The 288,358-nt window shown below is 43.3% G+C and overlaps 1 protein-coding gene and 1 non-coding gene across 3 annotated transcripts; both read right to left on the minus strand.

Moving 5' to 3' along the window:
• Positions 1–18,841: 18,841 nt before the first annotated feature.
• On the minus strand, positions 18,842–222,623 carry LOC124621931 (protein kibra). Of its 2 annotated transcripts, XM_047147438.1 has the most exons (19): positions 221,995–222,623; positions 122,280–122,389; positions 91,531–91,625; positions 40,179–40,287; positions 38,589–38,748; positions 34,982–35,240; positions 34,526–34,674; positions 33,867–34,031; positions 32,052–32,805; positions 30,883–31,073; positions 30,698–30,784; positions 30,418–30,610; positions 29,901–30,168; positions 26,616–26,797; positions 26,274–26,471; positions 24,314–24,474; positions 24,000–24,192; positions 21,013–21,146; positions 18,842–20,804 (listed from the first exon to the last, which is right to left on the minus strand). In XM_047147438.1, the coding sequence occupies exons 1-19, from the start codon at positions 222,120–222,122 to the stop codon at positions 20,552–20,554; spliced, it is 3,789 nt and encodes a 1,262-aa protein (XP_047003394.1). In that variant the 5' UTR covers positions 222,123–222,623; the 3' UTR covers positions 18,842–20,551. The 2 variants fall into 2 exon arrangements, with proteins under 2 accessions (XP_047003394.1, XP_047003395.1); XM_047147439.1 differs by lacking the exons at positions 91,531–91,625; positions 122,280–122,389; positions 221,995–222,623 and adding an exon at positions 40,391–40,503.
• Positions 202,207–202,278, minus strand: Trnat-agu. The gene has a single exon. It is a non-coding gene; the product is annotated as a tRNA-Thr (tRNA).
• Positions 222,624–288,358: the final 65,735 nt, after the last annotated feature.

Here is a 288,358-nt window from a genome sequence, read left to right on the forward strand (position 1 = left end):
ATCAATGACATAATTGTTAATAATGAAATTACAGCTTCTGTCAAAATGTAGATATAATGTCTACCTCATGCCCTCTTTACTGATACCTGACGATAGTTAGGCAGAAGATGACTTAGCTGTCAGTCAGCAACACACGATCTCTTGGGCCTGATGGCATAGGTTGGTTGGTAATGATCTCATACATTCACTGACACTGTGTATAACATACTCCTATTAAAGACATCACAAAAATCGTTAGACTGCCAGAAATCAGTAAAATGTCAGGTTAGAATGATTTTATAGTAGTGCATTAAGGTCTTGTCCTGTCTTTTTTTTATTTAAAAAAACTTTGAACTATCTTGGTAATCATTCAAAACTGTAGGAAAAGATAGATTGCTACTTACCATAAAGATAACATGCGGGGTTGCATTGGCAGAGGGTGGCAAACAAAAAGTGTAGGAAATGGGAATGGGGAGAAGATGATAGGACAGAGGGGATGGAGACTGTTGAGTGGAGGATGTGGCAACAGTATGCTACCGTAATGGTAACCCACCCATCTTGCCCACTCCTCTCTATTTTTGCTCCATTTTTGCCATCTCCCTGCCCCACAACCACATGGAAATGGGAATGGGGAGGAGATGATAGGACAGAGGGGATGGAAACTGTTGAGTGGAGGGTGTGGGGAGAATACGCTACTGTAATGGTAACCTACCCATCTTTCCCCACTCATCTCCGTTTTCACTCTGTTATTGCCATTTCCCTGCCCCACAACCTCCTGGTGCTGTGCTTGATGGCATCCTAGTCCCTGCACACTCCACCAGACAGTGCCCTTCTCTTCCTCCACCCACACACTGCTATCCCTTCCCCTCTCCCTTCCCCTTTCCAACCCCCTCCAGACTGATGCTACAATCCCACATGATAGACGCATCTGGCCTGAGCTGCCAGAGTTGGCAGTCATGTGTGTGTGAGGTGTGCTTGCGTGTGTGAATGAATGGGGCATGTGTTTCTCTTTTTCCAATGAAGGCTGTGACCAAAAGCTTACGTGTAAATGTCTTTTCATTGTGCCTGCCTGCAACTTAGCATGTTAACTTTACAGCAGGTAGCAATCTATGTTTTCTTACATTGTTGATATTTCCACCAGAAGTTTCCATTTTTTAGTAATCATTCAGTGACTCAGGGCACAATTCTTGTGAACTTTGAAGTTACAGAAACATTTTTCCCCATGGATAGCAGAGTACGGGTGGGGGAGAAAAGAGCACTTTCTGACGGAGTGTGCAGGGACTAGGCTGTCAACAGGCCCAGCGTCAGGAAGCTGTGGATGAGGGTGGCAGGGCCCATGCCTCACCCATTTCCTTTCTTCCAAGTTTCTGTATATATTCAACATATTTGTACATATTTTTACATAGATTCATTCATTTTTGTGTATTTGTAAACATTTTTACTTAACTGTGAGTGTTTTTGCATGTCTTTGTGTATTTCTTACGCATCTTTTCTGTTATCCGGCTCACCTCAAAACCATCTAACACCTGCATTTGCCCAGTTCCACATCTTTCCCATTTCCCAACACCATCCCTGCCACAATGGATCCCTGCTCCATCTTTCTGCATCAGTTCAGAGAAGCATTTCTTACTTTGGCTAAAACCTGGTCTCACATCCTGCTTCTTAAATACTGCCTAAACCATGGAATCCCCCCAACCCCACCCCCAATGGTCTGACCACAAAAAATTGTTTTTTCTTGATCCAACCCCTCATTCCACAATGACTTTTACCTTTTCAGATTCCATCAGTCCCTGGTTCTCACAAACATCTCTGTGGCACAAGTACTCCAGAACCACCTCTGCCCCCTCTACAAGATACTGCTACTGTGCTATCCCTGCCACATACATCACATCTCTGAAATTTAATCTCATGCTCTCCGGCACCTGGAGGAGCATTCCAGACACCATCACCAACTTTCTGACATCGTACTGCCACCTCGGGGTACCACTGTTCAACCCCTATCCTACCCACAGCGTTCTTGCTCGTCAACCCCTCATAGCACCCAGTCTCTGTCTAGTTGATCTTTTCAACTTTCCACATTCCCCAAAACTCTCTACCAACACTCCACCAAATCCAGAACTGAAATAACCTTCCACCAAAACCTCCAGCCCCACAGAAGTATCAGACCTATCCAAAGGCCTCACCTTTAGCCCTACACCCAAATTTAACCATGTTGGACTTGTCAAAGATCTACTCTCCCGCTCCCGATCCCTGTAATGGAAACACTTCTTTGCCACCAGTCCCTCCAAGTAAAGCCAATCTAATCCCAACATTGAACCCTGCCTCTCACAGTTCATACCACCGTCCAACCATGATCCTCCACCCCCAATCCCGCTCCCCACTCCCACCTAACCACCCCCTAGTCACCATCCAGGAATTCCTTACCTCCAGCTTGACCTCACCATTCTTGAGGTCCCTTCCTCAGAACGCCAACCTTCCAGCAGAAGAAAGGACAGCCATAACCTAATCATTCTACTTGCTGACAAAGGTTCCCCCACTGTCATTAAGAATCACACTTACTACCTGACAGAAGGCTTCTGTGAATTATCTAACTCCTCCACCTATAAACTCTACCAGAGTGATCCCATCCCAAAACTCCAACATAATCTCCAATCCCTACTTAAATCCTTAGCCCCCTCCCAGAACCTCTCCCCTGAATCCATTTCCGTTCTCACCCATATGACACCCCACACATTCACCTTCTACATGCTCTCCAAGATCCACAAATTCAACAATCCTGGACACTCCATTGTAACTCATTATTGTGCCCCTCTGAAAGAATTTGGCCCTCACTAACCAACACCCCCAACTAATTGCCCATAATCTAGCCTCCCACATCAAGGATACCAAACACTTCCTTCATTGACTCTCCACCATCCCCATCTCTTTACCTCATGGATCCCTGCTTGTCATCTTTGATGCCACTTCCCTATGCACCAACACTCCTCATGCCCATGGTCTTACTGCTATTGAATACTACCTTTCCCAAAGTCCTCCAGATTCTAAACTGACTACCTAACTAATTTTATCCTAACTCATAACTACTTCTCTTTTGAAAGGGAGGTATACAAACAAATCTGTGTCACAGCCATGGGCACTGGCATGGTACCCTCCTGTGCCAACCTGTTTGTGGGCCATCTAGAGGAGACCTTTCTAGCCTCCCAAAATGCCAGATCCCTAGTCTGGTTCAGGTTCATTGATGATATCTTCATAATCTGGAATCAGGAGCCAAGACACCCTGTCCTCATTCCTTCACAACCTCAAAACTTTCTCCCCATCCATTTTACCTGGTCCCCCTCAACCCAATGTGCCACCTACCTGGACGTTGACCTCCTCCTCTCCGATGTCTCTATCCTCAACTCTGGCCATATTAAATCCACTATCCACCAACAGTACCAGCATTTTGGCAGCTGTCACTCCTTTCACACCAAAAAATCCCTCCCAATACAGCCTGACCACCCAGGGACAGCATATATGCCTCGCCCAGTATGCTGAGGATCTCACCAAGGCCTTCACACACACCCATAATTCTCCCACCTACCCCCTCCTACAAAGGAGAGCCCCCTTCATCATCCAATACTACCCCAGAGTGGAACAAGTGAACCACATCCTTTGTCAGGACTTTGATTTTATAGCATCAAGCCCTGAAATGAGGGACATCCTACCCAGATACCCTCCTACCCTTCCTAAGGTGATGTTTCGTCACCCACCCAACCTCCCCAGCATCCTAGTCCATCACTGTGCCTCTTCCAATCCTAATCCCTTTCCACAGGGATCATATTGATATGGAAGATCTGGGTGCAAGAATTGCCCAATCTACCCACCCATCACTACCTATTCCAGTTGTATCACAGGCTTGACCTACCCCATCAGAGGCTGGGCCACCTGTGAATGCAGCCATTCCATATATCAACTTTGCTGAAATCATTCTATGACTACCAACCAGCTGTCCACCAGGATGAATGGTCACCACCAAACTGTGGTCAAGAGCAAAGTAGAACACCCTGTGGCACAACATGCAGATGAACATAACATGCTTGATTTCAGTGGCTGCTTCACAACCAAGACCTTACGGGTCCTCCCCTTCGCCACCAGCTTTTCTGCATGGCACAGATAAGCATTATCCTTACAACACATTCTTCACTCCCAAAATTATCCAGCCTCAATGAATGGTAACCTACTGTCCCTGAACCCTCCACTCAACTGTTTTTGCTCCCTCTGTTCTATCACTTCATCCCCATTCTCATCCTCTTTGTGTGCCATCCTCTGCCAATGCATCTGCCCATCTTTCTCTTTCCCTGCTCCTTTCCTTTTTCACACCCTGTTCCGCATCCCACTCCCCAGCTCCCTGCCTCACAACCTTCCTGCACTGTGCCTGTTGTCAGTCTAGTCCCTGCACATTTTGCCATACAGTGTTCTTCTCTCTCTCTCCACCCACACCCTCCTATCACTTCCCATTTGCTACCCCCTTCAGATTGTTGCTCCCATTCTATGTGATTGTTGCATTCTGGTCCGAACTGCAGGAGATAAGATCATGTGTGCATGAGGTGTGCTTGCTTGTGTGAATGAATGTATGTGTGTGTGTGTGTGTGTGTGTGTGTGTGTGTGTGTGTGAGAGAGAGAGAGAGAGAGAGAGAGAGAGAGAGAGAGAGAGAGAGAGAGTCCTTTTCCAAAGAAGGCTTTAACCAAAAGCTGTGTAACTGACATTTCATTGTGCCTATCTGCAACTTTACAAGTCATTTTTATGATGAGAAGCAATCTATATATTTTTTATATTGTTACTAGGCCACAGGTATTTTTCATATAATATATTTACCTACACCTATAAATAATATGTTCTATTTACAGAACATTGCTGCTTGTTATCCAACTTTAACACAAATGTTGCTTCTTGTCATGTGTATCACCTGCTTTTCTTTCGTCCCAGTAACTAACCAAAAAATCTTAACACAAGCATTAATAAAAAAATTTTAATTCTAGCATTACTGAGGATGAAGAATCGGGGAATATGAATCACCCACAAGCTTCACTTTAAGTTTGCATTTATTGCAACACAACCAGTTAAAACACCAACAATTACACGTTGCACTTGATTAGGTAGGTCACAGCTATACTGACAACAATTTACAGAAAACAGATTAAGGCTTGCAAATGTAGAAATTTTAAATTCCACAAAAATTAGGGAATAAACGGTTAAACTGGAGAACAACTTGGTTCAGACTTGACTGGTATACATTATAGCACTGAAACACTTTTCAATGAGATAAATCGTAGAACACTGAGAACTAAGCAAATTCACGTGTTACAGAAAGCTGGACCAGTTAGTTTAATTTGAGACTGATATTTCAGTAGGCTTACTTAAACACTAAATAAGACAGGATAAATCTAGCACCCATTAAAAGGGGCATATACATTAAATCATGGAAATAGCACAATAAATTTAAAGATATCATAAATATATATAAACAGGCCTCTAACACCACTCTGTTTCACCCTGAACAATTCAGCATATAAAAGGGGTTACAAATTACTCCTAAAACCATCAATTTGGGATCACATTGGCCGTGTAAATCCAACTTAATAAACTTGACTACAATAAGTTACTCTCTAGAGCTACATAAAACTGTATATAACATCAAAGGAATCCTAACAGACCAACACTGGCCTAAAGCTAGCTTGAGGAATTAAACCCCTGCCTAAGGCTGAGGCAGATAAAGGAAGGGTAAGATTGATCTCCACAAGGTGCTAAACTCATTAATTGAAGCTATTGGCTGAAGAACAAACAGCCATGATAGAAATCGTAACAGCCACCAGGATCCGGGCAACTGCAACGACATATAGAAAGATACCCGCCAATAAATCTTTGCAGATTACGGGCATTCACACTTCTAGAATAAGGGTAGAAAATACAAGATGGCACTCAAGAAATCAGAGGACTGGAATCAAACAAATAAAATTACTATTAGTTAACTGAACGCAGGGAACAACTTGACATCAAACCAAGAAGTAATGAATTAGATATATCCCACATGAGTGTTGCAAGTGCTGAGGCACTTAACAGACCATTACGACGACATAACGTGGACTTGACCAGGACCCAAAAAAAGAGAACATCACATGTCAAAACCCCATTTCACGGGCGGGACAAGTTTTACGTCATTTAAAGTACAAAATAGTTATTTAACTACTTAACTAAAATCTCATAGAAAACTGGATAAACAAGTTACACAAATACAAATTTAAGTCACATTTATCTTGGTTGCTTGACGTGCATCGTGAGTGGTATGGGACGTCCTGGTTATCAGTTCAAACAAAGCCAGGACTCAACCACAAGACAACAAGAATTCATTTCTAATACATTGGGCTGAATATTAACACTGAAATGAACCCAACAGCACAAAGCGGAAGAAATGGATTAGCATACTAAAGCATCTGATAGGAACAGTCAACAGTAGTCACGACGAATAACTTCGGCAATATGGCCAGGTTACTGAAACACCGTTTTAGCAGGATGTGAATGTCAACCACCTCTGAACAAAGGTGCATAATAGGTCTTACTTTGATTGATGCACACTCTGATGTATAGCTACTGGTACCGGGACACAATCTTGCTTGATAGGTCTTACTTCAATTGATGCACACTCCAAAGAGTAGCTACCGGTACCGTGACACAGTCTTACTTCCACACCGAGAACATAGAGGAAACAGAACTGATAGAATTTCCATAATGTCTTGAATCAGACACCTCTATTATGACCCGAAGCCAGTAACCTTATTGAGGCCACGTCCACACTGGGCATCAAGCATTGACAACTGTCGCACTAATCACGACCACTCGCCACACTGGCAGCCCTCCGCTCCCCCATTCTGCACGTGCCACGCAGAACCACCCCACGCAGAGCAGACAGCGCCCCCTTGGAATCACTAGTAAACAAAAGGTGGTTCATGGTGATGGTGGGAACTGAAATTAACGCTGCAAGCAACATTAAGAGGGAGAGGAATCAAACTGTAAGGAACACACAGTTCATCATGTAGTTAACAGGACTTTTCAATCCCTGAATTTGGATACTCAAATCATTTGTAGAAAGAGTGGCTAATGAAGAGAGAGTGTGTGTGGGTGTGTACATTTATGTGTGTGTGGGTGTGAGTGCACATGTGCGTGCGTGTGCTTGTGCGTGTTAAATTTTCTTTTGAATTGGTATGATTCCTAATGTCTTGCATTATGTGAAGTGGGACCTTGCTGAATATCTTCTAACCAAAGAACATAACTCTATTTTGAACAAGAAGGCGAAGTCCACATGAAAATTATTTTTGTGTCTTTGTGTAAATTAAAGTTCAACTGGAACTGATCTTTATTATTAGAAACAGAAACCATTAAGGAATAAATGTATTGGAAAGTGAGCCTTAAAAAGGTTTCCATGAGATGCGCAGTTATCTACTTTATACAATATTCTCACTGTTCACTTCTGCTGAATAAACACTTTATTTACTTCAGTTGCACTGCTGTAGAAGATATTTCCATAAGACAACAAGGAGTGGAAATATGCCAAATAGCACAGTACATCTGTCTTTAGGGCAACACAACGAGAGATGCTTTCAATTGCATAACTGTCATCTTATTTATTAGTTTGTGTATTCCGAGGCATCTTGCATGTTTCATTGTACCCCAAATGGGGAATCCGCCATCACCACAGGGTGATTGTGAATGGCAGTCCGTCCGTATCACTGGAGGGCGGAGGCCAATGGGGTGGCCTCACCCATTTGCCCTGTGAGTGGACAGAGGTCCATTCCTTCAGCAGGGTCTAAGCAGGCACGTTGGGGGAAGCATGTGTTAATTATTGTGAGGTCTAATGTAGGTGCATGACAGAACCTGTTAGGAAAACAACATCCAGGACTGGAAAAAAATCCATGTGTGCTCTGTATGTCTGCTGATAGGGCCTCATTTGACAGTGAGATGTGGACGACGCTCCGGCTGCAGCTATTGTGCATCCAGAGTCCAACTGTTGTAACATCATGCATATTTAGGTGAGCTAATTGGCCACCCAGTATCAGTAGGAGGTAAGATGAATTTGTTGTACTGCTGAACACTAGCAGTCCCGTACAAAGACTAGTTATGTTGCCAGAAATGGGGAAAATCTCAAAGCTGGGAATTTGAACAGCTGTTACTTGCATGACCTTTGTGCAGAAGATGCTCCAAGAAATGGCAGAGTGTCAGAGTATCTTAAGGATGGCTAGGTTACAGCTATTTGAGACTCTACAACAATAATAATCACATATTAAAGCAAATCTGAATACACTGGCAATCTCAGATAAATGAGGCTCATCCAGTGACACAACAGTATTTTCAATATCTTTAAAACAACAAAGGTTAATAATTTACAATGTGAAATATTTTCACAGTGAACCTCTGAATTAACAATTTTAAATGCTTCAAGTGTTTTCAAAATACAATACCTCAGATGATAGCAATGCACTGCAGCTATCATTACTGAAAGCTATGTATCTGTATCTACTTTATTTCCTGATTCATTACGTCTTTTGTATATTTTTTATTAAGCAAATGTTTGTCAGAAAATTGTATTCTCCACATTTGTGCAGCTAATGAATACAGCATGAATACCTCACATATTGTCATACTTTTGTAGTTATTTAATGAACAGTTTACTATTTTGCCAGTAACTTTATTTAAATGTTGAACGCAAGTGCTGTTAAAAAACTGTGCTAATTTAAAAGTGGTCAATCACATGTTTTAGCTGACAGCACAGTTGAAAAGAGAACCAAAAGATGCTTCTGTTGATAAGACATAAATATTTGTTTGAATAATGTTTAGTTACAATCTCTTATCATTTATTATGAGCTCACTTGTGCGAGAATATTGTGTCATTTATTTATCGACAAACTTTATTTTTGTTTATTGTGAATGGTCTGAGTGTGACTTAATGTTTATGACAAGTCTTTATTTAAATACTGTCATAATATATTAGCTTAGTCAGGGAAGTGGTCAAGATGAGTCAAAGCATGTCTAGAATGATGTATTTTTGCTGGGGATGACCTTCAGCCAATGGAAAAGCAGACAGTAGTTGAACATTATGTGAGTCAAGTAGAGATTGAGACTTTTCAAGTGAAGAGCTCAAGACAGCGATTTGGGACACTTTTACGTTTGTGCTGAAAGAAGATAGACCCGCCTGTGGTAATGTTTATGATTCAGTCATATAGGTGACTGATTCTGAGTGGTGAAAGGCTGCTACAATACTCTAACTTTTGAGGCTACTCTAAGTCTCGAGAGATCTGAGTGTGCTCCATGGTAGGATTCTAACTTTATGTGATTGTATTACAGAACTGAGAATAGACAGAGTATAAGTTACTATTCTTTGTATTGTGTGTTTCAGTTTGTGAATCATCATATTGAACTCTGAACTGTTTTGAGCTGATGAATAGGTCATGTATGGTGATTATGAAATGGACTTAGTTTCTGCATGTATTGATTACGATTTAGTTTGAGGATTTGCTACCATTGTAACACTATCAATGTAACTTTACTGCATTTGATAAGGATATTTCCTGTCTGTATTTTAACCGAGTATCATGGGACCACTTTCCATTTATTTGAGATGTACTTTCTTGAATAAATGTTATTCTACATAATTCTCTGTCATCTAAATCAATTACAGCCTTAGAATAGAACCCTTGTTATTAAATTAATCATCCACCTTTCATTTTATATTTCTGTGTGTTTTAGTAATTCGCAATTCAAGCCAGAGAATAGACTGTTTGACTGCAGCATCACAACTACGGGTTATTAGTTGCAGGGCGTGAAAGCAGACATGTGCAATTCAAGCCTGACTGCATTGAGCTATTCTCTTTAAACAGAGCCATTTGTAGCCCATGTACCTAAAGTATGAGTAACAGTAGGTAGACATGCTACTGGTTTGCTCATATAGGATGCTGTTTAGGAAATGCAACTACACTGGCAGTAACCATTAGGTACAATTACACTGTCTGTAAGTTATGACGCACATTGACACCAATTTTGTCTGTCACTTGAGTTCTGAGGTTATCCTGAGTTCATGTGGGCATCAAGTGGAGGTTGTAAAAACTGTTAGCCTTGCTCATGAGGTGCAAGCAGAGCTCACAATTTGCAGCATCATTCCCAAAATTGATCAGGGTCCTTTAATTTGGAGTCAAGTGGAGGGGCTCAAATTCACCAATTTTCTCGCAGTCTTGGCTGTAGATTTCTATATCTGCTTTAGAGGGTGGAGAAGTGTAGGACTATGTGCGCTACACATAGGAAGCAGTGCTTGGGTCCAGGGAGTGCACATGATGGTTTTTTAGGCCGGGCAGTATTTTGAGGTGTTCTGATGAATGTTCCCCTGTTAATACACAGCGAATAGAATCAGACTGCATACAGAGTAAACACACTTTGACTGTCAAAATTTTTGCAGTAAACTGTCAAAGTATTTGTAACTAAGTTCTGGAATTTACTGCCCTCCCAGAAAGTTGTCGCACTTGGAACCAAAAGCTGGCTTAACCCAAAGTGGAAAGCTCTGTAATATTTAGCAAGGCATGGAATTTATATCAAAAAGACAGATCAGATGCTATAGGAAGGGAAGTGTTTATTGCAGTTGACAAAAATATAATGTCAATTGAGGTGGAAACTGAGTCTCACTGTGAAGTTATCTGGACACATTAATGGTTCTAACTAAACTGAAGCTAATTATTGGATATTTTTACTAGTAATCCAGTTCTGCTGTGACAGTTTTCGAATCATTTGAAGAAAGTATATCCTCAGTAGCACAGAAATACCCAGATCATGAAATATTAGTTGGAGGTGACCTTAGCCCAATAAGTATGGGCTGGGACACCTATGAATTCATTGTGGTTGCTACAGACAGGCAGTCTTTGTAAAGTACTTTTGAACATGCTTTCCAAAAACTGTCTTGAGCAGCTAGTTCAACAACCCACATGCAATGAACTTTGAAGCAACAAGCAGGCCTGACCTTATCAACAGTCTCAGTATAGAGACAGGAATTAGAGATCATGATGTCATCACAGCGATGATGGTTACTAAAGTTATTAAATGAATGAAGAAGGCTAGGAGGGTAACTTTGCTACAAATAACTGATTAGCAGTTGTTAGCATCCCACTTAGACGAGACATCATTTAGTTCTAATATGATGTATGTAGAGGAATTATGGGAAAAGTTTAAATTGATTGTAAATCATGTTCTACAGAAGCATTGCCGAGTAAGAGGATTAAGAATAGAGAGACCCACCATGATTTAATAACAAAATATGGAAAATGATAGGGAAGCAGAGACTGTTGCACTCTAAGCTGAAAAACATAATGCACAAATGACGGGAGGAAAAAGTTAGTAGGAATTCATGTGTCTGTGAAAAGATTGATGTGCAAAGCATACAACTACCACCATCGTACCTCAGCAAAAGATCTTGCTGAGAATCCAAGAAAATTCTGGACCTACATAAAAATCACTAAATGGGCCAAAACCTTCGATCCAATCCTTGTTGACCAGTCTGGTGTGGCAATAGAAGACAGAAAAAGGAAAGCTGAAATGTTAAATTTTGATTTTAAGAAATCATTCACACAGGAAAATCATGCAAACATACTGTCATTTGACCATCAGTCAGCATCCCGAATGAAGGAAATAGTAATATGCATCCCTGACATAAAGAAGCAACTGAGAAAGTTGAAAGCAGGTCTGTATGGAGTCCCAATTCAGTTTAGAAAGAGTACTCTATAGCATTGGCCCCTTACTTAGCTTACATTTATCATGAATTTCCCATCCAGCGCAAAGTCCCACGTGACTGGAAAAAAAAGCTCCTGTATGTATGAAGGGTAAAAGAACGGGCCCACAAAATTACAGACCTATATTCTTAACATGAGTTTGCTGCAGAATTCTTGAAAATATTCTCAGTTCAAAGATGATAAATTTCCTTAAGACAGGGAAGCTTCTGACCATAAATCAGCATGGATTTAGAAAGCTTCACTCAAGTGAAACTCAACATGTCCTTTTTTCACACAATATCGTGTGAATAATGGATGAAAGGCAACAGACAGATTCCATACTCAGATTTTTTGAAATCATTTGATAGAGTGCCCCAATGCAGACTGTTAATGAAGCTACCAGCATATGGAATAGGTTCCCAGATGTGAGAGTGACTCAAAGACTTTTTAAGTAATAGAACTTACTGTGTGGTCCTCAATGGTGAGTGCCCTTTAAAGACAAGGGTATTGTCAGGAGTTCCCCAGGGAAGTGTGATAGGACTACTCTTATTCTCTGTATACATAAATCATCTGACAGACAGGGTGAGCAGCAATTTATGGCCATTTGCTGATGATGCTGCAGTGTAAGGTAAGGCATTGTCATTGAGTGGCTGTAGGAGCATACAAGATGACTTAGACAATATTTGTAGTTGGTGTGATGAATGACAATTTGCTTTAAAAGTAGAAAAGTGTATGTTAATGCAAATGAGTTGGAAAAATGAACCCTTTATGTTCAGATACATCATTATTAGTGTTCTGCTTGACACAAAAGAAATCCCAACTGCATCCAGTCCCTCCCTCCCCCCCCCCCCCCCCCCCTCCAAGATAGTTACGGAGTAAAGAACACCTTCTAATTGAGAGTTTGTAATAGTAAAAGTGAAAAGGCTAAAAATACAATGGGCATCAGCTGGACCAACAATAATAAAATAAGGTGAGAGGAATAATCATGTCAGTAGGTGGGTGGGACCAAGTGAGTGTAAATCAAGATTCTGCATTCAACGGGGTCTGTCCTGCCCACAGCATTATACTCAAAGTGTTAAAGATGGAAACAGCATCCACTATTCAAAAGAGTGCTATCCTTAAAACAGAAAATAGGGTGCAGTAAAAATGGGCTAACCACTGCTAAAAGCAACTGAAACAGAGTAAAAGAGGGATCATCAAAGCAGCTGGCGAAGATGGTAAGGTTGAGGGTCCATCACACCGAGTATACAAATGCACAGACAGATTCACAGACATGACCAGAAAATGCTGACTAATGTTCTATGGAGGAAAAATTAGCTTAAAGAAATAGAAGTAGATCTTAAACAAGGAGGAATCAGTAGGGAAAGGATAAACGAACAAGCTAATTCAGAAACAAAACTATGAGCACAAAATTTTGATTAAAAGAAAGAAAACAGGGAAAACAAGGGCAGAAAAAAGGAAACAGGAACACAGTCAAAGAATGAAGTGATTTTGACAAGATAGAAAGAAGTAGGAAACACAAAATAATTGAATAATCATCTAACATTCAAGTTTAGACACTGTCTTAAGGGCAGAAAAGTATAATAATAATCATTAATAACAATGGAAAATCTAATCCAGCAGTGTCAAGTTAAAAAAAAAAAAAAAAGTTGGTACCAGTCTTTCATTTCACTTTAGACAGTACTTGCATAACCAGAAGGAAATAAATGTGATCTTGAAGCCACAAGGCATTAATAATCAACTTCCAGTATTAAATCACATTTTTTATTAAAAAACAAAATCATATTATATGCAATTTGCACACATTTGGCATTTTAGATTGTCCATTCAGGTACTCAACCACTAGAAATATTCTCTGTTTTTGAGTATTTTTCATTGTTAGATTTCAGTCTTGTTTGTGTGCCTTTAAATGACAACACTTCTACCATTCAATGAATGATTACCTTTACTCCTAAATTATTTACAGGTTGGGAGTTATAACTGTGGTTGAGGATAAACAATTTAAAATCATCCTTTGGAAAATGTGTGTCAGTTTTAATTATGTAAGTCATGTTTCTAATCAACAAAAATTGTGACTGCAGGGACACCATCTCAGTTTTGAAGAACTAGTGAAATTCTGGACTTCATCTTTGATGAAAAGCTGATCTGGACACTACTCTTGAAAAACCAGTACACAAAGAGCCCTTAAAGCTCTAAACATGTTAACAGAATGTTGCTTAAGTCAGACAGGTCCCACTTCTAATTATTCTGTGGAACCTTTCCTCAGCCCAACTAGACAATGTTTGTACTGTGTGTGGTACTACTTGGCTGGTCTGCTATAAGACCTTGGAATACATCCTCCATGATGCCATAAACTGACATCAATGATCTGCAGAACATCTCCCAAACCTCCATTAGCACCCCAGTGAAAATTTTTCATGACTAACATGCTTCTCTGGTCTACTTAACCCCACAGTGCCCAGCCTTTAATCTCATTGGTCCTCCATAAAGATATTGTGTTTCCACACCACAACAGAGCAATAAGGCCATTTGAAATTTGAGAAAAAGACCCAAGTATCTGATGTGACAGATCTCACTGTTTCAGCACAGAGTTAATGCCTAAAGCCTAGGCTTTTTCTAAGTTTCAAAAAGCGAAAAACCTTGAACACCACTTTTAATGTTTATATAATCTTTTTAAGCATTTACAGATTAGCATTGAACCTTTACAGTTATTTGCATTGATGGTCCATGAATGATGCTATCAGCTTTTCCCCAGGTAGTACTTAAGTTCTTTTTCTCCCCCACAGAAGTTATTGTAGACATAGGCAACTTTCAAGACACTGAAACTGCTGAGTTGCGAGTGATGGTCAGACTCACCTTCACACAATTTATTAAGTGTACTGAGTGCACAATATGTCACAAAACATATAGAATACATAAATCATTTACCACAATGGAAATCAAAGGGTCACTAAGTAACATGAGTATCCAGAGAAATGAATTAATTGATATGAGAACAAGAGTCGCTTACAATAAACATTCTTCCCCTGAGCACTAGAATTTTCCTTGTGAAGAGAAAGGTGATATTTAGGTGGGAGAATAAGAGCTAGAGGTACAAAATAAGTTAAGGCAGGTTAAACCAAGAGTTCTGACATGTTAGGCATCGTAGAATCAACCAAATGGAAAATAGTGAGCTTCGCACTATTAAAAATAGGACACACGCACACCTCCACCAATGGAAGAATACAGAAGTGTAAGGTGCTATTGCGTCAGTTTTTGCTGGTGATCTCATAACTTACTGCATTTTACATTCCGACAAATGAGCAGCCTTGGTGTAGCTAGATTATTGGCCTCTACTTTTGGTAATGAAGAGAAGAGAGTGCAAAAGATTTTGGTTTTGTCTCTCTTTTCTTGTCTCTTACTAAATTTATTCTGCGAAATATTATAAATCTGATGGAGTTCTTTTTAGATCTTCAAACCACTATTATCTTTTGCTCCTTAAAATGCTATTTATTTTTATCATTCTTTGTTCTGTTTTAACAAAATGGTGAGAATCAGTTTACCTGCTGTTCAGATGCACTTGCAAGAACCATAACATTAATGTCACTCATTCATTCATTTGCATATAATGTTCTGTAATTCCCATTATGAAGAAGAGCCTTCAGAAATGTGGAATGAGTCAAGTTATAAACTAAAAGGAAGCAGCCACTAGACTTGAATTGTATACATTGCATTTAAAAAAGTATCACCAGTGCTGATGTAGTTCATCTTCTGTTATTTATATTTCTAGTACTGTGGTTGTAAATTTCACTGTTCATCTTAACTTCACTCTTATTACAACAAATATAATTAGATGTTAAATGTATTGTTGCATAAGTGTAAGAATACTAAGGTCTCTTCCTGAAAAAGCTTCCGAAGATGTTGGTTATCAACTTACTACATGACTCTGTAGAACTAATTTCTCTTTAACCTCAGCTGCATTACCTCACAAGATTATGTTATGTAACAGCACTTAAAGAATGTATGCAAAGTATGCTGCAGTTCTCTCCTGTTTAGAAATCTATTTACTGGGCTTTTTGCTCAATTTACCCATGTGACACCTCAGTTTATTGTCCATCTGGATGTGTAGAAACTTCACCTGTGGAGACTCATCCAGTTTTGCTCACTGATCTCTTACTTTTGGTACCTATAAGTCATTTTTATTTGTTCGGAACTGCACAATATCAGACTTTGTAAGATTATGGGTTAAGGTGTTTGCTGTGAACCAGACCTAAGCCTGTTCCCTTGTTCTCCTGACTGTATCTGGTATTGATATGTTTTAGCCCTTTATTAGTATACTTGTGTCATCAGTAACTTTTGTATTTCTTACTGTACTCCTTGGAGTAAACCCAATGCACCACTTAAAGGAACTAGAACACAATTTGGAACACAAATTTATTATCAATCAAACTGATCAGGATAAAACACAAGAGTCAGAAATATGCATTGATGAGCCTGCTTAACAGTGTGTTGGTCCACTTTTGGAACGTAATATAGCAACGATTCTGCATGCCATAGATTTGGCAAGTCCCTGGTAGGTTTCTAGAGATACGTAGCATCAGATGCCTATACACAGGTCATACAATTTCCATAAATTAATGACCAGGGCATTTTGGGTGCAGAGCTGGTGTTCGATAGTAACCCAGATATGTTCAGATCAAGTTTATTCTGTAACCAAGATATTAATATCATGCCCTTCAAACCACTGTTGCACAATTCTGGCCTTGTGAAAAGGCCTGAATGGTTGCAGGCAATCTGAAATAATGTTTACTTAGACTGCAGCTTCAATTCCTATCACAGATCCCATGAAAGCTCAAGTGGATCTCCTGCATAGCATAACACTGACCCCACCGGCATGTGTCCGGAGCACAGTGCATGTTTTGAGCAGTCGTTCATCTGGATGATGGTGTATCTGGACATGACCATTGACCTTGTGCTACTAAAAACATGATTCATTTGACAGGCTACATACTTCCAGCGATCTACAGTCAATCTCAATGATCCTGTTCCCACTGCAATCCTAACAGATGATTTCTTGGGCCAATAAGGGAACACATAGCAATTGAATCTCCATTTCAGAAACAGTCATAGAGTTTGTGCCAACCTTTGAGTTAACACAGTATCAAATATAGCGGTTTTGAAGAGTTGTCCAATGTCCTAGATAAATCTTTGATGTGTACCATGAACACTTCTTTATTCTGAATTTAGTTATATTCAGTGATATCATCTGTTAGTGAAATCCTCCACTTTCTATTGTTCAGATAACACTCCATCCATGGGGAATGCATTTCATGCCATAGTATTTCAATTTTCATAGTAGAATTGTATGACCTAACGTTTGAAGACCATGCCAAGATCACAGAAAATGCCAACAGCTTCTAGAGCAGAATTTGTGAGATCACGGGTTGCTTCCACAGTGGAAGAACCTTTACAGAAGCCAAACTGAGTTGTTGTTGGAATATTATTCTCAATATTCTATTGCAAATTACCTTCTCAAAAGGCTTTGAGAACGTAGATAGCAAGCAGATGGGCCTAGTATGTCTTTATTTTTATAAATAAGTCTTACAACTGAATACTTCTTTGAGAAAATATATTTCACCTGGTTACAGAGGTAACTCGAGGAGGGGAGAGAGGGCATTACCAATTCAGCATAAAATTTTAGCACTTCGGCTGAAATACTATCACAGCAACAAAATATTTTTTCTGAGCTCTTTAATGTTTGATTTGGCAAGCAAAACTGATGTCTGTTGGTGGTGCCTACCCAATTAAGTATAATGGATGAGTTTTTGATGATCTGTTATGTTTTCAGTTACTGTTAGGAAGAATTCATTGAATTTAGAGTTCAAGAATTTGAATTTATTACCATTTGTCATATTACTACTGCCCAGCAGGGAACTGACTATCATTTGCCTTGCTGAGTTTGTAATAATACTTTAAATTTCCTTTACTTTGTGCTTTGAATTTTGTGCATAATACTAGTTTTTGCCTTTTAAGTCTTGATTAAAACTAATCCTCTGCATTAAAAAAAATTCTCTTGCTGGCACCAAATACTTTGCTACCAAATGTTAGCCACCCTTTCTCTTGGTTTTCATCATAACTGTTGCTGACTCACTTCAAACAGAAAACTAGATTCACGGAGCTGTAAGAATAATTTTGGAAAGAATTAAATTCCTCATCTACTCTGCATTCTTGGTAGTATTCTTTCCATTTTACATCCTGCAAATTCTCGCTAGATAGTGTGACTTGATTCAGCAGCTATGAGTCTGTGAATTTGTGTTCATTTCCCTCCTTATTTAAACTGTACTGATGGGGACACTTTATTACTATTTGACCACTATGGTCATATAAACTATTTATTATGGGGCCCGCATCTGTGCCATGTCAGTTTGTTTCAGACACAAATTGTCACTCGTTGTTGAACTATATCAGTCTTGATAATCTTGTTAGGTGTGATACCGGGGGAACAAACTAAAGCTGGATGTCAGTAACTACCTGAGTTGAAATCAAAATTGAAATCTCCACATACAATCACATCCCAGTTATTTCTAATAATTGTTATTTCCATTCTCTCCAACTGCTTAATGAAGTTTAAGACATTTGTTGTTACATGTCAGCACACGGTCGGGAAAGCTATCTTGTATGTTTCTAAGTCTTATTACTGAAGTACTGCACAGAGCTATTCAGTGCAGTACTTCTTTTGAAGCCCATCAGACTTTATTGCACTTTTTATTTACATAGCCACTGTCACTTTCTTAATATTATTCCTACAGCAATGTGATACTAACTTGTATCCATGTAGGTATATTTGTTCAGTTCCTACTAATTTCCAAATTTTTTTCTGTTTCACATGAGACATCAGTAGCAGTGCCTTTCCAGTTGTGATATGACAAGCTCATCTTTCCTGTTTAACAAACTTGATGGGTGTTTCATTATCTTTATGATTTGGTGCAATGTTTTTACCAAGCAGTATTTCAATAATTGTCAATATGCATCAACATACTGAACAATTAGGCACTATAGAAAAAATGGATGCATATCAGGAAAAAGTTGGGAAAAAATTTAATAACATAAATAATGTTTCTATTTACTTTATCATTTGTCTCTGTTCAAATACTGTACAAGGGCAGTCAATATGAAAGCTTTGTTACATGTAAATAAAAATATTCTACAATGACTTCAGCTTTGTATATTAACAACAGATTTTTTTTAAAAAAATTCATACACATATGTACATATTCTACAAGTGAAGACATTTTTTTACAGTCTTCTGTGGAAACTTGTTATTACTGACAGACCCGAAACTGCCACCACACGAGCCATTGAAACTTAATTGTTCCAATTCTATTAAAATAAATATTTTGGTCATCTCTTTAAACTCTGCACAAAATACACAGAGGATGCATAATTTAAGAATCAATAGTCTAAACATGTTATCATATTTCACTGGAATCTGCAACTGAAAAAAAATCCAAGTTACATTATTTTCTCCCCGAATATCTAAAATTTTAAATAATAAACCATCTGAGATACATTTTTACCACACAGTCAGACTAGTAATCGATTAATAATCAACATAATCAATGTAATGGAACAGGCAGAATTCTTGCAGTTGAATGGGACCAAGAAAACTACATGTGGTCTGAAGCCAAGATCAAATGAATGGCAGAAAACTTTCAACTGTATGTAGTGCAGTTCATGTGACCATGCCACTATGGAAACATTATATCCATAATAGATTCTATTATATATATTGAGCAATATAGGACCTTCATTAACAAAGCCCTTTAACAGAAGTATATATGCTTACAAAATTTAAATACACTGGTTCGATACATATACCTTTTTATATATAAATGTATATAACATATCTGTATATATTTAACATTTGGCGAATTATCCATCACAATGTTGGAAATGAGAATACAAGCTCAGATCATAAGGAATTAAAATGAGAATTTCATTGAAGATTTGAAGATTCAAGAAAACAAGTTTAATTCCTTTCTCCCATCACACACACACACACACACACACACACACACACAAACACACACAATTTACACGCAATCTATCTGCTGCCCCCCGCCCCCACCCGCTCTGGCCACTGGTTTGTAATCCGTGTATTAGCCAAGAACCGGTACATGAGCATTTTTGTTTTGTTTTATTGTGTTCTTATTCTTTGTGGCATAAAGTGAAATTACATTATTTCCATTGGATGGACTACCTCACTGAGGGGTACAGCCCAACATTTTCACATTAACTCCACCTCCTAATAGCACCAGACTTTGCACGAATTAAAAAAAAAAAAGTATAAATACTTAGAAGGTACAAGGCTTCTATACAGAGTTATTGTAAAATCTGTGACTTTCTTTGCTGCAAAAACATGCTTGGACAAGCATCAGTCAGCAAATGTCCTAATATACCAAAAACCTAAAGAACAGGAATGAAACTACGTCATACATATTTAATATGATGAGTAAGAGTTCATTTTATGGGAGCTTAGCCCTGATGAAGTTTTGAAGACATGAGAATTTTATGAAATTCAATATATTTTGTGATATGAAATGGCCACTAGTTTAGAAATTCGGTGGGTTTTTTAAAAAATCCACATAAGAGCCTTGTGCAATAAATATTTCAGCAACTTTTAAGTTGCATCAGTTCACTGTACATTTGTTATTTTACATGTTTACAAGTTCAGAACAATAATAATAATAAAAAAATAACAACACACTGCACCGCTCATGGCACTATAACCAATGCTCTCACAGCACTCATGTCACACTTCAACACCTAGCACTCTGTCAACAACATAATGAAACCTTTGTGTTTCACTGTTCTCTTCTGTGCATTCCCTTCCCTCCACCTGGCGCTTATCCTCAGACTGTTTTGATTCTGGTGGATGCTGTGTAGGAGGCTGTTCATGAAGGCTTTCTCCATGCTTCAAGGTACTGCATTCTGAACTTGTGCCATCATCCGTAGGCAACACAGGCAAAGGAACAGTGGCTCGCGTGAAGAAAGCCATCTTTTCCCTAAAATCATTAATTCCACATGAAATTTTCAATATATATAAGTTGTGTTGCTCAACAGTAAAGTAATTTCACATACTATACTTATGTCTCACTGCTGTAAAGAAGTAAAAACTAAAGTTTGCTCTTCTGCAAGTCAAAGTGTGTCTATGGATAATTTTGTTAAAACATGCATTGTTACAAATGTTGAACTGAAAGAAAAGTAGCTTACTTGAAAGATATGATGTCTGGTTTTCCTTTCCCAGCTTTGCTTTTGCGCAGTTTGTAAATTTCTCTGGAGGTTTTTTTAAGCATTTTCTCTATTTTCCGTTCCTCTGCGCTTTTTCCATTTTTGCTGCTTTCCGCCTGGAAAGAAACAAAATTGTCAGTGTTGAGACAAACTATGTACAACATTTTAAGAAACCGGCAAGAAATAAATCTCAACCATTAATAATGCCTTCATGAAGCAACACTTAATCAAGGACAAGCACTGCAAAACTATGCTCATTGGGCAAGATAGTAAGAAATTTTTAATGTGAGAGGCTATGGTTATTTTCGGGACACACAGATGTAGAAAATGTAAGAAAAATGTGCTGAAATTTGTGAAAATGACACAAAAAGGTAAAAATCACACAAAATAAGTAACTGCCTAGGTCATGTGCACTAGGTGATAAATTCCATCAATGCATCTTTCACTATTTCATATGTCTGTTCTTCATTTATTGTCTTCATTCAAAGAGATATCAATCACAAAAATGCAAAATTTCATCAATTTGTTTAAATTGCTTTTTGGAAGTATTCTACAGGTTTCTTGCAGTACAAGCTGCTTATTCCTGTAACATATCGTCGATATTCTAACTACAGTTTTTCCATTTTGAAGTATCATTATATGGCTCACAATGGTCAGAATAAATTTGGAATTTAAAGGGGTCATTATTTGTATCTACAGAAAATGTGTGCTCTCTCTCTCTCTCTCTCTCACACACACACACACACACACACACACACACACACAAAATGAAGTAAACACCTGCTGCGATGAAGGCATAATAAATTATACCCACCCAATACAATATATACTACTGTTACTACTAAATAAAAGGATTTTACGGTGCAGCACCTTTCCAAAAATACAGCTGTTTTCACACAGACAGGTCAATATATGCATTTGGGGATGTGAAATGAGGCAAGATAAGCACAGTTTGTTGCGCCTCTTTGTGAGATTACTACATTTTGCACCATTTCCCTTCTGTTCTATGCTTAAGCATCTTTCCCCCATTTTTACCCGTGTTCTTAATAGATTAGACAGAATTTTTTTCCTTTCTTGAACTGTACCTTAATTTTTTTTTAATTGGAAGTCAACAATGGTCAATAAATATTAAAAATGCAATTTATGGAAAGCATCGTCTACCAGCAACATCGGTCAAACTCAGCAACAATAGTCAACCTCAGTAATAATGGTCACACTGCAGCTTTGAAATCAAATAAAATTTAAAAAATGATGCTGCAACAGTTGAAACCTAAATTAAGTCAGTGCTGGCATGGCTTTAACAGTCTAGTTGGCTGTGTTAGTGTTTTCCCAGAGTGGATTTTTCACAACAAAATCATGCCAAAGATTAAGAAGGAGAAGTTGTGTGCACTGTTACAAGAATTCAAGACTCAGTTCATCGAAACTCATGGCATTATTCTGCAATGTGCTATCTGTGAAGTAAATACTGCAATCAATGACAAGCATCAAAGAAACAGAATGAACCAGAACCTGTAGAAGAACAAATACTTAAAGAACACTGAACTTTGCAAGACAAAACTTAAGTAAACTACTCTGACACATCCCTTTACTTCAGGGTCTGAAAAGCAGTGGTCATTGAATGAGTTTAGTGTGGATCTTGTCATATCATTAATCCAGTCAGGAATTCCAATCCACAAGGACATTATCCTGCATTCAAATAATATCTTGAGAAGTACACACAAATATCAGTACCGGAAGAGAGCACTCTCAGAAAAATTTACATACAGACAATTTCTGAGAACATTTTAGAAAAAATAAAAGAGGCAGCCGGCAGACATGAAGTGGGATTCATTTTAGATGAAACTAGTGATGAGCTGCACAGGTATATTTTGAGTGTGTTGGTTTTTCTACTATCTGGTGAATGGGTAAAACCTATGCTTTTTAAAATGTACCAATTCGAAAAGACAAATGCCTGCATGATAATGCAATCATTCAACAATTCATATATGAAATTGTGCCCAAGGGGCATACAATACAAAATATTCAGGCCTGTGGTGACTGATCAAGCATACTACATGCTTTCGGATTTCCAACAATTACTTGTACCCCACCCTCAGCCACGTGACATGTACTACACATGGTCTACACTTTGTATCTGGAAGCATTGGGAATAATTACAGCAGGTCAAATTACTTCATTGCTTCATTACTTCATTCTAGTAAAGGCTTCCAGTTGTCAAGTTTTGTATCCTGTCATCAGAAGGTAGGCTACTTGGATAAGATGCACAGTTTTCTTATGCGAAAACTTTGAAAAAGTCAAACACTTTATAACTGAACTAAACTCAATGGACACAGCAGCCCTCAAGCAGGCGCAACAATTAGTCAACAACAAAGACTTTGGGTTGGAACTTTTTGCAGTGTAAGGCCATAAGTACTTGCCTAATGTGATTCAGTGTTCGGGAGAAGAAGGTATTGAGGAGGAGGAACAGTGGAAGATGCCGATGTGTGTTAGGAACATCTTTCATGGATTTGCTAAAGACATATTTGAGTTAAATTTGAAGAGCAATCCAGATGTGGAAATATTTGCAATTCTGACTGAACTTCCTTTAAGGGGGAGTTCCAAGGACATTTTCCACCACTTTCTGTTTGCAAAGTTTCTCCATATGTAAGGACCTATAGAGATCAAAGCACCAGTGACTTAAATGTGAAAAACATTGAAATGATGTATGTAATCCACTGCAACAGAACCCTGTAAATGGGACAAAGAAAGTTAATGGAACTGGTTTAAACCCAAACACAGTAATTTCATCTGCATCTTTTTTGCAACTTAAAATCCTTTCACTAAGTACTATTTGTGATGCCAGCAACAGCAACATCATCATCATCATAAATATGTGGACACCATCTAACATCATGCTTAAATCTGTATCTTTCTTTCACCGAAAATAAAAATTAAAATACCTTATGTATATTAAGATATCAAATGCTGACCTGTGCAATGAGATTCTGGAAGGCAGTGTCCTCTATAACCCAGGCTGCCATTTCTGGATCACCCTCAGCACGTGCTGTTTCCAAACGATCCTTGAGGACACGTAAACGACTCAGTTCATCTTGTAACATCTGCAGCCTACAGTGCTGTGCTCGTAAATCTAATTCAAGATCCAGTGATGTACGGGCAGTTGCACTGCAAAACGTAAGTATCATTAGGTTTTTTATTTTTATTTCTGTCAGTGTGTGTGTGTGTGTGTGTGTGTGTGTGTGTGTGTGTGTGTGTGTGTGTAATACTTCAGGGACTCTTTATATACCTGCTGCTGACTCCGCTACTTGAACTGCGGCCATGCTTTGTTACTACTACAGTTCCTGGTGGTCTTCTCCACCTTAGTGAACGCCTTTCAACTGAATTGCGTTGAAATGGGCCACCTTTCCGATACAAAGGCATTGAACTATCACTGTCACTGCGATTCAACTGCAAAAGCAAAGGACACACATAATTAAAATGTTGTTTATATGTTGAAAATATCATCAAAAATTGTGTTGTGACATTGTAGACAAGTGCAGAATAAGAAAATATTCATTTGTTTGTGAATCATGTAAGATACATTTAACAGAGTTTCATGGATTTTTGACTGTTGGATTATTTGAGTCTTGTAGCTTTTGTTTCAATCAATTCACATTAAAGAAGTTGCAACTTTCATAAGTTCATGCAAAAGGAGTAATTTGAATTTTAAAAACTATAAACACACTCTAGAGACCAGAGAACATAAAAAGACCATCTAAAAAGGCTAGGATCATCTATATTGGCTGATTTGATAGTGTACTTTGCACATGAATACATAGTACTGTATGTTTCATAAAAAAACAAAAACAAGTGCCAAATAAAATGATTTACTGAACACATTTTATTTACAGAACACATTCAGTTACATACATCTGTTCCATTTTGACTTAATAAGTAATGTCCATTGCACAATTCTTATCACAATTTTGGTATACTGATATTTGAGAGATTTGTCTTGTGATTTGGTTACACATTTTTGAAACTTTAGTTTTACTTTTGTTTACAGTGGCTTCTTGAGTGTTTCTCACTACTCACAAAATAGCAAAACAATGTGTGAGATTCAGTCAAATTTGAAAGATTTGGAAGCCTGGAACTGGTTGAAACCCTCCTAAGTAGAATATTGAGCTTGACAGAGAACGAGCACATATTGTTCACTTATGTGTGACATAGTAGCCATGGTCATTTGAAATAAATCCTTTCACTGAAAGCACCCCATGTCATGTAGTAAGATAATAATTGCTGTGCCATCATTGAAACTAGCAGTCACTCTGTTGCATGACTGCAAAACTGTGCCCTTCACTGTTAAGATGCATTTGATTGCGATGCAGGATGTAACAACAGTGTGTGAAAAATTCTCCAATTTACTTTTAAAATTTGGTACAGGAACATGCTATAAAAAATTAATCTGTTGGATAATTTGTCCCAAATATCTGCTTTATTTTAAGACTTCATCTGTTACGTGGCTGGAGAATAAACACAAATAAGAACATTTTCATGAGAGAGAAAAATACCAATACCACAAAATAACCAGCCACAGCCACTGATACACAAATATCCGTGCCTACCGGTGGGGAAAATCTGCAACTCAGTTAATAGGAGTATGCAGCAGGGCACAACTATCAATTATCTGATTACATATTTAAATTTATTAGCCAGCCACAGAGTACAATATCAAAAAACAGATTTTAGAGACAGCAAGCCAGTTTTTTGCTTCAAATAATTTATTCATACAACATGTTCCTTAAACTCTGAATCCTCAAACTATACATTGATACTCAATATAAAGTTACGCGTTTGCAGTGTAACACAGTAGAGACATAAATATTTTTTTCAGGTGGCACGAGTGTTCACATTTTTAACGTATAAACATCACTGAGCCCCAAAAACTTTGCTTCCCATTTTAAACCCATTCTGTTTATGGCGCAAGGGCGTTTTTCCATGACATTTATTAAAACACATAGGCAGTATGTGCATGAAACTCAACATTAATTTCTCAGTGAGGCTCTCTCCTGTGTTTACAAAGTTATTCATCCATGCCAAAAGTGGTACTGTTCCAAACATTAAGTATGAAGAATTTTTGAAGTAATCTGCATTGCAATTTTAAAGCTTTGATACATTCAATAGCACTATTAAATAGTTTCTTGTTTTCAGTATTCGTCACATTGTTATGCAGAACAATTGAGAGAAGACATATGAATAGCACTCACCCTGCAAATATACTGATTTCTGCCAATAGCTGCACTAGGGCTAAACGTCTGAGACCGTTTAATGACTATTGTTCGAGCTGACTCCTCTGGTCGTTTCCTAACACCCTTCTCGGGGATAAACACACATTCTGTGTTTGTCTCCTTATCAGAAGTATCTACAGAGAAATCATTTGAGTCCTCGGGTACAGCTGTGTCCTCCTAAAACAAAGTAAGTAAATTAGAGTTTCACAAACAAGTTATAGATTTCTTCTATTGAATGTTCACTGTCTATTATATACAGCATGTTCCAGAAAATTAAATCAGACTTATAAAATCCTGCAATGGAAGAAGTTCTTGACTTACAGCATGCTCAAGTACAGCTTCTAGGAGGTCTTCTTGACAAAATTCAACAATAATTCCATCTTCTTCTTCATCATCTTCATCATCGTCGTCATCATCATCATCATCATCCTCTTCATCTTCTTCTTCCTCTTCCTCCTGGCTATCAAGTTCTTCTAATCTTGTGCTTACAGTGGAATGGAGACCTATAACAGAAGGTAAATAGCACTTCAGAGAAATATATTTGAGACATTATTAGGATCAAAGTAAAATTAAATATACAGGATGAACATTAATAAAACCAACAAACTGCAAGGGCGGATTGCTGACTGGAAATTGAGGGGAAAAGGTCCTAATGAAAATGCATTGTTACCACGGTAGATGGCACTGACAAATGATAGTTTCTCCGACCACGTGCCAAGTGTTCTACATCTACATCTACATCTACATTGATACTCCGCAAGCCACCCAACGGTGTGTGGCGGAGGGCACTTTACGTGCCACTGTCATTACCTCCCTTTCCTGTTCCAGTCGCATATGGTTCGCGGGAAGAACGACTGTCTGAAAGCCTCCGTGCGCGCTCTAATCTCTCTAATTTTACATTCGTGATCTCCTCGGGAAGTATAAGTAGGGGGAAGCAATATATTCGATACCTCATCCAGAAACGCACCCTCTCGAAACCTGGCGAGCAAGCTACACCGCGATGCAGAGCGCCTCTCTTGCAGAGTCTGCCACTTGAGTTTATTAAACATCTCCGTAACGCTATCACGGTTACCAAATAACCCTGTGACGAAACGCGCCGCTCTCCTTTGGATCTTCTCTATCTCTTCCGTCAACCCGACCTGGTACGGATCCCACACTGATGAGCAATACTCAAGTATAGGTCGAACGAGTGTTTTGTAAGCCACCTCCTTTGTTGATGGACTACATTTTCTAAGCACTCTCCCAATGAATCTCAACCTGGTGCCCGCCTTACCAACAATTAGTTTTATATGATCATTCCACTTCAAATCGTTCCGTACGCATACTCCTTGTGTGTTGAAGGCTGTGTGATTGACGTAGCCTACTGTAAGCAGCAGAATGGTCTGGTGTTCATGTTGGGAACAAGCCAAGATGATGTTTGTGTACAGCCAAGCAGGTGGACATGGCTGAGAGCCAGCATGGCTATACCAAAACAAAAAACCTCACAGATACCGACCACATCACACAACATTTCACGCCATCTTGAGCATTTGTGTGATCATGGGGCCTTATAGAGAGACAAACGTGCAGGAAGGGGCAGACTGCAGATCTGGAGGTTTAGGTTCTACATGAGACATACCCTAGTACAAGCTCTAAACAAGTGGCCTGCCAACATGGTGTAAGCGAAAGTACGATTGTGTGTACCCTGCATGACAACTGCTACTATCAACTGCTATACCATGGAGGCCACTTTAAACATCTGTTGTGACATGAATGCAATGCAATTCTGTACTGTGTTCTAGGATGATTTGTTGGCATGGCCAGAAACATGTTCATAGGACCCTTTTTCCTTCACTTTCAGTCAGGAATCTATTCCTACAATTTGTCGGTCTTATTAATGTTCACCCTGTATTTCAGCATCAACACTACTTGTTATAAACTACTGATTCTTTTATGACGCGTTCAGCTAGAGAAGAACTGAGGCACCAAATAAAACTATCAGCTGGTAATGTTAGAATGTCGATTCTCCAGAATAAAGAAAGAAAAAGTTGTACGAGAATGGTAAATCAGTGTTCTCAGTGTCTTTCACTGTGGCATGCTTCAATAAAGTCTTTTCAGTTTACAAGCCACATCACCTCTTCTAAGTTTTGGCTCAATCATTGTTATACTGGGATTATGTTATAAAAGAAGTGGATGAAATTAGAAAAAACAGCAACAATTTTAAGAGAGACCAGGAGTACGCACTTGGTAGGAAATGGAGGCAGGCGTTGGGCATCGAGTGAAAGTAAAGACAGAGGCTCGATGCTTGTAGTGATGTTGGATCAGCAGTTTCAAATGTGGCACTGGTCTCTCGTGCCTCAAGCACATGCGTCACTCTGGGCTTCTCTAAAATGTTCCAGATGCTGCCATTTCAACTATAAAGCAGTTAGTGATTTTAACTCTTGAGGATGATGGAGAAGAGAGCTATCAAACGCTTGAGTGTTTTAGTGACATGGATTGTAAACTGGGAAGAGTTTATTGAATAATAAATCTCATAAATCTTATAATGGTGTGTTCAACTTAGTGACAAGCCATTGGAGGACTGCCGTCCCTCACAATCATACAAGTTCAGTAACAGTACTGGGCTTTCAGGGAGTTCCTGTGCACTGCACCTTCTGCTACCATCAAAGAACTGAGATTAAAGTCTCAACTCGATGACATTAAGAATTTTATGAGCCAGCTCTGACTGGAAATTCTGGTAGTGGTTGGTTTACCCTAGCCATTGTTCGTTGTGAAAACACCTCCCTTCCTGGACTAGAATCTTTCGCCGATCGAGATGTCATTGCCTACAAGACGTGGCATTCTGGTATTGACCCGAAGACTCAAAGTAGACCTAGCTATGTTTATAGTAATATGCCATTTACATTGTGTACATGATCTTGTGGAAAAGTTACTAATGATAAAAAATTTCTATCCAGTATTATCCCAGAGCAGTAAGGGAAGAAAACCATCCAACAGTGAGCTGGGAATTATAGTTATATAACTGAGACTGAACAAGGATCAAATCTCAAATGTACATAGTTTCCCTAAACCACTCCAGGAGAATGACAGAATGATTTCTTAAGTACTATAACAAGAGATTTTTTTGGTATTATGACTTATGAAATAGATTAATAATTAATTAAATTATTAAATAGAAAAAAGCTGGAGTACTGTTAAAGAACTACCCTTTGAACCAATTACGAGTGATAGCAGAAGCTTTGATTTGAAATCACAAGTAACTGAAACCTTTCTGCTATTTGTTTCTACTTAAGTATTTTGTGATGGCCAGGCTTCTCACCAATGTAAATTACTGATACTGGGTTTTTGCTTCTGATGCCATGACAGTACATGGCAGTGTCTATAAAATAGTGCAATCCTGTCAACTGAAATCTCTGTCTCTCACACTCACTCACTCAAAATACACACACACACACACACACACACACACACACACACACACACAACACACACACACAATACTTGGTTTTATATGACAGTATTTAATTCCTTCCTCGTCAAACGTATGAAAGAACTACACTGTTTTATAAACGTTATCATATGCAGTTTTGTGCTTGAACTGATGTGTTGTACAGTTGAAAGACTTACCTTGACTGCGTGTCAGCGTCGATGTCTGAGATGATATTATTGTAGATTCATCAGAGCTCTCTTCCTTAAGAACTGCAATCTGCTTATTAAATACTGACACATCACTCTCCTGCTTGTCATGATTTTTTGTCAAAGCTGTACTTCCACGTTCCACAACTTGATTTGATGCATTTGTCTCTGGATGCATCAAACGGAAGGCAAGTATATTATACCACTTAATGGACACTGCTTCAGGGCTGAAGTCCGCTAGGCTCACCTGTGCACTGCCCTAAAATTATACGAACATTATTAGAGGATATGTGTCTGTGTGCTTTTATCACCATAGTAATATTTGAATTGTTTTAGTGTAGTAATTGTTCAATTGTGTTAGATGTAGAACTTCATTTAATTTAAAAGGTTTTCTGAATGTTAACTTTTCACTCAGTAACAAATTAAGTAACAGAAAATGATGTTAATGGTTAATATTGCAATTTATAACTAATAATAACAGCTCCTCTGTGTTACAGAAGATACTAACCAAACATTCTTCGTGGTTTGCCGAATCAATGTTCCACACATTGACTTGCAGAGTTTTGGTAAGGAGTTTATTCAGTGGAACAGGAAGCGGGAAATTATCTCCAAATGTTGGTTTTCGAAGATCATCAATTGTTTTCGTGCAACAGGCACTCGTCAGTGGAGGAGAATTGGGAAGCAAAGTTGCCTTGATGTATCTGTTTACAAATAAAAGCACACTGTAATTCACTATACGCCAGACACAAAGAAAATAATTTTCAGACATAACTCTATTTTCCACTCACACTCTGCTCCCATCAGGAATAAATAAGGCTGCTAGGTTACGTGCTCTCTCAATTCCAACATGAAGTAATCCATCACTTATGGAATACCTGTAAAGGGTCGAAATGTCAGTTTAAAAGAAATCACTTTTTATGCATAAGATTTAAAATGGACTGCTTTCTATATTCCAAATATATGTAGTATTTACCTCAGTTTGATTTGTACTTGAGCAGTTTCCAAGCTCATTTCATCAGACACTGTATGATCAACACCAAAAAATGAGTGCCTTTTATTTGAAGCTTCAAAAACACCTGAATCTCCTGCAACTGATTCATCACTAACAGCAGCTGACACTGATCGAGTATTTGTGCCAGAAGATGGATTTGATAACCCTGCAACCTGCAATGTGAGCACAGTTTTTTAATGAGATGACTTTTTGTATGCTGAAGTAAACTTCATTTAAGGGAAAATCCATATTTGTTGAATAATAAAATGGACTCCAACAGATAACAGATAAATGTTCTGGGAAGACCCAAAATACATAGCACTTCTTATACTTTACAGTAGTAGCAATTGCAGTTTGCCAAGAAGTGTTAGAGTGACAAAATATTTTAACTTTCAAAAATAGCTACAGTAAATCACACAGCAGAGCAATGTGTTACCAGTTAGTCCACTGGATGAATGAATATTGGTTTTTGGAGCTCCTCATAGCTGTTCTTCCATTGTAGTTAGAAATTTTTGAGAAATGTAATGTTATTGAGGACAGAACAGTGGCTACAGCATTGGACTCCCCTTTGGGCCAGTAAGTTTTCGTGGGGTTTCAGGTCATTATAAGTCAGACTTTCTTTAGTTTCCCTAGCTTGTCTAGTTTCCTTAACTCGTCTATGGCAAATGTTAGGAGGAGTCGACCACAACTAATTTGTTATTTTATTCTCTCCAAAACTAAGCTAGTGTTCCATCTGCAGTAACTTTAATAACAGTGGTGCACCAAACATGAATGTGACATGTGACTCAGAAATAATAATAATAATAATAATAAAATAATATAAAAATAAGAAAAAAACCCTGTTTATTTTTCCATGTCTACATTTCAGCTCCCCAGTTTAGCCAACTACTAACTCCTAGGAAATGACTGTTTTTGACTTGCTAATTGCCTGTAAAATTTTCAGTCTGCCGTTTATAATTTTATCCAAAGTACATCTTCTTTCGTACATCTAAAGCTTTACACGACAACCTACAGTTCTCCCTCACTACAAATTACAAATTTTTCTACAGCATTTTGTAATTAACTTGCTTTGCCCATTAATGTATTTCCTTACTTAGCCCTGTACTAGCATAAACTGAAATGCCACAGCAGTTTACATGAAAATAACTCACTTGTAAGAGTTCTTGTGATGATCCCACAAGAGGAGGTGGAGTCTCCGAAATTGGAGAAAGTGGTGGTTCAGGTGTAGGCTCAAACTGACACCTTCCAGGCCTCCCTAGGCCAGAACCCTGCGACATATTGCTTCCGTGAACAGTGAGTTCCTGCAGGTCAGGTCTCGTGGAGCCAGCTGCTGCCGCAATCAGATCTCGATGACGTATCCTCAGTTCTGCTAGCCTGTCCTCCAGCTGTGCACGATCCAAACAGTGGCTTACTGCACCAGGGCGACCAGGAACAAAACGAATCCATCCTGCATTAGGAGGTGGAAGAGCAGGGCTGCCTGCTGTTGAGGCAATAGAGGGCTCATGCAAAGGTGACACAGGAGGAGATGCAGATGATGGGGACGATCGTGGTGATAATGACGGTTGTGAACGTCCGGGGGAAGGAGAGGGAGTTGCAGGATCACCACGGAGCAATCGTTCCACACGCCTGTGAAGGTCCGCCATATCAACACTTCCTACACCTGAAGAATCGACCGGTGTTGCAGTTGCTTGATACTGTGGTCCTCCGTATATATCAGTGAAGCTTAACCCAGAGCTGAGAGAACCTTTACTGCTAGTTGTTGACAGGGATCCCAAACTTGAACTGCTGCTCACTGACAAAGTGCTCGCTGACATTGTTTTGAGCTGCGATTCCAACTGGGTCATAGCACGAAGCGCATCACGTAACTGTTGCAGAAGGAGCTGCTTCTCTTCATGAAGCCGCAACCTGATAAAGAACAACCCAAAAACAATAGGTTACTGAACATAGTTTAACAAATATGAGGCCACATTTACAGGTCCAACAGTTTATAGGATCATCCTCATTAAGAAAGTGACGTTTTGTTTCATAAGTGGTCTAATTACAGATATTTTATGGGGGAAAATATCAATGAGCAGATTCACCATTTGCTTTACATAAAAAATAACATGAACTATTCCTTCAAAATTGTGCCTGTTTCCACCTGCAATTGTGAGCAAACACTAACCACAATAAATCTTCCAGACAAAATATTCAAATTGCTGATAATTTGGTAAACAGCCATTTGCACTACACTGATGTATGGTAATTTGAATTCCATAACAAAAAGGAAACTAGTGGAATATGTGGGACAGTGGCAGCTGAACACTTAAAAAGCTAATATATCTAGTTTTCTGCTATGACAATGGTCTGTTTGTTTCAGAATTTGTATGTGTTTCTTACAGTGCAGCAACATATTTTTCTATTTGATTTGTCTACAAAAATAATGTTTAACAATGAATGCTGTGATTCCAAAAACCACCCTCCAATATTGGTATTTTGTCAACAGACCTCTCAAAATAATTTGTTAGCGCAAACTGTGTGCCCTTTTTCCTGGAAAGCTAACAAAACTATGTGGATTTTATTATCTATAACATTATCAGTTATATAATTGAGCTATACCCTATAGATACTGTTTGACAACACACAATTTTTGTTTTCTCCATTAACTGCCGTGAAAGTACAAAATATGACAGATTCACAGAAATATTTAATAGAAATACCCCTCAGTTTTCACAAATCGCATAGGATGAATAAATATTTAAATTATTGTTTTATTGTTAGCAAGTTACTGCAATTACTAAATCTTTACACATAAAAATTGTTCACTCACTTGTAAAGACTGATTATTACCACACACACACACACACACACACACACACACACACACACACACACACACACACAGTCAGGCTAATAATCCTCTTAGTGTGCATTATGTGTTTGAACATTAAATTAAGGGTTCTATTCTGAAAGACAGTTTTCCTCACCTGTCAGCAATAGCACGATTGGACATTTCAAGTGCTTGATTTAGATCTTGTTCTAGTCGCCTGATCTCTTGTTGAATATCTTGCATCTCTTGCTGACTTCGAGAGCGAGGTGTTATACTTCGCAATTCACGCAACAACTGCTCTTTTTCTTGGAACAGGAGCAACCTGGCCGGAACATTAATCATCAGTTGTATGCAGAAACAGAGTAGTAAAAAACGCATGGTAACTAAAACATACATCTTATGGCTACCCTTTGAGTCTGTTCACAAACTGGATGAAAGCAATGTCACACTCACATCCATGTGGTCCATTTTTGGCTTACATTCTGTGTGGTATAAATTTAAATAAATACTAATGTACTCATAACTTGACCAAAAAATGTCTACAGAGAAAATTTGTTCAAAGCGTCACAGTTGGATACACCTTGTCCAAATGTTTCATACTTTCCTTATACTCTACTCGAAACAGTACAGTCTAGGAGTAGAAAATGACAAGGAAAGTGTAACAACTTTGTTGGTGGTTCACTACATCAACTTAACAGAGCAGCAATAGCATCCAACAAGCCTTGCTTAAAACTCCAAAATCTGAATGAATTATAAAGAAATAAATGAAACATGCTTAGAAATGATGTGTAAATGGGTATAAAATTTGCTACCTACCTGTCCTTATCAGATTCTGCTTGTCCTGGTTGCACTTTTTCTTCCAGATCTGCTAGTTGATGCTGAATATGCTGCACCCTTTTCCTAGCTTCATCGTACTGCAACCTCATACGAGCCATTTCTGCGAGTCTTGTACCAATTGGCATCAGCTATCATGTAAAATAACAATGTTAACAAATTAAATTAATGTATTGTACCTAATCAATGAAATAGTTGTACTTTTTTTACCACTATCAATATTAAAATTATATTTCAGCACGGGTATTGTCATTAATTTTTATAAAAGCATTTAGCTGTCTAAGTCCCAAACTTATTTCTAACACTCAACGAGTAAATCTAAGGAAATAATAAAAATCAAGTATCACACAAAGCAATGACCCTGAAACCATGAACACTGCTAAATGATATAAAATTAATGCATGTTATTGAAGGTATCTAAAGAATGTTCTTGTGTACCTCTCCTGACAGATCGGTCTGTGAAGCAGTACTGAGTTTTTCTTGTGGCAAACTTAGCGTAGAAGCATCTGGTGAGCTCTCACACAGCTGAAGCCGAGTTAGGTCGTCCTTCAGTTTTGCAAGTGACTGCATCAGCTCTGCCTTTTCCTTCTCACCCAAAGAGAGAGACTTCTGGATATTTCTTAGTTCAGTCATAATTGCTTGAGCCTCTGTAATGTTATAGCAGCCTCCTTCATGTGAGCTCAGTTTCTGCTCAACACTGCAATGAAGAGACAGACAAATTTTAGATTGTTCAAATTCATAGCACATCAAAAATACATAATAAGATGTGCAACTCTATAATACAGACATTTCACTGAAAGGCCTTAGTAGTGTGGTCCTTCATAATACACATGGCATTTCTATTATTAAAATTTCATATTTGTGGGGATCCACAGCCTCCAGATATTTAATAAACTTGAACATGGTCCGTTGTAGGCTGTAATGCAATGTTTATTTAATCACGTGATTAGCTAATTTCAACTACCTGTCATTGTCAAGCACCCGTAAAACCAACATCGAAAAGCACTACATTGTCTGCATACATCGCCATGTATAAATTACACTTTACACACCTCACATTAAGATAAAACAAAGCCTAATGTTTTATTAATGTGAGGTGTGTAAAGTGATATTTATACATGGTGATGTATGCAGACAATGTAATGCATTTCCATGTTCGTTTTACAGGTGCTTGACAATGACATTACCATCTACTATGGACCATGCTCACATTTATTAATTTCTGTTATTATGGTAAGTTTATAACATCAACACATTTCACTTAATTTAGCTTTTAAACTTATCAACATTGTATTTTAATGAAATGAAAGAAATGGATATTAAAAGAACTAACAAACAGGTGAGTAAGGAAATTCAAATATTTGATAATATAAACCAAATTTTGAGAAAAGACAAATGCATTTAAGAATACTGATAATACTACATCCCAAACAGCCATTTTCTGGCAGAACTCTGCCACGCAGTTCACATGTGAAACTTGGGTCATCAACATAATCTAATGTGATGGAAGAGATGCCAGTTTTGAAGATGAAAGAAATTATCATGATCGGTATTTGGTCATCAAGAAGAGAAGAGGTTGCAGCATAAAGTTCCTAATCACCACACTGTGTGACAGTATCCTGAATCACACTTCTAATTACCTTTCTGTGACACCTTATGGAATAAGGCCTTTTGACACTTCGTGATCCATGTGTCAGGTGGAGAAATTAAGCTTTGTGGCCTTCTTGATGCCATTCCTTAGTAGGGTATGTGCCAGCAACACCTTATTCTCTTCATCATTAAAATGCAAATACTTCTCTGCACCCAGTTATTGGTAATCATTCAAAACAAATATCCTTAAAGATTCAACTTCTGTCATCATGATGTGAAGGGATACCACTTGGTGTGAAGAAAAAGAAAATGTTTCCAAGGTAATCAAACAAGGCTTCTGCATTTCCCAGTTACCAATGCCATACAACTCTTTATTTCTATTACACAAATTTTGCTGAAAATTTGGGAGATTAGCTCATGCAGCAAGAAATGAGGGTTGTTAGAGCTGATCGGTCTCCTCCTATTTTCATAAGAGTGATGTGTGACTCTCAACAGACAGCACTCCAGCAGCTTCTTCTCTTGTGTACCTGCCTTTCAGCAGGTATCAACTGGATGCACTGCACTTTCCTCCGACTTGTGCCTTTTCCTTAACCTGCTGGTGACTTTGTCCACTTTTAATGTCATCTGGCTTTCTGCGTCATATTATTCTTCTCCCTCTCTTTCCTGTACTTTAATGACTTTTCCTTGCAGGATATTGTTGAGACATGGTTTAGCCAAAGCCTGGGGGATGTTTCCAGAATAAAATTTTCACTCTGCATCAGACTGTGTGCTGATATGAAACTTCCTGGTGGTCTAAAACTGTGTGCTGAACCAAGACGCAAACTTGGGACCTTTGGCTTACAGGCAAGTGCTCTGCCAACTGAGCTATCCCAGCAAGACCCACGACCCATCCTCACAGCTTTACTTCTGCCAATACTTTATCTGCTACCTACTACCTAATTACTTTTCCTCTTTCTTTTTGACAGCTCATGTTCACTGTCATATGATGCTACATTCCTGACAAAACATATGGCATCTCTTTCTTAATTAACAGCATAAAATCTTAAAATTTGAAATTAGTTCATGGCCATAACTGTTTATTAGATCTACCTCTCTCCTTCCAAATAAAAGATGTTTTCTGTATTAGATACACCGGTAGCAACAGTGTACTCATATTTTGATGACCTCACTGCAAAACCTTGAAGTGCAGAATGAATGCAGATTTAAGTTCAAGGGCTTTGTTTTGAATATAAAGGACAATTTTGGGTAATAGTGTGAATACACTACAGTTTCAGCCACTGCGAAGGATTCGAAGATCGTACCACAGCCAAAATTGCTAAATCAATAATCTGAACATGTCACTTTATGTACACACTGTCAAAGTAAATTTCCAAATTTTTGCTACCTGATGAAAGAGGATACACTAAACTGGCACACAAAACATTGCACTGATTGAATGATGTCAGACTTATTTTCTCCTCATTCATGCCATAAACAAAATTATGTAGTGATTATACAGGGTGCGACAGCGTTCATAGTAGGATACTAAAAACACACCATCAGACAGTAACTGTAATTTATTTATTACCTCTTATGTCAATCAATAGTTAAAGGTATGCCATTTACTAATGTGTAAGTCATTGTCCATTGCGTGGATTAATTTTTGAATATGACTCCTGTCAAATGATGCCCCCTCTGCACAACACATTCATCTAGGTGGCATTGGAAGCTTTCCATAACTTGGCATAACGTATTCCCTGGGACATTGCTGACAGCAGTTCTGATGCGATCCTTCAACTCAGGAATGGTGGCACAATGTGTTTGGAACACTTCTTGCTTCAGGTAGCCCAAAGGAAAAAGTCTGCACATGAAAGGTCAGGTGAGAGAGGCAGCCAGGAAACGTCACCAAAACGGGGAAATTACTCTACTGGGAAATGTCTGTCGTAAGAAATCCATGTAAAATTCTGGCCACCATTCCTGAGTTGAGGGATCGCATCAGAACTGCTGTCGACAATGTCCCATGGAATACGTTACGCCGAGTTATGGAAAGCTTCCAATGCCGCCTAGATGACTGTATTGTGCAGAAAGGGCATCGTTTGACAGGAGCAATACTCAAAACGTAATCCACGCAATGGACAATGATTTACACATTAGTAAATGGCATACCTTTAACTATTAATAGACATAAGAGGTAATATATAAATTACAGTTACTGCCTGATTGTGTGTTTTTAATATCCTACTATGAACACTGGCACACCCGTTACTACTAACTAATAAGCCATAGAGCAAATTTAATAATGTAGATAACAATAATACCAGAATGAAAGGACCACTGACAATCAACAGAGCACAATATCACAAAATTATATTGACATAAAAAAGTTTATGAAGCAATAATGGTACTACGTACAGCCAGTGTTGACAATATTATGTCTCAAAAAGTGCTGACTAAGCTACGATTATTTGGTACTTACGAAGAGAGTGTTTCCACTCCTCTCTGGGTGCAGTGCATCTCTGCACGTATTTGTTCCAGCTCTCGCTTCAATCTGGAAACCCTGTTCCGAGCTAGTGCCACATCCGACTTCAGGAGGTCCGGATCATACTTTGTGCTTAAACTGCTGGAGCTGGAGCACACTGTGAAAACAAGGAGTTCCAGGTTATGCTAAACACAAACACAGTGGAAGCAATAAACTACATAAAGAATAAAATAAATGAAATAGGAAGAAAGGCACTACTAAATATGCAATGACAAATGTCAACCCTTTGGAAATGAAAACTTATTTCTCAGAAAGACCCACTGGGAAGGAAAAATTAACATACACAGTAAAGTAACAGATAAAACTTTAAAGAAAATGTAGCTATTTACAATAGGACATTAAGCACTATATCTAGCTGTAGAAATGAAAATTAAATAAACACACATGCAAAGACAACAATAAGAGATTTTAAACGCACTAAAGGTGTATGATATAGTGACAGAGAAATTAAATTTAAGAGATGAAAGATAGATGAATGTAGTGTGTGTGTGTTTTCTGACAAGATGAGTGGGGAGAAAAAATGAGCAAAGGCATATCTGAGTGTCAACAGACAAAATCTGTGAAATAGGGTTTCAATGGGTTGTTACTGTGCAGGGGATGGAATTCTGATCATATCCCATTCCTTCTAGGGCACTCAGCTGGTATTTTGGAGTCATAATTTATTATGGTCTTGAAATTTATACCCCAATTTCTGACAGTATTAAAACTTGTGAGCCTGCTCATTCAGGGCAAGCCCCTGCTCACCACAGTTTAAGTGAAAATAAAGATTTCTGTGTTAGTGAATGAGCTATCTGTCTTTGAGTCTGTCAGAGGTGTAAAATTTGGTGTCCAACTCTAGCTCCAATGATATTTGCAATTTGGTGAGGGAGTGAAAGGGGTGGGGGGGGGGGGTCAAATGTGGGTTAGAGAGACGATCGGGTATGCACTATTACAACAATGTCGTGAACAATTTGGACCACTAATAGCACCTTTGGAAGTCTGCACTAGATACAATGGCAGTTGTGTGTTGCCTGTGGACCACGATTGTTACATCTCGAGTACACAACACCGCAAAATAACATCGAATTCGTAAAATGAAAACATTACTTCTAGTAGCATCCTTAACTGTATCGTCCCACAAATGATCATATTTGCAAAGTTAAAAGAAATAGTGATGAGTGAAAGAAATGTGCCCAGTATTACGTCAGTAATCGAATCTCGAAAAAATTAGATACCTCAAAAGCATTGTTGATAAATTTTTGGCATGCAGTTATGCCTAACGCAGGGAGAATGAGGGGGGGGGGGGGAGGAGGGGCGGGTCAGTAATCCCTCCCAATGTTCACTGAAGGCCACGTGTCTAAACTGAGGAATGTGCGTCGGCCTTCTGACGCAGCGCTCCATTCAGCTGGCCGGATGGACACTTCGAACACCGTTCTGTGTGTCGTAAACACAGAAGAATGTCACGTCGCCCTCGGTTCGCTCACTTGCACTCAAAGCAACTCACTGTTTGAGACGTCGCGACACGAAGAGAAAGTTTTGAGTACTTACAGCTCGTCCGCGACGTGTTCAGTGTGGTGAGGACATTGTGCAGGTGGTTGTACTCGTCCTGCGCCAGGTACAGCCTCTGCTGTTTGACGTCGTAGATCTCCTTCTTCGCCTGAAAAAGAATGCGAACAGCGCATTAGTGATGACAACACGGAAAACTGCAAAAATAAGCAAACAGGCTGCTAGAATGTCGAACAGTGGTGGGCAAAACTGACAGCGGGATCGTCCTCGTCGTAGAGGAGGAGGTCCCCGCGGCAGCAGTAAGGGTAAGGCGGCGTGGGCCACACGAACAGCATTTCTGCGCGGCTGGCGTTGTCGCCGCTGCGCTTCCCCTGCGGCTACTGCCGGGGCCCAGCTCGCGTGCTTGCGCTGCCCGCTGCGAAGGCCTCTGGTGCCGGAGGAGGGGGGGCGGGGGGGGGGGCATGGATCGCTCGCTCTACAGGCGGGGGCCGGGTGGGGCGGCCCTGGTACCGTCCGTTCCAAATCCTGCAAGGAATGCACTCCGCATTCCAACGACGCGTCGGGGCGGGGGGGCGGCTCTTCTTCCTCGGGCAGCGGAAACTCGCGCACTCGCCCCGTCCCCCGGCCGCTTCATACCAAACAACTCGTCACGAATACAACGCGAGGGGCTCTCGTCGTAAACTATAAAGAACTATGCTGAGCTTGATACATCATTGTTGTTACCATATTTTATCGTAGCTCGTAGACTACTATCAAGAGTCAGTTCAATCACATGGCGATGAGGCCTCTTTGAGTTGACGTGCAACGTAAGATCGCTGCAGGTTTTTTCCAGTTCTGTACATCTGGAACTTCCCGTTGCCAACGGAATCCAGCTGTCATTCGCTAGTCTCCGTCCTATCTGTTCGAAGGTATTCCATTCGGTGTTTTTTGATAAATTGGGCCAAAAACGTCCGAGGGGAAGGCCACCAGACAGATGGGGCAGAGACTTGCCAAAGACAGCCTGGATTCAACTGGAAAGTGTGGAAGTGGAAAAGTTCTAAGAGTCAGTATTTTTCAAAAACGTGTAGCAGTGCTATTGTGTTGTCGGTACTCTGTTGCATGTCCCTGGACTAGTTCCAAGCGTCAAATCGCGGAGAAAAATGTTTCAAAAAGGTTGTTAGTGGAAGGCATATGGTCTTTGTAACGAGCAATGCTTCCCTCAGGAATTCCAACTGTCGATCCAATACATAAAATTGTTGCTGAACAGAAGATGTCAGTGCATTCAAGACCAGCCGTGTTTATATGTTGCAAAACAGAAGAATTGAGTTGTGTGAGAAACAGAACGCATATCGAAAAAATTTTTCATGAATTTAATTTAATTATTTGCTTACCAAAGAATGTAAAAGAAATGAGAAATGATTTTCTACTAGTTACAAAATATTTCTGCTCCATTTATGTACTTGTATTGTAACAAAATTCAGTGTCTCTGTATTAATGGTACCTGGAACCAAAACTTTCTTATTGGCACTTAGAACGAGTCAGTTTCCCAATGTGGCACTTAGAACGTTCTTAATAAATTATTTATTTTCTAATTTGCCCCATTATTTATTGCAGTGTTGCGGTGGGCAGCATAATTCTGTCGGGCCAATCATTGGGCGTCCCAGGGAGTAACATTCTAAAATTGCCAAACAAATACAAGGTATACAGTGGATTCTAAAGCCATGGTACTGTCCCACAGCGGCCAGCCAAGTAATGCTAAAATTGGCTAAACGAAAGGTGTAGCGGGTAGCGGAATCAATGGTTCAAATGGCTCTGACCACTATGGGACTCAACTGCTGAGGTCATTAGTCCCCTAGAACTTAGAACTAGTTAAACCTAACTAACCTAAGGACATCACAAACATCCATGCCCGAAGCAGGATTCGAACCTGCGACCGTAGTGGTCTTGCGGTTCCAGACTGCAGCGCCTTTAACCGCACGGCCACTTCGGCCGGCGGAATCAATGGAAATCACTTCTAGAAGTATATGAGAATTCCGTTAATTCGGCCTATGATAGGAGTAGACATTTCCTTTTGAGCTCCATTTTGAGGAAAAATTTAGAATGTCATTTAGATGCGGCCTATTTAAATTGTCGGTATTATGTACTACAAATAACGGACTTGTATTAGAGTTCACCTCAATTACTGCATAACATTTGACCAGAAAATTTATTAATCGTAATTATACATATCACTTTTCATTGCTGTTAAAGTCAGACGGAATAGACTTGCTCTGTTTTCTTGTAATCGTGCCGCCACATCGACAGAGCATCAAATGTGCAGCAACAGCAAGTCAGTGCAACGAGTCGTTCGCGTAAACGTTTTGAATCAGCGTCCGAAATTTGCGCCATTTTAATTAATTGGCGTTAAATGTACCAAGACTGTCTTTTTATTTGCACCATGGTGCCATCTGACGATAAAATCCGAGGCTTACATTTCTACTACCTTTGAACGCTGTAGTCTACCGCGGAGTTTTGCGGAGTGAGTAAAACCATCCGCGAATGGGAAGGAGAAAGCAACACCTTCTAACAATGGTAAAAAAGCAAACGCTGTTCCTCATGCAACTGCACTACATGGATAGAAAGGATATATATTTAGGGCATCCCTCTCAACATGCGGTAAACAATACTGATATGTTTGATTTTACAATTATTACCTGAGACTGGTGTCTTATCGGGTGCAAACCAAATTAAAAATCTAATAATAATAATTAAGCATAATAATACTACGTATGCCCTCTATGACCAGTGAATAATGACCGTGCAAGATCTGAATGTGCCTTCTACGCTGCGTTGGTGGCAGAATTGTATTGAGATGTTGCTGGACGTCTTGCACTCCCTGCGACGAGGTTGAGTGCAATAGAGAGTACGATGTCGATATGAAAGTGCTGGTGATACTGCGAATGGCCGAAAATAAATTGCCCTTACGGTGCTTTTTGAACACTTTATGCACAAGTCTATTGTTTTTGAGTGTCAATACTGACCTACGGTATAATTTTCAACATCCGTTAATATTGTTAAAGGTGACTACTATAACCAGTCTAATGTAAATTGTATCATAATGAAATTCCGCTCACTCAATCCGGTTTCTGTTTCCCGCATATTTTCATATGTAACCTCGGGTGGTAGGGCAATAAAAAATAACTCTTTCTGTTTCTAAGGCCTGATGCCAAAGCTGACCAAGAACTGTGCCGGTGAGTGTCGAGGGTAGTGGTGCGAGTCTGCAATGCGTCAAGCGATTTAGCGTGTTTTGGAAGGCTCAGTGATCGAAAGGGCTGCTGGCGATTGTCTTGATGTTCCGAGAACTATAATGCAAAAGAGACTGATATCATCGTAGGGCCTCAGCAGCCATCTATGACACCTCAAACACTGTTTTTTAAATCAACGTTTAAAGAAAGTTACGAAGAAATGTTTGTAACGCACACGAGAGATTTGGATTTCAGGTTAAAGCCGCTAGTTAATATTGAGTTTCAAAACCTGGCTTACGATTTGGCAGAAAATTTCAAACTGCTTACAGATAACCTCGGTCCACAAGTTGAAAGGTTTCTTAAGTAGCTGTTTTTTTATTATCTTGTACATTTTCTATACAAACAGATTAATTTGTTTGTGTATCACAAAAACACTTTTTTATTGAGAAACCTATATTTTGCTGTATGACCAATACTACACGACGCTTTTCTTAACATCTAGAAGTTTTAAGTCTTAGAAAATATTTTTTTGCTGTGTGCAGATTTGGTTAGAATGTTTTTTTACACCAAAACAGATGTTCAAGTGGAGGATTTACACAGTTATACCATATTTAAAAACAGCAACAAAAATTTTATACCAGTTCTGGAGTAAGTATCCCATACTAGACGCCGTTTCCCTAAATATATGTCTTACAAAAACTAAGTGAGAATTCCAGAGTCACATCCATACATACTATAAAAATGTATGCATGTGTGTGTGTGTGTGTGTGTGTGTGTGTGTGTGTGTTTCACATCTCCTCCCAAACTACTGGACCGACTTCAACCAAACTTCCATACTTGGTGGATATATCCTTTACTGTGTTCCATCAATCACTGTGGGGGTAAGGATCACCTGCCTAACATAGTTCAGGAGATACGACGCCATAAAAAAATTATGTGCGTGAAAAACTGCCGCATCATGCATGATGTTTTAATACATTTATTCTGTACTACTAAGGCATTCGTACAGCCGAGGAAATCCCGGACACCTGACAGCGCTTTTGATAGCTTTCAACTGCGAAGCGCAAATGTCTTGACAGCAGAGACAGTAGCGGTTACAGACGTATGACGACACATTACTCATTGAGACGTTTACAAAATCGCGTTGTAGCCTCGCAAAGTAGCTGCGCCCAGCTTACAGGAACTGTACGGGATCATGTTTCTTGATTGGGACGTTGTACTTATACATTTCAAACACAGTTCCTTTTTTTCGTGTCTAATAGAAAATTGGCGAAATGAATATCCGTGCAATGCCAAGTTTGGCTGTAGCAAACTTCTCCGTCTTTTAGAGGGGAGTGAGTACATAATATGAACAGGAACGCGTGTCCGGAAACGTCTCCAATGACGCTACACAGCGTCAAAGTTATAGGAGCCGGCGCCCGTAAATGTATGTATCTACAGGGTGATGATGTCATCAACTTTCAAGGACGATGGAGAAGGATAAATGTATCAGTTTGAGGTAAGGATCCCTGTACCGGAACGAACGAATCGAAAGTTAAAAGCTAAAACCGTTCTGATACCTCTGACAGCGGAACATATGTACCGGTACTGTTGTTGCTAAGATTGTAGGGAAGTAGATATGGACCAAGACAAGAAAAGAGGTATAGTAAAAACGAGCTCTAAAATGCATATCTTAAGAGCTATCAGCACTTGTTCAATAGTGGAGATGTGTTTCACACTAGCGAGGATGAAGAAGTGCTCACAGCTCCTCAGGTATACAGTGTAGGGCCCATATGTAATGGACATTTTTTCCTTGTTTTGTCCATACTACCACCTCTGAAAGTTGCCTACTCTACATATTTGGCAACAACACCACCGATACATGTATTCCACTGTCAGAGATACGATTTTCGATTGTAACTTTCGACTCGTTTGTTTCAAAACCAGCGACCATTACCTCAAACTGATACATTTACCCGTCTTCATCGTACTTAAAAGTTTTTAACACCATCGCGGAATCACCCTGCTTATTATTCATAGATTTACAGGCGCCTTTGCCTAAAACTGTGACGCTCTGTAGCGTCGTTGGATGACTTTTCCGGACATGGGTTCCCGTTCAAAATTTAATGTTTTCGCCCTCCTCTACAAGCCCTAGAAATTTGTAACGGAAATTTCCGAAACCTTATATATCTCTGTAGTGTCTCTAAAATTGTCAAAAATCTGTTCTTAATTTTTAACTGGGGTCAAGTTATGGTTTCTCCTGAAACAGGCCAAACTTTCGCGCCTAGAATGTTTCATACCGGAAAACTGACAAGTGCACCTCTTTGTGCAGCGGAAATGATAACACAGTGGCAGACGACAGTGCCAGGATTCCGCTGGTGTATTGGTGGCGGGAGGGGTAAATCCCACTAACTGGCAAATATTGTCTGTCGAATGTCGACCATCTTGTATCGGACTATAACTACGGTACTTTTCAGACTGCCTCCAGTGTAGGTGGTCACTACGACAGGCATCAGCCATCCCCTAGCCCTTCACATACAAAACGTCAACAAGACGTTTCATCACGCATGGTCGCCAACCACTTCCATATCTACATCCATACGCTGCAAACCACCGCGAAGTGCACATAGCAGAGTGTACGTCCCATTGCACCAGATATTCATGTTCCTTCTCGTTCTATTGACGTATGAAGCGCAGGACGAATGATTGTTTGAATGCCCCTGTGCGTGCTATAGTTATTGTAATCTTGTCCTCACGATCCCTATGTGAGCGATGCATAGTGGGTTATAGTACATTCCTAGAGTTATCATTTAAAGCCGGTTCTTGAAACTTTGTTAGTAGACTTTCTCGGGATAGTTTACATCTATTGTAAGATTCTGTATGTTAAGTTTCTTCAGCAACACTGTAGCACCCCCACGGGTCAAACAAACCTGTGACCATTCGTGGTACCCTTCTCTGTAAACGTTCAATATTCCTCGCTAGTCCTATTTGGTTCGCGTCCCACACACTTGAGCAGTATTCTAGGATAGGGCGCACGAGTTATTTGTAAGCAGTCTCCTTTGCGGACTGCACTTCACCAGTAATCTACCAGTAAACCGAAGTCTATCACCTGCTTTACTCACGTCTGTGCCTATGTGACCATTCCATTTCATATCCCTACAAAGATTCCAACTTTGACTCATTGATATTGTAGTCACAGGATACTACGTTTTTCGTTTTGTGAAGTGCACAATCTTACATTTCTGAACATTTAAAGCTAGTTGCCAGTCTTTGCACCACTTTGAAATGCTATCAAGATCTGACTGAGTATTCTTCATTCAGACAGTACGTCATTACAGGTAACTACATCATTTGCAAAAAGTCTCAGGTTGCTATTAATATTGTCCGTAAGGTTATTAATGTACAACATAAACAGCAAGGGTCCCAATACACTTTCCTGGGGCACAACTGAAGTCACTTCTACATATGACGATGACTCTCCATCCAAGATAACCTGCTGCATCCTCCCTATCAAATAATCCTCAGTTACAAATTCTGCTTGATATCCAGTATGACGGTAATTTTGACAATAGGCGTTTATGTGGCACTGAGTCAAATGCTTATCAGAAACCAAGAAATACTGCATCTATCTGACTGCCTTGTTCCAAAGCTTTCAATATGCCACGTGAGAAAAGTGCGAGTTGGGTTTCACATAATCGATGTTTCGACTTGCTAATTCCGCCACAGTGCGTACGGGATTCCCCCCTAATGGTTTCTCAGAAGTGTCACGTGACCATGCAGCTGAGGCGTTCGGGTCAATGATTAGCTGGCATGAACGGAAGGTGTCTGTGGTGGTCCCAGCGGTGAAAGGACGTCAAACGGGGAAGATAAGGCGCAACAACAGTTGCGTGAATCCGAAGCCAGGCGCCCGCCGGGCAGCCGCCCGGAGCTGGATGCTCGTAAAAAAGCTGGCACGCCCATCGAGGCCCCGCTTTTTGCGTCCTTCCGTTTTCACTGAGGAACTCAGGATGACCTGCGAGCGCGCCACGCCGTGCCCCGGGCAGAGACCCAGGCGCGGAGAAATTTATGCCGAGCTGCCGGCTAAAAGAAAACCGCCGCTTATACCTGCGCCGCCGCCACCGGCGTCGAACGGAAGCTGGCGGCCAATTACCGTGGCCGGTGCTACCGTTTACGAGCCTTCTGCCAGCGCCTGCACTTGCGCCCGCGGCGCGGCGCGGTGCAGGACCCAACAATTAGGCAGCCGCCCAGGCCCTCCGCTGGCTATGTCCGCTCTTCAACAATTACGTCTACGGAAGCCGGTACCTTGGAAATATCGTCTTTTACAAGAACAATAAATCTCTCGGGTACGACCGAATGTTCTACATCTACATCTACATGGACACTCTGCAAATCACATTCAAGTGCCTGGCAGAGGGTTCATCGAACCACCTCCACAATTCTCTATTATTCCATTCTCTTATAGCGCGCGGAAAGAATGAACATCTACATTTTTCCGTACGAGCTCTGATTTCCCTTATTTTATCGTGGTGATCGTTCCTCCCTATGTAGATAGGTGTCAACAAAATATTTTCGCATTCGGAGGAGAAAGTTGGTGATTGGAATTTCGTGAGAAGATTCCGTCGCAACGAAAAACGCCTTTCTTTTAATGATTTCCAGTCCAAATCCCGTATCATTTCTGTGACACTCTCTCCCATATTTCGCGATAATACAAAACGTGCTGCCTTTCTTTGAACTTTTTCGATGTACTCCGTCAGTCCTATCTGGTAAGGATCCCACACCGCGCAGCAGTATTCTAAAAGAGGACGGACAACCGTAGTGTAGTCATTCTCCTTAGCAGGTCTGTTACATTTTCTAAGTGTCCTGCCAATAAAACACAATCTTTGGTGAGCCTTCCCCACAACATTTTGTGTGTGTTCCTTCCAATTTAAATTGTTCGTAATTGTAATACGTAGGTATTTAGTTGAATTTACGGCTTTTAGATTAGACTGCTTTATCGTGTAACCGACGTTTAACGAGTTCCTTTTAGCACTCATGTGGATGACCTCACACTTTTCGCTATTTAGGGTCAACTGCTACTTTTCGCACCACTCAGACATCTTTTCTAAATCGTTTTACAGTTTGTTTTGATCTTCTGATGACTTTATTAGTCGATAAACGACAGCGTCATCTGCAAACAAGTGAAGACGGCTGCTTAGATTGTCTCCAAAATCGTTTATATAGATACGGAACAGCAAAGGGCCTATAACACTACCTTGGGGAATGCCAGAAATCACTTGTTTTACTCGATGACTTTCCGCCAATTACTACGAACTGTGACCTCTCTGACAGGAAATCACGAATCCAGTCACATAACAGACGATATTCCATAAGCACGCAATTTCACTACGAGCCGCTTGTGTGGTGCCGTTTCAAAAGCCTTCGGGAAATCCAGAAATACGGAATCGATCTGAAATCCCTTGTCAATAGCACTCAACACTTCATGTGAATAAATAGCTAGTTGTGTTCCACAGGAATGATGTTTTGTAAACCCATGCTGACTGTGTGTCAAATAGACCGTTTTCTTCGAGGTAATTCATAATGTTCGATCACCATATATGTTATAAAATCCTAACGATATGGGCCTGTAATTTAGTGGATTACTCCTACCACCTTTCTTGAATATTGGTGCGACCTGTGCAACTTGGGTACGGATCTTTCGTCGAGCGAACGGTTGTATATGATTCTTAAGTATGGAGCTACGAGTACTACATCAGCATACTCCGAAAGGAACCTAATTGGTATACAGTCTGGACCAGAAGACTTGCTTTTATTAAGTGATTTAAGTTGCTTCACTACTCCGAGGATATTTACTTCTACGTTACTCATGTTGGCAGCTGTTCTCGATTCGAGTTCTGGAATATTTACTTCGTCTTCTTTTGTGAAGGCATTTCGGAAGGTTGTGTTTAGTACCTCTGCTTTGGCAGCACTGTCTTCGATAGTATCTCCTTTGCTATCGCGCAGAGAAGGCACTGATTGTTTCTTGCCGCTAACATATTTCACATACGGCCAGAATCTCTTTGGATGTTACGCGAATGAAGGTTTTCACGAGGCGTCAGAGCAATAAAATCTTCTCGGGTTTCTAGCAGCGTCAACGCTCAGTGTGTCCGTGATATTCCGGAAGGCATGTTCGAACATGGAAACAGAGAGGCATTTCTTCCGAAACGTTACGAACACACTGCCGATTGATGTGAAACGGAGCTCATTACTTTAGCTCTAGCTTACATTTCTATCTGGAATTGTGTTTCGGAAGTTCACCTCACAAAGCAGAGAAACAGTTTACTTTGTCTAGGTTCTGGAGTTTAACGAAAATGAAAATACCACTACGAGAACATGTATACGTACAATGAGATGACAAACGCCATGGGACAGCGATACGCACATACGCACATGACGACGGTATCGCGTACTCAAGGTATAAAAGGACAGTGCATTGGCGCAACTGTCATTTGAACTCAGATGATCCATATGAAAAGGTTTCCCATGTGATTATGGCCGCATGACTGGAATTAACAGACTCTGAACGGGGAATGGTAGCTGGAACTAGAGGCATGGGACATTCCATTTCGGAAATCGTTAGGGAGTTCAATATTCCGAGACCCACAGTTTCAAGAGTGTGCCGACAATATTAAATTATCGCACAACCTCTCACCACGGACAACGCGTGGACGACGGCCATCACTTCAAGGACCGAGAGCAGCGGCATTTGCGTAGAGTTGTCAGTGCCGAAAGACAAGCAATACTGCGTGAAATAACCGCTGAAATCAAAGTAGGGCATACGACGAACGCATCCGTTAAGGCAGTGCGTCGAAATTTGGTGTTGGCAGCAGACGACCGATGCGAGTGCATTTGCTAACAGCACGACATCGTCCGCAGCGCCTCTCCTGGGCTCGTGACCATGTTGATTGGACCCTAGACGACTGGAAAACCGTGGCCTACTCAGGTGAGTCCCTACCTCAGCTGGCAAGAGCCGATCGTAGCGTACGAATGTGGTGCAGACCCCACGAAGCCATGGAGCCATCTCCACAACAATAGCGTGATGGAATGGACTGGGTTCTTTGGTCCAAATGAACCGATCATTGACTAGAAATGGCTATGTTCGGCTACTTGGCGACCGTGTACAGCCATTCATGTACTTCATGTTCCCAAAAAACGATGGAATTTTATGGATGACAATGCGCCATGTCAATTGTTCCTGATTGGTGTGAAGAACATTCTGGACAATTCGAGCGAATGATATGGCCACCTACTGAACATCTATGGGACACAATCGAGAGGTCAATTCATACGCAAAATTCTGCATCGGCAACGCTTTCGCAATTATGGGCGGCTATAGAGTCTTCATGGCATGGGACTTCCAATGACTTGCCGAGTCCTTGCCACATGGAGTCGCTGCGACAAGCCGGGCAAGAGGAGGTCCGGAACAATATTAGGAGCTACCCCCTGACTTTAGTCGCCCCTGTGTAACTGGTGCATTCGACGAAAGTAAGTGAATCGTTAAATCACACAGTCTCAAAGTGAGTCCATTTTATTGAGCAGCAGCAGCTTTTATTTATTTATTTTTATTTCGGGTAAAAGTAACTTTTGATCTGTTAACGTCAAATCTGCTGCTAACGTACTAAATGAAATTAATGATTAACGAAGTGTTCATTTCTGGAAAAAAAATGGGTAACTTTCAGACTACGAATCCAAAGTCTGTGTGGTTCAGTCCCAAGTCAACCTTAGGGTTTTTTAATCACTCCTTTCATATTTGTCATTCTGTTAATATGGAAAAAACTAAGTTGTATCTTGGTTCGGAGTCTACCTTAATGTATCCTCTTATGCTGACTGGATAAGCCAGATCAAAGGTCGGAGATAGAGAAGCGAGTCACTCACGCAACTTAAGTGGTATTCAACGAGTTGAATACAGACCTACATTTTTTAATTGAAGTAAACAATTATTTGACTAAGTGAGAATTTCCATTTCAATCACGAATGCCAGTAAAAAAATTTTTAAATCACTTTTCTCTTTATTTCCATATTTTTTTAAATTATTTGTGACGTAACTATAGCTGTAAGAAAGCGTATTATGAGAAATGCTTTCAGTTGAAAACAACGTGCTTCGCCCTGTAGCTTCCTTTATGAACAATGACATGTGATTTTACTAACATTACATGGCTGTTCTTTCCATTGGATCCCGGCAAACGTTATACATTGCATAATTTCAATTCGTTTTCAGCAGGATTGATGCAAAACAGGAACGGAGGAAGCAGCGAATGGATAAACGTGAGGGTAAGATTCAAAGAGAAAACTGTTGTGTAGATTTCGCGAGGGTATTCGTACTGTCATGTCTTCTATCATTTTAACTGAACAGTCGATGAACACTTTAAACAATAAGTTGTATCAGCTAATTTCAAAAAATTATTACGGATGTAGGTATTGCGAATATCGACACAACTTCCGAAGAAAGAGTATCGTGTGACGCTAGGATAGGGTGACCATTTCATTTTTATTAAAAAACGAGGCATTTTAAAAAGTTTACAAGAAAACCTTCAACTGTTATGGAAAAACGGAACAAAAAATGTTCTGACAAAATTTTTAATGGACACAGAAGTTTGTCGTTGCATCACGCATTCAGATGAAGCCAAAACACTTTTCGCAATTATTCTGCTGTACTGTCACCGTATTTTTCGGTTTTATGTACTTAATCAAGAAGTACATTTTCTTTTGAGATTTTGACATAAAAGTGAGGAAATGATACCCCATTAAAGTGTGTGTTGACAGCGAGCAAAGTCTTCACCGTTTCAGTCCACTGTATTAGTCTTCAGGCTGCTTATCATAATGGAACCAATCGAAAATACATATTAATATGAATCGGTATCACCATCAGTGCAAAACATTAACAGTAAATAAACAAAGCCTGTAGGGTAACTTGTAGAAGTGGCGCTCCCCAGCGTATATATTTGCGCAGTAAACTGCTAGCGCAGAATACCTTGGCCAAGCGGAATCACAACAAATCGGGATGTTTGAGCGGCCGGCCGGGATGGACGAGCGGTTCTAGGCGCTACAGTCTGGATCCGCGCTATCGCTACGGTCGCAGGTTCGAATCCTGCCTCGGGCATGAGTGTGTATGATGTCCATAGGTTAGTTAGGTTTAAGTAGTTCTAAGTTCTAGGGGACTGATGACCTCAGAAGTTAAGTCCCATAGTGCTCAGAGCCATTTTTTTGTTTGAGCGTCCCAAAAAACTGTCGTGACAGCGAAACTTTTTTTGTTTTTCAGAAAGGAACTGTCCCGATAAAAACTGGACGGATGGATATCCTACGCGAGGAGTGATAGAAAACCCGCCTCTCGTCTCTGCCCAAGCAGAGTCGATGAGAAGCCGCGCCTGCGCAGTGCACACACAACCTACAAGTGTTTGGCCTTCCGCGGCCACAGGAATTTCTGGCACTCCTCCAGGAAATTCCCTTACAAAATCGCCGAGCGACGGCATGTCCACAATGGAATGCAGCCGGTCATTCAAGTTCTCGCCGCAGTATGCGCGTCTAAATCGGTCTCCTCGTCTTCGCTGTCTCACCGACTCCTTTACTACGTCGAGTTGATTTCGGAACCGTCTCGAACACGAAGGCAAACAACTGAATTACTCGCACTTGTTTCGAAACATCTGCGATTCGCTCAATTTGTATGTACAGCGCCGAAACAATGTGCTTACTACCAAAAATGTGCTTACTACCTTCATGAGTCGATGAAACGGTGATAAACACTCTCTCTCTCTCTCTCTCTCTCTCTCTCTCTCTCTCTCTCTCTCTCTCTCTCTCTGCTATTCAGGCCGCATAAAATGCGAAATATTCGTTCTATTTTTCCTGTACATGTTTTCTTCACAATGGACAAATGTGTTTTTCATGAAATGCGATGCTATATTACACCATTGCTTCTTTTTCTTTTGTTGGGTTCGGTACCAAACTCGGTAAAAACTGACCCTCTATACGATCGCTTTGTTGTCAGTCAGTCAGTCACTCTGCCTGTCCGTCTGTTAAGAACAGGCAGCCATATCACGTTGAAATTTATGTCGTATATTAAGATCTGCAGTCCCTGGGAGGTGTAAAAACATTAAAGCTTCTACGTCAAAGTAATCAAAAGATACGATCATCTGTGTCACACCTTTTGTTACTCGCGCTCATCATGCTAACCTTTCGAAACACTTTCTGTTGATCTAGACTCATGAAATTTGGCAAGAAGCCAGGTTTCACTGTACAAGCAAAGGAAAAAAATCTGAAAACTGTTGAATTGTAATTATATCACATACAAAATGTCCTTCTGCCATTGGAACTTACACTGCGTTCGTCATCCGCCAAAAGCATAATAGAGAAATATTACTGCTTGCAAACATGTTTTAGGTAGTAAATAAAAAAATTGTATTAAATATTCTCTATCTACAATATAAACTGAAGTCTGGTGGTCGCTTCTTCTCCTTATTTCCTGGATAGACTCTTTAAGTACTGTAGAGATTTTGATACCGTCTTGGAATTCCCGGGACCGTCTCTTGCCAGTATCGACACCGATAATAGTAAAAAGTCGCAGATTATCGATCCCCGGGATTGGTGTCGCACTTGGCCAGTTTTTTTATACTGAATTGCACACAATCTGAACACATAAAAGTTCATTTATGGGAAAAAATGAGCTCCCAATTTACATTCTTAATCTTATTTCGAGCCCAAACATCACAGTCTGTCTCAAGACCTGCACAGAAGAAACAGCGGAAAATTGTACTTTCTTTCGCGACATATTCTGTAACGAGCTGTCGAGTTGTGGTATAACGGTGCTTATGGCACTCGCCATAAACGAGCGCTGTCGAAACCGAGAGCGAACGTGGTAAACTGTGAACGTTGACTATGTGCAGCATATCATGACGTGATGCTGTTTTCGCAGGCGCGAAGGAAGTAAGTAAACAACATCCACACAATTATAGACTGAGCAGTTCTTCGTACTAGACAAATTTTGAGGAAAGATTTGGCTGCGGTCTTGGCAGAATAAACATTCTGGTACTCGCCTGAAGCGACTCAACAGGAGGACTGATATTTGGAACCCATTCCTCCTGTAAGAAAGTGTGGTGACTTGACTACCGCTCTCATGGAGTGGTCATCGGTTCGACAGTGGTTCAACTGGTCGCATTAGCTCTATATTAAGTTTGTGAAAGCTGCAAGTCGACAGGAATTCTCCAGAATTGAATGAATAGTACACGAAGAGAAAACAAAAATTGGATTAGACCCACAAGCTGCCTCTGCTTGTGTTGGGTGAATAAGTTGTGGGCAGCTGAGGCACTTTACAGGTAGTGCACTGTCATCAGTGTCTTGCAAAATGTTCAGCAAGAACATCTGCGACAGAATACGCCACACGGTTAATTTCTTAACAATTCTAACTGGAGGGAACGGGTGGCCCCTATGCAGTAGGACTTGCGTACAGTGACACTGCTGTCAAAATATATCGAATTCCGCATGCGGAAACAGTGGAACGACGAGAAACAGTGTAACGACGAGATCCGGACAAGTGGTAATTCCAGTAATGGGTACAAAATGTGCCAACGACAACTTCCTATATCTATTGCGGTGACTTTGCCTGGAGTTCCTGCTCGAGTAGTTGAATACGTGCCAACGCTACGCGTATACTCAGCGAATAGCATCACCAATCACACTGCAGCCATGGACTGTGCGGCTGGTCCCGCCGGAGGTTCGAGCCCTCCCTCGGGTATGGGTGTGAGTGTTTGTCCGTAGGATGATTTAGATTAAGTAGTGTGTGAGCTTAGGGACTGATGACCTTTGCAGTTAAGTCCCATAAGATTTCGCACATATTTGAACAGTTTTGAACCAATCACACCTTCTATTAGTTACAGCTATTAATCAAACAAGATCACTATATGACAGAAGTTATGGAATCCGTAGACGATACCAATCAATTAGGGAAGTTAAGAAATCCTAGATCACCCTATCGTTAATAGACCAGAGTCTATATTTTTACAAATCAACGTATACCGTTCGGCACTCTTCGAAGCAAAGCGGACATTGCTTCAACACTGGGCTACCATTTTGCAGTCGTGTCATCGTTTGGGCATGCACCTATTTGGTCTACGCTTAACAGCAGTCAGATTAACAAGGGAGAGGCATCGCGGAACATCCCAAAAATTATAATCCAACACCTCTTTCATTCAAAGTCATAATGTATGATTTCCTTTATGCAATTCGCAATGGAAAAAAATTAGTATTACTCTACAAATTAATTGCAAGAACTCTTTTTTCCGGTAAGTGGGTATTAAAACGAAAAAAAAAACTTTGATAACATAGACCGCTATTGCAATTTTTTGCCATTTCTTTATACGTCTGCAGTGCAGTGACCGAGCGAGGTGGCGCAGTGGTTAGCACGAAATCGCTCCAGGCAAATGCCGGGATGGTTCCTTTGAAAGGGCACGGCCGATTTTCTTCTCCATGCTTGACACAATCCGAGCTTTTGCCCCATCTCTAATTACCTCCATGTCGAGGGGACGTTAAACTCATTTATGACATTGCAATTGTAGATCAGATTGCGAAGCATGCAAAGGAGCATAAAAAACACACTTGCTGTCACACATATCCTTTCTTTAAGTACACATTGCGCATCGAGTCCTAGGTGTCCTTCGTAAGACCTACTCCTTTTTTTTCTCATGTATAAATGAACCAAAGTTCACATACGAATGTAGCCCCGCGGTCCGAATTTCACCGCGTATTGCAATAAATTGCAGCTTTCCGCCTACTCCATACGTTTGTGTCTCTAACAGAGAGTACGCATAGTAGAGAGTACGCATAGTAGTATTAGTGAATGGTTTTGATCTTATGTTTGCGGTATAAGAGTTACTTACTTTATACCATTACGTAGTTCATCGCAGCCTCCAGTTTCAACAATCGGAGCACAGTTATGCTTACAAAGTGAGTGCTTCTTGGGGCTTCTTTAGATAAAAAGTTACAATGTAACGTATTTAAGTACGCTATTCGATCAAAAGTATCTGGACACGTTTTAGCGGACATTAATATGGAGTATGGCCACCCTTCACCTTTATCTGTGGAGGAACTGCAGTCCATTCTTCCTAAAGGTGCGAAACCAGAGAAGGTGGTGTTGGACAGCTGGGGTCTGGAGCGAAGCTGACGTTGTAACTCGCCCCAAAGGTGATCCATTGAGCTCACGTCGGTACTCTGGGTAGGTCAGTCCATTTCAGGAATGTTAATGTCCACAAAGAAATGCCTCATAGGTGCTGCTTACGACAGTGTGCACAGTCCTCCTGATCCAAACATTCATGCTCACCGAACTGTTCCTTATTATACACAGTACTGAGTGACGCGAAATGTGTTCATGTCCTTCGGAATTTAGCGTTTTCTTAAAGGCGATAAGGAGGCCACATCGTAACCACGAAAATCACCCAGATACCGTAACACCACCTCCTCCGTATTGCACTGTTGGCACTGCACATGATGGCAGGTAAAGTTCTTCAGGCATTCGGTGAACCCAAACCCTTCCATCGGATTGCATCAGGATATAGCCTAACTCATCATTCCAAATCACTCGTTTCCTGTCATCCACTGTCTAATGGCGTTGCTCTTTACTCCCCTTAACTGTCGCTCAGCACTGACTACAAAAATGTGTGACTTATAAGGAGCTTCTCGATCAATAACCACGTTCTTTTTTATCTTCTGTTCACAGTATTTGTGATAGCTGGACTCCTGGTAGCACACTGGAAATCACGACTGATTCCTTCCGCTAATTTCATGCGACCTTTTACAACCACATTTCGCAATGGTCGACGGTCCCTGTCCGACAGTACGTGGGCTCTGCGCTGGTCTTGGCTTAGCTGTGATTCTTCCTTCGCATTTTCACTCCACAATCACATCACCAACAATCGCCTTGGGCAGCTTTATAAGGGTTGAAATATCTCTGGAGCATTTGTTTAAAATGGTTCAAATGGCTCTGAGCACTATGGGACTTAACTTCTGAGGTCATCAGTCCCCTAGAACTTAGAATTACTTAAACCTAACTAAGGACATCACACACATCCATGCCCGAGGCAGGATTCGAACCTGTATTTGTTTCTCAGGTGACATCTAATGACTAGTCAACGTTCGAGGTCACTGATCTTTCATGACCGACCCATTCTGCTGTTACTGCACGTCCACAGACAACACAATACACCCCGCCACTTTTTATACTGGCGTCCCGCCTCTCGTGACATCTAATGGTCAATACTGTATCAGTCATGGGTTTCCGGATGCTTATGGTCGGCTAGTGTACATATACAATGAGGTGACAAACGTCATGGGATAGCGACAAGCACATATACAGATGCCGATATTATCGAATACACAAGGTATAGATGGGCAGTGCATTTGCAGAATATTTGCGGTTCGACGTATGAGGCATTCCATTTCGGAAATTGTTAGAGAATTCAATATCCCGCGATCCACAGTGTCGAAGAGTGTGCCGAAAATACCATGTTTCAGGCATTACCTCTCACCACAGACAACGCAGTGACCGACGGCCTTCACCTAACGACCGAGAGCATCGGCGTTTGCGTAGAGTTGTCAGTACTAACAGACAAGCAATACTGGGTGAATAAACCAGTATGACGAACGTATCCGTTACGACAGTGCAGTGAAATTTGGCTATTGTGGATTATTGCAGCAGACGACCGACGGGAGTGCCTGTGCTAACAGTACGAAGTCGCCTGCAGTGCCTCTCCTGGGCTCGTGGCCATATCGGTTTGACCCCAGACGAATGGAAAACCGCGACCTGGTCAGGTGAGTCCCGATTTCATTTGGTTAGAGCTGAAGGTACGGTTCGAGTGTGGCACAGACCCCACGAAGCCATGGACACAGGTTGTCAACAAGGCACTGAGCAAGCTGGTGGTGGCCTCATAATGGTGTGGGCTGTGTTTACATGGAATGGGCTATGTCACTGACTGGATATGGTTATGTTTGGCTACTTGGAGACAATTTCAGCTATTCACGGACTTCAAGTCACCCAAACAACGATGGAATTTTTATGGATGACAATACGCCATGTCACCGTGTCACAGTTGTTCGCGACTGGTTTGAATAGCATTCTGGGCCATTCTAGCGAATGATTTGGCCATACAGATCGCCCGAAATGAATCCCATCGAACATTTTTGGGATGTAATCGAGAGGTCAGTTCGTGCACAAAATCCTGCACCAGCGACGCTTTCGCAGCTGCGGACGGCTATACAGGCAGCATGGCTCAATATTTCTGCTGGGGACCTCCAGGGACTTGAGTCCATGCCATGTCGAGCTGCTGCACTAAGCCGGACGAAAGGACGTCCGACACAATTTTAGGAGGTATCCCATGACTTTTGTCACCTCATTCTTTTGTACATATAATGACAGCCGAAGAGCGGATGGCTTCAGTGAAGACTGAACAGGCTGTCAGGCTGCTCCACGAAATGAAAAAAAGAAATGTTTGATTTCTAAATTAGTTTCCTAGTATTTCACGATCCATTCCCCTTTTTATTTTCTTTCAAACATGATCTGATCTTTCTCTCTCTCTCTCTCTCTCTATCTATCTATCTGACATCAATCTTCCCCTGAGATATTACTCGCATTCCTCCTCTTTCGTTGTTTTGGTATGCAGACTTGGCTATCAAGTACTGCTATCTCACTGTTTGGGAAATGACATCTATAGGAGCCTCGAGGTATATCAGAGATATCGCCAGTCGGCAGAGCGTATCTCCACCTCATACGGGGCAATAAGATACAACAAGTACTCCCCCTTGGAGCTCCGCCTTCTTTTTGTGATGTACACACGGCGATGGGATAGACCGCGTAGCCGGCGGCCGCACGTAACCTTGATAGCCGGCCGGGTCCGGCTGCGGCGCGCCGCGCAGCGCCGGACCGGCTCGGGCGGGCTCGCCCGTTTCCGTGTGGTCGCTATGCGCCCTGCGTAACACAGGTAGCGTCGGCGCCGGCAGGCGGGCGCAGGTGGCGGGGAGGGGAGGGGGAGCGCGTGGCGCGTGGTGGGGGCCGCTAGCTCGGCCGCGCCGCGCCAGGATATAAAGCTATGCTATGCCAGAACTGTGGCCCCGTTGCCAAACGCTTCCTCGCGCGCGGTACAGTCGCGTCTCTGCGCCAACGGACCGTGAATCCGCGCTGGCGGTGGAATACCTCAGAAACAGAGCGTACTTTTGAAGATTCCATGCGGCAGTCGTCATCAGTCATAGGCAACTTTCGATTTAGAACTGGAAAATACTCCTAAAAATTTGATAAAAGAGTGTAAACGTCCACAGTATTGTCTCCGTATATTAGCGATGCATTTTAGATTTTTTTTTTAATGGGGGTCAGAAATTTCCTTGAATAAAAATTCAAGTCCGCTGTGAAATGTGTTTTTGATGTAACGTTGGCAGGTCTAAAAGTGTATCGTTAGATGCAGCATGGGCGCTGAACACGAATTTTTGTATTTTGGTGGAATTCTATGAATCGAACGACGTTGTCGCACGTTAAATGCAGTAAGCTCTTCGTCTGGAGTAATTTCATGAAATCTCAAGAAGCGAAATTAAAACTGCAATCTATGTACGTCATTAAGAAGCGCCTTTCTTGCCAAGAGATCACAACAATACATCGTAGAAGTCCAACAGAATTCTTAATTTGAAACAATAACAAACACTAATCGAGGCGGCGCAATAGTTAACACGTTAGACCCGGCGTTTAGGACTGTTTAGCTGGTGTCCGCAGATTTGCGGACAGGCAGTGCCACCTAAGAATATGCAGCGCGGTAGCGTCTGCAAGTGGTATTGTTTAAGCTACGTACAACAGTAGTGACTTCCGCGCTCACTCCCGCGTGACTAATACTGACGTGCGACACGAGAAAGGTAAACTGTTCAAATAATAGTATACGTTTTCTAGTCTATAAACAAGCACAAATTGTTGTCCGGCTTCAGAATACACCTGAAGCAGCACTATATGCAGGTCATCGCGCAAACACATTTCAAAGAGTTCAATCTGAGGAGCTAGGTTTTTGGCTTGTTTTAATGGTACTTTAGTACAAATTCTTTAACAGCTGAAGTCTACGCAATAATAACTACATTTAACATTCGGAATGTGGTTAAGAAATGATTCTCTCGGACGTAACTTCCAGTTTAAATATTAAAACATCGTTTTAGCTTGTCGAATTAAAAAGCAATGTACCACACTGCAACTGCGGGAAAACTGCTTCCATTTCGAACAATAACAGGTAGTACGTACAATGCACGCCAGTCTCATGGAATTATCACAAATTATTACGGAATCTGGACATCCGTCTGCAGCAGTGCTTAGTGCCGATCAAACTCTAAATATGAATTTAATCCCCAATTGTTCAAACAGGGTACGGCATAAACAAACAGTGACCTATTTTAAATCATTTAAAAATATTGCGCGCCATTGTTGAACACGGCCGCAACCTGACAATGGTGGTGTCCGCGAGTCTCTGACAAACCCGGATGTCCGTATATCACCGTGTCCGCGTGTAAGCGGTTACAGTATTTCAGTTTCATACGTAAACACAGACTCACCCGACGGGAAATTCATTTTGAATGGCAGAATCTTCTTTGACTATATTGCGTTGTACAACAAGGTGTTTCAGATAAGTCCCCGTACCCCTTAAGAAAATGCGAGAGCAAACTTGTAACACCATCGCTCAACCAAATGAGCAGTCTGCAACGAAATCCATTCGCAAAAGAGCAACTGAATTTCAGATATCGCAGTCGACAAGGCATGATCACATTAAAAAAAGGTTTAAAAGTGAAATGATGTAGACCACTGTTTCTGAATGAGTTATCTGACGACATGGAACAGCGGGTTGCAACCTGCGATGCTTTCTTGGCACAATTTCCGTGTGCCGATTGCCGGTTAAGTGTGTTAATGTTTGATCTGACGAGTGCACAATACATCGAAAGTCTTACAAGACAGATGTAGTTTTCCCAGGACCTTACCACGCCAGTCAATTCATTACGGAGAATAGTCAACTCCTACGTGACTGAAAGTCCGTATGCGACTGGTGAAGAAATCTGCAAAAGTGTTGAGGAAGGCTTTCGAAGAATAACTTCTGAGATGCTCCGCAAGATGTCAACATATATCTCTGTGTAAAACACTCTTTCGAACTATGGGTACCGGGACGTCTGTGACACACTGTACAAGAATTTGATACATCAGGCCCTCATCGTAGTAACAGCTTACCTGGAGAGAGAATAAAGAACTGGTAGTAGAACTCTCGACTTGATTTTCTGCTTTTCCCAAGCAGTCGTCTACCATTAGGCTATCCAGGCAATGGCGAAATCCCATAGACCGTCGCCAATTCTCAAAGTCATTCGATGTTTGCTCCTATATGCCGAATACATGAGGGCTTGACTCCCGATTATCGATACAGAGTAATTTCCCAGATAACAGGATAGTGATCACCAGGCTTAATAGGAGCGAGACCCAGAATTTAATCCAGGACTATCTAGTTATCAGGAAGTGCATTTCTCCCCAAGAAGAAAAAAAAAGAAAGAGCATCGGCACGTTACCATAACGTGATAACTTCGGCGCCGAGACGATACCTTTCCATCACAGTCCAAACACTGAACCAAATTCAGCGAAGGAGGCAGAATGCAGGTAAGAAACGAAGTCCAACGTGTCATCGAATAATTTAATAAAGAAGTAACACCGAACAGTATTAGTATTTCACTGTGCAGCGTGCGTCTGACTGCCTTTCAAGCAGCACAGTACGACCCTAGCATACGTCGAGCTGCCTAAGGAAGTTAAAAGTTACCAAGAACAGTCACGTGGCATGTGACATAGGGTAGTCTGTTTACTGAATGTTCCCACACTGCAAAAATGGTTCAAATGGCTCTGAGCACTATGGGACTTAACATCTGAGGTCATCAGTCCCCTAGAACTTAGGACTACTTAAACCTAACTAACCTAAGGATATCACACACATCCATGCCCGAGGTAGGATTCGAACCTGCGACCGTAGCATCAGTGCGGCTCCGGACTGCAGCTCCTAGAACCGCTTTTTTTTAATCTTTTTTTCCTTTATTAAAACAACCATATATGTACATAAGCACAAAAACAAAATATTGAAGTGCTGGAACTGATTCAACACGAATTGTATCCTACAATAGACTGAAGAACACATTTCAATATAGTGCCATTTGTAAGCTTACAAAATAGAACATAAATAGTAAACTGACAATTGCCTCTTCAGTCCAGACAGAGACATAGATCCGAAACGCAAAACATATATATAATTGATTGTCTTAACTGGAATGGCAGTTCTGTCATTTCATTCATAACCGTCCAAACTCAAAGTCATTTGGAGCACACAAACAGATAACAAGAGATGCACAGGAATATAAATTAATGAAAACGTCATAATGAAGTTAATAACACCTTTGAGAAGTCGGGAGTAGTCCTAGGAGCTGGTATAACCCCTTATTCGTTGTGTATTTTGTTCGCTACATAGTCTTGCATGTGATTTGTGTCCTAACCGGCTTCGAGAATTACCCAACGCCTTGTTTTTCAAAAATTGTGTCTAACATGTTAGCAAACATCTTCCTGAAACTTGGGTAACGTTTCATCTTCCAGCGTGCCGTTCTCATGTAAGCCTCGAAACTAATAGATTATCTTCACTATTGTGGATGATGATATATGTCACAAACTGTCCTAACATCCACATCATTATTAAGGCAGCGCTTGTGTGCAGTAGTATACGCGAATGATACAAGAAGAAAGCAAAATTACTTCTTTTAAGAGAAAAGAGCGATCGCGATTGTGTGTGTGTGTGTGTGTGTGTGTGTGTGTGTGTGCGTGTGTGTGTGTGTGTTTGGGACAGTTTGTGACGACATTATATTCGACTATTCGACAGTGAAGCAGTGAGAGGAAGTTCTCGAAAAATTCTCGTTAACTACTAGTTTTCTTCGAACTGAGCTCCACAACGGAGTTATTTATGGTCATTTACCCTTTATTTAGCAGCAATAATTACTCGAAAATCTGCAAGCTTGTGCAATAATCTGATTTCCCCTGAAAAGTAACTTTCAAGTGATCAGTTCTTCATCATCTAATTGTTCATCATTCAACCGATTTTGAAACGCGTATAGTCTTCTGTGTGCTTATTACTGCCAAATAAAGGAAAAATGACTTAACTTAATAGCACAAAAAACAGCTCAAGGCATATAGCGAGTGCCAATTGAAACCGCCTGCTGATTCGTTTCACTCGTCGTGACTTCTTCAATACGATTTCTCGGCAGATGGTGGAGAATGAAAGGCATGTCTTGCGAACCTTCTGAGTAAGCCATTTCAGGGGGCTTGAGGGATGCGCTTCCCATGAACAGTGAATGAAAACCGATGTGATGAGACAAAAACGAGCTGTCTGTAAGGCACAAGACACGGCTGGGACTCTCGTAGCCCTGCGGGCTGCTCCTAACAACCGGCGCTTGTTCTTCGAAATTATCTTCCCGATCGCTTGACCTGGGGTATAATTAACGTCAGGCTTCTTTCAGGAGGCCACAGCTCTCGTGTTGTTTCTTTGGAATGTCTGTAACAGTCTAAGAGAACATTATTCCCGATTCTGAGATGGGGAAGCAGAGATCAACGTCAAGAGGATGTGTACTAGTAACTGGAACAGTCCATCAGCCAGGAGCAATAAGTTTTTCCGTCGCTGCAAAGAGGACCTAGCACCACAAGTGAGCGCCAGGTCAGTAGTTATAATCTTGTCCGACAGGATTCACTTCGCCTAATCAAAAGCGAAGTACAAACTGTCGATAATCATGTTGCACACCGTCTGCTGCTATGAAAATATGTGTTGTTGCTCGTAGTTTCGCCTTGTTCTTCATCATCATCAGACACAAGAAGTTTTTCCATAAACTAGCTGTGTAAATAAAAGCTGTAATTGAAAAGAATCTTGTGCCTGATGAAGAGTAATTTTAAAAAAAACTGGTTTTCATAGCAGCTGAGGGTGTGCAACATGATTTTCGACCGATACCTGAAAGCTATGGCTCGCTAACTAGCCTACTGAAAATATTTCGCATTACAAATATAACTTAGTATAAGTGTTAGCTATTCTAACCTATACATCACATGGTCAACCGATGTTTAGTTTGTTGGTTGTGCGGTTGCATAAAAAAGGCTTGAAGAATTTGCCGTAGAGGCATGTACCGGAAATGCTTCATACATTTTGTAACGTGTATAACACTGAAACTCACTTCTTCCACAATAATGAAACTCATTTCTTTCACAGGACTTACGTGCCGCTTCGACAGAAAATTACTCCCATGTTTTCTTACATCTATAGAAGGAATTCTGGGCTACAGAGGCTCTGTGGGTGGATCAGATCGAAAATATGATTCGAAGTTGCAGACACTGTACTTCTTCAAACCACGAGCTTTTGAAAGCCACAGCAAGTAGACGTTTCGGACAACACAGATAGAAACCTTTCCTGAGCACATCAAATATTCTTAAAATACCAACTCCATGAAAGAAAACAGCACAACGCTGAGACGACACCATGCAGAGTTTACATTCCATTTCCGAACGGCATTACAACTGATATGTGAGCTTTTTATTATTCGTTGCACCCAGTCGCTGGATAATCTGTGTGAATTACCTTATCGAGAAAGTTAGACAGTCCATTGTCGTTTGCGGGACTAAGAAAGACGTCTCTCACCGCGGGTTTGACAGAATGTTGACAGCTGCATAGTATGCATGGCACTAATACGCAGGAAAATACACTCTACCGTGCGATTAACTTGAAAGTAACGTCTTATCATCAAGGTTTCAGGAAAAAGGCGTTCCTGATTCAACGATTAACAATCGTATTCCATCGTAACTGACTTTTCTTGATCATAGAAAAAGCAGACAAATATTCAACGAGGTTGTTAATTCAACTAAACTTTCACTTTACACTTTCCATACTTCAGCACTATTCTTCTTTGTAATAGGCCTCTGGTGGTTTACACAATTTTCACATCTCTGGCGAGTTCTTAAACTCGCTAGAGCAATTGTTACACGCTGAAGAAAGAAACATTAGTGTTTGTGTTCCGTAGACGTCGAGACCATTCGGGAGGGATCATGAGGTCAAATCGGTGTAGACTTGACGAAACCACAAACGCAACCTAGATCTGTATGTCCAGATGCAAAAAACAGTAACTTGCTCTTCCCGTGGGCGAATCTAGTGCTTTAACTTCTGCGCCATCACCCTTGGCTTGTGCGAGTAATCTGACATTCTCGTGGCAGAGTGGATGAGACATTAAGGAAGGCAGAAACCTAGCGCAGAAACTTTCCTGAGCACCTTAGTGGAAAACCTGTGGCCGCGAATGTTTTTAACGAACTATAACACAAGCACTAAAAAGGTAGACCAGATGCTCCGAAACTGCCGTCGTTTGGCTAGCTACAGCATTATGTTTACCTAGGAACTTAGTCAAATTAATTGGTCTTTTTTTTCTTTCTTTTTTTTTTTTTTTTCTTTAAGACCGAATACAAAATTTCTATGGGAGCTGTCCAAAATCACTTTACAGTGTCATCCCAATACTTGAAAGCTGATTTTAATAGACTAAAATGAAACCAAAGGCATGGTTAGCAAACGTCATTTGCAGGCAATGACGATACAAAGCTATACAAACTTGGGTGGCAAGGGCATTTTTTTTTTATAAATATCAAAGAACCACATTCAAACGAGGATGATGTGCAATATTGTTTGATTACTTTGAGCCAGTTTTCTTCAGGAACGCTACCGATCCAATGAGTACCTCAAGTTATTAAGTCTCCGCGAAATGATGGCGTTGAGTTCCGTTCGGCTCAAAGCATCAATAGTCATTCGAATCGCGCTCGCCAAATGGCTGCAATATTTTTGTGTTTCCTCACAGCTGCTTGGGATAGCTTCATCGAATACATGCAGAACGAAGGCGATAAGATACGCAGACAACTGACCCACTGATCGTTCTCATCGTTATATATTCATATAACGTACATTTCTGTGCTATAGATTTTACAAATATGAGTCAAAGAGGAGAAATGAACAAACAAAAGTAACTTGTTTCCAAATAGACGATGTGGCAGCAAACACACGAGTGATACAAGAACCACGGACGAGTGGTACAAGAGCCAACGATTTGGCTTGTTGACTTACGGAACTGTGATGATTTCTGTGTGAGAAATAACACTTGCCCTCTCAAGTAGCAATGTCGTAGCCCTAGCTCCTCTCCCATAACTGCTGCTTTGGCACAACGAGCAAACTGGGGCGCTTCCAGCGCAGCGAACCGTCCCCAAGCAGTCAGCCAGTTAGCTGTGGCCTTCTGCATCCTGTTGCCACCGAAAATGTTAGCCTGCTGCTACTTCTTTGGCTACGACTTGCGAACACCCTCTGCCGTCATGGAGTGTACTAGAGTGGCTATCGAGAATGATTCCGAATGTAACATCCAAGGGCTACACAAAAATTATATTAGGTCTAAATGCTCTTCAGGCCGTTGGGAAAGTCTGCCCAACGACCTAGAAGTTTAATGTGGACGTAAGAAACCGCTTATAAATTTCCAAACCGCACCAAATCTACGGTGAAGCCCTTCACCACCGTAAGATTTACGGTCTTGACACAAAGTAAACTAGGAACTGTCATCATGTCTAGAAGTGCCCTCCAGCAGAAAGATTACATCGTGAACTACTGTTGCCCTCGAAACTTAGCTCTGCATCGGGTAAATTATAAATTCCAAAGACGTAACACCTGTCTTTTTGAGTATGAACTTTTTCTTCTATTTTATTTTAAGAACGGTGTGTGCCGAACCTAATGAACATCAAGATGAAACACGAAATGCCAGTCAAATTGACAGAAAACCTCTGAATAACAAAGCGTTGCAGCAAAAGTGAAAAGTCAGATTTCCTTTTACGTGCAAGCAGTTACGTAGAACGTTGCCAAAGAGGTAGAAGATGTGTGCTAGGGGCTGTCTAGATTAATGGAAGAATTACACCATAGAGTTCTAAAGGTGCAGCCTGGCGAAACTGGGAATATTCGAAAACAACTGCCTTCCTGAGAGGGAGAGCTGTACGTGGAACGTGTCAATTGAAGGAAAGCTGCACACATTTCTTGAAATTATATATTTGCGCAGCTACATGGTTCCCCTTACTAATTTTGGAAATTTGTGTTAAGGTCTTATGGGACCAAACTGCTGAGGTCATCGGTCCCTAAGCCTACACACTACTTAATCTAATTTAAACTAAATTACGCTAAGGACAACACACACACCCATGCCCGAGGGAGGACTCTAACCTCCGACAGGAGGAGCCGCACCCACCGTGACAAGGCACCTCAGACCGCGCGGCTGCCCCTTACAGATTAGTACTTGTTTACTTATTTATGTTCGAGAATCTATGGTATAGAAGAAGTTGTCAAGGACAAACAATTTGTATCGGCATTTGAAAATGTTCACCAGAAAGTAACACCAATCGTATCTGATTCTAGCATTTGTGCATGTCTCAATTACTCGAAACTTGTGAGGCTTGTTGACAACATCTTAAATCCGTGAATCAATGTTCTATGAAGGAACTTCATCAGGAAAGGTTCAGATAACCTGTCAGGCATCTAGAGATGACAAATCCTATCCCCTGGATTTTTCTGTTGCATCGTATGCGGAAAACTTTCTTAACACGACGTGTAAGACTTTGGAGTGGACCATCGATCAAGTCCAAGGGCATACGGAATGTGTTGGTACCATCAGCGATCGTTCTCTTTGGTCCTTCTTAGAACATTAAACGGGTTTTGTCGGCAGTGGAGTCTGGTGGGCACCCGCATAGACTTTCGTCTTCAAGGTAACTTCCCTTGCTCCTGAATTCCTTGCGACAATACAAGACGGTGACAGTGGAGGGAGGAAACTCCTCAGATTGCCAAATACTGTGGCAGTGATTCGTCTTTAAACAGTTCTTTGTAGCAGTACTGCACATCACGCACTTTCTCCCGTTTAATCGCTGTGGTTAACAATGATTGGATGTCAAGAGAAACAACGCAGTGGAAGACTTTCGACTGCTTGGAACAGTCACACATAGTTGAAACTTGCAACAATATGTTAGATTGAACGCTAATGTCGCTTGGATTTGTGACACTGGGCCAATATTCGGTTATTCCTTTAAACTGTCAGGCCAGGCGTTTTCAGTCTCTTCACTGGAACTGTGCAGATCGTAATAATGGCCATGTCGGGGACAACTTCCACTGCAATCATGTGTCTGCATGCTTTCATACGAGCTGTTATTAGCCTGACGTTATCGTCACAGTCTCTACGCGTCGATATATTTAATATTTGTTGCTGTTAAATTGGGACACTCAGTGTCAAAGTTATTAGCGCATGGGAGCAACATGCACGATGCTAATTAATTTTCGGGAGCCAACTTGAACATCGCTGCTATAAGTTTTCTGGCCAGCTTTTGGTAAAATACTAAGCGTCTTTCTTCAGGTGTCTGCTATCAAATGTTGCACAATTTCTGTTACACTCTCCCTCGGAATCATTCAAGCCTGTGACCACTCACGTTACTCTTCTTCTAGACGCACGATGCTCTCTGTTACTAAAAGATAGATCGCCCATCACTCATAGTAAAGCACAAATCCTCTTTAAGCAATCTCCTTCGCATACAAACTACAGTTTGTTTGGATTCTTCTTTCTGCAACACCAATAAACCCCCGATTCTGTAAAGAATTGAACTAGCATACATAAAATAGCTTCAAACGTCTGAATACTTTACAAATGAGTTAATGTGTTAAATATTTGCTGTTAGCGAGAAAAACTTTGGAAATGGCATGAATATGTGTTTAAAGCTTATCGTAAGTTACTAAGTGCTCTCATTATCAAACTGGGTGAGTATAGTCCGAGTAATTTGCAATTTGCGCTTCGTTTTAAGCAACAGCTAGTTTTTCACACATCCCAAATGTCACGTCTCCTTAACAAGGGGTCGTACAATGTATAACTTTACAGGTACAATCAATGGTATACGTGGATACCATTTACAGAACGTGTTGTGAATAGAGTTAGTAGTAAAGAAGTAATAACTTAAAACCTCAAGCCTGCTGCTGAAGTTTTGCTGCATAAACCGCGATAATGCAGTAATCGATGAACTTTTTTCCTTTCATCACATTGTAGGAGATGTGAAAAGGAGGGGGGGGGGGGGGGTGTCAGCAGCTACAGAAAGTTTCGAAAAATTTGAAATTAAGTGTTAAGTTTATTGGAAGTTGCTAAGCGCTCTCATTTTAAAATAATGTATGAATAAAGTCTGGGTAATTTGTGCAGTCCCAAGATACATACATAGTTGCTAACTTTAGTACTTGTCTTACTGTGTTAAACCTATAACATAATATTGTAGCTCTCAATAAGTTAATTATGACACCATTTTAGATTTTTAAATTTGGTCAATAATTATATGAAATACTGAAAATCAAAGTTATGTTGTCCCTGCAAGCCATTAGATAGACAACCTGCAACTGGGGGCCCGTAACCCGGGTTAGCCATTTAAAATACAGATAGCCTCCGTTACTGTTAGTTATACGCATATGACTGTGTGAGTCAGTAATCGTATAGTAAGAGGAATCAGACAGGAGGGCTACTGAGGCACTTTTAATTGGTCGCGAAAAGAATGCTAGAACAATGAGTCTTTCGCCAAGTGTGAAGTACGTGCTATCATTTCGATTTCTTAGTGGGAGGGATTCCACCTGATTTTATGCAGCCCACATAACGTAACTGTCATGTGTGACAGCAAACTGCGGCAGTGCCGCACGAACTTCGAAGCAGGACGTGGGGACGTTCATGATACAGGTGGTCAGGGAAGCAAGCGAGTGTCAACCGCTGATCTTGTTCAGCAAGTAGATCAGGCGATTATGGAAAATCGTCTACGGAGGACAATTCAGAACAAGCGAGGATGAATGTTGTCATCTGGCATTGTCCTTCTTCATGACAATGCTAGGCTGCACACTGCAGTTGGAACAAAGACGCTCCTAAAGAGTTTTCTATGGCAAGTGTCTGATCACACTTACCGCCCAGCATTTTGGCACAGACGAGCCGCAGACCAGCCCAGAAATCAGCGTAAAGCACTGGCGGCCGGTGTCTATGGAAAACTGCCAAGCAACGACAGATGTCTACCGTCGGAATGGCGACTATATAGACAACTAGCTGGAAGATGTAGTTAAATGTTGCACATAAAACATTTTTGTTTTTCTCTGTGGTTTCTATTTCGCGATCGATCGGATCTTGAAGGGAAAAAAAATAATAACACACATAGATTTAGTGTCTCTAGGCTTCTGGAAAGCTATCATGCCTTTATCTAGCGCTTGCGTTTATTAAGAAAATATGTGAAGTAGAATATGTAAGCAGAAATGAGATTGCACGTGATAGAGCCATTAATGCAAACCAATTACAACACTCCTCATGTTTTGCGTAGTTTGTGTGTCTGTGTGTGTTTTTAATTGAAACTCTCTTTCTCAATACTCTTTCTACCGGAGGAAATCGCTTTGTACAGGCGTCCGTGTTATGGAGGCAAATGCAAACCTGCTACCTCATTGGAGTTCAGCAAAAAGCGCCGTTTCTCCAATCGTGAACGGGACATTGCGCTGTTCAGTTTGTCAACATACCTCGAAGGGTCATCTCTAGCTTACATCGTGCACCCATTGTCGCTTTACGATAAGGACTGTCAGCACAAGAAGATGCTCTCCGAATTGTTGACCGTGTGAAGAGGCGCAGTGGTTAGCACACTGAACGCGCATTCAGCAGGACGACGGTTCGAACCCGCGTCAGGCCATCCACATTAAGGTTTCCCATGATTTCCATGAATCGTTACAGGCAGATGCCGGAATGGTTCTTTTGAAAGGGCACGGCCGATTTCCCTCTCCATCCCTGACACAATCCGCTCCGTCTCTAATGATCTCGTTGTCGATGGGCCGTTAAACCCAATCTTCGTTCCCTCCGAATTGTTGAGGATATGTACTCAAATTGAAAGGTAAGGCAGCCAAAATTGGCTGCTACTGAGCAAATAGCGCCAAGTAAAACTCTCATGCCAGGTTTCGTCTTTGTTTCAAGCCTCTCGACTGTCTACTTGTTCCCATCAAAGCTCCTCACTTAAAAATGAAACTTTAAGCACATTTTCAATAGTTTTTCTAGGCCGCTTCTCATACGCTAGAAGTTAGCATAGTTGCGTTTACACAATTCGTAGCTGAGCTTGTATCTGTGTCGTATAATGTAGGGCCGAGAGGAATTGCATTTGATCTTAGCGGCGCAGGCCTGTCTTCTTGCAGCATACGACTATATCGACGAAGCTCGGCCCCACTTGATCGAGTTAACACCGCAGCAGCTAATTTTAGCACATTTCTCGGTTAGTTCTGCGAAAATTGTCAAAACCAACATTAAAAAGCGTTATATCACCATACTCGTCTTTTCAAGAGCTTTCAAATACTGTTAAAAATTACTTCCCTGTATTTAAAAAAAAATACAGTGGGTCTTCGTTTATCCGGTCCTCACAGATGCGGATAACAGTAACTGTGAAGTATTTGATAATCAAGATGCTAACAGTGGCTACAATCGATGGCGACAATCATTAAATTTAAATTCAGCCAATCGCCATACAACAGTGTACAATACTATTCCGTATACTGCGAATGTAAAATGACGTCAAAGAGAAAGAAGGTGGTAGTGTCCATGGACGTAAAGTTACATGTACTGCATATAATGCATAAATGTGAATTGTTGAAACAAAACACTGCTGGCTTTGGGAGCTGAAACTTCAACGGTGTCAGACTGCAAGAGTAAACGGTAGTGAACTGAAAGACATTTGTTTCAAATTGACAATCGCTGTATGTTACTGTGAAAACAATAACGATACATATTGTTGACGGATTAGGTGACAAAGTTGGCGCTCATTATGAAGCGAGATCGTGTTGCACGTAAACGAGTTACGAATGTGGCTCAAAATAAACTTATTGATTATATCACTGCATGAAACTCACTGTGTTTTCTTCCAGTATGTTGTCAAAATTTATGTGAAAAGAATGCATAATTTGAGTGTTCATGCGAAAAATAATTTAACTCGCGTATATATAAGATTTATGTGAAGACAATGCACAATCTATCTGAAAGATAGCTCGCGTGCTTTAACATTTAACCAAAGTCATTCAATTTTTTTTTTCGCAAATTTCCAGATTATCCGGGTTTTCGATAATCCGGTTGATCAACGGTCCCGCCTAATCCGGGTATTACTCATACAAACGAAGTAAGTGCCCCTCTGCCTACGATCATTTATTTGCTGTAACCCTTATTTCATTATCCTGTGCAGGTTTTGGCGATGCACCCTTACGCCGTCTCATCGAAAGTATCCGGATGCCCCTACGTAATGCGGAACTGACCAGTAAATGTCACGAGAGGTGGTCTCGCCAGTATAAAACGATGCGAGGAATACTTGGATGTCAGTACAGAAGCAGTAACAGCAGTAGGTCGGTCAGGAGAGCACGGTCACTTCGAACGGGGTCTACTGATTGGATGTCACTAGAGTAACAAATCCATCAGGGACCCTTCTAAAGCTGCCCAACTCGACCGTTGGTGACTGAGAAAGGGAAACGCGAAGGGAAGGAACTGCCACAGCTAAACCAAGACAAAGCAGACCTCATGTACTAGCGGACAGAGACCGTCGAGCATTGCGGACGGCGGTCGTCAAGAATCGCATGAAATCTGTGGAAGGAATCAGTCGTTGAGTTACAATATGCTACCAACAGTCTAGGTTAGGTTAGGATAGGTACGTTATAAGGGGACTGATGACCTCAGATGTTAAGTCCCATTTGTATTTATTGCAGTCTTCTATTATCCGTCTCCTCTCTCTCTCTCTATGCTCATCTCCTCCCCCTTCCCTCTCTGTCCGTCTCCTCTTCTCCCCTGTCTCTGTTGACATCCTCTCTTTTGTTTCTCTGTCCATCTCCTCCTCTCCCCTCTCTCTGTCCACCTCAACCTCTTCCCTTTCTGTGGCTATTTACTTCTCCCCTGTGTCTGTCCATCTCGTCCTCCCCCCTCTCTTTTCCTGTTCCTTCCGCCTCCCTTTCTCCATGCCCATCTCCTCGTCTGCCTTTTGTTTTCATTTACATCTCCCCCTCTCTCAGTCGATGCCCTCTTGCCCCCTCTCCGTTTGTCCATCACCTACCCAACACTCTCTTCGCGTTTCACTCCTATCCCAATAAGACATTGGTGGTTTTTACCCGCACAGTATTTCTTTCCAGATAGTAAGCAGCATGTGTACCAAGTTTGGATGAGGAGCAGCCTTTTACCTGTGACTTTACCAGCGTACGCACATATCACATATATGTCACATATATTTAAGATATTTCACACATATTTGTACTCAGAATTCCCCTGTACCTCTATCGAATTTCTCTCTGCAACTTTGTTTTCACGCAACTCTTTGTTTACGATGTCATCTCCTAAACTATGTGCCGGCACATTCAATGGTATACGTAAATACTGTCTGCAAAATGTGTCGCGAAACACCTAGTAGTAAAGAAGTAATAAATTAAAACATAAATCTCGATGTTGCAGTTTTGCCGTACGAACAGAGGATATGAAGTAAGCGATAAACTTTTTACCGTTCATAATTTTGTGGATGCTGTCAGCGAGAAAAAGTTTCGTGAAGGTCTGATGTTATCTGTAAAATTAGTTGTTAGTCAGTAATGTGCTGTCATTCCCAAATACTAGATAAATGATGATCCGGTATTTGCGCGCCATGAGCTACAGTTCTTTCTCACCCTCACTCCCCCCCCCCCCCCCCCCCCCCCCTCTGACAGGTAGGAGATTCTCAGGCGGACAGCGATTCTTTGCAGACAGTAAGTGATATGAATACTGAATTTGGCTGAAATCGACCCAGTGGTTTAGGAGGACACGTGTGGAACGCACATCCATTTTTATCATACGTATGAATTCGCCTCTGATGGGTACTGCAGTGGTGTCACGGAGTTGTCCGGCCGCGGACCGCGTTGTCGGACACTGGCGCGGGGCGGCGCGGCGCGGCGCGGGCCACGGCGCGTCCGCGAGCGAGCGAGCGCGCGCTGAAATTTGTGGCGGGGTCGAGTGGGCGCGCGCGCGCCGCGCCTCGCCTCGCCTCGCCTCGCCTCGCCTCGCCTCTGCTCGGCGCCGTGGCCGCGCGTCGCGTGCCCCGACTGTACGGCCTTCAGCATTCCTGCGCGCGCCTGCACCGCCCGCCTGCCGCGGCCGCGCAGGCTAGAGAGCCGCGCCGAGCCAGCCAGCCCGCAGCTGCCGCCGCCGCCGCGGAAAACACCCCGATCTTGTTTATCTTCTTTCCGGAGCGACTGCCCAGGGGGCTCCGGCCATGCCGCATCGGCCAAAGGTCAAATGAGACTGCCGCATATCGCCGACCACGCACGGGCGCTGCCCTCGCGAAGAAGACAGCTCCCACAGATGCACAGTGGCCGCTACTGTCGTGTGCTCTCTCTACCGGACAGACTTCTTCCGTTATAGTTTTCCTACAGCACAGCACGCGTACTTGCCCCGCTTGCGTATGCTGCTATGGCAGAGCAATGACGCGTCGCCAACTTTTAGACTTGATTAAAAGACACCGTGCTGTACGCAATGAGCTGCATGTAAAAATATTTATTTGTGACTAGCGAACCCGGCAACGCTCCGCAATTACTACATGTGTGTGGGAATTGCACACACATGCTGAATTCCTTCCTCCCCTCTCTCTGCCCATCTTCTCGTCCTCCCTCTCTTTCCGTACGCCTCCTTCTACTCCATTTCTATGTGCTTAACCCTCTTCGCCATCTGTCTGTCCATTTCCTCCTCCCCTCTCTTTATGTCCATTTCCTTCTGAATGTTCAGTAGAGAATGATGTAGAAATTCGAAGTAAATCCTTCGGGTTCTTTTCGAGATATTTGGTAACAACGTTCCCCCTTTACACATCACATGCATATTTATGTAAGTTGTTGTTGTTGTTGTTGTTGTGGTCTTCAGTCCAGAGACAGGTTTGATGCAGCTCTCCATGCTACTCTATACCGCGGAAGCTGCTTCATATCCCAGTACGTACTGCACCCTACATCCTTCTGAATCTGCTTACTATATTCATCTCTTGATCTCCCTCTACGATTTTTACCCTCCACGCTGCCCTCCAATACTAAATTGGTGATCCCTTGATGCCTCAAAACATGTCCTACTAACCGGTCCCTTCTTTTTGTCTAGTTGTGCCACAAACTCCTCTTCTCCCTAATTCTATTCAATACCTCCTCATTAGTTACGTGATCCACCCAGCTAATCTTCAGCACTCTTCCGTAGCACCACATTTCGAAAGCTTCTATTCTCTTCTTATCCAAACTAGTTATCGTCCATGTTTCACTTCCATACATGGCTACACTCCATACAAACACTTTCAGAAACGACTTCCTGACACTTAAATCTACACTCGATGTTAACAAATTTCTCTTCTTCAGAAACGCTTTCCTTGCCATTGTCAGTCTACAATTTATATCCTCTGTACTTCGACCATCATCAGTTATTTTGCTCCCCAAATAGCAAAACTCCTTATGTAAGAATATATTACAAAAATATGTAGCCCATGTCCATCCGAATGTTCATTAGAGTATAGTGTAAAAATTAGAAGTAAATCGCTCATGAACTTTTCGAGATTTGTGGTAACAGTGCTCCCTTTTTATATTTTACATATATATGTATATATTACGTATGTTAAAAAGTATGTAGCCTAGCTGCCTATGTCCGCCCGAGCTTTAGTTACAGCATCGCGTAAAAATTTGAAGTAAATCGGTCAAGAACATTCCGATATTTTCAGTAACGACGTTTCCCGTTCGTATATTACATATGTATTTATATATTACATATGTAACTGTCAAACAGACTTTTTTTGTTATGAAAATATGTGACAACAGAACGGTCAAACTGAAGGCAAAATTTTTTATTTTCTTTCCATACCAAAAATACCATTACCATACACCATTCTCAGGTGATGATCTTTCACAACTGATTTTACCTTCCAACTTTTCCGGTGGATCTTCGAAAAATTTTCTTTCATACTAACCTTGTCCTGACAATAACGAACACAACAACAAAAAATCAACCAAATCGGTCAAGCAGTTCTCAGGTGATGATATTTCGTACACGCTTGTATTTATACAGGCACCTGATATGGTTTGGTGTAGGAGGTACAGCGAGATGCCCTTGACCGTCCTTTGCTGTCCAGTATGGGATCCTTACAAGATAGGACTGACGGAGGACTACGAAAAAGATCCAAGAACGGCAGCTCGTTTGTTTAATCGAGAAATAGGGGAGAGAGTATCGCGGATATGATACGCAACTTGATGTTGCAATCATTAAAACAAAAACGTTTTTCACTGCAGCGAGTTCTTTTCGCGAAATTTCCATCTCTAACGTTCTCCTCCGAATCCAAAACATTTTGTTGACGTCTATGGCGCTGCATTCATGGACTGTGCGGCTGGTCCCGGCGGAGTTCGAGTCCTCCCTCGGGCATGGGTGTGTGTGTTTGTCCTTAGTATAATTTAGCCTAAGTAGTGTGTAAGCTTAGGGCCTGATGACCTTAGCAGTTAAGTCCTATAAGATTTCACACACATTTGAACATTTTTTTAAATATTTTGTTGACACTCATAGACATAGGGAGAAATGATCATCGTAATAAAACGAGAAATCAGAGCTCACACGGAAAGATTTAAGTTTCAGTTTTTCCCGTGTGCTGCTAGAGAATGGACCGGCGGAGAAATCATGTAAAAGTGTTCCATGAACTCCCTGCCAGGCACTTGAATGCGAACTGCACAGTAATCATGTATATGTATTAAAAGTTTAATGAAAAATCAAACTACAACTTGCTCGTTACAGGTTTCGGTTGACTAACAAACATCTTCAGGTCGTGTTTCGTAAAGAATCAATGTCTGCGTGCAATGTTGGCCACAGCACTGTCGTTACTACGAATAACTCAGATTATGGTGAGTTACATTTAGTAAAGATGGTGTTAAAGTCAATATTGTACTTACGTACTGCAAACATGACCTGATGAGAAATTAGAGCTCATACACAGGTTTACCGCCAGGCATTCTTCCCACGCACTGCTCGCCAATGGAAGGGAAGGTGGGGTCAGACAGCGATACCAGAAGTACCCTCCGCCACCCACACCGTGCACACAGGTGGCTTTCGATCACAAATGTGGACATACTGAAAACAGTTTTCGATAGTTTTGAGTTTTGCAAGGCCGAGCTGAAAAGAAGAGTCTCTGAATTGTTTATTTCAAATCTCTTTAAGCTTTTTAAACACAACGGACTTTATTAAATTTCCACGTCTTTATTCTTCATACCTACATATCTGTTTCTCAACATAGTCACTCTGACGATGAAAACATTACTCCCAACGAGAGACCAATTTGTTGACACCATCATTGTAGAATGCTTGACTTTGTTGATGGAGCCACAACTTCACCTCTGCTTGCGCCGCTTCATTACTATCCTGAAACCCGCGACGTAATTCTTTAAGTTTCGGAAACAGATGAAAATCGGGTGGAGCTAAGTCGGGACTGTATGGAGGACGACAGATGACAGTGAAATCCAAGGAGTCCAACTGTTGCAGATCTCGCAGCGCTCGTGGGTGGTCTGGCATCGTCATGGTGAAGGAAAGTGTGCGCCATGTATGGACGAACTCTTCCAATTTGAAACTTGGTTATAGTACTCTGTTTCTCACGTGATACACGCTACAATTCGGATCACTCTAGCGGCAGCGTGCTGCAAATACGTAGACATGAATAAAGACGTACGCCGGCCGGTGTGGCCGAGCGTTTCTAGGCGCTTCAGTCTGGAACCGCGCGACCGCTACGGTCACAGGTTCGAATCCTGCCTCGGGCATGGATGTGTGTTATGTCCTTAGGTTAGATAGGTTTAAGTGGCTTAAAGTTCTAGGGGACTGATGACCTCAGATGTTAAGTCCGATAGTGCTCAGAGCCAGCCAATAAAGACGTACAATGTTAAAACGTCTGTTTTATTGAAAAAGCTTTAAGAGTTATCGCATTAAAAATTCGGATGCATTACTTTTCAGCGCGCCCTCGTATTTTGTAAAGAATCGTAAGTTTTCTTCCTGCCCCTACAATAAAATTATCTTTAATTTTAGTAGGGTCTCCATCCATCCTCTGAGGTTCGAACTCGTCTCTCTCCGTTGATGCTTTTTGGCGGAAAGCTTTAGTATATACGAGTTTCATTCACAAACTGTTTCGACGGTCACACCGTTATCGTCGGGTAGAAGATGTCCTTTTTGCATAACTGCCGTTGGTGACACGCAACGGCGATTTCTTTCAGCATTTCGCGAGGCAGCCGGAATGGTTAGGTTGCGTCCTCCATGTGCACGAAGAGCTTATGGTAATTACGCCGTGTCGGTCGAAACGTGCCGTGATTATACATACAAAACTTGTGACTGACGCAGATATTGTACTACTCTCACTAGTAGCGCCTCTTTGACTGCGTGGAACGTGAGACAGACAGCTGTGACGAGCAGCGAGCACACACACACATTCCGACGCCTTCGCCCGCGCCGCGCCGCGATCTGCCGCAGCCACCACACGCGCTCCTCGCTGCCTCCGCCTCGGCGCCCACGGGCCTTTCCCACAGCTGTTAATGGCCCACACGGCTGTTACGGCTCTTTAAACGCATCACGGCCAAAGCGCTACGAGCTAATAGTCCTGAGAGTCTGTGTGTGGGACACATGCGCTTCGTGCTGCTGGCTCGCGCAAATATTCGCACACTCACTTGCGCGCCCACACCGGCCCAGCAAGTGGCGAGGGCAAACGCAGTGACCGTCTAGGGCAGCGTTTCTTGTTCTTTTCGATAAATGAGACCATCGCTTTTTATGTACACTTTTAACGTGGGAGTCCCTTGTTTGTTTCTGTAGTGTGTTTTTAATGCGGCATTACGCAAACGTTTATTTACAACAAAAATTACTCTGTTTTTTTCCTGATTTTCAGTTCTACAAAATTTCATCGAGTTAGGAATAAAAGTGCAGATTTCTACAGGGAGGTTGATAATTGTAGGTACAAAGCAAAGGGGCGAGTAGAGAACAATGAAACAAGCAAATAATCCCAACCAACAATGGTCCGGAAACCAATGGTTTCCCCGATATGACGCACTACGATTAAATACATGAATCTTGTAACAGAGTTACCTACAATACAAATGGTTCTGAGCACTATGCGACTTAACTTCTGAGGTCATCAGTCGCCTAGAACTTAGAACTAATTAAACCAAACTAACCTAAGTCGTTTTTGAAAGTGTTTGTATGGAGTGTAGCCATGTATGGAAGTGAAACATGGACGATAAATAGTTTGGACAAGAAGAGAATAGAAGCTTTCGAAATCTGGTGCTACAGAAAAGTGCTGAAGATTAGATGGGTAGATCACATAACTAATGATGAAGTATTGAATAGAATTGGGGAGAAGAGGAGTTTGTGGCACAACTTGACAAAAAGAAGGGACCGGTTAGTAGGACATGTTCTGAGGCATCAAGGGATCACAAATTTAGCATTGGAGGGCAGCGTGGAGGGTAAAAATCGTAGAGGGAGACCAAGAGATGAATACACTAAGCAGATTCAGAAGGATGTAGGTTGCAGTAAGTACTGGGAGATGAAGAAGGTTGCACAGGATAGGGTAGCATGGAGAGCTGCATCAAACCAGTCTCAGAACTGAAGACCACAACAACAACAATAACCTAAGGACATCACACACATCCATGCCCGAGGCAGCATTCGAACCTGCGACCGTAACGGTCGCTCGGCTCCAGACTGTAGCGCCTAGAACCTACAATACAAACTGCAGGTATGAAATTGAGGCCGGCCGGAGTGGCCGTGCGGTTCTAGGCGCTACAGTCTGGAGCCGAGCGACCGCTACGATCGCAGGTTCGAATCCTGCCTCGGGCATGGATGTGTGTGTTGTCCTTAGGTTAGTTAGGTTTAATTAGTTCTAAGTTCTAGGCGACTGATGACCTCAGAAGTTAAGTCGCATAGTGCTCAGAGCCATTTGAACCATTTTTTTTATGAAATTGAAGAGAAAATACATTACAACAAATGTTCCACGCAGCCAGCATCCAAAGATGACAAATAGACTGTTGCCTTATAAACACGGTGATGGCAATGTTTTAATACTCAGCTAGCCTGACGGCGTAATTCAGCTAGCTGTTGGCGACAGCACTCCCTCTACTTATTTACGAGCATTCGTGGAGGGAATAAGATCGGAGTTACCTTTGCGAGACTTTTTTTTAATTGGTCGCAATGCTTAATCCCTGAAAACGAGAACGTTAACCACTTTGATTACCTGATCTCGTGGTTTACATTATTAAATTTTTAACAAGAGATTTAAAACGTGCAGCAAATTGGATACTGATTCTGGATTTGCGGCATCGGCTACCTGCATTTCAGCTATAGGATGTCCCTCTGCATAACCCACAGCTTGAAAACATCGGATCCCTATAACAAGCGGTCATCGTTCTCAAACACTCCACTGTTGAGTGAAAGTTATCAAGGACACTGGATCTTAAAGTCTACGAAACCACAATTATGTTTTTTTCTTTTTTAGCTGTAGTGTTACAGGGTTTGCGACACTGCATCTGGAAAGATTATACGACTAAAAAGAAATCATGACAGAAAGTGACACTTGGTGCCACTTGTTTGGAAACTGGCTTATCATCATGGTCGTGGGTGGGCTTTGACACTATAGTGTAGAAAACACTTTCAGAACAGTGTTGCCCCCGCCTCCCGCCCCGTCCACATTAGTCACAATGACAGCAGAAGTTGTGCAGTTACGTTTAAAGCAGGAGAAAAAACTATATTACGGAAAGTGTCAAGTTTCCTACGGCTGCGTGTGTGGACCACTTCGATGACGAGTTTCACTGCTTACCGAATTCAGGATGCGGTACTTCTTTCTGCTGTCCTGATAACAGGGCCTACAGTGTTTGCTGTTTGTTACGTATTCTCTATAGATTTTCCTCTTAAAAGCAAAATTACTTTCCGCTGAGCGTAAGGAGAATTTTGCCGGAGTAGTTTTCTGCTGTTTCGCCGAGGTATCTGACCAAAGCAAATTAAAATGCTGAATAAAAAAATAGCTGAATACTCTGTGAAGTACAAGACAACTGAAGACGAACATTTCACACATTTCACAAATGGCGGGGAGCGAGTCGGATTTGGTTTTATGTAAGTAAACTCTCTTACATTGAAAGGGAGCGTTGGAACGCTGTACAAAGGTAGATGATGGCGGTCAATGCGAGATCTGAACCGCGAACATCCTAATGACCAATTCCAGCGCTTGTCTCCTGCAACACCTCACTCGCACGTTACAGAAAGTCACTTACAAACAGTATTTACGAATTGCCTCATTCGCAACGAACTATTAACCTGAGCACTAACGGCTTCCATATCGCTCGTTGGCTGCTTCGATGTCAACGTACCCTGTAACAACTCAATTGCCATCCACGCGCCACAAAAAGAAGGCAGTATCCATTAGCTTTCGAGGGACGACATTCGCAGCAAAATTTATTATTCAATCAGCAATCGTTAGATGCGCAACCACATACGCGAGCATTAGCCAGAAATACAGGGCGGTCAAGTGCGGAAACGCAATAAAAATTAAAGGAACGCCGCAACGGCAGGTCCTAGCGATAAGCGGCGCTGATTGGCCCATAAAGAAACGATGCACTTCTTTATGGCGGTGCTCCGTTAAACACAGTAATACTGTTTTTTTAATACGTTAAATGATCCAACCGCGACTATAATTACAAATCTGACGATAACTGCTAATAATAGAAATGGTATGCGATTAAGTCTTGCGCAACGGTCGCTTATAAACGGGAGGTCAAAATTAAACATTGGACGCCGGACTGCGCCACCATAATCAGCAGCGGTGGAGTGCTGTTTATTACCAAGTTATTACTGGCCACCAAGGAATAGAACTGATGAATCAATTAGCGGTCGCAAATGAGAAATCGATCCCCCGCTTTTCGGTTAGACAGTCCTCCCGATATTATGGCTAAGAATACCTCTGGAAATAATGGCAAGTATAACGAATATGTGACAAAAACTAAAAACATATAAAAATCCGCAGACCACATACTCAGAGAGGGGCTTTCAAACAGTGTGTTGCAGCTTCCTAGAGCGTCGCAGCCTCAGACCAGGGGAATTTGCTTTACTTTCTTTCTGAGTAGAGGGACAACGTGTGCATTAGTAGTGGAATCTATCGGGCCGGCAAGTAATTGTTATTAGTGTGTGGCACCACGGTAAATGACAGTCGAATTGTGTTACGTGACTCATCTATTTTTATACAGTAACAAACAGTCTAAAGGTTCGTTTTATCGAACGGGGATGGTTTTTTATTGTTATTTGTCTTCTGTGGTTTTTCTCTGTCACCAACGACAAGTTTTTATATGTAAGTACAAAACCTGACATTTCAGATGTATCATGCCGTTCTAAAGGCAGGAAAAGAAGAAAATGTAGGAACTATGACAACAGGCACTTGAATTCCGGTATTACCTGTACTATTCTTGATAATGAAGAACGATCATAAAGTGTCATTTGTTTCTATGTCCGAGCTACTAAAAGAATGCTTCCGAATAAAATGACACTTGGTGACAAATCACGGAAGCTTGGAAAACGAGAATAATTTTCCCATATGTTACAAGAAATTACGGGAAGTCCTACCACCTACTCCTCATCTCCTTCTAGAAGATGTTAAAACGCTGCAAGTGATAAAGAGTGTAGGTCGTGCACACTAAATATCCACCATAGTCTTTTACGTGAACGCTGATATGTGTAGAAATTCTGTGTGTAGCCTACTTGTGGAAGGACTAGGTTCTGCCAACTGAATAATGTGTTCTACTTTAACCACACGCTGTTGATTCTCAAGTTCAGATGAAACATGTCTGCTGGGCACTGAACCACTCTCATACAGTGTCGTGAAAACACGAGTAAGCACTCTCGAACTAGGTACTCTGCTGTTCGGAAATTATCTCCTGTATTCTCTACAAGCAGCAGCCGAGCTTACATTACGAAACTCCCACACATATATCATATCAGCATACTCGGCATGCGGCACACTTAAGCGGTTCAGTTTAAGTGATCACCAAATCACAATTACAGTTGAAAAGTTCAGATGTGTAAACGCAAACACAACTTAAGAACAATAATGACAAACTGTAAATAAACCCATAGCAAGTGGAATACCAACACGTGAAATGAAATCTCTGTAAACAATAAAAAGTGGGCGCATCTTATACGGAATGTTTGATTCGAATTAGTCTATTCTATAAGTTTCTGAAATATCTGCTATTCCTCCTGAAACACCCCGTATATTTCTATACAGCAACGTCGGACTGGAAACTTATCTGCCTGCGAGTTGCGTCGGGTTCCAAAGTGCAGGGAATGTGCAAACAGCTAAGAAGAAAATGTGCGAAAATCTGTGTGCGTGGGAATCCTGTTCTGACTTGTCCAGCAATTGATGTTTCTTTTGGATTGGGAGCACGATAGTTTGTAGGGTTTTTCTATTTCAGCAACTACTGAGATGATGATGATGATTAGTGTTTTAGGGCGCACAACAGCGAGGTTATCAGCGCCCGTTCCCAAAAGTTCAATTCAGAGAACTACTGAGGAAATGCTGCAGTCGAAGTCGGCTAGTCATAAAGAAAGTATGAAATTGGTTCACGAAATGCTGTGTACGAAGTGATTAGAATATTCTGCGCTCTCATATCATGAATCGCGTAGGGGTTCCATTGCGAAGTTTCGAATTTGTTGTAAGGGTGGAAGAAATTAATCGCCATCTTGTCCGTGTTCCTCGCATAAATGTAACGAGAAGAACACGCGAAAGGAAAACTGCTCGTGGTATCTACTGTGTCCGTTAGACTAGCTTGTAAACCTTCAGGAGTACGCGTAGAAGATGTGCATTGTGCAATGAATACCTGTTTCATTAGTAAAGAATCTCCACTGTTATCGAACGTGATTTAGTGGCTTCATTTTTCTATGCTGAATAATCTTCAGTGTGCTGTTTGATTGTAGGTGTGTTGTGTGTATCTTATTTCATTAACAGACCGTTCTTTTAAGTAATTGTTTAGATTCATGAAGTTTTGTGCTTTTTAGTTGAGATGTGCTATTTGTCTGCACTGTGTATAGTGTATTTACCTATCTACTGGTTTATTATGATGTGTGTTTTTACTTTGTGATGTATTATTGTCTGCGCCATGTCATACATTATCCAGATGGTATACGAGAAAAAATATTAATCAGATAGGAAAATACACTGTATGCACTACAAACAGATAGCACATCTGAAATGAAAAGAACAAAACATCATGAATCTACAGACTATGAATGATTCTTCTTTATCCGAACTGAGCCGAATGGACGCAAGAGTCGGACGGAGAGAGTAGCTATTTTTTTCAAAAAGCGTCGCAGATTTGTTTGTCGTGAAACTGGTAGTGAACCAACTTAAGTGGTTTTCGAAGCCTCGTTTGTTTCAATCACTCCACCGACAAATAATGTAATAAAAACAATATCAACAACGAAAGCACGAAATCATGGTTAACATTGCTGTCACTCTGGAATGCATGCTCTAGTCGGAAGCATTTCATTATTACCCATTCTTACACCAATACGGTGAGAAAAATCAAAAAGCAACTATACAATGAAAAATATTAGAGACAGATATAGATTACAAGCTGGCTAAGCGTGTGCGTTACTTTCTAATAAAAATCCCCAAAAAATTACTGCTAAGAACATCAAGATGAAGATACTCTATTGAAGAGAATGACTGCACACGAAATATAAATTAAAAAAAAAAACATGTAGCTTACATAAAACCTGCTGAATGGAAATCAAAATCAGCATAACATTCGATCATTTTGCTGTGATGTACCCTTTAGTCCCGAAGCAGTTGAAGCATTAAAAAAATAATATTTTGAAATTAAATAAAAAGATGATGTAATTGGTATAATTACGTTTTCGTATTGTAAAAAAAATACATCTTAGACTACACTCCCACTCTTTAAATTTTGAAATCGCATTAACATGTGAGCACGCGAATACAGGAAAGAATACCCAAAGTGCACGGAGGAAACGGATGGTATCAAATGCAAGCAAAAAGCCTGAAACGGATCCACTTGTACTGTGATAGTAACAGCTCTTGCAGTCTTCATTCCGGTAACGCGCCTGTTCTATTGACAAGATATCAAGAGGCTTTTTACTGCAGCATCGGCCTCACCGAAGGCCTGGCAGCCGGGCGCAAGGGAGTTCCCGCGCAACGCACGTGACACGCGTGTTGCCTACTTGCCGCTACCGAAGGAGCTTTCCGAGATGACAAGAAGCGTGAAAAAAATTTCATTGATCAACGCTTGCAGCCCATGTTCGACGACACGCTCAGTGATATACTGCGTATACATGTCGCCACTAATCACTATTCCACATACGCTTACTAAGACTTATTTTTGCTGCACTCGATTACGAAGTAAAGTTATGTGCATCCGCGCAAAATGTGCTTAATGTAACAGCATCTTCACAGACTTGCGAAAGCAGAATTATTTATAACGTATAAATTGAAGTCTATTCTTAATTTATAACCGACTGCAAGATATTTCTAGATTCCTTGCACGAAACTGGAAAATGAATTTTATAAACTTACACATAAGAGCAAAATATTTGTTTTCTCTTTCTACCAATTTACAGTTTTTAACACTTTCATAACAGTCAGTCTCCCTAAAGTCAAACTTGCGAAGACCCGCAATGCTCTAATTCGAATACAACTCGTATTCCTATTAATCTCCCCTGATATGTTCGCTACATATTATAGCAATATTTCATCAAACGTCGTTCAAACTATTTACGAGTAATATCTCTTGTAGGCGAACCAAAATTACGCGAACCAAAATTACGCGAAGTCCTGCAAATGAACCTAAGATTTTCTTTTGCTTTGTACATAAAAGACCCTACGTGATTTTCATTCTTTATCCCCAAACATTGTTATTGTCTCTTGCTTTTATGATAGAATGCAGTTTGGAGTAATCCTATCTTCGAACGCCAAAATTATACATATAATAGCTCTCGTAACTTCACATTTCTCTATGTTTCTGACCAGTTGTTAACAGCTCCACATGGCTAGGAACTTCACACCGTATGGAAATTGGATTTCGATTTTTAGTTGATGACTTTATCTTCAGATAACAGTAACATTTTTGAAATATCTGAAGTCTTATATATTATTATGCGCCAGATAGTGACTTCACAATATCAGCAGTTGCAGATCTAACATAGTGGCGCTGCTGGACGTACTTGCGTGTCTGCCATTTTACTTATTCTCTCACTATCCTTGCGTAACTAGAACTGATAAAGACTCTGATAAAAGAAAAATCGTGATGAAGGAAACTAAACTGTTGCACCAGCATAAAATTTACCAGTTCACTTTACGGAAACGCGAGTAATAAGCCTACAACTCTGTACTCTTCTGCATCACTACATTTCAAAAGCTTCTATTCTCTTCTTACCTTAACTTTTGCGCTCCACCTCCACACAAGACTACAAAGACGCTACTGACAAATTATCCATTCCGTTCAACTGCTCTTCCAAGTCCCGTACTGTTTCTAATATATCCACAATGTCATCAGCAAACACCAGTGCTTTTATTACTTCTCCTTGAACTTTAATTCTGTTTCCAAATGTCTCCTTGGTTTCCCTCGCTGCTTTCTCAATGAACAAATTTAATAACACAGGGTAGAGGCTTCAAATCCTAAAGCATACCATTCTGGAACTGCTGCAGCTCTTTCATATCCTTTGACCCTTATAACTGCAATGTGGTTTCTGCACAAGTTCGGAATTACCTTTCACTCTCTTTATTTTATATCTGCTACCTTCAGAATTTTAAAGAGTGTAGTCTAGTCAACACTGCCAAAGGCTCACTCTAAATCTGCAAACGCTGTAAAAGTACTGGCTGATTTTTGCAGAGAAGAGAACAGTGACCAGCCACTTTTAATAACATTAATTATTCACATAAATAGTGCCGTTACCGGTTTCGGACCGACAGGTTCAACAGATTTATTGCTGTTTACGTTAGTTTTCACTTTTTATTCCTCTTTACGGCGAAAATTTCTCGGGGTGCCCTACCACCAAAACATGATGTAAGAAACGTCCTGTTTGACTGTAAATGTACCTAATAACAATTCAAAACAATGTAAATCAATCATTAAAGCGAAACTGTTTTAGTTTTACATTACGGAAGTCTAAAATTCCGCGCAATTACATTGCAATGCTCGCTGCTCGTATTTATGCAGTAGATTCATTAATCCGCTTGAAGAGATTGAAATATATGTATACAAAAGTAAATCACCAAAAGAACCCTCAATGAACAGACTGAGTTAGCCAATGCAACGTCTTTTCAAATTTCATTCACCTGTTTTCCTTTTTGAAACATATATTAAGCACTTATTCCTTCGACAGTAACAACACGCAGACACTACCCCAACATGAAACAGTACATAAAATATAACAGCTTGCTTAGTAGTGCATTATTAGAACAGTCTAACTGATTTAAACCTGCAACTAGCAATGGCATTTTAATATAATGTCCGTTGTCGTAATATTTACTTATGTACTACTGTCTCTCATCATTTACTTTCTTTCCAGTGTACACCGTAATATTTACGTAATGCCATTTCAGTAACATTTTTTTAAAAACTAGCTTCTTTCTTTGTTTATCTTAATTATAATAAATGACCACTCACTGAATACAAATTGCATGAAATGAAACTTTTATACTCGGTTAACTTCTAGTATCACATCAATGTACCTATTGAAATATCTCTGAGAAATTCTATAGCACTGTTAAACTTGTGGTATCGCCATCTTTGTAAGCATATTCCCATGTTAAGAAAATTTTGGCGTGTGTGAGTGGTGCTTTACAACATATGCGTTCATACGGTCTTTGCTACTGCATGAACACAAGCAATCTGCATCGCCATGTAATGACGCGGGATGTTCCACGCAAGTAACGTAAAACTAAAACAGTTTCTAATGATTTATTTACATTGTTTTCAATCGTTATTAGGTACAATTACGTTCTAATGTCTTCGTTGTATGGCATCAAAACCCTCAGAAATTTTCAAAAATGGTTCAAATGGCTCTGAGCACTATGGGACTTAACAGCTGTGGTCATCAGTCCCCTAGAACTTAGAACTACTTAAACCTAACTAACCTAATGACATCACACACATCCATGCCCGAGGCAGGATTCGAACCTGCGACCGTAGCAGCCGCGCGGTTCCGGACTGCGTGCCTAGAACCGCGAGACCACCGCGGCCGGCAGAAATTTTCACCACAAGGGGGGAATAGAAAGTGAAAACTGGCTCAAATGGCTCTGAGCACTATGGGACTTAACATCTGTGGTCATCAGTCCCCTAGAACTTAGAACTACTTAAACCTAACTAACCTAATGACATCACACACATCCATGCCCGAGGCAGGATTCGAACCTGCGACCGTAGCAGTCGCGCGGTTCCGGACTGCGCGTCTAGAACCGCTAGACCACAGCGGCTGGCAAAGTGAAAACTAATGTAAACAACAAGAAATATGTATCTTAACGAGGAAAGACGCCTGATGATGAACCTGTCGCTTTGAAACCGGTGTATGTGAATAAATAGCATTATTACAAGTGGCTGGTTGCTGTTTTCTCCTTTCCAAGATTCAACCAGTATTTTGTACACAGTCACGATTTCAAAATGCCAGTTTCCAACAAAGTACCTATAGGTTTGCCTTTCTTCAGGCCGTTTTTTAAGATAAGTCGTAGGGTCGACACTGCCTCGCGCGCTCCTCCTGCATCTCTCCGGATCCCAAACTGATTTTCCCCAAGGTCGGTCTCTATCAGTTTTTCCGCTCTTGCCATTGTTTCGTGTACGATCGACATCCCCTGTTATAGTAGTATTTGGTACTGTAACGAGGTAGGCAGAGTCAGCGGTCGAAGTACGAGGCGGGCTCGACGGCACCTCGGGAGAGCAGGCAGGAGCGGGATGTGGAGGCGGCGCGGACAGCGGAGCTCGGGCGCTCGCCTGATTGCAGTCGGATTTACGGCCGGAAGCGGGCGCAGCGCGGGGCGCGTGGCCGTGGGAAAGCGCTTTCCCCCCCTGCTCCCCTTTCTGGGTCGCCTCGCCGCTGCTGCTTCCTGCGCCCATCTGTCTGCCGGGCGGGCGGTGATGCAGGCGGCGGCGACTCGCGTCTGCTGCTCGTCTTGCTCCAGCTGACTCGGGACTTCCGCTGCGGGCGCATCTAGCTGCATTCTCGCTTACGACCAGCGCACCGGGATCCTCCCTATCCGACCTTACCAATTGCTCTAATCATCTGATCAAATATACCCAGACAGCCCTACGTAATGTGGAACTGACCACTAGATGTCACGAGAGGTGGGCTCCCAGTATAAAAGGAAGGGGGTGGGGAATAGCAAAATGGGTCGGTCAGGAGAGCTCGATTTCGAATGTGGGCTGGTCATTGGACATCACCAGAGTATCATCAGTGACATTTCAACCCTTCTAAAGCTGCCCATGTCGACTGGTGGTGCTGTGGTTGTGAAACACAGAAACACGAAGGAACAACCGTAACTAAATCAACGCCAGGCAGACCACACGTACTGACGCACAGGGATTGTCGAGCGCTGCGGAGTGCGGTTGTAAGAAATCCCACGAAATCAGCGGGAGGAGTCACTCGTATGAGTTCCAAAGTGCTACTAGCAGTCCAGCTAGCACAATTACTGTGCGTATGGAATTAAAAGGAAAGGAGTGCAATGGTCGTGCAACTCTGCATTAGCGAAACATTACAGAAATGTCTCACTAACGCAGAGCTGCAAGCTACAAAGGACGCTTGCGCTGATGCAAAGGACGACGGAACTGGACAGTGGATGACGGGAAACTAGCAGAGGAGACAATGGTAGTCCGAGAGAAAGAGAGGGAATAAAAAGTGAAACATAGTTGACAGTAATAGAACAGTGCTAGGAAAAGAGGAAAGGGGGGTGGAGCAATAAAGAGAAAGAGAAAGTGGAAATGGGTGAGAGCTATTGATAATGAAAGACATAGTATATGACAATGACAACGAGAAAGAGAGAGACAGTAACTGTGAGAAAAGACAGCAGCAGCATTAGGAAGGAAGGAATAAGGTATCAACAGTAAGAGAGAGCAAGAGGGGGACGGTGACAGTAACAGGAGACTATAGTAGTAGGATAGAACGAAGGGGACTGTAGCTGTGACAATTACAGACACAGAGAGTTAATGGCAGTGAATTCGGCTAAATAAGTAGTGAGAAAAGTCAAATAGGAGTGGATGGGTATGAGCGACTTAGAGCGATGGACTAGGGTATGTGAATGAATTACAGTTTGGGGAGCTTGTGGCAGTTTGAGGTTAGCTGAGCCGGCCGCGGTGGCCGAGCAGTTCTAGGCGCTTCAGTCCGGAGCAGCGCGACTGCTACGGTCGCAGGTTCGAATTCTGCCTCGGGCATGGATGTGTGTGATGTCCTTAGGTTAGTTAGGTTTAAGTAGTTCTAAGTTCTAGGGGACTGATGACCTCAGATGTTAAGTCCCATAGTGCTCAGAGCCATTTGAACCATTTTAGGTTAGCTGCACGTTAAAAAAAGGCACGAATATGTTCGCATGACAAAATATTTGGGAAAATTTTTAAAGGAGCTGAGGAAGGTAGAATGAGGCAGCGTTTACACTCAGAGACTTTTAAACAATCAGTAACAGTTTCGCATTTTTTGTGCTCACCTAGGGGCATTTTCCCGCTGGTAATTTTTGAATCAGTTGTTAGCAGATACTCTGATTAGATATACGTTTAAATATTGGCACTGAGCGTCGTTTACATAGTTCACACTTTTTGGTGAGTGAAACTTCTAAGAAAACATTTTTAATTTGTTGTGGCCCGATGTTGTATGATAAACGCACCCCACTCTTAATGTTTCTGTAATCTGAATTGCAGATATCTGATTGTGGCAGTAGCCAAAACGGCGCAATAAATAAGGAAATTCATTTAACGATCTATATAGGTCTTTTTTTTAGTATATATTGGGTATCTGCAGCTTAAGTAAGCACACGCACGATCTAATGATCGCGCGAAGCGGAACGGAGGGTTGAAGTAGTCGCTACTCACCTCGAGGACGTCTTGCGCCGTCTGCAAGTAGTCCCGTAGCATCGCCTCCTGGATAGCTCGCCACTCGAGGCGGGGGTCCTCCAGCTGCGTGCATTCTGTAACCACGGATACAAGTTATAGCGGGCAAGTGCTCAGGAACAGAAACAAGCAGATAGCGGTGCAATTGAATCAGCGAATTGCGTCTTAGATAAAGTATCTCTTGAGGTCCACTGTGATACGATGTTACCTAGTACACTATCGATGTATTCTGTATTCTCTGCAAAGAATTGACAAACGTGTAGTGAGAGGTGTGTACACTAAATTACAAGTATATAATAATAACAATAATAATAACATATTATAATAATTTCGCACCACTTTTCTTCCCAAGGAAAAGTGACCTACAGTTTAACGTGGAATCTGAACCACACGTCGTTTCTGACATATCTCCACATCACTGAGAGGTGAATGCTAAGTTAAAAAGTAGAGTGAAAATTCCGAGTCCCGGGTGAGATTGGATCCCGCGATCTTTCACCATCAAGGCACGCACATCACCGCTACACCTCAATGCCCGACACTGCGAGCGAACAAAACTGTATGATAGTTACTTTTCGCAGAAAAATAATGACAAATAATACCATTATACGGGTTAATGCAGATCATAGTCTACACAAATAACCGAAAAGAACTCGGATAATCCAAAATACACATGTTTTTTTACCGGTGACTGTCATCTGCTTTATTTTTCACAACATGTCGTCTGGACTATTTGGTCTTATGTTGTCAGAAGTTAGCATAGAAAGCCGAGAGGCCGCTCAAGTGAAATATAAAATAAATATTGTGGACCATCAGTACTGTATTATTCAGTTTTAACTTATTTACAAAATTACAACACAACGCATTGTATTTCGTGTCACTTTCTCTCAGTTCGATTTTGGAAAATAATCGTCCTTTTAGTTCTGTTTCAGTTTTTCATTTACTTTTTCCCCGACGACGATTCTCGTTTAGCGCAGAGTAAAAACATTGCCTATAGTCAACGAATTTTGTCCCGCATAATCCACTAACTAATCAACGCACTCCAGTACGTCGGTGTGCATGATAACGGTTTCCTCACTCGCCTAGTTTTCGTTCTTGCTCTACCGAACGCACTTTATTCACAGTATCCGCGTCAATTAGCTGCTCAAATCTCCGCTCGTATTTAACCACTCAAGGATGTTTTCGTTACCAACCTCTTCAAAATCATAGATTTTTATTCTGAACAAAAATAATCGTGGTATAAAGAGCAATCAAAAAGTTTCGTTATGAGGGCGTTGCTGTAGCGTATATGCACCGTAGCGCAACTTCGATGCGGGTATATAAGCACCGACACGTAGGCAAGGGATTAGTGTGGGATTCGTGTCTTTCCGACGTGCGTGTGGTAAATGCGGAAAGGTGATCTATGGTGACGTTAATACCAAAGACGTCCAAACAGGGCCAACGTGCTGTTACTCTTTTCTTGGCAAATACTGGTAGACATCCTAGGGAAAATGTATATGCGGCAACACATGTGTCGAAAGACATCGTTGTGGAACGGTACGCCAAGTTCCATGCTGGTCGCTATTCGACACAAAACGCCGGTCAATGTAGAAGGCCAGTCTCAACCAATATCAGAAGTTACGCCAACTCATGTGGGAGACACTCGTTACCCGTCCTACAGTCTTGATATCTTCCCATGCGATGGTCACGCCTTCGGTCCCTTAAAAAAATCCTTGAAGGGTCGAAGATTCCTGTCGGACGACAATGTGCAGTAAGCAGTTACGGACTACTTCACGCAGCAGGGTGCCGTGTTTTACCAAAGGGGTATGTTCAAACTGCTGCATCGGTGGGATGATTGCCTCGGTGTTCACGGCGACATTGCCTGGCCAAAAACATTCTGATCGCCACTTATAATAACACTTTAGGCTTAGGTCATTTTCTAAATCGCCGAGCTGTGCACGGACATTTCTCAAGCCGGATAATAGCATTTGGATAACAGGGATATTGCTGATTATCACACCTCCCTAATAGAGTGCCTGTAATGCGGCAAAGATCCTCATATACGGTGCGGCAAATGTTAAATTCGGTTTTTATGCGTGAACATGCTGAATTCTACAGGTGCAAATAGTGGCGCGGATGTTCGCTTACATGAACCATGCGCACAGGATCTTCGCCATGTTCGTCCAGGGCAATGGTCTCGGAAATAGGGTTTCAAGAAGGTGGGTGAAAAGTAGTTTATAGAAGTGGCTGATACGAGTTTATCTGTTTTTGGGGATCCATGCCGGTATTCCAATCGATTATCAACCTTTGGTTTCAAACGCAGGAAGCTGTTAATTAGGAAATAATGCGATTAGAAAACACATTGAGTAACGTCATGATGCATCGGTTTCCTCTACTTGACTACTACAGAAGACAGAGAATATGAAGATTTTTGCAACCATCCTGCAACAGGAGGACGGTGAGAGATACGGACCCACTGGCGAGCATCCACCATCCGGCATCCCTTTTTTCGGTGCGCTGTCGCAGACAAGTGTGGGCCCTTCTAACGCTACATCAGACGCGCCGCCGTCGGGTATTTTTACGGCCGGCACTTTTGAGGAATTTAAAGCCAGCAGGCGGTGTGGCGTGGCTTGGAGTGGCGGCTCGTCTGTGTCGCTCACCTCTCTCGCCCGTCGGGACACGAGCCGCTCCCGGCCTCGCGATGAGTTTCCCCAGCACCCCGCAAATGTGTACAGCTACTGCTGGACTGAGTGGCAGTAATTGTTGGAGGTTTACATAAAGCTAAGAGTTCTCCAACGCTAATGCACCATCACTACTCGGGAAAAATATCATGTGGGCGTTTCACTGAATACTGGAAACGAGCATATCATTGTTTTTGAAAATCTCGCGTTATAAATCAGTCCTTGCTGTTGAATGCATGGATGACAGAGTGTAGTTTCGATGCAGATGTAGCACTGAGACGACAGAATTCACAGGGTACCTACTAACATCGTATCGGACCTCCTTTAGCCCGGCGTAGTGCAGCAATTCTACGTGCCAAGAACTCAACAAGTCCTCGGAGGTCCCCTGCAGAAATATTGAGCCATATTGTGTACATAGCCGTCTGTAATTGCGAAAGTATTGCCGGTGCAGGATTCTGTGCACGAACTGACCTCTCGATTGTGTCCCGTAAATAATCGATGGTATTCATGTTGGGTCAATTGGGTGGCCATTTCATTCACTCGGGTTGTCCAGGATGTTCTCCAAACCAATCGCGAACAACAGCGGCCTGGTAACATGACGCATTGACTTCTATAAAAATTCCATCGTTGTTTGGGAATATGAAGTTCATGAATGGCTGCAAATGATCTCCCCAAGTAGCCGAACTTCGCCATTTACAGACAATGATCGGCTCAACGGAACCAGAGGACTCAGTCCATTCCATGTAAACACAGCCCACACCACTATGGAGCCAACACCGGCTTGCACAGTGCCTAGTTGACAACTTGAGTCCAAGGCTTCGTGAAGTCTGCGCACTCGAACCCTGCCATCAACTCTTACCAACTGAAATCGGGATTCATTTCACCAGGCCACGCGTTTTCCAGTCGGCTAGGGCACAACCGATAGGTCACGAGCTCAGGGGAGGCGTCGCTGGCGATGTCGTGGTGGTAGCAAACCACTCGCTTCGGTCATTTGCTGCTATAGCCCATTAACGCCACATTTCACCGCACTGTCCTGACGGATACGTTCATTGTACGTCCCGTTATTTCATGCTGTGTTGGTTGCCTGTTAGCACTGACAACTCTACGCAAACATCGTTGCTCTCGGTCGTTAAGTGAAGGCCGTCGGCCACTGTGTTGTCTGTGGTGAGAGGCAATGCCTAAAATTTGGTATTTAGAAATACGTCCACTAGGGAGCAATCTAACGGTTGTATTCACTTGCGGGGGAAGGTTAGTGGCTTCACTAAGTAGGCCTACAACTGAATTTAACTTTTAGTGTCTTGGCAGAAAGTAACTGCATTGTCATTGCGCCTGGGTGTTCACACGTGCAACTACGGTGCCGCTGCAGTATGCCACGACCAGTGACGTCACTTCAGTTGCGTTTTTCAGTGCGAAGTAAGAATTCAGAACTTCCGTTGGAGCCAATGACGTGCGCTCCTAACATCTTTGAGATATTCAGACATTTTAGGAGTTGTCAGCTAGAAGATAAAGATTCTACGTTTTATACGACGAAATGGTCAAGCTAACGGAATGAAAAGACTACAAAACTACCCTGACAGAAAAAAAACCGCAGCAGCAAAAAATAAAATAATGTAGCGTAATGAAATTTCGGGAATGCATCTGTCTAGGTAATATATTTAAGCGAGTAACATTGAAAGTATTACAGATTAATGTAAGCAACAGATAATAACCGAAGAAACCGCTAGAATGTTGAATGCAAGCACGCAAACGTGTTTGCATTTGTTCTACAGGCGTCGGATGTAAGCATGTGGGATGGAGATCCGTGGCTGTTGCACCTGGTCGGTTAATAAAAGGACAGTTAATGCTGTCTGTGGGTGACGCTGGAGTTGCCATCCGATGATGTCCCGTATATGCTGGATTGGAGGCAGATCTTGCTTTCGAGCAGCCAAGGCAAGATGTCGACACATTGTAGAGCACGTTGGGTTATAACAGCGGTATGTGGGCGAGCGGAGGCATCGCCGGCCAAGTGATCCCATTACACAGGAGTAGACTAAACGACAACCCGGAAAGTTCACACTGTCTATTCTTTCAGCAACAGACCAACATTACGGCACGTTTTTTTACAAACGCAACCACAACCGGAGAGTCGAAAGGACGCGCGAACCCAGGTGCCGGGGCTCGCTGTGTTGGGACGGCCGGCGAGCAGCAGAGCACGCGACGCGTGCCGAATAAAGCGGCGCAGGAATGCCCCTTATCGAGCGCCCGTGATAACCGTAATAGCCGGACGACGGGCATTCCGGCGCTATCGCCTGTCCGCTGTCTCGTCTTTTGTTCTGGACGGGGCGCCCAAACACAAAGGCAGTCTGTTAGCGCGGCCGCAACAGGCGAGCGCGTTGACCGTTCTCTCCGGAGGGCGACGTTTTGACGAGGTCGATGGCAGCTTTCCTAAACAAAAGGAGCGCACCCATCCCACTCGACACAACCTCTTCTTCGTGAGACAATCGCAGGAAAATCTTATGCACATATTCGAACCCGTGTGGATCTCCTATTCTTTGTCTCAAATGATAGCCAACATGGGCAAATTGAACATTGGTTGTCTGACGTTTCTAAATATACGACTATATTCGTTGCTGAATGACATAACTCTACGAATTGTGGGGAGAATCGGCCACACAATGGGCACCACAGGAAAATAAAAAATCGAGAAACAGCAAGCAATGAGCCAGTCAGGAGCCACCCATCGCCGTGTCACACTCCGCCTATGGCTCACAGGATGTGTTAACTATGTCTACAAGTAAATGATTACTCTACAATTCACAATTAAGTGCCTAGCAGACGATTCAATGAACAAGTTTCAAGTTATTTCTCTACCGTTCCACTGTCGAACAGCGCGTGGGAAAAGGAACACTTAAATCTTTCCGTGCGAGCTCTGATTTCTCTTGTTTTATTGTGATGATCATTTCTCCCTACGAAGGTAGGAGCAATATATATATATATATATATATATATATATATATATATATATATATATATATATATATATATATATACTCCTGGAAATGGAAAAAAGAACACATTGACACCGGTGTGTCAGACCCACCATACTTGCTCCGGACACTGCGAGAGGGCTGTACAAGCAATGATCACACGCACGGCACAGCGGACACACCAGGAACCGCGGTGTTGGCCGTCGAATGGCGCTAGCTGCGCAGCATTTGTGCACCGCCGCCGTCAGTGTCAGCCAGTTTGCCGTGGCATACGGAGCTCCATCGCAGTCTTTAACACTGGTAGCATGCCGCGACAGCGTGGACGTGAACCGTATGTGCAGTTGACGGACTTTGAGCGAGGGCGTATAGTGGGCATGCGGGAGGCCGGGTGGACGTACCGCCGAATTGCTCAACACGTGGGGGGTGAGGTCTCCACAGTACATCGATGTTGTCGCCAGTGGTCGGCGGAAGGTGCACGTGCCCGTCGACCTGGGACCGGACCGCAGCGACGCACGGATGCACGCCAAGACCGTAGGATCCTACGCAGTGCCGTAGGGGACCGCACCGCCACTTCCCAGCAAATTAGGGACACTGTTGCTCCTGGGGTATCGGCGAGGACCATTCGCAACCGTCTCCATGAAGCTGGGCTACGGTCCCGCACACCGTTAGGCCGTCTTCCGCTCACGCCCCAACATCGTGCAGCCCGCCTCCAGTGGTGTCGCGACAGGCGTGAATGGAGGGACGAATGGAGACGTGTCGTCTTCAGCGATGAGAGTCGCTTCTGCCTTGGTGCCAATGATGGTCGTATGCGTGTTTGGCGCCGTGCAGGTGAGCGCCACAATCAGGACTGCATACGACCGAGGCACACAGGGCCAACACCCGGCATCATGGTGTGGGGAGCGATCTCCTACACTGGCCGTACACCACTGGTGATCGTCGAGGGGACACTGAATAGTGCACGGTACATCCAAACCGTCATCGAACCCATCGTTCTACCATTCCTAGACCGGCAAGGGAACTTGCTGTTCCAACAGGACAATGCACGTCGCATGTATCCCGTGCCACCCAACGTGCTCTAGAAGGTGTAAGTCAACTACCCTGGCCAGCAAGATCTCCGGATCTGTCCCCCATTGAGCATGTTTGGGACTGGATGAAGCGTCGTCTCACGCGGTCTGCACGTCCAGCACGAACGCTGGTCCAACTGAGGCGCCAGGTGGAAATGGCATGGCAAGCCGTTCCACAGGACTACATCCAGCATCTCTACGATCGTCTCCATGGGCGAATAGCAGCCTGCATTGCTGCGAAAGGTGGATATACACTGTACTAGTGCCGACATTGTGCATGCTCTGTTGCCTGTGTCTATGTGCCTGTGGTTCTGTCAGTGTGATCATGTGATGTATCTGACCCCAGGAATGTGTCAATAAAGTTTCCCCTTCCTGGGACAATGAATTCACGGTGTTCTTATTTCAATTTCCAGGAGTGTATATATAATTCGATTTTCTCACTCTGAGGAGAAAGTTGGTGACTGAAATTTCTTGAGAAGGTACTGCCGAAACGAAAAACGCCTTTGTTTTCATGATTATCACCTCAATTCGTGTATCATATCCGTTTGGATATCAAGTAACTCTTCAACTTGTATCACGACGCTGAGTGCACCCCGTACCAGCTCTCCCACCAAGGAAAAGTCCTTGGCAGTAGCCGGAATCGAACTATGATCCTCCAGATAACAGCCAGACTGAGTGACCACTGAGCTACGGAATCTAAAGCAATATAATAAAAACGCCTCAAAATTTAAGTTTCAACATCAGTCATCTGAAATGTATACACATTTTCATATGTATGCAGCACTTTCAACTGCTCTACTTATCCTTCTTGGATCATATAGGCGCGTTTGGTGTCATCTTACATCAGTAGCAAAATGTGGCGGTGCCCCATCATGCACGGACCACATTGCACAAACATGGGCCACGGTTAAGATTAGACGCCAATTACATGGAGCTTAATCGCACCGTGAAACCTCAGACATGTTTGTACTAAGTAGAACTGTATTTCATACGGAAATTAGTGTCGGGTCACAACCACACACCCGTACTTACCTCGCAAACAGCCCGTTTGTGGGCTCGTGTTTTCCAAACGGTTTTGCTTCTGTTAGCGTACGCTTTAACGCCTGTCAGTTTTCACTATTAACTGTAATACAACTCGTATGTCTGCTTACTTCACCATTATCAATAGACAGTAGCATTTCCTTTAAGTAGTGTATGCTTTCTAACACCATTTATTTGTCGAGAGTCGTATGGTCGTCTTGAACAAAAGAAATGCTACAGCCACTACAACCCTCGTTATAAGCGTATTAACATCGCCGCCGGAATATCAGTGACCGACTGCGGAAGTTCTCGTGCTTGTCTCTTGTAGACTTGACCTTCCTCTATTGTCAGGACTGGAGACGCCCCTCAGCTGCTTCAGAGGACACCACAAAGAAAGAACGCGTCGCTTCACCCGGCCTCTTCGCTCGGTTGGCGGCACAGCACATTCCTGCGTCAGTCGTGACACGTGCGAGTTCCGCCATTCTAGCGTGCACGTGTGTCGGCGTGACAGTGATTCACGGTAGCGCTGCTGAACCGAGGGCACGAACGGCTTCCTCATATCAACAGACTCTTGGAACATCGTCGGTCCAGAGTGCCAGCAGCAGATAATAGCTACAAATGACGAACTTCAACAGGCGCCGAATACAATTATTGTTATATTTTATTACAGCTGCTCGAATAGAAGAGAGGATAAAGGTGGTATTGGCTGGTAGTAGTAGTAGAATAAGGGCACAAGAAATAAAAATCATTTGTTATGCTGACGATGCAGTTCTGCTACCATAGAGTGAAGATAATCTACAGAAACCTTTACATATATTTGGCATGGCACCCAAAAACCTAAATATGGACATATCTGTTCGAGAAACTAAATGTATGACAATGTCTGTGGAACCAATTAGTTGCAAATCGAAGTTAGACAGAAAATTATTTAACAGGTAACGACATTTAAATAACTTGGTATTGAATTGTCCAGCTATGAAAATGTCGCAAAGGAGTTAGCGAAAGAACAGAAAAAGCAAACAAAGTAGCAGTGTATTTAAATGATATAATTTGGGGAAAAACAAACACCTAGGAAAAGATGTAAAGGCAAGAAAATACAAAACAATGATGTGACCAATTATTAAGTACACAGCTGATACAAAATCAAAAACATCAAAAATCTGAAGACTTTTTGAAACCACGGAAATGAAAATTTTGCGGGGGAGACTGCGGGAGATACAGAGAGAGAGAGAGAGAGAGAGAGAGGGAGAGAAGTGAAATTATTAGAAAAGAATGCAAACTGGCTCCATTAATGAGTGGGCACGTTAGAAAATGCAGTAACGTAGAGAATACATAGGCAATATGGATGAACGGAAGATTGTGAAAATCGCAAAAATAAATCACCATCCGGCCGTCCACGGGAAAGATGGAGGAGGGACAACCTGAAGATAGACTGAAGCATACTGTTATCGGACTTCAGCCTAGGAAGAAAGGAGGAGGAAAAAGAAGAAAAGAACGAACAAAAACAAGGGGAGGAGGACGAAGTTGACACTACACAACAATCCCTACTTTGCATACATACAGTAGTCACTGGCTCAAGAGTGCTTACTTTGTCGTTATTCTATTCAAGAGTGTTTGTCTAAGTACAGATGTTTGGTTTGGGATGAACAGAGGCGAAGAGACTTGCATATTTCTGTATTATTCGGAATCTTTGATCGCTACTTAACTGACCCCACGCTATATAGAGTTACGCTGTATGGAAAAAGCTTGTCACTTCAGGTGCCCCTACTCCCTACTGTGTTACGGGTATGATACAAGGGTCATACACAAGCAGCTATTACTATTGTCTTTGAATATCTACGCATTGTCCATTCTCAAATTTGTGTATTCTTCCAGCTACAAATAACCTGCTTCCTCGCACATACCGAGATGCAACGAAGAAATGGCTCACCCAGACAGCAGACATCTATCTCTGAATCATTTCGTGAACATTGCGTGAACGTGCCAAGAGGAACGTTGAATCATTTGGAGAGCTCTCACTCTGAGCCCGGTTCGCGAGCACGTAGTAACGAATTGAACCACAAAGATTGTGTTATTACTCTTCGTTTTACTTTTCTCGACAGATTTTTCAAAACAGAGGCTATCTATGCGCACCTTCAGTATCCTTTTTTTTGCGACAAACAAATAGTTTTTGCAGTGTCACACATCTGTCACAATCGTCTTCGGCCGTGGTTTATGAAACAGTCCTTAATTTTGTTGCATCAGGAGTGTGATAGGACCACAGTAAGGTTTACCCTTAAAGCTGGACGTAAACCAACTACTCACGAGGCAACGTGATATCTTTGTATGAAAAAAAATTTGAGGGTATACTATTATTAGATAGCGCTCATAAGTAGTAATATTGAGTAGTGTTGGAGTAACTTACGGGAATGCAGCTGGGTGACGTCGTCGACAACCGCCGATATTTCAACAGTGGCACACCCTGTCACCGCTGTATGAAGCTCCTAATCGTCGGAAAATCTCCCCAACCTGAGATGTTTTGCCTCTATTGGCTGGACATTGTCACTTGTGGTCGATGTAAACGGCCTTCTTCCCCTATCAGCGTCATCTGCGCCTGCGCTGCTTTGGTCAAATTGTTGGCACCATTTCACCTCTGTCGGACGCTACTTTGCATTTGGTTCTTAATAGTGCCAGAATTTCACGGTGAATTTGTGTCCAGAATTAGACGTTTTGCCCACAGGAATCATACCGTACCATGTAATTCAACGATGGAGAGCACAACCAGTTGTCGCGTCATTTTACTCGGACGCTGTGATGCGCCTGTTTTAGTTATCACCCGCAAACATTTTCACGCTACTTTGACAAATAACAGAAAGAAATAAGAGTTCCGGCGCCAGGGACTCAACAGTTAGCAATTCACCTGCTGCAGGTTCCCAGTGACCTTGGTCGAGCAAGCCATCAAAGCAGGTGGCACGAGGATGGGTGGAGTTCGCAGTCACCGCCTCTCGCACGAGCGGGAACAACGTGACTGCAACTACACGCAGTAAACGAGATTAGTTCCACGCTAAAATCATAACATACGGTCGCACTATGAACATTAAATATCCAGGACTGACTACTTCGAGGAGCTAATTCTCCAACAGGAGAAGTTCTCTATCTCGTGACAAAGATCATGTTTATGTGATCGCTGTTGCTTTTATTATTGCACTATTGCAGTACAGATACGCCGAAAGTGTTGTACACTGTTCACAGGTTACACTCGTTACGTGTGTTTTAACCACTTGCATTTGCACTTAGATGCCAAGTAGTGAAACAACGTACGCGAACACAACTGATGATTTGAGAACCATGACTATGTCAGCATTGCATATGTTCACATATATTATTTCAAGCAAATGTTTAGTTTTTTTTGACAAATAACACATCACTTATGACTACGTGAATGTGATGGTCATAGCCGGCCGGTGTGGCCGAGCGGTTCTAGGCGCTTCAGTCTGGAACCGCGCGACCGCTACGGTCGCAGGTTCGAATCCTGCCTCGGGCATGGATGTGTGTGATGTCCTTTAGGTTAGTTAGGTTTAAGTAGTTCTAAGTTCTAGGGGACTGATGACCTCACATGTAAGTCCCATAGTGCTCAGAGCCATTTCAACCATTTTTTTTATGGTCATAACAGTTTGTCACAGGGTGCTTCTGTTATCTTTTAAATTCGTTAAACTTCAAACATCGACTGTACGTAAGTGCAGACCTTTACAGCTGAAGGACGTCGATGGGTAATAGAGCAGACACATCTCCGTATTTTAAAATACTTACACTGTAAGAGCTATATTCTTTATCTTGACGGTGCTCCTTTACGAAACTAGAGAACTTAGGAATTTTCCACTCCCATATAACAAAAATTTTGTCGTCTCATATATATAATTTTGTCGTGTCATATATATTTCTTAAAAAGAGAAAATAGCGCCTTAAATATTTCTACAGAGACCTGGCCTACTCAACAACATGATTTTGTTGGACATAAATTGATGCAGCTAACCTTTCTACGACAACGTAGATATCGACAAAATGTTGAGCACCAAATCGGACAGCGTGGAAGAGATGAGCGGCGACGCTTGTAGGACTATTTCTTCTTGTCTTTTTAGCTGGACTTCGCGATTGCGGCGTAAAAATAGATCTCGAGAAGGAGAACCTCGCAACGCATCGGAGACAGACCGCAGAACTTGCGGACGGCTGCCTTCCATCACACAGAAAGAGCGTTCTGTGAGATGATACATCCAGCCGCGCTCCTGTGCTTTCTCGACAGAGCGTCGAACTGTTTACGTTCCCCCTACAGGTTCGACGCAAATCATTGGACGACATAGCTCGTTCTGCAATAGGGAGTATAAAAGTATAAAAGAAGAAATCGAATTTTGAAGTGTGTTTCGCAATACTCATCACCTGCATCCATTTTCGAATTAGTAGTTCATCTGTTTGACGATAAATATGTTCAATCCCTCCCCACTACCCCCTCCTCGATCAAATCAGAGTGAAAATTACTACACACCATGAGCTACACAAAGAGTAAGGCCAAAACAAACAAGCATAATAGTTTAACAGTTGGGAGGGAACTAGAGTTAAATGAAAACTGCAAAGAGTGATCTATTTCTTTTAAGAGAGAGATGTTACAGATAATATAAATTCACATCTACATCTACATATATACTAAGCAAGCCATCGTACGGTGCGTGGCGGAAGGTACGTTGTACCACTAATAGTCATTTTCTTTCTTCTTCCACTCGCGAACAGGGCGAGGGGAGAACAACTGTCTATGTGTCTCCGTACGAGCCCTAAATTTCTCATACCTTATCTTCGTGGTCCTTAGACGAAATATATGTTGGCGGTAGTAGAATCGTTCTGGAGACAGTTTCACACGCCGGTTCTCAAAAGTTTCTCACTACTGTTCTCGAAAAGAACGTGGCCTTCCCACCAGGGATTCCCATCTGAGTTCCAGTAAGCATCTCTGCAGTACTTGTGTACTGATCCAACCTATCGGAAGCAAATCTAGCATCCCGCTTCTGAATTTCTGCGACGTCTTTCATTAATCCGACCTGGTGGGGATCCTAATACCAGAGCGACACCCAAGAATGTGCTGCTCTAGTGTTCTATATGTGGTCTCCTTTATATATGAGCTACACTTTTCTGAAATTTTTGCAATTAACCGAAGTCGACCATTCGCCTTCCCTATTACGATCCTGATGTGCTCGTTCCATTTCATATCTCTTTGCAACGTCACGCAAAGATATTTAATCGACTTGACTGTGTCAACCAGCAGACTGCAAACGCTGCATTGGAACATCACGGGATCCTTTTTCCTACTCAACTGCATTAACTTATATTTTTCTACATTCATTACACCAACTGAAAATTTTGTTTAAGTCATCCTGTGTCCTCCCACAGTCGCCCACCGACGACACTGTCCCGTAGTCCGCCCCCGATAGCTGAGTGGTCAGCGCTACAGACTGTCCCTAAGGGCCCGGGTTCGATTCCCGGCTTGGCCGGAGATTTTCTCCGTTCAGGGACTGGGTGTTGTGTTGTCCTAGTCATTATCAGTTCATCCCCATCGACGCGCAAGTCGCCGAAGTGGCGTCAAATCGAAAGACTTGCACCTGGCGAACGCATCATTTCATCCCCATCGACGCGCAAGTCGCCGAAGTGGCGTCGAGTCGAAAGACGTGCACCTGGCGAACGGTCTACCCGACGGGAGGCCCTAGTCACACGACACTGTCCCGTAGGCCACAGCATCATCAGCAAACTGCCGCAGATTGCTATTCACCCAGTCCGTCTATCATTTATGTACATGGAGACTAACAGCGGTCCTATCACTCTTTCCTGGGGCACTCCTGACGACACACTTGTCTCTAATGAACACTCGCCATCGAGGAGAACGTATTGGTTTCTAGCCAGTCACATATCACGGTGAACTATTCCGTGTGCTCATACCTTCGTTAACAGCCTGCAATGGGGCACAGTGTGAAACGCTTTTCGGAAATTTTGGAATATAGAATCTGCCTCTTGTCCTTCACCCATGGTTCGCAGAATATCATATGAGGAAAGTTTCACGCTAGCGAAGCTTTCTAAAACCGTGCTTTACAGCAAACTCCATTGTTTAAGACTAACACCAATCTCAAAAATACTTCACGATTTAAGAACTAATGAAGTTAGTGAAGAGGTTATCACAGAACAACGCTACACAGTTTATAGGTAAGGTTGTCATCAACCCCAAGGTTGTTATGAACACCAAACTGCGTTAGTACGTATGGTCTTAGAGAAGCTGGAATGCCGACCTTAGAGCTGGCTTAGCCAGCCAACCTACAGTTTAACGTGGCCTCAGAGCCGCGTTGCAAGTCAGATTACATCCGTCATTAATTTCAGACACCTACACATCAGCATAGCTCCGTGCCCTGAGAGATTTAACAGAAAAATAGTTTTTGCGCACACCCTAACATCACAACCACGTAGTGGACACTTCCTTGCGTATACTATTATTAGTCATCAGCTGGTACCGGCTGTAGTTGCTATTACAAGTTGCTACCGTGTGCCTGCTTTGAAAAACTGCTGCAGTAAAAACATTTGAGTTATAAACAAAGTGTATACAAACGAGTCCCAATCGCCTGGGGCGCAGACGAGCTGCATCGACGAGGTAATTCGTGCCCCCATTCCAAAATAAGAAATAATGAAGCACGTAACAGACATTAGACACGCGAGAGCCTCGGTTTCCAAGAGGGACGGTAATAAGAACAAGATGATAACTATGGTACACATTATGGCTCCCAAAAAAGTCTCGGCAGAGCCTCTCTGAGAGAGGTAACAGCCCATCACGAAGCGCTGCGGCAAGCGCCTGAGGAACGCCAATAAAAATATTGTGTTACTGCTCGAGTCATCTGGGGCGAATAACGTCAACGAGGAAGGTACTGTCATTAGCTGACGACTCGACACCAGAGTCGATATTTTTAAACGAAATTCCTCAAAGCATCCTGAATTATATTAGCATTTTAAGAGATGATTACGACGTACAGTAGTAGAGTGAAGTGTGTAAAACCCCATCTGTCTGAAGAAAATGGTATCAACGTTAACTATACCCGTAGTATAATAAATTTAACAAATTTCGTGTTGTTTGTGAGAAACTGGGTAACAGCGATCACAGCAATTTTAGGACCCAGACAGAACAATTACAACAATTATTGACTTCGAACAAACAGTGCTTCATTGGTGACCGAACAACCATCAATAGGAACTTTATCAGTGGTACATGAAATACAAATAGCCAACAGAACAGTTTAAGAAGTACTGACAAATAATTTGCTGTGCTTCTAGAATCTACATTCTACACAGTTCGTCTCTCGCATAGTGTTTAGTCGATGGCATAGTGTTTAGTCGATGGTTACCGCAGTAATGAGACAACACCAGTTCTATTTCGATCTGATCTGCAGTAATATAGGGCGGCTGAAGTTGAACGCCTCACTGATAGCGAGGTCATCAGAAACGAAACGTACAGATGGGAAACCATACGCGAAGGAAATAGCCACCGCCGTATCGGTGAATCGTCCCTGTATGAGATAGAATTCATTTAGGAATCTACTTTTGGGCTGACGACAAAAAACTGCTATAAATATGTGGGCGGATTTAGTGAATGATTACTCAATATCAATTAAATGGATCAGTGTGGACTGTGTGGGGAAAAATGAAAGGGAACTTGTTGCTCTAATTGTTCGTTGACAAACGTGTGTTCACTTTGTTGACATAAGTAAATTCACCATAACTGAGCACCGTCTCATTTTTTACACGGTTCTCGTGAGGCTCACAGGGTGAAAAGAAGTTCTATTCCTTCGTCAGTACATTTCACCTGATCTGATCCTGCTAGTTTTTTATTCTTACCGTCACGTAAGCTATCACAGGTTACTTGCAGCGAGCATATATGAATTCTTGCCAAGAATCGTTACTACGGCTGTTCTTGCCCGAACTACTTCAGGACCGCATGAATGGATGCACTGTACTTACTCCGCATGATCCCTCCGTATATCAGATACGGCCAAACTTCCATAAAGTACAAGAAATTACATTCCGAGAAAATTTTCACGAAACAAACATCGGCGCTGCAGAAGCAGCTGTGGAAAATTTTTAAACAGAACATCTATGGAACAGTCTACAGTTTGGAACCACTGCACATTATCCTTTATATCCAAACAAGGATAATAAACGCACGGACACGGAAAATTAAGCGTTTATCCTCCGCTTCCTTCGGATTTGACTTGTCCCGCTTCGTTTAGGAAACCTATCGCTAAACGATTCTTCGGGATCTATCTCAGCATACAGAAAAACAGGAGTGAATGAAGGTTTTGTTCCATGTTCATTGTCGCTTACTGACAGCTTTAAATGTCGCTCGTTCTCTACCATTTCACTACTCTCAATAGCTAACACTAGGCTAACTGATTCTATCAGTACGATTCTCTTGAATGTAATAGCAAGGAACTCAATTAAATGTTTCCGGAAGAAAAGTTTGAATGGCAATGGCAAGTTTTCTCAATGATGCACGCAGAAAATATCCAACGGTGGAAATAAATCACTCAATTTAAATTCATTGTTACAATTATTTTGAATTGAATTTTCGTAAAAATAATATTTTCATACTTCTGCCAAGAGAGAAAATGAAATAGATAAACGAGCAAACTGAGCTATAGAAGATGAGAATGTAGTTTTTACTCGGAAGGCTCTGGAAATAGCAAAGAAATATAAATAAATAGTGATGGCGTGTTCCTTTGCAGGATGTCCGACGAGTCACCAGTTCCCTCTTGACTTTGTAAAACTGGGGGAATAAACAGTTGCTTTACAGCCATCGCTACTTTGAAGCTGATAATGCACGATCACATTACAAAATATTAGAAAATAAAACTATTTAGTCGGATATGTGTGACTGAACTATCTGATGACGTAGAGCAGCGAGATGTAGCCTATCGTGCTTTGTTCGTACCGTTTTTAAATTCTGTGCATCCGCTCTAGCTGTTATTTTTTGATGAATGTGCGATATTTCGCAGTTCACACAGTAGAGCTGCGCTCTTCTGCTCTAAAGAAATAATTATGCGATAATTGGAAAGGTACTCGCCTTCTCATGCTATGATATGTGCCTGGATGTCGTCGCGAGATATGCGTACGAAGCATTTTTTTATAAAAAAATCGTACTCTAATAGAAATTCTTTTTGGACAAGTCGCACACGTGGTTAATATCTCAGCTAGAAGACAACACGGACGGCAGTGCATGCTCTACAAGGATCTCCCTCGCTGGTCGCAAGACTGTAAGAAGTTCTTGCGGTAGGGCGTCCATTCCTCAACCAGCGTGGCTGTCAGCTACTGGATGCAACTGGACGTGCTGCAATAAGAGTCCCCAATGTATCCCACACGTGGTCGATGCGATTTAAATAGGGGGACTACCAGACTACACAATTCGCTGAATATCCTCTCGTTCCAACAGCTCCTCTGCATGCGCTGTGCAATGCGGTTGCGCATTCTCATCCACAAAAATGAGGTCAGGGCCGAATGCACCCCATAAAAGACGTACATGGCGAAGGTGTACAGTGCCACAATAACACTGACGGGCGAGTGTACAGTGCTCGCACATTTGGAGGTCAGTATGACCATGCAACATTATACCTCCCCAAACAACAACACATGGAGTACGAAAACGATCATATTCGACAGTGCTCCTGGATGCATTACGGTACCTCCAGAAACAGTCCTCAGGCTGCGTCTGCTCTTTTCCGAGAACAGCACGTGAGTCCACTCATCGATGCCGGCCGAAGTGGCCGTGCGGTTAAAGGCGCTGCAGTCTGGAACCGCAAGACCGCTACGGTCGCAGGTTCGAATCCTGCCTCGGGCATGGATGTTTGTGATGTCCTTAGGTTAGTTAGGTTTAACTAGTTCTAAGTTCTAGGGGACTAATGACCTCAGCAGTTGAGTCCCATAGTGCTCAGAGCCATTTGAACCATTTGAACCACTCATCGATAGTCAGGTCCATCTGTTCTTAGCACCTTCGCAGACAGTTCCGCCGATGTGCGGTTGTCAACGAAATAGGACATGTCGGTTGGCAAAGAGACTACACCCATGCAGTCGCTGTGGCTCAGCGGAGCCTGCGATTGCATGCCTTGCAGTCATGTTAAATGTGATTGTTATTGCTCCCGTCGTCTGACGCGGGTCCCTTCTTACCCGTGGCGCAAAGTGGCAGTCACCTGTTGATTTAGCTGAACTCCTCTCCTTCGGGTAGCAGTTGCTACGTTTCGGAACGCTACCAGTGCACGTGAAACAACGCTGTGAGCTACGTCAAACTTCTGGCCTACATCCGCACAGTTCGTCCTACTTACAGTTCCCGGATGTGTCTTCCCTGTATGAAGACAAAAATGGCTCTGAGCACTATGGGACTTAACTTCTGAGGTCATCAGTCCCCTAGAACTTAGAACTATTTAAACCTAACTAACCTAAGGACATTGCACACATCCATGCCCGAGGCAGGATTCGAACCTGCTAACGTAGCGGTCGCGCGGTTCCAGACCGTAGCACCTAGAAACGCTGGGTCACGCCGACCGGCTCCTGTATGAAGACATCCAAATGTTGTCTCTAGCTATGTTGTAATGAAGAATAGCATCACAGTGCACCATAACTGCTCGCTGATTGCCACACATTGTCTTTTCACGTTCCTTCAACTGCCGCGAGTTGCCGGGCCAGCTCTATTTGACGCTACAGTCACACTCACCTCACGCCATGTGGCGTCCAGTTTTCTGTGCACGACTGGAAGATTTCTTGCAACATGCTACAGCACTTTCATTCAATTCCACTGAGTTGTCAATATAATAAGTTAGTTTACCCATATCGCTCTTCTTTTGCAGTGCAATGTGCCATACACTATTTTGATCCAGGAGTACGGGAACTTCTTGTAGACCTTGCACAACGTTTGAACCTTGAAATATGGATATATCACTGGCTTAAGAGACTCCTCATACGAGTCTTCGTTAACAATCGACTAGATAAATAGCAACTTAATTCTACTTAATACTAAGCACGAATAGGTTTACAAAGTTCAGAATAAGTTGCTGCGTTGACATATGCATGTTCATTTCTCCTTAAGCTACAGCTAGAATCAAATGTCAGCAAGCCGGAGGCAATATTTAGCTTGAGTCCGGCGCTGTTACGTATTGCCGCCCAGAGCAGAGACCTCTGCGGGCTGGGCTTAACTGATGGGCAGCGCCACGTTTTGGCGTTCCCAGCTCTGAGCGGCTTGTTTTACTTGCCTGCACAGCTGCTCCACCGTCGCACCGTAAAACTGTAGCTCCACCGCCACAGCGCGAAACAACTTACCGACCCCAGCGATTCTTCAGCGAGGAAAATGCTGGCAAGAAACTAAAACAATTGCCTGAACTTAACACTTCGCATCGGTAACTGAACGTTAGGCGCAAACGTTTGTTTTCCGTACGCTTCCTTCGACAGGCTCGCAAATGGATTACAGCTGCACCTCTTTTCAAAGTGCAATAAAACGCAAATGATGCACTTTTAGTTTCACAAAATCATTTGCATATTTTCATGTGGTCAAATTTAAGCAATGCTTCGCTTCTCTGACATTAGTTTTCAGTGCAAATACTTAATATCCTTCGGAAAGGATGGGGGACCGACAATATCTGTGCATAAGAGCAGCTATCGCTAACCGTAAGATGTCCTGGCTATACCAGCAGGGGTGGCCGAGCGGTTCTAGGCGCTACAGTCTGGAACCGCTCGACCGCTACGGTCGCAGGTTCGAATCCTGCCTCGGGCATGGATGTGTGTGATGTCCTTAGATTAGTTAGGTTTAAATAGTTCTAAGTTCTAGGGGACTGATGACCTCAGAAGTTCCATAGTACTCCGAGCCATTTGAAAAATTTGTCCTGGCTATTTCGATTCTGCTTCCGATTCGCGATGCTGTTTACACCAACTATTTCTTCCTTCTGAGATGCAATTCGTCAAAAACAGACCCATATGATCCAAGTATGTTACCATCATAACATGAGAGGCTCTTCAAACTAATGCGACAAAACTTTGTAATGTGGAACGTTAAGTCTTACTAGATATTGTTTTTAGTGTTCCTAGATTTCTTTGTGCATCTGATGTGGAAATTTAAAAAACAGCATTGTTGTAAGCCTCCACTATTTCATGTAAATGAATTGGTTATCAACAACGCTGTTCATTAACTGCTGTCATAAATATTTTCATACAGAGCACGACCTCGTATTGTCCACTTATGTGAGAAGAGACAGTGCTCAAAACGTGTCAGGGTGTATAAATACATAATAAAAATTTTATCTGTTGTTGACTACAACATATCATTCCACAGCCCAGTACAAAGAGCACTGTGAACAGCGTACAAGTCCCGCAGTGTTGCCAAAAAATATCAGTATCAGTTTGAATCATGCCAGAACATGTAGTATGTAATGGATACTGACAAGCAGCTAGTGCAGTCACAGCCGTTTGTCGTGAAACTTGAAAACTATTTCGTTGTCCGCCGCGATTCTCCTTGTAACTAACATTCCAGATGACCCCGGGTTCTAAAAGCTTCCAATAGTGTTGTACCTTCCATTAGTGACGTTCTTTGCTTTTCGTGTAGCCAGCCAACGTTAAACTATACTAAAATGTGAATATAGAAAGTATGCGCGTGTATCTGAACGTTATGTACCTGAGACCCAATTAATACGTACAAACGTCACACTGACTGTACTCTCACAGTTAAGTACAGGGAGGCTATTTTAAAATGGTAGCATTAGTTCGTTTGGTGATCAATAACCACAGTATGTCATCTGTTCTGAGTTCCATTTTGTAAGAGATTGTGTTTCCTTCACCCCTCCCCACTCCATGGGGACCGATGACCATGGCAGTCTGGTCCCTTTAATCCCCCAAACCAACCAACCAACCCACTCCATGAAACACACACACCCTCTCGTTGTCGACAGTTTTTGTTTGTCTCTGCTCTTGTATAATGTGCCCACTAACTAAGACGACAGCGTACAGGAATACAATTACGAAAGGTGATGCAGTTAAAACAGATATTAAGTGAAATTCAATCATAGAAGATTACTTATTCGAGTTTTATTAACTCGCTTTATTTCCGCCTCTTGTCGCGCACGAGAAACTTCGAAATCGTCGTAGGTGAGGCAAAATCGTAGGCAGCGCACACAGGAACCACATACACTGTGGCAGCAGTACGTTGGAAGTAGAATTAGTTGAGGTATGTAGCTACGTCTATCTGTAGTCGAGATACTAAGCCATCACGATTGCCCCTGATACGAATCTCAGCTTTCTCTCGTGCGCGTATGATACTGAAGAAGAGGAAACACTTATAAAAGGAGAGTCGCTTTGAGATTTGTTCTTGCTTATGCTGCGCTAACTCAAGAAGTACACGACGTATTGTTTAACTACACCCCCCCCCCCTTTCCCAACCAGCATCACCCCCAGACACCAATTAATTCGTTTCGTTCGATACGAAATACAGAGAGACTCTGAATTATGATGTCCATCATGCACATTTGTTCTTAATTATGAGCGGAACGGTTCTGAAGGAAGGCTACGACTATATTTAGCTTCCGCTATTAGGCTCGTAACAGTTCCGGTCATAGCGGGAACTAAATCGATATCTGATAGGTCGTGGCACTTTGACTCCATCACTCACCACCGCGTACTTATTTGGGTGTAATGTGACACGTGGCGGACAAGGACTGTTTACCACGAGTATAATTCATGAGGGCTTTCCGTAAACTACACTTTTCAATGTTTTATTCATACACGTTCGTTGGCATGGGTGTATTTACAAGAGTCCTGTAAAAGAAGCACCGACACCAGTTATGTATCGCGTCTCCAAAATGCTTTCTACCAACTATATCAGTCGAAAGATTTCTTCCACAGATACACTTATGAAATGTGATCCCCGTTGTCTCTACATTCTACATTTCAAGTCATTCCTCTCACAGACAGCAACTGAAAATAATGAAGTAATCAGCTCAGTGCAGTGATGACGCGTGCCGTTAATCTGAGTGCTCGAAGATAACAAGTATATCATTTCGAGCATCATGTTACTTATCACGAGTAGCTATTTCAAACTGCTCCAGAAAAAGACCAACATGAGTAGCCTCACACCTAGCCTCAACAATACCTCGACATCAGTTTCACCCTGAGAATGGCACGAATCCATTCCAACGTATTACTAACTTTCTGAGAACAGATGATTTATTTTACATTACCCATAGTTGCCTTTGGCGGATTCTACACACCGTTCCAGACAAAAGCAGAGCTGTCAAATGGTTCAAATGGCTCTGAGCACTATGCGACTTAACTTCTGAGGTCATCAGTCGCCTAGAACTTAGAACTACTTAAACCTAACTAACCTAAGGACATCACACACATCCATGCCCGAGGCAGGATTCGAACCTGCGACCGTAGCGGTCACGCGGTTCCAGACTGAAGCGCCTTTAACCGCACGGCCACACCAGCCGGCGCAGAGCTGTCAAGAAAGGCACATACATAAGTGCTGTGACACTCACTAGCGATAAATGAAGAGAATAGAAGATGTTTACACATGCAGAAGAAACACAATTATTACTGCTTTCGTCATTAACTCACAGCCGAGAGGCCTGTAGTGCCATCTAACAAACTCTAGCCCTACTCAGCCGCTTATGCTTGCGCGCACTCGCGCTTATGTGTGTGTCTCTGTGGGCGGGTGGGGGTGGGGTGGGGGGGATGCGTGCTTGCGTACGTACGTGTGTTCTTTCCACACATTCGACTTTTCATCATCGAGCTACGAAAGTTAATTATCTACTTTTGGAATAAAATGAAATGTTCCGAACTTGTCGGATTTGGATGGTTTGGCTTATAATTTGTTCCGAACGCGTCAGTCTGAGTGCACTTGACTAGTCCATCCCTCGTGCATACAAATATCAGTTTCTGCCTAGTGTACATCGGGTTGACTATTTTTCGGCAACGATGTTGAAAGTTCGTCAAGTGGATGCAGGGGAACTACCAGAGAACTGAGCCACCAGTTTCGTTCACTTCAATTTATTCTTAGAAACGATTTCGGAACGGCAAACATTTCTGTAACCGCGGAAGGCGGCCTGATTTCAGACGCTTCCAACTGCTCGGAAGCCTATGAAATATGATCTACAACTTAACTAAAGCAATTACAGCTGTTTCTGCATCAGTTTTTGACAACTACGTAAAGTAGAACCCTGTCTCCACAATAGAAGACTGAAATTCTGTTCTGCCCAGGGCAAAAACATCAAGGTAAGGAAACATCTTGACTGTACGGTACGCTGTCTTCTCGCAGAATCGAATGATTGATTATGAGTACGTTCCACAAGCGCAGATGTCAGCAATGGTACTACATCTTTTTTCCTTGTATCGAAGAGATGAAATAGTTGGCATATGACCAACACTAGATGGGAGTGACGCATGGTAGTTTTACCATTGCAATGTGACTGCGCAACCACCGCGCCATTTGCAAGACCCTGTTGAGCACCGCACTACATTCCACTGTCCGACAGTCACGATAAATCTTCTAGAATGAAACTTTCAAGGTAAATCTTACTCCCTCACCCACTGTCCTGCAATCAAAATTCTCACAAAGGAAAAATATATACTGGTATATTCAAATGTCAAGGCGACAGTTATGTGCGTTTTTTAAAGACATTTCGAAAATAAAACTACTATGTATGAACGGTAGCATCGCTGCCGTATTTTGCCACGAATTTAGTGACTTTAACGAATCGAAAACCATTTTCTTTGGTTCAGTTTTTTCGGCACAGTGGTCCATGTAAACTGTCCTTAGTGTACTGAACGGTTACGAGTTAAGGTCCGATGTGTCCACGTTTAAGAGTGCAAGAGGATACAGTAGTTTAGGTCTAAAATCTAATTAGTAAATATTTGTGATTACAAGAGCAATTACATCTTAGTGTACACATCTTCTTGTTTACGATGCACTGCTTATCGTTTCCGGAACAAAGAAAGGCAACGGCGATCTCAGTTATTAAAGCTTTCGTCTAGTAGTTTTCGCTCGGACTATTTAATCGAGTGTAATGACAAAGACGCACCCTTCTGGTGTTTCTCCTGTTGCAACATCCGATACGACGAACATCTAAGCACTTTCCGTCGAGATGATTCGGAAGTGCCGACCAAAAAGGCAAATATTCGATTTATTTTTTTATTAATAAAGCGCTTACGTTCAGGTACAGCCAACGTAGAAAGGCAACATTAGAACGGAGGAACTGAAACGACTATAGTTCCATCTAAGACGCTCAGCAGTAACATGAGTGACATTCACAAGACCTCTCTGGTATAAATAATTGTCCCTCGTCAATCTTCGAGCAATGTTGCATTTAACGGCACTTGAAATATACGAAGAAATTTTGCTAAGTTTTTATTTGATGTTTTTATAAGTTTTTTAGTTCATCACATATTCTTCTTATGCCCGCCCCGCATCGGCGCATGGTTATTAACAAATTTTGCACGGTTAATTTAATGGGGTGGCCGGATGCTCTCCCCCCTCCCCCGCCCCCCCCCCTCCCGAGACACAATATGTGTATTCCAACTATTTGCGAGTAGCGTTTTCATATGAAAGTGTGCGGTAATTTCCTAAATGTCTGCTAACCGTGTAACTGAGGCGGGACCTGGGTTCCAGCCCGGTATTCAGTTGGTGGGATGTGGGAAGCCGCCTAAAAGCGTCATCCAGGGTCGCCGACACACCGACCCTCGTCGTAAATCCGCCGGGTGCATTCGATCAGGGGCTGGCGTAGCTCCCTGTACCCGGAAGCGACGCTTTAACACACACGGCTATTTTTTTATATATTTTTTTAAGGTCACTTACATTGAAGTGAAATTTACACGTGTCTTTTATCTCGGTTCCTCTGACGAATGTCTAGAGAAGAGAGTTCTAATTACCAGTTCTGAGACACCCCCGTCATGAGCCTTCTACTGCCAAAATTTGACTAGCGAAGACTTCGCGTCGAGGCAGTATTCTGTATGTCAACACCGGTAAAGGAGTCGGCTTAACAGGTGCCCGATATGAGACGGTACGATTGGAAATCAAGATAGCGATGCTCTTGAATGAGACTTTCTGATAGCGAAGACAATTACTCTTCAAAGGCACTCGAGCACGACGTGGAGAGATTAGCCGCATTCCACAGCCAAAGTATTAAGACAGCACAGCGATCACCGCAAGAAATAATGCCACAGATGACGTCAAGCTACGATAGAATAAAATCAGTATGCTCTGATGGAGGTAAAAGTAGTTGTGATTGATAGGCATCATCAGGTGATCCCTATCTTTTGCTGTTGCTAACTATCACTTGCTTGTACGTGATCACTTTTGGTTAGGATTTCTTTCGTAATTGCGAGTGCTACCATTTTAAACTGTTTGTGCTTGCTACAACCATCTCTAATATTTAAATCTTCTGCCTAGATTCTTCCGATTACACTAAGAATACTGCGATACTTAATCATGAGAGCACTAATACACAAATTTATGCACATAGTGCAAATGGAAATGAAGTGCAGCTTGACACTGAAAGTAAAATAAAAAAAAAAGTGTGGAGTTCATCTGATAAAACTAAATTTTGTATTCAAGAGAAAAAAAAGGGACAGGAGGGCAAATAAATATACAGAACAGGTATAAGTTGATTTCGTCAATGTGATTGTTATGCAGTTGAAATGGAAACAGGTGAAGTATATGGGGAAGGCCTAAAGGGAATTCGGCTAGGTTTCCGGAGCTAAGTGCTACTATATGGCTACGTAAAGGTCACGCAGTCCCCATAAATTACAGGCCGGTGTTTTGAGAGAGCGGTGCTAGCGTCCGAGAGCGTCCCAGATACGTTCTATTAGGCCCAGATAGGCGAATTTGGTGCCTAGGCAACAAAATTAGTTCACTATTATGCTCCACAAATAACTGTAGTACTAATCTGGTCTTGTGACACCGATAGTTATCCTGCTGGAAGATGCCATTGCGGTCGGATAAGAAATCAGGCACGGAGGCATTCAGGTGGTCCGCAACAATTTTACGCAGTCCAGAGTTATCATGATTTCTTCGATTCATACCACGGGTCCCATGGAAGTGCTGGCGAATATTTCTCCTAGCATAATACTGCCACCACTATCTGTGTTCGTGTCGCGGTGAATATTTCGAACAGCTGTTCGCACTTATAACGGCGTATCCGGGCACGATCCTCGACATAATGTAACAAAAAACATTATTCATCAGACCAGACGACACGATCCGTTAATCCATGGTCCGATTTCGATGATCCCGTGCCCAGTGCAGTCGTATTTATGATTGAGCCAACATGAGAACACGTAAAGCTCGTCTTGCTGCGGAGTCCCATGTTCAACAATGTATACTGAAGGGGGGACTTCGAAACACTTGGGTACTCGGTCGCCAGATCTCGCAAAGATCGCTATCTACCTTGCTTTTCAGAACGGGCAAGCCTCCGACTTCCACCTGTTACGAGGCATGGATGTTCAACGCCTTGTAGCGTACTCGTAAGTCTCATCATCCTTCAACCACTTAGCCAGAAGCACACGATAGTAGCACGCGAACAGCCGATGAGCTTGGTCAGAACGGATGATAGTGATGTTTGGTTTGTGGGGCACTCAAATGCGCGGTCATCAGCGCCCGTACAAAGTCCCAAGTTTTACACAGTCCACCGCGCGCGATTAGCGGAGCGGTCTTAGGCGCTGCAGTCACGGACTGTGCGGCTGGTCCCGGCGGAGGTTCGAGTCCTCCCTCGGGCATGGGTGTGTGTGTTTGTCCTTAGGATAATTTAGGTTAAGTAGTGTGTAAGCTTAGGGACTGATGACCTTGGCAGTTAAGTCCCATAAGATTTCACACACTTTTTTTTTTTTTTTTTTTTACACAGTCCAATGTTTTTACATAGTCCAATCGAGCCACTGTCACGAATGATGACGATGAAGATGAAATGATGAGGACAACACAAACACCCAGTCCCCGGGCGGAGAAAATCCACAACCCGGCCGGGAATCGATCTCGGGACCCAGTGATCCAGAGGCAGCAAAGCTAGCCACTAGACCACGAGCTGCGGGCAGTCAGTAAGGAGATAACCCAACCCCGGTGCCGGGATAACTGCCTGCCCTTTGTGAAAGTCGCTTACGTCCAAGAATTTCCCAATTTACTATTTCCCCATTAGTCTCTGCTTCGCTTATATACTTTCCTCACCGCTTAAAGTACCCGCAAAGCTATTAAGTGACAATCAATCTCGCAGTGGTCATCAGTGAATGTTGAGCATTGCGTTTTGCTTGAAAATAATCTCACTACGCTTCCATTTCAGATTAAGAGGCAATTGTGTATTGTGTATTGAACTGGGGACCTAGAAACGACGGAGAGGCTTCGTCCCAGCCGTAGCCCTCAGTGGTTCACAACCCCACAACAGGCCACAGCAGTCCACCCACCTCACCGCCGCCCCACACCAAACCCTGGGTTATTGCGCGGTTCGGCCCCCACTGAACCGCCAGGAACGTGTCATACCATACGAGAGTAACCCCAATGTTTGCGTGGTAAAGTAATTATGGTGTACGCGTACGTGGAGACAGTGTTTGTCCAGCAATCGCGGTCATAGTGTAACTGAGGTGGAATAAGGGGAACCAGCCCGCACGGTTAGCATATATATATATATATATATATATATATATATATATATATATATATATATATATATGTATATATATATATATACTAGATTTGCGTGTTTAATTGCTGCTACAGATATTACGCCCAACAAAACGTATTTCAGAGAGTAGAAATTGCACACACATCGTCGTTGCAAACGTATAAATTCCGGGCCAGGCGGCGTCGCACTGATTGTGAGTGGCAACTGTCACGTCGGATGCTGCCGCTATCCCACATGCCTCAGTCAGCGAGTGAGCGCGCGTCCTTTGGAACGCGGCCAACAGTGGCGTGACACACGCGTCATTACTCCGGGTTCGCGTGCAAGACATCAGCACTCGCCTGGCGATATGGGGGCAAAGGTCGCGTGCTACGCGGTCCTCATGATGTATCTCGCGGTACCAGTGCGAACGGCAGCCAGAAAGCAAACGTAGTGCCTTTTCTTCGTCATCGACCTCTGCCCGTTTGTTCGCTCACTGCTGACGAACTTTGGATTCTTTTAATAGGGACCGATGTTGGAAGTCCTAGGAGGAATACTCAATATTGGAGGAATGCTCATTATTCAGGGATATGACAGGAACGCTCATTTGAAGCAAATAATTACATATGGACACATGCCCTAATCCGAATGGCTTCTGAGACAGAGCACTTTAAATGTACCTCTGTTTTTGCGCTAGTGTGCGCCTGTGTGTCTTACCCACCAAACCTCTTTCAAATTTTATTCTAGCTCAACCTACCTCGGTGCTTTCAACTTCTTTTCCCGGAACGGCTTTCTGGCATAGGAAGAGGAGTGGACCCAATATTGAACCCTGTGGGACACTTATTGTGATTTAGATCCGGTCACTAACATTTTCTACCTTCCGAACATTGTTTAAATTTGTCTTTGTTAAATACGATTTTATCCATTTGTGCGTAAAGCCACCACTTCCATAAATAACAATATTTATTAAATGTGTTCTATTTCGGAAACCATACGGTAAAGGGCATACGTCCATAAGAAATTTTGCCTCAAATGAGCGTTTCTCTAATATCTCTGAATACTGACCATTCCTCCTGGGACACTCTGTACAACTACTGGTCTGACCTGCTCGTAAAATGTGACACGCATTGCGCTAGCTTGTGAAAAGGGGAAGTGGACACCACTGATAGAATACGCGCGGCGGATTAATGATCATGGGCTGCTAAACTAGCCAGTGTTAGTATGGCTTTCGACGGTTTCCCACTCTTGTTTACGCAAATACTGAGTTGGTCCTCCAACTTCCGCCTCAGATAATACGAGTATGATAGAAAAACAGTTTCAGTACGATAAAACGAGTAACAAAAGTTTATATTATACGCAGACAGACTGCGCACATGGCTTCCCTCACCTACATTGCCCTGACGAGTGTGGCATCAGAATGTGCATCTGACAAACGCTAAGGGAAAGAAAGCACAAAAGCAAGTCGTCCAATACCTAAAACAAGAGCCGCCAGCACACAGTAATCACGATGTAGAAAACGCAGATCCTTTGTTGAATGAAACCAGAGAGTGATTTAATGCAAATAAACCAAAAATACGTTAAAACAAAACACAGCCGCGCGGTGTAACCGCGCGGCGCCTTGTCACGGCTCGCGAGGCTCCCCCCGTCGGAGGTTCGAGTCCTCCCTGGGGCATGGGTGTGTGTGTCATCCTTAGCGTAATTTAGTTTAAATTAGATTAAGTAGTTTGTAAGCCTAGGGGCCGATGACCTCAGCAGTTTGGTCCCATAGGAACTTACCACAAATTTCCAAATTCTACCATCAATCAGAATCAGGACGGTCTAGACAGGCCACAAAGTCGACTGACCAAGACACGAAATAGTGTCTCAGTGATGGCCGTGATAATGTTCAGTCCCTACCAGTGGAACTGTTTAATGCAAAAGGCTTTAAAAAACACCCATTATACTCCATAAAAAAATAGTGACAGAACAATGATACCTAGTTTGTACCTCAATGTTAAAACGGTAGCAACAACTTTTACAGGAGCACAGCGTCTTCGGGCAGCCTGGCCCGAGCCGACTAACATACTCGAAGGGTAACTTTCACTTCTGCTGGCATGTCTGCAGGTAGCGATGCCTTCCAATTCATCTATTGCAATTTTCAGCATTCATACGACAATTCAAACAGCAGTTCCTATTTCTTTTTTCATTTTTTAAGAAGTCTCGCAACACTCTTTAACAGTCCACCGAGAATACTGCACATCAACAGAGAGTCAAGGAAAAGTCTAACCCCAAAACGAACCTAGTAGGCTGCGGCCACAACTTTCAGCATGCACGGTATATCTTCCCTCCGCTATCAACCTCAAAACGTAAAAACCTTTGCCCTAATCGCAGTCCCAAAGAGATAATTCCTCCTCCGAATCTTTGTCTCAACAGGTTCATAAATTGGGTTTCGTTTGTGTGCTTACTGACGAGCTGTAAGAGACTTTCCCACGAGTGGTGCGTTTTGCTATACCAGAAGGAGATAAGTGGTCTTATTTTTGGATAAGGCTTCTAATAACAATCCGAGAATAAGCCCAGAGCAGGGTATGGGACGAAGAATAGAGCAAACTTTTCCGGATGGCCATAGGTCGCAAATACAGCACGCTGGCGCTATGGCCGTAAACGATAGTTAATCAGCGACGAATTCGCGGAAGTGTGTGCATTTGAACTACCAGGGAAAAGTTAATACTTGCTATCTAAAAGACTACAGTTACTAGTTAACTAAGATGAAGATGAAGCCAAAGCTACACAACCTTCCATTTCCTATCCATAGCTGGTTATATTAGATGTAAATTTGCTCTGATGTCTAGTGAATACAATTTGACTATTAAATCAACTACGCAAAGCCGTTCATTTGTTAAGAGAATAAGGGCAAAATTATTAATAATTAAATCTACAGAAGGCATGCTTTAATTGTTGATAATGTACAGAGAGTATGTGCGAACTTTTATTCCTATTTACAGCATATAGTTACTGGAAAATTTTGCTTATTAACACTTAATTCTTTCTGCAACCTTTGTGCAGCAGATAGAAGTGCAGTATGTTTCACATGAAAAACTTAACCCCTGCCTAAGGAGTCTCTACTCCAAACATCCTTAAAAAAGAATAAGGGCTGTTCCGTTCGAGCAGACAATAATATAAAACTCAGATAGAGCCACAAGTAGTTTTTTGGGATACTGTTTTTTTACATAAAGCTACACATCAGAATCTGTTATGGATACCTTTCTGTTTTTCAAAAATTATTTCCATCACATCTGTATACATACGTTTATTTTACGATGAACACAGCGCCTAAATTTATGTCAACAGATATTAAAAAAAACAAAAAATGTTTATACTTACGATTAACATGGTTGATATAATATGATCCTATCTGTGGATCATACGCCTCCTCCCAGCCAAGAGGTAGTTCGTTCCCGATGCAGTCCGCGAAAGTCTGTGGCTTCGTATACCTGCAAGTCAAACAAAACAAATTACGGTATACACATTTTGACTGTGCAAAGCTTTATAAAGATGTCTAAAAATAACAGAAGCACGTAAAAATGAATTTTAGCGCACATTCTGAAACTGTTTTCGACCGTGGGCATTACTAGACGATATTACAAACATGAGTGAAATGAAGCTTCCCCCTGATGAAAGTTCTGATGCAACAGTATTTTTTCTTGTGATGCAAACAAGTTATCTTCTGCATGTGAGCCACTGTCCTAGAAGAGATACGGTCATTGGGTCCGCAAATTCTCGGTCTCTGGCATGTGACTAAGAAATCTGCGCCAAGAATCAGTATTATCTCAGATGCAAACATATAAAACACAGAGTTATCTTACGCTTATGACCCAGTATTTTGCTTTGCGTCTGTTGTTATTTTGCTCACATTTACTTAGAAACAAACAGACAGAAACAGTCTCTGTTTCCCCGTTCCACAGGCAAGGGCATAATTTCTTAAAATGTCAAAAGGCGATGCATGTCACACGCATATGCTGAGAAGCCCTAAAAACGACGCAAGGAACTGAAATGCATCAGTTTTCCATAAGCGCAGAGGAGGAAATGAAAGAAAGCACTCATCCCGCAATTTAGGAAAAATTAAATAGGGTCATAAGCAAAATATAATAGCAAACTGAGTCCAACCAAGTTTATTTTATCCTTTATGGCAGACGACCACAAGTGTGCATAAACTGTAAAGTTGTCTCTGTCGATGCATGAAACATACACAGTAGAAAATAAAAACTTTTTAAGATTAATTGTAAAAAGACGTGTAAACTCGACTGTAGGTGTGGGCTAACGTCCCACACTTTAGGAGGCAAAGTAAGATCACGTCTCTCGTTAGACGAAAATGCCCACATTCCTGAATCAGAGAACACAGCGATAAAGTTACTGCCTTATCTCCGACATTCCAGAGATAACTCTTGGCTGGCGAGAGCTTCCTACATTCTCAACAACACGTACAGTCTGTGTGCGTGACACACACAGATGAGACAACACACGAAACTACTAACGAAGGACGACTCACACTATGCTATCAGAAATAATTTCATTAATCTGTGTGTGACATTACGTCAAGTGCTAAACGGGCTGGCTGAGAAAACGAACAGCGGAACTCCGTGGTACAGGTTACTACCGAGAACTACAGAAAAGTCTATGTACACGAATAGCTTTGATTTGTTTTGCTTCGGTTATAATAACCACACTATTTCTTTCTTTCTCTTCTCCTTCTTATTGTAGAAAATTGGCTGCGGCAAATATAATCGATATAAAAGTAGTAGAGAACGGCACTAATAGTATTATACAGTTCTTTTTTTCTTTTTCTTTTTTTTTTAAGTAGGGTATACAACGTTTGCAATTCTTGGTAATGTGATAATTGTACAACCGCCACCTACAATTAAGATATTGAAACAAAGCAGACTCCGAATGTTGTAAAATAAGTGTATTTTCGGTTAATTCGGTTGAGGATTGGGCTAAAGCGGAATATTAGCAAATCGGCGCCACCACTGTCTGTCAAAAGTACGAGTGATTCAGCCACGGGCAACATGACGATTTGACGCCAGTTTTTTGTGCTTGGATTGTAAGCAGAGATTTCTGACTAAACCTATGTCGAACAACAGTGTGTCGGCCAAAGATCATCGTACGACAAAATGTTGTCCACGTAATGAGACTACAATGCAAAATAAAACACTTCCAGTTCTGCACACTGACAAGCATACAACTTATTCTGCTTTATTTTAATTTACGGCTTTATTTATATACTGATAAGCCAAAAATGTAAACCAACTGTTTAATAGCAAGGTGGGCAGCCTTCGGGTCTAATAAAGCAGCGATTCGGGGCAGCATGGATTAGACAACCCTTTGTAAGGTTTCCGAAGATATCTGGCACCAGAGGTCTACACAATTCCGGTACAATACGGGCCCGTGGTTCGTGGACGCGGAGATGGTGGCCAACAGCGTTCCAGAAGTGTTCCGTCGGGTTCAGACCAAGTGAATTTGGTGGCCAATACATTAAAGTGACTAAACTATCAGGCTCCTCAAGCACTGTTTCGAGCTGTCATTCAACTGGATGACGGCGTATCCGTACACGATCATTGGCCTGGAGTAACAAGAAACGAGTTTCATCCGGTCACGCGACGCGTTCCGTTGATCCACGGGCCAGTCTCGATGATCCCGCCCCACTGCAATCGCAAATGACGATATGTTGGGTCAACATGGGAAAACGCAGGGGTCGTTTGCTGCGTAGCCTCTTGTTCAACAATTTATGCTGAACCGTGTGCTAAGGAAAAAATTGTCTCCGCTGTCATTGTACTCTGTGGTCACATCTACCCTGCTCTACAGGGCGGGCAAGCCTACGACTTCCATGTTCTGTGATGAGGCGTGGATGTCCAACACCTTGTCGCATTCTCGTGGGTTCGCCGTCCTTCAACCACTTTCCACAAACACTCCCGACAGCAGCACGCGAACAGCTTCGCCGGTTCCGAGATGTTCGTTCCCAGGCTCCGGGCCTTAACGTCCTGCCCTCTGTCAAGGTCGCTTGCATCAGTGACTTACCCCAGTTGCGCCTCTCGTCGTCGCTAAAATAATTTCCCCTTCATGTATGCTGCGCTTATGGTCTTTCATTATCGCGTCATGTGCCCGCAACGACACGAGCCAGTATCCCATCCTGCGGTGGGCAGTGCCCATAATGTTCTTTCTGTCTTATCAGTGTGGCGCGAAACGACATCAAGAGATGCAGTACAGATCGGCAGATGCTGTATTACCCGAATCTTTAAGTACGTGTAATTCTTAAAATGAGGAGTCTCAAACACTGCAGAAGCCTCTTCAGCGAAGTTCACATCGTTCACTCAAACACGCCACTGCTGATGATACACTACGAAGGAACGCGGAAGTAGTTCTTAGTCATTCATTTAAGGACACCACCCTCACGATCGAAAGCGAAATATATCCTTTCATACTTTGTATCTGAAATAATGCATTGCCTCCGAGCACATACAGTATGTTGCTATTCAGAATCACAGAGAAACTTACTGCAAATGTGATAGGGTATTTCTCTCAATAGGGTATTAAATGCCAAGTTATCAGGATTTTTTCACGCAATTGTGTACAACAAATTTAATCGTAATTTTCATTGCCATTTACAGGAACAAAATGTAAGAGAGACCGCAAAATAATTAGCTTATATGAAGGAAGGAATTATTTTGGTTGTGGGGGCGTCTTCTTATGAAGCAATTTAATACTGCGCTCCCATGACGCTTCCCCGTTTTTAAGTACTATTTATTTATTCTCGTATAAGAAACATACATATTATACACAGTTATAACTATATTACTTTTGCCCAGAGTTGGCCACTTCCATTCCACATTCTGTTCCTTGATAAGTTCATCATCCGTGCAGAAGGCTGAACATAGCCGGTATTGAAGCATATGATGAACAGTCTGCCAACTCCAGATCTCACTCCACTGATGAACTTCCAAGTCGTACATTTCTCATCATAGCCAGCAGTTAGAATATTTCTGATATTCTTTTTCCTGCCAAGGGGAAGGTAGGCTGTCGCCCTCCATAGTTTCTTTCTTTCCTCGTTCGCAGCTATATCTCTTCGAACAGGGGGCGGCACTATTCCTGCGAAGTGGTAAAGCCGTTTGACTGGAGTGCGTTTCATGAACAGCGAGTAATTAATCCCTAATGACGTAATGCCTGTTGGCGGTCATCTCGGGATCTTCGGTCGACGTTCAGTGGCTTTTTCCGACGTTCCGCCACCGGGGAGAGTGACAAGCGTCGTCACAGATTAATCATTCGTTGTCAACAAAATCACAGAAAAAACACTAAACTAACGCCAATGATCGCGAGATGAGCCCTAAATTTTTGACCTCAATCACTTACAGACTGATCAAAACTTTTTTCATCGTGGCTGTTATGAATATCAGTTAAAACTACAAATTACAGTCAACAGTCACAGTTATTTCATGTCCACTTTGCGCTCTGGAGGGTTAAACCTCCATCGTCAGGTGGGTTTATGTCTATTAATGAGACATGCGTGTATTGTATGTAAGTCTTTTGGGTAACCTGCGGCATTGTCTGATAGCAGAAGACAAAACAACAGAAGACTGTTTTAGTCAAGGCTCAATATTATGTGGACGTTTTTGATTTCTATGAGTGAACGGTAAAATAAGTTTGAATATCTTTCAGTGGTCAACGCCCCTGCATTCGAAGAAGAAGGTCTCCATGACCTCACATCGTGCCACCATTTCGAGCCGGAGGGCAATCGTCAAAGCCGACATTGGAAACATCCCACATCTCCATCGCCAAGGAAATCCAAAGCTGTTCACACAAGTTCCGGTAAGTTCACGATGACTTCTTCGTCGACTGTAGAGGCCCTCTGCTCGTCGAGTTCCACGAACAATGCGCAGCGCCATGAAGACACTTTGCAGAAACTGCGACGCACCATAAAATAAAAACGCTCAGGAATGCTGTCGGACAGAATCACGCTGTTGCACGATAACGCGCATCCCACACTTCAGCGAGTTGGTTGGGAAACACTGCAACATCCTCTGTACAGCCCGAATCGTTCACCGCGTGATTTTCACAACTTTGTCGACTTAAAGAAAGACGTACGAGGACGTCAGTTTCAAACGGACGAGGAAACGCAAGAGTGCGTGCGGTAGTAGATCCGTCTCCAGCCGACCGCGTTCCACTAAGGAGAATTGACGGTATCGTCTTCCACTGAGATAAATGTCTTAACGCGTGTGGTGATTATTTTTGAATGGAACCATTCCATGGTCCCGTTGTGGTGAGTGCTCGGTTTTCATTTGATTGCCTCTCATAAAACAGTGTTTTGTTTTTCGTTTTCTGCTACCAGACCCTGTTACAGATTAACCAAAAATTGTATATACAATAGATACATGCCTTATTAATTGACATAAACCCACCAGATGACGGATGTTTAAGCCTTTTATACGTGTACTGGACATAAAATAACTTGCGACTGGTTACAGTAATCTGCCATTTCAATTGATGATAATTTTTTTTGCCAAACTGCCTTACAGTGTGGGAAGCAGACGACAGGCACGCAGGCGTTGTACGTTCAGAGACTGGAGTTGCCCATCCAGGTAGTGTTGAGATCACAGAATGACGAGCAGCTGGCAGGTAATTTAAAGAGCGTGCACGGCGGGCGGGTAGCGGAAGCTCGCGACACGACCAGTACAGCACGGCCCAGCTCTGCCCGCCGCATTACCGCGGCCAGTTGTTCAGCCGCCTGTGAAGGTCAGCGTGGGAGTCGCCGCTGCCGAGGACACAGTTTCGAAACCCTACGGCAGCCCCCATTCTTTGCCGGCACAACTCGCCTTAGGCGTCTCGCGAATCGTTGGGATTTCTCCGCCTGGCCTCGGAATCCTAACGCCCAGTGAAGCGAGCCATTGTTTTTGACAATGCCTCTACCGGAGAAATCCTCGGAAAACTGTCAGCTTGACCAATCGAGAATCCAAATTAGCTGGTACACAAGTGGATGTATCGGTGAATTTCACTCTGATCAGAAAATCGTTGTAAGTTGTGAATGGTTTGTAGGTAGTAACACCTTTATGCTCACAAGGAAAGATTTACTTACGACGCCACGTTTGCTCGTATGTGTAGATGACCGCAAAGCTCGAGTTTGCGCACCGGAGAGTTAACCAAATAGATTCTACCCTATCCAACTGTTTCACGCTTCGTTTATAACCACGTTCACCAAACTTTAAGATGTCACCGTGACAGTTGGCGCAATGATCAAGGCACTGGGCTCACGTTCGTTAGCAGCGGGTTTAAAGTCCTCGTCCGCCTTTCTAGATTAGAGTTTTCCGTGGTTTTCTAGAATCTCTAAGGCGAATGCCGGTATACTTCCTTAGAATAACAATGCTGCCTATATCCTTCCCCATCCTTGTTCAGTACAAAATTTGGCTCCGTTTCTAATGTACTCCACATTGATGTTAACAATCACTTTTCTAAGTTTTGGTACGGCGAAAAAGATCACAGCATCTTTCATTAAACCGTGCGTTATGCAGCGTCATTATTACAGTGAGACTAATATTTATGCCAAAATCTGCACCAAACAAACGGAGACTTTAATCAATGAGGGAGCGATTAAAATCTATTAGACACTTAAAGCAACCCATCACAGATGACGAATATGAAATTCTCAGTACTAATTTCGCCTGTAAAAGAACAATGAAAACACCAAACGCTCCTCGCTATGATAGGTCACATATCTATAAAGTGATTTATACAAAACACTGCTGTCGAAGTTTGCAGATGAAAACATATAAAGATTCCTGCTCAGAACGGAATATACGACGACCAACATACAAAGTTCAACAGCAACTCATGCTTTTGTAACAGATACTGTGTATGGTGCTTACAAAATCTCTGGCAGTCGGAGTATGGCGAACATCTTTTGAGGAACCGCTGAAGTTTCCATCGATTTGATTAGTATGATTTCGAAAGAGTAGATAATGAAGAGAAATTTGAAATTTGAAACTTCCGCTCCTAAATGTACCTTTCAGTCATAATATGTACTTGCATCACCCCGTTTCCATCGCCATTCCAGCTCTCGACTCAGGAATTGATCTAAATCGCTAAAAACAAATTGGGTTTGAAAGCCTGGTGGAACACCTGCAACGTTTTGCATCGTAGGAATTATCGTAAGTCTGACTATCAGCGAACGGTTCCAAACGACAGAAAGAGACCACGAGTTAATCAAGTGCTATGACTATGAATGAAATTATAGTTCTGTAAAAAGCGTGCGCCACTCAGCTCTGGGACGTATTGTAGGTCAATATAACGCCATTTCTTCGAAATGAAAAGTTTCTCTCTGGAAAGCAGCACTAATCTGAATAGACTAAGTACTGAAAATAGAAATAACGTTACTGTTTATCATTTCGACCTGATTTCCATTAGAGACTGCGGCCTGACTACTATCGGGCTACGACCGAGAAGGAAATGGGTCGTAGCCTTGCATTTTCCTGAAACGATTTATGAAAATCGAAATAAAGACGCGCAAATGGGGTTTGAACCTCGCTATCGCCGATAAGTGGATGCACTCAATCTCATGAGCCAGATAGCTAGCTAGATGATAATTAGCGGCCGCAAAGATTGGAAACCTGACAACGTTGGGAGTGTTTATCGTACGCCCCTCCACACTGCAGCCAATGTCGCCTTTGGCAGAGGATGATTCGGATACCTTCAGCATCTGATCACGGAGCTAAGTTTTATTCCCGATAGAAGGCCATTCCCATGCCTATATCTCTGTGTACAGGAATAACGAAACAAACGGTTTAAACTAAAAATAGCAGCACATACTTCAAAACTGTACAAAGATTTCTTGTTAGAAGAAGTGAAATGTGATTAATATAGAGGCTACGAAAGCCAGCACAGTGCATGTTACCGAGTGAGGTGGCACAGCGGTTGGCACATTGGACCCGCGTTCGGGAGGACGACGGTTCAAACCCGCGTCCGGCCAAACTGATTTAGGTTTTCCGTGATTTCCATAAATCGTTTCAAGCAAACGCCGGGATGGTTCCCTTGAAAGGGCACGGGCGATTTCCTTCCCCATCCTTCCCTAATCCGATGGGACGAGATGAGCCCACGGTTTGCTCGCCTTCCCCCAAATCAACCAACCAACTAACCAACCAACCAACCACCAAACAGCGCATATTCCGCTACGCTACCCAGTATTAACGTGGCAATGAAAGTGGGACTGAGTGGTGTTGCCTGAAGATGATAATGTAATATATACAGTGGTGTGCAAAACTTTAGGACGAAAGTGACTTTCGCACGTGGTGCCTCTGCCAAGTAACATAGCTCAAGGAAAATTGCCCCGACATAGAAAGAACCGCTACAGTATAATACAGAAGGAGTGGCCGAGCGGTTCTAGGCGCTACAGTCTGGAACCGCGCGGCCGCTACGGTCGCAGGTTCGAATCCTGCCTCGGGCATGGATGTGTGTGATGTCCTTAGGTTAGTTAGGTTTAAGTAGTTCTAAGTTCTAGGGGACTGATGACCTCAGATGTTAAGTCCCATAGTGCTCAGAGCCATTTGAACACCCTGTAATTCTTCTTCACTTCCGTTCAGGATAGCAATGTGATCAGCAAATTTTATCACTGATATTCTTTCACTTTGAAATTTAACCCAATTCTTGAACCTTTGTTTTTTTTCCCGTCATTACTATAGATTGAAGATCCCTGTTTTACACCCTTTTCAATGCGAGCACTTCGTTCTTTTCTTTCACTGGTATCATTCCGTCTTGGTACTTGTACACATTTTATATCAACTGTCCTTCCCTACAGCTCAACGCTACTTTTCTTAGAATTTCGAACATCTTGCGTCTCTTTACATTGTCGAACGCTTTTTCTAGTTCGACATATCCTACGAAGGTGTCTTGATTTTTCTTCGGTCTTGCTTCTATTATCAACCGCAACGTTAGAACTGCAGTCTGGTTTCTTAAAGTCAAACTGATCGTTGTCTAGCGTCAAAATAAATCGCGACACAATACGCACAGTGTGATAGCTGCTTCAACAGTGAGGTTAAATTTGACAAATTTATCTGGTACATCTGTGTGTTTGTTTGACAAACTAAACAGCGAATTTGAAAAACAAGTGTGGTCGTTTCCATGGGTCCTTGCGCGACTCCATAGCTGGTTGTTTCCGGAGGAGTGTCAGACAGTAATTTGAAATGAAACTGCTCAAAATATTCCTTTCCTTTAACGAAGAGTTCAACTCCCTATAGAGTCTATCACGATTCCCCCCAGTTTTCAGAACTCCGCGAAAGTTACCAGACTTTTCCAGCGAATTCTATCTGCCGGTTATCCAGTTTGACAAATACGTCGCCTAACTTTTACGAGCAGTACCGAGTGACGCGCTAGTACGGCCGCAGAGGCGCGCGCCGCGGCTGCCGCGAGGCGAGGTGTCGGCGCTGGCCGCGCTCCCCAGAAGCCGGTGCCATTACTTAGCCGGGCGGCGCTACGTGGCGCGCACTGCTGCGAGCGGAGCGCGCGCATTCCAGCGAGGCGGAAACGCGGGCCGGCCAGCGGCTGTGGCGGCAGCGGCAGCGGCAGCCGCATTCCTCGCTCGTGGGAGAGGCTCACGTAAACACGCCGCACCTGCCGGAGCACGGCGTGCGCAACTGCGCTGCCACATGCCGCGTAGCTCGTGGAATCCCCGCTTTCCGATGACAACTATTACTTATCGGTAAACTCCCTATTGCTAGCACAAAAAAACAGAATCTAGGCGCTCGCTTGCCAACATATAAGATGCTATCTGGAGCAACAGGAATCGAAATCGCGCAAAGTGCGTCAGTCTATAACGTTCTCTTGTAGCAATTGTCCTCTTGTCCAAAGCTAGGAAATATTGCAAACGTCAAGTACAATGTGTTGTGTAGATGGCTCAAGACGTCCACAGCAGTACCGCAGAGTGTACCACTACACAGGTACATCACTCTCCAGGCGCCTTCTGAGTTCCGCGATGGTGCTCGCTAATAGGGTCTAAGGCTGCTGATAAAATATATTTTTCCAAATACTATCGATATGTACCCGCGAAATTTCCTTCCCCGTTATATAGTTATCGAAATGGCAATATCGAGTGCCGATATTTTTATTTTATATTATACTTTTTCGCAATTTTCGGTAAATAATTGGAACTGTTCTTTGGGACTCGTAGTAGAACATAATTTTACTTTCACTGTGTGAAGAAGTCTTACTACTTTTTGAGCTTTCATCACGTCCAGTCTTTACCTTTAACTCAGTAGAACGAAAAACCAGCCCAGGTTGCACTATTTACTTTTCACTCATTCGATGACTAGTTTAGGGCCAAGACTCATTTCCAAATCATCAAAACAAAGCCAAAAATGGCATTCCCGAAGATGTCGAAAATGTGCAATGAACATTGTAGGTGGCACAAAGAAGAAGTCCGATTGCACTGGGGGTGTGTTGCTGTGAATGGAATAACAAGATTTCCGATGTGAAGAAACAGCATACCAGTTGCGTAAAAAAAAAAAAAAAAAAAAAAAAAAAAAAAAAAAAGAAAGAAAGAAAGAAAGAAAGAAAGAAAGAAAGAAGAAGAAGGAGAGAGAGAGAGAGAAACAATTTTTAACGCAACTAGCGTGCTATTTCTTCGCATCGGCGTTCTTCAAAGGCAGTTGCTAAAAATGATGAATAAAAATCTAAATGACAAGACTGGACGGAGATGTGTGAGGGGAAATGCTGACGAAATCGGCGCTACCGACAGGAACTATAACGTTAAGGCCGGCCGATGTGGTCGAGCGGTTCTAGGCGCTTCAGTCTGGAACCGCTCGACCGCTACGGTCGCAGGTTCGAATCCTGCCTCGGGCATGGATGTGTGTGATGTCCTTATGTTAGTTAGGTTTAAGTGCTTCTACGTTCTAGGAGACTGATGACCTCAGATGTTAAGTCCCATAGCGCTCAGAGCCATTTGAACCATTTTATAACGTTTAACTTCACTATGCAATTTCGACACTAAGCTTCGCTAGCGTTTGCAGAAATGAGAAAAAACAGAGAAGACGACATGGTGTGTTCCGCACGAATCCGATATGTGACGAAACCGAATGATGGACCCATCGAACACCTTTTATTGTGCCACTTACATGCAGCTACGATTGTTGGCAAAGTGGTTCCCACCAAGCGCGAACGCGCATCGTTTTCCTCTCATTTCTTGCTCCAAGAGGGATACGCAGGCTGCTAGCTCGTTGATGTACAGAATATCTAACAATAAATCAATACATAACAACACAGCTCTAAAACCAGCAGTATATTTGCAATATGCAGCCGATAATTTCGTAGGCAGTCATATCGGCATATCTAAACATCGATACGTTTCCGATTTATCGATAGGCGGTAATGACATTCCTTTAAATATCGATGTATAGGATACCCGATATTTTAAAAAATATCAACCGTCCTAATAGGGACTACCTTCTGCTTCCGCCGCCATGTCTACCAGCAAGTCAAATTCATCTGTCGACAGCTGCCAACCGCCAGCGAGAGCGCTGTCAACAGTGGTCTACTTTGCTTCCGCCTAATACTGACGGGGATGCAGATCCTTCCACCAAGAGAGACAAAATACGACACAATGCCGACACACTCTTAGTTCCTGCAGTTCAGTCGTTCTCACAGTCACAGCATTTCCTGCGATTATGCTGCAAAGCACAGATCCGCTAGTTCAATTCAGAAGACAACAGTTCCCACTTAGCACTCACTATTTGCGGAGTAATAGGAACAGTCAACTAGAAATGTCTTCACAAGTACTTTCAGTCATAGTGACAATATCATAGACTGCCAAGAGAGAGCGATGTTACGGAAATTGCATTGCATTTCATGCCACGCACGGAACTGTTAACCGCGTGAAGTACACATTCCGCCACTTGGACTTCGACGAAAAGGAGCTCTACTCCGTGAGTTTCCACGCATACACGGCAACCCGCAACTCCCTACCTCCCGTAGGAATATCTGATACTTTTTCATACGCCCTGTATACTCGTATTACTGATTCATCATGTAGCCAAACATGGTATGATATGCGGGAATACGTTTATTAACTGTTAGCAACACAGTCTCTGAACATGAATCACTAAACACAACTTCGAGCAATAGTGCTATACTTCTCCTCAAAGCAGCATGTCAGCGTGCCTTGGTGATTCACGGTAGGTTATTTAAAACCTGAGCTGTGTTTTTGATCAACATTTTCCTCGTCTTTCCACTTGCGGAGCCGGTATTTTGTGTAAACGGCCGTAAATATTACAGTCACATAATAATTTAGCTAATATCTCATATACCCCATATCGTTCGTGGATGACAAGTAGTCAACAGTTCGTTGCTCTTGGCTGCCAGATATAACTAAATGATTCAGCACCTCTTTTTCAGTTATTGTCGTGCCTCTGTGGGGGAAAACATATGATTCAAAAATCCAATTGAAGTGCCTTCATACTCACAATTCATTAATCATGATTCGATGCAGACGACTAGAAAAGAACAGTGACTAAGTCTCATCCATATAAACAATGTTATTTGAATTATATTTGCTTGAAACGATGTAGAGCAAGGTTTTCGGGTTGCACAGGCTTGTACTTGGGAATAAATTTTGTCTCTTATAATTCTGGATTGAATCCACCGGTTTTCCCACTGGTGAAAGGTTGCTTTTTTTTTATATATAATACCATTGATTTCAACTCGTGATGGTTTGATATTATTTGTTTGTGGTGTGTTCATTGCCTCTTTGACTAGTCTGGTTACATGTTCATTGAGTATTATTCCTGAGAGGCCAACGTCGTTGTTTTTTAATTCACTTCTTGCCTGATATCTCCTGTAAGTTTTTGAGGCGACTGGTTCACACTAGTCTACTGCAACGGTTGAAGGGTACTCTTCGGTGAGACAGTTCCACCGCACGTCACTGCTACTCGAATAGCAAATGCTTCTGCGTAGAAGATAGGCGGTACTTTAGGGAGTGATAATTTGGTTTTTTTTTTTTAAACTCTGCCTTCTGTAAAACAAAATGAACTTTTTTCCTATTCTTTACCCAAATTTGTTTCGACACCTACATGCCAACTATAATGGGTCTCGTTTCATTTCTGAGATGGCATTAATTGTAAAGATGGGACTATACAGGCTGGCCTACATTTATCAGTTTTGTGACTTGACTGCACGTCATCTAAATCCTAGGTGAGTTCTTTTGTGGGCTGCAATTATACATGGTGTCCCAGGAGGAATGGTGAATAGTCGGGGATATGACAGAAACGCGAATTGAAAGCAGAAGAAGCCTAGTAAACATTGTCTCTAAAACGCAAGCGTTAAGAGCAGTGAGCACTTGCTTGTCTTCAATACTGTGAAACACATGTCTTCTACTGAACAAATGGTCATAGCTCTTAATGTATGTATTTTACAGCACATGCGAAGAATAAAAATTTTTTTTGTCCATATTACCACCTACCAAATTATGGACAACAAAGAGTTTGTAGTAGCAGAGATCTGTTCCACAGCATCATCAAAGATGAAGTAGTGCTCATAGCTATTAAGGCATACATTATAGAGCCCATGTTTACGACAATTCTTTGCTTCCCATGATCATACCCGTCATTTACCTAAATACTGAGCATTCCTGCTGGGATACCATGTATACGTTGTTTTCCGTACGTTTTTCACTTCACTCTCACCTGTTACCACAAGTTTTCATCGACAAAAATGGAATGTAAGAAAAAATTGGTGTCGCCTCACTCATCGAAAGTTGCTGCGTTTATGTCGCTCCTCACTTGTTCCTCGTGCTGCGACACAATCGTAACGTCTCCTCATGAGTGTGGCTACACAACTTTCTTTCTTAAATTACGTTTGTCTTATATCTCGTTTTAGGGTCCTGTACACCTTTCGGTAAAAATGAAATCCCTTAGGATCATGCTGTTGAATAGAAATTTACGGCACATTAGCAGTGTACAAGATTTAAGCGTCTAATTCAGTGCAGTGTCAAAAGATACGGCGATGTACGTCACAAATTTTGAAACTCGCAAACTTACTCTTCAAAACCTACAGCGTACTTCGAATTTACCTGGAATAATGAAATTTGGGAGGTAGCGACTGAGACATTCGTAATGGCATTAAGCAACTTTTCAATACCCTAGTCATACAAGGCAGCCGCCTGTTTTTTTCCGCCAATTCCCCATGCTGATCTGCAGCTCGTTGTCCGTGTCAAAATGTTGTTTTCATGGCCTGCGGTTCATGTGAACAGAGATGAAAATCAGAGGAAGCCAAGTCCGGGCTGTATGAGGGGTGGTCACACACTTTGCATCAAAAACGCTGGTGGGGCGTGCTCATTTCCCCTGCAGTGTGCGGTCGAGAATTGTCACGTGGAAGGAAACGCATAACGGCTACGTTGTGTCGGCTGCATTACATCAGGCGAAACCTCTCAGACGCACTCGTACTTGGCGGGAGACACTATTCTGTAGACGTCTTTACGTGCTCATTGTGCGCTCAGAACTGAAATGAGCGACTTGTGATTGATCGATGGTTGTACGCCGGCCGATCTGGCCGAGCGGTTCTCGGCGCTTCAGTCTGGAACCGCGCGGCCGCTACGGTCGCAGGTTCGAATCCTGCCTCGGGCATGGATGTGTGTGATGTCCTTAGGTTAGTTAGGTTTAAGTAGTTCTAAGTCCTAGGGGACTTGTGACCTCAGATGTTGAGTCCCATAGTGCTCAGAGCCATTTGAACCAATTTTTGATGGTTATACCAGAGACACCTCCCAAAGTATCTATGCAAAGCTTCATCGGATTTTCACTGTAGTTTCCATTTCGCTATCGATCTGACCTTACTTTCTGAATAGCCCTCGTGCATAATGAAGCTCGAATGGAAACCTCGGAAAGCAACTGCAACTCGTACCAGGGCAATTTTGTGCATTTTTTCTATTCTCCGCTGCACGGCTCACAAGAGGCAGCACTTCAGCTGGAGGCGAGTTCCTGTCAGTAGAGGCCGGGACCGCTCAGCTGCCCGGGCGTCATTACCAGTGGTTGGCAGCCGTGCCGGCATGGTGCCGTTCGAATTACAGCGAGAGTGGTAAAGCTGACCGTGGTCCGCCTTACGTAATGACGGCCGGGGCGCGCCAGCGACAGGCCAGTCCGCGGGGCTGCCGCAGCGGATTGTTACGGCCAAACTCAGGCTGACGCCGCATACCTCGGCGCGGACAAGTAAGCAAATAGTTCCCGGTACAGCAGCCGCGCTGCATGCCATTCACGCTCGGCCGATCTCAGCACGTTATTCCGGGAAGCGAGCAGCGTCGTTCTCGCCGTCGGAATTCTCACTACGCGCGTTCGACGAGCGGCAGCTAGCAGCCTCCGCAAGTTTGTGGCATTCGGCACATTATTCCGAGAAGCAACGTCTCTGGTTTTTTCTCCCGCTGTATGGTAACAGTTTGAAAGCTGATAGCTTTACAGGTGATCGACGACAATGCTTGCGATCACAGGTTTTCTTGTTATTTCTCAAATCCGTACCTATACTCTGAAAAATCGAAGTGCTGAGTGTAGCATAGCTCACTTCCTTTTGTAACATATAATATCGTTTATTCCCGTTTGTTGGAATGTTGAGAAAATGATTCTTCTTTGTATCTGTGCAGGCTGCATTTAGACTCACGTTACCTTGCACAACCATCTTATCGCGCATAACCGAAGAAAGCTTTCTTCTGTAAAGTAGTTCTACTGATATAAAACACCGATATGGATCTGAGGAAATAGTTCCTGGAGTTTAACGTCGAAAGCAGTCACTATGTACTAATTCATCCATGATTCCAAGAGAACCATGTTATAATAAGACACAAACATCACGCCGGCCGCGGTGGTCTAGTGGTTCTAGGCGCGCAGTCCGGAACCGCGGGACTGCTACGGTCGCAGGTTCGAATCCTGCCTCGGGCATGGATGTATGTGATGTCCTTAGGTTAGTTAGGTTTAATTAGTTCTAAGTTCTAAGCGACTAATGACCTCAGAAGTTAAGTCGCATAGTGCTCAGAGCCAGCCAACACAAACATCACGGAGCATCACGACAGTTCTAGCACAGCTGAAATTTAATCATTGAAAGTTCAGCAAACACCTCTGTTGTTCAGGTCAGCCTAAGCGCTAGGCCTCTATGCGTTTGCGGAGAGGATGAAGCCACAAACCACATATTTCTACTTGTCGTCGGAACACGTATCATGTAAACCGAGTTGCACGTAATCTTCGGGTTCTTGGTCATGAGTTCCCAAGCAGCCTCCAAACCCTGTTAGCATCCAACAATATAGCAACGTACAAACTACCTGACGAATTCATCAATAGTGCCAACATCAATATATGGCTCCCTCGGCTGCTATTCAAAAGCTGTTGGTAATTACACTACTGGCCATTAAAATTGCTACACCAAGAAGAAATGCAGATGATATACGGGTATTTATTGGACAATTATATTATACTAGAACTGACATGTGATTACATTTTCACGCAGTTTGGGTGCATAGATCCTGAGAAATCAGTACCCAGAACAACCACCTCTGGCCGTAATAACGGCCTCGATACGCCTGGGCATTGAGTCAAACAGAGCTTGGCTGGCGCGTACAAGTACAGCTGCCCATGCAGCTACAACACGATACCACAGTTCATCAACAGTAGTGACTGGCGTATTGTGACGAGCCAGTTGCTCGGCCACTATTGACCAGACGTTTTCAATTGGAGAGAGATCTGGAGAATGTGCTGGCAAGGCAGCAGTCACACATTTTCTGTATCCAGAAAGGCCCGTACAGGACCTGCAACATGCGGTCGTGCGTTATCCTGCTGAAATGTAGGGCTTCGCAGGGATCTAATGAAGGGTAGAGCCACGGGTCGTAACATATCTTAAATGTAAAGTCCACTGTTCAAAGTGCCGTCAGTGCGAACAAGAGGCGACCGAGACGTGTAACCAATGGCACCCCATACCACCACGCCGGATGATACGCCAGTATGGCGATGACGAATACATGCTTCCAATGTGCGTTCACCGCGATGTCGCCAAATACGGATGCGCCCATCATGAGGCTGTAAACAGGACCTGGATTCATCCGAAAAAATGACGTTTTGCCATTCGTGCACCCAGGTTCGTCGTTGAGTACAACATCGAAGGCGATCCTGTCTGTTCAAAAATGGTCCAAATGGCTCTGAGCACTATGGGACTTAACTTCTGAGGTCATAAGTCCTCTAGAACTTAGAACTACTTAAACCTAACTAACCTAAGGACATCACACACATCCATGCCCGAGGCAGGATTCGGACCTGCGACCGTAGCGGTCGGGCGGCTACAGACCGTAGCGCCTAGAACCGCTCGGCCACTCCGGCCGCCGATCCTGTCTGTGATGCAGCGTCAAGGGTAACCGCAGCCATGTTCTACGAGCTGATAGGCCATGCTGCTGCAAACGTCGTCGAACTGTTCGTGCAGATGGTTGTTGTCTTGCAAACGTCCCCATCTGTTGACTCAAGGGTCGAGACGTGGCTGCACGATCCGTTGCAGCCATGCGGATAAGATGCCTGTCATCTCGACTGCTAGTGATACGATGCCGTTGGGATCCAGCATGGCGTTCCGTATTACCCTCCTGAACCCACCGATTCCATATTCTGCTAACAGTCATTGGATCTCGACCAACGCGAGCAGCAATGTCGCGATAGGATAAACCGCAATCGCGATAGGCTACAATCCGACTTTATCTAAGTCGGAAACGTGATGGTACGCATTTCTCCTCCTTACACGAGGCATCACAACAACGTTTCACCAGGCAACGCCGGTCAACTGCTGTTTGTGTATGAGAAATCGGTTGAAAATTTTCCTCATGTCAGCACGTTGTAGGCGTCGCCACCGGCGCCAACCTTGTGTGAATGCTCTGAAAAGCAAATCATTTGCATATCACAGCATCTTCTTCCTGTCGCTTAAATTTCGCGTATGTAGCACGTCATCTTCGTGGTGCAGCAATTTTAATGGCCAGTGATGTAGAATGCCAGGGGAAGACCTAAGTGCAGTTAACTGACTATTCCCACGCGCTGCTCAGCACAACATGGAACGCTTAGCCCCTAAATGTATGTCACTATGTACCTCATATACGTCTGTATCTGGATTCTGGTGTAACTACACGTATTGCTGTAACACTCACAATTTAAACAAATGTCTATTTTGAATTGTCAAAACAAACTTGTAACATAACAATTCCAGTGTTTATAAGGCTGTGTTGGAACATTCCGAAAGCCAATAAATTAAAAAAAGTTGAGCATATGGTCCACGCCATTGTATGGACGTGTAAGAGACCGTATGACATACTAATAAGAAAAAATTGGAAGCATTTGAAACAACTGAATATTGCTCGTAAGTCACTGGTGCGAACCAGATAGGACTGATAGAGGAAACGAAGAATATTCTAAGAAGAGCACCACGTTTCGTCAGAGTGTCATTTAGAAAGCGCAATAGCGTCACGAAGATGCTCAGCTATCTCCAGTGGCAGCAGCTGCACCAGACCCGTTCTGTTTCACAATGTGCTTCACTGTTACAGATTCGAGAGCGTACGTTCGTAGAAGTCAACCAATACATTATCTCCTACGTGTATCTCGCGGAAAGACCAGTAAATTAAGAGAGATTTGACCTCATACGAAGCCTTACCAGCTATCGTTCTTCCCACGAACCATTCGCGACTGAAACAGCAAAAGAGGGAAGCGAAGTAGTACACAAGTACCCTCCGCCACACACTGTTATTGGACTTATGAAGCACAGACGTACATGTAAATGAAACCGAAGAACGTCAAAAATTAAATGGACTCATAAAGTAAGAAATGAAATACTAAAAAAAACTCAGGAAAGGAGTCTATAGAATGCCCTTACCAGAAAAATGAGCAGGTTAATGGGACATCGGCTAGGGCATGCACGAGTAGTTAACGTGGCACTGGAAGGAGCAGTAGAAGGCAAAATAATAACAGATCAAACTTAAAACAAGCACAGACATCAGAGAAGATATTGGAAGTAATATTTACACAGAGATGTAAGGATTAGGACTGACAACATAAAAAAAATCTTCAAAATCTCTATGATTGTGGCGTACTGAGCGCCGTAAATTTCCTCATTAACTCTCCCCTGTAATTCGGTTCTCGTGTTTTCCAGGCATATCTTTGCCGGCCGATGTGGCCGAGCGGTTCTAGGCGCTACAGTCTGGAACCGCGCTACCGCTACGGTCGCAGGTTCGAATCCTGCCTCGGGCATGGATGTGTGTGATGTCCTTAGGTTAGTTAGGTTTACGTAGTTCTAAGTTCTAGGGGACTGATGACCTCAGAAGTTAAGTCCCATAATGCTCAGAGCCATTTGAACCATTTGAACCAGGCATATCTTCGATTTAGAGCGTCTGATAGTTGGCTTCTCCAGCTTTACTGTGACCCATATGACTTCTTTTAGTGTCTAGTCTAGCTTAACAAGCAAAGCAAACCACACGCTAATTTCCATAAATCAGGTGTCTGTTGTCCCGTTATCCGTCTTTATGTGTGTAGTACCTTTACACTGTAAGAGTTGTGTGCTTGTATACGGAATATGTCTGTCGACTTAGTAGTTGTCGTGATCGAATCCAAAATCGTCTAAAACCTATTTTTTAGACTCACCCTTTCGACACGCCACTGCTTATTGTTCCAGTCCCCGGCCCACATATCTGTATTGCAAACACTAGCTAAAGCTTTGCGCCAAGCGAATGGATCGATGAATGCATTAAATATGTATTTTATGCACAGGCAAGGCACGGCAGTACGACTGGATTTTCTAAGTTACCCCAGTATAATATGTCTATAAATACACGTGTATCATTTCGAGGCCGGCCGGTGTGGCCGTCCGGTTCTAGGCGCTTCAGTCTGGAACCGCATGACCGCTACGGTCGCAGGTTCGAATCCTGCCTCGGGCATGGATGTGTGTGATGTCCTTAGGTTAGTTAGGTTTAAGTAGTTCTTTAGTTAAGTTTAAGTAGTTCTAAGTTCTAGGGGACTGATGACCACAGATGTTAAGTCCCATAGTGCTCAGAGCCTGTTGAACCATTTCGACAGTATCTGGCATGCGCGTTTCCTCGACATGGCAAACGCCGATCAATCATGGGAATCAGGGACAAACTTCAATTATCTATGAATCTCTTCCGCAGCTATTTAATGTGGAATAACTATGCAGATTCCTAAGGAATTTTAATTCAGTCACTTAGAAAACTTTCTTTCGACCGATACTTTGAGTTTGTCTGTCGGTCCGCAGTACTTACCTATACGCATTAACGGAAGAGAGAGGGAGAGATGGAGCGAGGGAGAGAGAAAGCAAAAGTGTGTGTGTGTGTGTGTGTGTGTGTGTGTGTGTGTGCGCGCGCGCGTAAGAGACAGAGATAGAGAGAGAGGCAGATAGAGAGAGTCTCAGGAAGACTGCAAAATACTCAAGAGATATCGCGGGAACGATCAGCAAAGCTAAAAAGTCTAATAAACACAGGTTCTAAATTGCACACCTTAAGAGCTATAAGCACTTGTTCATCTTCGCTACTATGAAACACATGTGTTCTACTGAACAAGGGCTCATAACTCTTGAGGGATGCATTTTAGAGTCCTTGTTTACTACACAATATTTTTCTTGTTTTGGCCCATACTACCCACTCCCGAAATATGAAACGCAAAGAGCTTGCAGTAGAAGAGATTTGTTGCACAGTACCGAAGATGAAGAAGTGCTCATAGCTTCAAAGATACGCATTTTAGAATCCATGTTTACTATAGACATTTTTGCTTCAAATGATCGATCCTGCCATATCCCTGAATATTGATCATTCCTCGTGGGACATCCTGTATATATAAAAAGAACATTTCAGTATGCCAGTCAGATAAACAGACAAACCACCAGCCAATTATTCAATTAATTGAACCCATTTCTTTGAAAATCTATTCGTGTCTCATATGCAGATCAGTGCCGCAAAAACTAACAGCGATGGAAAAGCAGTTACTTCAACCAACACAGGAAGTTTCTTATGTATGAAGTTTCTTGTGTATGTTGAATTACGACTCCTTAATAGCAACGAAAAAAACGCCCTGTCAATAAGGATGAAGCCGCGGAATTCCCACGGCGTTAAAATTAGAAAGAACTCAGACTCCTACAGATGGGCAGCGACAGTGTTTCTGTTCGTGAACAGAATACGAAGACGACAAATGAATTTGCACACGATGTACACTCCCTTCCGGCACACCTTAGGTGACATCCAGAGTACGGTCATAGATCTATAACATGCTGTTCTGTTATCGAACACTTACTGTGTGGAAATATGGTGACATCCAAGTTTTGGGAACAAAACGCTCGCTCAAATCAACAATAAATGTTGAAAATTCGTCCAGGTACCTCTCTACGAATGCTAATATTCTTAAAACCTCATGAGAATATGTGCCCAGTGGGAATGGACGCTAAAAGGCTGAGATGGTAGGCAAATTGTTTCTGACTTGAATTCGTAATCGTCTTGGAATTTAACAATTTCTAGTCCGGTTACTACGTATGATAGGAACACGTAATGACTTTAATTTCATCATAACCCATCTCTGCATTAGCGATTTATAAAAAAAAAAAATTAAGTTTCTGATAGCATCAAACGAATTTTACGACGTATACATGAAGAATGACCTACGCGTGTAAGCTTGCGTCCTCTCACCTCAGCTTATTCTGTGACATGTTCCGCAACGGTCTTGCCTCGCGGCTTTACCTTCAAAGTTGGTGACGTACGAACGCTACGAAGCTGACAGCAAAAGGGCCAAATCGGATAGGTGTCCGTCTCTTCCGTGTCAGGTGAGGCTTTCACTTGTCGCTTCGAGTATAGCCCTGCACTGATGATAGAGGAGGGAGAGGGGCACAGGGCAGGGCAGGGGGAGAAACATGAGAATGCGGAAGACGCGGCACCCAAGACAAAAGCAGCTCTCGCGGACACGGAAGAGGCGTGCGTTGTCAATCATCTGTCGAGGAGCAGTATCCGACAAATTAAGTCATTTGTTGTTCAGCTGTCGTGAGAAAAAGAAAAAAAATCAGGCTCCTCTTATGTTTGAAACCTTCGGAAATAAGAGACAATATACAAGATGAAATCAAATTAAATATTTCGCTACATATGGGAGTGTTCGGCTTCGGATAGGAACGAATTGCCCAAAGACGGCAAGAGATATGAAATCATGGCTTGACACACAGTTCTAACGACTTAGAATAACCTTTATGACCCTCGATGCAGGTGAAAAGATGCTGTTGCGATGTATCGCATACTCAGTGTGGCGTAAAGATGAAATATCTACTAGAATTTTCATTTAAAATACGATTCAGTGATCACAAATTCTCAGATGAAAATACGAAATCCACTTGGAATGTTATAAACCGTGGACAAAATATGAACTCACACCATTCAACGTTTTTACATTCGAATGCAGAAATTGCGGTGAAAGATATAGGAACTAAAAGATACAGAGATGTTACACACACGGAAGTATAAAATTTTAATTGGAATTAGGTGTGAATATGCAATATGATGCATAAAATGACTACTTTGGGGTCAAATATGCAATTACCTTTTGTAAACTCGATCTGAAAGTCAGTACATTCATCCATTCAAATCACTTTGTATATTTAATTCAATCTGCCACTTTCAATGCTTTCACTTTAATCTTCTTAGTAAACATCAGATAATTCCATTACGAATGAAAACACTGCTGATAGCTGGTAAAACTTGGATGTAATTGACAACACTACCGCTTTCACGGCTTCGAGCATCATCTTCAAGTGCAACAAAAATTATTGCATTAAATTATCATACGTGAATCCAACATTCTCAGTCAAGGTACCACCATTCAAATAATATTGTCAATATTTATAAAACTAGACGAACAAAGGCTATTAGTTTTTTTTAAATATTTACAATTTCTCTAAATAGCAATACCTAGACTAAGGACGTTGAGTTCACCTATGATGGATTAATACAAAAATTTTTGTTGCACCTGAAGATGCGAACTTACGCCGTGCAACTGGTAGCGTCGTTAATTAAATCCAAGTTTTGCCAGCTGTCACCGGTGTTAACATTCATCATGACCTGCAGCAGCTACAGATGCCCTGCATATAAAATTGCTTGTGATCACCTAATTTGCCTTTTATGTTAAACTGTCAACTCAAATAATGAATGTGTGAAGACGAAACTGATGTAATCACTTGAAGACGGACATACGCCTGTAACCGGCCTTTTTTTTTTTTTTTTTTTTTTTTAATAAACCGCCTTTAAAAGTGACTGTCAGCGGATTTTCTTTATTACTGCCCTTTAAAGGAACAAGCACGGAGTTCAACAGCAACCATTAGGGATAAAATTGACGGACGTACACGTTCATGGAGAGGTAAAGTCGTTTTATAAATGTGGTGTTTGCTTGGTCTGAAACGAGTACGCGATTGCGTTACCGCTAAAGTTCGCAGAGCAGAACACGATCATTCTAACGTAGTCTGACGCATGAGAGAGCAGTTATCACACTCCGAAGTGCAGCGGATCATGATTTACTGTCATCTGCGAAGACAATTTCGTAAGGGTTACTTATTACATCCGCATTCCTTGGTCCTGGGAAAAGTTTCCTACGCGTCGGTTGCAATGCGAGCAGAACTGCAGAGCGAGTCCCGGCTGCTACTGAAAGGAACAGGTGTGCTGCAACCGGCGGCCTGTTCAAGGACTATCTCTGCTGCAGCAGAGCCCCTCGCGAGCCAGCGGGCTTACTCACCAGCGCCAGAGCGTGCGCGGAGTGAACTCCAAAGCACGGCCTGTCGGTACGCCGCGGCCAGCCGAGTCGGCCACCCACCGGCGTCAGCGCTGCGGAATGGCATTCCGAGGCGTCACCACACCGCCATTTCCTCCGTGGTCACGCGTTTCCGGATTTCCAAGTTTACGTACTAATCACCACCGACGAACGCTCCTGTAGTGAGATTCCGCTTGTATGCTCCGCATACCTGCTACGTACTTCCTCCAGACACTGTATCCTCCTACACGTTTCGTAAACGCTATTAACTCATGAACGAAGAGAGTGAAAACAATGCAATGATATTATTCAATGTCTGTGGCGCTCCAACAATACGCCATTTAATTTCAAGTGGTGCCAGTATTTATTGGTGATCCCGTATGTCTGAGATGCTGTAAAAATAAAAGTATGTTCTATTAGTTAAATGATTTATGAGCACTTGCGAAGGACACATTTTCGTAACCTGCCAGTAGAAGATGAGAACCTTCTAGAATGGAATGCAATGAGCTGCTAAAGATACATACTCCTAGGTGCCGTTCCAGCTGAGGAGGATTTTTGTCAATGAAACTGACACCTCGATTTCTGTCTAAATGCACGTGTCGCTCATATCGAGTACATACATGAACAGTGTAAAACTTTCGAAATGACAAATTTCAATCCACCAAAAGCTGCTATATCAATAACTTTCTATTTCCGATCTGTTTCAGTCATTGGTGATCATCAGGTCTACATACTATTGTAAATATAGGCTGCAAAGTCAGTTCTTTGACATGAGACATACTAGCGAGATGCAAGAGCCAAATCTGCTGTGGATCTACAAATGCTTCGGGGTTCGTTGAAATCTTGTGTACGAACAAGTCATTATTATTGCGCATAATGACTGTGGATGACCTGGTAAAATTTGTAACCAGCTCTTCGCGGTTGTTGACTGGTGTCTAAAAAAAAAAAAAAAAATAAAAAAAATAAAGTCTAGTGGTGTTAAATCAGGCGAACTGGGAAGCTGCTCTCGGAGTCCACCACGACCAACACATCTGTGCCCCAACACTTTATCCATATATCGCCTGACTGCCGGAATGGAATGCAGCAGAACACCATCCTGTTGGAAAAACATCCTTCGGCGCATGTGAGAGGAATTTTTCAGACAGCGTGGGTAATTCCATTTGCAAAAATTGTAAATAATTGTGTCCATTTACTGGGGGAGGCAGAAGTTATCACCACCAACTCCTGCCCCGACGTTTACCGAAAACATTTCCTGGTGACCAAGTTCTTGAATGTAATGACGATTTTCATACGCCCACTGGTTACCGTTGTGACCATTAAATACTACTTCCTTGGTAAAAACAGCCCCATTCGTAGACAGGCTGAAGTACGGAAAATTCATATTGGTGGGACGCAGGCGCTATCTTAAGACCTACACACAAAAATTTGCTCGCCTTGTGTAAACTTTCAAATCTTGGATTTTTTTGTGCACGGTAAAGATGTGCAACATTTCAAAGAAGGCGATAGTATCATCGAATTCGTGAGCTGCTGCTCTGATACTGGTTGAAGGCATCGTTTTCGAACACTGGAGTACTTCACGAAATTACAGAATCTTCACTGTTCTTCGCCTTCATGTACCGGCCCTCTGACACCAAACATGTCCGTTTCTGTCAGCCGATAATCCACAGTCCTAAAATTGTGGGCTGTTGGCGCACTTTTGTTTAGGAAATGTGCAGCATATCATCTTTTCGCACCGAGCACAGCATCCCACCACTCGGTAGGCAATGCGAGGGTTGGCTAGCTCGTTATTTGTAATACCTGTTCATAGGACACCGGTGCAGTGCAGTACCCGGCAGCACAACCACAACAGCAATTTAGTCACACAAAACCCGTCCTGTTAGACACACCAACACACGGCTGCTCACCAGACAAACTTCTGCGCGCTCTGTGCATTTGTTGGCTGTGGCCATACGGAAAAATTTGCTCGATTCGACGTCCCTGTATTGCCCTGCTCAGCTATTGTTACTATAAAGCCCCAGGCTCACGAAATGGGCGTAGGAAGAGCAGATGCAGGAATCCTGCAACGTCCCTCAGTACAAGATAAAAGTGGAGGTGGTTTGCCGTTACCTTCTTCTCTGACATATTATGAAGTGTTTATCTGAGTCGTATGGATGACTGTGATGAGTGTTTGTACAATGTCGCGCTGGGTTTGTGTTGTCACAGATGAAGGGAACGGAGAGGGTGAAACCGGGTGCCGGCACATAACCTACTCCTCTCGAAAAGTACCACTGGGGGCCACCGAATTTAACGTCCCCATCAACCGTGGCACACGCCCTCACTTCATGAAATACTGCGGATAGGCTTGGAGTTTAATCCAGGGCGCTGGTGCAAAGACTGGTGATCAGGAACTCCACGCCACCATGTTTCTTCTCCTTGCCAGCCAAACACTGAGAGTGAAAATTTCATCCACCACCAGGAATCGGACCGGCTTACCTCTGAGTCGAGCGCCAACGCACAGACGTGCGTTAGCGACCTCGGCTACGGAGGCCGGTTCTACCCTTGTTATGTGGTTGTTTACCGAAACTAGACATAGTCGTCGGAAAGGAGTTATCCGCAGTGTTTATTTGTAGAAAATAGAATAATTTTCCGCCTGTCAGTCACTGTTTTTATTTTCTCAAACTGACCAGTTTGGGCTAATGTCGCCCACGTTCAGATCATTTCTCGTGGTTACAGATTAACTAGCCGTAACAGACAGACAGTTGGTTATGACAGTGAAACTGGTACCGTTTTGTTAACACTGGTTACTGTCTGACGAAGACAAATGATTTAAAAAATGGGCGATACAGCTCGAAACCAGTCGATTTGATATAATAAAATCAGTGGTCGAGAGACGTAAAATAGCGTACACTATGTGACCACAAGTATCCGGACGTCTATTATTGGACATTAATATGGAATTTGTGTCCACACTTAGCCTTTTTGACGATTTTAGCTCTGCTGCGTATACTTTCAGTCAGGTGTCTGAATGCCTGTGGAGGAATGACAGCCCATTCTTCCTGAAGAGCCGACCTCTCACTCTCGCCGCAACAGTGTTATTTGATTTCAGGTCGGGACTCTGGGATGGGCACTCCAATTCAGGAATGTTATTATCCAAAAACCATTGCTCCACAGATGTTGCTTTACGACAAAGTGCATTGTCATACTCATAACAAACAACCATCGTTTCCGAACTGTTCCATTACTGTACGCAGTGCACGGTGCTGTATAAGGTGTTCATATTCTTTCGCATGTCGCATCTCCTTAAGCGTAATAAGAGCACCACAGCCAAATTACCAAAAACTTACCGTAGCAGCACCTCCAATGTATTCACTCAATTATTATACCGCACACGATAACAGATAACGTTTTCCAGGCGTTCGCCAAACCCAGACCATATCGTCTGATCGTCACAGAGCATAGCGTGATTCATCACTCCAAATCACTCTTTCCTGTTCGCTCTTTACATCACCTGAAGCGTCCTTTTGCACCGAGTACAGAAACGTGTGGTTTATGAGGCGTTGCTCGACCACTGTGCCCCATTCTTCTTAGCTACCTAAGAACATTCATTGTGCTAACAGAACTGCTGGTAACATTTTGGAGCTCAGGAGTGATTCCTTCCGTTGATTTGATGCAATTTTTTACGGCTACCCTCCGCAATACTCGACGGTCCTTATGTGTCAGTATACGGTCTGTCTGGTCGTCGTTAAGCGCTGGGTGTTCCTTTGCGTTTCCACTTCACAATGACATCAAAAGCAGTCGATTTCAGGAGAAGTGAGCTGTCTTAATCGACCCGTTCTGGTATTACTGCTCCTCTACTGACAACACAGTACTCTCCGCCTCCCTTTATACTGGCGTGTCCGCCTCTCGTGACACCTGGTGGTCAATCCCGCTGTGCACAGGGTTGTCCGGAACTCTTTTGACCAGATAACGTATTATCTACACATCTTTTCCTCCGCCTTGTATAATTATGAGCGGGCAGCAGACGTTAATGAGTGACTGCGAGCCGATGGTGTGGCGTAGGTGGCGCCTGTTGTTGCGAAACGGCGCGGAGCGGCGGCAGGTGGCGTGGCTAGCGGACGCTGCTGCCGCGCCGCGGCGCGCCGCGCTGCGTGCGAGGGAGAGCGGTGCAGGAATGCTGATGGCCCGAATCAATTTTGCAATGAGCCCGCAGCGCGCTGCCAAGGCCAGCCAACCCGCGGCGTGCCTGCACGCGCCGGCCCCACCTCGGCTCGCCTCGCCTCCTTTACAGCACCACACCACACCACATTGCAGTCGGTGCTCCTCGACCACTATAGCCACCGCAATGCCGCTGTCATAATGCCGCCGCGGAAAACCTTCGCCTCCTCTTCACATGGCACTTCACTCATATCTGAACTGATAACCACTAGACCGCTTGTTCGAAAATGAATACCGAGGTTTTAAGGCTTAAAATGTAGCATTTATTACATTCTTCTTATAAAATACGGGGCAGTAAGAAACGTTGTCGTTCGAAGGCCGCACCGTCCAGAATTGGTATTTCAGTCAGCGAAAATCGCCGTAAGCACTTAGCCAATCATCCCACCGATGCACCAGGTTGAAGATACCCATTTGGCAAAACACCGTGTCCCGCTGCGTGAAGAAGTCCGTAACTGCCCGCTGCACATTCTCGTCCGACAGGATCGCCGACCCATTAAGACCCTTTTTAACTTACCGAAAGCGTGATAATCTCATGGGGAGGGATCACGACTATAGGGAGAGCTCTCGAGTGTCCATCGGTTGAGATGGCCCTCCAGATCGACCGGCGCCTAATGTAGAATCACGATCAACGAGGGACTTGGCGTACTATTTCACAACAGTGACAAACATGCTGCCCCACACACATTCTTCATTCTCCAATGGATGTCTACCGGGTTTGTCCTTCGGCTGCCAAGAAAAGAATAGCAACATGTTGGGCCTGTCTGGACACATTTGGTAATAATGTCGTCACGGTTCAAGTTTCCTCATTTACCGCACGCACGTCGGAAAGACACGAATGTCACACTAATCCCTTGCCTACGTGTCGGTGCTTATATACCTGCATCGGAGTCGCTCTACGTTGCATATACGCCGCAGCAACGCCCTCAGACGGAAACTTTTTGATCGCCCCTTATAATACATCAAATGAAAGAGCAGCTCAAACTGTTTTTCTTATAAGTGTTCAATGTGTGTACCGTTCGTCACACGGCACACATCGAGTTGACACGCGAGTTCTTTCCATACCTTGATCAGTGTCTCTGGAGTAATTGTTCCAACAAATGCTTCATTCCTGTCTCTTAAGTCGGGTCGATCAGCTGGTAGGGGAGGGGCTGACTTTTGTTTAATGATTTCGTTAAATATGGAATTTCACATCGTGCTTGATACTTTTAAGCACTCAGAAATGTCATCTGCTTGAGTTATTACATCTGAGAGTGCTGAGAGTGATTTTGGCTCATTGAGTTAGTTATGTCTCTCTTGTGGGACTCTAATGCCACTAGACTGCGAACTGCTGATAAGATTCGCTGATAGCAAGGTCATCCTCAATGAAAGCGAGGAAGAATATAAGGACCTGCTGAATGGGTTCGACAGTCTAATGGGCACATACTGTGGGTACAGAGAAAACTAAGGAAAGACGGTCAGCGATAAGCTTAACATCAAAACTGGAGGCCACGAAGTAGAGGAAGTGAGGCAATCCTGCTGTCCTCGAAGCAAAAATAATATCTGAAGCACGAAACAAGGATGACATGAGAAGCAGATCAGCTCACGCAAAGAGGCACGCCTCGTCAAACGAAGTCTGCTAATATCAAACATCGGCCTTAATTACAAGAAAAAATTTCTGAGAATGAACGCTACACAGTCACTGAATGTACAATATTCTGAGTGGCCGGCGAGTTAGGTTTCTTTCCTAACACTTACACTGTTCTTTTAAGCAGAATGAAACGGGTTTACGGAGGTTTCACCTACGTGTATATCCGTATTCAACCAAACTACTATATTGTCGATAATATTACTACACAACACAGTCGGAACATGGTTATTAAACTTAGTAAGATAATGACACAATGTAGTTACTCCCACAATATAGTAACTGGGCTCGTAATTCGAGATAGTCGGCTTGATTAATTCCCTTGGAGTAATTAAGCGAAAAACTAGACGAAGATGGGAGCCGAGTACGTCGACAGAATGCTTAGATAGAATTACAAAAAAACTGTATTTTTTCGAGCACCTGGAGACTCTGCTAGATTGAACGGGGCTTTAGCATTAAATTAGCTTTAAATATAAGAACAACTGCTCTTAAACTGTTGCTCCGTCAGCACGAGGAGTATAGTAGGTGTCGCGTGACTTAGAATGGAAGTAGCCTTTTATGCATCTCGCGAACAGCACTCTTTCTTTCCACCCACAATATATGCAGGCAACTCCTATCAATACAACGCGACAACGAGTTAGCTTATTTCTTCTAAAGATGATTTCCTAGAATTTTCTGTCGCATCAGAGTTGCCATTGTTCATTTGAGGCGTGACAAAATTAAGGTAGTGATAAAAACGGTCGTTAGCCGAAAACGACTTAAACAACTTATGACTCAGAAACGAGAGATGTAATCGCGCCAAATCACAACAGCACAATCAGTCATTCGGCTGATATCGCCTTAACTGATATGTATGGTCAGTCACGCAACAAGGTCGTCACCGAACGAATGAAATCTAGATAAAATAATTTCGTAACTGGCACTGCACGTTTCTCGTGTGGAATAAGTACTGTGGAAACGTACGCGAAGCATCTTCTTTTTAAAACAACTTGTTTAGAGAAATTAACTCACTAGTCAATTGCAACCTATAGGTTCCATATATTGTGCATAAGTTTAGAACCAAACTGTTATTCTTTTTCCTCGAATTGTTAAAATTCATCGTACCAAATGAGACTTTCAAACGGCTTACTGACAACACTCGAAGCCAAGTAGTAGTGAAAACGATATTACGGGAAAGCTGCACGTAATATACAAGCGTTTCTATACTGTAACGTGTCGCGTTTGTAGTGAAAACCATTTACTGTTCTCAATTATAAGAAGCAGAAGATGTGAAAAAATCGTACCGGCTACGTAGGAAATAGGACAGTGTTCTGTCTGTGAATGCAACGAACAAATGACTTACTGTTGATGTTAGTGAAACTCCGGTAAAACGCCGTGCGTTTCAGAATACTTGCAGACTTACTGCGCTAAAAATGACTGGCGATCCTAACAAATGTAAAAGTTTCATATGACGATATTCCTGCCCGTGAAAGAATGTTACTGCCCAAAGTAAAAACTGTTTATCGTTCACAGATCTACGCTGTTTACTACGTTAACTCTTTCTCCTGTACGAAGTTATTACTAAAGCAACATGTATTTGCCTTTAGTTATTATTACGTGATACCAGCAACAGTACAGCCAGACGTGTGACATTTTTTTTCAACGCTATTTCAGGATTTTAGCTCTCGAAGAATTTCGTGCGAAGTCTCCTGCTTTCTTTGATTTTACGGAAAACATCTATACAGAACGCTACTTAACAGAAAGAGAATTATCTGAAAATGCGGCTCTTCTGATTGCTGACATCAGCAGCCATAAACACCGCGGCTTTGTGCCCAGCAATGAGTGCGAGACGTGCGAACACCAACTCTTCATTCCAGATCAGAATGAGCAGTCATTACTGGCTTCATCACAATTACCGCCTGAAAGCCTATAAGCACAAATGTGTATTATGGGAGACTCGTCTTTAGGAATGACAGCCTTCCTCCTGTTTAGGCATGCACGTCCCTCTCTCCTCCTCGTAAACAAGCGTGTTAGAAAGAGAAAGAAAGAGAGAGAGAGAGAATGGGAATGGGAAGGGAGAGGAAGAGGAGGAGGAGTAACCTGGAAGAGGAGAGAGTGCCGGTCGCTACCGACAACTTTCACTGACGACGCGTCTGTAGCTGACCGATGGATAAGTTACAGAGCATTCATTTGTGATGCAACGAACGACCCACAGCGCGAAATGCCGTCGCTGAACGAACATGGCATTTAGTATACCTGTGTTTCGTGTTCTTACGGAAATCGAAAAGCTTGAAATAGCACAACGTGCTGGTGTTTTCCAGCCACCATTAATAACTTCGCAGCTCATGAGAAAACCAGCATTCATAAAAAGGTGACGCAGATTCTTTAACGGTAATTGCTGTAGAACATGAAACGTTTCTGTTAGAAGTGGCCCAATATCTGTTAGAAGTGGTCCAAAATCGCGCATTAAAAACGACACACGTGACAAAAGCGATGGGGAGTATTGTACATTTTAAACGTTGTTGACTATTTGGGCAGAATCAGTAACCCTATCGTGACATATTATTCTGAAATGATTCCTGTCAGCTATTATTTCAGTCACTGCATGCTCATCCTCAAGAAAAGGAATTTTCAGAAAAATTATTTCGTTGAACAAGAGCATATCGTCGCCAATGTTGTGACACTGGTGAGAGCAATTGAGTTTAAAGGGAGCCCACCACAACGTGCACAGTTTTGGATTAGGATCCTTTAATTACGTTCACGGCGCAGAATCCAGAATATTGTGCAGAAGTCGGTGATGAAAACCTGTCAGGCAGCAACATTCGCGATTTATTCACAAGTCCAGATTTAGCACTATGGAGTTGTACAGACCGGAGTTACGAGACGAACTACAGATATTTTAAACCTCTCTCTGCACATATTCCGACGCAACAAAAGTTAATAATAAGCTTTTCCTTTGGATGAATGTAATCCGAAATGGAAGGGGAGAGGGGGTGGGGGGGAGGGGGGGGGGGGGAGGAGAGCTACTGTTTGAAGATGTACAGTGAATTAAGGAATTTTTAATTTCGTACGTAGTTCCCATTTCCTGTCGGCAATCTAGTCAGCACATAACTTGTTCTTTCTTGCTTTTAACTGTTGCCACTTCCCCCCTTTAGTGCACTGCTTTTTGAAGAATAAGTTGTTTCACTTATCAGATATTGTTTATCCTTCACCACTCTCATATTCAAGTTCACTAGTCTGAACTACTTTTCCTCTGTTTAACAGGACAGCCCTGACTGCAACTATCCCTTTATATTTAGGTCACAATACCTAAAACTGACTTTTTTTTCACCATCGATTGTAATGCACGTGTTTTTAGCAAAAGTATTACATTAAGATTTTGCGAAATAAATGCGAATTCTGTAGCTTATGATATTAAATGGCACAATCTAACGATCAATTCGTATAAAGCTGTACTAGCGACCTTAGGAACAATGAGTTCCGTACTTGTTAGACCGCGTGATTCCGTATTACGGTATGCTGCTTGTGACTGTAGCTCCTATGTTCCCAAAGTATCTATCAAAATATTTATCATCCTTTATCGTACTTTTATTTTTCACAGATTGTATAACAATCAAAGCATTTCAAAGAAAAATCTAATTCACGTGTATTTGGCCTCGGGCCAAAAGTAATATTTCCCCAAGCACTGTCGCTGTCTTATGGCTCATTAATAGTCACGAAGTTCAAAGAGATTCATAGCCGATTGTATTTGCTACTGTCAGACTACTTGATACTTAAAATGCTTAACGTTAGAGTTTTAGTTGCAGTTGCAAATGACAAGAAAGCAGTATGAATGTAACAACAAACAATTTTTAAAATTTTATTTTTTTGGCACTTCACAGCCTCAGCGTGCTTTGAGACTGAAAACATGGCCCAAATAGTCTGTAATCAGTTTACTATTCGCGAAACTAGCTAGTTTCAACGGTGGGTCTTTTTCAAGCACATATTTTAAGTTTTACGCTTCATTTCACATTTCACTTCGTTGCTAATACAGGTGGACAGGTATACATTGTATTTCTGTGCGTATGTGGCACAAAAACAATGCAACAGGGTACATGATGTACGTCGATTAGCCTACTTGGATTATGTTTTCATTCTCAAAATAGTACAGGGTAATAGTTGGGAAGCACATCATAGGATAAACGGCTCGTAGAGTATGTGTCCACGGTGACAGTGAGGAAGGATAATATTGTAAGGTAACTTGTAATTATGTTTTTAATGTGATATTTTGTCAAAAACTATGTGAGAACACAAGTCAGTTCTTACAAACAAAGCAACCAGCCACTATTAATAATAATATTTATTAAGAACGAATAGTAATTTATCGGTTTCGAACCGACAAGTTCGTCACCTGACGGCTGTTCACGTTGAAAATTACATTCAGCTTGCGCTTCAGTTGAAATGTTGGCAATTTTTTTGTCGTAGAGAAAGTTCCTTCGGGTAGCGGTATCCCAAAGCAAAAAACGATTAAAAAATAGGTCTAATTTATTTGAATTTGACCTACCAATGAATTAAAAGAACACAAAACAGCTTTCTAAGTTATAATACAAATAGGCAAAACATGAACTTCCTCTAAAGCAGTCAACTGTGTAGTAAAATTGCTCAAGTTTTTCGATGTAAGATACACACAAAATTATTTCAAGTATTATCTTTGAAAGCTGTGTGCTTTAATTCATTTATAGATCAAACTACAGTAGTCATTTTTATTACATTGTATTTTCGCTGTAAGGTACCACCAACCCAAGGGCATTACGACGAAAAACAGCCAACATCACATGTACGGCAGAAGCATAAGCTACATGCCTGTCTGAAGAATAACTTCCCGGTTTCGAAGTGTTAAAATGGCTGTTTGCTCTTAATGAAAAGGATTACTGATGGTTTTTATTTGTTTTTAAAAATTAACCTGTAACTGTACTAAGGTTAACTTCTGTTGTGATTGGCTTGACATTTTCTACGCCGTTCTGAAAAAATGACGCGAGGGCAAGAAGATATGCTGCCCGATACTCTGGAGGCTGCACAGGCCATCGCATCACATCGGCTGAGAGGAGCGCACGTAACAGAAGCAGCCAGCGCGCGCAGAGCGGCCGGGAATTTGTGAGGTAGCCTGTATTGGTGACGTAGCACACGCCTGCGGCCCGAGGCCGCGTGGAAGGGGATCGGAATGCGGCGGCGGCGGCCGCGGCCCCGCCGGCCTGCAGGAGGGGCAGCGCTGGAATGGTGTGAGGGGGGGGGAGAGGTGGGGTGGGGAGGGGGCAGCGAGGGGCTTTCCTTCCGGGGACATTCCTGTGTGGCGGCCGCGCAGCCTTCTGCCGCTGCGGCTACCGCTGTGGCATCACATCGCACAGCTGCTCGCCGCCCGCCGCGCACTCGCAGAGCGCTTACAGTGGTCACTGCTGACTTCCCCAGCTCACTTCCACTCTTCGTTAGCGCCTACAGTCGGCCGCCTGACTGACTTTATACGCCTACAATGTTCAGCCACGTCCAACAATCGGGCACGGATTCAGTCTCCTGCGGCCAAACATATGACGCAACATTCCTCTCGCTTTCGGAAGAATCCTGATTTCTTCCACAGCGAAACAACTATTTTAATTAATAAGAAAGGAGAATTAATTATATTTTGATCAGCAAACTTGAATAAATTTTTCATTCTGCACCACTTGATGTAATGAAGGGCAACTCTTCTACAACTTCATATACATCTGTACTCTGGAAAGCACCGTGAAGCGCATGGTACAGGGTACGTCCCATTGTATAAGTTACTGAAGTTTCTTCCCGTTCCATTCATGTACGGAGCGCGGGAAAATGGTTATCTGTATGTCTCTATGCGTGATGTAATTATTTTAATCTTGGCCTCACGATCCCTATGTGAGCGACACATAGGGAGTGTAGTATATTCCTAGTGTCGTTATTTATAGCCGGTTCTTGAAACTTTCTTAGTAGACGTTCTCGGGTTGGTTTACGCCTATCTTCAAGAGTCTGCCCGTTCAGTTTCTTCAGCATTTCGGTAAGACTCTACCATGGGCCAAACATGTGATCATTCGTGCTGTCCTTCTCTGTATAAGCTGAATATTCCCTGGTAGTCCTATTTTGTACGGGTCCCACCACACACTTGAACAATATCCTAGGACGGGTTGCACGAGTGATTTGAAAGCACACTCCTTTGTACACTGATGGCACCAATAAACCGTGTGTGTGTGTGTGTGTCCTATGTGTTTTCGTTTTGCGTGGTGCACAATTTTACATTTCTGAACATTTAAAGGTAGCCAATCTTTGTCTACTTTAAAATCTGATTAAGATCTGACTGAATATTTAAGCACCTTCTTCCTGGCCGTATTTCATTATAGATGACTGCATCATCTACAAAAAGTCTGTAATGATTAATATTGTCCGCAAGGTCATTAATATACAACATGAACATCAACAGTCCCAACACACTTCCCTGGGGCACACCCGACGTTATTTCTACATCTGACGGTGACTCTCCATCCAAGACAACATGCTGCGTCCTCCCTACCAAAAAGTCCTCAGTTCAGCCACAAATTTCACTTGATACCCCATATGATCGAACTTTTGACAATGAGCATAGGTGAGCTAATGAGTTAAATGCTTTTCGGAAATCAAGAAATACTACATCTGCTTGAGTGAATCTTCCTGCAGTGAGAATAAATGTGAACTATAAACAAAACAACGAACGCCAAGATCTACGTTTACATAATACATGATAAACATCTCGAGTGTGTGTGTGTGTGTGTGTGTGTGTGTGAGAGAGAGAGAGAGAGGGGGGAGGGGGAGGAGGGAGGGGGGCAGCGCGCCACGAACTACGAAACGATACGATATGAACGAGCATGTGATTTATGTATTTGGAAAGGCGAGTGGATCGCTTGTTGAGGATTCTCGATGGTGTGAGCCATCTGATACAAGAACAAAACATGGGACGCTATACTTGAATAATAAAGTGATTGACAGTTAAACATGGAAGGGAGTATGCTGTCAAAAATGGTTCAAATGGCTCTGAGCACTATGGGTCTTAACTTCTGAGGCCATCAGTCCCCTAGAACCTAGAACTATTTAAACCTAACTAACCTAAGGACATCACACACATCCATGCCCGAGGCAGGATTCGAACCTGCGACTGTAGCGGTCGCGCGGTTCCAGACTGTAGCGCCAAGAACCGCATGGCCACACCGGCCGGCGAGTATGCTGTCGGTTCGCTGTTATGCAATTACAGTGCAATTTTGACATCATTTTTGTCGTATCCTGCCCGCTCGTTTAATATAGGGTGTTTAGGAAGCTGTTTCCTCGGATAGCTAGACCAGTTCATGCAAATATTATTGAACCGTCCCGGCATTTGCCTGAAGTGATCTAGGGAAATCACGGAAAACCTAAATCAGGATGGCCGGACACAGGATTGAACCATCGTCCTCCCGAACGTGAGTCCAGTGTGCTAACCACTGCACCACTTCGCTCGGTGTTTAATACTCTGCATTTTTATTCCTCATCTTTACTATTTATTTCTCGACATAGTCACCCTGGCAACGAACACATTTCTCCCAACGTTAAACGAGTTTGTTGTGACGTCTCTGTAGAACGTTTGACTTTGTTGACGAAGACACAACCTCATCTTTGCTTACACCGCTTTATTATTATCAAAGTGATGTCGTCAAAGGTATTCTTTAATTTCTGGAAACAGATGAAAATCTGATGAGGCCAAGTCGGTACTGTAAGGTGGATGATCGGTGACAATGAACCCATGGCATCGAATTGTTATCGATGTCACAGCGCTCGTGTAAGACCTGGCATTGTCATGCTGAATGAAGGGCAGGATGCTCCGTGTGTGGACGAACCCTTCGAATTCGATAATCGATCGCAGAATTCTGTTTCTCACGCACGGACATTTTTACGTTACACACTGAGTTGTTACACACTAGAATTTGGAGCTCTCTAGCGGCAGAGGGCTGCAAACATGTAGACATGGGCCCCAAAAGGTATACTTTAAGAGCTATGAGGACTTGTTCAGTACAAGATACGTGTTTCACAGTGTCGAAGTTGAACAAGTGCTCCTAGCTTTTAATAAATGCGCCTTTAGAGCTCATTTTTATTAAACATATTTTTCTTGTTTTGTTCCATATTACCACCTCTCAAAACATAGAAATCCAAGAGCGTTCAGTAGAAAAGACGTTTCTCACAGTGGTGAAGATGAAACAGTGCTCACAGCTTGTAAGGTATGCATTATAGAGCGCATGTTTACCAGACATTTTTTTCTTGTTTTGTTCCGTAGTACCACCTCCGAAAATTTGTCGGTGGAGATCTGCTTCACCTTAGATATGAGCGTAACAGCAACTTGCAGTGGTCATAAATTCAATACAGAGTTCTGGCTGATACCAGAGAATGACCCCAAATATCAAGAGGCCTGCCACGAACAAAGACGCTTCCTCCAATGAGTAGGTGAAGTCAGGAAGCGCCTAATGGGAAAGCGTACGTAGTGCCCGCCCAGTGAACACTGCGGCAGCGAGTAAGCTCTCCAGCCGCCTCGCTGCTATTTGCGAACGAGGAGCCGCTGGGCTCGGCTTGGCGTGACGGACCGGGCGATAGCCTGTGACGCAAACGGCCGTGACCTGGTATTCCATTGCTTGCTATCATCGGCGGGGCAGAGCACGTGTTGTCCTGCGCACAGGCATTTCTTGGCGACCTTGCGTCGTGCGCTGCTCAAACGAACCGGTTCATCGACGGTGCTACGGCGATAAGCAATCCAGCATCAAAACTGCGAGATGTACGTGATACCAGTGCCAATTCAGCAGATTTGAGCACATTTTTACTTTGGGAACGCCGAGGGCACGCAGATTAGACGCTCACAGGCGAATTTCTTAGGGCACCGGCTGTTATGCAGCCGACGGAAGGGTAATACGAGGACTTGTTGAAAAGACACCTGCAACAATCCGACGCCTTGGGTTCACTGTCATCGATCAACCTCCATACAGTACCGACTTGGCCCCATCCGATTTTCATCTGTTTCCAAAAATTTAAGAACACCTTTAAGTACTTTTCTTTGATGATGATGGAGCGGTGCAAGTAGCAAAGTCAAAGATTCTACAGAGATGGTATCAACAAACTGGTCCCTCGTTGGGAGAAATGTGCTTCTGGCAAGAGGGACTATGTTGAGAAATAAGTATGCAGACATGAAGAATAAAGATGTAGAAGGTTGTTGAAATCTGTTTTATTTAAACAAACTTTTAAGAGTTTTAAACACGCCCTCGTGTTACAGACGTGAGCAGTGCTTTAGCTGGAATAAAATATTTATGGGAACTCTTCTTTAACGAAGTACGTGAGCCGCCCGTTGTGGCCGAGTGGTTCTAGGCGCTTCAATCTGGAACCGCGCGACCGCTACGGTCGCAGGTTCGAATCCTGCCTCGGGCATGGATGTGTGTGATGCCCTTAGGTTAGTTAAGTTTAAGTAGTTCTAGGGAACTAATGACCTCAGATGTTAAGTCCTAAAGTGCTCAGAGCCATTTGAAGTACGCAACTGCAGATACTAATTCCGTTTCCTACCGGTACTATTAGAAACATTCCTTGATTGTTAACTGCAATAAAATTTATGTACACAAATTTCGGCATAATATGTCTGGGAACGCCGTTCCCACCCAACTGGAGCACTGGCGCGCCCTTGTACAGGACCCAACAGACATTTCTATCGGTCCGGCTATCGCTTTTAGAGTGTCAATAGCTGCTGCCAGACACGTAGCAACTGTAAGAAGAAAACAGGTCTTCTTCTTAAGCATTTGATTTAAGAATCGATGTAGCAGCCTGCGTTAATTTCGTAATCGTTAGTATGGCGGAAGTTGAATCTGAAGTGCATTCCAAGCAGAAATTTCTCTCTTTCTTACACCTAGTAAATTCAGCACTTTGATTTCGTTTAGAGACGGTAGTATTGCTGTGTTACGTCAATTTAAACACCGAAAGATACACATAATGAATGAATTATTTCGAACTTTTTGAGGCAATGTCATCTTTTCATTAAAAGAATCTTCCTAAATAGGTGGTCAACTCTACTCTGCTGTTGCTTGCGTGGTGACGTGATAAACTTCCCAGAATGAAAGATAAACACGAAAACAAAGATAGATATGTACATAATGATTGCCTCATCAAAACAATATCTCTTGCAACTAAAACATGACATTTTGTGTAAGTCATGAGAGGTCACTGAGTGGACTTCAAATACCAGTAAGTAGTCAGCGACAGTTCTTCCTATGGGTGAAATAGATTTTCTTGCTACGAAATATATTTTTCCTTTTCATGAGTTAAATCACAGCCAGCTGTAGCTGCTCGCAAAATTACTAAATAATTGGGACATATGCGTAATGGCAGGCAGAGGTGATGACGATCAACGGTTGTACTGTAGCATCCAAAGTGATAGCGAGCTACCACGCGACTCCGCCTACGCGCCACGAAATAGCCTACTTGCTTCGCACCCCTCCCGATCGCGTCCCAGCCGTGTTTACAAACACTTGCCGGACAGGTCACGTGACTAGTGAAAGGCTGGCGTCACAGCATCCCCGCTGTGTTCCCGGAACACCACGCACTCACCCTCCAGCCCTCCAGCAGCTGGTCGTTCTCCCCCCTCTCAACCCAACCTTTCGTCTCACACACAAAAGCGACCCCACCCCTCTGGAGGGAGAGTCTGGAGCCGGCTGCATTCCAAGAATGCTTGGAAATCCTCAGCCCTGCCTTGGGCTGTTTTCCTTTTGTGCCTGGTCTTTTTGTATACACACTGGAATAAACAACTTCTTGGGGTATATGGCTTGTCTGACACGCAATCGTCAGGACGAACGTCATGTGCAGAATATCTCCACATTAATTACACTCGTCTAGATTCTCTGTGAGAAAAGAAACATTTACTTTAGCACAATTTTCCACATAACATAATAAAGCGAAACCTTTTAACAAAGACCCAGGAGACACTTTTGCAGATTCTTTTCGTAGAATTTCTCCGTCTCTCACAGTCAAATACATCAAGTTTACATTACACTAGAAAGCAGCAAAACGTGAACAGCAAACGCATATGTTAGTGGTATTGATATAGATTACCCAAGTGATAAAGTACTACGGCAAATTTTCGATCGAAGATTGAAGTACCAGTAAGTTAGGACTACAATATTCTGTACTTTCAACGCCATTACAGATGAACCATTTTTCTGTTCAACACGAATGGGAAAAGGGAGTATCCGTGGTCAGTTGGCATCCACTGTACGGGCATTCGCCTGAAGTAATTCAGAGAACCCGTGGGAAACCTAAATTAGGGTAGACAATCGTGGATTAGAATGCCAGTTCTAAAGACTATGAGTGCAATGTCTTAACCATCGTTTCACGAAATAAACACATTCAACATGTCGACTTTGTGCACATAAACAAATACACAGGTAAACTTACGCATCCTGTACGCTTTCATATTTTTGTCTGGACCATATCATACCAGGATTAAACGGAGAGTCGTTCCCAGACTTCGGTTCGGAGTAAGATTTTCGCACGGATGTTTCCTTGCTTTGTTGTGGCGCTTCAGAAAACGGGAAGTTTCAACCCAAAGCAATACTCTCTCTTTTTCCTGCTTGAGTAGCATTACGGCTTAATCAAGGAATGCATTCACGGTATAAAAGATACCGTTTAAAAGTACTACAGTATGTACTACATATACTGTATTGTAAATAAGGAAACACTACTGCAGTTAAATTCTCCATAGGTGAGGAGCATATCTACCTTCTCTTCGTTTGGTGTAATCGCGCCAACCTTCAGCTGAAAACGGCTGACTGAACGATCAGTGTGCAGCTACTTGTGTTTCCAATTGTTAATGTTAACTTCATCAAGTTACCTTGGTTACCTGCAGTGTATGCTAGTACAGTAAGGGCGAAAGAAAGATTGGGTTTAACGTCCCGTCGACATCGAGGTCATTAGAGACAGCACAAGCTCGGACGGTGTCAACGATGGGGTAGGGAATCGGTCGTGCACTTGCAAAGGAATCATCCCGGCATTTGCCTAGAGCAATTTAGGGAAATCACGGAAAACCTAAATCCGGATGGATGGACGCGGATTTGAATCGTCGTCCTCCCGAATGCGAGTCCAGTGTGCTAACCACTGCGTCATCTCGTTCGGTGCTAGTACAGGAGAGTCAAAGTCAATTTTGTGTCAAGTTTCTAATAACGTCATGTTTATGTGGATGGTACACTGTGAAACGTTCCTAAACAGGTCTTAAGAAGAGGAAGTGGATTACCGAAGACAAAATATAGGGTGAATTTTTAAAGGAGGTACCGCTTTTCATATCCTTGTAACGAACACAGATACAAGAAAGGCAATCGTACTAGTTAATTTTTTCCCTGATAACTAAACACATTTGTTTCATAAAACGTTATTTGCGGTGGTAAAGATAAATCGGACACCATATACTTCGGATTTCGCTCTTTTTTTCGTGTACGCGATAATATTTTGGAATTTTTGTTAAAAGTAAATCTATGCATACAGCAGAATGATCATAAATATCATGAGCTCTGCTAGGAACACAGACACTTCTTCCTAGCAGTAGCTTATCTAATTTTTCCCCTTGATCATTTTAGCACAATGCCGAAATGGTACCGTAAGCAGGACACAACACCTTCCTACCACGACTATACTGCAAACTCTAACAACTCCCCTTACTGTCCCCCCCCCCCCCCCCCTCCCGCGCCGCACAACTAAGTGACGTACATCTTAAGCTCATTTGACTATATGTGACACGTCAAAAGTACAAGAGCAGTATTCCAACTTTGCCAGTAGCCAGTAGCGCACAACGAAACGATGTATGGAGCACGTCTGGCGAGCCTACCAATATTCTCCCCATGCTCTTCCGGCCTCGCAGATGTTGTCCAACCATTCTGTGAGAGTAGGTAGCAATAATAGATTTGCGGGGAGTTTGAGAGTGGTCTTGGGGAGCTTAACGTGACAAGCTGAGTCGAAGTGTAAGACGGTTCGGTTGACGCTATTGGCGGGACACTTGTTGCAGATGAAGTGCCAGTGCAGCAAGGCAGGGGAGTGGTACGGCCAGGGCAGTCCAGTTACGCTCTGGGCTAACGGAGACGCGGCCAGCGACCGGCCGCCACACGTCAGTCTCTGGCGAAGCAGACGCGGCACATACTCGAGCGCTCTGCCGCCGGCTCGACCGCATTGAGGTCACTAAGCGCGGGCACATCCCACAGAGTTCACGAGGAACTACATCTACTGCTAAACGTCCCACCAACAACGATGTCATGGTGTCCAAGGGTAGAGGAGACAGGGGTTCGACGAGGGTGGGGAAGAAATCAGCTGCGATCTTTTTGAAAGTGTCCTAGTAAGATAACATGAAGTCAGTACATCATTATTGCAACCACCTCGTAGTTGTGAGTATAGCTATGAGCTGCGAAATGGGGGAGAACGCAACAGGGCAGCGCTCCTGTGTGTCATGGGTTCTACAAGCTTTTGGTGGGCTCCAGAAGCGTAAGGCAACACGCGTCTACGCACAGGACACCCAATTCCCGTAAATTACGGGCTGGTAGTTTCTGGGTGCGGAATGGCACCCGATTGCGTTCCAGGCATGATTTCACTGTCTTGCTCCTTAACCACTGTAGCACGATTCTGGTTTTGTAACACAGACAGTTATCCTGTTGGAAAATGCCATCGTCGACGGGGAAGAGATCAACCATGAAGGATTTCAGGTTGTCCACAATAATATGCATGTAGTCAGCAACTGCCACGGTGCCTTCGATCGCTACCAAAGATCCCATGGAACCCCGTTCGAATGTCCCCCACAGCACAATACTGCCGCTACCGGACTGCGTCAGTGGAGTGCCGGATATTTACCGTCGCAGGCATGAGTTCACTATGATGCTCCTCAAGCTAGTGTAGCATGATTCTGGCCTTGTGGCACGGTCAGTTAATCTGCTGGAAAATGCCATCGCCCACGAGAAGACATCAAGCATTAAGAGATGCAGACGGTCCGCAATAAAATTCACGTGGTCCACGCTTGTGACGGTGCCTTCGGCAACTACCACAGGTCCACAGAATACTATCTGAATGTCCCCTGCAGCACAGCGGTGCCCCCACTGGACCGCGCCGGTGGTGTCGTGCAAGTTCCGAACAGCCGTTAGGCTAGACGACGGCATTTCCGGACACGACCAGCGATCTGATGTAACAAGAACCGTGATTCATCCAACCACGCAACACGTTTTCACTGATCCACTGTCCAATCTCGATGTCCTCCTGTCCACTAGAGTCGTATTGACGATGTCTTTGAATCAGCATGGGAATACGCACTCGTCTTCTGCTACGGACTCAAATGTTCGGCCGGCCGGGGTGGCCGAGCGGTTCTAGGCGCTACAGTCTGGAACCGCGCGACCGCTACGGTCGCAGGTTCGAATCCTCCCTCGGGCATGGATGTGTGTGATGTCCTTAGGTTAGTTAGGTTTAAGTAGTTGTAAGTTCTAGGGGACTGATGACCTTAGAAATTAAGTCCCATAGTGCCCAGAGCCATTTGAAACATTCAAATGTTTGACAAACTGCTCTGAAGGTGTGCTACGAAAGACTTGTGCCTGTGATAGCCTCGTACTCAGTCGTCACATATGCCACATATCGCGGCCTATCCTGCTTTACCGACGGGCATGCCTCCGACATTCACGTTCTGTGATAAGGCGTGCATGTTCAACAACTTGTCGCATATTCGTGGTTTTGCCGGCCTTCACCAATTTTGGATAGACGCACATGACAGTGGAACGAGAATTGACGACCAGTTTAGTCGTTTTCGAGATGTTGGTTCCCGCCGGCCGCGGTGGTCTCGCGGTTCTAGGCGCGCAGTCCGGAACCGCGCGACTGCTACGGTCGCAGGTTCGAATCCTGCCTCGGGCATGGATGTGTGTGATGTCCTTAGGTTAGTTAGGTTTAAGTAGTTCTAAGTTCTAGGGGACTGATGACCACAGCTGTTAAGTCCCATAGTGCTCAGAGCCATTTGAACCATTTTTTGTTCGTTCCCAGTCGCCGAGTCATAACCATCTGCCCTTTGTGAAAGTCGCTTCTGTCAGTGGATTTTCCCATTTGAGGCCCATATCGTCGCTGGAATTACTCCCCATTCGTCTCTGCGCCGCTTAGATATTTCCCTTACCATATCAAGCGCGCGTAACGCCGTCAGGCGGCGTCCAGTCTAGCGATGGGCAGTCGTCGTGCTGCTTTGGCTTGTCAGTGTGTTTTACACATTGACACATGCGAAGTCCGCCAGCCGGTCTTCCGCTGCTCAGGGATCACGCTCTTCGGCTGCGTTGCGCGCGTCGTTACGACGTACTGCAGTGACGCACGAACGCGAACGCGCTGTGGGTGTTTCCGGAATGCGGCGCGCACGCAGCGCCGTCAACTCTGACCTTTGGCGCGCACGTCGCCCGTCCGACGACTCGGCGCTCGGCCGCGCTCCTGAGCGGACCTTCGCCGGTTACGTCCCAGTCGGTGGCAGCCGCTGGTAGCGTCTCCGACAATTCGTAGTTGCGACGGTAAAAGCGGATATGAGAGACTGGCGTGGCAAATTAACCCCTGTTCACACTGGACATCAACGGGGCGGACGTCTACATTAAAGCTTCTCGGAAGGCGTTCTCTCGTAGCCGTTGCTTGAAGAATGTGACGAGGTTTAATCGTAGCCTACAAATTCCATTTGTTTCTAGAGTGTTTTCGTAAGTTCTTTTTGGCTTTTTTGTGTGTGTATCTGCGGGAGGAGGGGGGGGGGGGGGAGTTGCGGTTAATCGGCGGATGTGCTAGGTACCAGTCTAGTTGGAGGTGGTGTGCGGACTACTGGCGGAATGAATTTTCCAACCCAGTTGTCGGATCTTAAAATCTTACTGAAAGTGGTTACGTAATTTAAGGCTTTTAATCACTGAGTTTGTAGTAGTGGGAAGTTTAGCACCGTTTCGGGGATGAAAGTTAGGCTAGCGATCCTCATGTAGTTTGAGTTGATAATGTAGCAGTGAAGATAATCAGTTTGGTCCTCCAATAAAGATTTCCGACCAAATTAGTCTGCAGAGCAATATGTCGTGTAATTTGTCGCGCTCACCGCGCATCGTCAAGAGTGTGTGGTTTCTGGTCGCGACTATATCTCTGAGAGCGGATGGCAGAAAGCAAGGAAGGCGTCTCGTCGACATCGAGGTCATTGAGACGCAACGTAGACTGATTGTTGCAATAATGGGGAAGGAAATTGATCGTGATCTATCGAAGGAACCATACCGGAATTTGCCTGGAGCGATTTAGTGAAATCACGAAAAACCTAAGTCAGGATGGCCGGACGTGGATTTTAACCGTCCTCCTTCGGGGTCAGAGTCTACTGTACAAACCACTGCACCACTTCGCTCGGTCGGAAGGAACGTTTCAAATATTACATCGTCAGCAGTCTCTTTAGCTCCATACGAGGATCTTATAGACTGTGCAGAACTGCCGTGTGTGCAACTAATGCTAGCAATAGGGACATAAAGGCAATCAAATTGTCTTCATTATTTACTGCTTTCCTTTTGATCTGTGGCGACAAAAATCAAACGAGAGTGTAACTACTGTTGCTAATGTATTATGCTTACCACCAGACTAATTTTCCTTGAAACGGCGACGAAAATCAACAAACGAAACGTGTGAGAATCGCTTCAAACTTGATAGCAAAATACTGCGTAGATAGCGAAACACACAAATGTAGACTTTTTAACTGCGAGGAAACACGACAGAAAGTGCTGCCAAGATCTGGATTTAACCCAAGAGTGAGTGACATTCCCACTCCTTGCAGTAATTTGGAGCTGCACGATTACGGACGAAATTTTTTTTTCACTGTTGTAATGCTGATGACATTTGGGAATTCAGTTGACACCGACCGCCCTTAAAAAGTAAGAAGATGGTAGTGAAATGGCTTCGCGACTACGATGTCGTATAACACTAGCCCCCTTGCAGAAGGTTCACACTAGCTAAATTGTATACGGAAACCGAACGCGATTCTGTTGAAAAAATTATCCCAGCATTATGACTTGATACCAAGGAGAACCTAAATCTGGATGGTCATACGAGGATTGGAATTCCGCTTCTTTTCGCATTTGAACCCCTGCACCATCATACACACCTCAGACATAGCACAGAGTCGATAATGTTACTTTGAGACTCTGCTGATGAGAGAGGAAGGAAGTTGACAAGTTTCTTGAGGTATGCCATATTCACCTGGAGCCACACATTTATGATTAGATCTCAAAAAGGTACCAAACAGAGGCAGTGTCCTACTATTCACCCGTTGTTCCAAATAGTCTCAGACGTTTCCTGTGGAATTAAGATCGGCTTATGTAGCAGGCCAGTCGAGCTGCGATAGTGGGCCCTAGTGCTCGTCTAATAAGGAACGTAGGAGTGCAGCCCTGTTAATATGGGGTTTTTTGGAAGACGAGAGTGTCCATAGCATATTTATCATGAAGACGTAGAGGAAAGGTCAACCCTAGGTTATCGGTAATGTTAAAATAAACATCGTGTTCATATTTGTAGAACTCGGTTGTCCCTCGGACCACGTCGTAAGTTCTGCACGATATTTAGGCAAACAGACTCGCTGTCATCTCAAGGTTATGACCTTAAGATGCCAGCGAATTTTTTTGCCGAGATATCGTGCAGAACTTACGACGTGACGTGGATGGACATCTAATTATTCTACAAGTTAGAAATACGCCGGGAAAACATCGGACGGCGTATTGTGGTATATGTCCACGGGAACCTGAATGAGCAGACCCACGTCATGGTACAAAAAATAACACGAACGCATGACAGAACCTCTACTACAGCACATTAGCAGCTCATGGGCTTGTGGTTAGTGTTGCTGACTCTCGATTACGTGACACCGGGTTTTATTCCGAGCCGGGTCGGGAATTTTCTCCGCTCGGGAGTGGGTGCGTTTGTTGCTTTCGTCATCATCGGTGCGCATGTCGCCGAAGTGGCGTCAAATAGAATGACTAGCACCAGGCGCCCGAACTCCTCAGAAGGGACTTTCGGCAGAATATGCCACACACACACACACACACACACACACACACACACACACACACACACACACGCACTATGCACGGTAAAACACTTCATTTGGCCACCGGGGCGCTCTACGCCTTGTATCATTGGAGAAGCGTTGTTTCGCCCACCGTAGACGCGCAGTTTCATGTGCTCCAGTGACCAATGACCTTTTGCGAGCACCCATGTCCATTGCATACAGTTCCCCTCACTAGTTCATTCGAAAACTGGTTGAGATGGACCTGTATTCACTGACAGCAACAATTCCTATGAGGCGTGAAACCGATTGTCATTGTGAAGCCTAACACCCGTCTCCGGTCCCTCTCGGTTAGGGTGTTCTTACGACAAGGTGATCCTACACGGCGGACAGCTTGATTCACAATGTGATCGTGGATACGTCGAAACACTAGAGCTCCTTTCTGTCATTCTGCAAACGTCTCCACACCGACCTGTCTTAAGCCGTCTTCTCGTGAGACGTGAAAACCTCTCATGAGACGTGAAAACGCACGTCGACGCTACCTCCTTCAACCTTTTTTTCACCTTTTGTTTTCTAAAATATTCCGGGTCTTTCTCATTAAATAAACTGAATTATTACCTCCAGTAGTCGGTGTTATTATAAATAACGTATTTACGGCAATTCTTGTTGCATAGGCCAATGACTGGAATGTTTCCCTATTGGCCATACATCATAATATCCTCTTCCATTAGAATGAAATTACCAAAAGAATCCCGATCTTGAAACGTGTGTGATGAGGTACGTTACTTTACAGGATGGTAGTCAACACAACATCGAGAATGTGGATATTATACATGCGAATTGGTTCAAATGGCTCTAAGCACTATGGGACTTAACATCTGAGGTCATCAGTCCCCTAGACTTAGAACTACTTAAACCTAACTAACCTAAGGACATCACACACATCCATGCCCGAGGCAGGATTCGAACCTGCGACCGTAGCGGTCGTGCGGTTCCAGACTGTAGCGCCTTTAACCGCTCGGCCACTCCGGCCGGCGAGATTTAGCAGTTGGTTTCAGAGCGTGCAGCAATCATGACGGACGCCACGTCTGGTGCGCTTTGTGGTGACAAATACGTCCCATGTGAAGTCGACTTTACTGCGCTGAATCCAAATAACGGACTGGCGCATACACACCACTTCACTGCCTTGACATAAGTCAGCAGTGGAGGGTCACATGACCACGTGACCAGTTCTACGCCGTCTACAGCAAAGACCAGTGTGCTCTTTTAAGGTGGTGACTAATATTTAGAGCTTAGCTACGGCTAAGCACAGACGGCCGCCTGCCTGCGAGTAGAGTGTGAGGGAGCGCAGCGTGTGCTGGTCCGCTGGCGCCGTCCGCGCACAGTGGCTGGAATGCCGGCCGCGCCGGCTGTGGGGCGGGAGAAAGTCAAGCCCGGCTCGGCTCGCCTCGGCCGGGGCCGAACGCGGCGCCGCCGCAGGCCCTCGCAGCCAGCAGCCAGCAGCTTCCCGGCCCTGCGCTTCTCTGCTCCTCGCATCAACTTTCTCGCGTGCCTCCCGCGCCACGCCGTACCGCGCCGAGTAGCGGCAGACATCTGCGCACGGGGTCGCGCTCGCCAACCTACAGCCCGTTTCTGCCGTCCCTCCGTCGCCCAGCACAATGCAAGCGACACGACAAAAGTACACTGCTCAAAAGAATTAGGGAACACGAGTTTGAGCGTCTCCCACACTCTAACTGAGCAATAATAGAGGACTGGATACGTTGCCAAATATACCTTTATCTTTCAGGAATTAAATACACAACAAAACATAATTATATTCTCGAGCGTTTACGTAAAAAGAGCTGAAACGTCCGCCCAACATGTGTCGAAAACGAAATGGAAACAATCATTCATCTCATCATCCTGGGTACTTTTCCTTGGACTTTGAGGCCTTCAGTACAGTGTATGTCCTCCGCTAGCGTTTCTCACTGTCTCGTACCTACGTGGCACGCTCCGTATAAGTCTATAGACATCAACATCTGGTATCTGTTACCATTCTTCAATGAGAGACCATCAGAGTCTGTGGTGGAACACGATGACCACGAACATGTCTGTCAAGAATGTCCCACATATGCACTCTGGTGTTTTGGTTGTGACTCACCGCCGGCCATTCTGTTACTTCAATGTCCGCGCTTCGCAAAACAGCCCTGCTGACGCCCACCGCGTAGGCCCTGGCATTAGAAGGAACCACGGCGCGCAGGAACCACCAAATGGTCCAACGGGATCTGTTCGATGTACTGCTTGGTCGTAAAGCGACCATGGACAGCGACAATATACGTATGGCTGTCAACACTGAAGCCTCCCAACATCACAGAACTCTGGAAATCTGTCGATTTCCTAGACAATATTTGACAGGTACCATTCCGCAAGGGGTTCCGCATACGAACACGGCCATCACCTTACGTCAGAGGATATCTGGACCCGTTTGTGAATAGTACTTTTCGCCTATGATGAAATCTGGAACACGGCGCCACAATTAACATACAGCAGTACATGGACACTTCGCAAAAATTGAAGCGCGGCATCAAGTCCAAACGCCCAGGAAACTGTGTTGCAGGATAATGTCCGCCAACATGTAGTCAAGGTTGTTTCGACTAAGCTGTACAAGTTTCGCTGGGAACCCCTTACACACTGTCTCCGTACGAGCTATGATTTATCTTATCTTCCTTCTCCTTACGCGAAATGTACGTTGGCGGCCGTATAATCGTTCTGCAGTCAGCTCCAAAGGCCGGTTCTCTAAATTTTCTCAATAGTGTTTCCCGAAAATAACGTTGTCTTCCGTCTTGGGTTCGCATTTGAATTCACGAAGCACCACTGTAACAGTCACGTGTTTACTGAATCTAGCGGTGAAACAGGCAGCAGCACGCTTCCGAAATGATTCAATTGAAGTCTTTCTGGTACTGATCCCAAACACTCGAGGAGGTTTCAAGAATGTGTCACGCTAATGTTCTATATACGCTTACCTTCGCAGATGAACGACACTTTCCTCAAATTCGCCCCATAAACCGAAGTCGACCATTCACCTTCCCTACTACCGTATTTACTTGCTCGTTCCATTTCATATCACTTTGCAACACCAAGATATTTAATCGACGTGACATCTCAAGCAGAACTCTGCTAATGCTCTATTCCAAAATTAGGGAGTTGCTTTTTCTCCTCATCCGCGCATTAACTTACATTTTTCTACATTAGAGGTAGCTCCCACGCATCAAAACAACTCGAAATTTGGTGTAAGTCGTCTTGTATCCTATTGTCACTCAACAATGACACATTAGAGCATCATCAGCAAACAGCCGCAGATTGCTGCCTACCCTGTCCGCCAGATCATTTGTGTATGTGGAGAACAAGAGCGGTCCCATCACTTTTACCTGGGTAGCTCCTGACAATACCGTTGTCTCCGAACATTCGCCGTTGAGGATAACGCACTAGGTCATATTACTTAGGAAGTCTTCCAGAAACTTATATATCTGAGAACGTAGTCCGTATACTCGTATCTTCGTTAACAGTCTGCATTCAAACGCTTTTCGGATATCTAGGAATATGGAATCTGCCTGTTGCCCTTTATCCATAGTTGGTAGTATACCATGCGAGAAAACTGTAATCTGAGTTCCGCACGAGCCATGCCTTCTAAAACCGTGCTGATATGTGGACGAAAGCTTTTTGTCTCAAGGAAATTTATTATATTCTGCTGATTTGTGAACGGAAGATTTTCCGTCTCAAGAAAATTTATTATACTCAGACTCAGAATATGTTCAAGAATTCTGCAGCAAACCGACGTAAGGATATTGGACAGTAAATACGCGGATCCGTTCTTTTACCTTTCTTATAAACAGGAGCGACCTGCGTTTTTTTCCAGCCTCTTGGGACTTTGCTCTGGGCGAGATATTCGCGATAAATGCATGTCCCGTAAGAAAGGGCCAAATGCCTAGTTGTACTCTGTAAAATCGAATTGGGATTCCATCCGAACCTGGGGACTTGTTGTTTTCATCTCTTTCAGGTGTTTCTCTACACCAGGGATGTTTATTACTATGTCGTCCATACGGAAGCTTCCGCGATAGTCTAACGACAGTAGGCATGTACGAGTCTCCTGCCGTGCGTGATTTCTTAAATGCGAAATTTGGAACTTCCGCTTTTTTGCTGTGTTCTATTGCCTGCTACTTTCACAATTTCTACGAGTGTATTCCAGACAACATCGTCAAATGCTTTATCCAGCTATTTCGCTTCTTCTATCTCTGTCCAGACACATTCACAAATACGTGGGCAGCAGAAACTTTTTTTTTTTTTTTAAGCAGTATGCTTCCAAGTAGGAACCACTGGCACGATATCTCTGGCAGAAAGCAGCCTCGCCGAAGCCAGAAGTGTGCCTCGGACGGAGAGGATGGGCGCGGCTGGCGCAGCTGCAGCTGTGTGGCGTGAGCGAGCTCGCGGCGGCTCGGCGGCCGCGTGGCAGCTGTTTGTTACACACGGCACGCGTTATCTCGCCGCTCGCATTCCTCGGGTCAGCGCGCCCGCCCGCCCAGCAGATAGGCCGGCGGCAGCGCAGGCCGCACAACACGGCTGTCTGCCACCAGCGCCCGCTCGCCTGTCCTTACCACCAGCCTAAACTAAAAGTTCGCACAGAAACTACCAGCAGCTAGTGTTGTTGTCGTGGTCGTTAGAAGTCTGGTATCATGCTGCTCTCCACGGTAGTCTCCCCATCTCTATGTAGCTACCGCAAACTATATCCATGGGAGCCTGCTTAAGGCCGTCCTGTCAAGGGTCGTGAAAACATACTTTCACGAGGATCTGGTGACGTCACAGCATGGAATTCAGATCCCTGCAACGGTGACGTCACACTAGTTGCCTTGTCTGACATACCTCGCAAACGCTCGGCTACGTCTGGGACCAGGCGGAAAATCGGCACGCAGTGAAAAGGTACCCAATACAGTCCTTAACTTTGTCATATGTTATCAACAGGGGCTAAGTATTAAGTTGGTTTTAAATAGTAACTCGCTCCCGACTGCAGACAGTCGTGGCAACTCGTACGACCTTGTGTCACGTGCTGTGACGTACCCCACAGGGCCCATATACCTCATTGCCCCAGCGGAATTCCACGTTTCACTACATTGCGAAGTGTGAAATGAAGAATCTGGCATGGCAGATTTTTGCCTCCTGGAGAGAAACTTCGCTAATGGGATGGGCAATGGTTTTATGTCACAAGTAAAACCTACAAGACGCCATACTGTGTACGTTAAACTACGTATTTGGTGTTTTTTTTATTATTACAGAGAATACGATATGAATATGAGCTGTTTCAAAGCATCAGCACACTGAGGATCACTTGCAAAAGCATCGATTTAGCTACAATTAGTTGTAATAAAATGTCAGGAAACTACACATCCGTAGTTAAAGTGTTCCCATATTTGATGCTTTTATTGTTATAACTTGTGTGCTATGAAAGCATACTCTTTCAGTGCTACAGCACAATGTTGACTATAAAAAATGTGGCGTTTTTGCTATAATTGGTCACAGTTAAATATCAAACAATGACATTGGTAGATAAATCCGTTACACACTGTATACTATACACGGTGATTCAGTTGCCCCCACCACTGGGTTTTAAGCAACCCACAACTCCTTCAGATACCGCGTGCAAGATGCCCAAACTATTAGTCCTATAGAAAAATGAACAGGACCCTCTTCAAGGAAATTTAAATTGGTTATTTCTGTACTGGGATACGTTTTCGTTAGAGGTCATAGTTTTCGTATTATTCAAGAAAAATCTACAAAGTGACCTTCAAACGCGTTTTTCTTGAGTAACTTGAAACCCATGTACTCCAGTAGGAATGTATCCCAATACAAAATTTAGCTACATTAAATTTGCTATTAAAAAGTTCTATTCATTTTTTCTGTAGGACTAATAGCTTGCGAGTTGTATAAAGCCGATCGGTAGGGGCAGCTTATTCACCCTGTGTAACTGAGGCGCCGCTACCATATCGAAGTTGTAGCGTAGTTGATACTGTCGTGAATTATAGAGAGACAGATGAGCATTCGTCAATAGCCATTTGTAAATGATTCTGGATCTTTCTTACTAATTTAAACGAAGTATTATCTGCAATAGTCGATGTAATTTGTTATAAATCATGTATTTGCTGCAATTCTTATTGCATAGGGCAACGACTGGAATGTTTCCCCGTGGCCAGAAATCTTAACGTAACTGCAAGTCTATATCAGAAAGTAAATACCAGTTATACATTGGAAGTTTTTGCTATTTTGAAACTTTGTGTACTATGTACTAACTGCCTCAGGTTTGTATCTTTCCAGTAAATGTTGTCTTCAATGATGGTGAGCAGCTTCGAAATAATCTCCTCTTCCATTCAAATGAAATTACGAAGCGAATCGTAAATTCAGAGTGATGATAGCCAATACATAAACTGACATTAGACACTATATTCAATTTAAAACCGAAGAGGTGATGAAGATTGAGTTCAGTTAACGAATAAAATCTACTAGTATGTGTCTCAGATGGTTGTACATCATTATGCAGTGTTCCTCTATCGGCAATTCGCTGTCCATGCCATCGACGACTCCGGAAGTTTCTTCGCGATTTTCTCCGCTCTTCTTCGATAATCGCTAACAGAGTTAATGCAAATATTTTTTCACGAAGGCACTGACCGTCTCATCTCACAATGCGTTGAATGTCTTCACAGTTATCGCGGTGACTTTTGTAATAATAAACAGCTTACTTACTTTTTTTCATCTGTCTCGTTTTCATTTCACTGTCCCTAATGTGTTGTACTGACTAGAGTTGTTCCCAGAAACTAACACAACCAAATTATTTTGTTCAACGTAGATATTTTTCCTAATTTACGTAATTGTTGCTTACTGCTTTATCACGATCTCTCAGGTTTCTGCCAGAAGAGTGCCGCAATAGTACTTCATATCTCCCACACATTACAGCAACCATGAAAAATGTACTAAAATAACTTTTGAATAAGAGACGATATTTCGTGCTCGATGATTAAATTATGCGAGGATATATTTTTCTAACGTAGATTTTCCAACCAGCGAAACCGTCAGTAGAGTGAGGTGACTGCGCAACGTCATTCACTGTGAGAAATTTCAACAGCGGATTACCTCTGGGAATTCCTGAGTAATTCGTTTAAATTTCTCTGCTGCGGTCACGCCACCGGAATTCTCCCGGCCGGGCAGCTCTGGTCTGGAATGTCGATGAGGAAACTGAGTCACTGTTGACACATTAATGTAACAGGGTCTGGCCTTCAGCTCTTCGAAGCGGAGGAATGAACACAGCACTCCACTCAATTCTCTAGTTTTAAGGCTGCAACTAACAGAAGGCTTTCGGGAAAAAAATGGTCAACCGACGACGTAGCGAAACAATAACTACAGCGTTGCTGCCGAACAGTCTTATGTCTGCGGAGCTGAGAAAATGAGTTCCAGCAACATCCGTGACAGGAAAATCTTTTCACGTCATTTATAGACAAAAGACGGGAATCTGAAACATGTTTGGGGACATGCAAAATTGTACAGAGTGGTCAGTGAGTCGCATTTTATGAAGGTGAACGTCACTTGTTTAGAACTATCTTCTAGTACAGGCAGCTACTGGCAGCGCCTCTTCATTCCGTTATCGGACTGCACACAGAGAGGTCGTGTGCGTCAGAAGATCCTTACGTGCTTATCTCAGCGTCCCAGTACAGTGCCATGGCCCTCCATATGAGCCGCGACGAATGGGACGTACAACGATTCTGCGAACGACGATGATGTGATTGCAGCAGAAAAGTAGCATGTTTAGACAGCGTACGTGTATTCATCAAAACACTGTTGCATCGAACATTCACAAGAGGTAGTAGAAAAATGCAGCCACCCATTTTATCTCGCAATGCAGAACATTTGAATAAGTTACTAACATTATAAAACGATATATTTCTGGAGGCCAAGATAGAAGTGCATATGTTGTTTTTGATACATATGTAATTTCCTAACACGTTTGGAACAAGGCGATACAACGTGTTTTCTATTACTTTCACGGTGCTAAAATCACGTATATTATTTACGACGCAGCTGTGGTGCGTTCAAAATTTAATGACAGGCGTTTTACACCACTGCAACGAATCGGAAGGGTGCTCCGACTTCGTGAGAATGCAGGATCTGAGTAAATTTAAAGCACACGGTACTTGCTCGTCACGGATGGAAACATGCTGCGGACTTCGGGAACTGTTACAATTTGGATATCAAAGGTGCTATATAATGTAAGACCTTCTGTCAGCTGCTGACATACAAGATTTATTGCCGAGCTTCAAATGGCAGAGTGTTAACGAGTAACAGTGGAGACTCTGTGAAAGATGGGAGGGAGATGTCAGCTACTGTTTGCATTGTGTTGTGAAATTGTTCTAAATGTAAGAGGGATTGTGAGAGGTGTTCCTAGTTCCATAACAATAGGGCAAGCACTTTGATTACGTGAGGATTTTTTGATCTAATGAACAGGAACGCAGAAAACATTGTGTGTGTGTGTTACTACGTCACGCTACTGCCTTACGTGACGTAAGTAGTTCCCAAGAGAACATACATCCGCAAAACGCGGATATAAGCCGTAGCACGGCCCCACTCAGACAGGCCATATCATCTAGTACGACAATGCCAAAAAAGACAGCATCAGGACTTTGGTACAATCGCCATCCAAAGAGCCCAACTCGGCATTCCAATAATTATGTTAGTCATCTCTCACTAGAAGCTGGATTAGACCACGTTCGGTACGTACACTGCAGAGCTTTCTTTCAGACGTGTGAGTGTGATATCGTCCGTGTAACTGGTTCAGAGAGTGTGAATATGAGGAGGACAAGCACCGAAGGTTTCACCAGACTTGACGTCCCTTACATGATGGGCGGAACGCCATCAATAGTTTCACATCACGAGTTACTTTGAATATGTGACGAGCATTGCCGAGGTTATTAACGTACGCCAGACTGGTGACCAGGCACTGTACGCCGCCACTTCTCATTCCCTTATCTTGCACCACGACAGTTCGAACCGTCTGCCTCTGGAATGTCAGCACGTGACAGTGTGTTAGCAACTTGTGAAGGAACGGTTCACAAATGAGAGTGATTCATAAATTACATCGCAAGAGAAACAGACAACGATGCAAATCTGTACATGTTACTAAGTTAAAGCCAGCCACCCCTGCCACGTTTTTCTGTCTCAGGCAGGAACTATTGTACGAGTTTTGACACCGTTTTCACTAATAGATAAACTGATTCAGAGACAGATTTGTGTATACAAACTGCTTATTAAAGCTACGCCAGACAAATCGACCAATAGTAGAGACGTACTGCTGCACGCGCGAAGTCGGGGCGGGTCGCTAACTAATTCTAAAGAGACAGGCACCGCATCGTACCTGATTTCCTAAATTGTTTTGATTGTAGAAAAAGTTACTGTCTTCCACATGGTAGTAGGAACATTCTAATTATTCTTTTCCATTTTATACAATTCACAGGGGCTTCACAGAGGAAGAGCGACCAGGACGAGAAGTTATTGAGATGGTCGGCTCGCCTGTGAAGTAGTCTTAAGCGTGATCATATGTGACGCGTTTCTCATCGCGAAGCACGTCAGATGAGATTTCCGTCGTGGCTGTCGCACGCTCTGAAACGACCTGCGACATCTCACGAAACGTGCTCCTCGTAGTGATTTACGACCGCGGCTCCCACCAACGGCACTTCTCGCCTGCATCTGACTCGCACATCACACAGTTTCTTTACAAATGGAAGCGCGTAGCAACCTCCGTTAATTCTGTTAGCGATTTCGAAGAAGAGAGTAGAAAATCGCGAGGAAGATTCTAGACTCATCGATGGCATGAACAGCTAATTGTTGGTAGAAGAACGCTATATAATGCAGCACGACGATCTGGGGTACCTATTAGTAGAGATTATTCGTTAACTCAATTGAATCTTCAACCCATCGTCGGTTTTAAATTCAATGCATTTAAAGAACTGTGTCTAATTACAGTTTGCGCATTCATAATAACCACATTCTCCATCTTGTTGTATTGACTACCATCATTCTGAAAAAAAAACGTACTTTAAGTTTCAAGATCGGGATTCGTTTCGTAATTTCATTCAACTGAAAGAAGAAATTGTTCTGAAGCTGCTCACGATCACTGAGAAAGACATTTACTGGGAATATACAAACACGAGGCAGTACACAACACCAAGAGATAGATACATATATTTTCCACAATGATTCATGTCAGCAGTAACTTTCTGCATGTAACGTGTGTTTACATACTGGCGTAGGCTGGCAGTCACATGAAGATTTTTAGCCACTAGAGAAACATTCCAGTCGTTGGCCTATGGAACAAGAATTGCAGCAAATACCTTATTCATAATAAGTAATATCGACTACTGCAGATAATACTTCTATTAAATTAATGAGAAAGACCCGGAATCTTTCAGAAAACAGAAGGTGAAAAAGAAATTGGAAGTGGGTACCAGCAAACCCAGTACCTGTCTCTTTACAGTTCACGACATCATCAACCACGCTACAGCTTCGATATGGTAGCGGCGTTTCAGTTATGTAGTATACAGTGTAATAGCTGTATCTACAAATGTCGTTATCTGATATTTAACTATAACAAAAGTATCAAAAACGACGCGCTTTTGATAGATTATTAATTTACTGTAGCACTGAGACGGTATACTTTCACAGCACACAAGTTATAACACTACAAGCATCAAATACAGGAAGCCTTTACCTCCCGTTACGTAGTTTCAAGTCATTTTATTACAGCAAACAGTACCTCAAATGACGCGTTTTCGAGAGATACTCGATTTGCTGATACTTTGAAACAGCTTCTATTCAAATCACGTTCTTTATAATAAACAAAACAGCAAATACAGAGTTTAACTCCGAACATTATGGCGTCTCGTAGGTTCTGCTTGTGATGTAAAACCGATGCCGCATCTCACTGGCTACATTCCTTTCCATGAGGCCAAAATCTGACGTGCCCGATTCTTCACGTGACGTGTCGCAGTATAACGGAACATGGATTTCCACGCTCTGACGCCACCAGCTCCTCGTCCACGTGGGTTTCCACGTCCTGTGAGAGGGCGGCTTTAAAGCTAAACTGCCCGCCATGCGTTCAACATGTATTGCCAGTGAGGCTAAGACACGGCACATTTTCTGGCAGCTGGTCGCCCCTGCTGTCGGAGAATCCAGAGGCGGCTCCCCAGTGGCTGTCTGTGAGCGCGGCTACGGGCGGCTCACCTTTAGAAAAGGCAGCGGGCGGCGGGCGGCAGGTATTCGCAGCTGCCGCGTTCCAGCGCCGGCTGCGGCTGCCGCCTGAGAAAGTCCGCCCTCCAGCTCCAGCGCCACCCGCATGCCGCAGCCGGCCTCTTCCAGCGCGCGCTCTAGACCACTCTGGCTTTCCGCCTGGAGCCATACCTGACGCTGGCTTTGTAACGACGCAGTGGCCCCTCTACACAACCTGCGTCTCTCAAGGGAAGTGGTACTCATTATTGTCCAATTGGTGGTGCACCCACAAAACGCGGCACTTTAACGAATAAAAACAACGTTTATACATTAAGGTGACGAAAGTTCTGGGGCTGTGATATCGAATATACAGACGACGGTAGTATCGCATACGCAAGGCAAAAGGGCAGTGCACTGGCGAGCTGTCATTTGTACTCAAGTGATTCGTGTGAAAAGGTTTAGGGCGTTATTATGATCACACGACGGGAATAAACACACTTTGAATGCGGAGTGGTTAGAGCTAGAGGCATGACACATTCCATTTTTGAAATCGTTTGGGAATTCTATATTCCGAGATCCACAATGTCGAGAGTGTGCCGAGGATACCAAATTTCGAGCATTACCTCTCAACATGGACAATACAGTGGCCGACGGCCTTAACTTAATGACCGAGAGCAGCGGCGCTTAAGTAGATGTGGGACGTACGACGAACGTATCCGTTAGGACAGTGCGGCGAAATTTAGCGTTAATGGGCTCTGGCATCAGACGAACGACGCGAGCGCCTTTGCTAACAGCACGACGTCCCCTGCAGAGCCTCTCCTGGCTCGTGACCATATCGGTTGACCCTAGACGACTGGAAAACAGTGGCCTGGTCAGATGAGCCCCGATTTCAGTTGGTTAAAAGATGATGGTAGGGTTCGAGTGTGGTGCAGACCCCACGAAGCAACGGATCGAAGTGGTCAACAACAAAGCACTGTGGAAGCTGGTGGTGGATTCATACTGGCGTGGGTTGTGTTTACATGGAATGGACTGGGTCCTCTGGATGTTCGGCTACTTGGAGACCATTAGCAGCCATTCATGGACTTTATGTTCCCAAACAACGAAGCAATTTTTATGTATGAGAATGTGCCATATCACCGGTCTGAAGAACATTCTAGACAATTCAAGCGAAAGATTTGGCCACCCAGATCCCGGGACATGATTGCCATCGAACGTGTATCGAACGTAATCGAGAGGTCAGTTGGTGCACAAAATCCTGCACCAGCAGCACTTTCCCCATGACTTTTGTCACCTTAGTGTAAACGACCAACGTGACGGAGCCCAACAAGATTTAAGTTAGCTTGGAGGACACCTGATGATGCCACTATTGATGAGGACAATTGTGGTTTCAGGGGTCTACATGGAACATTCACAGCAAGCACTCGACGGCACAAAACATAGGGAGACTTTTCTTTCCTTTTTTTTAATCTCACCATCGACTTTTGCGATGGCTTCTCGGAGGCGCTCAGCTGCAGTGACAGGTAATATTTTTCTTTCTTTCTATCTTTTTTCATTTTCTGTCAGTAAGGGCAGGGCGGACTGTTATAGGTACTAGGTACGTTCAGCAGGCGGATAAATAAAAGTGTTGTACTGACATAATTGCAAGACGTGGAGGGCAGTGTGGATGTGTATCTTTCATTATCAACTTAAAACACTAGCACTGTTTATCGCTCTAATGCAGCAACGCAGGTGTTATCAAGCACTCAGCTATAACCTTTCAAGTCCATAAACCACTTCTATGTTCTTTGATAAACCTTTACCACACCCCAGCATGGACGAAAACTTCACTGTTTGTCTGCCAAGAATCTGTGGAAGCAAGGGGGAGTGGGGGAACAGACCGGCATCAAAAAGGTTATTGGTACAGTTATAAGCTTGGTAGAGAGGATGAAGATGATAATCGACGTAGTTTTGTTATTCTTAATTTGATATAGATTGTGCAATAACGTAGGGCAGTGCCAATCTGAATCATAATTTTGCGTAGTTGTATTCAAATGCTGTGTAAAGTACTAATGTGTCATTACTACAACGCCAGAAAAGACTGTTTCTGGCAGTTTGTCATCGAAGAAATTTCTTTCGAAGTTGCTGAAGGTTTGTAAGAAGTGCGCAATTTCATTTTCAAGAGTCAATAAACCAGTGACTGCATCCAAAAGTGGTTACACCACTCTTCAACACGATATACATGAAGCACTGCCGAAACAGCAACCAGAGACGGCAACATCGACGAAATCCCCAGTATGGTATTGGACGTTCGCCATACAAAAATTTGTGAAATAGTTGACACCATACGCATATTACAAGTGCTACATATTACACCATAAGAATTAAGTACAGGAAAATTATGTGCATGATGGATGCCGTATTTATTACCTACTGAGCAAAAGCAAATCAAGAATTCAATTTCTCAGAAAAAGTTTTGACTGATTACGAATGAAACTAATTTTGTGCGGCGATTCGATTTTGTGCGTAAAACGCAAGTTCCTCGCTACATGACAGAAACAAAATAGTATAGCGGTGGATGGGAGCCGGCGGCTCTGCACCGGAACAACTTACGTAGAACTGAACTGCTGGAGACGTTATTTCAATGATTTCTATGAAGCAATAAGCAATCTAATTAATGGTTACCTTGCAGAGGGCAAAACAATAACTAGAGGATACACCTCAACTCTTCAGCCCAACTAGTAAGCAAGGAGTGAGAAAAGGCGTCGATTAAACAAGGAACAAGATCTTAATTTATCAAGACTAGGCACCTACACACAAAGGTCCTTTAGGGCAGTAGTAAAACTGCGGAATCTGATGTCTCAGCTGTTGGGAGATCTCCCCTATTAACTACATATCTAAAGAACTTCGAGGCGGAAACCGTTTTAAACCCAATGACGTGGCTATAGTACGAGTATTTTCCAGGCGCTAAGGAGTCGAATTTTAGAGGTGGGAGAAACGATTGACACAAAGAATAAACTTAAAATACCCATCTGCTGACACGCCGGCAACATTTTGCTATACACTCTGTTATCTTTTGACTTACCACAAAAATATAACTTCCTATTTCTGAAATAATGTGGAAAAATGCTCCCGACTTTACAAACAAATAAACGGCCGATTCACTAAGCAGTGTGGTTAAATGCATCGTGTACTCCTGCATACTTGCTTTGAAAGTTATAAACTATGGAATACAGTGCTCAAAGAATGGGGCGTGCAGCACTCTTCCCACTAGTTTATGGCCGAAAGTATGCTCGAACAACAGTAAAACTGTAGGGTGGCTTTCCAGCAGTAAGAGGCGGCACAAGTAAACATATCGGTAGACTCCCTCCACAGGTCCTAGAGAGCCCATCAGTGCCGACCGACTGCCGTGTCATCCTCTGCCGATGGTGTCACTGACTGCTTTCCCGGCTGTTGACAGTTTTCATGAGCGGAGCCGCTGCTTTTCAATCACGTAGTTCCTTAAACAGCCTCATGAGGCTAAGTGCATCCCCGGTTCTGTCTTCTCATTGAGGAAAGATACATGGCAGTACCGGGAATGGAACCCGCGTCCTCCGCAAACCACTCAGCTACGGAGGCGGACAAACCTAACTGCAGCTCTAATTTTTCATCCGAATAGCATTAAAAATTTACAATACAGGACGTTTGTGCCGAGCTCTGAATGCACATCTGAAAACGATTACATTCAAAAAGGTTTGCCAATTGCTGAAATCTTAAACAATTTGTTGCAGTACAATACTTCTACTTTTCAAATGCACTTTCTATTCATTCGAGGTAGAGACCCCCTTTTGAAACACTTCCAATTAGTCAAATGTACATTCAGCACCGCATCTAGCGATTGACACAAACGCTAGCGACTGTTCGCTCTGCTGTATGTAGGCTCTCACAATCCTATTCCACTGCCTTCTAATGTTTCTGTGTTCGAGAAATTTTCGCAGTCCTCGCCTGCTACAAAAGCGCCATAAAAGCTACTACTGTGTTACTACAGTAACTGCCATAACTCAGGGACTATTTAACAAGCCTCTCCACGGGGTGTCTGCGGGATAATGAGAGGAGCTGGCCGCTGCTGCAGAGTAGGCTGCGGCTGGCCTTGGGGCGCCGACGGCCACCGGGAGCCAAGCGTCGTTCTCGCGGTCATCCAGTCGCTTGTACGGCCACTGCTCTACCATTCTATCGGCAAGAGTATACACCACGACACAATACATATTGGTATATGTACCAACGATACTGAGTTCGAGATCGCCGTCAGTTAACGTAAGGGTTATCAGACTTCCTACAGGCATCTTTCCAATCAATATGACTGCTCTGTCACGAGCATTTCCTCAGGAGGTGCACAATTCGTTATTTAGCGTGGAAGGGGGAGATGATGTCGATTCGACGGTGCGTGTGCGTGTAGTACGGCTGTAACAGCAATAACTACTAACTTCTCACGCTCCCTGTTAATGTGTGGTAGTGGGTTCGCTCTACTCTTATATCACTGTCGCTCGACAGTTGCACTCCTCTGCATTTTTCCTATTATTTGTAAATCTCAACAGAAGCAACACGATTTTCTAAGTCCTTCGCAATAATCGGTATGATTTACGTACTGTTAGTGCATTCGATACGAAATGGGTGCTCAAATGGATGATAAAATTGAAGTGAATCCTTCATGTGAATACAATAACTAATAACATTAAAATAATAGAAACTGCAATACCCATTTAGTACGTCATACTTGTGCCGAGGGGTATTCGATAATACATATCTTCAAACGGTTAACAATGTCTCTTGATTATCGCGTCTCTCTTTTATAATTTTGCGCCCATTAATTTTTTTGTACTTGCAAAGGAGAGCTCTGACAACTTTTAGCAAAGAAGTCTTGTCGCCACTGAATTATTCTGCCTTATAAAGAGAAAACGCATAGTTAGCTTATGGCTGAATAATGAGCAACGCATAGTTTGTTTATGGCCGGATGTTCTTTTCTCTCGTAATATCCGTATATGTGGCGACAAACAGCGTCTTGTTGGAATACGTCCAAGTTAATTAATCGTTTTTCTATCTTCTTTTTAGAACGTGTCCGCAGCTTGGATAAACCAGTTCCTTTCCGTTCGGCACAGTATTCTTTTTACTTCCGTTAGAAGCAGTAGTTTCGCATCGTAGTCTCTCCCCACTTCGAAATATTCCCGTACCTCACAAATTCACCTGTCTGACCACGCAGAACGTGGGTTGAGCAGATCGCGGAACATTCCGCTAAGCAACCACACTTATCTGCACACTTCCTCCGCTGCAAACTCCAGACATTTTGTAGCGCAAAATGAATTCGGCGCACAGAGAAAGAAAGCACAAGACGAAAAGGGATCACGGCTGTTTACAGGTTACTGGCAGCAAGCCTATCTGCAACTGGCTATCAGAGCAGTAGTGAAGCGGTTTAACAACGGTGAGTGGAAGAAAAGGCGCGACCGAGCGCGTTCTTCGATTGGCTCGTGCTATGACAACAGCTTTGTAAACGGCTAGAGATCAGTTACGTTTTTTGGAAGGGAAACGTCTAGACTTGCTGCAACAAGTTTAATATTCTTTACAACAGTTGCTTCGGCTTTATTGTCATTCTAAAGCAACTTTTAGTTTGGTTTCCCTTCTATATTGCCTCTACAGTAAACTGCCATTGTATAATTCATAGTGATTATGTGACTTGTAGGAATTACAAATGGATAGATTACATGTTGACAGTTATTTGAAAGTTCATTTATAAGTAAACGAAAATCAAATAATTGTAACAAAAAGTACTACTACGAAGTAAACGAACTATCAAATAAGCTTCGAAACGTATTCCATTCGTTTATAATCACTACATTGCACGTAATCACTGCGAATTAGACGATGAAAGTTTACTATAATTGCAATAAGGACGTCAAATCAAATTAGACGTTACTTGAGCATAACAATAGAGCAGAAATAGCTATGGTAATGAATATTACATTTCTTCCACCTTGTCTGGACCTTTGCTTTTCAAAATGTTGTTTTATGACGTGTAGTATGCTGCGGACCAAACGAACGAAAAAAAAACATTCACTTTGTCATTCTGATGCAGGTATAGTAAGCGGCAACTGTGTTTGAGATTATGGGGATTGGAAAGTTTTGCACTATATGTATTACCCAACTTACGACAAATCTTGAGGAAATGGAACAGACACCTACGATCAGCAGTTGAACTCTGATTAAAGCATTTTGGTTATTTGACGTTTGTCACCCGGCGCTACAACGTTGCCACTCCAGTAGTCAGCTGCGCCTCGCTACAAGACCGGGACAACAGGGAGAGGGCAGACAGCTCGGACAGAACACACTTTTTGCCTGCTACGGGCGGCGACAGTTAAATAGGCTGCCGGAAGTGCCAGATAACGGATTACGCCAACACGCACCACACTACTTGGAAACCGCAAGTGGACTGTCGCTCTGTTGTGATGCGTCAGAAACAGCGGACAGTTCGCATGCGACGTTGCGAGCTCTTACTGACGGAACTAAGATACAAGGTGTGCCAAATAACAAGTAACTGTAATCGGACTTTATTACTGCAGTTTCACTGTTTCGGGGACCGAAGATAATTCCTTCAGAATTTATCAGATTCGTAGTGAACGTAGCGTCTCATAAGTTCAGTGTCGAAAAAATTAGTCACCTTTCCGAAGACATCGCGTTAATAAGGCGGGGCAACACTGCCTCTACTCTTAACACTGCCTCTACTCTTCGTAATGGCCTCGTTCCGGCAACGAACAAAGTCCAAGCTTCATGTGCATCATATGCAGCTGAAGCCCGTCGATGATAAGCTGCCACTAAACTTCCAAATAGTGGGGATCAAAAATCAAATGTGTGTGAAATCTTATGGGACTTAACTGCTAAGGTCATCAATCCCTAAGGTTACACACCACTTAACCTAAATTATCCTAAGGACAAACACACACACCCATGCCCGAGGGAGGACTCGAACCTCCGGCGGGAGGGGTCGCGCTGTCCGTGACATGGCGCCTCAAACCGCACGGCCACTCCGCGCGGCTTCGGTTGAATCAATGAGGATTTTGTTGTGGGACATTGTGAAATATTCTCGCTCTAGTCCCTCTAGTTTCACGAAGTTCCCTACGGTGGCAGCGCTACATGTAGCCTTCAAAATGGCGTCTGTAATGTAGGTGTACTCCAAGCAGAGAACTGATATTGAGCTTCTTTCGGCGGAACACCAGAGCATCGTACATATTCATAGGCGCCTGCAGAGTGGTTACGATGATGTGGCTGTGAGCAAAAGCACGCTGAATCGTTGCGCGAAGCGTTTGTCATCATCGCAACAAGGTCACGCAAATCTGTCCGATTTCCCGCGTGCCTGCTGTGACTCCTGCAGTGTTGGAACGTGCGGACAGTCTCATTCGAGATGATGGACGGATCACAATCAAACAAGTCGCTGCTCAGCGGCACGTCTCTATTGGTAGCGCCGACACACTCGTCCACCAATTGGGTACTCAAAGATGTGTGACCGCTGGGTTCTTCGCCACTTAACAGGAGACCATAAAGGGCAGCAAAAGACAGTCTGTGAGGAATTGCTTGCGCGTCTTTTGTCGAACACCACAACATGCGATGAAACATGTGTTCATCATTTGGGATCGGAAACAGGTCATGAACTGGTGCCACACCACCGCTCATCCGAAGTTCAAAGCCGCACCGTCAGCCAGTAAAGTCATGGCTACGATCTTCTGGGACTTTGAAGAGGTCTCTCTTGGTGTAATGATCACTATCCCCAGAAAATTATGAGACGATTTCAGCCTGTTGGTCGCCACACAAATGCAAACGAACTTTTCCTTTTCTACAACAATGCAATCCCTCAGACAAGTCTGCACACACGAGAGGGGTTCTCAAAACTCCACTGAACTGTTCTTTCTCATCCAATCTACAGCTCGGATGTCGCGCCTTCCGACGTCCATCTGTGTGTCCCAATCATGAATAGACTCCGCAAGAAGCAGTACGTGAACGATGGGGAGTTTACTGATGCAGCAAGACACTGGCTTCGACGTCGAGCAGTAGAGCGGTACCATGCACGTATACAGGCCCTCCCAGTAATGTGGCATAAGGCCGTCGCATTTAACGGACATCATGTTCAAAAACATGGTATTGTAGCCAGAAGAGAGGGAATAATATGTTGTACTGGAATCCTAAATAAAACCAAACTTATTTCAGAAAATAAATGTATTATATTACTTACTGAAAGCCCCTCGTATTTCGAAACTGCAGGGTCACATGCTCAACTGGTACCAATTCTGCACCATCTAAGGCGCTCTAAAAAGCACCCATTTTGCTCTTTTAAGTGACTAATACTTTGTGGGATGAGCAGTTTACAAAGGCTGTGTCAAAGTCTTTCCATCAAAAGTCTAGGGCGATAGATCACGTCAAGTGGAACAACTTTTGTTAAAGACAAAATGTTCGATGAAGCTCCCTGCCGAGGTACAGGTGTCTTTTATTATCTGTTATTCCCCTGAGAGGCAGCACGGCCTATAATTCGGTCCTCTACTCCGTGTGAAGGTGTGAGGCCATTCCTGGTTTGCTTCTACAACACCTTTCCTAGCTTTTGAGACACTAATTTGTAAAACACTATCAATTTTCTGCGGTACGTGGTATGCTAACACAGCACACCTCGGTAGTGGACCCTGGTAGGCCGGTGAAATCTCGTCGTCCCAGGGTAGTTGAATTCGTTAAAAAGATGGCTAGAGTCGAAAACATTTTATCTGTACCGTCTGATACAAAGACTGTGAAACAGCATGTATACAGCAACTTATACTTTCCTCAGATGCCTTGACGATTATGTTCATAAAACGTCCCAGTTGCTACATAAAACAGGCAAGTCACTTCGGACAGAAGACGGAAGAGTGAGAGTTGAGGAGAGGAGGGCGGGTGTGGGTCGCTGCGACAGGCTGCAGCTGAGGAAAAAAACTCCGGCGCTGATGAGCAGGGAGCATCCCGAGGCGGCGCTGCGCGGCGGTTCCCAGAAATCGCGTCATTTGGAGGGCGAGCCCCGCGCCTTATGACGCGGCGCGCAGCGGCGCACCAGCCTGATTGCCGTCCCACCGCAGCCGCCAGGCCTGCCAACCGGCTACTATGCGCGGCGCGGCGCGGCGAAAGGCGCGCTACCAACCGCTAAGCTTCCGCGGAATCTTCGAGCAGCTGACGCAGTGTCTACGAACAACCGCTCGTAAATATTCCTGCCATAGACGCCCTTCCTGTGTTACAATCTGTAATCGTACAAACATTATGTAATTCCCGTGCACGCGAGGACACGTTAATTGAAATTTCCTGGCAGATTAAAACTCTGTGCCCGACCGAGACTCGAACTCGGGACCTTTGCCTTTCGCGGGCAAGTGCTCTACCATCTGAGCTACCGAAGCACGACTCACGCCCGGTACTCACAGCTTTACTTCTGCCAGTATCTCGTCTCCTACCTTCCAAACTGTACAGAAGCTCTCCTGCGAACCTTGCAGAACTAACACTCCTGAAAGAAAGGATATAGCGGAGACATGGCTTAGCCACAGCCTGGGGGATGTTTCCAGAATGAGATTTTCACTCTGCAAGGTTCGCAGGAGAGCTTCTGTAAAGTTTGGAAGGTAGGAGACGAGATACTGGCAGAAGTAAAGCTGTGAGTACCGGGCTGAGTCGTGCTTCGGTAGCTCAGTTGGTAGAGCACTTGCCCGCGAAAGGCAAAGGTCCCGAGTGCGAGTCTCGGTCGGGCACACAGTTTTAATCTGCCAGGAAGTTTCATATCAGCGCACACTCCGCTGCAGAGTGAAAATCTCATTCTGGAAACGTTAATTGAAATTCGCTGCGTAGTATCGGCGGATAAAAACTATAATTGAGTGCCTGTGTCCTTAAGAAGAAGGCTGCAGGTTCCTTCGGGCATTCTCGCTTGTCCAACAGAACATTACATCGTCCTTCTTAACCACACAAGCACTGGAATATCGTACCGTACTTATTTAGCAGGTTTATCGGAAGAGACGGAGAAATTGAACGGAATGGATAGTGTCCTGGAAAGAGATTATAACATGACTATGAACAAGAATAAAACGAGGATAACACAGTGTAGTCGAATTAAATCAGGGACCATATCAATAGCGTGTGGCTCAACGGCTGAGCGCAAGTTTTTCAATTGGACGCCATTTGGGCGACTTGCGTCTCCCGAATCTACTCCAGTTAGTCAACCGGAAACGTTTAACATGGAGTCCCGACCAAGTGTCGTTCCTGGCGACTCTTCACATCGTTGAGACGTGAAGGCTAGATTAAAGGCAGACTGAAAATTTCGATCCCGCGACCTCTCGGGTGCCAGGTATGCGATTTACCGCTAGACGACCGGGCCCAACATAAAATCAGGTGATGTTGAGGGATTTACATTAGGAAATGAGACACTAAAAGTATCAAGACAAGAGATTTTCTATTTAGGCAACAAAATAACTGGTGATGGCCGAAGTAGGGAAGGTACAAAACGCAAACGGGTAATAGCAAGAAAAGCATTTCTGCAGAAACAGTAATGTGTTAAAGTTAAATTTAACCTTAAATGTTAGAAATTTTTTTTGAAGGAACGCTGAGTTGACAAACGTCACGGCATACCGATAGGCACATATACAGATAGCGGTGGTGCCGCGTACACAAGGTATAAAATAGCAGTGCATTGCTCGAGTCGTCTTTTGTAAGCAGGTGATTCATATGGAAAGAGTTAGGACGTGATTACAGCCGCACGACGAGTATTACCACACTCAGAACGCGGAATGCTAGTTGGAGCTTGACGCACAGGGCATTCCATTTTGGAAATCTTTAGAGAATTCAATATTCCGAGATCCACAGCGTAAAGAGTGTGCCGAGAGTACCAAATTTCAGGCATTACCTCAAACCACAGACTACACAGTGGTCAACGGCCTTCCCGTAACAACCGAGAACAGCGGCGTTTCCGTAGAGTTGTCAGTGCTAACGGACAAACAAGACTACGCGAAACAGCCGCAGAAATCAATTTGTGACGTACGAAGAACGTATCCGTTAAAGACCGACGAGAGTGCCTTTGCTAATGTACATCACCTGCCGTGCATCTCCTGGGCTCGAGAGTATATCTATTGGACCCTAGACACCTGGACAATCGTGGCCTGGTCAGAAGAGTCCCGATTTCAGTTGGTTAAAAGATGATGGTAGGGTGGCGTAGACCCCATGAAGCCATGGATCAATGTTGTTAACAAGGCACTGTGCAAGCTGATTGTGGTTCCCTAATGGTGGAGCTGTGTGTACATGGAATGGACTGGATGCCATGGTCCAACTGCACCGATGATTGAATTTTTATAGATGACATTGCGTTATGTCATCGTGCCACAATTGTTCGTGATTAGTTTGAAGAACATTCTGGACAGTTAGAGCGAATGATCTGGTCGTTCAGACTGCCGCACATGAATCCCATCGAACGTTTATGGGACGTAATCGAGTAGTCAGTTAGTGCACAAAATCCTGCACCTCCAATTAAGAACGGCTTTATAAGCAGCATGGCTCAGTATTTCTGCACGGGACTTCCATGCCACGTCGAGTGTTACACTACGCAGGGCAAGAGGTTGTCCGATACGATATTAGGAGGTATCCCACGACTTTTATCACCTCAGTGTATTTGTCTGCAACGTGGCCTTGCTCCAATGTGAAACGTCAGTGCGGAATACTAATATTTCAGACAAGAAGAGAACACAAGTTTTTGCAATGTGGTAAACGAAATGTTGTGTGACTAGGGCCTCCCGTCGGGTAGACCGTTCGCCGGGTACAAGTCTTTCAATTTGACGCCACTTCGGCGACTTGTCCGTCGATGGGGATGAAGTAATGATGATTAGGACAACACAACACCCAGTCCCTGAGCGGAGAAAATCTCCGGCCCAGCCGGCAACCGAACCCAGACCCTTAGGATTCACATTCTGTCGCGCTGACCACTCAGCTACCGGCGGCGGACTTGCAATGTGGTGATAGAGAGGAATGCTGAAGAGTAGATTGGTTGATCGAATAACTAATGAGAAGATGCTGAATCGAATTGGGGAGAAAAGAAATATATGATACAACTTGATCAATGGAAGAGTCGGTTGATAAAACAAATTCGGAGGCATCAACGAATCTTCAATTTGATGACTGAGGGAAGTGTGTTTGAGTGGCGAGAGAGAGAGCGAGAGAGAGAGGGGGGGGGGGGGGGGTGTAAAAATTGTAGAGGGGACCCAAGGCTTGAACACAAATGGATGTAGGTGGTACTATTCATGCCACTGGACGAAGTGGCGCGGAGAGCTGCATCAGACCAGTCTTCACGTGAAGACCATAACAGTGGCGTGGTATTTCAGACGGGAGCGCGGGAGCGGTGACAGCGGCCAGCTGAAGCGGGGAACGGCCGGGCCGGGCGCAGCCAGCGGTGGGAGGTCGTCAGGCAGGAATGTGCGCGGCCGCCCGCGCCGCTTTCGACACAGCACGCTTCCTTTCCACAACAGAGCCCGCAGTAAACACGGCGCGCGCCTGCCGGCATTAACCCGAACTCTTCTGACGTCAAAACGCAGCTGCCGTCACCTAGTGGGTCACGGAGGACTGTTTGCGACCTCGCCGGCACCTCCGCGCTACAGAAGGAATGCGGAGAGAAGAGACACGGAGCGAGTTTTGCTTCGACACTGCAGTCTAGCTGGAAAGTGGGGTCACTCTGCTTGAAAACGATAACTTCCTATTAAAGTGTGTCATCGGGCGAAACCCTTGAATATAACAAGTCCGCTTCGTTGAAGTATGGATTTTATCACTGTATACAGGGTGAACCCGAATTCCTGCGACAAACTCTCGAATCTCTCTCAAGGTTATTTTCTGTTAAGATGAAAGGGAATCGTGCTCGCTGGTGGCTAGTAACACAGTAACGACGTAATGTTGATGTATTTGGTCTGTAACCCCAGTTACCTTCGTTTGTATGAAAATATCTTCGCACCAATGCAAGCATCAAATCGTATAACACAAAACACAGGGTAACACAACAGCTGTCGAACGCAAAGGTACACTGCTCTGCAAAAGGGCGATATTCATAAATTAACATATTGACTACTCGATGGAAATGATTAAAAGTGCGGGAGCATGTTGCCACAGGTCTCCCAGTCTTGCACAGAAAGCAGCATGTCACACAGCGATACCGGAGCTTGTCTCGTAACACGAGGCAGATGAAGAAACGGGACATCAGCGAGCAATTACAGTGGTGGTGTTCTTCATTGCAAAATGGCCCGGAGACGAATGTGGATGACTTCACACGGGGCAGAATCATTGGGAAACAGGAAAATGGAACAAGTGTGACAAGCGTAGCTCAGGAGTTTGGTATTGCCTACCGCGTTGTTTCAAGCGCATGGAGAGCATTCCGAACTACAGGCACTACCGTCCAAAGGAGAGGAGGTGGTGGACCACGGTCGACTACAGTAACAGATGATCACTACGTTCAGGAACATTCAATTTGGGACACACGTCAAACAGCGGGTGCCATTGTAACCGCATTTTACAGGACTGCAAACACATGGTAGCGATTCTGGACGTACCATCATACGCGAGAGGTGCGAAAGCGTAATGCACCCAGGAACATTGTCGAACGTGATCGTTTTGGTGATCCAGGTGTTATGTTGTGGGGAGGTATAATGCTGCACGGGCGTAGAGACATCCATATGCTTGACAACGGTGCACCCACGAGTCAACGTTATTGTGACGCTGTAATCCTTCACCATGTATAGCTTTTCGTTGATGCATTCGGCCCCGACTTTATTTTTGTGGATGACTGCGGGACCGCAACGAACAGCACAGGCGGAGGAGCTCTTGGAACGAGAGGATATTCGACGAATGGTCTAGTCTGACAGTTCGCCCTATTCAAATCCTGTCGAGCACGTTTGGTGAGTGTCTGAGAGACTCATTTGCAGCACGTCCACATGCACCAATGATCACGGCCCAGTTGTTAGCCGCGCCGTTGGAGGAACAGAACCATAAAAACATCTTACCCACCATGTGGCCAGCATGGAAGCACGTTGAAGAGCATGCAGGGTTTGTCAATGTTCTTCGTTTGGTTTCATAAAACCGAAAAAGACAGCGAAGCAAGAATTAGGCGTGGGACGGTAGTGAGGATCGAACTCAAGCCAAAGGCTAAGAGAACAACTGAAACTAATTGTATCCGGAGGGCAGCTTGAATTTCCGAACGCAACGGTCTGAATGGGTAACTTCAAACCTAATTAACTCGGAAACGGCGCGAAGTATCGATGTTTTTTTAACAACTACTTATCAGCACAACCTACCCTGCAACACCCTTACAAGCTTTTCAGACTGTTTCTGACCATCCGTATATGTAGGAGATAAGGGCAGATGGGTGCCGTGCGGCAAGGGCTGGCCTAGCAGAGGGCGACCTCCAACCCGTTAAGCCGCGCCATGTCCTTGCGCGATGCGCACAGGGCTTTCCTTTTCTGATGCCTCGCATACCGCGCTATAAACATCCCACAAGCGCGATCACAACATCCGGCGGTATTAACGGCTCTGCGGCAGACGGGGAGCGCTAAAGCAGACCGCATGGCCACTGCCAGAAAAGGACGCCGCAGTATATTCACGAGTCTTCCGACAATACGCCAGATGAAGCATGGCCACCTGTGTCATGCAAAAACTGACAGCACTTTGGCAAGAGCAGTAGGGAGTAGTTGAAGTAGATTATTTCCTTTCAAACTTCGTTGGGCGCTAACCAAAATAGGAACTTTTCCGCTGGTGCTAAGTCTAATTGCGTAGCATGGAATCCAGATCATTACTTTTAGAAAATGTCTTTAAGACTTAAGTGTGATTGCCGTTGACAGTTACACTGTATTCAGACTACTGCCACCAGGTCAGTTCACAGCGGAAATACCTGAAGGTAGACAAAGAAGTTCAGTGGAACCGTGAAAGGTTCTTCCATGACCAACAGTCGATTAACGGTATCAAATACAGGGTTCGGCTTCAGTAAGTCCGTAACTGTAAACAGATAATGTTTGAAACGATGATGCACTTATTGGAGTACGCACAGAAATATAAAGACTGGATGAAATCATTATTTACTGTTTCCATGGTATGTACTGAATATTCAGTTCTCATCACGAACAGAAAGCTGTAAGATCACTACATAATTAACACATATTAAAGATGATCTAAAAATTTCTGAAAAAAGTTATTTGTGTCACCTGTAAGCTGTCCATTTAACGTATTATGATTTACCACGCTACTTATAGTACCTGTACTCTCCACTTGTTCTAGTAGATCTGGTTTCTTGCCTTTAACTTGTATATGTAAAATTGCTAGATCCTCAGCAATTCCCAACATAGGGTGGCCGGTTTCATGAATATGCATGGTTACGGCTGACTTCTCGAAATTGCTAAGCCGAAAAGCGTTCCTACGTCCTTTGTACCTGAATTAAAGGACCCTACCCGTTTGGACTACGTAGCTCGCATTACAGGAGTTACATTGAAATTTGAACTTATCGGCCCTGTCGTATTTGTCGGCCTCATGTCGTAAATTGTTTCTTAGCTTTAATCGGAGCGTATTGTTAAATATGGCACCGGCTTTAAAAGATTTGAAAATATTAGCCACTTTCTGAGAAAGATCTCCTTCACATTCGTGCCCTGTTTCTCGCGTATTAATTTATTCACAATGCCTTCATGGTAACCGTTAACTCTGGCTAGACATTTTGTTTTACAATGAAATAGCTAATTATTGTTCTTGTTTATGTTTCAACTTCGCCAGGTGTAGAAATTTTTGTACAATTATTCTGATGATGAGCACTACACCTTCGAAAGAGTAAATTCTAGCACATTTAAACTGTAAATACGTCATTGCACTGACATTTTAACATTGATTTTTTGAACCACGACATCATATCCATTGCGGATAACTTGAAAAATATAAGGGCGATCAAAAAAGTTCCTGTTTGAGGTCGTTGCTGCAGCGTATGCGCAACGAAGCGCGCCTCCTATGCTGATACATAAGCGCCAAGATGTAGGCATGGATTTAGGGTGGCATTCGTGTCCTTCCGATGTGCGTGCTGTAAATGCGGAAACATGAACTATGGTGGTGTTATTACCAGATACTTCCAAAGGATAGACCGATACACATCCATCGGAGAATGAAGAATGTATATGACACAGCACGTCTGTCGGAAACCACCGTTGTGGAATGGTGCGCCAAGTTCTGTGCTGGTCACGATTCGACATAAGACGCCGGTCGATTTGGGACACCAGCCTCATCCATTGCGGACAAGTGGGAGACATTAGCGCTCCCGCCCTATAATCCTCACATCTTCCCATGCGAATATCACGCCTTCGCTTCCTTAAAAAAGGCCTTGAAGTGCCGACTATTCCTACCGGGCGATGATGGGCAGCAGGCAGTCGCGGAATTCTTCGCGCAGGAGGACACGGCGTTTTTTTACAAATGGTATCTTCAACCCGATGCGTCGGTGGCATGGTTACCGCAATGCTCAAGCCGATTTCGCCTGAGTGATTGGTCTTCGATCGGAAACTTTCTGATCGCTCCTTACGATCGGTTCGACGTGCTAGTAGCACCGCCTCCTTCATAAATGTGGCGTTGACAGGAATTATTAGCACGGAGAATGAGAATAACAGACAGGATCGAATAGTCGAAGGTACTAAACTAGGACTGGAAAAGTAGCTTATCGGTGGCACGTGGGAGTAGTGATCAGGACCACTACGTCAGAAGGCGCGTTGTCTTGTGTACGTGTGTGTGTGTGTAGAGGGGAGGGGGGAGAGGGGCCGTTTAGAGGAGACGAGCGGGCAGTGGCAGGTGAGTCACAAGGCCGAGGTATTCCGGGAATCGATGAAGCACGGAGCAGTTCAGAGCAGCAGAACGGGCACGGCTCGGTGCGAGAGGACAGGAGGCGGCGGTACTCGGCGCCCAACAGCCAGCCAGTGGCCGGCGCTGTGCTGTCGTTGCCGCTGCCGGCGACTTTCTCCGGCTTCCTCTTGTGAAACCGCCGGCCGCCGCATTCCACGCGTCCGCCGCGCAACCGACCCACAGATAAGCTGCCACTAGTATGCACTGCGGTCGCTCGCTTAGCCGCCGCTCGTCTCTCATACGACGTTACTGCGTAATGTCTCCCGCGACGACAGTTAGCGAGTCTATCGCAAAGCGCCCGTAGCCAGCTCGCAAACAATTTTTCATTTAACAACAGATTTTACATCAAGGAAAATGGGATAGCTACGGATTCAAGTATTTCGGGCACTATAGCGGATATGTTTACATGATCCAATCACATTAATGCGACCAACGCGTACGTTCGACATCAACGTGCAATAACCACTCACCCACACACGGCAGGTTACAGGCAGTTCTGGCAGTGTCGGGGAATAAGGGTGGGGACGCAAGAAACAGGACAGTCATTGTAATGCGGAAACGGAGTGATTTACCTGTCGTCCTCGATGGTGAGTGTTCATCGGAGGTGAGGGTATCATCTGGAGTGCCCCAGGGAAGTGTGGTACGTCCGCTGTTGTTTTCTATCTACATAAATGATCTTTTGGATAGGGTGGATAGCAATGTGCGGCTGTTTGCTGATGATGCTGTGGTGTACGGGAAGGTGTCGTCGTTGAGTGACTGTAGGAGGATACAAGATGACTTGGACAGGGTTTGTGATTGGTGTAAAGAATGGCAGCTAACTCTAAATATAGATAAATGTAAATTAATGCAGATGAATAGGAAAAAGAATCCTGTAATGTTTGAATTCTCCATTAGTAGTATAGCGCTTGACACAGTCACGTCGATTAAATATTTGGGCGTAACATTGCAGAGCGATATGAAGTGGGACAAGCATGTAATGGCAGTTGTGAGGAAGGCGGATAGTCGTCTTCGGTTCATTGGTAGAATTTTGGGAAGATGTGGTTCATCTGTAAAGGAGACCGATTATAAAAAACACTAATACGACCTATTCTTGAGTACTGCTTGAGCGTTTGGGATCCCTATCAGGTCGGATTGATGGAGGACAAAGAAGCAATTCACAGGCGGGCTGCTAGATTTGTTACTGGTAGGTTTGATCATCACGCGAGTCTTACCGAAATGCTTCAGGAACTCGGGTGGGAGCCTCTAGAGGAAAGGAGGCGTTCTTTTCGTGAATCGCTACTGAGGAAATTTAGAGAACTAGCATTTGAGGCTGACTGCAGTACAATTTTACTGCCGCCAACTTACATTTCGCGGAAAGACCACAAAGATAAGAGGGATTAGGGCCCGTACAGAGGCATATAGGCAGTCATTTTTCCCTCGTTCTGTTTGGGAGTGGAACAGGGAGAGAAGATGCTACTTGTGGTACGAGGTACCCTCCGCCACGCACCGTATGGTGGATTGTAGAGTATGTATGTAGATGTAGATGATGATTGGCTTTCGGACCAAGGGTGCAAGCATTTCCGAAATGGCTATGGTTTTACTGTGAACGGCAAAACGTCGCTATCCAAAACTGACGCCGAGGCAACTGTGATGCACAGCCTGGGCCATAAATGACAGGGATTAATGACAGCTGTGGAGATAAGTATGGGCGAATAGACATGTGATTATTGAGTAACTGACCGCCCAGACGAACCGAGAGGCTACCAAAGTGTCCCCTCAACGACCGTTCAACGAAGTTTCTGCGTCTGGTCCGCAGCAGCAGGTACCTGATTATGTACCCCCAGCGACGAAGGCTGGAATCTGCATGCCAATACCGCAACTGGACGTCCACCTAGTGGTGACAGTTGGCCTTATCAGATCAATCACATCTTATGCCGCATCGGACAGACGGTCGTGTGCGTGCACGGCTCTGCAACAATCGTCGGAAATGTCCTGGACGTAGTAAACAGCATTGTGGCCTGGGGAATGTAATTGTGGCATTCCCTAGGGTGATCTTGTCATTCTGGAAGGCACAAAGGATCAAGACAAGTATGCGTTTATCCTTGGGGACCATGTCCACCCCTCCATGCAGTTTTTCTTTTCTCGGCACGAAGGCACCTACCAGCAGGACAACGCAGCATGTCACACAGCTCGCAGTGTATGTGCGTGGTTCCAAGAGCACCAGGTTGAGTTTGTCGTGCTCCCATGGCCACCAAACACAAAGGATTTGGATCCAATCGAGAATCTGTGGGACCACTTGGATGAGGCTGTTCGCGCCGTGGATCCTCAACCGAGAAACCTAGCGCAGCTGGCCACGGAACTGGAGTAAGCATGGCTCCATATCCCTGTCGGTACCTTTCAGAACCTCATTACCTCTCTTACTGCACGTCTCGCGCTGCGAAGGTGGTTCTTCAGATTTTTGACAGGTTATCACGTTTAATGTGACTGGACAGAGTGGTCTAAAGAATGAAGTTGGCAACATGATAAGCAAATTTGAACAGGCAGGCGTTTGTAAAATACAGTGTACATAGTGTGAAGCGAAATATATAGGACATAAAGGCAGGAAATTTTCGATAACACATAGGAAGCATGCAGACGCTTTTAACCTGAGCAACTATGGGAGGACGGTAGTTCCCAAATATATATATGAGACAAGTAACCCCCTGAAAGGTGCAACAGAGGATATAGTGGTGATGCGTGTGGATAAAAGAGGTGTGGACAATTTGGCAGAGATAAGCATTAGTATGGTGTCTCGCTGTACCCTTGTAACCTCTTTGTAATGTTATGGAACGGCTGACGGGTCAGTGCAGTCTATAGGAGCCGTACGTATGTTTACGAAGTGGCGGAGCATGGGCGGGCAGCTGGTGTGACCGGTGCTCACCGCAACGCTTTGGTGGATGTGCAGTAACATGGATAAGCGGAACAGGGAATCAGGTGCTGCCATTTTTGAAGTAAGGCGAGGACTTCAAGTACGAATAAATTTGATTTGCTTTTATATTTTAACCTTGGATGCTTTTGAACTGCATTTTATGTATGATTCACTTAGACAGCCAGATGATGGGAGCTTGAACCTCGAAACGCGTTGCTTGTAGTTCTGCGCTAAAATATTATAACCTCACAAAGTATAGCGTAGCATAGGAATTTTCTTTCGCCGTATAAAGAGCATGGGAATAGTGCAGTCACTGGTGATTTATGCCCGGTAACACGGCAAGCTAAGCTGCACCTTTACTAAATTCGATTACCGCCACTAAATAGTCCCGCCTATAGATGACTTTTGACACAATCCGTTGGCAACGAGTCGAGTCTAGCATTGTTGTGATTAGTGCTTTCAATACAGTTTGAAGGGAATGAAGTTTAGATTAACGGTTCGTCGTCATAGAGGTCGTTTCAGCGTAGCATATCAACATCCCTGGGAGGGGGGGGGGGGGGAGGGGGCGTGCGAGAGGAGGGTGGCACGGGGAGGGGGAGAGAGGGAGGGAGGGAGAAAGGGAGGGAGAGAGAGAGAGGCTGTGACGTAAGGCAATCAGCGCAATAACATCTATACCGTATAAGTTGATTTTCTCCCACAACATCAATAATCGAACTTAACCATTTTCTTCTTAGTTGAGCTCGTTCCTCACCCTTTCTAGCCTGGATATCCCTGCAGATCATCTCCAAACGGGTATCTCAGTTGCCCTCGAACTTTTCACTAACTGGGATCTAACTGTCTGTACTTCTAATTCGTATGTCATAATACTTGCACTGAAAATATGATAATGCTTTGCGGAAATGTCTTGTGCAGTGTCTCTGGTACGATCATCGATCGCGTCACACCGCACTTTTCAGTTCTGAGCGGACAGTGATCACATACAAATGGCTAGAACAATAGCGTCTTCTGCCAAGTGTGAAATGTGGGCTGTCATTCGAATTCTTCATACTGAGTAGTTTCCGCCTGATTTCATTTAGCCCACATAACGTAACAGTCGTGTGTGACAGCAAAGTGGTGCAACAGTGCAGGACGTAGGCACCTCCCTGATGCAGGTGGTCAGGCAAGGAAGCGGGTGTCAACCGATAATCACGTTCAGTAAGTGGGTCAGGCGATTCGAGAAAATCATCTACGAAGAATAATACACAACAAGCGAAGAGGAATGTTGTCATCAGGATTGTCCTCCATGACAATGCTCGGCCGTACACTGTAGCTACAACAAACACGCTCTTGCATTGTTTTCGATGGGAAGTGTTTGTTCACCCACTTTACAGGTCGGACTTCACTTCCTCTTATTTTCGTCTGCTCACATGAACCGCTGCCCATGAGGATAGCATGTTAGCACATAGAAGACGAGCTGCAAACCAGCGTAGAGAATTGGAGGAAAGCAGGGTTTTGGAAATGTGGTACAACACTACGAGAAATCGAATGAAACTACATGCTCCTACAGATCTTTTCAAGTATCATAAATCTATTATGTATATGAGCAGACTGAAGCGACGAATGAAAAATTGCACCAAGATCGGGATTCGAACCCGGGTCTCCTGCTCACTAGGCAGATGCGCTAACCACTATGCCATCCTGACACAATGGCTTTGTACAGCTGCTCGAATTACCCTAGTACGCCCTCTCTCCGCAGCCCAAATTCCCATTCACGCCTCAACCCGGTTGGTATTCTCCCTAAACTCGAACAGCATTGCAGAGGTTTTCCAACTGTATTGGAATAGTACTTCAGCAGCGTACTGGTTAGCGCATCTGCCTAGTGAACAGGAAACCTGGGTTCGAATCCCGACCGTGGTACACATGTTCATTTATCGCTTCGGTCTTCATGTATATAGCTACGAGGAATGTCTAAGTCGGGTGGGGACTATGTAGTTGGAAAGTGTATCTGAATGTTGTAAATGAAACATTTTCACTGTGGTTTTTATTCGCGATCGGTCGGGCCTTGAAAAGCGAATAGCCCTCATAATTGCACTGAAGATTTTTTGTGTCTGTTGTGTCTAGACAAGACAGTCTAGACACAATGAGAGGAAGCCGAAAGGCACGCGCTGAGCTAAAGCAGGAGGCGTGAGGTCTGAAACAGGATACGTAATGAATGCTATAAAGAAAAGTACGTAGCTTCTGGAATACTTAACTTTAATCCATCCTTTTGGTACATCTGGAGATTGTGGCGATACAAGTGAGACTCTTTAGATACATGCAATGTTACTAATGGCGTCTTGCTAGGTCGTAGCCATTGACTTAGCTGAAGGCTATTCTAACTATCGGCTCGGCAAAGGAGCGAGGCTTCGTCAGTATAGTCGCTAGCTACGTCGTCCGTACAACTGGGGCGAGTGCTCGTCCGTATCTCGAGACCTGCCTTGTGCTGGCGCTCGGTCTGCGATCACACAGTGGCGACACGCGGGTCCGACATGTACTAATGGACCGCGGCCGATTTAAAGCTACCACCTAGCAAGTGTGGTGTCTGGCGGTGACACCACAGTGTCCTTTCCAATTTGTCGCTCTCATAAAATACCATTTAATGTTCCAATAGTGAACTTTCCAGCATGTACTCTTGAATTAATTTCCTTGTCGTGTTTGCCATCTTGTGGGATTTTTACTCCATGATACGTGTGGTAACAACCATTCGTCCCGTGCTACATACGTGAATTTAATAAGAAGAATTTACCAAAGGTTTGCTAAATGGCTGTAGAAGCAGATTTACAGAAGGCAAGCACGTAGTAAGTGGCATATAAGGGGTCCGCGGGCGGCTGGTGACTTTCACGAGGCGGGGAAAATAATGGCGCGCTTTCATCCAGAAGGTCGCTGTGGGTCTGCAGCGTGCAGCAAATGTGGCCCACCCATACCCATACACAGGCAGTAGTTAACAGTGCCTGCTGTAGAAATTGCTAGCATTCGCAACCGTCCACATGACGACGGCAACTGTACTATCTGACAGCGCTTGCTGTACCCTGTGAGGCTTCGAAAGCGCTACTCGCTCGCTGCCTTCCGGGCAATCAGTTCTACAAAGTAGAACAAAGCTTTAGAGACATCAGCAGATGGTCTAGAGCAAACATTTAGCACAATTTTCAACAACTAGAGCTAACATTTAGCACAATTTTCAGCAACGTGCAATGGCTTGCGAATGCACGGATCATTCTCAGCTGCTTATTTACAACAGATTAGTCAGATAATCGTAAGACGAAATCATCTTACAATTTTTTATTTGCACGTGACAACTGGTGACAGAAGGAAGGAATATTTCAACTAGTACCGCAGTAAGTGGTTAAGAGAATTGGCTCACTTTCACAGGAAGGGTGATTTAAAGTCCTGCCCGGTCAACTAATTTTAGGTTTTCCATGGTTTCCTTAAATCGGTAAGGCCAATGCCGAGAAGGGCACTTGTTACAAAGCATAGATTTCCTTCCCCATCCTTCTACAAATTTGCTTGCGGTACAGGTCACTTAAAGTCGTGGAGCACAATGGACCGAATACGTCTGAAGTATTTGTGTACATGGACTGGATCAGTTGTGTAGACTGTATTAAGGGCCGGATCCACTGGCTTTCTTCTGCCAGTCTGTCTCTAGAACGTTTTCGCCCCAGCAAGCACAGTTTACCTCTAACGTACTGCAACATTCTATAGTGTGTGGTTCCTAAAACTTAGATCAGGGGCGATTCCTTCAGCACTCGCATTCAGTCCGAGCTTGCTCTCTTTGGATAACAACTTCCACGGAAGCTTAAATTCGAACTTTCCTTCTTCCCTTTTAGTCTAATGAACCCTCTACTGGAACAAGGAGCTTGGTAACTCCATTTAATTAAACTACTATTTATGAATCTCCAACATGATCCAGGGAAAAGAGGTCAGTGACTTACTTTTACTGAAACTGTCAAAGCTACGATAAGAAATGTGGTTTACTGGCAGTGACTAGTTTCGGACATGACGTCCATTATCAAACCATCATCTTCATCGTAAGTACCGAAACAGAACAGAACCAATACATCTGCAAGTAACCGCAATTGAAAATCGTGAGTAACATGTACGAAATCATCTACAACATATTATCAGCGCTTTTTGTCACATAGCACCAGAACAATTGACACATGAAGTTACAGCAACTTATTTTGCAAGTTTTCTGAACAATTTCGAGTAATGGCTCTTCATCGAATTAGAAATATCCTTCCATGGTATTAAACATCTCAATTTTACGACGTCTGCCGCGTCGGCGTCTTAGTAGAAACATAATTATTACTTTGCAACGAAACGATACACATCATAAAAAATAATTACATCGTAAGAAAAGTGACATATTTAAACAACTCATTGACGAATAGTCCGACTAAGCACGTTACCAAACGAGTGAATGGCTTTAATACCATGAAATGAATGATATCTTTGCCTATTTATAACTAAGAAAAAGTACATGTCTGTAATCTACAGTCTGCCTGGTTATTGTAACGGCTTTGTTCTGCCATATAAAATATACACTGTTTTTGGGAGAAGGAATTCTGGTCTGATGAAGGTTCAACAACAAAAATAGCTACTGTAGAACCAGCTTTTGTATCGGTGATTCTATTCACATCGAACACACAGCTATATATTTCTCACACATAGACAGCGTCCTTTTATTGCTAACAGTATGTGAGTAGCGTGTGTGCGCGAGTGTGTGTGTGTGTGTGTGTGTGTGTGTGTGTGTGTGTGTGTGTGTATGTGTGTGTGTCTACATGCCTGCACGCTCTCGCAGAGCTGAAAAGGGTAATTGCGACCAGCATTCCGAGTAGCTTACTACTCGCGAAACACAATGCAGCTGGAACGCTGACAGCGTGCAATTTTCCGACGATTGCCTAGTCTTACCGCAAGCAACTGCAGTTCCAAGAATCTTAAAGAATAAGGACATTCCAATACATCGTTTTCGTTTTACTCGTACCCTGGTTCTAACGAATTCTACGAGCAAGATGCCACCCTCTCCGGTCCCCGCGAATCGAAGAAAGGAAATGTCACAGGAACTTAGTAACACGCACGGAACTGGAAGACACGAATCTGAAGCGAGACGAGAGCAAGGGGAAGAGGTTCGGTTTGAACAGCACGTATTAATTGACGAAAGTGATCGGACGACAGGAGAGGCATTACTGAATGCACGTCTACCACTGACAATTTCTGTAAAAATAAGGGCGCTATCGGGTGTGAGGAAAAAGGATCCAAAATAAATTATAGTGTAGATATTTTTGTTCGCAGCGCTCTGCCACACACATCACGCTTCACGACGGCGTCCAATGTTCTGGAAGGAGGAGACAAGAGAGAGAAGTCGAGTCCATTCGACGTCATCTTACGCACGAAGTGGTCCGGCCGTGTGACGCGCGAGATTCTAGGCAGACTTTTAACTCGAAGGCCGCGTCCCCCGACCGCATTCCAAAACGCGGGACCGCAAGCGGGCGGCGCTGCTCCTTTGGACCCCTCTCCGTGGCACGCAGCCAGTGGTCTGCATGGGGAAATACGCAACGCAAACGGCTCGGAGCTGGACCCACATCAGCCTACTTGAGGCGCAACAACCTGGGGCTCGCTACTGGTGCAATATCTGTACAGTCAACTGAAGATTAGTGCACCTGTAAAATATTCCTACATAAAGTAAGTACTTGTGAGTGCACAAACCACACAGTGTGTGATTCGTGTTCCAAGCACATAAATCACCTACTGCGCCGGATCTTTGCTTCAACAGTTTCTTAACGATATTTTTCATTAAACAAAACAGGCGTTTTTTAATTAAACTTCCGCTATTTGAGAGGTCCCCCATGAAAAACTAGCGATCGTAGGACAATGAAAGGTTATGAAAACATTTTTAAGGAGAAGCGGAAGGGAAATAACGAATTAACTATTGAAAGAAACACATTTTAATTTCCGTATGAGAGGACAACATTTGTGAATTGCGTAAAATGTTTACGTTCCAGTTTATACGAGTTGCTCAATGTGACGACCATCTCCATCCACGACAGCCTGGAACAGCACTAGAGATTGTTCATAGAAATACTCAGCTGTCACGATACAGCTCATGCACTCTTGAAAATCGCAGACTGCGTCCACCATTCTCAGCCGAGGCAACAGTAACTTAAACAATTTGTTTTTTTTTCCATAATGGATCAACGAAGTTTAAACAATTTGTGATGTAATTGGCCGTCAGCCTCTACCAGGATCAATTTCCAAATCGCCAGTTAATTCGAACTTCCGAATCATGTTCTTGAACCCAAATCATGACGCTAACACTACAAACAAAGCAAATCCTGTACTTTGAACATCATTCCTATAAAGCTGGGTAAACATACGTCAAATAGTTCTGCGTCTATACTGGCGCAAGCACCGAAAGTTTAATTATAACACTCCTGTAAATGAAAGTTCAGTGTTGCTGGAGCGACAGAAATTCGTTCATAAGAAACTACATCAGTTGTAGGTATGTGCACATGTAGTATGCGATTATTGGTACACAAAACTCACAAGTAACGCTAATTTTGACAATGCAGTGCGTATATGCTGAATTTTCTCGTCAAGTGAACATTCTGTCTCTCCGAGTGCGTTTTCATGTAGTCAGTGGTTCGCTGGAATCCACTGAAGGCACTCAGAACTATGGGACCCAGCGTTACGTGAAATATTTATGAAAAAAATGTCCAGTCATGGTAGACGATAAGTAGGCAAGGGAAACCTGATCAGAGGAAGAATATTAGGTAGTTGTACGTAGGAAAATAAGGTACTAAGGAGATATTAAGCAGACTGTGTATGGTTATAAAGTATCTCAAGTGGTTATAAGGTTAACAACTGCGTTTGAATCATACGAAACAGTAACTGATCCATAAGTTTCATCTAAATTTTCGTGATTTTTATGCGGAATATTCCAGAATGACACAATCTAGAGTGAAAATAATACTGTGACCATAGTGACTCGTGTGAGTGCGAGTTGAAACAGCCACAAACAGTGACTATATTTACAAACTATGTTCGTCTGTGTTATTGAATATAAACCACATACATTCTACTACCTGTCTGAATAAAAAATGAATAACCTACAGCTAAAATTTAATCTAACAGATGACATGGGATTGGTACTGATCAGATGAACACAGCTCATATCCTTTCCTTGTTTACCTGTATATTGTGCGATCTTCTCCCCCCCCCCCCCCCCCCCCCCCTCCAATAAATACTTCCCGACTGCCATCAATTAAATTTGCGATCACTAATATCCTTGAAATATTAGACGAGTGAATGGGTAACCTTACACTGGACAGGATACTTCGGAAAGACTTGGCAGATATTAACTTAAGCGAATATGGCCGTTTGTCGTCAATAACGATAGGCATGAAAGGGGAGCGATAGTTGAGAAGCAAGTTAGACGGGGTTGTAGTCTAGTCCCAGTGTTGTTCAACGTGTACATTCAGCAAGCATCACAGGATACCAACAAAATATACGGAAAAAGAGGATCAAAATTCAAGAGAAGAAATAAAATCTTCGCAGTTTGCCGATGATGTATAAGGGGCGATCAGAAAGTTCCCGTTCGAACGCCGTGAAGTCCAGAATCTATATGACAATCGGTCGAACTAGCCGTGAGCACTGAGGCAAATCATCCCACCGAAGCACCAGGTTGAAGATACCCGTTTGGTAAAACGCCGTGTCCGGCTTTGTGAAGAACTCCGTTACTACCTGCTGTACCTCCTCGTCCGACAGGATTCGTCGACCCTTCAAGGCATTTTTTGAGGGATTGATGGCGTGTTAAGCGCATGGGAGAGATCAGAACTATGGGGCAGGTGCTCGGTTATCTCCCACTTGTCCGTAATGAATGAGATTGGTCTCCCAGGTCGACCGGCTTCTTGTGTCGAATCACGAACAGCACGGAACTTGTTGTACCATTCCAAAATGGTGTTTTCGACACACATCCTGCCCCAGACACCTTCTTGATCCTCCAATGGGTGTCCGCCGGTGATCGTCCTTCGGCAGTCAAGAAAAGAATAAGAACACGTTGGTCCTGTTTGCATGCATTTTGCTAATAAGGTAGCCACAGTTCACGTTTCTGCATTTACTGCACGCACGTCGGAAAGACACGAATGCTCCACTAATCTCTTGGTTACATATCGGTGGTTACATACTCATATCGGAGTCGCACTACGTTGCACATACGCTGTAGCAGCACCCTCAAACGGAAACTTCTTGATCGCCCCTGATAAATCTATCAGAGACGCCAAAGGATGTGGAAGAGCAGTGGTACGGAATGCAAAGCTTCTCGAAAAGATGAACATGAACAAAAATATAACAAGGCTAACAGAATGTCACTGAAGTAAATCGGGCGATACTGAGGGATAACGAATAGGAAACGAAACACTAAACGTAGTAGATGAATTTTGCTATTTGAGCAGCAAAATAAGTGACGATAGCCGAAGTGGAGAGGATCTAAAATGCAGACTATCAATAGCGAGAAACGCATTCATGGAAAACAGAAATTTGTGAAAATTAAAAATAAGTTTAAATGTGATGAAGGCTTTTCTAAAGGTATTTATGTAGAGTGTAGTAGTGTACGGATTCATAAACGCGGACGGCAAACAGTTTACGCAAGAAGATAATAGAAGCTTTTGAAATATGATGCCAGAAAAGAATGCTGAAGATTAGGCGGGTAGATTGAATAACTAATGAGGAGGTACTGAATTGAATTGAGGGAAAAAGAAAGTTGTGGCAGAGATTGCCTAAAAGAAGGGATCGGCTGATAGGGCGCAACCTGAGGCATAAAGGAATCGTCATCTGGTAAATGGAAGGAAGTGTGCTGAAGGAGGGGGGGGGGGGGGGGGGGGGGAGGGAGGGAGGGGGACTGTAGAGGGAGACCAAGTCTTGACTACAGTAAGTTTTTTTATGCTTTCGGGACGTGCCCATTCAACCACCTCAATAGTGAAATGTCAGTTATGACGATGTGAACGTAAGGAAAACATAGCATGCAGTCCCCGAACGGAGAAAAATCTGCGATCCGGACGGCAATTGAGTCTGGGCCCCTTTGCTTGTTAATCCGAGCCTAACCCCGCAGCTACCGAGGCGGACTACAGTAATTTAGTTCGTTGCATGTTCCATAGTTCATCTGAACGACTACTTTATCGAACTGATGTGGGACGAGTCAGTATAGGATATGCATACAAGATTAATGTTAACATTAATAAACAAATTATTATTTTCAGTCCCGCTCATGAAACTACACTTGCTTTTTTTAATTGGCTACCAACTTTAAGAAGAAATTCGTCAGTGGAATAGAAAGAGTTGTCCAGGAGAAATTATTTTAAATTAGATCTAAAAACTGCTTTGATACCTGTCGGAGATTTTATGTTATTGAGCAAATGTTCAAAAATGTTTGTTGCTGCATACTGAACTCCTTTCTGAGCCACCGACAGCTTTAACAGTAGGTAATAAAGGTCATATTTCCCTCTGGTGTTGTAAGCATGTACATTACTGTTCTCCTCAAGTTGTGATGGATTGCTAACAACGAATTTCGTTACCGAATATGTATTTTGTGACGTAGCAGTTAAAATGCCTAGCTTGTTGTGGAGGTACCTGCATGTCCGTGTGTAAACACTACATATTATTCTTACTGCTCGCTTTTGTGTAATCAGTACTTCCTTTCTAAGTAGTGAATTGCCCCAGAAAATCACCCAATGAGGTTAATTGGTTTGTTTTCAAGATTAGCAATTGTACGAAGAGCAAAAGTATCGGATCTTAGTTGTTTGAGAAGCTCAGTCATATGCTTCTTCGAGTTCAATTTTTCATCGATATGTGCACCCAAAGATCTGGAGGATTCTACACTACTTACTGACTCCTGCTGGTGTGCTACATCAGTTGTTGGTTTGACTCTTATTAGTTGTACCCAGGACTCAATGTAGTGTGTTTTTCAAAAATTAGGGAGAGTCCATTTTCAGAGAACCACTCAATAATTATCTGGAAAATATCATTTACCAACTCTTCTGTTGCTTTCTCTCTAATGGGATTTATTATAACACTGTTATCGTGTGCAAAAAGTACCAATTTTGCTTGTTGAATTGTTAAGTGAAAGTTCATTTATATAATAGGAGTGGACCTAAAATTGAACACTGTGGATATCCCTTTGTGATTTTATATTTCCAGTTAATAAAATGAAGGAGGTTCCAATGGACGTAGGTTGCACTATTTGTGCGGAGATGAAGCGGCCTGCACAGGATAGATGGCGCGCAGAGCTGGTCAGCGTCACAACACAACGGTGGTACGATTGGTTGCCTCCTGCTTGAAGACGCGACAGCTCGGAAATAATGGTTTTCTGAGAAATGAAGAAGCGTACACTGGTAAAGCGGGCAGTACTAGAAAACGCTATGTCGTAGGAAAAAGTGCAGAATAGTATTTGCCGCAAACTTGTGTGACGCTTTGGGTAGCCGTCCGAGACCGGGCCCCGCACGGCGCGAAGAGAACTCGGGCGGCCAGCCCGCGCGGCGCGGCGGGAGGTGGAGCGGCGGCGCAGCTGCTGTTGCGCGCGTGTTTCCCTGCAGATGGCGCGCGTCTCCTTGAACTCGGCGCTGTGCGGCGCGCCTCGCTTCGGCAGCCGCGACCTCCCAGTTCCATGTACAAGAGACGCAAGGTCGAGCGTAGGAGGCGACACCGAGACGGGCGACAGCCGGGCCGCGTCGCACCGCCTCACCTCACCGACTCCCCGACCAACTCTGCACCCACCTCACCGTCCACCCATCTGCTCAACGTTTAGCATTCGCTGCAAGCGTTCGTAACTTGAGGTCAAAATGTCATACACAATGTACAATTTCCATTTCGGCATTTTTCGAGGTGCCGGCAATTAACACGGAAACCTCATCTACTAACTAGCCAACAGTATTCCACAATAGACTATACTAACTAGCTGAACGTGGAGATTGGACCCCTCTCGTAGGTTGTGTTCCAAAAGTGAACAGCACAGGGACAGAATTGATGACACTTCCTGCAGGATCTGACCATCATTTTGCAGGTCAATGCTCAAGCATGTACAGTGCAAAACTGTTACTGATCTGTTTGACTGGTGGGGCTGCTAAGTGCTATACCACCTACTGCATTCCCCTGACTTGAGCCCTCGTAAGTTCAACTCGATTTCTAAACTGAAGGAAACACTTCACGGCATTCGCTTCAGAACTGCTGTAAATTCGTCGGGCAATAGATCGCGTCGCTCGAATTGTCAACACAGCTGGCACTGCTAAGAGTATCCTACGCCTTCCACATCGCCACATCGCTGGCAACGGGTTATACACAATGCTGGTGACTACTTTGAAGGTCAGTAAAACTTTGAAACAAGTATCTATTTCGTACGAGCTGTAAATAAATAGTTGCCACTATTAAAGTTCCAACCCTCGTTCATATAAAAACTTCCATTAATTTCACCCTCCTAAATGTTTTAAAATCCTTGTAAATATCTTTATGTTAGCATTTTTTCATCTAATTTGGTTTTACTTGTCAAATTGGCTGAAGAGCAGATTGGCTGTATCCCTTCCCCGCCCATGTGGGGAGAGGGTGATGAAATAACAACAAAGTTACACTTTGTACGTAACATCCAATTTTTTACTGAAGCCATTCATTACAAAAATATTACGTTCAGTATTCCAATCTCAAGCTCGTTCCACCACAGTCATTAATGCCAAAGTGGAGTACGTGACAGAAGACTCCCCGAAGGTAACGCAATAAATATCTGAACCTCACGTCTAATCCTTTCAATTCCAGAAGATATGTGTCACTTGCTGGCAGACAACATCTGTCGGCAGCTAGAAGTGATCAACTTCAACCGTTGATGAAACCAGCTGTCTGCCGCTTTGAGGTACATCGGAATGGTCCATCTGGATATCACTGAACAGGCTGATATCAGTTGTGGGGAAAGCCTGGGACCAACTTGTCAAATGGGGGCTTCCCAGAGGACCGACACAATATGAATGCAGAGGAGAAAGGCGCAAGGCAAAAGGACGTCATGGAATTCTCCTTGTTGAAACTGCTGACAGCTTCGTCTAGACGAGCATTACGGAGAGACAGTTACGCTCAACATAGGTCCCTCACAAGGATCTCAAATCGACGATTAAGAAAGTTGCTTATCGCGGTTGGAGCTGTGAACGCACGTATCCCAGCACTATAAGGGCTGCCATATAACCGACGGTCTTTTCTCCTCCGTGGTTCGCCTCGGTGAGGTTCAGTAGACGTCATGTGACCTCCATCAATCGCATAAGGCAGGGACATGGGTGTTTCCACTCCCACCTACATCGGTTAAAATTTATTGCTTCTGGACACTGCGATAAAGACCAAACAGCAATGGCGGATCTGAACCACCTCGTACTGGCATGTACCAAAGACACGACAGTGGAAGCAGTCCTGTACAGGAAATTTCCTGCGATCGTTTACTCCCTCCCCACTAGCATAACTGCTTTTCTTTACCGGTTTTATATATATATATATATATATATATATATACTATGTGATCAAAAGTATCCGAACACCTGGTTGAAAATGACTTACATGTTAGTGGCGCCCTCTATCGGTAATGCTGGAATTCAATATGGTGTTGGTCCACCCTAAGCCTTGATGACAGCTTCCACTCTTGCAGGCGTACGTTCCATCAGGTGCTGGAAGGTTTCTTGGGGAATGGCAGCCCATTCTCCACGGAGTGCTGTACTGAGGAGAGGTACCGACGTCGGTCGGTGAGGCCTGACACGAAGTCGGCGTTTCAAAACATCCGAAAGGGGTTCTATAGGATTCAGATCAGCGTTCTGTGCAGGCCGGTCCATTGCAGGGATGTTATTGTCGTGTAACCACTCCGCCACAGGCCGTGCATTAGGAACAAGTACTCGATCGTCTTGAAAGATGCAACCGCCATCCCCGAATTGCTCTTCAACAGTTGGAAGCAAGAAGGTGCTTGAAACATAAATGTAGGCCTGTGCTGTGATAGTGCCACGCAAGCCCCCTCCATGAAAAACACGACCACACCATAACACCACCGCCTCCGAATTATACTGTTGGCACTATACACGCTGGCAGATGCTATTCACCGGACATTCGCCATATCCACACCCTGCCATCGGATCTCCACATTGTGTACTGTGATTCGTCACTCCACAAAACGTTTTTCCACTGTTCAGTCGTCCAATGTTTACGTCACTTACACCAAGCGAGGCGTCGCTTGGCATTTACCGGCGTGATGTGTGGCTTATGAACAGCCGCTCGACCATGACATCAAAGTTTCCTCACCTCCCGCCTAACTGTCACAGTACTTGCAGTGGATCCTGATGCAGTCTAGAATTCCTGTGAGATGGTCTGGATTGATGTCTGCCTATTACACATGACGACCCTGTTCAACTGTCCGCGGTCTCTGTCAGTCAACAGACGAGGTCGGCCTGTACACTTATGTGCTGTAGGTGCCCCTTCACGTTTCCACTTCACTGTCACATCGGAAAGAGTGGATCTAGGGATGCTTAGCAGTGTGGAAATCTCGCGTACAGACGTATGACCCAAGTGACACCCAATCACCTGACCACGTCCGAAGTCCGTGAGTTCCGCGGAGCGCTCCATTCTGCTCTCTCACGATGTCTAATGACTACTGAGGTCGCTGATACGGAGTACCTGGCAGTAAGTGGTGGCACACTGCATCTAATATATGAAAAACGTGTGTTTTTGGGTGTGTCCGGATACTGGACTTTTTAAAAGACACCGGTATCCACCTTTAATTATAAATTGCTGTGGATCTCGTCCTCATATAGAACCACCCCACTTCGAAAACCGGGTCTAACTTGGTGTTTTTATTTTATAATAATTCTTTATCTTTGCAGGTCAAACTCTCACCATTGTTCTGTTGTGAAATTTACAAATCTGTTAACTCGGTACTATTGTAACTACTATTAGCTGTAATTGTGTTCGTCATTTTTTGTTTTTTATTTTACATTAAGAACTTACGTTTGTACCTCCAACTATCATTTGTGTTCTCCGTTGAAATTTGCAATTATGTTAACATGGCACTGTTGTAATTACTGCTGGCTGTATGGTCACTGCTTCCAAAGGCCAAAATAGGTAAATAAAAAAACGAACAATCGAGCACCTATGCCATGTCCATACTGCTATGAGTCATGCAGTGATCAAGAGTCGATGGAGGCGAAGGCCATCAGAGATGAAACACGGATTGGGGAAGGAAGCCCTCCGCGCTTTCAAAAGAACTACCCCGATATTCACTTTAAGCGATTTAGGAAAATCACGGAAAAACCTAGAGCAAGAGAATACGAACCGCTACCCTCTGTAACATGAGTCCAATGTCTTACCAATGTGCCTCCTCGCTCGATGCTTTCGTCTTATGCCTGCAAACGAATCATTCTTGCTTTGTTAGCGCGAAGAAGAGAAAGTCAGTTTCCTCACACAGATTAACAAATACGTGTCAGATTGCATCGTATACAAATAAGGGAAGTCTGAACAGCACAGCTGAATTACTCATTCTCGACAAAGTAAAACTACCTTTATACCGCTACATAACACAGCCATCTTCTCAAAATAATTTTCTGTATCAGGAAACTGACTTTGGAATGATCTTCTTCAAAATCACAGAGAAATTAAGTGACTTCCTAATTTCAAAAACACAGCTAATGGCCCATCTCCTACTGCAATAGGTATCTTTTCTATTTATTTGTCTGCTCACTCTTGTCAACTACATCTCCCCCACCACTTTTGCCTCCACCTTGTGACAGAGTCCTGTAATGAAAGTCTGTCCTTTCTTAGGGCTGTTGTCATTGTCATTTCAATCATCTCTTTCTTCGCCTTCCCATGGATTCAAATGTGATAAACTAATCAATATTACTGATATTCTCGACACCTTTTATTGTTATTACTATTCATTCTTTCTTTCTTTTCTCAGGCGTTATGTCTGGTCAAAAATGGAAAGTGACGCGGACCTTGATCAAGCGTGACTTCCTTTTAACTGTACGGTATATGTTATATTGCATTTAGGAACTTTCGGGTAATTGAACGTGTATCAATAATTACGGACTTCTGTAGTTGTATATGCAAGTTTGGATGTAGCTGTATTGCATTGATGTACTGGTGGATATTGTGTGGTATGACTCCTGTAGTTGATAGTATAATTGGTATAATGTCAATTTTATCCTGATGCCACATGTCCTTGACTTCCTCAGCCAGTTGGATGTATTTTTCAATTTTTTCTTCTGTTTTATTATCATTATTATTATTATTGCCCATTAGTATTATTATCCACTGTTATTGTTTGTGTTGGTAACTGTAATTGTTCTCCTAATAATTTCTCAGATGTAGATAATAGAACTAGAAGTGTGTGTGATGACTGAGAACTTTTTCTAATAAATTTTAGTATCTGTTGTTCTCGGTTTGATGTAAGAGAGGGCAATAAGAAGGCTCTGATCTGGTCATACGAAATAAACAATAAATGAATAAGTAACGTGATGCAGAAATGGTTGTATCTAGAAGGAGAGGGATTCAAATAAATGTTCTAATTGCAGCATTAGTGGTTTCCTCAAATCAATCTCCTCTACATTCTCCTAGAAGTAGTAAAAGTTGTATGTGTCCTCGAGCATACAGATCTATTTCTCGCGTCTGCAAACAAAATTTTGTATTTAAGGCCCGCAGAGGCGTTATGGGTTTCATAAACAACACGATTCCTTGTAGCGGATGATCGACTCCTGCATATGAACATGCCTCACATACATCAGTCTCAGGTCTAGTCCCTTCACTAACACTGGATAATAGTGACATTACCAGAATTCTAATTCCATGAGACTGTGTGCACTCTATAGGTGACAATGGTTAACATATATACCAGCAGTAAATAACTACAATTACCATTAATAACTGTTTTTCTGCTGCTTCGTTGGTATGAATATTTACCACATCATATTTTATAGCAGATTTACAAATACATAATCAGGTTTGTTGTATTCCCAAAGGGTACATCTTGAAATGTATTTCATTGTTGGGTTTGAAAAAAACCTGTTGTCATTTACAGTGTTTCTTAATGATCAGCACACGGCCGTTACATATGGCACGTACTAACATATGACAGCTTCATAAGGCACTCGTCTCTTCGATATTATCATAATGCGTGCGTATATGACCTTCATAAGTTGACCCGAAATTTGGAAACAAACCAGCTGGCACGGCCGAAATCAGTAAAATTCCAAGAGTAGCGCCAGGCGACCTCGACTTCAGGTACCTTGACCTGACGAAGGATGTTTTCCCGGTGCCACCACAACAAAAACCGAATACAGCATCGAAGGCGACTTTGAATAATCATTTCATACGACTCGGTACTACGGTGCCAGCTATGATTACGAACATAATCGGTGATCGAGAGCAGAATAAAGGCTGATGGAATGTGATTCTCGCGAATTGGGAGTATTACGAAGACGCCAACTAATACACAATGAGTTAAAGGAAACTTCAGCAACATATAAAATGAAAGTACATCTTGAGTGCCGTAACAAAAAACCAATGTCAATTATTCCTTCCAATAAGCGGAGAAGAAAACCAAGGATGCACAGTGCAGTTTGGGAATAACGGCACTTCAGACATGAAACTCGACGAAAAAGAAGACATGAACAAAAATATAAACAAAAGGAAGACAAAGACAGTAAACATGCTTGTAAATGTATAAAGCTATCTTCACAGCACAGCAAATATAGATTTCCTGTGTTGGCTATAAGAATCGCTTGGGCAGAGAAGCATTGTACTACATAGGCTTTTAAAAACTGTATCAAACAAAAGGTTAATAATACTATTATACTGTGTTACGATCGCTTCATGCACAGGAGTTAACGTATGACTATCCCGTCAGGTTTCGCCACTTCTGCGATATCATCAGTAGTTTTCTTTCCTTTTGAAGTATAATAAATGCTGTTGAAAACTAATGTTTTGTTTGTATTTACATCCTATCTCAACAGCATTATCTAGCGCAGGGCGTTTTCTACTAAGCGGCAAGAAAATCGTTTAGATAAAATGCAAATATAAAAATAAGTTTTATGATGGTCTTGCACGAGTGTTAAACTTTTTGCCAAGGTAAATTTAAGAAAACAGTGATCATTTCATAACACTTGCAAAACACTTATGGGAAACCATTAACAAACCATCATTTTTCATAAAGTGGTCATTAAATGTGGCATACTGTTATTACATGGAAATACTGTGAAGGTGAACTACTTGTGGTTCCCAGTAAGATGACTGTAAGGTCAAGTCAAGTTTTATGCTGCATCCTTCCTCCCAGTGTTGTTTTCCGATGACGTAGAGTTTCTGCTGAGTTTGAAAGGTGCTGATAGGATCTGAGACGAAGAGTTGAGTCGGTCGGTGAGATGCGCGCTGATGCCTCAGAAAGAAACTGCAGGTGAAAGGCAGATGTCCAGTTTCGAGAGGAGATGAGGGTCTTCGTCCCGTCGACGACGAGGTCATTAGGGACGGAACACACGCTCGAACAGGTGAAGGAAATCGGCTATGACCTTTTCAAACGAACCATGCCGGCAAAGTAAAGCGTTTGTGAGAAACCCCAGCGACCCTAAAGTCTGGGTAGTCAGTCGGAGATCTGAACCGTTGCCCTCCGTCAGGCGCCTCCTTTCACACGTAGTTGCAAACTTCAAGACTTCTCTTATTAAAGTGGCTTCTGTGTTTGATATTAAATACTTTACTTGAACATCTTGCACCGTAGAAGCAAGAAATGCAAGGGCCGGTAAGCATCCCTACACGGTAACGCATTCACAAAACTAATAGAATAAATTCTGTATACGTGATGACAGTACAACAAAACACACAATTCAACAGTGCCTCACACTTTTAAGAAAAAGCGTGTCTAACGCTGCACTGTACGCCATCATTTACTTCCTTCAAAAGAACACATTATTGGGAAGATAAATCGGGATAGCTACATTTTTGTTCGTTTGACAGGGGTAAGATTACTATAACGAAATTTCACATAAAATTGTTACATGGAGTGGCTGAGTATTCCAGAAGAAAAGTTTGCAGTTTACACATGGAAACATATGATTTGTCGTTTGTCGTTTTTGTTGGACCCTTAATAAATAAACGGAATAAACTGATTTTATTCAAAGACACATAATCCTAGTTTATTGTTGTCTTTTGCTAACACACTGCTACTTATATCTACGCGTATATGCTTAAATACTAGATGAGTACACATAACTGTAAAATTTTCATGTCGATAATACTGCATCTAAAAATCCTTGAAAATATGACCTTCCATGTTAAAGCCAATAAACGAAATACTATTGTATTACATGCCATAAATGAAAGATTTCCTTTAACGCCTACGTCTCATACCTACAAATCGTAAATAACTTTCATTATCACGCAGTAAAAGTTTACGAATTCATTAAATGGCCTCATAAGCTCCCCAATAGCTAAGCTCAACTCTGTTTAGTCCCCAGAATAAGGTGTATGCAGCATGTGTGTGTATCGTACACGACTGCCACTAGTAACTTCAAATAGCAGATTTTTCTATTTTCTGTTATGGACAAAACCGTGAATTAAATGAATAAGAATTGAATTAAATGTGGTCACGAGGGTGTTTGTGCTTAATTTTCCATTTTCATGCGTTATCTCGGTACACAGGTAGAGAACAACTGGAGGAAAGCACTATGCTACAATGATATTTGCCTCAGGGTTGTCATAAGGGTATTTTACAAAAACAAATACGTGACTTCTCAGTATTTGGAAACCAAATTATCCAAGAGTCAGTATTCATTTCATGATGTACTTCGTTCTGATACAGTTTGGGATACAAAAAAAGCGATGCGCCTTTACTGTACGGACAGATTAGCTGTAGGTGACAGTGTTTCCTGTCATACACAAACTGCAGCCCTCTCTCATAGATATTAATGATTTCTCGATCCTATTTCGAGCATCAATATTTCATCAATGCTTACCGTAATTAAAATCTGAAAGAAATAAAAAAAAGTCTTCAGAGCTCTTTCTTTAGATTGTACGGTCATTACGCGTGCTTCTCTTGACTTGCTCAGTGAATCTCGATTACGTTCAACCCGCACATACAAAAACGCAACGTCAGACATCAAAGCTTGACACTTCTTTCAATAAGTAACGTCCCATAACTGAATATTAGAATTCTGGGGCGTCACTATGGTAGGAAAAAAAGCTACCTGGAACAGGCGAGATCTTGTAGTGAACGAAACGTTCAACAGTCACAGCTGAATTTTATTAGAATGCTTCACACAGGTCCCTGTATAACAATTCGACAAGTAAAGCATTCTCGATCACACCACACGATACTTATCTACAGAGATGTAACTTATTCGTTAGTCGACGTGAGTTACGAATATTGTACATGCTGTTACAAGTTAAATTAGCACAATTAAAAACAGTATAAACGAAATGGTCGGTTATTAGCTGTTATACGCGCTGAGCGAACGGAACTGAACTCATCAATAAAGGCAGCTAGAACATTTTATCTGCTAGATATTTGATACAAATTTAAAAGAAAATTTAACTGAGACCGTCCAAAGTATTATAACGTCAAACAATTACTTGTCCTCCTGAAATGTCTAACACTGTGATGATGGTTGCAAACAGCCAGTATCAAACACCATTCGCCTTTCATGCTGTTGTTTACTACTTACGTATCTGTACACTGAAATTGGCAGTTTCTGTTGACACTGAAGCCTAACAAATATATCGTCGTGTGCTAATGAAGCGGTAATAAAGTTGAAAACAATTTTGTCCTGCAAGGGAGAGGTTCAATGCACAGTTGAAGGTAGCAAGTAAACACCAAATACTAAATAGCGTTTACTGTGGGAATCGAACCCTCTGAGCAGGCCTGCCGACTGCGGTAAGGCACGCAGAATATGGGCGGAGCTACCCCGACCCCGGTGCAGAGCGACAACGCCAATGGACAAGGGTGGCACTAGCTGCCCCCACTCCGGAGCGCAGCCCCCATCCGTCTGCAAATTCCTGTCGGACGCCCGCTCTTGCCCTTGACACCCAACTGCACGGGGTGAGAAGGGATGTAAACAAACGGCGTGCGCTGCACGGCCACACCCCCGTTTCCCCGTGGCACAGGTTCCTGCGCTATCAACAATGGTAAGGCAACGGCAGAGCATTTCTGCGGCCTGTTGCAAATATACGTTTACATGTGGGAACCGCACGCACGGTGCTGTCAGTGAAGCGCAAATGGAGCAACGGCAAAGCAAACAGGTTTCATTTTAACTACAATGTATCCTAACCAATCGCTATAGATTGACTTCGGGAAAAATAGCAATTCGGAGTAAATTAGAGAGCGCATTAAAAAATAATAATAATAATGTGTTCCACCCAGTGTCCGTGTTCGCCTCAGATGAAGCTGGAAAAAAAATTGTTTATTCACCGGTGAACGAAACTCTATCCTCGGAGACTTCTTAAAATGTAGTAAACGTCGCCACAATGGAACAAAAAGTCGAAGATGGCAAGGCATGAAACGGTGCGAAACCTTATGCACACTGCGAGCCCGACGAGACGAAAAAGCTAACGCCCATCCAAAAATAGAAACAAAACTTCTGGAACCTCTGGCTATTACGAGACGCTGGGACTGCGGCGAATGCAGAAAACTACTTACACGTTCTTACTGCAAGACGAATGTAATCTGTGAATGCAATGAACATACTACATAATGCAGTGAAAAACCTTTTTAAACACACATTCGCGAAGAATAACACTGGCGTCCAATTACAAGTTATAACAAACTGGTCGTGCGGCATCTTTCTCGAAGCCAAACACGATGTGCTAATAGTCACACACTGCGTCAATCACTATTTTGGTGGACGTGTTACTTAAATCACTAATTATGTTTTCGCGTAAATAACTGGGAAAACATTGATATTTTATATTTTACATACTGCAAATCAAATAGCAACCCTTTGTCCAAAGCGCACAGCGAGAAACACGCATCCACACAACGAACGTTAATGTTCTGTTTTGACAACAATCAACTAAGACCGATGAAAAAATATTTACAGTTCACTCATTCGCAAAGTTATACAGTATGTGAAACAAATGTTATGGCAACACACGGCGTGTTTCCATGGAGATGGCAGCACATGTGCTTAATCCAGACGAAATTAATCCCGAGTTTTGTATGTTATTGTTTAAATGCTTTAAATGACCAGTAACTCACGACAGCATTAATCAAACTCAGGCTGAAATAACACAGCGAATGCATTTTGCAGCGCTTCAGCGGATGACGAGACACAATACAGCAGAAACATTTAAGGAATTCGGAGATTTGACGTGGGGCTCCGCAGGGTTAAGTCGCTTTTTCAACTCACCTGTCTCGCGGGTCAATCCACGTTGTTTTCTTGCTATTATGATCGATGAAGTAGATCTTCCCATCGTAGTCCGTTCCAAAATCCCAACCGTCGGGCAGAGGTATCTCTCCATTTCGTCTCCTTGGCATATTTCACTAGTTAAATCCATCCAAAAGTATAGCAACTGGCAATTCACAATCTAGCTACTCCGCCATGTTGAATACCTCATTATCATGAGAAGCGTGACGTCACCTTCAACTCATGTTCACCAGCCAATCAGCGCTCAGATGCCTTGGCAAAGGAATGCGCGTATTAACATAACCATGAAGCAACTTGAATGACTGCTGTTCGGCCTCCTGTGGCCCCGTGGACTCCAGCAGAGACTACGAATAGCCCTCTCCAAACAAGTTGGTCGTCGAACACGGCAAAGGCGGAGACACTCGCCCTCTTTTTTCGTTCCCGCACAACGCTGAACACGTACTTTACGCTATACACGGCAAACAAATGTTAACTGTCGTCGTACAAGGTTGTCAAATACCCTTACGCAATTCAATGCACAAATGTACACAACGAAATCACGCTCGTATGAAGTAAACACAGACAGTTCGGCGCTCGGCGCAAGAGTGCAATGGGGCACCTGCGGCCGCTTTGCGCGTCGGCTGCTCACAGTTGACGCATACCTCACCCACTTCGCTGCTGCGCCTCGAACCAGCGCCATCTGTGATGAAACATCTCAACTGCGTGCTTTAAGGCCAAACCCAACATCTGATTTCAAAACACTGCTGGCGAGTTGCTACGACTTCTCTCTGGCAAATCACGTAAGAAATGAACGTGTTGTGTTATCGAATGATACACTGCAGGCGTTCGTCTCTCTATAAGTCTACTGTTCGAGACAGCTTCGTCAGTAGTTAGACTGTTGTTATAGGCGTTACGTTTACATACAATATTTTGGATAATGCAATAGAAATATGCGAGACCAGCAATTTTATTGCGAAATGAGAAGAATGAAATAGATAACTGTGGAATATTAACGATAGTTCTCTAAATTATGCGTTCTCGTCGAAGCACGGATGAAAAAATCGAATAGCTTAGTCGCTTTTCCTGTGTCTTGAAATGCTCTATATTAATTTTGGGGGAAAATATTTTTCCAGCTTTTCCTTTTACGCTCGATCCCCTGCTTCTTGATACATTTTATCATTTTCGCTTCTTTTTTCATTTTGTTCTGAGTGAGGCGTAAAATGTGTCGCGGATTGACTCAGATTTCTGTATTGATATTGTGGTCTACATTAATACTAAGGCAAGGCAACTATAATGTTTGTTAAATGTCATTTGAATGGTTGTTCGTGCCACAAAAAAAAAAAAAAAAAAAAACGAAATGAGGGAAATTCAGAAAAAAAAATCAGGCCAGCAAACCGATACGCTAAAGCTGGAGGACCATATACAGTGAAGATACTTCTAGCTGTGATGACACTGCCTTAGTGAGGGAAATGAAATTGTATGAATCTATTTCGTGTATTGTTGTGGTGGTTTCATGCAACTTGATGAAGCTTAATGATACACCATTATAATCAGTGCAGCTTATAAAGCTTAGTAATACACCATTGTAATCAGTGAATGTCTGTAGAGGGACTATGACATCATCTGCGACATGCGTAGCCGAAAGTAAGTCTTACTAGGCGACCGAAGTCTCTGCTTTCACTACACTATCTTATCGATGCTTTCCCTTTCGTCCGCAGTGATGCGTCATTTGAAGGATGTGTGTCTGCAATAGCGTTCTGAAAGGACCGAAGGTGTGACTCACCGTGTCCCTTAAGAATTCCTGCGTCCATGGTTTCGTGCAAATGCGATTTTACAACCGATGTCTTTTGACGACAGCACATGCCCTTATTTAACGCCGATGACGGCTAGGAGTGGCAAATTGACACGACCCTTTTCAGTGTGTTCTGAGGTACGGCAGGCAAGAAGGTTCTTATCCTGGAAAGAACACAAAAGAGTTAAGTGATAACGTTTCAGATGCGGGAGGGGGAGGGGGCTATGAGAGTCATGACCTACCCCCCCCCCCCCCCCCCCCCGCTACTCCCACCTTTCCGTCACTGCCAAAGAATTTCTGTTTTTCCGTATATCAGTTTCCAAACTTCCCAGCCATCTTTCAGAGAACAAGGTAGCACACAAAATCAGAGTCACTAAGACGGTAGGAAATTCAGTAAAATTGCGGGCTATATTAAATACAGCATACTTTTCAGTCGGTTGCTGGTAGCCAACGTGCTATGATCTCACGGACTGACCGGCCACAGAAAACATTTTAATTGGTAGTCAAATTAAATCAGGTAATACTGGGGGAATTGGATTAGGAAATGGCACACCAGAGGTACTAAATACGTTTTTCTGTTTGGGCAGCAAAATAACTGAAGATTGTCGAAGTAGAATGTAAAATGCAGACTGGCAATAGGAAGAAAAGCATGTCTGAAAATAAATGTGCCAGAAAGTGTTCTGTGATGGAATGTACCTGGAGTGTAGACTGAAACGGGACAATCGGCAGTTCAGACACGAAGAGTAAAGAAGCTTTTGAAAAGTGACGCTATGGGAGAATGCTGAATATTAGACGGACAGCACGAAAAAATAATGAGGAGCTCGAATCGAATTGGAGAAAAATAAATTCATGACACAACTTACCAAATGAAGAGTTCAGTCGATAGGACACAACCTGTCGGATCAAAGAATTGTCAACTTAGTAATGAAGGATAATATGCGAGGGTAAAAACTGTAGAAGGGGACCAAGGGGTGTATACATTAAGCAGATTCAAAGAGATGTCGGTGGCAGTAGTTATGCAGAGGGAAACAGGCGGTACATTATTGAATAACGTGGAGAGCTGTGCCAAACGAGTTTCCGGACGTAAGACCTTAACAACAACAAAAAAAGCGCTCATTCAATGACCTACCCTGCTACCAGGACAGTGTCTTACGGATGTTATTTATTTATTTAAAGTAGGATAGCTTTTCGGCATTAAATTGGTCACTTCCGGAAATCGTGTGAAATTACTACAGTCGCAATCATGCTGTTACAACTAAATCATACTTTTGGAACAACGCGGAAAACATGCGCATAGCGTAAAAATTACGATAGTTATTTGCAGACCTTCTTGGCAGACTAAAATGTATGCCGGACGGAGACTGGAGCCAGGGTATTTGCCTTTAATGAACAAAATCTGTCAGGGGCAGAACCAAGAAGGTTTGGAAGGGTAGGGGGGGGGGGGGGGGAGGAGAGGGGAAAGGATGTATTCATAGGGACTACGCCCACCTTCCAAAGAATATATGCATATTCGAATAAGGTGCGATAAATCAACTTTGGTTTTACCTCGTTGATCTAATTTTCGTTGTTCCCATACTTCCTTTATTCTTCGAGAGTGTCGACCTTTTCTTCCCGGGTCCATTTTGTTCCACCTACGGACTTCTTTCTTTCCTGAAATTCTGCCTTTTGTGTTGCTTCTCTAAAAAGTATTATGCTATCTGTTATATCCATTCTCATTCCACTATTTTCATATCTTCGTCAGTTTCAGTAAGCCATGTGGGTTTGGATTTGTAGCTGTTTAGTAAGGTGAAGATCTGGTCGGCAAGCCTGTTATTATCCTTTCAGTACATGTGTCCATAAAACTGTAATCTTATTCTTCTCATAATATAGTTGGCTTTTCCATTTCCGTTTCAGCTCTCCATTTGCTCTTAATTTGGATCCGGTATTGCTGTTACTTTTAGCTCCCAGTACTTTCCTTCTTTCAGTTTGTCACAGTTTTTCAAGATACATTAATCTAGTTAGTCTAATGGTTTCTGCTCCATACAGCTTTTCAGGCCTTACCACTGTCTGAGAATGTCTTAGTTTTGTCTTCTGGGATAAAGATTTTTTCTTACATGTCTTTTTTGTCGTATGTAATACCATTTTCATGTTATCTACTCTGTTTTCTATTGCTATCTTTTCTTTTGTGTTGCTTGTTATCCATTCTCCTAGGTATTAAAACAGTTTGTTTTATAAATACTGTCGTTAAGGATTTTAAGGTTGTGGGAGGGGGCATCACTGATATTTGTCATGATCTGTGTTTTTTAAAATGATATCTCTAGTCGCATTTTGTCCGCTTATTTATGTAGTTCTATGATTAACAAAGTATATTTTACTAGTAGCGTTTATATTTTTACATATACCAATTTCCAAGATTCTCAGCTAACATTCGGAAAATAAAGTAGCATTAGAATGAAGAGGAGACGATACCGCAATCGGAGTTGTGTAACATTTTTGTAATTATGGTACGTGTGGTTTACTCTTTTTAAGAGACAAGGGGTGATGTGTGATAACACATTAGAGAAGGCAAACTTCTTTGCCAAGATCGCTATTAATAACCTTTATTCTCGATAACCGGTTTTGGTAATCAGTGTTATCATCTTCAGATCTGGAAAGTATTTATAAAGTGTGACTATATACAAAACAATTGTAATACACAGTAGCAGTTACAATACAAACAAAATAACCACAAATACAACATATCTCGACAGACAAGTTATTGCATATGATAGCAGTAAAAGTACTCTTTCGCAGGAATTGGCAGGTACGTAATAGATTAGAAGACCGATGCATCGGCATGTCAGAATTAAAACAACTTCATATACAGTTAGCCGCCACACGCATCTGTCTTACGTCACTCACAACGGAGCACATCATGGCAGCCAGGACGTCGCTAGACTGACAGGTGGTCAAAGGAAAAGGATAGGCGTTGACAGTTGGACCGATAGGTGTCACTAGTGTAGCATGTATTTCTTACTTAAAATCAGTTACGTGATTACATTACAACACGGGTTCCTATCATATCATTAAAATAGCAGTGTAAGCTATGGTTATTTCCAAAGTAACGACAATGTACTCATTTGAATACACTCTTATTTAACGATAATGAGGGCATTGTCGTTACTTTGGATATAACCACAGCTTACACTGCTCATTTGAATACACTCTTATTTAACGATAATGAGGGCATTGTCGTTACTTTGGATATAACCACAGCTTACACTGCTGCTATTTTAATGGCAATGTAGTAAGCCCGTATTATAATTTTTACCCCTGGATTTTTAAGACACGTAACTTTTGAAAAACTATTTTAATGGCTTGTACGTGGGTCTGAGGTACTTGTAATGTGTTAAATCGCGTGTTAAACAATCTATTGTATATCAGTTTGCAGTAGCTATATCAAATATAAATTCAGCTTCTACATAGGTCCATTGAGTAATTAAGGCTTTAAGAATATTTTTTTAGGATCTGCTTAATTGGCAATTATTTTGTTAACATGATTTTAGATTTATTTTCGCCCGGCTTTTAGCTAGCACACTGTGCAATATAATCACATAAATGATTTTAAGTAAGACATACAAGCTACACCAGTGGCACCTGTCGGTCCAGTTGTCAACGCCTATCCTTTTCCATTCACCGGCTGCCAGTCTACCGGCGTCCTGGCTACAATGATGCGTTCTGTTGTGAGGACATAATACAGATGTGTGTGGTGACTGTGTATGTAGGTATTTTAATTCTGACATGCCGGTGCATCAGTCTTCTAGTCTGTTACGTACCGGCCAATTCCTGGGAAAGAGTGCTTTTACTGCTATCATATGCAATAACTTGTATGTCGAGATATGTCGTATTTGTGGTTCTTTCTTTAGAAGTGTAGTTAGTACTGTATATTACAATTGTTTTACATATAGTCACACTTTATAAATGCTTTCTAGATCTGAAGATGATAACAATGATTACCGAAACCGGTTATCAAGAATAAAGGTCAATATTAGCGATCTTGGCGAAGAAGTTTGTCTTCTCTATGTAACTCAAATATCAATCCAGCAATTAGATGCAGCTCTCAAAAACTGTACAGAATGCAGAGTTTGAATTTATCGGAGCGTATTTTAACACCCCAAAATCTGGTCCAGTATTCGACAGGTAGTGTAGCTATGAGGCAAAATGTTCGCCTGCCGCCGTGGGCGCCCTGGGTTCCATTCCCAACTGATGTCAATTTTTAAAGACAGAAGCATGTTCGACGATCATTTCCGTGAAGCGTAAAATACACTGAAGAGCCAAAGAAACTAGTACACTTGCCTAATGTCGTGTAGGACCCCGCGAGAACGCGGAAGAGCCGCAACACGACGTGGCATGGACTTGACTAATGTCTAAAGTAGTGCTGGAGGGAACTGACACCATGAATCCTGCACGTCTGTACAAAATTTGCAAGAGTACGGGAGGGGGGGGGGGGGGGCATCTCTACTGAATAGCACGATGCAAGGCACCAAGATATGCTCGATAATGTTCATGTCTCGGGAGCCTGGTGGCCAGTGGAAGTGTTTAAAGTCAGAAGAGTGTTCCTGGAGCCACTCTGTAGCAATTATGAATGTGTGGGGTGTCGCATTGTCCTGCTGGAATTGACCAAGTCCGTCGTAATGTACAATGGACATGAATGGATGTAGGTGATCAGACAGGATGCTTACGTACGTCTCACCTGTTAAGAGTCGTGTCCAGACGTATCAGTAGTCCCAAATCATTCCAACAGCACACGCCCCACACCATTACAGATCCTCCACCAGCTTGAACAGTCCCCTGCTGACATGCAGGATCCACGGGCTCATGAGGTTGTCTCCATACCGGTACACCTCCATCTGCTCGATACAATTTGGAACGAGACTCGTCCAAACGGGCAACATGTTTCCAGTCATCAACAGTCCAATGTAGGCGTTGACGAGCGCAGGCGAGGCGTAAAGCTTTGTGTCGTGCAGTCATCGAGAGTACACGAATGGGTCTCCGGCTCTGAAAGCCCATATCGATGACGTTTCGTTGAATGGTTCACACGCTGACACTTGTTGATGGCATGGCAATGAAATCTGCAGCAATTTGCGGAAGAGTTGTACTTCTTTCATGCTGAACGATTCTCTTCATTCGTCGTTGGTTCCATTCTTGCAGGATCTTTTTTCCGGCCGCAGGGCTGTCGGAGATTTGATGTTTTTCCAGATTCCTGATATTCACGGTACACTCGTAAAATGGTCGTACGGGAAAATCGCCACTTCATTGCTACCTCGGAGATGCTGTGTCCCATCGCTCGTGCGCCGACTACAACAACACTTTGCAACTCACTTAAATCTTGATAATCTGCCATTGTAGCAGCAGCAACTGATCTAGCAACTGCGCGAGACACTTGTCTTACATAATCGCTGCCGACTGCAGCGCGGTATTCTGCCTGTTTACGTATCTCTGTATTTGAATACACATGCCTATAGCAGTTTCTTTGGCGCGTAGGTGTATATAAGGACGGAAAAAAATGAACAACGCTCGAGATTGGTACTCTCCGGATCGCTGGTTCGAGTCTCGTTTGGGTGATTATTGCTTTCGTTTTCTTTTGTTATTTCGTTCAGTTCGAATAACTAACTCACTTAATTCGGTTATTTCCATGAATGACTGCCTATCGAACCCGCTGTGTCCAAACGATACATATCAAACATGCGATCGTAAATCGATCACGCGACTCCGGTGACGGGCGTTGTGATCAGTTACTTGTGATCGTCATTTTTATCTGTTTCCCGTTTTTCCCGTAGTTTCTCAAAATTACATACCTCCGCGAATTATTTGTCAGTTGCTAGGGAAACCTAGACGATTTATGTCGTTAGTGAGTGGGATGTCTGGTGTTCTTGATGTTTCTTGGGCGGATTCTCTCACATGGAAAAATCTAATTCCATGTTCATCCAGTGTAGAAAATTGTTCGACTTTTTGTCGCAAATATGGAGTTCAAATGGTTCAAATGGCTCTGAGCACTATGGGACTTAACTGCTTAGGTCATCAGTCCCCTATAACTTAGAACTACTTAAACCTAACTAACATAAGGACATCACACACATCCATGCCCGAGGCAGGATTCGAACCTGCGACCGTAGCTGTCGCGCGGTTCGAGACCGTAGCGCGTAGGACCGCTCGACCACACCGGCCGGCGAATATGGAGTACTACCGGACGAAGAAAGAAAGGTTTGTGTAGACTGTGGTGGTGCGAAGTGTGTAGAACTTCGTAAGAACAGTTTCGATGCTGAAATACCCTTACAATTTCATTGCGGACTGTGCGGAAAACGAAACGAATATCAGGATGGATACATGGTTCGACTCTTCCAAATTATCCATCCAGACCACTGTAATGTACTTTAACATGACGACGACACCGACGACGTGTAAGGTAAGTCGTGTCCTTTTGCAATTACAAGTATTTTTGAAACTCTCTTCTTTTGTCATTGCTGTAGTGACCACCGTAAACATACTCATAACGCCCGCCACCAGAGTTACATGATCTATTTACGATCGCACGTTCGATATGTATCGTTTGGACTCCGCGACTTCGATAAGTCAGCTTTTTTGGAAATTACCCATTCATGAAATATAATTTCCAGTCACATTAATGCGACCACCTGTCAAACGCTTGAATAACCACTTTATGTAGCGTGGACCGTTGCGAGACACGCACGAAGACAGTCTGTGATGTTCTGTAACCTTGGGGGATGTGGAGACATGGCGACTCCAGTGCCGTGGCCAGCTGCCTAAGGTTTCTCAGTTGAGGATCCACGGTGCAAACCGTCCGATCGAGGTTGTCTCACAGATTCTCAATTTGGTTTAAATGCTGGGAGTTTGATGGGCAGAGGAGTACGGTAAACTCTTCCTGATGCTCTTCGAATCACGCAGGTACTTTGTTGTGCGACACGCTGCATTGTCGTGCTGGCAGATGTCATCGTGCCGATGAAAAACAAACTGCATGTGGGGGTGGACGTACATGGTGTCCAAGGATAGGTGCATACTTGTATTGACCCATCGTGCATTCCATGAAAACATTCCCCAGACCATAACCCTTCCAATGATTGTTACAATTGTGTGCTTTCAGACGTTTTACGTTGTAGAAACCAACCGCCATCTGCCAGATGGAGCATAAGACATTATTCATCTCCAAAGGCCTCCGGTCGCCCCTCAGTGGACGTCCAGTTTGTAAGTGGGCTGTGGTGGTAGTGCTGTGAGGCGCTTTGCATTGGATCTCTGACTAGGCTTTCTTTGTATGAGACTCTGTGGCTGGTTGGAATCGTTGTTGGAAGTTAATCGCGAGTAGTGTTGGGCAGTTGGAAGTTTGTCGCCAGCAGTGATGGAAGCACTGTTGGGCAGTTGGAGGTGAACAGCCAGCAGTGATGCATGTTAAATGTGAGAAGTTAGCATTGATGGAGGGTAGAGGTCTCAAGTGTTAGCGTAGGCTAATGATCTGGAAGTATCCGACTTGGAGATTGAAAATTATTCATAATTATATATCTTTGTAATGGATGTCAATGACAATTTATATTCGTGTTAGAACTGGATGTCACATTATTAAGGTAAAAAATACATTATTTGGTTAGCAATAAAATCTTTCCTTTGCTAACCACATGCCTATTAGTAGTTAGTGGCTTTAGTAGTTAGAATCTTTTATTTAACTGGCAGTATTGATGCTCGCTTTATATTGCAGTAGTTTACATAATGAATATTTTTGTGAGGTAAGTGCTTAATGAAATCTATAGGTTATTGTTAAGATTTCTTTTTAGTCGGGGCCATTCTTTTGAATTAATTATTTGAAGTTAGGTTGTAATTTTTTTGAGCAGTCAGTTTGCGTTGCGCTAGAATATTGTGGGTCAGTGTTGACATGATAAGAAAAAGTAAAGAGAGCGTGGCCACAGTAGGTTCAGTTATGCTCAGCTCAAGTGGCTCTGAGCACTATGCGACTTAACTTCTGAGGTCATCAGTCGCCTAGAACTTAGAACTACTTAAACCTAACTAACCTAAGGACATCACACACATCCATGCCCGAGGCAGGATTCGAACCTGCGACCGTAGCGGTCGCCCGGCTCCGGACTGTAACGCCTAGAACAGCACGGCCACTCCGGCCGGCGTTATGCTCAGCTGTTTCAGAATCAAATAACCTAGAAGTTTCATCTTCTCAGTCATTCAGCAATTTAAGTACAGACACACACATTTAAATAAAGAAGTTTCAAGTTTCTGTACTGCCATGCAATTCCAGCCTTCGTCGCCGATGAATAGCAGTCAGCAGGGGAGTATGAACCAGAAGCCTGCTGCGCAGGGCGATACGCAGCAATGTTCGCTGAACAGTCATTGAGAACACAACGTTGATACCCCTTTGGTCCATCTGGGCGATCAGTTACTCAACAGTTGCACTTCTATTCGCCCGTCGACATCTCTGCAGCCGGAATTCACCGCTGTCATCCATGACCCGTGGTACACCACAGTCGGCTCGAGGACAGCTTTGGACAACTTCACTTTGCCATTCACGGTATGCTTTAATACGCCGGCATGCGAAATGTTTACAATCTTAGCTGTTTCGGAAATGCTTCCACCCTTGGCATGAAAGCCAATGTTTCCTTTTGGACGTCAGATAGAACGCTGCGTTTCCGCATTACGACAGCGACTGCACTGTATTCCGCGCCCCCCCCCCCCCTCCCTGCCGACACACTATGTACCTTCTACTGCTAGTGGTACCACCTGCAGGCTGTGAGTGGTTATTGCACATTAACGTCGAACATAGGCGGTGGTCATATTAATGCGACTGGGCCGTGAATTATCGGGCTCTTCCTGAGCACTTTGTATTCTAATGTCGTTTTTAAATTGATTACTTGCTCTATAACATTCCGACCAGGGCAGAAGCGTTCAGATGGTTCAAATGGCTCTGAGCACTATGCGACGTAACTTCTGAGGTTATCAGTCGCCTAGAACTTAACCAGCTAACCTAACTAACTGCTGCGGAGGGCGATACGCAGCAACGTTCTCTGAACAGTCATTGAGGATATTGGGCTGGAAATCATTAAAAGAAAGGCGTTTTTCGTTGCGACGGAATCTTCTCGCGAAATTCCAGTCACCTAACTAACCTAACTAATCTAAGGACATCACACACATCCATGCCCGAGGCACGATTCGAACCTGCGACCGCAGCGGTCGCTCGGTTCCGGACTGTAGCGCAGAAGCGTTCCCCAAGGTAATGTTATAGGCCCTTTGCTGTTCCTTATCTATATAAACGATTTTGGAGACAATCTGAGCAGCCGTCTTCGGTTGTTTGCATATGACGCTGTCGTTTGTCGACTAATAAAGTCATCAGAAGATCAAAACAAACTGCAAAACGGTTTAGAAAAGATATCTGAATGGTGCGAAAAGTGGCAGTTGACCCTAAATAACGAAAAGTGTGAGGTCATCCACATGAGTGCTAAAAGGAACTCGTTAAACTTCGGTTACACGATACATCAGTCTAATCTAAAAGCCGTAAATTCAACTAAATACCTAAGTATTACAATTACGAACAACTTAAATTGGAAGGAATACATAGAAAATGTTGCGTTTTATTGGCAGGACACTTAGAAAATGTAACAGACCTACTAAGGAGACTGCCTACACTACGCTTGTCCGTCGTCTTTTAGAATACTGCTGCGCGGTGTAGGGTCCTTACCAGATAGGACTGACGGAGTACATCGAAAAAGTTCACAGAAAGGCAGCACGTTTTGTATTATCGCGAAATGTGGGAGAGAGTGTCAAAGAAAATACAGGATTTGGGCTGTAAATCGTTAAAAGAAAGGCGTTTTTCGTTGCGATGGAATCTTCTCACGAAATTCCGATCACCAACTTTCTCCTCCGAATGCGAAAATATTTTGTTGACACCGACCTACATAGGGAGGAACGATCACCACGATAAAATAAGGGAAATCAGAGGTCGTACGGAACGACATAAGTGTTCATTCTTTCCCCGCGCTATATGAGACTAGAATAATAGAGAATTGTGAATGTGGTTCGATGAACCCTCTGCCAGGCACTTGAATGTGATTTGTAGAGTATCCATGTAGATGTAGAAACAGATCAGGGCAGCAGAATATTGTGATCGAGTTGCTCTTGAATTCTTTGGAGGATACATATGTGGAATGATAAAAGTAATCATGACAGCAAGTTACATTGGATGGTGGGGACGAAGGAGGGGGGACAGAGTGGCGGTGAGGAAGGAGGAAGTCGAAACTGTGACCCGCCAATAACGTAACAACGGATCCGCGCCTCCTTGTTGCCAGATGAGCTAAACAGGCAGAACACTGCTCAGTCTACATGCGGGAGATTAGTGGGAAGCATCTCTGCTAGCTTAGAAGAGTAAGTTGTCTGAAGTTTCTACTTTAGAGGGTCATGATATGGGGCAATAGCTGTGTAGTAGGACCCACCGAGCTGCCAAGCACTGCCACAGACTAATAAAACATCACAAGTAAGCACTTTCAATAAATTAGAACTCAAAGTAAAAGCAGGCAATGGCCTCATCAGTGACATGTCTCGTTGTGTTCTTGTGCATAGCGACTGTGTTGATTTCACATCTACGCCCACATATATCCTCTGCAGACCACAGTTAAGTGCTTGGCACAGGGTACTTAGCATGATAACACAAGTTAAAGAGTCATCACATTATAATCGCGTATGGAGCGCAGGAACAAAGGCTGCTTAAATTAGTCTCTGCGAGCTGTATTTAATTTTATCTTCATTGTTCCCGCATGAGTGATACGCAGGGGACTGAAGAAGATTTTTAGGTTCATCACTTAATATTGGTTCTTGAACTCCTGTAAGTAGGTGTTCATCGGATAATATGCGTATGCCTTCGAGAGTTTGTCAATTTAGATTCTTCAACATTTCTATGACTCCCTTCTGTGAGTCAAACAAATCTGTGACCATTCGCGTTACTCTTCTTTGTATTCTTTATCTTAGAATCACATATCGCTGTGCTATATTGTCTTATTCTCTGCCACTACGTCATGGTTATTATTTTGTGAGTACTGGAGCTGTCTGCTTGGGAGAAGAGCTTTGCGTTTTTCGCACTGGGACGGTTTCGTCGTGGCCTCATTTTTCTGTTGCACTACAAACCGCAAAAATAAAGTTCTTACGAAGTGTGGCCCGGGAAATTGATTTCTAGTAAGAAGTACATTTTAAAAGTAAAGTCCGATCGCTAGAAATTTACCGAAAGATTCACACAGAAGAATTAGTATAAGATTCGCGGTCATAAATTTCTGTTCATTTTTCTGTGCAACTACGTTTATTCTTATAACGTTTGGTGCCGACGAACTTGTCAGAACAGCCCTCATAGAATATGACGCAGGGGGCTTCAGCTAGTCCAGTATTGAAGTTCTCAGTAACTCATTATCTTCAGAAGATAAAGTCATTGTTCAGATGTTCAAATGTGTGTGAAATCTTGTGGGACTTAACTGCTAAGGTCATCAGTCCCTAAGCTTACACACTACTTAACCTAAATTATCCTAAGGACAAACACACACACCCATGCCCGAGGGAGGACTCGAACCTCCGCCGGGCCCAGCCGCAGAGTCCATGACTGCAGCGCCTAAGATCGCTCGGCTAATCCTGCGCGGCATATAAAGTCATTGCTTGCTGCATTTGATGAGGTTACTGTCATTGTGTGCGAAATTCGTGTTGGAGAGAACTGCTGTAAAAGCTTCCAACGGAAGTTCCGAACTGTCTGATCAGCGCCTGCCGCAATGTAGAGGAATGCGTTGTCATGAGTTCGATTTCAGTTCGCTACATTGTTCGTTATCGCTTCTGTTTAGCACGTCTAAGTTTCGAAAGTGTGTAGTAGGATACCTTGGGTGTTATTGAGATTCCCGGTCTCGTGAAAGCCAGCAAGCCAGTTTGTTCCCAAAATATTATGGGCAACGGGGAGTCTCAACGATGCTACTGAAAGAAATTTCTATTAGCCTTCACAATAAGTCAAGGAGACCAGGATTCATCATCAGTCACTGCTTGAGAGAAAACGCCCCTCTCTCCTTCTAATTTCGGCCCAAAAATGCTGCCGGCCAGTGTGGCAGAGCGGTTCTAGGCACTACAGTCTGGAACCGGCGACCGCTAGTGTCGCAGGTTCCAGTCCTGCCTCGGGCATGGATGTGTGTGATGTCCTTAGGTTAGTTAGGTTTAAGTAGTTCTAAGTTCTAGGAGACTGAGACCTTAGAAATTAAGTCCCATAGTGCTCAAAGCCTTTTGAACCATTTGAACCAACAATGCTTATCTAAATGTCACGCTTATTGTTTTATGTGCCAGTGCCAACATCTTTGCTAAATCTTGTAATTCTTATTTGTGGAACGATCAAAATGGTTCAGTTTGAAGATTTTGCTGCAGCATATATGTAACGTATCGCGATTCCGATGCGGGTATGTAAGCACCGACATGCAGACGAGGGATTAATGTAGCATTCGTGTCTTTCCGACGTGCGTGCGGTAAATGCAGAAACGTGAATTATGGCGACGTTTTTACCAAATGCGTCCAAGTAGACCCAACGCGCTGTCTTTCTTTTCTTGGTTTCCGAAGGATAAACACTGGTAGACATTCATCGGAGAATGAAGAATGTGCATGAAGCAGGATGTCTGTCGAAAACCACAGTGATCGAATGGTGGTCGATGCTGGTTGATTTAGGAGACCAATCAACTCAAGTGGGAGACACTCGAGCGCTCGCCCAAACGTCCTGACCTCTACATCTACATCTACATCTACATGGGTACTCTGCAAAACACATTTAAGTGCCTGGCAGAGGGTTCAACAAACCACCTTCACAATTCTCTATTACTATAATCTCGTATAGCGCGCGGAAAGAATGATCACCTATATCTATCCGTATGAGCTCTGATTTCCCTTATTTTATCGCTGTGATCGTTCCTCCCTATGGACGTCGGTGTCAACAAAATATTTTCGCATTCGGAGGAGAAAGTTAGTGATTGGAATTTTGTGAGAAGATTCCGTCGCAGCGAAAAACGCTTTTCTTTTAACGATGTCCAGCCCAAATCCTGTACCATTTCTGTGATACTCTCGGCAAATTTCGTTATAATACAAAACGTGCTGCCTTTCTTTGAACTTTTTCGATGTACTCCGTCAGTCCTGTCTGGTAAGGAACCCACACCGCGCAGCAGCATTCTAAACGAGGACGGACAAGCATGTACAGGCAGTCTCCTTAATAGATCTGTTACACTACTGGCCATTAAAATTGCTACACCAAGAAGAAATGGAGATGATAAACGGATATTCATTGGACAAATATATTTTACTAGAACTGACATGTGATTACATTTTCACGCAATTTGGGTGCATAGATCCTGAGAAATCAGTACCCAGTACAACCACCTCTGGCCGTAATAACGGCCTTGATACGCCTGGGCATTAAGTCAAACAGAGCTTGGATGGCGTGTACAGGTACAGCTGCCCATGCAGCTTCAACACGATACCACAGTTCTTCAAGAGTAGTGACTGGCGTACTGAGACGAGCCAGTTGCTCGGCTACCATTGACCAGACGTTTTCAGTTGGTGAGAGATCTGGAGAATGTACTGGCCAGGGCAGCAGTCGAACATTTTCTGTATCCAGAAAGGCCCATACATGACCTGCAACATGCGGTCGTGCATTATCCTGCTGAAATGTAGGGTTTCGCAGGGATCGAATGAAGGGTAGAGCCACGGGTCGTAACACATCTGAAATGTAACGTCCACTGTTCAAAGTGCCGTCAGTGCGAACAAGAGGTGACCGAGACGTGTAACCAATGGCACCCCCTACCATCGCGGCGGGTGATACACCAGTACGGCGATGACGAATATACGTTTCCAATGTGCGTTCACCGCGATGTCGCCAAACACGGATGCCACCATCATGATGCTGTAAACAGAACCTGGATTCATCCGAAAAAATGACGTTTTGTCATTTGTGCACCCAGGTTCGTCGTTGAGTACACCATCGCAGGCGCTCCCCTCTGTGATGCAGCTTCAAGGATAACCGCAGCCATGGTCTCCGAGATGATAGTCCATGCAGCTGCAAACGTCTTCGAAATGTTCGTGCAGATGGTTGATGTCTTGCAAACGTCCCCTGTGTTGACTCAGGGATCGAGACGTGGCTGCACGATCCGTTACAGCCATGCGGATAAGATGCCTGTCATCTCGACTGCTAGTGAAACGAGCCCATTGGGATCCAGCACGGCGTTCCGTATTACCCCCGTGAACCCATCGATTCCATATTCTGCTAACAGTGCGACCAATGCGAGCAGCAATGTCGCGATACGATAAACTGCAATCGCGATAGGCTACAATCCGACCTTTATCAAAGTCGGAAATGTGATGGTACGTAATGTTCAAATGTGTGTGAAATCTTATGGAACTTAACTGCTAAGGTCACAAGTCGCTAAGCTTACACACTACTTAACTTATAGTATCCTAAGGACAAACACACACACCCATGCCCGAGGGAGGACTCGAACCTCCGCTGGGACTAGCCGCACAGTCCATGACTGTAGACCCTAGACCGTTCGGCTTATCCCGCGCGGCGTGGTGGTACGCATTTCTCCTCCTTACACGAGGCATCACAACAATGTTTCACCAGGCAACGCCAGTCAACTGTTGTTTGTGTATAAGAAATCGGTTGGAAACTTTCCTCATGTCAGCACGTTGTAGGTGTCGCCACCGGCGCCAACCTTATGTGAATGCTCTGAAAAGCTAATCATTTGCATATCACAGCATCTTCTTCCTGTCGGTCAAATTTCGCGTCTGTGGCACGTCATCTTCGTGGTGTCCTGCCAATAAAACGCAGTCTTCTGTTAGCCTTCCCTACAACATTATCTACCTGTGAGTTATCATGCATTCAGTTCCTTGAAAAAGGGTCGACGATTCTTGCCGGACGAGGATATGCAGAAGACAGGTACGGACTTTTTCACGGTGTTTTACCAAGCGGGCATCTTCAACCTGTTGCGTCGGTGGGGCGATTTCCTCAACGCTCACGGCGATTTTGCCCGACTGGATAACCGGTTCTGGATTGTATGGCTTTCGAACGGAAGCTTTTTGATCGACCATTATAATTCAGATACTCTGCAGCACTTAAGCACAATGGAAATTTCACATCAATTAGACGAATTGTAAAGCGGCAATGTTCCAGATCTTCTTCACTTGTAAGCTCTACAAATTACGCTCCATAAACGCTACGTCTTTCACTTTTCCCTATTGTATTGTATTGTATGTTAACCGGGGACCTAGAAACGAGGGAGAGGCTCTGACCCCGCCGCAGCCGCTGTGGTCCACAACCCCACGACGACTACCGCAGTCCACCCCTCCGCCGCCCCACACCGAACCCAGGGTTATCGTGCGGTTCGGCCCCAGGTGGACCCCCCTAGGGAACGTCTCACACCAGACGAGTGTAACCCCTATATTTGCGTGGTAGAGTAATGGTGGTGTGGGCGTACGTGGAGAACTTGTTGGCGCAGCAATCGCAGACATAGTGTAACTGAGGTGGAATAAGGGGAACCAGCCCGCATTCGCCGAGGCAGATGGAGAACCGCATAAAAACCATCCACAGACGGGCCGGTTCACCGGACCTTGACACAAATCGTGCAGGGGACCAGGCGCTCCTTCCCGCCTGGAAAGCCCAGTTGTACGGACTTGCTAAAATGTAAAACACCATTGATTTACTTCACACCGAAAGTCCCCAAACGCCAAACAGTTCGCTGCGAATTAAACTGCATTATGCCCTCTTGCACTGAGAACTTGAATTACTGTAACACAGGTCGCTACTAGCCAAATTCTTGGACAGGGAAAGATACTGATTATGGCACAGGGAGCGCAGCTATACTATACTCTTACATTGTTACCGTCCCAAATTTTTTCTTCACAGGCAAATGCAGAGTGAACGCACCATCGAACTGAAATTACACTGATATCTTGTAGCCTTATCTATAAGTCAGAGTAAACATTATGTGTATCCTTGTGGCTTTACTGCAGATTCTCCAGTTATCTGACCCTTATCTGCAGCGTTACGTCCTGAATGAGTGATTCAGTGCACAAATATGGGATTAAGAGCCGCTGATAGTTGTTATTTCCAGCAATTCATTGATGTGCGGATCAGCAGGAATGAATTCTTAAAAACAAAACGCAATGGCTGTCTCACTGAAAACATTTTTCTAAGTACAGTATGCTATGGTTATGATAAGGAAATACAAAGGTATTATTGATGTTACACGCGGATGGGTGAAAAACCTGATTGTGGATACGAGGGGTGTTTGAAAAGTCCGTCCAAAAATAAGAACTACTTACGTGTTTGGGGTAAACCTTTTTTATTTTTCGACATAGTCCCCTTTTAGACTTATACTCTTCGTCCAACGCTGTTCTAACTCGTTGATCCCTCCGAATAATAGGAATTGTCCAAGTCTGCAAAGTAGCTATTAGTTGCTGCAATCACCTCCTCGTTTGAATAAAATCTTTGTCCCGCCATCCATTTCTTCAAATTCGGGAACAAACAGTAGTCCGAGGCAGCCACGTCTGGAGAGAAGGGGGGGGGGGGGGAATGTGAAACGAGTTGGAATCCTGTTTCCATTAATTTTGCGACCGCAACTGCTGAGATGTGTGCTGGTGCATTGTCGTGATGGAAAAGGACTTTTTTGCGGTCCAATCGCAGGCGTTTTTCTTGCAGCTCGGTTTTCAAACGGTCCAATAATGATGAATAATATTCACCTGTAATAGTTTTACCCTTTTCGATGAGGATTATCCCTTGCGAATCCCAAAAGAGAGTCGCCACACCCTTTCCGGCCGAAGGAATGGTCTTCGCCTTTCTTGGTGCAGATTCTCATTTGGCAACCATTTGTTTAAATTGTTGTTTGGTCTCAAGAGTATAGTAATGTATCCATGTTACATCCAGAGTGACGAAACGAAGCTTAAAGTCCTGCGGATTCTTCCTGAACAGCTGCAAACCATCCCCGCAACAATTCACCCGATTCCGTTGTTGGTCAAGCGTGAGCAATCGCGGAACCCATCTTGCGGATAGCTTTCTCATGTCCAAATGTTGATGCAAAATATTATGTACCCGTTCATTCTAGATGCCCACAGCACTTGCCATCTCACGCACCTTAACTCTTCTGTCATCCACCACCAAATCATGGATTTTATCAATGATTTCCGGAGTCGTAGCATCCACAGGGCGTCCAGAACGTTCAGCATCACTTGTGCCCTTTTGGCCACTCCAATAAAATTGAAACCACTTATAAACTGTTCTACTCGAAGGTGCAGAGTCACCGTAATGTTTATCGAGCTTCTCTTTAGTCTCCTGAGGCGTTTTGCCTTTCATAAAGTAATGTTTAATCACCACACGAAATTTTTTTTCGTCCATTTTTTTACAATCACTAGACTTCCTTGATCATACGAATGCCAAACACAAAGAAATAGACCAATATGGCTGAAACTTGGTGTGCGTTCTTTCCAAAGATGCTACTAACTAAACTTGACCTCGATACGCGCCGGTGGTTCCATCTTCTGACTTTGCACGAACTTTTCAAACGCCCCTCGTATTTAGAGGACTGTGACAAGCATACTGTTACTCGCGGTTTAAGAGACGGCGAGGGACATTCAATGAGTAATGCAACACATTTTTTTCCTGAAAGCTGGTTGGTTTACTTAGGATTCCGACACACCACATTATTCCCCAATTTTTTTGGCTACAAAATCATATTTTTCAACATAATATCCGTTCAATGCGACAGCCTTATGCCACCTTACTGGGAGCTTCTGTCGGCCGCCATGGCACCACTCTACTGGTCGACGACGGAGCCAACGTCTTGCTGCATCAATAACCTCCCAATCAGCCACGTACTGCTTCCCGCAGCGTGCATTCTTCATTGGGCCAAACAGATGGAAGTCTGAAGGCGTGAGATACGGGCTGTAGGATGGATGAGGAAGAAGAGTCCGATGAAGTTTTGTGAGCTCCTTTCTGGTGCGCAGGTCTTTGTGAGGCCTTGCGTTGTCATGGACAGGGAGGAGATCGCTCATACTTTTGTGGTGACCGACACGCCGAAGTCGTTTCTTCAATTTCCTGAGCGTAGCACTATACACTTCACTGTTGATTGTTGCACCGTGAGCGAGGACAACAAACAGAATAACCCCTTCAGAGTCCCAGATAACCGTCACCATGACTTTACCGGCAGAAGATGTGGCTTTGAACGTTTTCTTCAGAGGAGAGATGGTATGGCGGCTCTCCATGAATTGCCGATTTGTTTCCGGTTCGAAGTGATGAACGCGTGTTTGATCGGCTATGGCGATGTTCGACGATAAATTTTTACGATCAGCGTTGTAACGCGCAAGCAGTTCCGCAAAGATGGTCCTTTGCTGTTTTTTATGGTCTTAGTTTGGCAGAGGGGAACCCAGTGAGCACACATCTGTGAGTACCCCTACTGGTGGACGAGCGTGTCAGCACTACCATCATAGATGTCCATTTAGCAGCCATATGATTGATTGCGATCCGTCAATCATCTGGAATGAGAGTGTTTGCACGTTCCAACATTTCGGGATTCACGGCTGTGTCCGGCCGGCCGGCACGCGGTTGATCGTACAGCTTTGCGCGGCCTTGTTGCAATGATGACAGACGCCTCATCCAACGACTCACCGTGCTTTTGTTCACTGCCAAGTCTCCGTAGACGTTCTGCAAAACTCTACGTATATATGCCATTTTCTGGTTTTCTACCAAAAGAAACTCAATGACAGCTCACTGCTTGGAACGCACCTACGATACAGACGCCATTTTCAAGGCTACGTATAGCGTCGCTACCTATCAGAACTTCATGAAACTATAGTGGCTGAAGCGGGAATATTCCGCGATGTCCCACAACAAATTCCGCATTTTTCCAACGGAAACTGGTCGAGAAAACAACCCGTTGCTTTACTTATTGAACGCCCCTCGTAAAAATGAATATTGCCATACATGCTTAAAGGGAAAAGTATCGACGAGTGAGCATGCCGTGCTCTCGGTTTTATCTTTGAAGCCGTCGATAAGATGTTGTTCAGTAACATTCGAGACACTCTCATCTGTTGACGGTGGATTCGTTGTAAGTGAAGTATGGATCGGTTGTCTACTATGTACACAAGGTACCCACTGCAGCGGTTGACGACTCATAAATACCGGGGAAGATTTGCACATACATCCCGTTGTCAACGAACTCATTAGAGTCGTAGCGCAAGTTCGAATAACTCAAGGCCGGCCGAAGTGGCCGTGCGGTTAAAGGCGCTGCAGTCTGGAACTGCAAGACCGCTACGGTCGCAGGTTCGACTCCTGCCTCGGGCATGGATGTGTTAGGTTTAACTAGTTCTAAGTTCTAGGGGACTAATGACCTCAGCAGTTGAGTCCCATAGTGCTCAGAGCCATTTGAACCATTTTTGAATAACTCAAGGAGGGAGAAGAAAACAGGCGTACTGCCTGACATCGGTCATGCGAAACTCAACTCACCCTCTTTCACATAATATCCTCAGTGTCACGGATACAGGAAATCAAAGCTGATTTGGCGTTTTGATACTTTCCAAAAGCTGTAAATTCGGCATCACATCTAAGGAAAGTACGTTGCTATATTGTCTAACCCAGACACTGGGGTTGGGTGGGTTGCATTTCGTTATCTTGGATACAAGGTCATCTGAAATAATATGTTGTGTGTTCCTGGTGCCTGCAGTTCACTTTATGCGTTACTGACTTAGCGGATAGTATTAGCTGCAATCTTTGGGTTTTCGCATATAATTCAGCTATCCGGGGAAAACCGCAGTATTGTCCAATTAAGATTCGGACAAAATATCCGCCTGGTGCAAGGAGTGGTAACTTCCTCTTACTCCTGAAAAAAATCAAAGTTGTTCAGTTCACGGAATGTGAAAGTGCGGTATGTTTCGACAATAGAACTAATGAGTCTCGCCTAGCCAATCGTGTCATGTTAATACTAGGCAGTAACAATGGTAAAGATACGCAATGGACCGTTCACATAGGCTCTGGTGTAGATGAAGCAAAGGCAAGTAACGATTCGTTGTTAGGAAATCGGATACTGCATTTTGTCTACAAAAGATAGTTACATTTCCATAGACCATTTGAACGATTCTTTAATAGAAATGATGTGGAATGAGTCAGTTCATAGGATATGTATACATTATTAGTGCGTCCGCCTGCTTAGCTGGGTGGTAACGTGCTCGCCTCACATGCGAGCGTGTCTGGGTTCGATTCCCACCCGGGCTGGCGATTTTCTTCGCTCGGGGACTAGGTGTTGTGTTGTCCTCGTCATCATGTCATCACCGGCGCGCAAGTCGCCCAACATGGCGTCGACTGAAATAAGACTTGCAATTGGCGGCCGAACTTCCGCGGATGAGACTTCACGGCCAACGATGCCATACGCTAATTTCATTTTTATCATTAGTGTTACCATTAATGAACATATTATTTTATAGTCCTACCCAAGCCGCTACTCTTACAAACGAGTTTCTTTTTTTAACAGGCTAACAGAGTTTAGACAGAAATTCGCCTATGGAATAGAAGGAGCTTTCCAGGAGAACCGATTTTAGATTAGATTTAAAACTGGCTTTGTTCTGTATACAAAACGCTTCTATCGCATATTTATTAATACTGCTCAAGTACGAGACCTATATGAGGTCGGACTAAGAGGAGACATCAAGAGTACACGAAGAATGGCTCTGCGAACGGTCAGAGTTTTGTTTAAGCGGCGAGAGAGTATGTACAGAGTCATTATTTGTATGGAACGTGAGGGAACCGTGAAGTACGGCATAACAAAAATTACCCTCTGCCACGCACTTCGCAGTAATTCGCAGAGTAGTGATGTAGACGAGATATTTTTTTGAACGTTAACCTAAAACTGTAAATTCTTTCTACCGAAGTACAGCAGTTTCTGTATTTCTTCCTGTATTTGGGCTCTCTTAGCAAAATCGATTCAAAGGCGTTACTTTCCATGTTGTAGCTACAATTTAATATGAACTGAGTGAAACCCACTAATCCGTTCATGCAACTAGCAGCCATTTTCCTTTATATTGTGACGCCATCAATTCGTGAACAGCTGCGTATTCGACACTTTCGATCTCCACCTACAACGGCTTATTAGAAGTATTTACATGTGTTAGTACGCAAAATAATGCAAACCTTTTTTTTTTTTTGCACTCAATTCTCCTCATGCTGACCGCAAATGAGGAATTTACCTGCGAACAAAAAAAAGGGAAGAAAAAAAAAGGATCCTAATCGAATCAAAAGGATTTTCTGGTACCTCATACCACAGGACGAACGAGAGGACAGAGCGTGTAAACCTTGGAGTGGTAGTGGAGCAGACAGTGCATCGAGATCCATTGAGGTTATCATGCTATTAATCTTCAGAATTTTCATAATCCACAGCACTTGATTACCCAGACTTTTCTTGCAGCCAAGCCACAGTGAGTTCGTCATCCTACATAATTACTGCTGCCCGTCTGTAATGAATCCCCTACTAAGTGGACGTTCAGCTTTAACAACATAAAATAAGAACTTAAAAGTACCGCAGCGAGGAAGTCTGTCGACTAAGTTCGCGGAGATACGCTACGTTAATGTGACCATTAATTATCACAAAAGGGAAGCGGTTACAAAAGCCCAAGCTATTATTTTATACGGAGTATAAGATGTGTAATCTAGAAATGTCAATGCAAGGAATTTGCGGCTTCCCGCGACATTAAGGACGCGTCTTAACTTACGCCCGTGTGGTGACAATCCCAGGAAACCGCTGGTGCCCAGTGGTCATCAGTAACTGTTTACAGCTAAAACACCAAATCAATATTTTATGTCAACCGACATGAGACGTTCTTTAGTGTCCCATAAAGGCCAAGAGAATTTAATTCGCAATAAATAACGGTGATGTTTATCACACTGGGAATTTTTAGACGGCACTGGAAGCTTCATTGCAGTAGTAAGTGCTCGGCTAAGTGGTGTAATAAAAAGTTACGCAGTGGATAATTAACTACACATATCAACAAGAGTGTTTTTACGACGGTGACTATTAAAAGCATGATGGGTAAAAAATTCCGATGTCTATGGATTTATCTGAGGTAAAGTAATCGCGTACATCTCGGAGACAGAAAGAGGTACGGAAAACTGCAGGAGACTCTTCAAGTACACTGTTGACGTTGTGGTATTCTGCTGACCTGCCGCTTACACATAACGTCTTGTTGACTTCCAACGTGAACAAATTGTCCGTGCCCGCTAACATGCTGGTTGCATGACAGTAGTTGCAAAAATAATAGGATTATATAGACTAGACAGTCAGGGAAAACTTAAGTCTGCTAAGCACAATAACGGGAGAAAATTTAAAGTTACTGGCAGGGCAGGTGGACGGGAAAAATTTTGCCTTAATAAGCGTCTGGGTCAGGCGCTCCCAAATTTTTGCTCTGACGGAACACTTTGAGAACTCTGGTACTTTGATGAAACACTTTGTTTATTTTGAAGGTTAATAATTTTTTAAAAAAATGAGAAAAGCTTCTTTTATTCAGTGATTACTTAAATTTTAAACCGTGATTAGTCATTCAGAGATCACAATAAATTTTAAAAATATAACTTGTATCGTCAAAATTTCGGAAAAAGCCACTTATTGACAGTTTTTTATTTTTTATTTTTATTTTTTTTATTTTTTGGTGGAGGACCACTTACTCCCTTCCCACGGAACCCTAAACGAAACATTCATTATAGAGAGCTTACAGTGATAAATCTATTAGAAACAACGTTAGTTTAAAGAAGACTTTTTTGTGGTGCAAGGAATATAAATTATGGACTACTGACTACAGGAAACATGTTATACGTCCTAACGAGTCCACCGCAGCACTTGTTCACATCCGTAAAAGCATAAGAAGAGTAAAGTCTCGACAGTTTCCTTCCAACCGTATAGCGCGGTGGAGGCCCACTACTGGATCAGTATGTCAAACTATTTTACGTGGCAACAGTCATTCAATGGTGCAAGTATTGTAACCAAAGAACATGATAAAGCTCTCCCACACACGTCTGGATTCGTTCAAGTCCGTCAACAAAAGTATTCCCCGCGTGTCAATGGAATCAAATCTTCAGGGGTTTCTTGGCATAAAATATCGCAGTGCGAGCGTGACATTTCGGAAAAGCTGCCATCTCCTCTCATCTTCTGCCGAAGATATCGAAGCAGCAACAAAGTATGCCAAGTTTGTGGAAGTGAGTGACAACAATGCAGTATGATATCAAAGATAGCTTCAGAGTTATGGACGAAACGGGAGCTGAAATTGCGGGTAGCAAGGCAAAAACAGAAATGCAAAACTCGGTTTTCAAATATTTGAAGTCCGTCACAAATGAGAGCGAGGGTACTGCCCAAATTTAACTCTCGCGCCACTCAGAAGATAAATGATGTAGATATTAATGTCAGTGGTGCTGAGAAACAGCTGAAATCGCTAAAATTGAACAAACGTCCAGAGTTTGGTGGAATCCCTATCAGTTTCGCCTCTGTTTTGGCTATAATTCTACAGTAGATCCCTCCAACATAAAACCGTGCCCAGCAATTGGAAGGAAGCACCGGTCACACCCATCTACAAGAAGGAGCCGAAGTGATGCACTAAACTACCGTCCATATCCTTGACATCTATTTGGTGTAAAAGCTTAGAAGAGCTCTTAACACAAACCTAATGAGGTATCTCGAACAGAATGACCTTCTCCACGCGAAAGCACTGATCATTTGAAATCCAACCGGCACTTTTCTCATCTGACATGTTAAAAGCCATGAATTAAGGCAATCAGGTAGATGCAGTATTTTACTCAGCACCACAGCTACGCTTATTATCGCAAGTACGATCGTATCGGGCATCAATCGAAATCTGTGTATAGACTGACAATTTCTTGATAGAAAGGACTGAGCAGGTTACCCTGGACGGAGAGTCGTTAACGGATGTGGAAGTAACTTCGTGTGTGCCCTTGGGAAATGTGTTGGACCATTGTTGTTCATGTTGTATATTAATAATCTTTCAGACAATATTAATGGTAATCTCAGATTTTCTGCAGTTCTCTGTAATGAAGTAGTATCTGAATAAAGCTGTACAGATATTCAATCGGAAATTAATGATATTTCAGAGTAATGCAAAGACTGTCAACTTGCTTTAGATGTAGAGATATGTAAAACTGTACACTTCACAAAAAGAAAAAACAATGTATCCTATGACCATAGTATCAACGAGCCACAACTGGAATCGGTCAACTCAATCAAATACATGGGTGTCACAGTTCGCAGGGATACGATATAGAATGTTAACATAGACCCAAGCCGGCCGCTGTGGCCGAGCGGTTCTAGATGCTTCATTCCGGAACCGCGCTGCCGCTACGGTCGCAGGTTCGAATCCTGCCTTGGGCATGGATGTGTGTGATGTCCTTCGGTTACTTAGGTTTAAGTAGTTCTAAAGACTAGGGGACTGATGACCTCAGATATTAAGTCCCATAGTGCTTAGAGCCATTTGAACCATTTTGAACATAGGACCACTCGCAGGTAAAGCAAGTGACAGACTTTGGTTCATGGGTACAATTCCAAGGAAATGCGGTCAGTTTGTCAAAAAGATTGCTTACGAAATACTCATGTGAACCATCCTAGGATGTTGGTCAATTGTGTGGGACCGTACCAAATAGGATTAACAGGGGAATTTAACATATACATAGAGGGGCACTATGAATGGTCACAGGTATGTCTGCTTCATGGGGGAACGTCAATGATGAACAAATGGTAAACTCTCGAAGATAGTTGTAAACTATCTCTACTTACCAGTTTTCAAGTACCAGTTTTAAGTGGTGTATCTAGGGATAGCATCGACCTTCTTCATATCGCTTCATTGGGGATGGCAAAGTCAAGATTGATTTAATTGCAGCATGTACATAGGTACTTGGAGAATCTGCGTTCCATATGTGAACAGAACAAGGAGAAGTTCTAATAACTGGTACAGTAGAAAGTGCCCTCTACCGTGCACTTGTAGCGGACCGCAGAGTATAGATGTAGATGCAGATATCATGTGACATAGTCGTTATCCGATGCAGACGCTTCCGATTTGGTCAAGCAAATCTGAACGACGAAGGACGAAGTGGCAGAACATATCTTTGTGAAGACGCAGAAATCGGGAGAATAGTGGAGGCACTCGAAGTCGAAGAGTGGCGTTTCACGATCAAGAAGACAGGGGAAAAAGTTAAACTCAGTCATGGATTAGTTTTCAACATCTTGCACGACATTTTGGACATGGCAAAGGTCACTGGCTGCATCGATGCCTGTATTGCGCTGCGGTACAGGCACTGTTAATACGAGGGGTGTTCAATAAGTCCAATTCACCCTCGACCGTCGCCTTTTCTGGACCCCCATCTCCAGACAGTCCAAGCCAAGGCACGTACCTGACTCCACCTCCTTAAACTCCTGTCTGGCTGTACATGGGGTCTGGACCCCTCCACCATCCTCCACACTTATTAATCACCCATCTGCCCCATCCTTTGCTATGCCCACCCCACCTAGATTTCCGCCCCTCCCACCTACTACAAGTCCCTCCAAATCCTGGAACGCCATGCACTCCACCTCGCCTATCGCATCTGTCTCCCGTCCCCCACGCGGATCCTATACGAGTTGATTCCCTTCTCGGACCTCCTCCTTTTCCTCGAACACATACGGCGGAAGGCACCTTGGGCAAGGATATGGAGAGTGTGGAGATGGAGAGCAGGTGGGATGCAATGGTACAGGAGCGGCAGTGGGGTGGGTTGGGGTGGGAGAGGATGGGAGAGACAAGCGGGTGGGGAGGATCAAGCTTGCAAGATGTCCTTGTACCTTCTATTTACCCCTCCTACCAGATCTAATCCTCCCCTTCCTCTCCCCCTTCCACCCTTTCCTCCAGGGCTCCCTCTCTCTCCTTTCTCACCATCCTTTCTTCCTCCCCCTCCCCTCTCCCATTTTTCCCACTTCCTCCCCCACCCTCCCCGTGCTTCCACACCTAACCCTACCCTCTCCCTTCTTTTCTCCCACTGGCTTCCCCCCTCTCCTCCCCTGCCTGTCCCCTACACCCTGTGGCAGCCCCCTCCCTCCACCATCTCATCAAATGTGTTCACTGTTTTCTGTGCCAAGGATCGTCACTAGTGTTTAGTGCATTGGTGTTTTCCTCGTTTCTGTGCGTCTGTGTTATATTCGGTGTGCTCCTTCGTTCGAGTGTAAAACTGGTTACCTTTATTTGTGTGCACTGTGGACCTTGTTTCTGAAACCATTGAGTTCCGACGAACGCCTTCATTACTATTCTTAACATTAATTTATTTCTTTTTATATGTCTCCATGTTCGCTATATGTTTTTTCTGTTGGCCAAAGAGCGGCACCTATACGCTGCTGCCAGCCCACCTTTTTATAAAGGGCAAATACAAAAAAATATGTTCATTTGTGCTCTCGTCCAATTTCGGTTGAAAATAAAGAATTTCTTGTGGGATAGGGTGAAATATTCCCGCTTCTGCCCCCTTAGTTTCATGAAGTTCCAATAGGTGGAGGCGCTTTAAGTAGCATTCAAAATTGCGTCTGTAATGGTGGTGCCTTCCAAGCAGATAGCTGTCAAAGAGTTTCTTTTGGCGGAAAATCAGAGCATCGCAGGTATTCATAGGAACTTGAAGAATGTCTACGGAGACAGTGAACACAAGCACGGTGAGTCTTTGGGCGGTGCATCTATCAGCACTGCAGCAGGGTCGCGCAAACCTGCCCAATCTCCCGCGTGCCGGCAGGCTGCACTCAGTTAGACTCCTGCAGTGTTGGAACACCCAGGCACTCTCATTAGATCTGATCGACGTATCACAACCAAACACTTTGCTGCACAATTGGCCGTCTTCGTTTGGAGTGCTGACAAACTCGTCCACCAGTTGGGGTACGCAAAGGTGTGTGACAGGATCTCGCACGTTCCGACTTCCATCACTTTGGTCCGATGAAGGGTGCACTCAACGGAAGGTTATTGATGCAGCAAGACATTGGCTCAGACGTCCACCTGTAGAGTGGTATTATGCGAGCATACAGGCCCTCCAATTAAGGCGGCGTAAGGCCGTCGAGTTGAAAGGAGATTATATTGAAAAACAGGTTCTTCTAATCAACCTGCTTTCAGAAAATGTATTGCACTACTTACTGAAGGCACCTCGTAGATATACAGCAGAAAACTGTTGGCCACAAAATCGACACCAAGAAGGATACCAAATAACGAAGTTTTTCTTATTGTGCATACCGTAAAATGTTAGGGTTGCGAAATTTGCCACACACAGAGCTGCCAACTCCGGCAGCTACAAGGGCTCTAATCGAGTCGAAATGAGCTTAGATGACAGTTTTGTGAAGCTGCGTCATTTCATGTTCATTCAGCTCTATGTCAGTATTCTTTATTTGTAGTGACTGGGAAGAGGTGACATGCTAGTCAATCTAAGACCAGATGTCTTCAGTGGGTGAGAGACCCAGAGAAGTGCTGTCCTTGAGAACAGTCGAACACCCTTCGTATCGAGGTACATCAGGACAGCACAGGCAACATTTGCGTTATCTTGTTGAAAGATAAAGTCACAGGGAACTCAAAGATAGGGTATTGCCACCGATCTTAACATTTCAGAAATGTAACTTCTGCTGTACACATTACGGGTCATGCAAATGAGAGGTGATCGTGTTGTACACCCAGAGCACCGCATACCATCACGCCAGGTGCTGGATCCGAATGACGATGCAATGTGGCGAAGCTCTTTCCCATCGGAGCCTCCACGCTCGGATACATTCACCGTTATGTCGAAATGAGAACTGGAGCTCGTCTGAAAAGACGATGTGGTACCACAGCCGTGTCCAGTGTTGTTGGGTACATCCGAATCAGCGCGCCTCTCTCTATTGCCCATCAAGGGAAGCTGAGCTGACAGTACACGGTGCTCTGGACGTCGTCGCACTTACTATCTGCGTGAATACTTACCTTGCTGAAAGCAAACCTATTTCATCACTCCAAGCTACGCGACATGACTGCATGGATGAAAGAACATTATGTCTGTCCTGTCGGGCGCAATCTGCATGGGTCCATTGAGATACTGCAGAGCTTCCATATGCGCCTTACGCTCAACACATTCCAGCCAACACAATCAGCAAATCATGGAAAGCTAAACGGCAGTCTCCATGAGGATAAATGGTTCAAATGGCTCTGAGCACTATGAGACTTAACATCTGAGGTCAACAGTCCCCTAGAACTTAGAATTACTTAAACCTAACTAACCTAAGGATATCACACACATCCATGCCCGAGGCAGGATTCAAACCTGCGACCGTAGTGGTCGCGCGGTTCCGGACTGAAGGGCCTAGAACCGCTCGGCCACACTGGCCGGCTCCATGAGGATACCCCCTTGTTTCCACACCTATGGCCAAATGAAGTATCTCAAAGATGACGTAGTCCATTTGAAACGATCGTTTCAAAAACTCTTTGCGTTATTTTCAGAAATTCCTGATTTCCGAGTTGGTGGTTACGCAGGAACCTAAGAGGACAGCTTAAATGTTACGGAACAGTCTTCGAATTTTATTTTAAGACGAGCGTCCGGCTACGTCATTTTTTCGTCACTTCCTTTGGTCATTCAGGTGAAAACAAGGTTTACTGTCTCGATACGCCTCGATCCTATCGCTGTCGAACCCCGGGTTTCCTTTTCACCCGAGGCATAACACAATCTTCTCTCACACAGACAACATTCAAATGCGATATCTGATTGTTCTCCCGCCCCCTCCCCATTGAAGAATGGACCTTGCCATTGATGGGAAGGATTGCGTGCCTCAGCGATACAGATAGCCGTACCGTAGGTGCAACCACAACGGAGGGGTATCTGGTTGAGAGGCCAGACAAACGTGTGGTTCCTGAAGAGGGGCAGCAGCCTTTTCAGTACTTGCAGGGGCAACAGTCTGGATGACTGACTGATCTGGCCTTGTAACATCAACCAAAACGGCCTTGCTGTGCTGGTACTGCGAACGGCTGAAAGCAAGGGGAAACTACAGCCGTAATTTTTCCCGAGGGCCTGCAGCTTTACTGTATAGTTAAATGATGATGGCGTCCTCTTGAGTAAAATATTCCGGAGGTAAAACAGACCCTCATTTGGATCTCCGGACGGGGACTACTCAGGAGGACGTTGTTATCAGGAGAAACAAAACTGGCGTTCTACGAATCGGAGCGTAGAACGTCAGATCCCTTAATCGGGAAGGTACTTTAGAAAATTTAAAAAGGGAAATGGATGGGTTGAAGTTCGATATAGTGGGAATTAGTGAAGTTCGGTGGCAGGAGGAACAAGACTTCAGGTCAGGTGCATACAGGTTTATAAATACAAAATCAGAATCGTTAATGCAGGAGTAGGTTTAATAATGAATAAAAAAAATAAGAACGCGGATAAGATACTACGAACAGCATAGTGAACGCATTATTGTAGCCAAGATGGACACGAAGCCCACGCCTACCACCGTAGTACTAGTTTATATGCCAATTAGCTCTGCATATGATGAAGAGATTGAAGAAATGGACGATGCGATAAAAGAAATTATTCAGATAGTAAAGGGAGATGAAAATTCAATAGTCGTGGGAGACTGAACTTCAATAGTAGGAAAAGGAAGAGAAGAAAAAGTGGTAGGTGAATGTGGACTGGGAGTAAAGAACGAAAGGGGTAACCGCATGGTAGAATTTTGCACAGAGCATAATTTAATCATAGCTAACACTTGGTTTAAGAACCATGAAAGACGGTTGTATACGTGGAAGAGGTCTGGAGACACTGGAAGGTTTCAGATAGATTATATAATGGTAAGACAGATATTTAGGAACCAGGTTTGAATTTTGTAAGACATTTCCAGGGACAAATGCGGACTCTGGCCACAATTTATTGGTTATGAACTGTAGATCAAGACTGAAGAAACTGCAAAAAGGTAGGAATTTCAGTAGATGGGACCTGGATAAACTGAAAGAACCGCAGGCTGTAGAGAGTTTCAGAGAGAGCATTAGTGAACGGATGACAAGGACAGGGGAAATACAGTAGAAGAAGAATACGTAGCTTTGAGAAATGAAATAGTGAGGGCAGCACAGGATCAAGTAGGTAAAAAGATTTGGGTTAACAGAAGATATATTGGATTTGATTGACGAAAAGAGAAAATACAAAAATGCAGTAAATGAAGCATGTGAAAAGCAATACAAACGTCTCAAAAATGAGATATACAGGAAGCGCAAGATGGTTAAACAGGGATGGCTGAGGACAAATGTAAGGCTACAGAAGCATATATCGCTAGGGTGAAATTAAAGAGACCTTTGGAGAAAAGAGAACCACCTGTATGAATATCAAGAGCTTTGATGGAAACCCAGTTCTAAGCAAAGAAGGGAAAGCAGAAAGGTGGAAGGAGTATATACAGGGTCTATACAAGGGCGATGTACTTGAGGACAATATTATGGAAATGGAAGAGGATGTAGATGAAGATGAAATGGGAGATACGATACTGCGTGAACAGTTTGACAGAGCACTGAAAGACCTGAGTCGAAACAACGCTCCTGGAGAACACAACATTCCATTAGAACTACTGATAGCCTTGTAAGAACCAGTTATAACAAAACTCTTCCATCTGGTGAGCAAGATGTATGAGACAGGCGAAATACCTTCAGACTTAAAGAAGAATATAATAAGGCCAATCTCAAAGAACGCAAGTGATGACAAGTGTGAAAGTGACCGAATTATCAGCTTAAGAAGTCATGGTTGCAAAATACTAACACGAATTCTTTACAAAAGAATGGAAAAACTGGTAGAAGCCGACCTCGAGATCTGGATTCCGTAGAAATGCTGGAACACGCGAGGCAGTACTGACCCTACGACTCATCTTAGAAGATATGTTAAGGAAAGGCAATTCTACGTTACTAGCATTTGCAGACTTAGAAAAAGTTTTTGACAATGTTGACTGGAATACTCTCCTTCAAAGTCTGAAGGTGGGAGGTGTAAAATACGGGGAGCGAAATGTTATTTACAATTTGTACAGAAACCAGACTGCAGTTATAAGAGTCGAGGGGCGTGAAAGGGAAGCAGTGATTGAGAAGGGAGCGAGACAGGTTTGTGGCCTATTCTCGATGTTATTCAATCCGTATGTTGAGCAAACAGTATAGGAAACAAAAGAAAAATTTGGAGTAGGGTTTAAAATCCATGGAGAAGAAATAAAAATTTTAAGCTTTGCCGGCGACATTGTAATTCTGTCAGAGACTGCAAACGACCTGGAAGAGCAGCTTAACGGAATGGACAGCGTGTTGAAGGAAGGATGTAAGATGAACACCAACAAAAGCAAAACAAGAATAATGGAACGTAGTTGAATTAAATCAGGTGATGCTCAGGGAATTAGATTGGGAAATGAGACACTTGAGGTAGTAAATGAGTTTTACTATTTGGGGAGCAAAATAACTGATGATGGTCGACGTAGAGACGATATAAAATGTAGACAGGCTGTGGTAAGGAAAGCGTTTCTGAAGAAGAGAAATTTGTTAACATCGAGTATAGATTTAAGAGTCAGGAAGTATGTTCTGAAAGTATTTGTGTGGAGTGTAGCCATGTATGGAAGTGAAACATGGACGATAAACAGTGTAGACAAGAAGTGAATAGCTTTTGAAATTTGGTGCTACTGAAGAATGCTGAGGATTAGATGGGTAGATCACGTAGCAAATGAGGAGGTACTTAATAGAACTGGGGAGAAGAGGAATTTGTGGCACAACTTGACTAGAAGAAGGGATCGATCGGTAGGTCACGTTCTGGGACATCAAGGGATCACCTGTTTAGTACTGGAGGGAAGCGTGGAGGGTAAAAATCGTAGAGGGAGACCAAGAGTTGAACACACCAAGCAGATTCAGAAGGATGTAGGTTGCAGTAGTTATTCGGAGATGAAGAGGCATGCACAGGGTAGAGTAGCATGGAAAGCTGCATCAAACCAGTCTCTGGACTGAAGACCACAGCAACAACAACAACAACAATAACAACAACAACATCTGAATGGAAACCCACTGCGTAATCTTTCCTTTAAACCAGGGGTGACCAAGAATTAAGGTCGCGATTTATGCTCTGGCTCGTGTGCCATAACATTCACCCTCGTTGAACACTGTCACCGCCATGCCACGCTGTCTGAGCGTGAGGAGGGGGAAGTGGGGGAAACTGCGAACGCGCCGTATTTAGATGGCAATGCAGTCGCATTGCGTATGACTTGTTTTCTTATTTCTCAACAACAGAGATCACTTGTGATCTCTGTTGCACCGCTACTGAATTATTTTTTGGCGCGCTGAAGACGTAATATAATTTTTATTTGCTACAAATTGTCGGCATATAGACAGATGTTCACAATTTCACAGATTTTCGCACTCAGGTTGCCACATAATCGTGATTTATTTAGTTTCAAAATCGAAACAAGGCCATTCAGCCACATAAATTGGTCAAAATACTTCATGACGTTTGCAAAGTCATTATGGAGACGTGTTAACTCTTCCTGAGGAAAACAATGTAGACGTACTGGACAGTTTCAACATCCGAGGATTTGTCTTTAAAACAGGAATTACCCTGCAGATCAATCAGTTTCAACTGCACAAGCACAAGGCCGCTTTAAATTGTAGTGGCAAACGATCTCGAAAACAGATGTAAGACTGGCAATGTCTCGAAAACGTTTGGATAACTACCCTTGTAATTCTTTCCAGGCCACAATGAATTCCTCAAACGTATTTTCTAAAGAGTGAGCTTAGGGAACTGGACTGCGTTTCCTTCAGACTTTAATTCTCCTACAATGCGTTTATCTTTCTGGCGAATCCTCATCAAATCAAAAATAATTTGTTTCTCGCCTTTCGATGTATTACTGAGAGCAGTGTGCAGCCAAGTCCACTTAAAATGCGAGATCTGCAATCGATTCCGAATGTTCTAATTTTCGTTCCTTCACTCCATTTTCCTTCATAACTTCAACAATGGCGGGTTTTAAATCAAAAAATCATTCCAGGCATAGTCCTTGACTTAACTAATGCAACTTTCAGTAATATATAGTCTCCACATTCATCGTTCAATTCCATCGAAAACTGTTGCAACTGACAGTGGAATAATGCGTGTGACTTAAGAAATTTCACTATTCAAACCACCAACTTCTTCACGTGCTCCATGCCTGCAAATTTAGCATAATGGGCTTATTGATGCACAGAACAATGAATCCCGCAGTCGATCGCTGTAATTTGTTGCTCTCTCATTGTCAGTTAAATCTTTGAATTCTTTTTGCATGGCATTGTAATGTCGTTCCATATCAAATTTACAGGACACGGCGATTACTCGATTGCATAATACACTACTGGCCATTAAAATTGCTACACCAAGAAGAAATGCAGATGATAAACGGGTATTCATTGGACAAATATATTATACTAGAACTGACATGTGATTACATTTTCACGCAATTTGGGTGCATAGATCCTGAGAAAGCAGTACCCAGAACAACCACCTCTGGCCAGAATAACGGCCTTGATACGCCTGGGCATTGAGTCAAACAGAGATTGGATGGCGTGTACAGGTACAGCTGCCCATGCAGCTTCAACACGATACCACAGTTCACCAAGAGTAGTGACTGGCGTATTGTGATGAGCCAGTTGCTCGGCCACCATTGACCAAACGTTTTCAATTGGTGAGAGATATGGAGAATGTACTGGCCAGGGCAGCAGTCGAACATTTTATGTATCCAGAAAGGCCCGTACGGGACCTGCAACATGCAGTCGTGCATTATCCTGCTGAAATGTAGGGTTTCGCAGGGATTGAATGAAGGGTAGAGCCACGGGTCGTAACACATCTGAAATGTAACGTCCACTGTTCGAAGTGCCATCAATGCGAACAAGAGGTGACCGAGACGTGTAACCAATGCCACCCCATACCACCACGCCGGGTGATACGCCAGTATGGCGATGACGAATACACGCTTCCAATGTGTGTTCACCGCGTGCGTTCACCGTGTCGCCAAACACGGATGCGACCATCATGATGCTGTAAACAGAACCTCGATTCATCCGAAAAAATGACGTTTTGCCATTCGTGCACCCAGGTTCGTCGTTGAGTACACATCGCAGGCGCTCCTGTCTGTGATGCAGCGTCAAGGGTAACCGCAGCCATGGTCTCCGAGCTGACAGTCCATGCTGTCTTGCAAACGTCCCCATCAAATGGTTCAAATGGCTCTGAGCACTATGGGACTCAACTGCTGAGGTCATTAGTCCCCTAGAACTTCGAACTAGTTAAACCTAACTAACCTAAGGACATCACAAACATCTATGCCCGAGGCAGGATTAGAACCTGCAACCGTAGCGGTCTTGCGGTTCCAGACTGCAGCGCCTTTAACCGCACGGCCACTTCGGCCGGCAACGTCCCCATCTGTCGACTCAGGGATGGAGACGTGGCTGCACGATCCGTTGCAGCCATGCGGATAAGATGCCTGTCATCTCGACTGCTAGTGATACGAGGCCGTTGGGATCCAGCACTGCATTCCGTATTACCCTCCTGAACCCACCGATTCCATATTCTGCTAACAGTCATTGGATCTCGACCAACGCGAGCAGCAATGTCGCGATACGATAAACCGCAATCGTGATAGGCTACAATCCGACCTTTATCAAAGTCGGAAACGTTATGGTACGCATTTCTCCTCCTTACACGAGGCATCACAACAACGTTTCACCTGGCAACGCCTGTCAACTGGTGTTTGTGTATGAGAAATTTGTTGGAAACTTTCCTCATGTCAGCACGTTGTAGGTGTCGCCACCGGCGCCAGCCTTGTGTGAATGCTCTGAAAGCTAATCATTTGCATATCAGAGCATCTTCTTCCTGTCGGTTAAATTTTCTCGTCTGTAGCACGTCATCTTCGTGGTGTAGCAATTTTTATGGCCAGTAGTGTAGATATTAAGAATTCTCATCCCTCTCTTCTGTCATTCCTATTCATTTTTAAAGGCTTGTAAAGATAGGTCCCTAGACTGCCTCTTCTTGTGCGAGCAGCCGCTGGACCTGTGATCATCCGTCATACCACGATAAACAGCGCTTACACCAGATTCTGACGAACTGAGGAGACTCGTGCCTACTGAAAAATGCCGCAGCGCAATACAAAATAAAATGCTGCGCTGTTTCGGGTAGGCCTACTTCCGAGAAGGGCCGAACAAAGCTGAGGCAGGCCGAGCCTCGAACCGTACGTTGCCCACACATCCGGCTCTCGTGCGGTTTGGCACGCCGTGGCCGACCCTGCTTGAACCACAATATTGCGTTACTGCTACCGACTTACTTCGGTTGCGCTAAAATGCTAATCATTTGCATATCCTAGAACGTAGAACATTTCACACTCATTTGACGTTTGTAGCAAGCCACCTCCATGGTATTGTAATGCTCAGCAGCGTATGTTTCACACTTGGAGGAGTCTGGAAATACGGCAAAGAATAAAATCAAAATATTTATTAGCGACGAGATGATGTGCTATAAACAAGACGACGACCGTTTTTCAGCTGCTGACAAACTACTTAATTGCCAGCATAGACATTGATATGCAATGTGAATGAAATTATTCTACATGTGAAACAGTTACAAACCTGTACATGAACTGTCTATTTGCGAAACGTCCTAGTTGTATTACAAGGACTTATGCTTTTTTAATGCTACAGACGCTAAACTTTAACACTGTTGATCCACTGTACAATACTAATAGACAATTTAGTCAGTTACAAAAATAAATTAATGTGCTGTAGAAGTCTAGGTTTTATTTTATCATTTATGGTACAGGATTGTAATTACAATGAAATGAATACCCTTAGCTGCATACAGGCGTTGGTATAAGTCAACGGCGACAGTTGAAAATGTGTGCCCCGATCGGGACTCGAACCTGGGATCTCCCGATTACATGGCAGACACTCTATCCATCTGAGCGACCAAGGACATAGAGGATAGTGCGACTGCAGGGCCTTATCTCTGGCACGCCTCCCATGAGACCCACATTCGCGACTTATTGTCCCGCACTATATTCATAGTGCTTCTGCCCATTGTATTCATTACTCGCGGCTTTACTGCCGATTCCCGTAAGAGTTCGGGCACTGTTTGTGCATCCGCACAGAAGAAGATTGTCAAATGGCCGGTGAGCCTTAACTATATGTATATGAAGGTGGTATCTGTTCTTCCGGACATGTTCGAAAGGACCGATACCATCTTCATATATGTACAGGATTGTGTCAGTTGACTCATTATTTATTTATTTTTGTATCTTTATTTATAGATTTACTTAACCTGGCAAGTTTATGGCCATCAGGCCCTCTCTTACATCTAACCAGGCATTCTACTTATTTTGCTTTCATATGTTTTAGTAGGCATGTTAAACTACATCTAGTACAAAATGTGAAATAAACATTTACAAAGGTACACTTGGAAAAATACATTCACATACAGTTTATATTTGTAGATGATGAGTACTGCTATAATTAGACATTATGATAGAGAGAGAGTTTAGATAGAAGTGCTAGCAGCAGGGGGTATGAGGGAGATTGATGGTGAAGGGAGGAGAAGAATAGGGATATGATGAAATACAGTTAAGGAAATATGATGGGGAAGAAGATTGCGTGACTAATGGAGATAGAGGAAGAGAAAGGAGCAAGATAGGAGACACTAGCTTTGCTATTTGACAGAGGGTAGGATTGGCCTTGTACATTAATTTTGTCGAAAACATTATGAGGATGATAGTAGGATATGCTTAAACTTCTTCTTAAAAGCAGCAGGGGGACTGAATTTTGCGCAAGGTAAGGGGCAGTTTGTTCCAGAGGCGGACAGCGGCCACAGAGGAGTTTGTAAATGTTTTTGTTTTGTGCGTGGGCACAGTTAGGATACCAAATAACAATGACCTCGTGTTTCGATTATGATGGCATGAAAGGTGTTTAATCTCTGAAGTAAGGTACTGGGGTGCTTGCGCGACGAGGAGCCGGGGAAGTAGACATAGACTGTGGTAGCCATGCAATTTGTGTGGCCGCAGCCACCCTGGCTGGTAGTATGAAGCACTAACATGGTCATATTGCAGGTATAATGCACACAGGCATTCACGGTTAGTTCTTAACGTCTTTTGTTTTTACTACCCATGCCCTGTTAAGTTACATCACAATAGTGGAGGTTCGTTAGAACGAGTGCTTGCGCGAGCTAGCGTTTCACGCTCTGTGGAAATACGTTCCGAAACTTTTTGAGAGCATAGAGACGAGAGGACGTCTTCCGGCACACTGCGACTGTATTCTCTGCCCAGTTGAGATGCTCATCCAAAGTTACATCCAAGTTCTTAACTGTTACTGATATGGTATTGGAATACGGTCGAGCAGAATAGGAGGCAGCCGTTCGCGGAAGTCTGAACTTATTAATTCCTGATGAGCTATTAAGATTACCTGTGTCTTCTTTGCACTTAGTTTAAGCCCCAAGTTTTCCGCCCATGTCACCACTTAAGACAGTACCGCCAAAGTCGCTGCTCATAGATTCAAAATGTTCAAATGTGTGTGAGTTCCTAAGGGACCAAATTGCTTAGGTCATCGGTCCCTAGGCTTAACACACTACTTAAACTAACTTATGCTAAGACAACACACACACCCATGCCCGAGGGAGAACTCGAACTTAGGCGGGAGGGGCCGAGATTCAAAGAGCGGACAACTTTCTCAGTAACACGGCTGAGCCAAATTTGAAATCTTTGTTTAAATATTTAAATATTAGGCAGCTGCGATATTTATATAATTTAGAAGTAGCCATACACCATATTATCCCGTAACGAAGTCTCAAAATGTGTTTCAAAAGGGCAATCTGGACACTGCAATGTTCCACTAAGTTTCAGATTGAGTAAGATCATTCATTACGTAAGCAGTGGGTTATCAGAGGTCACGCTTAAGAGAGTATTCAAACACTTACGAGGCCGCTGACGATGTTAAAAACATGTATACACACCCGAAAATAAAATTCTATAACCGTTTTGGTATCTCTTTCTATTGCTATATGGATCTTCAGTCTATTAAGAAAATTATGATTATCTTGGGGTTGAAGGTCTTTTGTCCGTGTTTGCTTTAACATTACATATGTTTTCAAATGGGGTCCGCCTTTAGTAAAACACAATTTTTTTTATCCCAAACATGTTTCACTGCAGTTGCTGCATCATCAGTGGTTTTTTTATGGCTGTTAAACATAAAGAATGTTTTTTACTCTTTATACAGACGTAAATATTGGTTAATATTTACACGTATATAAACAATATAAACACAGTGACTTCACAGTATTTATTTTCTTTGAATAAAAGTTCATTTCTATTCACCTCACAGCGTATTTCTTTCAGTTACAATCAGTAGAATACTGTAGCAGTTCGTTCTTTGCATGCTACAAGTTTCATCGCGTTATGTTACTTGGCAGTTAAATAATATGCGCAAGTTACTTCCGTCCTTAAGCTCGGGTCGGTCTGCAGGTCAGGGAGGAGACGGGGGCTCCTCCATGCCTCATCTGCGGCCAGTAACTCCTCCCCCAGGTGCGATCATCCACCGACCCACTGCAGGGCTCAGACAGTAACGGAATAATTCATTCCTTCTAGCCAGAAGATCCGCAAAAGTCATAATAAAAGCAAAAAGGCTAAAAACGTAATAACTATTAGTAAAATAAGACGAGAGAAATAACCAGGTCGTTAGGTGGTAGCGTACAGTCGAGCGTCCCTCGGGGCTCTCCAAGTGTGAAACATACGCTGCTGAGCATTACAATACCATGGAGGCGGCATGCTACAAACGTCAAATGAGTGTGAAATGTTCTACGTTCTAGGATATGCAAATGATTAGCATTTTCGCGCAACCGAAGTAAGTCGGTATCAGTAACGCAATATTGTGGTTAAAGCAGGGTCGGCCACGGCGTGCCAAACCGCACGAGAGCCGGATGTGTGGGCAACATACGGTTCGAGGCTCGGCCTGCCTCAGCTTTGTTCGGCCCTTCTCGGAAGTAGGCCTACCCGTAACAGAGCAGCATTTTATTTTGTATTGCGCTGCGGCTTTTTTCAGTAGGCACGAGTCTCTTCAGTTCGTCAGAATCTGGAGTAAGCGCTGTGAAGTTCATCGAGAGATGTCCCTCCCACAACCGTCCAACCCCCAATCCGTTACAGTGTTAAAGATGGGAATGAAACCCAGAGAAAGTATAAAAACCTCTTCAACTGTTCTTACGTGATCAGGTAGTATCAAGGGGATAAGGAATCCTTAAGGTCACTCCTTCATCGGAGAGCTATAAGAAGGGTTAATTCTTACAACGTAAAACACGGAGCAGTAGAAAAAAGTAATTAAATATGGTGCGACAGAAAAAAGTAATTAAAAACAGAGTAAAAGAGTGATACCCAGAGAGGCTGGTAGAGAAGACAGTTTCGAGGGCACCCAGGGCGCAGTCGTAGGATCCCAAACAAGTTTGTGATAGTTGTGCCGAGTGACACTCATCTGGAGATGGAATACGTTGAAATTTCTAGAGAGCCCATGACATTTCAGATAGTTGTCGATGGCCTTGTTAACTCACAACCAAACTGTTACATTCCAACCCTACTTTGATCTCGGGTTAAGCTACAGATCAGTCTCTCGCCACAACCAGGTCTGTTTCTTTCACAGTCGTTGGGCTCGCCAACTCACGAACAAACTGTCACGACCCAACCTAACCTAGACCTTGTCTGAAGATGAGCGAACTAGCCTAAAACCGGTAAAGGCAAAAGTAAATTATCGTAGAAAAATGACTGGTCCCAATTTTTCAACCTTTCAGCAGTTATTAAAATTAATTGGCAGTAACATGTGTCATAGACTGAAGCGTGCTCTACTACACGCTGCTAGACAGGACACAAATTCTTAGTGTGGCTGTATGCTACCTGCAAAAAGCCGCATATCCAGCAAGAGCCCCAGGCTTTGCAGAAGGTTCTCTTTGCAGATGTGTCGCTCTGCACAAGTTTCTCACCGAGAGAGGTGGCGCAGTGGTTGTTAGCATACTGGACTCGCATTCGGGAGGACGACGGTTCAAGCCCGCGTCCGGTTATCCTGATTTAGATTTTCAGTGATTTCCCTAAATTTCTTCATGTAAATGCGGGGATGGTTCCTTCGAAAGGACATGCCGACTTCCTTCATCATCCTTCCCTAATCCGATGGGACCGATGACCTCGCTGTTTGGCCCCTTCCCCCCAACCCCCAAATTAACTAACCAACCAACAAACTACAAGTTTCTCGGTCTCCCCGTACCAAACACCGGGCCCTCGCTCCAAAGTAGTTAAGTACCTTAGAGCTAAGAGTAAAAAGCACTTTAGAGGCAAATTTCTGATATTTGCAAAATACAGTAATGACTTATTTTACAAATAAACCGCTTCCAGCTGTATACGAATCTTTATTTATGGGAACTCGACAGATTTCGTGATATCAAACAACATCCTCAGGTGTACATATGTCGTTGAAGCATTAAGCCCATAAGACGAGAACAAGAGGACTGAGCCTTCTCTAAATAAATACTGTTACCCGCTACAAGTAGTATTTTATTTAGACAAAGTCGAGTCTCCCTTCTTCCGATCTTATGGGTTTAATGTTTTCACGACTTATGTACATCTGAAGATTTTCGTAGGCCTTTGTCCCCACTTCAACGCGGGGTCGGCCTTATTACTATGGCCTTGGCGGTATTAGTGGCAGAGGTTGGTGGATGCCCTTCCTGTCACCACCCCGTACCCACAGGACGGAATTAGGAACCAGAGCATTAGCGCCCTCGGCTAAACCTGGCGAGTTGAAGATATGATATCACGAAACCGTCGTATTCCTATAAAGGTTGATATGCAGCTCTCAGTTTATTTGTCAAATATGGATTACTTCAGCTGTGGCTGCCCACAACATAAAACTATATGTAATAGGAATGAGGTATCATATTCAAAAGGAAGCAGGAAGGAAGATTATGTTAAAAGTCCCACCGCCGACGTAGTAATTAGAGATGGAGCACAAGTTCGAATTGGGAAAGGGCGGGGGAGGAAATCAACAGTGTTCTTTCTAAAGGAACAACCGCGACATTTGCCTAAAGCAATTTAAGAAAGGCACGGGAAACCTAAATCCGCATGGCAGGACGAGAATTTAAACAGCCGTCTTCCCGAATGCGAGTCCAGTACCTCACCACTGCGTCACCTCGATCGGTTAGAATCGTATTCAGCAGAGTCAGATAACACTCTAAGCTACTCGTGACTAATTTGGCTCATTCTGAAGAGGAGTTGTGTATGGAAATCGGGTAAGATGCAGTAAAAAGCATTACGATGTAAGACATATGCGACTTGCACTATCCGTCCAAAGAGCCCGGAGTCAGATTTTATTCCTGGCTTCGACCAGTCAGTTGTTAGCAGGCAGTGTTAAGTATCGAACGTGAGAAATTAGTGTGTTAATGTTGTTGTGTCACAAATCTAAATGAAGCGACACTCTAAATAATGCGTTCAAAACATTTTTCAGAATGTTTCGCAGAAGAGAAAGCGTGTGCAAAGTTTGTCCCGCAGACCTTGACTCCTGAACAGAACCAACGACATGTGGACGCCTGCCGTGACTTGATTGAAATGCAAAACGTGGACAATTCTTCTCTGGATAACATCATCGCGAGTGACGTGCTATCAGTACGTACCTATCAGAAATCGACAAAGTGGAGAAATCCACATGAAGCGTCAATGCTTTGACGACACAGACGAAATTCAAGCCAATATGAATGGAACATCACAAAGAAAGACTTGTCTGGCAATTTTACATCGTTGCTTGCACGTTCTGTGCCTTGTATCCAAGTTAAGAGGAGACTGCGTAGAACACTTGAAGTATTAAAACCACCATCTTAACGTTTCTCTAATTTTTATTTGTCCAGTCCCGGAACATATTGGAGTGATGGTGTTATCTACTTACCCGTTGATATTCTGCTCACAAAAATGTCTGAGAATTAATAAATTGCATGATATTGTCGACGTTTCGAAGATACTCATTATCTGCGCAAACATAAAAGTATTGCTTACTATGCATCTCTGAAGAGACAAAGAAGAGAGCTATAAAAAGTATTACGCACAGCGCATGAAAAGTAAGCTGCAAATAGCAAACTACTGTCGACAGGTCATAAGATTTCAACGATGATGCTTAATCGTGGAAACTGTTTTGTCGCTAGCTGCAAGGAAAGTAGTAGCGGAATGACAAGGTCAAACGATACGATTTGAGTGACGCACGAACTACTGAAGGACAATGAGTCTGCCAAGCGTCTGGTGTTCTGTGTGAAAACGTGCCGCTTCGTTTCTGTCGAAACGAGTATCACTGACGATTGCCGGATTGCTCCACGGAAACATCTTGTGCTGTGAAACATTACTGGAAATGCACATAAAGTTATGTACGGGGTGAGCACGAAATGGAAGATATGATACCCTTTTCCTTCAGTGCCAACACATTGATGAGTGAATTACATTTTCACACAAGGATGCATAAACAGAGTAGCCGAATGTTTAGCGTCGCTGCCGTTGGTGAGGAAGGACGAAGTTTCGAGTTCCAGCACGCCCTCAGACTTTTTCTGAGGTAGGCACGTCTGAAATTGGATCCGCTCAGCCTCGTGAGACCAAATGACGAGCTATTTGGATAAAGAAGCAGCGGCATCACCAGGGTTCTTCTAATGGCGATAACGGCTGGAGAGACTGGAACATACTGATCACATGTTCCACGGTGATTGAGTGTTCTTCGTATTGCCCTGTAGGCAACCTAAGGCCTAGTACGTGAGTGGTTTTTACACAATGAAGTGCGCGCTGTTGTTACATATGAAAAGAACGACATTTTTAGAGTAGAACGAAATGGACTACTACCTCATTTGTGCTGCTGTCTCAACGCATTGCGATTGTTTTTTAAATGTGCTGATGGCGATTTGCCATTACTCAGGTAGTCGCTAGACCTTGCCGTCTTGCAGTACATGCTACATTAATTCTAGCAATACGAAGGCGTTTTCCATAACCCACATCACCAGGATGGCGAGGGGTGGGGGTGTATTGCGTATTTAACCGGGGACCTAGAAACGACGGGGAGGCTTCGTCCCGCCGTAGCTCTCAGTAGTTCACCCACGCCGCTCCACACCGAACCCAGGGTTATTACTGTACGCTTCGCCCGCCAGTAGACCTCCACCCCCCCCCCCCCCCCCCCTCCTCCTGGGAACGTCTCATACCAGAAGAATGAAACCCCAAACGTTTGCGTGTTAGAGTAATTATGGTGTACGCGTACGTTGAGACAGTGTTTGCGCATCAATCGCCGACATAGTGTAACTGAAGGGGAATAAGGGGAACCAGTCCACATTCTCGGAGGTAGATGGGAAAGCGCCTAAAAACCATCCACAGGCTGGCCGGCTTACCGGACCTCGACACTGATCCGCAGGACGGATTCGTGCCGGGGACCGGCACGCCTTCCCGCTTGGGAATCAACCACAGAGCATGCTCTGTGGAAGCAACGCGACTAGCCGGGCAGGCAGGGGGGGGGGGGGGGGGGGTACTTTGTGCCCACCCTGAAAAACTTAAAATACAAAAATCTTTTTTTTTGTATTATATTAACAACACACTTTTTTAAAGAGGTACAGATGTGTAAGTAAGGTGGAAAACCTGAAAGTACCTTTTAGCAGTCTCTTAGCAATATCAACGCACTTTAAATAATGTGTACTATAGACGTCATGACCACTACAAAAATTATATAAAAAGTGCAAATTTCGTTCATTGTTGGTGACTTTCACTCTCAACATACTTTTTAAAGAGATACTGATGTGTAAGTAAAATATAAAGTGACAGACTAGATAATAATATTTTCAAAAAGTGGGCATGAAGTATCTCTCCCCCCCCCCCTCGATATTTCAAGCGATAATCTGGAGATTTTGTTTCTTATCATTTGTCTGTCATTTATATGAACACGATGCACCGCAAAAAACATTACATAAGATAATTTCGACGAAATTGTGAAATAGGCCTATGTAGGAAAAAATACTCGAATAATTTCGTTACGTTTTAGAAGCTTTCAGAGCAACTGCCAATATCTGCAAGATCGTGACTACTGTTGTTCATGAAGACGGTGTCACTGGAGGGGTTAAAAATTGTTAAAATCAGCAAATGGAAACGCAGTAACAGAGCGAATGTCAAGAGAAAAATAATAATTGCACGCAAATCATATCACAAATATTATTTCTCCTACTGTAGATAGTATTACTGTTGTAGGAAAGTTCTAGCAGTATGTAGATACTTTAGGATTAAAGAAGTCCCTTCACCGAAAAGCGGAAGCGTCGAGTTGTCGACAGGCACACACAAAAGAAAGATAACTTGCTAGCTTTCGGAGTTATCCTTTGACGAACTAGAGTAAAATTAAACATACACACACACAAACGCGGTTACATACTCTTTGCCCCTACATGGTGCTATAGTAAAATAAAATACACACACACACACACACACACACACACAGGACACACACACACATAGGCCACACACACATGTGTCCTTATATGGTACCGGCTAGACCAACAGACATTTAGTCTAGCTGGCACCATGGAGCACATGTGTGTGTGTGCGCGCGCGCGAGCCCGCGCGCGCGCGCGCGTGTGTGTGTGTGTATTTAATTTTATCTAGCTCGTCTAAGGATAACTCCGAAAGCTAGCAAGTATTCTTTATATTGTGTGTGCCTATCGACAACTTGACGCTTCCGCCTTTCGGTGAGTAGTATCCTTTCACCTCAAAGCATTTGCATCGTTCTGCTAGGTAGTTGGACATCACTACAACAACAAAACCATGCGGTACTTATCTGCACCAGTGAAATAGCAGCAAAATAAAAATAGCAAGCTGTGGATTTTTTACGATTTTTTCTCGGTTTTATAATGGAAAGAGATGTCCAAAAGAATCATTACTTCTTCCTTAGATGAATCGGCGCTTTTCTGGTAGCGATTGACTTAAATTACTTAACATACTAATTTTTTTTAAAAAAAAAAAGATAGATGTACACTAACGCAAAATTTAAGGATGAAAGTAACTTTCGAACGATGTGTCACTTTCAGATAACAATAACTCGATAAAACTTCGACTATGCAAAGAAGGAGCTACAACAATATGGTACAAAAGATAGTTGAAAGAAATACGCAATGAGACGAAAAGAAATGACAGTTTTATTCACCAGGACATTACAAAAGGCAGTACATGGTTCTTAATAGGGTGAGTGATCAGCACAGACGCAGTGCGTGTTTTGCAACGTGATATCATGCTGGCAGAAGGATGGTAAGGAGTTCTTGTGGCTGGGAGATCCATTCCTGTCAGCGCGGTTGAGAACTGCAAGATGGTCGTTCGTGCACGTGGACGTACAGCAATACACCTCCCAAACGCACCGACACGTGCTCGACAGGGTTTATGTCGAGGGAACGAGCTGGTCTGTTCATTCGCCGAATATCCTTTTGTTCCAAGAGTTCCTTCGCCCTCGCTGTTGGATGATGTCACGCTTTGTTATCCACAAAAAGGAAGTGGGGGCCGAATGCAACCCCAAAGAAACACGCTTGGGGTAAGAGTACTGCGTCGCAATAACGTTGACTGCTGAGTGTACCGTGTTCAAAGATTTGCAGACATGCCAACTTTCAAAAGTGAAAATTCAGGAGAATTTTAGCGATGTACTATTGTGAGTTACAACACATCTCTGACGATTAAAGTTGCAATAATTCAGTACCTGTAACAACTCTATTACGTTTGCTTTATTATTTACATGTAAACAGCAAATAATGGACATACCTGAGCCTTCGGACTGTATAATTTATCATTCAACACGCTGAACAACATGAATGATGAGCTCTGCAGGTTTCTTTGGATTCACACACATTCAAGTGAAGCACTCTCGAGAGAACCACAGTTCGAAATTACGATCCGAGGAAACAAATTAACGTCTGTTAGGTTTCCGTTTTGACATTGGCACAGGATTTGCATGAATAAATCACTGTTAAATGATCACACGTTTTCATTTCATAATGCAACCCATATTTGCATGGCCCCAAAAGCCAGACAGTTTTTTAATGGAATACAGAATTCTCGTAAAGTTGAACGTAGAAGATAAGCAATATTAGCTCCAGTGGCATCCCATTTTAAATTAGGCACAGAGCGTGGGCAATTTTGAATTTCACAGAGTTCAGGGCTGAAGAACGATACGATAATAGGATATAACGTAAGTCCGTGATATTACTACCATGGGTAGCAATAGCGAATGGATTCGACTGCAAATGCGTAATAATTTTCGCTTTTTCTTCCATGCACATTTCCGTAAGGATAGCGGTTGTTTTTGTTCTGGCGCAGCCATATCGTTTCGCAATTTCGGAATCGGGAAACATTTTGCGAAATAAAGCCCCAGTGTGGTCGTCACAGTTTATAGTCAAGTTATGCTCTACAATAAATGAGGTAAACAAAGCCTCGGCATTCGACACAGAATCTACGTTTTGGGGTTTACATGAAAAGTTAAGTATCTTGTTCCGTTCTACACAATGGACACCCTCCTTGTGTCTTTTAGTTTGCACATGTTTAAGAAACTCGCATTTCCCGCCATGAGCCACTGAAAAGTCGCATCTACATACACTACAAAATGCGTAATTCTGTCCCTTCCTAGATTCACTTAAACACGGAAGCTCTTCCTTATACACGTTTCTGAACACTGCATCGTATTTCTCCGCCATTCTGCACGAAAAATAATCAATATCTCCAAGATATTGTCGAGCGGAGGGGCGGCAAGGGGAGGGTAGTAACCCTAAATATTTTTCCCCATGAAACACCTATCCCTCTAACTTCCCCCTAGGAAAATCCTCCAACTTGGCAACACTGCCTTGTAGACACAACAACGCTAATCACTTCGCTTGGAACGACTATCGACTACTCCTTGTCCACGATAACTTTACGATTGCGCTGGTGCTTCCAGAAGCGGAGGAAATTGGCACTAGTTGAAAGATATTCATTCGTCTCCGAACACTGCCAACGATAAGTTCCTTACTTCCTTGTAGATACGAAGCGCGAGCAACGCCTACTGCCGCTCCCGACAGCCACCGCAAGAGTATTCCAAGTTAACATAGACAAGTAGCAGCCATACCTTGTCATCCACCAATATATCGAAGGCGCAGGATTTTCAAATAGTAAGAAAAGTATTGAAACTGATCTAAAAATCGATAGATCGGTCATCACGGTCGGGAGATCGGGAGGAAGAAGGAAAAATTCGGAGTCTCCCGCTTAAATCGGGAGAGTTGGCACTTCTGGGGTGATCAGTTCATCGATGCAACATTAGCCCCTTCGCACCATAACACCTAGACGAAAACTGCTATATTCGACAATGTTATGTGTGTAGCGTATGGAATAAGTTCACAGAGTGTGAATGGCTCGAAGACCTCTTAAGTAATAGAACGGAGTATGTTGTCCTCTACGGCGAATGTTCGTCAGAGACAAGTGGATCGTCAGGAGTACCCCAGGGAAATGTGATAGGACCGCTGTTGATCTCTATATACGTACATAATTTGGCGGACAGGCTGAGTAACAATCTACGGTTGTTGGCTGATGATGCCGTAGTGTATGGTAAGGTGTCGAAGTTGAGTGACTGTAAGAAGATACAAGACGACTTAGACATAGTTTTTAGTTGGAGTGATGAATGGCAGCTAACTCTAAATGCAGAAAAATATAAGTTATCCGGATCAACAAACCTGTAATGTTCGGTTACAGTATCACTAGTGTCCTGCTTCACTTAGTCAAGTCCTTTAACTATCTGCGCGTAACGTTGCAAAACGATATGAAATGGAAGAATCATGTGAGAACTGTGATAGGGGAGGCGAATGGTCGACTTCAGTTTATTTGGAGAATTTTAGGAAAGTGTGTTTCACCTCTAAAGGAGAGGTGCGACCAATTCTTCAGTACTGCTCGAATCTTTGGGATCCGTACTAGATCTGATTGAAGGAAGACATCGAAGCAATTGAGAGGCAGACTGCTAGATTTATTACTGGCGGATTCGAACAACACTTAAGTGTTACGGAACTGCTTCGCAAACTCAAACGGGAATTCCTGGAGGAAAGGCGACGTTCTTTTCGAGAAACACTATTGAGAAAATTTAGAGAACCGGCATCTGAAAATGACTGCCGAACAATTCTACTGTCGCCAACATACATTGCGCGTAAGGACCGCAAAGAAAAGATTCAAGAAATTGGGGCCCATACGGAGGCACATATACAGTAGTTTTTTCCTCACTCTGTTTGCGAGTGGAACGGGAAAGGAAATGAGCAGTAGGGATACAGGGTAGCCTCCGCCACGCACCGTGCAGTGGCTTGCGGAGTATATAGGGTGTCCAATTTATCTTGACCACCCTAAATAACTCTTTGTCCAGATGCAAATTATACAATGTTTCAAGCAAATGTTCTTTAGCCGTCAGGGGGACATCAATCAACAAGATTGCCCTCGTTGTAGCTTTGTGTTTTACAAAGATATGAACAGCGGTATGACTTTTTTAAATAGCACCCTGTACTTTTTTTCGATAATTCATTTCCTCTCCTAAAGACCTATTCAAAAATGTATCACAGTGTACCGCTCACTGAAACACAACGTTATTAATTACAGAACACAATGACGTTGACGCTCCCAGCGCTGAGTGCAGGTACTCGGGGTAATGGAACACATCCACGTGCTGACGTTGACAGAGGACAAATGTAAACATAAGTAGAATGCACACCCGTCATTCCATCAACCATCGTCAGTTGAAGAGTTGTGTGAGTAGAATCTACACCAACGAAGAGAAGGTAGAAAAGCTACTCACCTATGGGGAATGTAAGTTAGCAGAACAGTAATTGCAATACTGTTTTCTTATGTGCGGGTACATTTAGTACAGTAGTTTAGTCCTTTTAAATACTGTTGTGTAGAAAGGCTGTCCTCCCTACAAACTGCATCGACATAACCTTTCTTTTATTGTTGTTGTTATTGTTGTTGTTGAAAGTAGGCGAAATTCTACGCAGCCAGCGGACCTGGACAGAGTGCGATGTCCTGACAAGAACCCACCTTCCCGGCAGATGTTTTCTCGTCTTGTTGCGACGCTTCAGGAAACGGGAAGTTTCAACCCACGACAACGCAATCGTCGTAGCTCTCGCACAGAGGAAGCTGCCGAAATTACTGTTCTCGCTTCCGTTGCTATGAATCCACATGTGAGCACGCGACAGCTTGAACACGATAATGGCATTCCTAAAGCCAGTGTACATCGTATTCTTACACGTCACCGGTTCCATCCTTACCATATACACCTACATCAAGAATTACAGAGGAATGATTTCCAATATCGTGTACAGTCCTGTCAGTAGGCACAGCAGCAAATCCTCGCCAACCCGAACTTCTTCTTCAGTGTTCTATTTACCGATGAATGTTCCTTGTCAAATAAAGAATCGGTAGATACGAGGTACAAGCATCATTGGTCCAACGACAACCCACGATGGCTTAGACAGGTGGAACATCAGCGTCATGCAGAGTTAACGTCTGGTGTGGAATGCTTGGTACTACAATTATTGGCCCTTATTTCACCAATGGTAGTCTAAACGGCACAGCGTATGCCAGCTTCCTCAGACGAATTCTTCCTCCTCTTCTTGATGAAGTGCCACTAATAACCAGAATGCTTATGTGGTATCAACACAATGGATCTCCAGCACATAGTGCCTTGCGTGCACGTTGTGTTCTGAACTGAAGGTATCCTGCCAGATGGATTGGTCGAGGAGGAACAGTTACTTGGCCTGCTAGGTCTCCTGATTTAAATCCTCTGGACTTTTTTCTTTGGGGATGCATTAAAGACGTTGTCTATCGCGATATTCCAACAACTCCAGAGGACATGCAGGAACGTATCGTGCTTGCTTCTAATTCTCTTCAGCAGGCAACACTGGAAGCAGTAAATAATTCTTTCATTCAACGAGTGCACCAGTGTAACGTTGCCCATGATCATAACTTGAGCACCTTTGAATGTTCTACTCCTGGGCAATGGTACAGGAGAGTCAAAGTTAATTTTGTGTTACGTATTATTTGGTTTTCATTTGTTTTCTGACAACTCCGGCAACTGGATGAGTTTGTGATCCCGGACTCAAAGTCAATGTCGTGTTATGTAATTAATAACGTTGTGTTTCAGTGAATGGTAAACTGTGATACATTTTTGAATAGGTCTTTAGGAGAGGAAATGAATTACCGACTAAAAAATACAGGGTGCCATTTAAAAAAGTCATATTGCTGTTCATATCTTTATAAAAAAACAAAGCTACAACGAAGGCAATCACGGTGATTGATGTCCCCCTGACGACTAAAGAACATTTGCTTGAAAGATTTTGTAATTTGCATCTGGACAAACAGTTATTTAGGGTGGTCAAGATAAATGGGACACCCTGTATATGTAGAAGTGGATGTTCCCCCATGCATTACGTCACCTCACATGGCGAGAGATGGGAGCATGTAATGTCCCTCAGAACACTGTCAACATGGTCGTTCTCGTCACGGTGTTACGGTGTGCGGAGGACTAATGGTGCATTGGTGTACTGACCTCCAAGTCTTTGAACGCGCTCCACTTACTAGTCAACGTTACTTTTACATTGTACTACTTCCCCATGGGCGTCTTTTCAGGAGTGAATTCGGCCCCGACTTCATTTTTTGTGGAGACAACTCGCGACCGCGTCGAACTACACAGGTGGAGGACCTCTTGGAACGAGATAATATTCGGCGAATGGACTTGACTGCCCGTTCCCCCGACTTAAATCCCATCGAGCCCGTGTGGGATGAATTGGGGAGACGTTTTGCACTCATGCACCTTCGAGCATACAGCAGTTGTCAAGACGCTGGTGGAGTAATGATATGCCCTACTCCACGAACCTGTTCCTAACCCTGTGGGCAGCAAGGGAGCACGTTGCAGAGCATATATTGCCGTCCGTGATGATCACACACCCTATTAAGAACCATGTCGCCTTTTGTTATGTCCAGGGGACCATCATAAATTGTGATGAATTCAGTGTAATTATTGTCTTTGATCAAAAATGTCATTTCTGTTCGTTTCATTGTTTATTTCTTTCACTTACCTTCTGCACTAAACTGCAACAGTTCTTTCATTATATGGTTCAAGTTTCATCGAGCTATGTTGCTCAGCAGTGACGCGTCACACGAAAGTTACTTCCCTAAGTTTTGCCCCACAGTGTATTTTTCGCAATCCAAGTTAACACTGGGCGCGGTGGTGGGTGAGCGACCGTAAATAGAAAATAGCTTTACGGTTGCTCTGATCAGCCAACGCGCGAGTAATACTTTTAACAATGAAACCTAAAGGGGAAAAATACAGTTATGTCGCTAACATGACACGATGAAACATACATACACTTTTAAAGTAACCTAAACTGTCAGTTTATTGCAAGAGTAAAAATTCCGTGATAGTATGTTTCACATAACTGTGTTCGGTATGTTTGTGAGCGTCAATAGCAAGCAGTAATTCGTCCAGTCTGCAACTAATACTGCACGGCAACGTCCTTTGTGAGGACTATCTTTCAAATTTTACAAAAACTATTAAAGAAAACCTTTCTTGGGCAAAATAGTTTTTTGTTTCTCAAAATATTTGTCTTTAAAATTTTTCCCCTTCCCTCCTAGAAAAAGATAATCTTCACAAATTGAACTAGTTTCGTGGTGCAGACTGTTCGGGAGGACGACGGTTCCAACCCGCGTGCGGCCATCCTGATTTACGTTTTCCGTGATTTCGCTAAATCGGTTCACACAAATGCCGGGATGATTCTTTTGAAAGGGCACGGCCGACTTCCGTCCCCATTCTTCCATAATCCGATGGGACCGATGACCTCGACGTTTGGTTCCCTCCTCCAAAATCAACAAACCATCCACAGGCTGTGGTAGCAGAGCGACATGTAACATAGCCTAATGCTTTCGTTCACGCCATACTTCAATGCACTGTTAATGTTAAATGTAATTTTTGTCATAAAAACTAAAACAGAAAGTTATATTCAGAAAACATATAGGAGATGACGAACAAATTCAAATGTTCAAATGTGTGCGAAATCTTATGGGACTTAACTGCTAAGTTCATCAGTCCCTAAGATTACACACTACTTAACCTAAATTATCCTAAGGACAAACACACACACCCATGCCCGAGGGAGGACTCGAACCTCTGCCGGGACCAGCCGCACAGTCTATGACTGCAGCGCCTAGATCGCTTTTTTTTTTTTTTTTTAAAAAAAAAAATATCTCACTTTGCTCGTTTTCGTTCGTTGTATCTGCTCTGGGCGGACGTCGAAAGACACCCGTTTCAGTTCGTTGTTGATCCATTTACTCAGTTTTTTTATTACAGAGGGCCGCTAGCCCTCTGACCGAACACGCTGAGCTACCGTGCCGGCGACCGCTCAGCTAATCCCGCGCGGCTGACGGACAAGTCTCTGACGTGTAGTTTGATACATATCATGTACACATTCCCGTATACAAACTGCGAAAAACGCAACTTTTGCCTTAGGAACATGTAATGAATACTGACTAGAACAAGTGTACCAAAAACCATTTTTCGCAGCCGGCTGCGGTGGCCGAGCGGTTCTAGGTGCTTCAGTCCGGAACCTCGCGACTGCTACCGTCGCAGATTCGAATCCTGCCTCCGGCATGGACGTGTGTGATGTCCTTAGGTTAGTTAGATTTAATTAGTTCTAAGTTCTAGGCGAGTGATGACCTCAGAAGTTAAGTCCCATAGTGCTCAGAGTCATTTTTCGCGAAATCTTAAAACTAATTTCTCATTCCCCGAGAAACTAATACGAATTGTTCCCTCTCTCTTCCCCCCACCCTTCTCACCTAGATATCCTATATCCTGGACATGTTCTGGCATATGTCTGCATCCGTTCCTTCAATTGTTCAAAAAAATTTCTGTGTGCTCTAACGTTTTGCCTTTTGGTCGAGCTTTAGAACGCCTCTATAATAAACTCCACACTCCCTGCTACAGAGCTGATCGAACTCGATAAAACATGTCACGGAACAAGGCTGATTAACAGGGGCACATTAACACACCATGACAAAATGTTTCTTGGAAATGCGAGTATTCTCGTTTCCGTTGTGTCGAGTAATAACTTTAGTACCTCTTTTGTTTAAGTACTAATCTTCCTTCCTTCCTAGTTTTTTCTCAGCGCCTGTATCACACTGCGAGGATACCACAGTAATTTCCTTCGGATTAAATAACACAGGGGCAGTTGCAAACTAAACTTGTCTGTTAAAATTGAATTTGGTTTAAAATAACTCTGTGATCGACGCTCCGGTGAACCGAGCAATGTTGCAAGGTTTGTAGGTGCAGAGAACTTCTAGAGGCCCGTTAGTCGTGGATAGCTGCATGCCACAGCGATCGGTCAGTTACAGACACATTTTATTCTAGCTATAGAAGTTAACACACCGAACTGTTCTAAAGAAAGGTAAACAGCGAACGACTGAATATTGTCAGCAAATGTGCGGCGCACCTAGGAGAGGGAAAACAACTGTTAATTTGAGATGATGTACGCAGTACCTGTTTAGTAATAGCACATCTTTCAACAACGTAAATATTTTGTGATTCCGTAGTTCTCAGATCCTCGTTATAAAAACGTATCAACATTCTTCATCATTGCGTGAGTTTTGCTGGTGTCTATAAGGTGACAAGCACTCAACACGATGAACCAATCAGTGAACGATCGATAGACCACAAATGTGTTACATGGCAGAATCTTAGAACATATTCTGAGCTCAAACATAGTGAGATATTTCGAACAGAATGGCCTCCTCCATGCCAACCACCATGGATTCCGACAACATCGATCATGCAAAACCTGACTTACAGTTGTCTCACATGACATATCGAAATCCTTAGATCAAGGCAGTCACGTAGATGTGCAGTATTTCTTGATTTCCGAAAAACATTTGACTCAATACCACATAGACGCTGATTATGAACAGTACGATCATATGGGGTACAACCGAAATTTTTGACTGGATTGAGGATTTTTTTTTAGGACGGATGACGCAGCATGTTACCTTGGATGGATAGTCATTGTCAAATGTAGACACCAGTGAAGTGTGTTGGGACCCTTATTGTTCACGTTGGATATTAATTACCTTGCAGAAATATTGATGGTAACCTCAGACATTTTGCAGATGACGCAGTTATCTATAGTGAAGTACTGTCTGAATGAATCCACATAAATACTCAGTCAGATCTTGATGAGATATCAAAGTGGTGAGTGGCAACTTGCTTTAAATGTTCGGAAAAGTAAAACTGTGCACTTCACAAAAGGAAAAAAATGTAGTAATCTTTGACTGTAATATCAGTGAATCACAGTTAGGAAAGGCCAACTCTTTCAAATACCGGGGTATAACATTTTGTAGGAATATTAAACAGAATGATCACATAGGCTCAGTCGTGGGTGAAGTAGGTGATAGACGTCGATTTATAGGAAGAATACTGGGAAAATGAAATCAGTCTACAAAGGACATTGCTTACAAATCACTCGTGTGACCCATTCTAGAATAGCTCTGGTGTGTGGGACCCGTACCAGATAGGGCAAACAAGGGATATTGAACGTATACAGAGAAGAGCAGCACGAATGGTCGCAGTTTTGTTTGATGAGATGCTGAAGAAACTGAACTGGCATACTTTTTAAGACAGACGTAAACCATCCTGAAAAACCCTACTTACAAAGTTTCAAGGACTGGCTTTAAATGGTGACTAGGAATATACTACAACCCCCCTATGTGTCACTCATATAGGGGTGTCAGAAGAAGATTAGACTAATTATAATGAGCACAGAGGCATCTGAACAGTCATTCATCTCATGCTTCACTCGTGAATGAAACGAAAAGACATCCCAATAACTGGTACAGTGGAACGTACCCTCTGCCATGCACCTCTCAATGATTCGCAGAGTAGATGTAGACGTGGAAAACGGCCAAGCTGGCTCTTAATCTCGTCTACATATATAAATGTGCTAACAGAAACACTCTAAATTAAATCTTAAACATAAAATGAAAGCAGTTACAACAAATTACTAGTAGGAGAGGACTTCATAGAGTTAGTTGCACATTATCAGCGGTGGACGAAGCAACTTTTATTGAATGCTGCAGTACTCTTCAAAGTGACATAGATACATGACACTATATTTTTCAACAGTCACCAAGTCGTCGGAACGTTCCACTGCCAATCATTCAATTTCTCGACGGAGGTACCCAAGAACCGCTGTGTGAACGTTGTCATCGTCGAAAAATATATCTCTCTCCCCTCTGGCGTTTATCGAAAACGTGAAAACTTCATGGTACAAGATGCGCACTTAATGGCGGATCAGCATCTCTGCGGCCTTGGTAAAATTGTTTCCACCATTCACAACAGTTGGACGCGACATTGCGTTTGGTCCATATACCGCGAGAATTTCACGCTGAATATGTGTGAAATTTAGACGATTTGCCCACAAAAATTGTTTTGTGCCGCGTACTTCAATTTTAGAGTACGTTTCGAGTTACCGCGCCATTTCACTCGCACAATACGATGCACTTGTTACCTGTATCGGAGCAGTGCTGCCTCTGCAGAGTACATGGAACATGTACTCTCTTCTGACAAGGCGTCACCCTTGTTGCGTAATGACCTTAGTGTGGGACGACATGTGTAACTTAATTTTTGAATCCCCTACGTAATTTTTTCTATACTTTGAAATAAAAATAGATTTATAACAACTTGATTACGGAAAAATTGCTTCAGTGTACCAAATATTCGACGTGAAATTAAATGCCACACTCTCTAGTTCTTGAAACAATCATTGCAAAATGTTTCACCCCAACCGCAGATATGAACAGAAAATGAATTACTTGCAGTACTACGGACAATGCTCAGAGTCTCAAGCAGAGATGCAATCGCCAGATGGTTTCAATTGCTCCAGATACCTCTGGATATTTATCCACTTACCTTATTAGACAGGCGAACAGCAATAGGAATTTCCTCTTCGCGTGACGGCGCGACGACGAAAAAAACAGCAGCCCACAAATAAGCAGCATTAATAACGCGTGCGAAACACAGACTGATCATTGTGAAAGTAGCGTCTAATTGCGGCAACAGCGGAGAGCAGCCAAGGGAACAACCGAATTCGAAGTCAGCTATTCGCTCAGGCAAACACGTGGTCCGTCCCCTCCTGTTGCGGCAAGCTAGCGCTGCTAACGGTAAACGCATAACTCGCACATTGTGCTGAGATAACTCACTGGTCTCCGTGAACGGAAACAGACTACAATTGATGCCTAGTGCACTCTAGATCTTGACTACTGGCCAAAAGTAATCCATCACAACTGGTATTGTTTTGATGCCTACTGCGCAAAGGAAGCCTCATAGCTGTTGTAGCCTCGTAAAAGAAATTGCGCCAGCAGTCCGCAGTCCGCGGTCATACGACGAAAGCTTTAGTTTTTTGACCTACCTTTTTTTTTTAGGCAGGATCGGGTCAATCTCGCGCGGAGCCCGTTGCACTAATGAGTTGTAGCCAATGAGTTCTCATTTTTTTTTTAAATCTATTATTTTACTTCTGTATAATACTTGATGGTGAAATTAATACGATTTAAACATTAACAGATGCTATCCATCTTGATTTTTGAACCATTATCTCAGCAAGATAATCAACTTTACTAAAGTCGCTAAAACTACACCTAACGTTCGATACTTATTGCATTGGAACCTCCTTTATGAGGACTAGGGGGCCGTACGACCTTGCCCTTAACCGATTTGATTCACACTGACAGAGCGTGTAGGCCACGACTACAATTTCAACAGGTATAAACAGCAACACGCAGATCTGAACCGGTTTTGAGAAAATCTAGTTCGAAAATTTTAGACGTGCTCATACACATTACGTGGTCACTGGTGCTCAACGGGTATAAGCGCTTAGTGTGAAAGCACGAAGTCTCTGAATCGAATCTTTTCCTTTCTTGGAGCAGTACGTGAGAAAGGGAACAATTTCTCTTAGGTGTGCTTAAATACTTTCTTTGGTCGCTAAGTATTCAAGGAGTTCTCAGCCGAACGAGTAAGCGCTTGGTTTCCTTAGCACGAGTTGTCTCCGACCGAATATCACCGCCGATACTTTTTTTTATCCCAAAACAATTCTGACAACAGGTTTACAAGATTGTGCAAATCATGAATGTTTATTTGTTCATTTATTATATTTATAATCTTTGTCCTGTATAACGGAAAAACAAATTCGCAAGGAGATGGGAAATAGAAACAGGACATACGAGAACAATCAAATCAAAAATGGTTCAAATGGCTCTGAGCGCTATGAGACTTAACGTCTGAAGTCATCAGTCCCCTAGAACTTAGAAGTACTTAAACCTAACCAACCTAAGAACATCACACACATCCATGCCCGAGGCAGGATTCGAACCTGCGACCGTAGCAGTCGCGCGGTTCCAGACTGAAGCGCCTATAACCGCTCGAGCACCGCGACCAGCAATAAAATCAGTATAGTCGATTTATTTATATTATTGTTTCTACATACAAGTATACTGAGTAACCTACGGAACACCGCATATATCAGGATGATACTTATCGTAGAAACTTTGACTACAGTAATTATTCCGACTTGCAGCAAATGTGACGAACGCCAAACTTTTGCATGATCATGTTCTTTCAATGTGTCTGTTGCGAAACAAACCTGATTTACATTCATAAACGGTTTCCTGTCATCATACAGTTTTACGGCGTACCACGCATATCGACGTGTATTACCGAATCTAGGTGCATTCAACTAATGGTGTCCGATTGAATTGTTATGCAACCTTCTCTATAAACATTCTACAGGGTGGCCAGAAACAGTCTGAAAAGCATGTAAGGTTGTTGCAGGGTAGGCTTTACTGAGAACTAATAATTAAGAAAAAAATTCGATACCTTGCACTGTTTCCGCGTTAATTCAATGTTAGCCATCAGGCAGTTGCGCGCTTAAATTCAAGAGGCCCGCCCGAGACTGTCGCCAAATGCATTCTTCGTCTGGTTTCCTAAAACCGAACAAGAGAGCGATACAAAAATTGGACTTGGGAAGTTGGTAAGGATGGAACCCGAGGTAAGGCTGAGCAATCTCGTGCGCTATCATCTACGCTATTAGAATAACTGAATCTAACTGTATCTGGCGGCCCGCTTAAATTTGCGCACGAAACGGCCTGATACGCTAACTTCAATGCTAATTAACTCGGAAACGGCATAACGTATCGACTTTTTTTTCTTGACAGGTATTGCTCAACGCAACCTACCCTGCAACAACCTTACGCGCTCTTCAGACTGTTTTTGACCAACCTGTGTATTGTTCGATGATCTATGCACAATTTTGTAGTCGTTTTGTAACATTGTTCAGCTGCCTGCAAAGATGAACGTCGCAAGGTTACAACAGCGGACTACATTTTGAAGGTTCCCTTTAAACTGCACGTTTCCAGTTTCGTCGTACAAACGCAGTGAAGCTAAGCGCTTACACACTTGGCTACAAACACCTGGAGTACAAAAGCAACAATATGGGATTGTGGGTCCATCTTGATGCAAAACATTTTTGTTATTTATTTATTCCCCAAATTAGGATATTTCAGGGAGAAATATTGCCGCCACAACGTGGTTTTACGATTGTTGCCGCGTTTCCGCCTTGTTTTCTGCTGTTTTTTTCTCGTTTTTCTCGGCATACCTCACGTCATCTGCAAGTTCGTTGGACGGATTGCAGCTACTTTTAGACACAGAGAAACATAACTTTAGCACCTTGTTCGTAATCGAAATTTTTGGATGTATGTCGAGAAAAACGGCAACAGCGAAACGCAGAAAATATGCCGGAAACAGCGGCAACAATCGTAAAACGATGCTGTGACGTATAGTAAAGAACCAAAGAAACCATTGATGATCGCGATATTTATCGCTGAAACTAGTTTGGGGAATAAATAAATAACAAAGGTGTTTTGCATCAAGGCGGACACACAATCTTATCCTGTTGCTTTTGTTAGCAAACGCAGACAATGGAAGACTTTCAAGATAAAATTATTGCCTTGAGTTCAAGCGATCATACAATGTATACGAGTACGTCTAAAGTTTTCATACACGATTTTCTCTAAAGCTGTTGAGAGTTTTATCTTTCTGTTTACATACGTTGAAGTCCTGTTCATGCCCTACACACCCTGTTAATAGGAATCTAATCGGTTACGGAAAGTAAGTACGGTCTCCTTGTAAGTGGGACAACACGTCATCCGAGTAACTGAAAATCCGGTTAACCCCTTCACTACCAATTTTTTTCGAAGTGAAAAACATTTCCGTGTGATTATTTTAATTAATGCCATAGTCAGGAATAACAATATGGAAAATATATATTCCGTCGTTTCGTTTTCCAGTGCGGGGAAGGGTGGGGAGTATGTGACCCATTCGAATTTTGACGTGGGACATGTATGTCCTAGTTGTAATGGAATGTTTGATAATCCTGTATTTTCATTTATGATACGTATTTTCAGAAAAGCGCTTTGATCGTATTTATGATTACAAATATTTGGCATTTCGGTGGAGTATGAAAAATGACAAGCTCTTCATCATTACATGCAATTCGAGTGTCTCATGTGATAGTCACATAGAGCCTCCTACTTGAGATACGGCGTGGAAAAGTTTTTGTACAAAGCAATTTGGTACACGGTACTTGAGGTTTTTATCCTAGTTTCCTTCTTGCTTTTAGCACAACCCGCGCAACTACTTGTTTCACCTTAAATTGGTAGATGGTCCCCAACATGTACATTCCTCGTCTGTAGATGATTTAGGTAAAAATTAAATAGTTTCCATTAATTCAAACGGCAAAAACAACTACAAATAAAGAAAATAAAATATGAGACAATTATATCGGATAATAAAAAACGAGACGTCTAGCGAACAGGGGGTTAATAATGAAACTTCAGACAGCACAACCTACAGGTGCAATCTGCAATTATAAGAATTGCTTAAACCACTAACAGGCTGCCATTTACCAGTGTCACATTGTTACATAGCGATAAACTGCAGCAAATTCTCACTGGTTCTCTGACAATCTATCGTGGGACACACAGTTCCCAAAGGTAGTGGAGGGTTAATCCGAAAATTCATAAGGAAACTGAATGAAATGGGTTAAATGCAATGAACACAATAGTTGTGTATATTTTCGTGCGAAAACACAAATCGTACATTATTTTCCCACTAACATTGATCATACGAGTGGATACGGTAAACTTCTAATTATCACCCGAAAATTATTTTGCTATATTAACTAAATTTTTTCCGTGTTATTATTAGTCCCTCATCAGTACATAATGTTGAAATGTCCCGTTAATTGTAACCTTTATATATTTTTTTCCTTTTCATAGGGAGTGCCAAAATGACCGATGCGTAAAATGGAGGAAACTGAGGCTCGTAGAGTGATAAAGTTCCTGCATTTCAAGGATAACAGTGTTTGGCAAATCCGCGATAACATGTCGGCTGTTTATGGAAACGACTGCCCACCCCCTGTTGTGAGGCGGAAAAGAAATTTTCAAACTGGTCACATATTCCTGACAGAAGAGGCAAATGCAGTTGTGAAGGTCTTGCTTTCAGGTTTTTGGGACTGTAGTGGAGTCATCCACCCTGATTACCTTGCAAAGGGTGAAACCATCACTGGCAGACACTACAACAATCTTATGGACTAGTTACGAGAAGTTTTGATTAAGGAATACCGCAGTATGCTCTTCTGGCTGACAATGCACGTCCTCATTCATCTCAAGTTGCAGTTGACAAAAAGAGGGCATATGGCTTCGAGATCTTGCAGCATCTGCCTTATTCTCCCATCAATCACATGTGGCATCTCTGGTTCCGAGAAATGAAGAATACGTAGCGTGGTCGCTACTTATTCGTTGGTTGTGTTTGGTTACTTGGAGATCCTTTGCAGTCATTCATGAACTTTATGTTACCCAACAACGCTGTCATGTCATCGGCCCACAATTTTTCGCGATTGGTTGAAGAACCTTCCTTAACAGTTCGAGGGAATGATTTAGCCAGCCAGATCGGCCGACGTGAATCCCATCGAACATTTGTGAGACATAATCGCGGTGTCAGCTCGAGCACAAAATCCGGCAACACTTTCGCAATTGTGGACGGCTATAGAGGCAGCACGGAGGACTTCCAACCACTAGTTGTCGAGTTGCTGCACTACGCCGGCCAAGAGATTCGACAAGATATTAGGTGGTATCCCATGACTTTTGTTCGAATGGCTCTGAGCACTATGGGACTTAACATCTGAGGTCATCAGTCCTCTAGAACTTAGAACTACTTAAACCTAACTAACCTAAGGACATCACACACATCCATGTCCGGGGCAGGATTCGAACCTGCGACCGTAGCAGGGGCGCGGTTCCGGACTGAAGCGTCTAGAACCGCTCGGCTACCGCGACCGGCATGACTGTCGTCACCCTCAGTATATATGGCTGGGAAGTATGCAACACCTCTACCATTTTCCTTACTGCCAGTGATTTTGTTTTTATCATTGATCTTAGTTTCGAGCAACTCACGATACAGATAGATAAATTGTAATAAAACTCTTTTCAAACCATGTGCGCCGCAACCTCTACACAAACTATGTCCGCCGTCATATTAAATCTTCCCTCAAACAAATTTTTGCTCAGACACGTCAAAAGTGCGCTGTATGTTGGACAAACACTTCAATGAGTGAGGTGCACGGTCACATATGTGACAAACCTAGTAAAGTTTGACAAATTGTTTGATCGTTTTCGGGGGCCTTTTGACGGGCTCTGTCAAATAGTCTCAATCGACAATAGACATGGGCAAACTGAAACACACAGCTGTTTCGAAACAAATGAGACAGTACAATATAATGTTTCGAAAAGCTGTTTCGAAACAGTGAAACAGTTTGTGTTTGGTAATTGTATAGCCCTACACATTATATCATATTGGGTGTCTACCATATAAATATTGTAATACAACGCAAATGAGTTGCGAGAGCGCCAATCATATCGCAGAAAGTACGAAAATTTCACTTAGGTGTCTTGGCAGTTTCGTATTTCCTGCAGCAAATGCCCTGCTTTCGTGTCATGTGACTTTCACATTTTCCAGTTGGCTGAGGTCAGAGTTTGTATGTTTGACGTAACAGATTGTGCCAAACAAGTTTCCCTGTATTTTGGTGCCTAATTTTGTTAGCTATCCTGAGTGATGATCTGCATGTGCACTTAAAAATGCATATCATGGGATATAATTTATTGAGATAGCATTCTGGAAAGCGAGGCACTGAATTAACATTTATGAGTGTGCCACTCACACTTTTCTAGTCGCTGTTAAATTTTCCATAGTTTTCGGTATGTTTCCTTGGAATATAAAAGCCAGACTAAAATTTAAAACAATTCACACGGTGTAATGCCTTTGTGATACCTATATCCTGGCAGATCTGGCTCTACACCACTTAAAATTGTTGTTAAGGAAGTTTGTTCGATGTACAAGTATATCATTTTATTGCGAACTTCGCCAGGAAACCAAAGATAAAGTTAAGTTGCTGTTGAAATGCCACTTTTATCACAGTATCTGAAAGCCAAAAACAAAAGTATCAAAGTACCGTTGTTGATTTGCCTGAGAATTATCTATGATACACGAGTATTAAGATGCCTATATTGCGTAATAACCAAACATAGCACATTTACAACCACAGACATATACATACATATATCAGATAATTATTCTCGAACACATAAATAAATAAACATACTCAAAAAAATTACACTCACTGAATGGTGAGCAAAAACGTAAGTGTCTTCTGCGTGCAACAAATATGAGAAAAATGTTCTTGTAAGGTATCTACTTGTAAGATTTAGTGGACTAAAAAAATACAGTCAAATACAAATTCAGTGCACATTCGCCCGAGAAGCACAATATCATCTGAAATTTTACTGTTTCATTTCTGAGTAGATCTACTGTACCTATTCTATGTTGTAGTTTAGAAATATCATTTTTGATACTTTTTAGCTTTAAAGGCAGGATCGTCTGTCTGTTATTGTTTGCCCTGCTTTGAAAGTATGCGCTCACATGGAACAGGTAGCCATAACACAAAGACGTCGTTTCATTATTTCAAACAGAGTAGGAAACAACACATGATTTTCTTTTCACCACAGCAATGGATCTTGTGATCTGTGTATCAGTGGCACCTTCATATATTTATCAAGCTCGACTATAGTTGCAGCACGAGTGTGTTTAAGAGATGTGTCATTTGACTGAATGTTTGTCGCACTTTCATTATTTTGGATGCGAATAGTGTACGTTATTTTATTGCTTGTTGGTTTTTATAAAGCAGATATTACGCCATTTCGGAATAGGGCAGTCAATTAGAAACGAAGCTTTATTTTCGGAAACTTTAAGCTTCGTGCTGTTGTGTGTCAAGAAGATTTCGACACACTTGAAAGTGATTCATGAAGTGAGACGTTAAATGTGTTTCAGTATCTGTACCGTGCCCGAATCTCGTCCGAGACAGAGCGGAATGAAACGCCACTGTTTCGATACAATTAGTCCGTTCCAAGCATAAGTGGACTGAAACAGCGTTATTTTGAAACAGCGATACAGTTTCTGTGTCTGGCTCGAGATCGAATCTGATCCCTTTATCCGAGACAGAGTGGTATGAAACACAACTGTTTCAAAGAGTTAAACATAGCCATTTCGAAACACTGAAACAGTTCCACGTATCGACACACTGTATCGAAACATAGAAACAGTGGCCAAGTCCAGTTGACAATACCGTGGTACAAGTTCGCAGTAACGATGAGCAGACCATAATGGAACAGAATGTTTAAATACGTTAAATGTGGTTTAACAAAAATAAAAATTGTGTGTAATGCATACCTCAAAACTCTAAAACACATACATTTTTATGACACTGGTGCAGTAAATCTAGTGCTTTAAAAATACTGTTAAAACCACAGTGCAGGGCTCCTGACAGTGCGAGGCCCATAGCATGTGCTGTACATGGGTAAACCGCCTCTGCTCATTGCACTTAGTAATTCATTGACGGTTTCATTTTGTCTTTATTAAGAAATAATGAATTTTGTCACAGCGCTGCGTGACAAATTCTCCAAAATCATTGTTTACTGTTCCGTTAATTATACCATTTCAGAGCCTTACAATAATGAAGGAAGATTGGACAGCTGCACGACAAGTCATTTAAAGCTGACGGACCGCCCATTGTTGCAATAAATTTACTAGAAGAATATCTTCATTGGGAAAGTGATTGATTCGAACTTCACGCATAGTGCAAAAAGAAAGAGACTACGGGATTTCTGTATCATTCAGACGTTGACGACGGCGGTGTCTCGGGAGTAGCAATAGACGCTACCAAAGCTTCTAATTTTCGATATATCCACAAACCTCGCTTCCCACGCCCGGGGGCGATTCCCGGCGGGGTCAGGGATTTTCTCTGCCTCGTGATGACTGGGTGTTGTGTGATGTCCTTAGTTAGGTTTAAGTAGTTCT

Source organism: Schistocerca americana, chromosome 7, assembly GCF_021461395.2.
Source record: "Schistocerca americana isolate TAMUIC-IGC-003095 chromosome 7, iqSchAmer2.1, whole genome shotgun sequence".
NCBI lineage: Eukaryota > Metazoa > Arthropoda > Insecta > Orthoptera > Acrididae > Schistocerca > Schistocerca americana.

Coding starts and splice junctions, on each gene's coding strand:
- LOC124621931 (XM_047147438.1), bottom strand. CDS start 222,122: ATGCCAAGGAGACGAAATGGAGAGATACCTCTGCCCGACGGTTGGGAT. Junction 40,288..91,530: donor CGGCGCAAGACGTCCTCGAG/GTGAGTAGCGAC, acceptor ATTCTTTTTCAG/GCGAAGAAGGAGATCTACGA. Junction 26,472..26,615: donor AAGCTGTACTTGAGCATGCT/GTAAGTCAAGAA, acceptor ACTTTGTTTTAG/GAGGACACAGCTGTACCCGA.